This window comes from Pezoporus occidentalis, unplaced genomic scaffold, assembly GCF_034315485.1.
Source record: "Pezoporus occidentalis ecotype Australia unplaced genomic scaffold, CSIRO_AGI_Poc_V1 ctg82, whole genome shotgun sequence".
Taxonomy (NCBI): domain Eukaryota; kingdom Metazoa; phylum Chordata; class Aves; order Psittaciformes; family Psittacidae; genus Pezoporus; species Pezoporus occidentalis.
Window position 1 is genome coordinate 1 of NW_026916181.1, and position 225,853 is coordinate 225,853.

Sequence of the window (225,853 nt, forward strand, 5' to 3'; positions counted from 1 at the left end):
TCTTTGTCTTGGAGAGAATGAAGCGGTACCTTTCAGATGGATCCAAGAAAATGTAGGAATATATTAAAATTGCTGAAACACAGTTCTTTATGAATGAAAGGTGAAAAGCTGGAATAGTGCTGATCCATTCAGGTACTCAGGATTCAGTCGATATACTATATGCACCCTAAATAAGAAAACTGGAGGCACATGATTGATATGAGGTGTTTAAAGAACATTTAAAAAAATGCCTTCCTATTAAGCAAAAATGTTAATACATTTATCTGGAAGTCATCCAAAAGAAACAGCTACAATCTTAGTTAAATCTGTTCTGATACTGTAATCTGTGTTGTTGCTTGTTTGTGAGTGATCTTTGTAGCTTACTTGGCTAGATTCCTAAAATAATACTGAAATTATTACTTTATTCCTTTCTCTGTGCCTTGACATTTCAAAATCTCTTAAATTTTGGTGGTTTTGGTGTTGTTTTTTTTGGGGTGGTGGTGGTGTTTAGTGGTGTTTTGGTTGATGTTTGGTTGGGTTTGGTTTGGTTTGGTTTATTGTTCTTTTTTTTGTTGTTGGTTTGGAGGGTTTGGGTTTTTTTTTTTAGATCTTTTTTCAGAAGCCCTCCCTTGCCTCTTCCCATTTATATTGGTCCCCCTAATAAAGGGTATTAACTGAGTCACAGTGGTTCATCTTGCTTACATCCTTGAATATTGTGATTAAAACAACACTGTATCACTTATTTTTGGCCTTCAATGGATTTATATTAATGTTTCCTTCTTCGTAAGTCTCCACATAAAGCTAAAAATTAGTCCAGTGATTGATAATCTGAATTTTCAAATGCCATCATGTATAAATGTCACTTTCAGGTCATTATTAATAAAGCATGTACCTATGTGGAAGGACGCATGCCTGTCTCCCGACTTCTGTACATGCGCAATAATACCAATTATGAGAAGGCCTTAGATGGTTATTTAACTCTATTATCTGTACTTGTTGACATGTTAATTGGTCTTAATGGATCTTAAAAAATACTAAATTAATAAGTGAATGCAACAGATGGATAATAAAGGAGGTAAAAACCTAAACCCAGATTTTCTCAGTAAATGCTGAAATGACCATATACAAGGCTGTTTCTATTACAGCTCGTTATTAGATCACGCTACTGTTTTTAAAACTGCATTATTCTACTTTTCCTACCATATTTCATTAATTTGGAGGTGAAAAGGATCGCATGTTTTGTATAAGGCAAAATACTTTTAAATGAAGGGAATGGTATAAACTCAGAGAAGGATCCTGTGAACTTTTGGGGTTTGAGTATATTTCTTGTGAATATCTGAGAAAGATGAGTTTGCACAAAAGCTTATTATTAAGACTTAATATTAAGACTTATTATCAAGTCTTACATCCTTAAACTTTCTTGTGGCCAATCACCTGGAGCTGTGAAACTGCTACAATATTATGAAGTAGGAGATACAATCCCAAGATGCTGTAAAGGCCCGTCTTTAAGGTGAAAGTTGTGTTGATGGGCATTAAATCCCACTTTGAAGAAGATGGTGTATTTAAATCTGGATGCAAGGGGCAGAACTTCCCTGAAAAAGTTCTGACTGATATTCTGTCAATGTTACTAGTGATTATTTTTACTCATACACCCCTGTAAGAACATCAATGTTGCTCTGCTTGCTTGGAATTGAAATACAATTTCCATTTAAAGGAAAATTTCTCAACAACAAAATGCAAAAATAAACATCTTAATTCATTTTTGGCGCCCAATGTGGGGCGATACAGCAGAAGAAGTCTTTGAGAAAGGGAGGAAAATAATCCAAATCCTGCTGAAAGCCGGTTTTGCCATAAAACGGAGTAAGGTCAAGGGACCTGCACAGGAGATTCAATTTTTGGGAATAAAATGGCAAGATGGACGTAGACAGATCCCCACAGATGTGATCAACAAGATAACAGCAATGTCTCCGCCAACTAATAAGAAAGAAACGCAAGCTTTCTTGGGTGCAGTGGGGTTCTGGAGAATGCACATCCCAAATTACAGTTCGATTGTAAGCCCTCTCTATCATGTGACCCGGAAGAAGAATGATTTTAAATGGGGCCCTGAGCAGCAACAAGCCTTTGAGCAAATTAAACGCGAGATAGTTCATGCAGTAGCCCTTGGACCAGTCCGGACCGGACCAGATGTAAAAAATGTACTGTACACTGCAGCTGGGGAGAACGGTCCTACCTGGAGCCTCTGGCAGAAAGCTCCAGGGGAGACTCGAGGTCGACCCCTCGGCTTTTGGAGTCGGGGATATAAAGGATCTGAGGCCAGCTATACCCCAACTGAGAAAGAGATACTGGCAGCCTATGAAGGGGTTCGAGCTGCTTCAGAAGTGATTGGCACTGAAGCACAGCTCCTCCTGGCACCCCGGCTGCCCGTGCTGGGCTGGATGTTCAAAGGCAGGGTCTCCTCTACACATCATGCAACCGATGCTACATGGAGTAAATGGGCTGCACTAATTACACAACGAACTCGAATAGGAAATCCCAGTCGTCCAGGCATTCTAGAAGTCATCATGGACTGGCCAGAGGGCAAAGATTTCGGAATGTCACCAGAGGAGGAGGTGATGCGCGCTGAAGAGGCCCCACCATATAATAAACTGTCAGAAAGTGAAAAGCAGTATGCCTTGTTTACTGATGGCTCTTGCCGTATTGTGGGAAAACATCGGAGATGGAAGGCAGCTGTATGGAGTCCTGGACGACAAGTTGCAGAAACTGCTGACGGAGAGGGTGAATCGAGTCAGTTTGCCGAGGTGAAAGCCATCCAGCTGGCCCTGGACATTGCTGAACGAGAAAAGTGGCCAGTACTTTATCTCTATACTGACTCATGGATGGTGGCAAATGCCCTGTGGGGGTGGTTGAAGCAGTGGAAGCAGAGCAACTGGCAACGCAGAGGTAAACCCATCTGGGCTGCTGCACTGTGGAAAGATATTGCTGCCAGGGTGCAGAACCTGGTGGTGAAGGTACGTCATGTAGATGCCCATGTACCCAAGAGTCGGGCCACTGAGGAACACCAGAACAACCAACAAGTGGATAAAGCGGCTAAGATTGAAGTGGCTCAGATGGACTTAGATTGGCAACGTAAAGGTGAATTATTTTTGGCCCGGTGGGCCCATGACACTTCAGGCCATCAGGGCAGAGATGCAACATATAGATGGGCCCGTGACCGAGGGGTGGACTTAACAATGGACACTATTGCCCAGGTTATTCATGAGTGTGAAACATGTGCTGCAATTAAACAAGCCAAGCGGTTAAAGCCTCTTTGGTATGGAGGACGATGGTTGAAGTATAAATATGGGGAGGCCTGGCAGATTGACTATATCACACTGCCACCAACCCGCCAAGGCAAGCGCCATGTGCTTACCATGGTGGAAGCAACCACCGGGTGGCTGGAGACATACGCTGTGCCCCATGCCACTGCCCGGAACACTATCCTGGGCCTTGAGAAACAAATTTTGTGGCGACACGGCACCCCAGAGAGAATTGAGTCAGACAATGGGACTCATTTCCGGAATAACCTTATAGATATTTGGGCCAAAGAGCATGGCATTGAGTGGGTATATCACATCCCCTACCATGCACCCGCCTCTGGGAAAATCGAACGGTACAATGGACTGTTAAAAACTACACTGAGAGCAATGGGTGGGGGAACTTTCAAGCATTGGGATACACACTTACCAAAGGCCACCTGGTTGGTCAACACCAGAGGATCTGCCAACAGGGCCGGCCCAGCCCAGTCAGAACTTTTACATATTGTAGAGGGGGACAAAGTTCCCGTGGTGCATATGAAGAATTTGCTGGGGAAGACAGTCTGGTAATTCCTGCTTCAGGTAAAGGCAAACCCACTGGTGGGATTGCTTTTCACCAGCGACTGGCCCTGACTCCCCTCCAGCCATCATCCCAACAGAGAATGAACTTTGAACATCATGGACCGAATGGACTCGGCAGCATTATAGGGATTGGTCCATGCACTAAGAAAATGATTTTTCCTCTTGGTCTGTATGTATATGGATGTATATATGTGGGAGAGCGATGGTGTATTGAAAAATGTGGGATCTGAGCACGACGTGAATGGTATGGAATAAGGGGTGGATAATGTCCTGGGTTCCGCAGTAGCAGTCATGTTTTTCCTTTGTGTTAACTGGTACAGTGCTGTGTTTTGACTTCCAGTTTGAGAACAGTGTTGGTGAAGCCGATGTTCTCGGTTGTTGCTAAGTGATGTTTACCCTGACCAAGGACTCTGTGAGGCTCATGCTCTGCCAGGGAGGAGGGGAGGCTGTGAGGAAGCAGAGACGGGGCGCCTGACCCGGGCTAGCCGGGGAGGTATTCCATACCACAGCACGTCATGCCCGGGGTGAGGGGCACCCTGGCACAGGTTGCCCAGAGAAGCTGTGGCTGCCCCATCCCTGGCAGTGTTCAAGGCCAGGTTGGATGGGGCTGGGAGCAACCCGGTCTGGTGGAAGGTGTCCGTGCTTGTGGCAGGAGGGTGGAACTGGATGGGCTTTAAGGGCCCTTCCAACCCAAAGCATTCTGTGATTCTGCGATCACTCGCAGACCTGTGTATTCAGGAGCATGAGATTTCTGTGCTCAGGAGCTCTGGCTGGGCTGGCAGCATGGAGAGTGAGACTCCACCCCTGATCCTTGCATATCCTGGGCTCTCCTCCAGTCCCAGCAGCCTGGGTTTTGGACAGGCCTTGTATGCCCACCATAAGGAGCTGGCAGTTGCCACGCTGTGAGCCTTTTGTCTCAGAATTTGGCTTTCCAACCTCAATTTTAGTGAAGGCTGCCTGGTCAAGATGTTTGGCTGCCGCCTTGTATGTTCTTTGAGGGGCTGGATCCATGGCCATTCCTCATGGAATGAGGGTGTGATTTAGTTTAGTCAATCTTGGTGTTATTCCTTTAGTGTTTCTGTACACAGAGATATTCTTTTGTGTTGTCTGCATCTTGTGTTGGGCCCGTTAAATAGGTTTGTGGGATTTTTTGCATGGTTTTGGATTGAAATATTCTCTGTCAAGGATAGGCCTTCAGCTTTAGGAAGAAACCCCGAGTGAAACAATAAAACTGTCTTAGTTGTATTTCTTGTCTCTCAAAAATCTCAGTTAAGAGAACACAAACAAAAAGCCTAAGAATAGCAAAAAGTAAAGGTATTCAACCATGCTTCAAGTGCTTGTTTTTAAAATGCCTGGAAACACAGGCAGCATTCCTCATCTTCCTGCAGAAAATTAATTAATTCCCCGAGCAGTTGCCCATAAAACATTACTCTGAGCAGGTAAAAGAAGCTCTCCTGCATAGAGCTGTTTTGTTTATATGTGCCTATGGCAACGCTGTGGAAATAAGTCTTTAGAGAGCCTTTTGTTTAAAAATAGGGTGTCAAGTGCCTTTGTTATTAAAAAATGTCAAGATGGATGAATCTCAAGTGTATCTGGTGGAAGATGACCTGCACAGCGGTCTGGAGCATTGTCAGCTATCTGCGAGACTTCTCTAATAACCTCTGAGATGTGCTAACATCAGGAGCGAGATTACTCACTTCCGAACATCTGACATTCCCAGTGGGAAGCTGGAGCATGAGGACAAATGTTGCTTGTAGAGCAATTAGAGCTGAGGGTGGGAGGTGTGCTTCCCATGCATCTTCTTGGCTCTTCTTCCAATTTATCATGAAGGAGTCACTGCTGAAGAAATGTCTCTTTAGGAGGAATAAATAAGGAAAAAAAGGGTTATACAATAAACAATTTCTTCTTGCAGATTTGTTTTTGGTTTGTTTTTGGTTTTTTTTTAAGGCAAAATGTGAACTTGTGTTGAACTTTAAAGTTACTGACTTTACATCCTTTAAATTGGGAGATACTGACTCTGACAGTTGTACATGCAGAGCTTTTTTAATGTTCCGGATTATATAACAGCATGGAATTTTAGAAGGAAAGCATAAAGTGCTTCTTGAATTGTCAGCACCATCCGAAATGACCTATGGTTTCTTGAGGACCTGTAACAAATTCCTGATTTTCTTCTTCCCATCCAACTCAGTGCTGGATTTGAAATTGCTTCGTATTGCAGCAAGTTACAGTATTTTGAGTAACCTCAGCCAGATTTGATTTCAGCACTAGTTCTTGGTAGCTAAGCATTTTTCTTCTGCAGGGACAGAAATATTTTTCTCCAAAAGCAATATCTGAAGTGCCTGCAAAGGCTTAGGAGGATGGAAGGGACCTCCAGTGCCTTGAATCCCAACATCCTTGCTCAAAGCAGGGAAACCAGAGGCAGCATCTCAGTCTTTGTCCAGTTGTGTTTTAAATTATCTCCAAGGATGGAGACTGTACAGCCTCTCTGGGTAATTTGTCCAAGTGTTCAACTTCCCTCAGGTTTTTATTATGTAAAAAAAAAGGAAAGTTTTAATGGAGTGGTGTGTATTTCAGTTTGACAAGAGGAAGGTCACTGGGCAGAATGTAACCAGCTTGACAACTCTAGTCTGGATAAATTCTCCATCAAGGCTGCCACTTTGTGCTTTATATACTTATTAAATGCAGGAACTTTATTTAATCTTGAGCTCTTCTTCTGGATAACAGCGTATGAACTTTGGTGGGTCGGTCACATCCTTTTCCATGTAGTCATGTATGTCCCTTAGATTTTGGGTGTTAGTGGAGTGTGTCTGAAGAGCTTATTTACAGTGATTTTAAGACCTTTCACTCTGAACTGAACTAGACAATGTTCTAGGAAATAATGAAGTTGGTAGTAAAATATTAAGGAGATAGTCCTGCGAGGTACTTTTAGTTGACACTGATCAGCATGCATGCAGTGAGTGCTGAGCATCTTTGGAGAGGTTCTGTGTAATATTAAAGGTAAGTTTTTTTTATCCCTTTCCCAAGTAGTGCATCAAAGTCCTAAGCCAGGAAAAGATAAGAACCCAGAATGGTTTGGCTGCTGGTTGGGTTTTTCACCTGATACTGCACACATCATCCCATCCTAACACTGCTGTGTTAGCATATTGAAGATAGTACCTCTCTGGGTGTGCAGATTAAAAGATTGTAGAGTCACAGAATGGTTTGGATTGGAAGGGACCTTAAAGCCCATCCAGTTCCAACCCCCAGCCATGGGCAGGGACACCTTCCACTAGACCAGGTTGCTCCAAGCCCCATCCAGCCTGCCCATTGAGCTTCTTTGGGCAGCCTGTGCTAGGGCCTCACTCCCTCACAGGGAAGAACTTCTTCCTAACATCTGTCAGAGAGGACGTGCAGGGAAATACCTTATGAACCTCTACAGTGGGAATTGGAGGTTGCTCTTGTTAGAAACTGCCTGCTGAGTGCAGCTGTGCAGAGCAGAGCCTCACACAAGCACCAGGTGGTACCAGAGCAGCTCAAAATCTCACACAGAATGTAAAACATAGCATGTTACTGACCCCAGCCTGCTAACAGTTTTCTTAACATTCTCTTTAAAGGCAGTACTGGACCATACCTTGCAGAGGTGGTGTCTCCTTTGAGACTGCAGAGAATTAATGTAGGTCATGGCTAGTAACACCGTCAGTCCGAGGTGGTGATTTCAGCAAGAGAAACTTGGCAGCCACTTCAGATACTGAACCAGTGCAGCAATCTGGGCAAATTAGCTTTAAGATCAGCCTCAGGAATGAAGCTCTTAAGCTTCTCTTTTTCTGTTTGCTTGGCTTGGTGCTGGCAGGGACATCTCATGGCTGCAGACTCATTAGTTTTGAAGATACTTAACCTCTAGCTAGAGATCTGGTCGGTGACCTATCAAGATTAGCATTGCCTGCAGTGAAAAGCTTTATCGTAGTAATCCTCTGCTAAGAGTCCTCCTGGCTGGACATTCACTGTATGATGTCCTGCATGTTAGTGGGTCCAGATTTCTTCTGGAGGACTGAGCACAGTAGGCAGCCCATGTGGGGAGTGTCTGTGTTGAAGGTGGCAAGAAGTGCTAGTTCGGATGGATTAGCTTATGTGACTGTGCTGATCTTTGCAGAGCTGATGATAAACCAAACAAATCAACGCTGTCAGCAGCCCTACTAAATGTTTTGCACTCTTTCTCTGGAACTTTCTGTGGGATCAGTTCAGAGAAGGTGCTACTTGCATGGGATCCGTATTTTTACTTTCAGAAGCAAGTTTGCTGTGTAAGTATGTTGTTAACTGTATTTTTTTTGCTTTAAGCAAGGTTTTGGAAGCTATAGTCCTTATATAGCTATAATCAAATTTATTAGTTATTATCAAGTCATAAATGGACTTTAAATTATCATCAGGTTTTAGTATCTGCTAAAATTACTTTACAGGTTTGTGGGATCTGTCAGATTTACATTTTGTGTTGAGTGCATAATCTGGTGCGTATATGTTAATAGGCACTTTCCAGACTGATCATCCTAAGAGTTTGGGTGCTCATTTTTGTTTATGTCTTTTATTTGTAGATCACATGCAGACAGTATATTTAGGAGTCTGCAGAACTGGGTTTGGAACAGAAAAAACATTTTTTCTGCACTCCTTGGGACCCTGGGTCTGAGATTGTTTCTTGTGTTCCACCAGGCTTGCTTGGATGAGGAGGACCTGAATATTGGGATGGGGTGGGGACAACAAATAAGCTGGAAGCATCCACCTTATAGCTGTATGGCAAGTCATGTTGAAAAACCCTTTGACCAGAAATAGTGCTAACATGTTTGTTGATACAGCAGGCTTTGTTCTCCGCTTGCATTGTCACTGGCACTTGGATAGTGAAGCTCAGCCTCAGCATGTCACAGGCTGCCCTGGGCTCAGAAGCCTTGTGCCTGCTCCTGACCTGGCTGCTGGGCTCTTGGCTGCCTCCAGCACCCAACTGGAGTCCTCCTGACATCCCTTTATCTGCGGGAAAGCAATGGTGGTTTGGGCTTGTTTTTTTAATTAGCATCTGTTATGAAAATATTATGAAAAACATGCAGGTCTTTAGTTTCTATTTCTAATGATTTGACAGAGGCAATTCGCAACCGCTTTTGAATAGTCTTTCATCTGGCTTTGGGGGCTTTTGCTAGAACTAAGGGTTTGCAAATACCAAAACCAATCAGGAGTTTGATTTCATCAAACAGCTTGTCTGGTCAACCTGTGCCAGAGCCTCACGACCTTCACAGGGAAGAACTTGTTCCTCAGATCTCATCTAAATCTCCCCTCTGTCAGTTTAAAGCCATTCCCCCTTGTCCTACCCCTACCTGCCTTTGTCAAAAGCCCCTCTCCAGATTTCCTGTGGGCCCCTTTAGGCACTGGAAGCTGCTCTAAGGTCTCCTCAGAGCCTTCTCTTCTCCAGGCTGAACAATATTTATTATTACCTAAATAATAATGTCTCTTGACACATGTAGTGACACTTTGTCTTTAAAGTACTTTGCAAATCTAAACGATCATTCTCTGTCTTATCAAAGTATTTCCTGCTTAACTCATCAGCCTTTAAGCTACCCTGGGAATCCAGGATCAGACAGCATTGCCTAGGTTGGTTGTTCTTCTGAATGCAAGGGAGTTATTGCCTTCACACCTCACTTTTCCTGCTTGCTTCCTGCACACCCTTGTACCTCCTCCTTTGAAAAGATAGCAGGGCTGTTGTAAAGCTTGGCCTGGGAAGCTTCTGTATCCTCTCTGCTGAGGTCAACCATATCAAATGTAGGCATTTAGCGGATTAATGGGTAAAAGCCACTGGCAGAAAAGCAGCATCTGCTTGCCAAATCATAACTGCTTTAGGATACTTGTAGCATCTGCAGGACTGTAGCACGAGAGGTAGGAATAACTCCTCTGATGGTCAAAAATGGGATTTGTTCAGGAGCAGTTCTTCAATGGTTTCTCTGTGGTGTTTACACAGAAACAAAGTAGTAGAAGATATTATTTCACTAGAATAATACTCTTGAGGGTGAGAGAATTGGAAATCAGATTGCATATAAGGGTAGAAAATAAATGCATTTATTTCTGTTTGGTTGGATCAGAATCTGGATACAAACTCATGGACCATAGCATCACTTCCTGTAGTGCCCGTCTTGGCATGGTGTGTCAGCACTCAAGCTGCATCTGGTAGGCAGTGTTACTGTATTTTGAATTTCAGTAGAAAAAAAACGTGTTTCCAGTGTTACTCATTCTTTCCAGTGTGTTCCTTGTGGGGCACCCAAGCTCAAATGCTGGTGCCACGAGCAGTGTTGTGACTAGTCCATCTTGTTTCCCTTTGAAGATTCAGTTCCTCTTTGCTCACTGCAGCCAAAGCATGGTACGTCTCCTACAACATTTCTCAGCCCTTTCGGAAGTGGGGCAAACCTGGGACATCCCTGTTTGGCTCAGATTAGGAGCTGGAAACACCTCCACTTGCATGGGGCTTGGGATGGAGCAGGAGGATGAGCTGTTGGCTATTGGCTGCCTGTTGTCAGCTCGGGGAAGATAGTGGTTCCATGCCTAGTTGGGAGGCCAGTGTGGGCAAGGAGAGCCTGTGTCCTGCCACCTGCCAAAGGAGCTAAGCTGATGTTAACTGAAAACTGCTGACACCATCTCTGCCTCTGAATTTAGGTAGAGAAACACTGACGTAGTTCCTTTATAGAACCCTAGAATCCCAGGTTGGAAGAGACCTCAAGGGTCATCTGGTCCAACCTTTCTAAATAAAGCATGACCTACACTAAATGGCTCAGCACTGTATCCAGCCGAATCTAGCATTGTCCAACATTGGGAAGTCTACCAGTTTCAGGGGGAGATTATGCCAGTGGCTGGTTGTTCTTATTGTGAAAACTTTTCCTCTTGGGTCCAACCAGAATCTCCCTGGAAGTAACTTGTGCCCATCACCCCACATCTTTTTCATGGCACTCTTTGTAAAAAGGGAGTCTCTGTCATCTTTGTAGCCACCCTTTAAATACTGGGTCAGTATTTAAAGGGTGTCCCCTGTCCCTCCTGCTATGCTGCAGTTCATGTAATGCCTCCACAGGAGTTAAAGCTCATTAATTCTTCTACCTTTCCTGGGGATTATCTGTGAAGTCCCTGCTAGTGTACTGCTGGTGATGACTCAAAATAGGAGTATTCAGACTGTCACATGCCCCTGACTTTGTCAAGTTTTAGACCCCAGGGACACTGTACGGCATTGAGCTCCAGGCATTAATTATGACAAATAGTATTTAAGTAATAATTGAAGATTTTCATGTGTTTCTGACTTCATCGAATCCCTTTCTGTTCTTCTAAGAACAAAATCTCTGATCAGGTTGCTCTAATCACCAATTAATTTGTTCTAGTATTGTTTCATTATTTTCTGATGTGAAACAAGCAAAAAAGCCACTGCCCCAGAAAACCCATCTCTCTTCTTTCTCAATCACTTTATTATTAGAATTCTTACAGTCTCTCTGAATCTTTGTTCTGCCTTGCTGTGAATTCTCTGTTTGCAACTAGCTGGTACATCAGCCTCCTGGAAGAGGCAGTGATTGTTCCCTTTAAATACCAGCATTCTGTTCCTTCTGTGCATTAGCGCTGATTTTGCATTTATTAACTGCAGTATTGCACTGAATTAAGGGTCTTCTTCAGGGATATCTTCTGAGGCATACCATCAGTTTCCTTTTCTGAGCTCCAGTCTTGTGAGTAGTATTGTTAGCCTGAGCAAAGGCAGAAGTATTGAAAACATAGAGATGTATTGGCAAGAGAGTGTAGCATATTGTGTTAGGGGATGAGAGAAGGAGATAATGTAATATTTTTTTATTTTTATTTTTTTCTGTGTTTCTTTCCAGAAGGAACTGGAAATCAGTTTGAAAGTACAGTGTTGTCAATTGGAGACCTGAATTTGTCAACTCTTCTGTCTCCTTAAAATGAAAATTAATGTGAAAAGTCATTAGTCCGGGTGTTTGTTTTGAGCCTTTCCACTGTGTTTGTCGTATTTAAAAACTTTAGGACTTAGGTTGCCCTAAGAACCTGTGGTTGCCCCAAGAACCTGTGGTTGCCCCATCCCTGGCAGTGTTCAAGGCCAGGCTGATGTGGCTTTCAGCAACCTCGTCTACTGGAAGGCATCCCTGCCCATGGCAGGGTTTTGAAACAGGATGGTCCTTAAGGTCCCTTCTGACCCAAACCATTCCATGACTCTTTTTCTATGTTTTTGTTTCTTTTGTACAACTGCAGGGTCTGGAAATGTCTTTGAAAGCTGAAAGGACCAGGCTTTTTACGATAACAGCTGAGACTATGAGAGAACTACAATAGGGTGAACACTATCGACCCAGCTGGAGTTCAGGAATTTCTTGAGTGTTAATTTGAGGTGTAAATCACAAGCCCTAGCTCAGTTGTAGCTTAGCTTTCATATGCTGTAGGTACTGATACAGCTCTTATTTACAAGAACTGGATTTATTCCTTAGTGTTTTTTCCTGTCCTGGCCATTATCATTAGCTGCTACTTTTGTTTCAACAAGTGGTTGTTTCAACAAGAGAAAAAAAAAAAAGCTGAAGTCTTTAAAATAGAATTGTAGACTGGTTTGTATTGGAAGGAGCCTTAAAGCCCATCAAGTTTCAACTAAAAAAAAAAAAAAATCAAAACCAGCCACAGAAGCTGAGGAAGAGGAGACCCCATGGTGTGTCTTAGTGTTGCTCCTGGAGAGTGTCTCTGCTCACAACTGAGCTTTCTTTGCTTTGATTTTGAAAACATCTTCAAACTGCTTGTAAGGACTTCGGGAAATGGAAAATGTGCGTGATCTGCATATTTTGGATGTTTTTTGTGACAAACCTTATTTAAATACTTTTAGGTAGACTAATTTCTTCTTTATTTCCATGCATTTTTCTGTGGGACATTTGTAAGCTGTGCATGGTGCCTACCAAGACTGCGGTAATAAAATTCTTGACTCAAATCATCAGCATCTCAAATTGCTGAAGGCTGTTATTCTCAGTGCAGCTGTTTTTAAAATGGGGAGAGCAGAAAAAAGATGGAAGTTTTCGGATATAAAGTCAGATATAAACCATCAGGCTTTGATGTTTTGGTGTGTTTAGAGAACTGTCTTTAGTGTAAACTAGGGGAAGATAAGGCTCAAGTGTGAAATACGAAGATATAAAAATAAAGGTCTCTGAGGTATTTAGAGAAAAATGACTCACTTAAATGATTTGTCTTCCTAGTAAAATAGAGAGGACACCATCCTGTATGTACTGTGTGTCTGTGTGGTGGTACTAATACTTTTGTAACTATGGTCAGATTTGGTAGGGATGAGTTAATGTGTGGGGAGGAGAGGAGGGGCTTTAGATTTCCTCCTTCACACTGTGACCCGATGAGCAAGTTGCCATCAGTGTTTTTGTACTGACAGACCTGAAAGCTTTGCTCAGCCTCGCAAGTTCAGTCACTCGGTGGTGTTCTCGTGCTTTCATTAATTAAAAATCTCCCTAAAGATGAATGTGAGGAACCTAGGATGAATAGTCCAACATCTGAAGACAGGCCAGCACTCTGACATGCAAGTCCATTCTTGAACTTATGTGTGTATCAAGATGCAGAAATTCCCATTTTCTTTCTTATATTTGAAGAGTTGGATCAAAGCAGTAAAAAATGAATATTCATGGTCTCCAGTTTGGTTAACGTGTTCATGTTGTCTTTTGGCCTCTGAATGTCATATCATGCAGTAACCCATTTTAAATGTTTTAGTTTAATTTTTCACTGTGTCATTTTCTCTGATTTCAGTATTCCCAGGAGAGAACATGGATGAAAAGCTGTCTTACAAAGAATTTCTTGATCGCAATGAGTCCTGGACAATGGATGACAGAGACCTGTGCTTTGAATCACAGCCAGTATTCAAACCCACGGAGATGGCTGGTATGACTTTTAGTGTTAACTCTGTAGCATCAGTTACTTTGAGTTGTGCGACATGATAGAGTCCTAGTCTCCATCCCTAAGGGTGGTTTTGTTCTTGCCTTCTACTAATGCCTGTGTTCTTTAAGATGCGTTGCTCAGTTTTCCTAACATGCTTAACGTCTTAACACCAGGGTGAACTTCGCACATCAATCCCCTAACTTGCCTTTGAGTGTAGTCTAGCTGGTTAAAAATGGAGTTGCTAGTCCAGCATTTTGGAGCACATAGTGTGGGTGAGCAGGTTTCCCCTGTCTTGGTTCACACAGAAATAGCTGGTTTTGGTTGACTCCCACAGTTCAACCACTCTGGAGTACTGTGGCTTTCAGTGCAAACCTCACCGGAATTGTTGACAGCCAAAAGCCAGTCTTCCCTGGCTCTCAGCAATGCTGGTTGCAGTTGTCACGTACCAGTGCCTGCAATGCAGGTCGGTCTGTTCCAGAGGCAGCCCATGTAGCTGCTGACTCTCTTGAAAATTAAATGAACCTTGTGTAACTTGCCCCTGCAAAAAGATACCCTTTCACCCAACAACTTTCACACAGTCTTCCCTCAATTTTGAACAAGATTATGGAAAATTCCTTGCTAGCTCTTGGAGGGTACGAGAAAAGCATGTACTAACAGGCAACAATCCTGGGAAAGCTACTGGCTGAAACTTTCTCAGTACATATTTTTGAGTAATGTAAAACTGCTTACTAAATTATTTTCTTGCTATCTGAATCTCATATTTACTAAAAGATTCAGTGGGGAAATTATATACTGTTACAAGGGTAAGAAATGATTCATGGAACAACTGGAACAAAAGAGCCACTAGTTTCTAAAACAGTTACTGGGCTTTTCCTTCCCGTTGCTGTATTAGATGGAAGAATGAGAATTTGATGGCTCAGTAGCCAGATGACAAAGTTGTTGATTAGGAGCAATTTATATACCTAGCCCATCACCCAATATTCTTTTGGCCTGAATAATGTGAATCTCTGGGTTATCTGTTGCATGAAACCACATTTCCTTAGTTTTCATGGCTTTGAAGTATTTTGCGCACCAAGAAGTATACCAGGTATACTTCAGTGTAAAAGGATTCCTCCATTCTGCTCTTCCTGATGCTGTATGAGCAAGCGATTCTACTTAAAGGATGTTTGATGAAATACCAAGAAGTTCTTCCCTGTGAGGGTGGTGAGGCCCTGGCACAGGTTGCCCAGAGAAGCTGTGGCTGCCCAATCCCTGGCAAAGTTCAACGCCACGTTGGACGGGGCTTGGAGCAACCTGGTCTAGTGGAAGGTGTCCCTGCCCATGGCAAGGGGGTTGGAACTGGATGATCTTAAGGTCCTTTCCAACCCAAAACATTCTATGATTCTGTGATTCCCAAGGAGAGAATTCTTTGGTCAATGGTTTAACTGGTCTCCTGACCAGCATTGCTGTAATTTCTCATTCCTTGGTGAGAAACCTGGGAAATGCCAGCAGTGTCGCTTCTGTGAGCATCTGGTTAGTAGGTTGAGAGAGGTCCTCCTTCCCCTCTACTCTGCCCTGGTGAGACCCCATCTGGAATATTGTGTCCAGTTCTGGGTCCCTCAGTTCAAGAAGGACAGGGAGCTGCTGGAGAGAGTCCAGCGCAGGGCAACAAAGATGATTAAGGGAGTGGAGCATCTCCCTTATGAGGAAAGACTGAGGGAGCTGGGTCTCTATAGTTTGGAGGAGACTGAGGGGTGACCTTATTAGTGTCTATAAATATATAAAGGGGGAGTGTCACGAGGATGGAGCCAGGCTCTACTCAGTGGCAAACAATGATAGGACAAGGGGTAATGGGTACAAACTGGAACACAAGAGGTTCCACTTAAACTTGAGAAGAAACTTCTTCTCAGTGAGGGTGACAGAACACTGGAACAGGCTGCCCAGGGAGGTTGTGGAGTCTCCTTCCCTGGAGACATTCAAAACCTGCCTGGACACATTCCTGTGTAACATTATCTAGGTGTTCCTGCTTCGGCAGGGGGATTGGACTAGATGATCTTTCGAGGTCCCTTCCAATCTCTAGCATACTGTGATCTGCAGGTGCATTTGAGTCTGCTGTCAACTTTGTTCTTCTATATTGCAAATGCTGTGTTGGGATCTGGCAGTGAGGCTTAACGCTATGAAGTAACAGCTATGAGCAAAACTGTACGTATGTATTTTACATACTACCTATAGTAAATCTTGTTTTAAAGGTGTTATGTAATTACAATTAATAAAACTGACATTATCTAATTACTTGCAAGCTTTGGAAGTGCTGCAAGACCCTTAATCACAAGTGGATCATGACTTATTACTGTAACTACACCTAAATATCTAAACAGGAAGAGTTCCTATTTGAATGAGCTACAATAACACGTTTGTTAGTCCATAGTCATTGGCCAATAGGAGCTGTGTTTCTGACAGGGAAGGACATGAGTGTCTGTGGAGGTGAGCTGAAAAGAAAGTTTCATAAATGTTGTGTTGATCTTACCTCCAGCTGTCTAGAAACAATATTGTCAGATTCTTCACATTTGTTTGGCTTCGTAATATTCTAAACAAGCTGCAAATTTTGGGCAAGTAGAGCATTATTTTCAGGGCTTGTTTAATGGAAGTGCAGAGAATTGCCTGAGCTTGCCATAGCCCATCCAGGCAGTTCATTCTTACCCACCCACCTTTCAACTTTCATCTGCAATGTGCTTTCTGGGACCATTACCTTGTCATCAATATTTAAAGTATGGCTACAAAGAAGACAGAGACTCCCTATTTTCAAGGAGTCCCATGGAAAAGATGAAGGGTGATGGGTATAAGTTACTCCCAGGGAGATTCTGGTTGGACCCAAGAGGCAAATGTTTCACAGTGAGAAGAAACGGCCACTGGAATAATCTCCCCATGGAAGTGGTGGACTCCCCAGCGTTGGACAGTGCTAAGATTCAGCTGGACACGGTGCTGGGCCATCTAGTTTAGGTCATGCTTTATCTAGAAGAGTTGGGCCAGGTGATCCTTGATCTCCTTCCCAACCTGGGATTCTAGGATTCTGTAATCAGCAGAGCAGTATCAATAAGTCACAAAAATGCTAAAACTTGAATAGAGCATCAGCCCACTTGAATCTGTGGAGGATCTTTGGAGATTGAAAACAGAAGTTTGGCCATAACTCCTCCCTCTGGAGCAGAGACAGGGTTTAAACTGGGTTGGCCGTTTTTCCCACATCATCTAACTCCTGGACAAAGAGATCATCAGCATCTCTTTTGTTTCTTAAATTGATTTCAGTTGTGATGCTTTTTGTGGGTTTGGGGTGGGGGGATGGGGGGGTTTGGTTGGTTGTTTTTTTGTTTTTGTTTTGGTTTTGTTGGTTGTTTTTTGTGTAGGGTTTTGTGGTGTTTTGTTTTCAGTAGGAAAAAAAGGCAGTTATTTAGTCTTGGTAGTACTGTTTTCAACAGTTTGAAATGAAAATTTTCTGGAGTTTACTCTGAAGCAGGACATAGTCTTGGCATCTCAAACAGTCTGATAGATTTATAAAAGAATTCATGCAGCTCCCCTGACAGTGACATCTTGGAGCACCATGGCCATGTGAAGAGTTGAAGTTTGGCTATTAACCCCTCAGATAGCATGCCTGACATAAAAATGAAAATCAGCCTTCAACTGAATCCCTTTTAATTGTGCTTAACTGGAAGAAATCTGTGCAGTGCCTAAGAACTGCTGTGCAACAGCCATTTCAGGAACAGAGAGTTCTTCAGCTCCTGTGTAACTCAATCTGTGAGGGAGTCATGGGAAGCATTGCTCATCTGCAAGAGGCCACTTGAGTCGAAACCTCTCATTGCTCGGCTGGGCCTGTCTGAAGTGCAGTATACATCTGGCACAAGTCAGCAAGATGTGTTAGGAACCAGTGATCCTAAAACACGTCTAGGGGGTTGTAAGCTACAACTACAGAATAATTTGTTTTGGGACAGGAATGCCACGTTTCTTTCCCCTTGCAGTGTCTTGCCCTTGACTGTATTATGGTATGGTGACTAACTCATGGAAGGGTCGTGTCTCCTCTTTGTTTTATTCTGTCAGTGAGGCCATCTGTCTACTCCCTGCCTCATGGCATTTCAGTTTAGTATTCCATCTCATAAAACCCACCATGGTGATTCTCTCTGTTGTTCCGGTTTGAATGCCCATGCTGATTGCTTGAGGGGAAAGGAGATGTGTGCACACAGAAAATAAAACTTGCAGAGAAGGAATTTTCTCTTGCTGAATCCTCAGCTGCTGGAATACCATCTTTTGCAGGGGACATTGATGTATCTACTTAAAACACAGACCAAGAGGAGAACAAAGCTAACACACATTAGACTAACCGAAGTTGACGCCAGCTGACTTGCAAACATAGACTGAAGATTGTGACAACCAGTGTGTCTGGTCTGGCACTAAGGGCAAAAGCTGTTCATCTGCCTGGGACACTGGGAAATGGGTTTTTTTCCTCTCTGGCTTGTAATTTGGTTAAAATACTGGCTCATCAGTCAGTTTATGCTGGTGTACTGTTCTTGGAGAGCTTACACAAGTTTTCCTGAGTCTGCTCCTGACTTACCTGATCAGGAGCTCAGCCCTTCTTCCTGACTCAGGTTAACTGTATGTGTCTCTCAGTTCAGAAACAGATGTGTCCTTCTTGAGGGGAGGAGACATGTTCTCCATGCAACAGTTGTAATCTAAACTTTGAGTTCAGTTTTTCTGGAGCAGTCTGAGCAACCAAGTTTTACTGTTGGGCAGAAATTCTGCTTATGAAGGTGGTTGCCCCTGGCAAATAGTCTTGAAAGCAGCTTTCCCTTGGAAGCTCAGTGATGGTGTCAGATGCATCGTCATCTTGTTTCTTGAATAATCTTACTCTGCACCATGTCTTCCCCCTGTGCGGTGACCCTGGCCTCATACTTCTCTCCTGCCAGATTCCTTCAGCATGCACAGAGGGGACAATCTGCCTGACTTATTTCCTACTGACATGAAGAATGTGCCGCTGTTCACTGACCATGTTGACGCTTCCAGAGGCATCCGTGGTGAGTTCCTCCTCTGCTTTTGTCGCAGATAGATAGCTTTTGGTGCTTTCTCTGTTGATTTTTGTGTAATGAAAATTAATAAGCTGGTAAGCTCACAGACCATATAATGAGGGTTTTGCGTGTGCCTGAAGTCATTCAATAGCTCCTTCCAGAAACTGGTTATTTTGGGGTTTTATTTTGGTTTGGTTTGGTTTGGTTTGGTTTTGGGGTTTGTTTTTTTTTTTTGGTTGTTTTTTTTTTTGTGGGGGTGGGAGGGTTCAGTTTATTTAGGCAGAAGGAAATAGGACAACTAGACAAGTTGGAAACATAAAATCGCAGAATGGTTTGGGTTGAAAGGAATCTTAATGCTCATCCTGTTCCAACTCCCTGCCATGGGCAGGGACACCTTCCACCAGGCCAGGTTGCTCCAAGCCCCATCCAGCCTGGCCTTTGAACACTGACAGGGATGGGGCTTCTCTGGGCAGCCTGTGCCAGGGCCTCACCACCCTCACAGGGAAGAACTTCTTCCTCAGATCCCATCTCAATCTCCCCTCTGTCAGTTTAAAGCCATTCCCCCTTGTCCTGTCCCTACCTGCCCTTGTCAAAAGCCCCTCTCCAGCTTTGTTGTTGGCCCCTTTAGGCACTGGAAGCTGCTCTACGGTATCCCTGGAGCCTTCTCTTCTCCAGGCTGAGCAAGCCCAGCTCTCTCAGCTTGTCTCTATAGCAGAACTGTTACAGTGCTCGATGCATTTTCATTGTTGAGGTTGAGCTTACTGGTACCTTTTGTCTTCATGGCTAGAAATTAAATACACTGGATATTTTTCTACTAAGTGGTCCTCATTTTTGTGACTATGGGGGTTCAGGTGGTTATTAACAAGAATTCATGGGAGCAGAAGCAAAAAGCAGAGGTGCAGTAATTTGCCTGTGCTTACTGTCTTATGCCTTGTTACAAAGTTATATATAGAGACATAATTTACAACATCGTTTCTAAAGGTGAGCTGAGAGAGTTTACAAACTTTATCTGAGCTGCTTGTGAGCAGAGCAGAATAGTTTATTTTCCAAGTGTTGTACAGACTTCAAATTTTGCAGGGGAGTCGTTAGGGCTGGTGTGATGATTAACAGCTGGCCTTTTATTTCATTAGCACCACATGATTCTATGATGGTACCTGAACAACCTTTCTTGGGGGCCCTGTATTCGCCTGCAGAGGCTCTAGACCAGTCAGCCTTCATTGACTTGGATTCAACAGCAGAATTTCTGCAAGACAAAGCAGGTAAGAAACAGATGTTTTGCTCTTACTGTGTGTCTAGCTAGCTGTGTTTGAAGGGCATGCAGCTGGAAAATCTTGGTTTACTAGTCCAAAAGAATTCTTGGTGGGGGAGTTGATACATAAAATGAGCCAAGATTAGACACTCTCGTGTTGGTAATGACGGTTCTTCGTTGTTTGAGAATGTTCTGGAATGCTGAGAGATCACAGACTGGTTGAGGTTGAAATGAGACGTCTGAAGGTCATCTTATTGGACCTCACCTCAGGCAGGGCCACTTAGAACCAGTTGTCCAGAAGAACTGAGGAAGGAACCTGCTCTGTTGGGTCCTGGGCCAGTGGTGGTTCTGACTCTTCTCTGATGCAAGCTTTCACCAGCAATAGTCACAGAAGAACATGATGTTCTGTTACCATTCTTAAAGGGAGCTGGAAAGTTACCTGAGAATGAACTCACAAAACAGTGAAGTCAGTACCTTCAACTGAAAAAATTAAGCAGTGTCAGTGGCAGGACTAAATGTGTGTTTTCCACAGTGCCTGAAGAACACTGGATGGGAGTTCAGAGTGACATGGAGGGACCAGATGCCTCTTTCTTTGTTGAGCCACCAGGTAAGAATAAAAAATGACTTGATCTGCAGGAACTGTCTATAGAGAGTTTCTGAACAGCAGAAGCAGAGCTTCTCTCCTTGTCTGCCTTTTCAAGAAACACCAGGTTCTAGTGGAATGAAGCAGGACCTTGTTTCTGGATCTCAAATCAATATAGAATAGAAATGCATGTTTTGGAGAGATGTGACTTAAAAACATTTTCTGGTTTAGTGCTGTGAGGGATAGCAGAACTCTTCATTTTATAGGTTGTTTACTTCTAATTTAGAATAAAAAATTTAATATATGCAGTTGCAAGCCCAGTTGTGGGTAGACACTAGTGGCATGCCCTTTCGCAGGGCATATCGTGTAGCAGGGCTTTAACCTGCTGAAAGCCTACCCTTTTCATTGGTTTTGGGGAATTAAGTTAGCAGATGTAGAAGTGTGAAAAGCAATACATTCAGCAGAAAGCTCTGTGGATTCCGGACTCTGTCTCCCATTACTTTAATTTCCAGTTGGGATGGTGTTCAAGCATTATTTGACAATAAAATAATAAATAGGATGAATAAAATTTGCTCTTGAAAAGAAACTTTTAAAATGGAACTTCACTTTTGTCAAGGATTCTAATTTTTGTACGCACTGAGAGTCAAATCTGCTGACCTGAGTGATAAGTCAGAGCACTTGTGTTCACTTCTTCCAAGGGTCAGTGCAGCTGAGGACACCAACAAACACAATTTTGGCTAATGCATAATCAACAGACTTTTAAACTAAATCCTAATTGAAAACCTGTGTCTTAAGTCCAATTATATTGAGGGTAGATTTAGATGAGCTACTAGGAAGAAGTTATTCCCTGTGAATATAACCTGAGGCACTGGCACAGGTTGCCCAGAGAAGCTGTGGCTGCCCCATCCTTGGCAGTGTTCAAGGCCAGGTTGGACAGGGCTTGGAGCAACCTGGTCTAGTGGAAGGTGTCCCTGCCTGTGGGAGCGAGGTTAGAACTGAATGGTCCTTAAGGTCCCTTCCAATCCCAACCGTTCCATGATTCTATGTTTCTGGTTATAGTTAAATCTTTGAAGTTCCACTGTGTCATAATTCCACTGCAGTTGCATATATATTACGATATTTGATCCATAATGGGATCTTTATTGCTGATTTTGGTGAACAAGTGAAGAAGAGAGTAGTTTGACATTGCTTCTAGGTGGAAATTGTTTCTGGAACTGGTGGCCCTACCTTGGGCTCAGGGTAGAACTGGGATGCTTTGCAACTGAATGTTCCTGAACCTTGTAATGGCAGTTTCTTCTCTCAGGATACAAGTGTTTTCCTAGGTATTGCACAAGTTAATTATCTGAAAATTGAGAATAAAAACTGATACTGTTTTTGTCCAGTCCAACTGGGATGCTGAGGAGGGGGAACTTTATCATTAAGGCTGCTGCTACAGGCAGCACAGACCTGGCAGCAACCTGAGAGGGTGATTCATGTCCTGGCAACCCCAGAAGAGAAAGCTGCTTGCTAAGATCTTTCCAAGTGCTTAATTAAACTTCATTTTATATGCCCAGTGCCCCCCACTGTGACAGAAGCAATGAACCAGAATTTGCCAGAAGGCCCTGCAGCAGTGGCTCCTGGTTTCCTTTCTACTGCGGTAACAACGTCCCCAGGAGAGGCCAAAGCTACTGATAGACCAAAAGCTGCGGCATCAGGTAACGCTGCTCCAGTCTAAAGATTGGTGCTGGGTTTAGGCCCTTTGTGAGCAAGCTTAGTGGTCAAAGACATTTTGACCACAATTGGGATTGCCCCACCTGAAGGAAACATAGCAAGGTATTCACAAATCCTGTTGGGACTGAATATTTAATCTTCATCACCAATAATACCTGAAGTGTGTTGGTGAGAAATAGCAAGTCTACTCAGCTTTTCAACTGATGTCTTCTGCACCAGTAACTGTTTTAGCGATTCTTTCTCAAAATTTCAGCTCCAGAGAAATGTGAAAGTGTGTCAAGAATGTGGTTATACCATGAGTCTGATGCTGTATATAAATACCTTAAAAAATGTTTTAAGGAGAGTCTTTAAAACAGACAGTTTTTAAGTTGTTTAAGTACAGCATCAGACTAGTGGTATATTTTTCATCAGTCGTTGTCCAGTTTCTTTATGCTTTATTCCAGTCCTTCCCATGATTCACCAGGGAACATCCATACTATTTTTAATATCTATTTCTTCTGTAAAATGACAATCTTTAAAGTTTATTTTGGAAAGGATCATGATATCACTTTGAAAAACAAACAATCAAACAAACCCAGATGAAGGCTAGTGCATAATGGATCTTTCTGGTTTTATCTAAATGGATCCTGAAGTGCTACTTTAAAAAGCACTTTTCCCATTTTTCTTATTTCTTTCCTTTTTCAGTTTAAGTATCTAATTTAAGATTTAATATCTTCTCCATTGTTTGGGGAGGATATTTTCAGATGTGACTGAATCAATTAGTAGAAATATTTAAAGGGGGATTTTTGTTTTTTTTTTTTTTTTAAACATCTACCCAGCATAATATCCGAGCTGTTCAGGTCACCATGCTGCATTATACAGAGTATGGGTTGAGCTTGGGGCTATTGAAATGAATAGATGCAGAAGAGAAATCTAATGCTTCTGGTAATTTATGAAAACTTGCCTCTAGACAGCTAAAATGTTCAAGTAAAATAGTCTGAAAAAATTCCTTTAAGGGGATTTTATGAAAAGGCTGACTTCAGTGCAGAGGCTTGCATTGTGAACTGACAAATGTTATTCTGAAACTCATAGCTCAGTGGTCAGTAGATAGTATCTAAAAAGTTAACAAGGCCATATTCTGTTGGAATATGCTGCTCCCAGTGCATCTGGCAGTGCCAGTCTCTCGCAGCTACATATCACCAGGTAGTTTTTAAATTAAAACAATGATTCTGTTGGTTGATATATGTTAGGAGCAGACGGATGTCTAACACTGTAGTCAGGGATACAAAACAAAGCATGTGAGGCTGTAGTAGGAAAAACACTTGGGTGCACTGAGGAGTGTCATAAAGGCCACTACAACTTGAGTGCACTGATGTAAGGGGGGGCAGTAAGTGATGCTGAAAGACAACAGACAGGGAGCAAAATCCCCATCTTCTCTAGTCATAAACCCCCACTGTTAGGTATTTACATTCTGTACTTTTGCATTGATTTCTGATCTGCGTTTCTGCAGCAGATGCCAGGTGTGTTCCTCCCTCAGATGTCATGTTTGTTTTCACTGAAAAGGCTGGGTCTGTTGTTACAGGAGACGCCAAGCCTCCTCAAGCTCTGGATGCTGGATTTGCACCCACAGTTGAAGCCAATCCTTTTCAGGCTATGGATGTTGGGTTTGCTCCTGCACCGGAAGTCGAGCCTCCTTATGCTGTTGATGCATCTGCTCTAGTGGCAGACACCAGCTTTGCCCCAGCAGATGCTATGTCCCATTACACTATGGATTTGGAGTTTGCCCCAGCAGAAGATGCAGGGTTTGCCCCAACAGCAGATGTGGAATCTCACAATGCTATGGATTTGGCATTTGCCCCAGCAGCAGATGTGGAATCTCACCATGCTATGGGTATGGCATTTGCCCCAGCAACAGATGTGGAATCTAACCATGCTGTGGATTTGGCATTTGCCCCAGCAGCAGATACTAAATCTCATCATGCTTTGGATTCTGAATTTGCCCCAGGATCACATGCAGAGTTTGCCCCTGAGGCAGAAATCAACCAACATCATGATATGGATTCTGGGTTTGCTCCTGTAGCAGACACCAAGCCTCTTCCTGCCGTGGATTCTGGGTTTGCTTCTGCAGAAGCTAAGGCTACCACTGCAACTGACACCACGATTGCTACTTCTGAAGAGCTGATGACTTCTGAGTCTCCTCTTGAGCAAGACAAGTCACCCTTCTGCAAGCCTCCTGCAGGTGTGTTTGATTTGGCCTTGAAGTAGCATGGCAAGTGGTGTGAGAGGTCACTGCAACTTGGCGTAGCGCTAGCAGCAACACTTCTGATAGCACGTAGTGATGGCTACACAGATGCACAATTGTCATAAGACTGTCAAATAAAACTTGTATTTTTTTTTTTAACAGTTAAGATTATCATAAAATCCTAGGATAGTTTGGGTTAGAAGGGACCTTAAAAGATCCCTAATTCTAACCCACTGCCACAGGCAGGGACACCTTCCACCAGACCAGGTTGCTCCAAGCCCCATCCAACCTGGCCTTGAACACTGCCAGGGATGGGGCAGCCACAGCTTCTCTGGGCAGCCTGTGCCAGTGATACTACGATATGACTTGCACAAAACATTGTAAGTAGAGCTCAGTTTGGCTGTCAGGATACAGAGAAAGTACTTACCAAGGATTTTTCCCTTCACAAAATATAAAATTAGTCTTGATGACTACCTTTTTTTTTTTTTTTAGACTTGGCATTTTTAGCAATGATGTCTGTTTTTCAAGACAGCCATAGTGACATTTTAGTTCATCCCTGTCAGTACTTGTTTTTGTATCACTGTCATCCTTGGCTGATACTGAAATCTCCACAGATCCTGCAGTGTTTTCCAACAAAGGTTCTTATCTCAGCACCAGTTTCTAAATAGACTGATAGGCTTTTTGGGTAATTTTGTGACATTTACTTGGAATGACTATAGGCATTGAAGTGGCAAGGCAGGCATTTTCATTTTTTCCATGTGGTGGACAATAGATTTGCTGTGCTACTTAGATGTCTCAAAGGGCACCATGGTTTTGGAGACAAAATGACTGTCAACATATAGGAAATAGTACTGGGCAGAGGCAGTATAGGTGGACTGGTTGCAGGTTGTGTTGGAGTGAGATATTTTCTTTCTTACTTTTTAATATTCTTCAGTTTAATGATAGGAATAACTGTCAGAAGTGGGATGTTTTAACAAAAAAAAACTTTACTAGAATGTAGTAACTGAGAAGCGTAGATGGGTGAATGAAAGAGTAAACACCTGACAATACAGGAAGGATATGCTTTAGCTGTGCACTTAGGCTTTCAGGAGAGGAGATCTGGTAGAAAGTGATCTGAACAGCACATTTCCACTGTTTTGAAAGTGAGGAAAACCTTTTGCTTCTTGGAAGATAAGAATTAGGTGAGGAAGTGATTTTTATCTTGCTTAATCTGATCTAAATTAAAAATAAGATGACTTTTTATTCTTAAACATTTGTTTCCAGAAACAACTGCAAATGCAGAACAAGAACTGAAAGCCCCAGAAGGCCGTGTTGATCTTTTAGAGCAAGCTCAAGTTGGCAAGCCGCCTCCAAGCAACCAGGAAGAGCATCTTCTGGAGCAGACAAACCATGTTTCAGAACCAGCAGGTGAGAAATGCAAACCGCAGCATGAAACACTTATCAGCTAATTCTGCCTCATTGCCTCTCATGTGAAGACAGGATGAGAGAACTGGGCTTGTTCAGCCTGGAGAAGAGAAGACTCCAGGAAGAACTTAGAGCAGCTGCCAGTGCCTAAAGGGGATGACAGGAAAGCTGGAAGAGGGGCTTTTGACAAGGGCCTGTAGGAATAGGACAAGGGAAAATGGCTTTAAACATACAGAGGGGAGATTTAGATGAGATCTGAGGAAGAAGTTCTTCTTTGTGAGGGTGGTGAGGCCCTGGCACAGGTTGCCCAGAGAAGCTGTGGCTGCCCCATCCCTGGCAGTGTTCAAGGCCAGGTTGGGTGGGGCTTGGAGCAACCTGGTCTAGTGGAAGGTGTCCCTGTCTTTGGCAGGGGGTTGGAACAGGATGGTCCTTAAGGTCCCTTCCAACCCAAACCATTCTAGGATTCTGATTCTTTCTCACAGACCCTGTTCTCCCGTCCTTGTCAAGTAAAAAGCAACAAAGCTTTAATTTCACAAAGGTTATTAGTGCGTGCTTACATGGGCAATTAGCATTTGAAATTACCATCATATAATGTGTCCTTTTCTTCCTCATCTGTATTGTGCCAATGTCTGTCATAGTTTTTATTTCTGTTTAAAATTTAAAATTAACTACATCAATATAATTATGTTTTACAAATTAAAATTTGTTCTAATTACTTGTATCTAGTAATTTGGTAGTGTCTGCATGATTATATGCTAAGGTATATAGGAATGCTAGATGATTAGCATTAGAATTGGACTCCAGAGTGATAACGGAGTATATTTTGGAATTCAGCTCCAGTGGGAAGGTGGTATAGTCTGAATTTGATTGATTACAAGAAGGGGAGGGGGTGGGAAGCCTTACCAACCAACACTCACCCTGTGCTTAAGCTGCAAGACGGTCTTTGCTTCATGTTTTACTTCCACCTTGGCATGTCTGCAAAATACGAAATTGCTGCTTGAAATGGCATTGTGAGGAGATAATGTGTAGTAGACTACGATGTCTTATAAACTTCGTTCTTATGAAAAATAGAGTAAAACCTATACCCTTTTCCAGGGCTTGCTTTTAAACTGCAGGTTGCTGGTATTCCTAAGAACTGAAGCATTCTCTTCTTATATTTCCATTCCAGTAGAAGCAAAAGAAGCTGTTGCACTAGAAAATAAAGACCTCCTTCCAGAAAAATCTGTTACTGCTGTGGATGTTACTGTTACAGAGAAACAAAAGGAGGAGGCAGAACACAACCATGTCCAGCATGCAGAATCTCAGCAAGAAAAAACCATGCAGGAGCCCACAGGTAGAATATAAATAATAATTCAGTTTTAGAATGGAAATGTTCTCTGTGAACTGTTCACCTTTTCAGCTTTTCCTACTGACTGCGTTGCCACCTGAGTGAGCAGAAATCATTTTTTCACGAAGCAGCTGTGTGGTTCTCTGCATTCACTGGGGATTCTGCTTGTACTTTGCCTCTTATCTCTGCCCTCTTAAATACTCTTTTCCCCTCCACGTTCACCAGACTAATAGCCCAAATAATCTGCTGCTGGTACTTTATCACTGGGACTGGCTTGTTTCTATTCTGCTGTAGAATTTAAAAGCTCACCATCATTTTGCCATTACCACTAGCTTTTTATGTTGGTATTAAAAAGGACCATTGATTCTTATTACAGTATTCCCAGTGAAGACCTCCTTCCAAATTGAGTTTTGTAATTATGAAAGGAAATGTAATTTTATTTTCCTGGCCCATTAATGCAGCCTTTCCTAGCTGTTACTGCTTACACTTGTGACTGGAGGCTGATTTGTGGGCCAGGGCTAACTGACAAATAACTGATGCTCTCTTTAAAATCAGTGGCCTGTAGCTAAGGAAACCTACTGTTGCCTGTAATGGTGTACAGCAAATGACTTCTGTTACAGAGGTTCTGCCCTCCACTGCTTCCACCCTGGGTACTTTGGGAGACTTTGCACTTTCGCTCCCCCTTCCCCATTATGCCCGTTCTCTCTTCCCTAGTCTCATCTTTCCACTAAACTTCTATTTTCATATTATGGAAGGATGCCAGCTAGAGATATAAAAAGTATTATCTGTTATCTTGTATTGCTAAGACAAAATGGGTCCTTAATGAATCTTTAAAAAGCAATAGCATGTCCTTACAAGAACTGCTGCTTTTTGGTGGTGTAAGAGCATGTATTGGGAGTTATGTATTTTTAAATTGCATTGACGTATTTATCGGTAGCAGTTTAAATAGGTTTTGCGTGTAAATGTCTATCCCAGCCCTACTGAGGCGGCTTCAGAATTAGTGTGATATCAGTGTTGGAAAATTCTGCATATATGACTGTATGGAGTGTTTTAGCTGGCTAAAATCACATATTTAGTGTATTTAATTTTTTTTTTATAAAGCAAATAGTCTCTTTGATGTTTGAGCAGGCTTCCTGTATTCCAGGTCTACCTACTGCACAAATAAGGCAAGCTAACAAATCGAGTGAACGCAGGTTTGGCAGAGCAAAACCTGCACCAGTGCCTATTACAGATGTACCAGAGGAACGTCTAATAGGTCTCCCACAACAGAAGAGCACTGACCCAAAAGTAGACCCCTATTCTGTAGTGGAAATTGGATGTGTGGCTGGAACATCCCCTCGCACTAGGGTTTCACATAAAAAGGCAACTGAGCAGCCATCCAGTGTGCTCTCAGAGTTTGTGGAAAGCTGCAGAGATCTACCAAGGGAGAGCTGGGATTTGGAAGGCTCTCTGGCCATTGTGAAGAAAAAGAAAAAGAAACCAAAACAAAAGCGAAACCAGCTGCCAAGAACAATGGAGTTCTGGGATGAAAATGGAACAGTGTCAAAAGCTCCTAGAAATTCTCCATTTGCTGTTGAATTGCAAGAGCCAGATGTCTGTCCTGTAATGCCTGCTGAAGCTCGCACGGAGCAGTCAGTTGCCTCAGGAAACAGAGCTTCAGAGATGCCAAAGGATGCTAAAAAAATAACTGGAAGTCATATCCTGGATGAGCAAAATGCCTTTTTGGTGCCAGCACCAGGGCAGCAGGCCCCAAAACCCAATGTGCCGTTAGAATCAGTGTTGGATGCAAAAAATAGAGAGATCATGAAAACAGAAGAAATGAGAGATGACAGTTTGATGTTGCAATCTAAAGGCAAAAGAAAAGAGGTTCCCTTGGAGCAGCTAGGGAAGACTAAGGTGGGGGAATCTATTACAGCAAAGGGGCCAACCACGGCCATGGGAAGAGATTTTCTTGATAAAAATGAGAAGTATAGGGAGGCAAAATGTGCTGGCCTGACAGCATCTCCTTCAGAAGCAATAAACCTAAGCAAAGTAGAAACTCCTTTAGAGACCAGACCTTCAGAATTGCTTCTTTCTGACAGAAATAAGGAGGCTAAATCCACATCCCCCAGGAGTGAGGCATTCAGTTACCCTGTCCATTGTGAGGTTCAGACCTCCAGCAGGTCGCTGGAAGCAGCAGCAAAGAAAAGAGGTACTTGTGAAAAAAGCAAAGGGGTTGAAAACGAACCCCTCAAACAGCCTGCCCTTCCAGAGGCTGCGGGCCTGTCAGACAAGCTTCCTAATGAGCCAAAGGCAGCTGATGAAACTAAACCAGTGTCCCCCAGTAAGTGCATGGCTGTTGACTTTTGTACTTCAGAGGGAGGTTTGAAGCTCCCAACAGATACTACAGAAATTCTTGTTTCACCATTAGTTGTACTGAACCCCAAGGAAGTTACTGCTTTGCAAAACAGAAAGGCTGATAGTTTTTCAGAGCAGCCATTTCTTCTGTCGGCGAAGTCTGATGCAACTAAACATCCTACCTCCACTGAAGCAGTGGAAGGAATCATGGGAGCAGGTTCCCCTGATAAAAACAAAGGGAAAGGATTTATTGCGTTAGAGCAGCAGGCTGGAAGAGATCCCGATATTGCACATGGGATGGACAGACCTAAAAAAAAGCGTGGCGAAGGGAAAGTAAAAAAATTCAAAAGCTTCTCCGAGCAGGTGATGTTTTCAGAGGATGTAAGCAGACTAAATGATGGAGTGAGGGTAGATGAGACTAGAAAAGATACAGCTTACCCTGATAAAGGTAGAGGTTTTGCTGCAAGAGGACATCCGTCAGTAAGCAATGCACATTCTTATCCTGCAGACAAGCCCAAAAAAAGAGGTAGTGATGGAAGAAGCAAAAAAGGTGAAAGAAGTTTTTTCCAGCAGCCTTTTCTTGAGAGTAAGATGGACCCGAGTAGCTTTCCTGACATAACTGATAAAGCTGAGGAGGTTAGTGTTAGTGATGAAGGCAGAGAGAGGGTCTGGGTTACTGCGGAGTGTTTTCAGGGGAATAAATCAAATATAAGTAAAATGCAAAGGCAAATTGAACTGGGAACAGAGGAGCCTAAAGAAAATGTTGGGAATAAAGAAATAGCCAATTTGGGTGCTTTAGACCAACCATTCCTGCTGGAGAGTAGGAGAGTGGAAGCGGAGCATCTCGTTATGGCTGACATGATCAGCAAAACAGAAGAGGTAGATTTGATTAGCAAAGGCAAGGAGGCTGGAATAACTTCTGAATCAATGGTGAGGAATTCTGATGCGCTGCTGGTGGCAGACAAACCTAGAAAGAGGAGCAGTGAGGGGAAAAGAAAAAAACCTGAAAAAAGTCCTTTGAGGCAAGCAGCTCTCCGGGATAGTGGGGTGGAAACAAGCAATTTTCCAAGCAAAGAGAAGGTGGCTGGAAGCACAAAAGAAATTATCTTTGACAAAGATAAGGTGTCTGGTTTTGAAAGAGAACTTGAGCTGGAGAATCTGTCAGATATAACCAAAGAGGTGCTGGCAAAGCCTGAAAGTCAGGGTGGTGATAGAAAAAGTTTCTCAAATGAGCCAATTCTTTCAGGTCATAAAATAGAGACATCAGAGCCAGAAATAATCAACACTAAAGAAACTTGGCCCATGAATAAAGGTAAGGAAGTAGATACAGCTGAGCCTCGGCCAGAATGCAGGTCAGATGCAGCTGCAGCGCACAGTCTGACCATGGGACTGGTGATGGACAAGCCTAAGAAAAAAAGTAGAGATGAGAAAGGCAAAAAGGATGAAAACAGTCTTGAGCACTCTGTACTGAGTCCAGGTAACATCCCTGTGGTAAGTGAAGAGTTGGGAAACATTAAAAAAACTCAGCCTTTTGATAAAGGCAAAGAGACTAATTCCAGTACCTTAGCCAGTCTGATAGGTGACTTGACTGATACTACTGAAGTACAAGCTCCTGCTGTACCTCTGGAGCCAGAAAAATCACACACAAGTAGTAAAGAGAAATGCAAAAAGACAGAGGCTAGCCTTCAGCAGCCATTCCTTCTGGGGCATAAAGCAGGTGCAGAGATGTTTCCTCCTCATGATGTGGAGATAACCAACACATTTGAAGCAGGAAGTCCCTCTCCTTGCAGCAGTGGTGGGGAGCTGCCTGTCCTAGAGCACCCAACAGTGGCAGATCGCACTGTGACTGCAATTACTGATAGATCTAAAAAGAGGGGTCATGATGGAAGTAGTAAAAAGGCTAAAAATGCCTCTGAACAGCCTGTTCTTCTAGAGACAAAACCAATCAGGAGTGAAGTACAGCCTCCCGTAGGATCTGAGATGGCATATGGAATAGAAGCCATGGATTTTGTAGATGAAAATAGAAATATTAAAAACTTCCCAATTGGTCCTCAGATGTTTTGGAATAATAAAGGCAATGACTTGGAATCCTTTGCTCAGACTGGAGGGACTGCCTCCGATAACACTGGCAGTGTTTCTTCTGTCTTCCCAAAGCAGACTGATGAGGGTGCAAGAAGTAAGGGGCTTTCTTCTCTGGAAGCAATAGCAGAGAAAAGCAGCAGAGAGCCTGGACCTGGTGCTAAGGAAGAGATACAGAAATCTTGTGAGCAGCCAATCAGTCTGGGGCACAAAGAGCCTGGAAAAGAGGTTTCAAAGAAAGATGGTGAAAGCAAGGAGGTTGGTTCCCAGGATAGCAGTGAGGCAGGTAAACCCCTTTCTTTGGATCAGTCAGTTAAACAGGACATTAAGTTGAAGAAGGATGAAGTTCCCCTTTCTCCTATGGCAAAAGTGGATGATAAAGAAGTAACAACCACTGATAAAAAGCACAACACTGACAACACTTCCTCAGACCTTCCTCAGCAGGTGGGAGATTCAGAAAGTAGACCAGCTCCTTTAAGTGCCGAAGCAGCAGAGAAACTAGAGGTAACTGTCTCTTCTAGAGGGAAGGATCCAGAACTTGTAGTGGTACCGGAGAGCAGAGCAGAAGCAGCTGTGTCGCAGGTTGTGGCAGAAGCGCCGGTGGAGAGTAAACCTGAAGAGCCTAAGTTGGATGGAGGGAAGAAGAGTGAGCAGAGCTCACCAAAGTACTCAAGCAGTTTGGACAGTAAAGTGATGGAAACAGAAGCTGCTGGTTTAAATCTGGCAGCTGTCCAAACAACCAAACTAAGTCCTGAAGATAACAATAAAGGTCATTCTCAGCTTGCAGAAGTGGATGCTTCTCAGGATGGGGAAGCCCACCTAAAGGATGCCCTGGCATTGAAGTCTGAAGTAGGTACACCTCAAGACACAACTAAAGAAAAGGAAGGAGAGTGTGAACAAAAAGTTGTGAAGGAGGCAAAGAAAGAGAGAGTTAAAGCAGCAGAACAGATAAAAAGCTACATGAGACCCACAAAGTCAAGAGGGGTGCCAGCTCTGCCAGCTAGGTCTGCTGCACCAGACAGAGAGAAACAAAAGCAGCTGAAACCCACTGGTATGGGCCGGCAGAAGCAAGAAAAAGGTGTGTGTTTGCCGTTTGAGCTAGCAGCAGTAATCCAGACGGCTTGCCTGCAAGACCTTGCTGTTTGTCAGTGCATTGGCATGAATACATAACCGTTAATCCTATGTGGCACAAGCAAGTGTGGCATGACTGGGGTTTTGGCTGATCTTAAAAGGCTGTTGGTTCTGCTTGCCTGTCTCACAGTGCTAATTCCCAAAATTTAGAGGATTGACAGTTTAATCTAAATACCAGAACTCTTGATTATTTTTTTTAATTATTCATTCAGATTTAATTTTACATATATATTGTCAAATATTTGAGTAAACTTGCACTTTTTAATGTTATGTTGCATTAGCTTCTTGTCATCTGAGAGTGAAGGTGACCATCTGTGGTGCAGCAGTGAATCACTTGTGATCACTGAACAGCACTGTATGTCACTGGCAAGCAGGGAACCGAGTATCTTGGTGGTAGGAAATGTTCTCTGTCGCTGTCGTGTTGCAGGGTTTGGTTTTAATCCTACTTCAGGCTAACTACAACCATCTACTTTTCCTCTTGCCATTGGTTAAGGACTGTATCTTAAGCTACCTTGAACTACTTCATCTACAAATGTGCTTCCTTCTAGAATAAGAATCTCTACTAAAGTGAAGTTGTAACAGAACAATAGCAGGACTAATACAAATTTTAAGACTTTATCTCTCTGTTGAGATTACGAATGGGCTGGTAAGTGTTTTGGATCATTTACCTTGGCTGTTTTCCAGGGAATGAGATTCCTGTACTAATAGGAAATGAGATGGAATTAATTTCATAGAATTTAATGAAGTTTATAGGAATTTTGAAATGGGGAAACTCTAGTATGGGTAGAGATGAAATAAGAAATATTCTTGTACTTCTCAACCTTCCTCAGAAAGAACTGGCATCTTCTCTGTGAATTCCAGTCTGCTGAGATGGCCTGGGGAAGTTTATCCGTGCCCTTAGGTGCTCTTGGTTTTTTGCCTTGTCATCGGCATGCAAGTTTGTTGCTGTTCTATTTCCGTGGAGTTCCTTGCTGCCAGTTTGCATGATGCAGCCACTAACTTAACAAACGTAGAGCTCAAGTGCGCCTTAACATGCTGGTCAGGTTTTTGAGAGGTTTTGTAATTTTAATGAGTGTTGCGTAACCTGAAGTAGTTCTATTTTAGTGGAAGTGGTGTTCTCTGCATGAACTTGTGCCTGCAGAAGTGATGCTCTTTGGTGCATGACAGTACAAAATAAAGGGGAAGCTAAAGGCAACATCTTTAAAAAAGACCCCAAACATTTCTTTAAAGCCTTTCCATTGTCTGCCAGAAGTCTTGATTTTCCTTAACTAACTGCTGTATTCAAGGGAGCAGAATTTTAGTAGCAGATCCGTGCAAAAAAGGATCCTGAATGTTTTGCACAGGTAACTTATGTATGGAGTTGAAGGATTCCTGGTTCAGAGTAGTACTTCTGAATCTGAGTAAGTTGGTTCATACTTTGCATCTGTAAGTTTGCACAGGACTTCAATGATAGTCTGTTGATTTCATCCTTTCAGCACTTCATAGGCCCAACAAATGTTGGATCTGTGTTGAAGCTTTGAATGACTGAGCTTGTTCTGGAAATGTTGGTTGACGTGTTCCTATGGCAGTTTAAATCCAAATGCTGCTGAGGAGTGCTAGCCACAGAGCTGGCCCCTGGCATTGCCTTAGGCAGCTTCATGGTGACTGCACAACATCTGGGCTGAGTGACAAAGCATAAGTTGCTGTGGAGAAGCAGGGCCACAGATTTGCTCTGCCATCCAGATATGTTGTCAAGGCTTGTCTCTCTTTCCATCCACTGCCCAACTCATAACGAAGCAGCTGTTCAGTGAGTTGCAAAACTGAATCCCTAAGTTGGCACAACTGGTGTGGAAGTGCCTTAGGCTGGATCTGAGGATGAAACAGTGAATTCATGCATCAGCTGAACACAAGTCAAAACCAGAAGTCGATGAAGGGAAAGGTGTTGAGATTCCGGACCATGAACGTGCTTGTTTACTGCACAGAGAAGGAGCTGAAGGGATCCAGGAGTTCATTATTATAATTCAGATTTTCACTAAGCTGATGGAGCCGTGGACTGTACAGGCCTTGCGTGCCTGTTCATCCTTCTGTTAAGGTAACATTTGACTGCTCAAAGGTTTTGTGTTTTCACCTGTCACCAGAACTTGGCCACCACTTCATCTGTATTGGTCAGGTAGGACTGTGAAGCTCATACTTTGCAACACTTACTATCCACCCTTTCCCCTGGTGATCTACTGTCAGAATAATGCATGTAGATATTTTGAAAGATCTTCTGCTGAAGTTTAGGAAATAAAATTTCTTTAGCCAGGCTCCCATGTCTCACACTGTGTGTTCTAGAATAAGAGGATGGCTTTCCTAAATGCATCGGCTCCTGTGCGTACTGCTAAAATAGGTACAAGCTTTGTGATACAGCCCCCTTTGGGAGTCATGGCAACTGTGATGCTGCAGATTTGTCTCGCTGACAGAAGTTGTATGTATCTCTTGGAAATTAGGCCTGCAAACTTCTGTAATTTTTTTTTTCTAATTTTGACTTTGCAGCTTAAAGTTAAGAAATGCTGGATGCAAGGGCTGTTCATGAAATTTGAGTTTAATCCTTTATCCATCTTTCGGATTTATTTCAGCTTCTCATTTTTGTTGTTGCCATTGTAAGAACTGCCCCAGATTCTTCTGGAAAATTATTTTATACTTTTTAATGTCAGGAGGCAGCTGAGATGATAACCAAACCACATCAGACATTATCAGCCTTTAAAATGCAGCTGAGCCTTTATGCTACATCTTGTGTGGAATTAAAACTAAAATTGGGAATTCTATCTAAAAAGAAGGGTCCTAAAAGTCATGCTTCCAAGCAGGTGCCCTTGGCTGATGTGGGGCTGGGGATCTAATGATGAGAAATGGTTAACAGAGGAAATGATAGAAGGTTTTCTGTCACCCATGTTGAGCCATTTGATTTGGATTTATTGCTAGCATCCCTCTTCCTATTACTCCTCAAGTTGTATTTCATAGAATCCTTGAATTGTCTGGGTTGGAAGGGACCTTAAAGCTCAGCCAGTTCCAACCCCCTGCCACAGGCAGGGACACTTTCCACCAGACCAGGTGGCTCGAAGCCCAGTCCAAGCTGGCCTTGAACACTGCCAGGGAAGAGGCAGTCACAGCTTCTCTGGGCAACCTGTGCCAGGACCTCACCACCCTCACAGGGAAGAACTTCTTCCTCACATCTCATCTCAGTCTCCCTTCTGTCAGTTTAAAGCCATTCCCCCTTGTCCTGCCCCTAAAGGCCCTTGTAAAAAAAGTAACAGCAGTTTCAACAACGAGACTTTCAGAAGATTGTTTTCTTTCTCTAATCTGTCATTAATGATTATTCTGTTAAAAAAAAAATTTCAGTTTTTGGGGTTCTGTAACTTCTGGTTCTCATCTGCATTGCTGTTCAGGAAGGGGCCATCTTCGCATGACTGTTGCAGTGATGTTCTGGTACTTAGTGCTGCAGTAGCTTCGGTACTGGCAGAGTGAAGCTCTTATTGCATGACCCCACTGTGGTCTGTACGGTTTTGCTTCTGAATCATTTTCGCAAGCATGGAATGGAGGGGTCTGCTAAAGTGGTTGTCTGATGCTTAGTTTCCTCTCTTTCATCAAGAGTTTCCAGTACAGTCTCTGTTGTTGCCCGCTATGGGCATCCCTCCAGCACCCACCCTTTCAGCTGCCCCGATGACAAGCTGTCATTGCAGCCTGTTGGCACAGCACCGCTGCCTGTAATACAGTACATATTTCTCAGTATGACAGCCCTAAATCCCTTGTGTGTAAATAAGATGCATCAAAAAACAAGAAACGCCATCCCTGCTGAATTACAGTATTTGCTTTTCTTCTGCAGCCACAATGAAGCCCTTTCTCTAAATATTTTCTTTTCCTGACTGGTTTCCATTATGCTGGTGTCATCGTCATGTGAAGTTGGTTTAGCATTTCCCTGGTAACCTTTCATTCATACAATGTCTGTCATTCTCCTGTGGGACCTCAAACTGTAATTGGGTTTCTCTGCTAGGAGCTGATCAGCCACTTGAGCACAGTGGGGTAGGATATGGATGTGTCACTAACAGCATCCGTCTTAGCTGAAATTACAGCACAAAGACAGTTGTACCTCCTAATACCAGTGCTGCTTTAGTAGCACTTGTGAAGTGGTCAGAATAATATCATATTGCAGCCTGTTCGTTAGTTAAGACCTGTTAATTATCCCAGTTAGGTGTATGAGAGAAGTGAAAATGAAACAATGTTGCCAGCCAGTTCTCATGTCAGAACTAAATATATTTATGAAGCAGCAATAGAATTTTGCTATTACCTGCTTTCCCCCTATTTTTTAGCACTTGTGTGTTTGTATTTGCTGCTTTAACAGAAGGTTTTGTTGAGGTTATCAGTTCTACCCATCATTTAAGAGTGGGATGAGCTTAGAGGATGCTTTTGCAGATACTGGGTGTTTAGAGGCCCATTTGTCTTCTGTTGGACAGAAGTGTAGCCCTGAATGTGTTCTCTTCAGGGTTGCTCAAAACAGCTGTAACTTCCTGCATATGCCCTTTTTACATTGTTGGGTTGTTTTTTCACTGGATGTTACACTGATACTGACTTTATCTCAAGCTGGACTGTCACATGCAGCAGCTCTCACTTGAAGCTGGCACTCACAGTTTTTGGCCAGGACTTCCTAAGTTTTGTTTTCTTCCTTTATTTTATATTCCTGCCGATCGCTGACACTCCTAATTTGAAGAAAAGCTGGGAGAAAAATAAATATACTCCTGTTTGTAAATTCTGCCAGGTTCAGAATGGTGAATGTGATTCCTTAGTGCTGTTTAACTTTCAAGGCTCATCTTTCCTGGCTGATCTTGCTAGTTCATTGCTTCTGTATCATTCAGTTGACCTCGCTTTTTTCTCTTTTCAGTTTCCACTATCAAATACACCTGCGATAACCAAATACTGGTAATATTCTGAGTTGGAAACAGTCTTGAGTGAGTTCTTATTCTGGTTTTGACTGATTTTCCCATCTCTGGCAGTGTTCAAGGCCAGGCTGGATGGGGCCTTGGGCAACCTGGTCTAGTGGAAGGTGTCCCTCCCCATGGCAGGGGGGTTGGAACTAGATGAGCTTTAAGATCCCTTCTAACCCAAACCAGTCTATAGTTCTGTGATTCTGTGATCAGGAGGATTTTTAAAGTACATAGGATTTGATCTGCAAATGTCCTGTCCGATAAAACATGAGACTGTGTTTATGTATTGTATGGCTCCATGCCTTTCAAATGTTAAGCTTGTAGTGCAAAGTTACAATGACCAGAACACTAAATATTCCAGATCACCTTCTTATCCTTTCACCTGGCTTCTTCCAGGCTGTAAGTAGAAAAGCAGCATACAAGTTCAATGAGTAGGGTCATACTTCAGGCTTCATGTATTGCTGCTTGTTTTACATGCAGTGAGTGTTTGACAAATAGCACAACATGTATGTGTGTGTGTGTGAGCATACAGGTGAATGAGAGTGTAAATTGCAGTTTTATGGTTTTGGTTTTATAGACTGTGTCCTTGATTGTTCTGGTCAGTCTGATCACTGACAGTGGTTGGTAATAAGATTCTAATGAAAGATCCCGTTAGTTGGCGTTGCTGGCAAGGAGTAGCTCATCATCCTGTAAAGTGATGTTGCCTTAGAAACCAGTGCAAAGGACTGCACAGAAATGATTGTGTTAGATTAAAAAAAAAAAAAAAAGCAGCAGTAAAGGCATTAGAAGGGATAAGTAATAGCTTCGGGAGTGAAGCAAAAATAGAAGCACTAGGCTGATTCATCTGCTGAGGCTGGAAGCTTGCAGATTGGGTATTAAGTCGTGACGTGTTGATGTAGTGATCTTCGCCTGCTCTGGGTATTGGCACTCTCTCAGTCTGGGCAGCCGTGTGTTACCTGGTAAAGCCCAGTGAAGCGGGCAGGGATTCTTCCCCTTGGAAAATGCTCGTGTTCAGAGAAACAGTATAAGCATCAAAATGTATCTAAGCAGCTCAGATAAATTACTACAGATGTGTTTAATGTTGGTAATGAAGTACATGCTGTATGTGCTCAGCTTCCCTGACAGGCTTATTTGTGCCAACTGTACCTGAAAGAAAAGATAGGATTTAAAGATGGTAAGAGGATATGAAAAGGCAAAATAGAACCTTCCTCCTTGTGAAACACGCTGCTATCTCACCACTGGAAAGCTCTGAGAACCTCCAGGTGTAGCAGGTGAATCTCCGCATCCAGAAGCTGGACCAGGGTCTGACTTGCAAGAGTTTGCAGCTATTTCACGGCCATTGTCTGACCAACTCTCAAAAAAAAGAAAACGGATGATGGAGAGCCAAAAGTATTGTGAAACCCCAGGTTTGGTATTTGAAGAGTATGAAATCTTCCTCAAAGTTGAACCAAGGGTAAAAGCAGTGAATGGGCTTCCTTTCAGGAACCCAGCTCCTCTGTAGCATTTGCCCTTCCTTATTTGAGCTGTTTTTCAAAATCTGTCAAACTCTTGTTTTCTGAGCATCCTCCCACCCTTTTCAGCTTATCTTCATTGACTAGTTTCTCTTAGAATTCTTTAGAAAATGCAAGGTTTCTAAGAATCTAAAGGAAAAACTGGGACCAAAGCCTCCGGTGTGAGGACTGCTGGTCATGTCTTGAGTGGTGATTTCTGGTCGTGCTGACAGCTTAGTACAACCACTGTGGCATAGCTTCAGAAGCAGAATCTTAGTAAATTTAAATTTAAAAATGTGTTTGATAGAAGGTAGAGGTGAGGGCACTGGAACTGAGAATGAGTGTCTTTAAACAACATGTTGTGGGCAGGATGAAGCTGTCGAAAAGCTCTCAGAACGTGAACTCTGCATTACCTCCATTAATGTCCTGAGAGATTAAATATTAGATGACTTTAGAGATTTTTCATAGCTAAACATTCTCCTGCTTCTGAGTATCCCAGGTATTGAATATGGTTCATTTCCTACATTAAAAAAAGATTATTAAATAAAGGAGCAGTGATGGTTGTTACTGGCTGTATATTGACATAATGAGTCAGACTTTTCTTCCCAGTGATGCAAATCTCCTCTGTGATACTGGGCTCTGAAGTACCAGCCCTAAATCAATGAGTGTTCTCTTTTCTGTTATAAATGGTAGCTATATACTTAAAAAAAAAAAAATACATCAAATAAAACCCTACTAGGTGGTTTCAAGTAGCTTTACAAACTTGCCCTGGCTCTTGGGGAAGTGCATTAAGTGATCTGTAATGGATTTGCAGCAAAAATCTTGCTTTGGAATTGACCGAGCAATAAAAGAATAGCAGTAATTACATGGAATTAGATGACTTCGAGGTCTGACATTTTGAGGAGAAGACTATATACTTCTAGAGAGAACAAGTGCTTGCAAACATTAGTACTACATCATTACAGGAGAAAATGAAAGCCTTGAGCTAAGGTCCCATTTTTCACTAGCAAGACACCTATGAATATTTTAAAGTACAGAAAAATTGTTGAGGCCTTTTGAGAAGTGAAGCTTGTGGGTGGAACTATTCTGGTTAATTAGAGGGTGTCATGAAAGATTCATGAAACTTACAGTTCCTTAGTCATTGTTTTTAAATATAGCAGTGTCTTAAATCCAGAGCTTAAATACAAGTAGATAAATGTGTGGATTGTAACATTTCTCAGCAGCAGGTTAAATTCAGGGGGCGTAGTGTAGCTTGCAGTCTCTGGGTGTAAAAATACATTTATGCTCTGTTAAACTGTAGCAGGGTGTCCTTTCACTGCATCAGCCTTAAGGACAAATTTTTTTCCTGGACTGGAGTATATTGATGTCCGTAATGGTCGATGGCTGTAAAGTATTGTAACCCTAGTTCAGAGAAGAAAATTTGGCTTAGTCAAGGATTAATCTATACCAGGCACTTAAGGGAAAAATAGATGATTCTGCGGTTTGGTGCTAGTGCAGTGGTAGCAATGCAGAGACTGGTGGCTGAGTGGCTAAAGCAGTCTTCAGCCCTCTCTGATAGTTTAACCAGGGAAATGGTGTCCAGCTCAAGATCATGGTTAGAAAAGCCTTGTCAAAGCTGTTGGATATGGAGGTTTCACAGGATGGCTGATAGTGCGTGGTATATATGTTGAGACTCGTTTTGAATAGATCAGCGCAAGATGTGAAATGCTAGTGTAAATGAAGTGCAACAGAAAAAAATGCAGCTCAAAGATACGGTTAAGATATGTTCATATTAAAAAAAAATAATTAAAAATAAATTTTACAGTATTTAAGATTACAGACCCTCTCCTGACCCATCCATCCCATTTCATCCTTTTCAGCTTTGTCCACTGGCTTATATGAGCAATACGGTTTCTGAGTTGTGAAATCCTCATTACAGCAATGCTTGTGATCACTGTTGACTCGAAAGAATATATTAAAATTCACGGAAAACAAAGCCCTTGTTCTGAAAGAGGTCATTCTGCTCTGTGCTGTTTGAGGCTGGGTTTGTTTTGGGGGGTCTGTGCTTTGTTTTTCCTTAAGGAGAGGAAAATTGCTGACCTCAGATCCTAAGTCTTCTTCAGAGGGAGGTTGATCAGCAGGAATTAGTTATAAACGCACTGATCGTAATGCAGTTTGACAGAAAAAGGAGATACCAATATTTCCCAAAATATGTAACAACCTAAGAGATGCTGCTCACAGAAATGTCATTTCCCTGAGATGAGCCAGAGATGGGGATTTCTGTTACAGGAATGTATTTATTCCTCTTCATTTTTTACAAAAGGATAAAACCTGACATTTCCATTTGAAGTAGTGGCTGAATCCACTAAATGAAGGCGTGCAGCAGGCAGGGGGTGGGGAGGAAGGAGGTTTGTCATGAATACAGGGGGCATGGTGTGTCGTCACCAGCGCCAGCAGCCTGCGAGCTCGGCTCACTCTGAGCTGGTGTTACAGCCGCGGGAGGAAGCGAAGCGCTCGGAAATGTCTCTCTCCAACAAGCAGCCCGCATCACTCTCCGAATACAGCCAGCTGTGTAAAGGCAAGAACACGGAAAGCTTCTCGGAAGCCTTCCACTGCATGGAGTCCCCGAAAGACTTCGGCAAAACTGAATTCGAATGGCAGAGGACTGAGGGGAAGCTGAATGAGATTGGCTTGAATGTGAACTCGGGACCGATTAAGGATGGGCTCGTTAAAAACGCCGGTTTCACCGATGAGGACAAGCTCTGCTTCTTTGAAGGAAAACTAGACAAAGAGCTAAAAATAGCTCAGAAAGACAAAAGAGAAATTGAGGTGCAAGGCAAAAAATATCAGGCAGCTGCAGGTCACCTTGAGAGCTGGTCTTTGATTTCGGAAACGTTTCCTTCTGCTGAAGGGAACTTTGCAAACCCTAAAACTACAGATTTTCATGTGGGACAGGCAGGAGCTGAAAAAGCTGGTCCTGGGCTGGGTAAAAATGAAGCCATCACCGATCAGGAGAAAGCTGTCAGTAAGACTGGAATGGAGAGCAAATGCCAGCCAGACCCAAACCTGCCCAGCGTGTCGGTGTCGGAAAGTGATCCCAGCAAATACATGAAGGAGCAGGAAATCAGTGTCTGGAATCCAAATTTCCATCCTATCCTGCCTAACGATTCGGGATCTAAAGAAGCAACCGTGAAGAAAGATGGAGCCCCCAGCTATTGTGTAATTGGGGTGGTTAATGACAACTATGTGCAGAGTGGATTTTCTTCTTCCTCAACAGTACCTAAGCCAGAACCTCCAACTACTACTGTAGAGCTTGCACAAGATGACTCCAAAAGTAGTTACTTTAATAATACCACTGAAATGGAGGAAGAGATGGAAGACAAGCTGAGCTGTGCAGACGATGGCAATTTTCTGAACCGGGCTGCCCACCAAAGGAAGGCAATGAGGCGTGCAATGTCAGAGTCCTCTCACTTGTCCGTGCCCCTAACCCTTAACTTGGCCGATAAATACCCTGAGCCGGTGCTTAGAGAAGACGTCGCTACTGGTCTGCTCTCTCCTAATAGCAGCCTGACCCAGTGCTCGAGCCCCACAGCCAGAAAGCCGGGCGCTCCAATGAAAAGGTCAATGACCGTGTCAGAAGAGCAAACATCTGTCTGCAGCTTGGGTGCCGAGCAGAGCCGTGCAGGGCTGCCCAGCCTAGTGGTGAAGGAGCATCAGGCCCTCCCGGCAGAGGAGCCGGCTGCCAAGAAGCGAGAGGAGTGGAACAGCAGCAGCAACTTGGTCAAGAAAGAGCTGGGCAGCCCGAGCTTGTATCACAGCAAGCTGGAGCAAATCCCTGAAATCAGCAGCCAGGACAAAGAGAGGGAGGAGGAGGTGGCCGTGAAGAAGGAGAAGAGAAATGCTGCTGATGGAGCTGCTGGGTTTGAGTCTCCGAAAAGCAAATGCAATGAGATGGAATCCAGCAAAACTGCTCCACTGGAACGAAAAGAAATTGAGGTCAGCAATGTGCAGAGCTCTCCATCTCCCAAGCAAGGAGATTTACCACGTGATGGTATGTTGCTAATTTTTACCTCCCTGGAGAGTGAGCAGACAGTAGCTAGGAAGCACCTAAATGACTTTACAGGCTGCAGGCAGAGGGTGGGTGGCTCGGCACACCTGAAAAGACCAACATTGTTCATGTTCTGATAGTTAGAACAAAGGATGTATTTTGATATGGATGAAAATGGAGGAGAAATGTGAAAAAAAATAATTGCCTGGCTGGTTCTGTTGCGGCACCAGCTATTAATTGCTTGCTGGGATCCTAAACCTAACACATTTTAAAATCTGTAGCATCCACAGTGGTCCACATAGGTCCTTCTTGCCACTCCCTCCTGCGTGCAAAGGTACCCTTCTGATTTGCAGGCTGTATTGCTAGATCAAGGGCGTTAACGAGTTAAAACCTTTCAGTCTGCATCAAAAAGATCTGTGAATTGGGCTTTTCCATTAAGCTTTCAGCACCTTTTAGAATTTATGTTTGAGGGGACTAGCAAGAGTAAATGGGTAGAGCAATTCATGTAGTTAAGCTCTTCCTAATTGCTCCAGTGCTGAAATTCAAAGTGAAATTTCCCCCTTACTTTTGGTCCCCTCTCTCCCAAAACCCCAGTTACAGTGGAGCCTTTCCCATTGCTAAGTGTCAATAGCAGCTTGTTTTATTTTGCAGTGTTTTGTTGTTTCGGTAGTGTTGTGATGTATGAGGTCAGGCTTCCCGGATTTAAAATCTGTGAGAAGAGTTGTTAATCTTTGTTCTCCAGCCTGGAACAACATCTCTGTCCCTCTTGCCAGCTCCAGTCAGCAATAAATCTGCCTCTTTTCTCCCAGATTTTGAGTGCGAGGATGGTCTGTGTGCTTTGTTTGTAGCCTGCTTTAATGAAAGCTTTGAATGGGAAGAGGAAAGAAAATGCGTCAGGGAATAAAGACAAAAGACTTGTGTGGGAATTTTTGCATTTGATGAGTTGTTTTCTATCCAGCTGCTTTGCTGAACCTTTAGTGAACTAATATAAAACTTGAAATTTTAACACCCCAGTGTGAAGGGAGAGAGTGACAGATAGGTGTGTAGAGGGATGCACCCTTCAGGTAGAGCTCCAAAAGAGGCTGTATTTGGGTTGACAAGCTGAGCTTTCCACAGCAGTGAGCAGGGAAAGGCAGTCTCTAACCAAGGTGGTGTGCTGTGATAACACTGTTTTTGCAGCGTGTTAGTGACACCCAATGGTCAGTCCGTCGAGTCTTATCCCAGCTCATGCAGGGCTCTCATCACCCATCCTTCCAGCTGTCAGTGATCACTTGCAACAGAATCATGTTCTATATCTAATTAGAGTCTTACTTTTCTAATAATTCCTCTAAAATGCTTCTATTTCCAAGCCTCACGGTCAGAGATCCACAGAACAAGGTTTTGGCGATGCAAACCTCCCCACTCCTAAGTGCTGATATGTCTTGCCTTCTTCCCTTTCTATGATCTTGGTGTTACCTTGTTCCTCATGGTCTGCTTGGCATACAGATTTTAAAGAACTCTGTCAGTTTTGAGATGAAGTAGTGTCAGTTTTGGTGGCAGACATTGGGCCTTTAGAACCTGAACAGAGATGTCAAGTCCTTTTGTGCAGGCAGGAGCCATCAGCTGTCCTGTTGATAGTCACCGGAGCAGTGCAGTGAGCTCCCGGCTGCAAGTGCAGTGGAGGGAATGCTTGGAGATGTGTCTGCTTGAGTGCAAGTAGGACCCATGCAGTTCTGCAATTACCTGTGCTCAATTTTGTACTCAAACATGACATCAGTAAAAGTGATGCTGGCAAATGTGGAACAGGAAAAGAAAAGGTACTGTATCTGGCTGTAAGACCAGGTTGGATGGGGTTTTGAGCAACCTGGTCTAGTGGAAGGTGTCCTTGACCACGGCAGGCGGGTTGAAATTGAATTATCTTTAAGTTGCCTTCTAACCCAAACCACTGTAGGATTCTATTATTCTATGTTTTGTGCACACCTTTCATGTCAGCATTTCTGTGGTGGTGGTGTTTGCAGACCTGTGCTCTGCAACTGACATTTATTTGTAACAAGGTAAACTAGAAAAGAGGTTAATATTTGGACAACTAGGAAATCAGGTTTGGCTAGGCCAGCAAAATTGGTCAAGCTCGACATGCAACCATTTTAAAACACAGATACCTAGGGTCTTTAAATCAGAAAAAAAACATTTAAAGCATAATCTAAAGTGGATTGACATGTTTTCCCCAGAAGGGCTGAGCATCAGGAATGTAAAGGTCACAGAAAGATAGGAATGCTTGGAGTCATCTGGCTGGGTTGTTTTTTGCAGATGGCTAATTCATATTGCCAAGTGTGTTTTTATCAGCATCTAAGTCTAAAATTTTGCTCTGTCACAATCTTTATTTTAAAAGCTGGTTTGCCATCCTTAGAACTATACAAACATAGAATCAGCTAGGTTGGAAAAGACCTTTAAGATCAGGTCCATAGGTCTGGGTATGAACTGATAGGTAATAACTGGGACAAGAATATAGTTGTACTCCTTTTTTACTCTCTTCAAAATTGCCAGCTGATTGGGTCAGGTTGGGTTTGTGATACTGTGTTGGTAAGAAATAAGCTCTGGTTTTATTCTCTCTTGGAAGAAATAGCAATAGACTATTAAATGTGCTCTTAGCTTGATATATATGTAGGGTAGAAAGAATTTTTGGAATGGAAAACAGACAAAAATTCCTCAGGTGTAGGATGCTTTCAAACTCTGTGACGAGCTTTTGCTTCCTCTCCCCTGTTAATAAGCAGAAGAGGCGGTTGTACTAAAAGTAACTCAAGCACACAAGCAGCTTTGGCTGTAAGTATGGAACTGATTCTAAATCTATCCTTTGCATTTTAGTCACGGTATAAATTACCCGTGCATATCCTTATCAACTTCCCCTGCTTCAATCGTGGCATTCTCTGTGCAGGTCTCCAATCAGACGGCGATGTGTCCAAAACGGGTTTTTCCTTCTCTTTGTTAATTCCTCTATTTTTCTGCCTATTCTGTGTGCTCATTCTGAACTTAGCGGTTATGTTTAGGGGAACAACTTTTGTCACTTGAACCTTTTTTTCATCCTAAAAATTTGTGAAAGAATTGGCCAACCTGATTCTAATCATTTGAATGGCATCTCTCTCAATTTCTGCCAAAAGTAGGTTTTCTTGGTCCTGTCCACCCAGGGTTGTGGGTATTTTTGCTGAACACCTGCTACTCTGGGAGATTTTTTTATGTTAAGGTAACCTACAATTGTACGTAAAATATTTCTTCCTTGCAGATAATTGGGTGTTAGTATGATGGCATGTTTAATTTTATTCTGAAAAATTGCCCAAAAGGCACACCTGTTCAAATCTTTTGCATATGACAGCTACTGTAAGTGAGGAGATCCTGGCTGAAGATTAATCCTCATCAGAGCGGAGCTGCAGAACTTATTCTGGTCCCTTATTTCATCAGCAATTGCTACAGATCGTTGCCGAAACAAGCGATCACGTTGTTTCTTGCGCGGAACAATAGATTTGATTCATGTTCCCGTTGTGTATAAGCTGTTGTGTGATTTATTGCACGTACCTAATATGTCCCCTCCAGTGGTATCCCTTAGATAAGCGATGTCATTCACCACTGCCTTCACCTTCTGTCTTTTCTCATTTGCATGAATTTCATCCATCTTGAAACATTTTCTGCTCTGAAACATGAGGAAGTCCAGGCTCCCCTGGACAGTGCTCAGCTGGGACCCTCACCTCCCTGACCCTCAGCACTTCAGTCATGAAAATTGTGTTGGTTTTCTGACTCTTATTTCTTTATAAGTCCATACGCAAGGTGTGCAATCTGCTGTAACTTCTGAATCTCCTGCAGGGTTTTGTTTTTTTTCAGCAGAACGCTTTGTGGTTTAGGTGAATACAGAATCCAAGAGTTCTAACATGATTATGTTAGATTGTGATAACCTATGGCCTCAGGTTTACAGAGATTGAAGTTAATTATGGGATTAGGAAATACCAGTCCAGCTACCTCATAATGAACTGGTAATACTTGTTCAGGTAATGTTAGCGGTGTGGATGGTGCCCTGCTAACAAGGTTCCTCGCCAAATGAAATCGGGCTTCTAATGAGTGTTTACAACACTTTCAACATCAATTTTAATCATTGCATAAATAGGTGGGTTCCCTGTTCTGTAACACCCACTGTGCTGCTGCAAAAACTGACTGTCCAGGGGACATGGCCTTCAAAACAGCGGTTCACAGCAAACACCAGAGCTTGCCTCTTCCCCTTTCTCTGAGGAGGCAGATGAGAAGAGCAAGGAGACATGTAGGAACAGAAGACAGGTGGAGGGCAGCGCATGCTGGTCTTGTGCAGGGATGTTGTTTATAGCCATGTGCTTCTCATCCCTGGAAACTCATGTTGCAAGCTTGAGGTGTTGAGGGTGGAAGGACTTAACGGGAATTTCTACCGGTGGATCTTCAAGGTATGCTAGATAGTCTGAATGTGTATAAAATGTCATGCTTCATGTCCAAAGCCATTGATAGATCAGCTGATAAAAGGGTTAGAAAGACTGCTCAGACCAGCTTCTGTGTGGCTAATTGTTGATATCAGATGATAGGCAAGAATTTGACATTGGATTAGTTGGATCGCTGGTAATACCTTTATGCTTAAGTGTTCAGAGACAGGATTGTGATTGTAATTATTTTGCATTTTGAACAGTATGGTATAGCAGTTTTACTCCTTCAGATATTGAAAATACCCTGGGTGTCACCTGGCTCAAGCAGTACTCAAGCTTATGCAGCCACCTGAAAATGCTCTGAGGCTTCATCAGTGTTCAGACCACCCTTAGGAACAGACTTAAATAGGACTTCAGGCAGTGTTTCTTCCCTGCCCTCCACTCAATAGCCATTCTAAGATGGCTTCAGTTAATGCTGTGGGTTTGCTCATGGTTTTGGTTTGACTGGGAGGTGTGCTTGTGTGTCTTGCTTTGTCAGAGGCATTGATGGAAAATGGAGCTTCTTGCTGTTTTTATGAATGTTTCTACTTTTGTCAATGAAAAGGGAAAAGCTCATGAGTTTGTTAGCTCTTTTTATATCCAGCATCAAATTTTTAGCACAGTATTACAGCCAAGTGGAGTATGTTAATTACTCTAAATAGCTGTTTGATTTCAGTTCATGCCATGTTAGGTAAACATGGCAAGTAGTTTGGGTCATTCTAGAAGAATAAGTTCTGATTTAGGATTTCCTTCCTGGATGACAAATAGAGTCTGAACAAATCAGCCTAGGTTTACAAGATGGGGGCAAAGAGGACATGTTTTATTTTTCAGTTCTTGATAACAAGTCACAATGTACACATTGATTGAGTCGCATTTGGCGCTAAAAGAGAAACCCTTAGCTATTCAATATTTGGGTCAAGCAGGAGACATTTCGTTTAGCCTTTTCTGGAGAGGGGAAAGCAGGTAAGGGCTGTATTTCTGCTTAAACTGAGATTTATTGTATTTGTGAATACTTTTGTCTTAAAAGAGCCTTAAACAAAAAGGCGTCCTTTGGTGATTTTTTGTGATGAAGTAGTTCCTTCTGGGTGATGATGGATAAACAAGAGTGAGCTTATGCCTCTCTGCAGCATTTCTGGCAAAAGAGGCATTTGACACCGTCTGGTTTTGTTTCTAAGGTTGTTTGTGTTTAAAGAGGGAGAGTAAAGATGGTCATTGCCTCATTGCTTAATCTGTTTCTCTTAATGGATTTTCAGTTGATGACTGCAATCCCTATGAGAATTACAGAGCTGTTTCATTGAATAATGTTTTAGTTCAGCTTAGCCTGATAAATATCCCTTGCTAGGGGTATGGCAGATGAGCGCCTGGCCTCATTCACAAGCACGTTTGGATGCAGCCGCCAGTCTCTTTCCATTTTAAATCATGTAAATGAGCCTGGATCAGTGACTAGGGTCAACGCAGGTGAAATACAGACCCCATACAGTGGGAACTAATACCTTGCTAATCAGGACAGAGAGGAGATGAGAGGACTGAAGTGATACAAGAAGGACGTGGAGCTGTTGGAGCAAGTCCATCAGAGGCCACAAAGATGCTCTGAGGGCTGAAGCACGTCTGCCATGGAGACAGGCTGAGAGAGCTGGGCTTGTTCAGCCTGGAGAAGAGAAGGCTCCGGGGAGGCCTCAAGGAGCACCTTCCAGGGCCTAAAAGGGCCAGTAAGAAAGGTGGAGAGGGGCTTTTGGCAAAGGCCTGTAGGGACAGGACAAAGCAGAATGGCTTTAAAACTGACAGAGGGGAGATTGAGATGAGATCTGAGGAAGAAGTTCTTCCCCATGAGGGTGGTGAGGTCCTGGCACAGGTTGCCCCGAGAAGCTGTGGCTGCCCCATCCCTGGCAGTGTTCAAGGCCAGGTTGGACGGGGCTTGGAGCAGTCTGGTCTAGTGGAAGGTGTCCCTGCCTGTGGCACGGGGTTGGAACTGGATGGTCTTTAAGATGCCTACCAAACCATTCTACGATACATAATTTTATGATACAGTCTCAGTACCCAGTGAAATACCCATTTAGCTAGTCAATAAAGGGGAGAAAGGAAAACAAGATGTAACATTATTAAAAAACTTCCCGATGCGCAGTATGTAGTTACTGCTGTCCTTTATTCTCACTTTAGCTTTCACTTACTAAGGCACCAGAAAAGAGATACTTGCTTTTGGCCTTTTGAGATGAGCCTAAGATATGTTATAATGGGGTCTTCACCTGCTCCTTTTGACATGGTGAATGAATTTTTGGAAACGCTTATTCTTGCATATGGTGCTGGATGATATTTGAGAAGCAGATGTACATAAGCTTTTATTCTGAGTTCCCTGATTTATAAAACAACACAATAATGTGGTTTAAGTTTAAAAGGGTACTCACAGGTATGTTTCTATGAGTGCTTTTTCCTAATTTTACTACTTCAGGGAAGGAATGGCGAACAGTAAAGCTTTGCAGATTTAGTGTCTGTTTTTTTCACACACAGTATCAGCTTTCATGAGAGCTGCTCCAGCAAAACGAATAGCAAAGGGATCTGAAAGACTGAAGGTCTGTGTTTGCTCTCCTCTCGAGTTCCAGCTCAGCGACACCTCGCATGAGCTGTAACCCTGATGGGTTTGTTTCTCTTTTCAGATGAGGAGCAATAATGCCATTGTTGTAAGGATGTTATAGGATGTGAATGTCATAAGGATGCTTTTGTGTGGCTTTACTTCAGCAAATGGAATTCTTGGAGTTCAGAAAGGGAGAATAAACTAGGAAAAAAATATATCAATTTATACACCCGTGATGCACTTTCTTCTGAATACGGTGGGTAAATCTGCATGTTGTCCTCTGCCTCATAAAGGTTGTAATTGAATTAAAAATATTGTAAGTAAAGGCATCATATTAGAGAAATTCATCTGGGGAATGGCCAAATGAGCCAAGACTCTTTAGCTTTGAAGAAAGAGGACTTGGAGAGGGAGATGGTTGTGATTACTGTCTATAAAGTCGTCAATGACATGAAAGTTGTGCAAGAGAAGACTGTTTGGTTTTTCCAGTATCGGAATATGGGTCATCAAACGAAAATAGCAGCAGCAGATGAGAGCAAACGATGCTGGGTGACCTGTGAGCAATTTACAGTGAAGCTGTAAAACATGTTGTGCCAGGAATTTGTGAATTGTGATTCCTCCTTCATCCCTTCCTCCTCCCCCCCTCAGGAGACTAATCAAATATTGTAGGAGAAGCCTCAGTCTATGGAATTTCATCCTCGGAGATGCTCAGAATACGGCTGAAAAAACCCCAAACAATCTGATACAATTTAAGTTGGGGATTGGGTTAAATGACCTCCAGACAGCCCTTCAACCTACATTGTTCTACTGTTCTAATGTTAAATGATTACATGGGCTAAAAAGCTGTCAGACAAGTGAGCAGGTGGTCCCTAGGCTGCAGGTCACAGGATGGTGAGAGAATGGTTTTGAGAGGAGAGTGGGGTGAGTTTTTTTGTGCTTATGGTTAGGAAAACTGTATGTAGTTATTCCTAATTGGGACTTGGCTTCAAAAAGCCATATGATTAATGGTGTACCATGTGGGCATCCTCCACTGCATAGCTGTAATACAGTCACACAGACTGGAGCAGAGCTCTGGAGGTCTCTGGTTTAACCCCCAACTCAAAACCATGTGTAAGTAAATCAGGTTGCTCTTGGGCCATGTGTGTTCCTTCCAGGTCCGAATGTCTCCATGGATGGAGATCCCTCAGTCTCTTTGGGACTTTTCCCATGTTTGACCTCTCTCACGCTGAGGAAGGTTTTCCTAATATCTGGAAATTACACTGGCCATGACTTCAGGCAGCCTGATCTGCTGGGACATGCTTTGAGTGGCAGGTTGTGTCGGTGACCTCCAAGGTCCCCTTGAGCCCTTCATTGCTCTGTGATCCCATGTCACTTGACCACTTCAGTATATCCATACAGGCAGGTTGCTGAATTCTCACGATAACCCTGCACAATAGGTATAATTGCATTTTGAGTAATGTGTTCACTGGTAGAAGCATGAAACATTGTCTTAGTTTTCAATATTTACAAGGTTTGCTGTCTTCTTTTTTATGTTAGTTAGAGGTGGTTCAGCCCTTGGAGTGTTTTTGTAGCTTCTTCTGAACTCGCTCCAACGGCTTCATGTCCTTATGTTGAGGGGCCCCAGAGCTGGATGCAGGACTACAGGGGAGCCTCACCAGAGCTTTTCTTGTTTCCTATTGCCCAGCTCTTCTGTTTTCAAACAGACTTCAGCAGCTTTTTCTCCACTTTCGAGGAAGAGCCCCACTTAGCATCAGCAAAGCGCCATCAAAACACTTGAGTTTTGTTTGTCTCATTCCTTGGTCATTTTCAAAAGACATCTGCAGTTTTCAGACAGCAGAGCTTAAAATCAACAAAACTCTCTGTTCCCATTTTTATTCATTTGGAAGGAGATTCCGGACATCCTTGTGATATGAAAGGGAACTGCTCCCTTACTCGCCTTCTAATGAACAAGTCTCCCTAGGGGAAGGATGACCAGAGGAAAATTTTGACATCAAAGCTTTTGGTTTAGTGGATGAAAGTTTTCTGTGGATGCGATGAAATGGGTTGGGTCTGAAGTAGTTGTAAGTTGGGCTTGAAGGTTCCTTAGGAAGTTGTTCTGTTGAGCTGTGTTGGTGCCACATGGGAAGCCTCGGAGAGAGACTCACTCTTCAGATACAGAAGTAGGTTTTTTTTAAGTAAATAATAGTTATTTAAACATTAATTTTGATCTTTTATATGTTTGATAAGGTAGATATTCTACAGTCTGTTCTTTTGGGGCAAGAGGTATTCTTAAAACTGTTGCATCATCTACTTTGACTGCTTTATATCACATTACATTTCTTTTAATGGTAACTCACCTGCTGCTAGTAACCACTAAGAGAGTGGCAGAATGCACAGAAGAGATTATGGCTAAAATATGTTAAGAGCCTCCTCAGACACCAGGGCTGTTGTGTAAATAACTTATGAGTGGCTGCTAATACCTGCAAATCAGGATGAATTGCCTTTCAGGAGAACATGCCTACTCCATGGCTGCGGAGATGGCCCCACATGCTTTATTTGCATCACAGTGTTTAAACTTGGCTCTTGGGGGCAGAATTATGAATTTCCTCATTAGTGTTTTTCTTTTTTGTCTCACTCTGCTTGTGCAAGGCAAATGTAAGAGTTACATTTTCCATACCTTTTAAGATGGGTAGGAAGAATGTCGTTCCCTTTATCACAAGAAGCCGAAGCTTATTTCTTTTTGGGTGTCACCTGTGGCACAGATAATCTCATTTTTACTATTTATCTTGAAAAATCACCACTGCTTATTTATTAGGACTCTTGTTCCTTTGGACATCAATTTTATCTGAGCACCGTGTGGTCTTGTTTGCTAGGTCCTTGCTCCAGCAATGGCAAATACCTAGTTTCTGCTGACAAATTTACTTTAAAAATATGCTTTTTGATTTGTTGGCTCTTGTGTGCCTTTACCAACCGTAGTTTCAGTGCTGTGGCTTCTGTGAGTGGTCTTGGCTGTGTGTTACTACAACTTGGCAACTGCCATTGAAGAGGGCTTGGCTGGCTAAGCTAGCACCACAGTGGTGAGTGCTCAGGCACAGCTATGTGGAGTCGGTAGAGGACCAAGTAACTAAACGTTAAGTAACAAAGGTTGGTTTCCGCCACCTACAACTTATGTAGGTCTTGGTTTGTTCAGCTCCACCTGCACAGGAGCCTGGAGGAGGTGGCTTGAAGGCAGCTGATGGTATTGGTGCAGCCTGGGTAGAACTGGGAGATGGCCACTGAGCATGGGCAGGGTGGGGAGTCACCTCAGGCTTCAGCCAGCAAGAGGGCTTACTCTGTGGAGTGGGGTTTTTCAGTGAATTTCACTGAACTGGAGCAGATCTTTATATGAGAAGGCACTTGTCTGATAGCAACCCTGCGCACAGCAGTGTCAGACTCCTCTGACAGATGAGAACTTGGTCAAGGAAAACACTGCCATTATCTTTGATACACAGGATAGTTGTCATTACTGTTTTTCTCAGAACTAGCGTGTTTTGTTTAAAATCATCTAGAGGCAGTTAGGTGTTACAAATACGGGGTAACGGAAGCTCACTGTTCATGTGAGAAGTGCTGGGCTGCCCAAGGGAGTCCTTCCTCCTCACAGCACATCTGGAATCCTGACCATCGTCTGCTGGCTGGAGTGGGTCTGAAAGATGCTTGGTATTGCTGTTAAAGGAGACGTAATCACTACCTATCAAGTTTCTCTTTCATAAATGATGTCTGTAAAACCTCAGACAAATTCTGGAGTTTGTGGTTTGTGGATTTAGTTATTATTGGGGAGTCATTTGTTTGGTGTGCTAAAGGTATGAGTAATTTCTTCCACGCCTCTTGGAAGTCATGAAGCAGTAGTGCCTCACAACATTGTGAGCTGACACGTACAAAAAAGTTTGGTTTCCACTATTAAGAACGTACTTGATGGGTAATGAATGGTAAGCTGAGGATGAGGATGGGTGTACCAGGCAACACAGTGCAACAGGGAGAAAGAACCTGATCTTCGAGTTTATCCATGGAAAATGCCAGATTGGAATGTCCTTCCTCTCTCCTTCAAGCCCCTTTCCCCTGGGAGTCATTCAGTTTCAAGTGCTGACTCAGCTGAGCTGAATTTTCTCCATCAGCGAACACCATGAGGAGCAGGGCAGCTGGAGGAGGAGCCCTGTTCCAGGCAGAGTAGCAGCCCCTGCTAGAGCTCCCAACAAAACATCTTTGAAATATCTTTCAGAGGTTTGTCAGCATGCTTGGAGAAACAAGCAAACTGAAAAGTCTCTTAAATAATTCTTGCAGACTAATGAACAAATTTGATGAAGATTTGGCAGCTGTTCCTAATATTCCCTGTAACTCGGAAATCTTCCCAGGCAGGTCTCTGCTCTGTATAGGAGACAGTGCCCTCATAATTAAACGATGAATGAAAGCAAATGTACTGATGAGCACATTGGGTTGTTATTCACATTGAGGCAGCACAAAACGAAATTATTCTTCTGCAATCCCTTTGGGTTGTGCTCAGGGTTGTGGACCCTGGGTATATCAGAGGCCATGAGAGGTGGAATCTGAATTATGGTCCTGTGGCCCCTGGAGTAGGCAAATTCCCACCCAGCTCCCCTGGGTTGATCATTATTATTATTTACAGATACAGATTTCTTAACCTGTATGTGTGCTCTCCTGCAGTGTAGCCCCATCAGCTTGCTCGTGCTACATTTCTGGTTTACATTTAAAAAAAAACCTAAAATTGTTTTGTAGAACCTGTATGTGCTCTGATAATTTTGGGTGTTGAACTTATTCACTTCAAATTTCTTCTGTAGTAGCCAGTATTTAATTAAGTAACATGAATCATAGAGCCCTGGAATGGTTTGGGTTGGATGGGATCTTAAAGCTTATCCAGTTCCAGCCCCCTGCCAAGGGCAGGGACACCTTCCACCAGACCAGGTTGCTCCAGGCCCTGTCCAGCCTGGCCTTGAACACTGCCAGGGATGGGGCAGCCACAGATTCTCTGGGCAACCTGTGCCAGGACCTCACCACCCTCACAGGGAAGAACTTCCTCACATCTCATCTTAATCTCCCCTCTGTCAGTTTAAAGCCATTCCCCCTTGTCCTGTCCCTACCTGCCCTTGTCAAAAACCCCTCTCCACCTTTCTTATGAACCCCTTTAGGCACTGGAGGCTGCTCTATGTTCTCCCTGAAGCCTTCTCTTCTCCAGGCTGAATGACCCCAGCTCTCTCAGCCTGCCCCCATAGCAGTGGGATTGCTCTGACCCAGATGCAGGACCTTGCCTGTGGCCTTGTTGAATTTCATGAGGTTCACACTGTTCCACCTCTCCAGCCTGTCCAGGTCCCTCTGGATGGCATTCCTTCCCTCCAGCATGTCAACCACACCACACAGCTTGGTGCTGAAATGACATTAAATTATTGTTGTCATTAGTTCATAAGTATGGAAGCTGCTGGAGTTTAAATCCTGAAATTTTGGAAGCTGAATTTTTTGGAGCGGGCCACCTCAGGCTTCCTGAGCAGACAGATTCACATTGCTGCGTGGATACTATGTGATACCGGCATCAAGCAAAAGGTTTAATGTTGCTGCTGAATTAGCTGAAAAAACAACAACAGGCAGAACAGGAAGGGTAGCTTCTAACGGATGGAAAGTCACCTTGATGTCTGAGAGATTTCAGGCTGGTAGGATTCAAAATAAAGCCGGTCCAAGGAGCAGAGAGCAGTGAGTGAACAGACAGTTCTTCAGAAACGGGAACCATCAGCAACAATTGCTGTTTCTGGTATTGCTGTAGATAAATTGAGCAAGTTAAATCAGGGAGAATATAAAGGTTTATTGAAATGCACTGGAGAAAACTGGTACAGAGGACCAAATACAGATTAGCTGCAGAAAAATGGGCTTTCTAGGTGAATATGACTGATTCTTCAGAATTTTGCACTAAAACCAATGTCTGGACAGTCTTTTTTTGTATGCACACTAAATGCTATGTTGCCAAACGCTTAATATGACTTGGAAGCTAAATCGCTAGGAAGAGGTTATTGCAATGGGTAAAAAGGATTCTAGGCTTGTCCTGGATTCAGAAAAAGAAATAACAAGAAGAAAACCATCCTGCTGTTGAGCATCGCTGGGGCAGGCAGAGGGCATGATTTTATTTTATTCTGCTTGTTTCAACTGGGCATTTGTACCAGAACTGAACTGTCCTCTGAGATGCTTCCTTCAAGGCTGACGGGCAAGAAAACGTGGAATACAAATAGTAGTTTTCAAAAGACGTGGAGAACAACCTTTTTACTGTTGGAATTGTTACACTATTGTCTCGTGGGCCCTTACTGTGCGCCGCAGCATTATAATCTGTTGTGTTGTTATACAAAGAAACACCCAACACAGATAACGCTTTATTTTAATCCCAAGACGACAAGGGATAGATTTGTGATGGGTTATTTGCACCATATCAGTCATAAAATTCAGATGCTACTGGACTTGCTGCAGGAGGCAGCTCATAGCAGTGCAGCTGTACAGCAACACCACTGAGAATTAGTGTTTTAAAAGCTATTTATAGGGAAATTGTCTCTTGCCTGTCTCATGGCACAAAGCAGTGTGGCAATTCTACTGAAGGGTTTATAAGGTTTAAGGAGAAAACTTGGTGAATCTGCTTCTGAATTGATGTTTTGTTGTATGGTTGGTTTGGAAGGCAGTAGTTATCCTGCTTGCGACTGGACATATTTTTGTAAAAGGAGCTGAGGAAGTCTTTGTGGCTACTGTGCTACTGTTCAGAGAATCACATCTTGATGGCCTCCTCTGGACTCGCTCCAACAGCTCCATGTACTTATGTTGGGATTGCAAGGGAGGTTTCATAAGAGCAGAGTAGAAGGGGAGAATGCCCTCCCTCAGCCTGCTGGTCACGCCACAGGTGGTGCAGCCCAGGACGTGATTGGTTTCTGGGCTGCAAGTGCACGCTGCTGGTTATGGGGAGCTTCTTCTGGACCAGCACCCCCAAGTCCTTCTCCTCAGGGCTGCTCCCAGTCCAGTCTGTGTGTTCCCTGTCCCCGTTCAGCATGACAACCTCTGGTGGCAGTGACAAAAATGAACAATCACTGTGAAAACCTGACAAATCTTGTGCCTGAATCTAAGCTTTGCTCTCTGAAACACCGCATACAGCAGCATAACACAATGGTTTCTACACTAACAAGGGTCAGTATGATCCACATTTGTGGTCCTTTCCTGTGTGACCTTTCCTGTTAGCAGTCAGACTCCCTCTGGCTGCTGGGTAATTCCCTCTGCTCATGGAGAGCTGCAACACAGGGACAGAAGAAAGGACAAGAAGAAAAAGCCATAACAGTAGGGAGAGCTTGAAAACAGTGCCCTACATCAGAATAAGACATAGTGTAAAACCTGGAGGAGTTCAGAACTTCACCATTAATTTTCCAATGATTTATTTTAATAACTTGAAAGCTGGGAAAGTTTGCTATTTTAATAAAACCAGAGGTTTCCTTCATCTGCTGTCTTTTCTCGCTGGAATATGAGAAATTGGATGCTAATGGTATGTGGATGAACCTAACCTGTTACAGGGAAACTCTTTCTTCCTGTAGGTATTCTGGCTTGGGGAAAATTTTCCAGAAACAGCCAACCTGTACCTGTCTCAGGTCTGTCTCCTCCTGCTACTGTCTTGAATAACAGTAAACTAAAAAAAAAACCCATGGTAAATAAAAGAAAAAGGCTCAAACTTACAAAGTCTCCCTTCCTTTACTTTTCCCTATCCCCAGCAAAATTAGAAGAGACCAAACCAGTTGAAGCTGTGACAGGGAATGATATCACAGCACCTCCCAACAAAGAGCTTCCTCCCAGCCCTGAGAAGAAGACAAAGGTAGGTGTTTCACATTCAACATCTTTGTTTCCATGGCTTTTATTTTTGCTGGCTTTTCTGCTTCTTAAGCTGTGGCAACACGAGTTCTGTTTTCTGAGCTGCCATTTGCGAACTGTTTTCCTGGAACAAAGACATCCAGTTATGAAGTTGCAAACAACTAAGCCTGTAGTAAATGTGACTGAGAGGGGATTTAGTAAATGTGTGGTAAGCTTTGTTTAAATTAATGCTTTGGTTGGTATTGGTGGTGTAGAAGTAGTAAACATGTATGGCAATGCTTCTGCTACACTGGTACTCTCCTAGTTGTTTACTACACATTTGTTTGCATTACAGTTAGCATACAGAGATGCTGCTCAGCATCTGATGTTCTCTTATTTTAGGGCTGTTTATGAAACATGAGTAATACCTGCTTGCAGCATTCAGCAAAATCTAATTCCAGATTCTTAGAGCGCTGGTAGGGGGAAAGGGTTCTGGGTCCCCTCAAAGGCAGCGGATGTTTGACCACTACAGTTGATCAGATGAGGATTTAGAGCTTGCAATCCCTGTGTGCATGTAATTGGAAAGCAGTGTCCTGTGTATTGCACGTAGGACTAGATGCCAGAACAACCGATTACTAATCCCAGCTTTACCAGTGATTCCTTCTGTTGCTTTAGATGTTGCTGAAATAAATCCTGTTCGCTTTGAATTGAATGGCAAAACCTCCTTGGGCCCTGAAGGCAGCCTCTTCTGCTGCTTCATTTGGTCTTTGTTACACTCAGAAAACAGAAAGCTAAACTTTTTTTTGTTGTTATTTGATTTAAAATTTCTTTTTTATGTTCTTGCAGCTCAGTGTTTTGGTTTACAATGCGCTATTTTTTTGTTGTATTTTTTGTTTGTCTTTATACTGGATTTTGCTTTTTGATAAAACACAAAGCCTGCCATATCCACGTCATCTACAAAGCCTGCAGCAACGAAAGCCAGGCCCCTGTCCGCTACCAGCCCCAAGGGGCCATCCTCTGCCACGCCTGGCCTAAACAAAAAACCCACAAGCCCTACTGCAGGTCCTACTTCAGCCACTACTACTAAACGCCCAGCCACCAGCACTACACGTCCCTCCACCCTAGCTCCAAAAGAGACTAAACCAAAGGTAAGAAACTACTTGCTTTTGTGTGGGAGCTCCGAGAACTTATTTACATGTTAAATTACCAGCTGTCTTACCAAAGAGTCAAAACATAATTGGAGTGCTGATCATTGGAGGGTAAGATCAGGAATGTGATTCACAGTGTTATGAAAGCCTCACTGTTATTAGTATCAGCTTCCATTAACCCACTTATGGCATAGGGTCCCAAGCATTTAATTGAGCTTTAAGGTCCCTTCCAACCCACTCTACTCTGATTTTGTGATTTCTACCCATTACTAAAAGAGGAGGGTTTTTTAAATACAGATACACTACAAAGATAGGATAACTCTTAAATCCAGACAAGAGCATGGGAAAACTGAATGGAGAGCTTCTGTATTATGGAGGGGGGGAATCAGTTTGAACATTTCAGTATTTCCCACTTATTGTCTCTTTATGATGTCTGGTCATTATAAAAACTGTACAAAGATAACTGATAATACACTTAACGTGCTTAGGAAATATTGGAGATTTGTAATTCTCCAATAAGAGCAGATTTGTGAACAGTTCTTAGTGTTTCATCTTGAAGCTAATGAAGTTTACTCTTTAACATGTAATATTCAGAGCAGGAAATGTCCCTTGAATATTCCCCACATTAACATGTGATATTGTAAAGAAAAAGAATTCAGATTGAAAGGGAATGTGAAAATGTTTCAGAAGCTTTCAGTTGATGTTTACATGCTCTAGCATTTCTGCTAGACATTAAAGCTTAAATAACTGCTTTTGAGTGTCTTTTAAAACTAAATAAATGAAAATAACAAAAAGAGTATGACAGCACAGGCATAAATCTGCACTTTTTTTTCTGTGAACCAGTGTCTTTGATTTTAAGTTTTTGCAGGATTTTGAATCCCTTTTTGATGAGGTCAAAATCTCATCTCATTTGGTTTTGTACATTAACTCAGTATTTTAATACTCCAGAGATCAATCAGTTTACAAACAGGTGACTTTCCAGGGACAGACATGAAAGAGTTTTCCAACTGACGAATGAACCACAGACACTTAATTTGTAAGTTCATAGTGTTTTAGTGAATGCCTCCTTCGCTTAGGAAGCATTTCTACTCATGAACGAAAGAAATCTCTCTCAAAAGTATTGCTAGTGGACTGATCTTTTCCATTTTGTTCTGAAAACAGAACCTTGTTCACATCTGTAAATGGCCTCCAGACGTTAATTCTGAAATTACGGGAATTCTGACACTCAGCGGGGTTTGTGCTCTGTGACCTGCATTGAATATAGTCACTTCTGCATGCCTTAATTATATTTTTTAGTCTGCATTATACTGTTCCAGCAGCATCTAGCCTATGCATTTAAGAATTTAAACAATTTCAATTTATTTCAGGCTTTTTGTTGGCAAACACTTTGAAGGTACTGTCAGTGAAATACTGCCTTTAATGTAGCCTGTTTGTTTTCAGGCTGCAGATGCGAAGACCACAGATAAGCGGACCTCACTTTCAAAGCCTCCGACAGCTGCCACTTCTAAAACTACTGTTAGGAGCAGCCCTGTTGCTCCTAAGACAACGGCAGCATCACCAGTTGCTGCAACTGCTGCTATGAAAAATACTGCTACTTCTCCACCGAAGAGGCCAACATGTAAGTATTGTCTTGGTTTTTCTTCGAGGGATCTTTCTTTCTAACCAGCTGCAGGTTTCTGTTTGAGTAGCACCATTAGTTCACTCTGTGATGTCTTTCTCACGTATTCCAGGGTGCTGACTGCTTTTTCCTGTGTTTAGGTCATCCCATGGCCTTGTCAGTTTATTAAAATTAGTCTCTGGTAAACAAGCTTGTGATCTTCAGTTCAAAAGGAGAAAAAAGAAGGAAAAAAAAACCCAACCTTGACATGTAGCTATTTTTGAGAAGCCATAGCTCCTGTTAACCAGTACTTCTGAGAGGCGTAGCCCAGCCTACCTGTCAGTCAGGAGTTGACCTGAAACTCAGTGATAGCTGAAACATCAATCCTTTTAATACAACACACGACAAGATCCTGTGCAAAGGCACAGAGACCATAGGTCAGATATTTTTTGCCTCTTCAGGGCCTCCTTCTTCAAAAACAAATCTGAGTGATCTTCAAGGACAACTTGGACCAGCTCTGTGTGATTCAGGGTTAATACAATTACTGAATGGGATTGATTAAAGAAAAAGGATGCTATTACCTCTAAATTTTGCCATAGTAACAGTTAGAATAGGCACTAAAACCAATTTAAAACTTGGGGAAAGCAAATCTGCAGAAGAGAACTTGAAGTACTCAAGCTAGTGCATCTGAAGAACAAATAAGTTTAAACAGAAGTGAAGGCTTTTTACTAGTGCACAAAGAATTTGGAGCTGAAATCACCATCAGCTTTATCAGAAAACTGTGTCCCACCCCAAAAGAGAGAACTTCCCATGAGTTTAACACAGTCAGTGTGAAACGTCAGCAGCATATTAGCATCTTGAAAATGTAGTTTTCACTGGAGCTTGAGAGATTTAATGTCAGATTAAAATATAGTTAAATAATCTCAAGTCTTTTCCAATGACTAGACCTCATTGGCAAAATTTGCCAATAAACATGTAAAACTAGTAATATGTATTGCTGTTTTGTTCTATGAGTCCCAAAGCATGAATTCATAATCCATCTTTCCCAAAATAATAGTAACGTTTTAACTATGTTGGAATATATCAGGCTAGATGTACATTCCATACGTTGTGCTCTAGGGGAAGATATAATTAATCAAGTGTGGAGGAAGTGTTGCACCTTCCAAAAGCCATGGATCTTCACTGATCCTGTGGACATCCTTGTAAAATACATTGTGTGGTCTTTTAGGCAAACTGTAGCCCAGAATGCTTAATATGTTTTAATGAGTTTGGTTAATTTTCCTTCCAAAATTGAGGCGTAAACAAAGACACATTTTCTGATGACATTTGAAAAGAGATGGAGTCAATGATGCAGAGAGGCAGGAAGGGTGTTCCAAGCGGCAAGATGTACAGATGAAGAGGCTTCTGCACCAGCAAGGGTGGTGGGATGTTGCCAAAGTACAGTGAGAACTGGGTGGGCGAGGGAGAGATGAGGTCAGCTGGAGAAACTCTGTCAGGAGCTAAAGCTGCTTTGTCTGAATCTGGAAACACAGAGGAGTCATGAATGGTAAAAGAAGGGAGCCTTATTTTGGATGAGGAGAAAGCAGTGGTGTGACAGAGGGTGAAGTGTTGGGGTGTCTAAAGGGGAATTGCAATGAGCCAAACAGTTCAGTTTAGGTGGAACATATGCAGCTTCAGCTAGATGCATAGATGGAAGTGGTGGAGACCTGGATCTCTTCAGAGCACAGTTTCTCGTGACACTGCATTAAGCCAGATTTTATGTTTCTGGCTAAAGATGGGATCTCAGAAGGCCATCTGCTCTTGCTTTTCATGTGTCAAAAGATACTCGCTTTGTCATGGTGTGCTCAAATGTTTAGTCATTCTCACTACTCAAAAGTACGTGTATAGTGATTTGTTTTGAAATAATATGGTTTCACTTTTTTAGGTATTATATGTCAGTCATTCTCTAATGAATGAGTGTCATGGACTATGTAAGGCTTGATTTTTTTTTTTTATTATTATTGTTTAATTAAAATATTTCTTTTTAGTTTCCTTCTCTCCTTGTGAAAATTACTTGTATGTTTGTACAGGATGAACTCTCTGTCTTTCAGATCAGAAGATCAGTCTTTAACCATTTTCCCAGTAGCTTTATCATTCTCCAGGTTTTCAACCTCACATGCTAATAACACGGACAAAAATGTTCCAGTATTTGGCTCCCCACTGACACGAGTAGCAATGACATCTCTATATTAAAGTAACGTATTAGTCCTCTTGCCTTTACATAAAACAAAGTCTGTTCCGGCCGTACAGTTTTCCCAATTAAAACTGTGGTCTCAAGGAATGAGATTAGGTTGGTTTGACAGGACCTTTTTTGAAGTGTTTGGTATTAATTATATATCTATCCTCCAGGCCTTATTAAATTATCCAAATGTGTTTCATCTCATTAGCTAGTATCTTATCTGTGGTGTTTAATTGAATGCTTTTAGCAAAGTCAGAATGGAGTGATCCATGCTAACTTGGCCTGTAGGTATCTGCCTCTTTCGCTTGCTCTATTCTATATTGGTATTCCGTAAAGTACCCTGACAGCTACTTGGATTTATCTAAAAATCTAAGACTGTTAATGAAAATTAAATATTAGAAGACGGGGGGTTTCATAATTTGTAACTCAGATTTTTCCATTTATTGTTTGCTTTTAACGTTGTGTTTCTTTGGCTACTGAAGTGAAACAGATTTTAGCCAGAGTTGCTCATTACTAATAGTAAAAAGCTACAACTTAATTATCAAAGAGCTCCTTAAAATAAGGTTCTAGTTACATTTTTCAGTGTGTGTTTTTTGTCTTGATCAATTCTGTGTATAGTTTTCTTCTGCTCTGAGAAATACAGATGTGTTTCTGGTTTGCACTGTCCTCTACCTATGTGAAATGTAATCAGGTCATGATCATTGCAGTTTGCCCAAAGGCGTAATTTAGTTTAGTGATTGATTTTTGGTCTTATACAATTATAATAGGGACCAAAATATGTGCAGTAACTTGTGTGCAAGAAAAATTGGCATGGGTTAGAACCGATCTAGCAATAGGACCAAGGTTATAGAAGGACAACTGGGGTTCTGCTTTTGCTATTTGGTAAAGAAAGGAGCTGTGTTTTGGGGGTTGGTTTGTTGTTTGTTTGTTTTTTTTCTTGTTTGTTTTTTTTTTAAAGAAATTGAAGTGCAGTGAGATTAAAATAGTCTTACTGCTGTCTGATTCAGCAAGTTATTCTAAAAAAAATATTTTAAAGAAATTATTTTATTATTTAAAAAATCCCCTTTTATTGTTTGGCTGGGCAGGATGTTGGGCCATCTAGTCTTGGGTCACGTTTTGTCAAGAAAGGTTGGACTAGATCATCCTTGAGGTCCCTTCCAACCAGGGATCCTAGGATTCTGTGAAGCGCAAGCCATACCCCAGGTGTGTGGCATCACTGAGTGATGACTCTTTAGATAAATAGATCTTTTTACTGGAAAGCATGAGTGGGATTTGCTGTTACAAGGAGGACCTCAGCCAGGTGTTTGAGGAAAGCAGTTAATTCTTTCTTCCAAGCATTATGTTTGAAATGGGGCCTGTGAGTAGAGAGGACCATTGGTCTGTGAGGAGCTGCAGAGAGACCCTAACCTCAGGGGAAGCTGTGTGACCCCAGGCGTCTCATCTGTGCAAAATGGCTTCCACTTTGAAATACTGACAAGTATGTTTTGTGTTGGGCAGCCATCAAGACTGAGGCAAAGCCTGCAGATGCCAAGAAGACCACTGCAAAGTCACCATCAGGTAACTAACTGTTCAGTTCCCATCTAAATCAAATCCTCCTGTTAGGGGCTGTGTTGGTCCTATCTTTAGGACTCTGAGGAAGTTTGTATAAACGGCCTCTGACCTATCTTTTTCCCCTTTCCCTCCAACTATGGCTGTGATCATTGCAGCAGACTTGAGCCGCCCTAAGAGTGCTACTGGAAATGCAGTAAAAAGCAGCACCACCACTTCTACCACCTCCGCCAGCGCACCTACTTTACCTGGAGTAGCCACCAGTCGTCCCAAACCCAAGCCTGCTGCAACCAAACCCACCACACCCTCTACCACAACAGCAGATGCTAAAAAAACAACTGCTAAGGTTCCAGCTAAACCCAGCAGCGTTTCCAAGCCACCTCGCCCGACCAGCAGTGCTTCTGCTCCAGATCTGAAAAATGTACGTTCCAAAATTGGATCAACAGATAACATTAAGCATCAGCCTGGTGGAGGAAAGGTGAGTTTCTTCAAACATGGTAACAACATGTGCGTTGGAACAGTAGCTCTTAAGCATTAGGGGTGCTCTTTGCTAATTTTGGTGGCTGTGTCCTCACTGCTCTTCTCATTTATGCTCTGCAGAGCTCCTCTTTGGGTTCTTGGTTTATGCACAAGGCATTAACAAAGCAGTGATAGTAGCGTACAGAAGGAATCCGCTTTAATTAAGAGCCTTCATGGTGTTTACTGGCATACGTACAGGAATTCAGAATTCTGTGGTTCTGTTTTTCTGTTGTACTTCCTGACATAGGAACTAGTTGGTATTGATAGCTCAAAATCTTGTCTATATTCCAAAACCTTGCCTGAACAGAGGATTTGAATCTGCTGAATGGTACACAAGGTGGATTAATGCAGGAAATCTGGATTCAGGAGCAAGTTCCACAGCACCTTTTCCAGGTCTAAGAGCAGGGGAGCTATTCAACTTGCCAGGCCTAAAGCTGAAATGAAATGCGTCTCTCTGTGTGGCTTTTTGGATAACCCCTGGTGGCTGCAGGAAGAGGGTGGTGTTGAATGATCTATAGGGAGAAGCATGTACATTGTACTTGAGGCTCTCAGCCAGTAAGGGTCTTACATTACACTTTCACTGTGAATATCTACCATGTAAATGGTAAAGGTTTAGGGATATGCCAGTATCTCTCTTCTGAGGGTTTAAATTATTTTGTGGATACGCATAATCATAAAACCTTTATTGGATATTATATAACAGATACACTCATTTTTGCCTGACCAAATATGTTAGCAGCTTGCCCGTAGTCAGAGGGCTTTAATTTCCACGGAGTGGAACAGATTTGCCCACTTATCTCTGCTGCAGGTCTGTGATAATGAATAACTTCAGTCTCATGCCAAGAGAGTATGGCTCATGCTGGGAGCCTTAATCTCCTCTCAGGCACATTAAAGTCAAGGGCATCCTTGGGCTGTGGTGGTATATGTCACAGACAGCATCAATATAGCATGGATTTATTCTTTGGAGTTAAAGAGTATCATAGTACAGTCCTCAGAGCCTAGGCATTTAGAGGACAGAAACTTCCACTCTTCAAAATGGAGTTTCTATAAATGACAAAAAAGTCTGCTGAAAAGCAGGAGGGAGACCCTTTCTTGTACTGTATAGTGTAGCTTGAAAGCAAACAGAAGTTAAGAAAGCCTACTGCCATCTGCTCAAAAAGAATAGAGAAGATTGTTCTGTTATTTCAAATTGTGCTAGTGGCTCTGAGGATTGCAGAGCTTCTTAGCTTACAGGGTTATTGTGGCAGCTCAAGGGAATTTATTTTTACATTTAATTGTACTACACTTTATTTTCTAAGTGTTTTAATGGAATTGTTAAATCCCAACAATTGTACTTTTAAGAAAATGGTACTTTTTGTAGTCCTACTTATGCAGAGATGGTTTTAGAAGCTGAAAATGTCATAGAAGTGCTAGGGTTTTTTTGTTTCCTGTTCTTTTGCTGGTAGGCTAGTGAAATACAGAATTTATACTGACACAAACCCCACCCCCTCACCCCCCAAGAAATGCAGGTTCTGCTGCACTTACATGGATCTAGATGAGTAGAAGAATGGATGTTCTCAGGTAGTTGCTGAATTTTTCTAAACCCTGGATGTTTTCATTCAGTTTTCTGCTTAGCTGGATTAGTAGGTCCACTGGCATTTGATTAGTTAAAAACTGTATCAGAAATTGATCTCAATGCCCGAGTCAAATCAGTGTGGGGGTGTGAAATCAGAAAAGAAAGCACAGTGTATCTGTATCCAGCTGAGCTCTCAGACCTCAAAGACAAAGAACATCAGCCAGTGGTGTGTGTTTGCCTCTCAGATCTGTACAACATCCTCCCTGTGAAGGAGTTGTCCTGCACTGCTGTTGGGTTACTAAAGGATTTGTTGTAATTTTTTGGCAGAATATAATGGACTGGGGTCACTTGAAGACTTGCCAGTGTGACTATTGGGGAAATGAGATGCCAAGGAAGGGCATCGACAAGCTTTTTGAGAAATGGAGAGCTTAATTATTGCTTTGTGACCCCTGGTGCCTGTTTCAATCTGTGTCTGAGTGATGTTGCCTCCCTTCCACCCCCTTAGTTTTTATTGCTCCTGGGCACAGGATTATACTTTGCCTGAGAATTACAGCATGTGAGAAGTTCTCCTGGGTCATCTGCTCCACTGAGTTTATCTGGATAGCTTGTGTTCCTGTACTCTCCTGCCCACAGTTTTGCTTTTGCTGGTTGAAATCATCCATTTGTCTCCATCTAGGGGAAAATAGAGAAAAGGCCAGAATCAGCCGCTGCTGCACGAAAGTCTGAACCCAATGTGGTCTCTAAAATGGCTACTACTAAAACAACCGTATCAAAAGAGGGTGCCCCAAAACAGCCCAATGGGAAAGTGAGTTTATTTCAGACTTTTCTCTGTGGAAGATGAAGGACAACATTTCCATTTTGAGTCACTTTCCCTTCTCTTCAACTCTTCTGCTTTCTTCTGTCAGTGTCACTGTTCCTTGCACAGACACTCTTCCAGTTTTTTCTTGTAAACTCTACAATGTTCTCAGTTAAACACATTCAGAGATCACTGTCAGAGGTATCTTTTCCATGCCTGCTGTGTGTAAATGTTTTCAGAGCAGTGTCCTCCATTCTCACTTTTAGACAGATAGGCTTAACTTTTGTAGAATCATAGAATCAGAATGGTTTGGGTTGGAACGGACCTTAAAGCCCATCCAGTTCCAACCCCTTACCATGGGCAGGGACACTTTCCACCAGACCAGGTTGCTCCAAGCCCCATCCAGCCTGGCCCTGAACACTGTCAGGGATGGGGCAGCTGCAGCTTCTCTGGGCAACCTGTGCCAGAGCCTCACCACCCTCACAGGGAAGAATTTTGAGTCAGAGCTTTCCTTTCTGACCAGTTCTTCATACACAGCACTAGTTTATAACTAGGAAGAGCGAGCCTTAGTTCAACAGTGCCTGTTCTACGATTGCAGACTAACAAAGGCTTAGTATTTTTCCTGCAATATTTCCAACCCAGTTGTATCAAGACTCCTTAACTCCATGCATTAGGTGGCCACCATCTGATGGGTTACTCTGAAGCTGGTGTGACATGGTATTTCAGCATGAGAGAATGAGGAATGAGGAGGGAGTGCCTGCAGTGCTCGTTTAATTCAGATATTATCAGGCAGAGCCTGTTGATGAATGGATGGAACTTGTGCCTCTAGAGAAGTCAGGAAACCACTATCTACTTCCACTGCATTAGTACGTTTTCAGAGCTGCTGTTGCACTGAATCCAGTGTTTCTGAACTGGCTAAGGAGCTTTTTGAAACCTGCTGAAGTGAGAATGTTCTGGTGATTCCTTTTGTGCTTCAAATTTATCACCTCTTTTTAAAAGTAGGATACAGCTTCTACCACGTTCTGTGCTGTGTTAAATAACGCCCAGACTAAACATGTGTTGTAACTAACCTTTGTAAACATGGGCCTCTTACTCTAACTCAGTTGCTACCTTTGTGGGTAAAAGCTCACTTAGTATACTCCTTTTGTACTTTGAAACAGAACAATTTTGATTTAAAGGAGAAGCAATTAACATAAGATTCATCTGATAAAATTTAAGTGAAGGTTTGACAACTTTCATCAGAAGAGTAGTTTCTCATCTGCCGCCCAGAGGGTTTGAAAGACATTACCCAAGACTGGAGCCAGTCCAGGCAAGTGAAGGTAAAGTGCAGTTCAGAAGTGCTCAGAAGGCTCAGAGCAGTTCATAGTGTTGTTGGAGGTGGAGCCATGGAGGAAGGAGGTAGCTGAGCTGGCTCTCCCTCCTCTGAGAAAGGTCTCACCAGAGCGCTCCTGAGAAGCTTCGCAGGGGACAGAGACAGCCCCAGCCCTTCTGGCAGGCAGGCTCCTACCTGGAGATGCTAACCCACAGATCATATGAAGAAGCGGTCTTCACAGAAGCGCTTAAGCTCTCGCACTAACACTGTCTGTGCAGCCTCTTGTTTCGTTCACTTGTTTTTCCTCACTCTCCTTCTCAGTTGCTTTCACACCTAATACTAAAGTTGGATTGAGTTTAACACAACTCTTTGTTTATCCATCATGTTAGAGCATCCACTCCAGCCTGCCATATGACAACTCTAACCAGTCCTCTTCCCTTGTGTTGTTTTCCATTCTGTAACATTCCAGGTCCAGATAGTCTCCAAAAAAGCGAACTACAGCCATGTTCAGTCCAAGTGTGGTTCCAAGGACAATATTAAGCATGTCCCTGGAGGTGGGAATGTAAGTATGGGCTCTGGGCAAGTTGTCTTTCTACTAACTCCTTCTCTTGTACTATGTTTTTTTATGTCAGTCTTAAGAACGCTCTTGTTTCAGTCAGAAAGGTGTAGCAGAGTTTCAGGGCTTCTGGAATTAATGTAGGCTGGAGAATTCTTTATTTTTTCCCGATGGGATGCTAGGGTGAATGTGTGTGTTTTGTTTCTTAGTGCTACGCATACACCTGACCTGTATCTCGTGTTTTATGTGTTATTTATTCATCACCAAATGTAGGACGTGCACACCATTGACCCCAGGAGTTAGCTTGCTGTGGGTTCCCTCTGCAGTCGATGGAGGCACCTCATCAGTCCTCTGACCTGTTTCAGATGTCTGGTTTTTCAGATGAAATCCACTGTGGCCTAGAAGTGCCTGTTACTCTTCACTGGCTAATAGGGCCTGAGTCAGATTGATTTCACTTCGTGTTTTGCAAGAAGGGACACTTTGGGGAAAAAAGGAGGAGAAGACTCAGGGGTTTAATTTTTGAGCTGCAGTTAACTTCTAAATCTAAAGGCCACTGTATCTCTGGCAGCAGGGTTGTGCTTTTTAAAATAGAAGGCCAATGGTGTAATGTCTCTGTACTTGGTTACGGGTATTATATTTTGACAGTGTCTAGAAAAACCAACCCAGTTAAATACGTAGATACACTATAGCTTTTGAAAAGATGACATAGTTTGGCAGGCTTGTTTCCTTGTGAGCAAATCTGTACTACCTTAACAGATCTATGCTAGGCTGTTTGTACTGGGGGTAGTCTGCAGAAGTACAAAGACTGGATGGTTTCAAAAAGACAGTGAAGTACTTAAGCCCAAGAAAGCTTCTTCCATTGATGTTTAAATATGCCAAGTTCCTGTGGAGTCAGGTTCAGCTATTGCATCTCATAGAATCATGAAAATACAGGTTGGAAGGACCTCAAAAGATCATCTGGTGGAATCTTTCTAGGCAAAGCATGACCCAGACTGAATGGCCCAACACCCTGTCCAGCCAAATCTTAACAGTATCCAACACTGAGGAATCCACCACTTCCCTGGGCAGATTATTCCAGCTGATTGTTCTCATTGTGAAGCATTTTCCTCTAGTGTCTGGTACGAATCTCCCTGCAAGTAACTTGTGCCCATCGCTCCTCTTTTCCATGTAACTCCTTGTAAAAAGGGAGTGAGTCTCTGTTATCTTTGTATCTACCCTTTAAATACTGGGACATGGTGATAGGGTCTCCCCTTACCTGCTTTTTCTGTAGGCTGAACAAGCCCAGTTCTCTCAGCCTTTGCTCGCATAGTTTTCTAGGCCTTGGATCTTTGTGGCTCTTCTCTGGACCCTCTCCAGTCTGTCTGTATCTTTGCTATATAGCGGGGACCAAAACTGAACTCTATTACCAGTGTGGCTTCCTCTGTGCCCAGTGACTGAGAGCCAGCATCAATGAAACTGCCTGCAAATACTCAATTTCTGGGGCCAGACGCTGTTTTGACTTAGTCAGTGTATTCTGTTTGATGTCTGGTTCAACGGATGCAAAAGCTACGTAGAACCTGCCTGTGCTGCAAACTGCCACTTGCCTTATGAAATATCTGTGTATTTGTCTAGCTGGCTGAACGTTTACATGACCAAATCTTCCATAAATCTTTGCAAGAGGCAACCAGCTCTGGGTACTTGCCAAACTCATTCCCTGCAGGCTGGTTTCCAAGGTGGTAAAAGACAGATGTTGAAGTCACACATGAAGTGTTCGTTTAACTAATCTTAACTTCCCATTGAGAGTTGCTGAGCATGTATCCCTGATACCCTCCTTCCCTTCCAGTTTGTGGATTCTTACAGTGGTGGGATTTGCCATCTTATTTGGTGTTTCCATGACTTAGCCAACACTTACAGGAATGCATACACGTGTGTATAGACCTTCCCATAGAAATGCTCATGCAGGAGAATTCTCTGTGCCATAGAAAGATAAACTGATGGTGAGACCATCACATCAATCAGGTGCCCTCATAATATTTTTTTAGCTATGTATCTTTCTGTTCCTACTGCAGATTCCATCTGGGTTTGTCACCCAGGTTTGGAACACAGACTGTTTGTACATAATATGTGGTTTGTGGCAGAAGTCCTTTTGGCTCTGCTGTTAACAGCTGTTGTAACCTCACTGCTCATGCAGTCAAAAGAGCTGTATTTTACAAGCAGCTTTAATTTTGCCACTCTTACCTTTTATAGCCTTTTAGTGGACAACAAGTCAAGCATATTTTCTTTTTTTTTTTTTTTTTTTCCACAACAAAGATGTGATTTCAATGTGGGGATGTTTTCTTGCTTGATGAACTACACATGTGAACTATTCTTCCTTCCAGTGAATCACCAAACCCATCCTTTCCTCTTTACTGTCCTGCCCTGGGGACATTCCCAACTCTAGGGGACAAGTGTGCCTGCTTTCATTTTCTCTTCTTCCACACCCTCCTTTTATCACTGTAGTTTTTCTCTTTGCTCAACTACATAAGCTTTTTACTTTGGGAATAAAGTGCTTATTATTTCTTAGTTCCAAATGCCCCCAAAACGGCTTCAGAATTTCTCAGTCTTCCAACGCCCCCAAGCCCAGAACAGGCAGCACCAGTGTGAGGAGACAAGACACAGTGACCAGTCTGGCCTCCTATAAAAGCACTTTCTCCACTTTTTTATCTGCTTGCTCCCTTTGGGGCACCATAACATTAGTGTCTTCTTTCAAGATGTTTTCGTGTTCAAATAATTACAGGGATCACTTCTGATGGAATACTTCCCAGTGTTTAATTCCTGAAATACACTGCTGATGGGGATGTCTGGAAAAATCCATTGTTCTAGTCTGTGGCTTCAGTTAAAGATTTTAGGAGTCCTGTGGACAAGAGCTGTGGTTAGTAGCAAATTATGATTCAGCTTCAGGGTTGTTCTGATAGTAGCAATGGACATCCTACCGCAGTGAAATGGTTTCCTAGGTGGTACACTCTGTTTGGGTACCCATTTTGCCTAATATCCACAGAGGTAATTTCTTCTCCCCTTCAAGATACCCAACAGGACTTGTTCAAAAGCAGCAGATACTGTTCCTACTCACATTATATTTGCCAGAAATATCTTGACATATTGTTAGGTTTCCTGGGTAAAAGCTTTTTGTTTTAGTATTTTCCCCCTCTCTTTTTAAAGAAAGCAAATGTAAAGAGGTAGATTTTACAAAGCACAGGTAACATATATGTTGTTGAAGATATAAAAAGGTGATTTGGAACATACATATGTTTCTCTGCCCTTTTGCTTGACCTGCTTAGATGGGTTGGGAAATGGTCAGAGACAGAAAATCTAGAGGGAGATGAGGATCACGCTTCCCATCTGAGCCTCTGTATCAAGCTTTCAGACCTAAAGTTTATTTCTGGCACCAGAGTCTGAATATTTGGCTCTACAAATGCAAGCCCAAGCTTTTAAACCCAAAACAACTAATGTTAGCAGTCTTACAAGAAATACACTTGCATTTAGGTATAATTGTTTGGATCTCCAGGTGAAATCCTGAGGAGTCAAAAGTGGGTATGTCTGCCCTAGCTGATAGCAAACATTGTTGTATTAAAATGCATTCTGTGAAATAAATTTAGTTTTATTCCAGTTCCAAGTAAACAAATACTTATTATAAAAGCTGTAGTCACTTTACTAGCAGCCCCAAGAAAATCAGATTTTGTAGCTGTGATCTCACCTTTTGGAGTGTTTGGTGTCACTGAGTCAGGGTACACAAACATGGAACAGCAGGAGGCTGAACTGTGCTGTTCTACTGATTCTGAGCAAACAAGACATCAGGGGTTTGACTCATCCATCTTCATAAGTACTCAGAGGATTCATGCTTCCTGTGAAATATGTATTGCAAATTATCATGGTAATTCTCAATGAGCTTTTAGAGTAGCGGGTAAGTGAATGAATTCTTGTCACATTCAGAAAGAAAGGTTTTCATTTTCTCTGCAAGATGATCTGTAGCAGAACTTTCTGTGCACAGAGGTGCCAGCTGGTGGTTGCTGGCACCACTGGGAGAGGTGAACCTCTTAACATTACTACCAAACCCCTCCAGCTCTTTCCCATGGAAGTTACAAGGTCAGCAAGGTAGAACAGATGACTGGAAGTTCCTTCAGGTGTAATTATCCTATGTTTGTATGAAATGAAAGCTCTCCAGGTAGTCAGCAAGAAGTTCACTGTGGAATAGAGGAGTTTTTCATCCACCTGGAGCTGCAGGAGGAATGTTAAAGGTGTCAGAAATGTGGCTCTGTACAACACATGTGGTCCAGGTGTCAGAGATGAATTTGGGGGGGGGGGCAAAAAAGACATCAAATCTGTGACATTTTGACTCCACCTTTGTCTTGCCACAGAGAAGACACCTCTCCCCAAGTTCAAACTGATGTCCACAAACACCACAGTGGAATATTTGGCTCATTGACTTAGTAGAAGGTCATTTACTGAGTCGTGTCTCACGATTTCATGAGACTCATGATTTCTGCATCACTGTACATTGTTTGTTTTTTGCTAATTGAAGGCTGTGCATGCCAGTATCGAGTCACTGGTAGAATGAGGTTAAAGGTAATAATACTGGGGAATAGCTTTCCCAGCTTCTGGTGTTCTGTCTTTGAGAAAGAGAGCTTCTTCGAGTGGCTCGTTCCATCTGGGCATGATGCTCCTTCCTGGGTCCTGTTCTCATCAGGGAGGAAAGACCGCTGTGAGGAGGCTGTGAGCAGCCTGACAATGGGACATGGGTCATCTGCATGTTAAAGATGATGGAGAGTAAAAGTTGGAATTGGTGGCATGTCTCTGGCCCTACAGGAAGAGCATGGCTGAGTGAACTGGAAGATGACATCCGTCCTGGTGACTGGACCCTGGCAATGGTCTGTGTCTTCAGGAGCAGAGCCAGTGCTGGGAAGAAACAGTCTGGGGGACATGGCAATGAGATTGGCTTTTTTGGCCCAAGTGCTTTTATGTTCCATGAATGTGCCATGAACTCAGGGCTGCCATTTCTAGTTACTGTCTATCTGTGAGTTTTATCTGGTCTTAATTTCTGTTAGCTCACATTAAGCACTTCTGGCTGGTACAGGCCTTTAAATAATGCTAAAGCTGACTGTAGTGTTTGGCACAGGGGCTGAGAAGTCAATAATGCAGTAGAAAAGGTTCACTAAGCGTGACCTGGTGTTTGAGATGGCCCTTTGGCTTCCCGATTCCTGGGAAATGCTTCCCTGTGTTGAGTTGTTTCTTTTTGTTTTCTCTGTAGGTGCAGATCCAGAACAAGAAAGTTGACCTTTCCAAAGTGTCCTCAAAGTGTGGCTCTAAAGCAAATATCAAGCATAAACCAGGTAAAAAAAAAATACCATTTCTTCACTATTTGTCTGTAGATATTACATGTCACTTAAATATAGTCCTGGACTCTGACTGAAATAATTGAAGGGGGTTGTTGCTCTCAGGGAGTATTTCTAGGCGGCTAGCTGCTTTAGTAATTCCTAGTGGTTTCATCAATGGAGAATGCCCAAACCTTCATCTGTTTACAGAGGGCTTTGGGGCTCTCTGAACATAGGTTTGCTATGGAAGGATAAAGTAACTCCCCTCCAGTTCTTCAGAGCAGATACTAGGGTCTTTTTAGCCTTCAGTTCCGTAGCAGCTCCTATCTTACATAAAACACTTTGGGCTCTTTCATGATGTATTATGGGATGAATGTGCAGGAATTATTTCTTCCCCGCTGGGAACACAGCAATTACTCTGTGTGAATTCCTGTGAATCTCGTGTTTCCTAACCCCACAATGACCAGCCCACCACTCAGCTGGAGCAGAGGCAAGGTACTGTGCGTATAGGCAGATTGTTGGAACTGTACCTTTGTAGCATCCTAAAGTATGGTCAGTTCACTGATTTTTGCTCATTTGTCTGTATCTGAGGGCAGTTACCTGCACAGGAGAACTCCTGGCAGTCAAACGTCCATGCATGAGGGACAAAGTGCACTGACCAGCGCTGGAAGCAAATGCTACAAGCTTGTGCTTGTCTGCTCCTAGGAGTTTCCTGCGCTCCTTCTGCCAGCCTGTTAGGTTGAAAGCAGTTCAGCCTTACACATTGAGCACCACGGTTCACTGCCTCCAAACGTGCTAAGGCTTTGAGAACGTGGTGCCACAAACGTGACCTCTGTTTATTCAAGGCTCTGTAATAACAGGCTCTGCACAACAGTAACTGCTCTTGTCCAAGGCTGATTAAAGCAGACTAATCCATCCATCTGCTGTCAGATATTTTAACTGATTTTGTTAGACTGAATCAGTTGGCTTCTATGGTTGGCCATGCCAAGCTTCCAGAGTGCTGAAGACTGAGTATTTGATGATGTTACTGGGAAGCAAATTTGTGCTTAGCAATACCGAGTGTTTTTTGAGAAACCTGCTGCAATATGGACTGCTCTTACAGTCTGAGTTGTTCATGGGAACTGCAGTATTCTAAATCTAGAAAAATCTTGATGGAAATCTACAGGTGTTTTCCTGACCTTCATATTCTGATGAACCTGAAGTGTCTATCCACAGAATCACAGACTGGTTTGGGCTGGAAGGGACTTTGGCAAGGGACACAGATAAGAGTGGGCAGCAGGTATTAGTTGCTGGAATCCCACCAGTGTGGGATCCAGTGGAAGTGGCATTTCACGCCCCTGCTGGGGCAGTCACATCTAGTGAGACAGTTGACCTGAGGCTATCTCCCAGCCTGTCCGTCTGGATATGCGGTGTTCCTTACCTGAGCGCAACTTCAGGGCTCTCCAAAGTACAAGGAACCACCCAGTCGTTCCTTGGTGGGGGGCTGGGAAGGGGATGGATCTCAGCGGGACTTTTCTGGAGGCATTAATAAACTCACTCCTACACAATCTTGTTCTAGGGGGAGGAGATGTCAAAATTGAGAACCAGAAGCTGAACTTCAAGGAGAAGGCGCAAGCCAAAGTGGGTTCTTTGGACAATGTGGGACACTTGCCAGCAGGAGGAACTGTGAAGGTGGGTGCAGTGAGCTCTCACATGTCAGGGTAGGATTTAAATTTGGTGGTGGTTCTTGTCCTGTAGCATCTCTACCCCCAGCCTTTTAGAACCATCCACTTATTTCTGTGGCCTCTGTTGTGAACCCGAGGAGTAAGTATGAGCTGAAAAGGAGCTATGAACTGTCTCAGTGGCTTACCTGAGTGGGCTTCCTGCAAGGTGTTACTCAGAGAGCTTCTACTGCCCATCTGCATCCTTCTTCTAAGAATCTGAAAGCAGGGATCACTCTGTAAGCTGTAAGCCCAGCGGAGAGGCTGCTTGTGACCCTTTCCCTGTTTTTTTACCCCTAGTAAAGCTGGGAAGACAGCACCTTGCAGATCTCAGGGGCACTTTTCAGCCTGAAGACCTTTTGTGCAAGGATAAGAAAGTATTGTTGTGCTTTCATTGCTGTGATTCAGTGCTTCTCCCCATGAGAACATCAACTGCCCCCAGCCTTGGCTGCACAAATTGCAGGTCTCATTACAGCAATGCAACATCTGTGCTTAGGGGAGGGAAATTACCCTGCTTGGCTGACCAACTGATGGATGTGTGGGCTTGACCTGTCACGCCACATGATGTTCAGAGCAATGCTGGGGATTCTCTTTAGGTAGTCACTAACAGCTGGGGGGTTTATATGAAGCACTGCTGCTTCTGAATTGGCTGGCAGCTCTGGAAGTGGAGAAAACAATCTGGTGAACAGCACCAGAACTGTTAAAAGTTGAATTAGTGTTTGCTCCCAGCAGGATAGGCAGAGGGAGGAGAAGGATACCCTCCTAAGCACCGAGTTCCCTCCGTTGCCCCAGCATTGTTTCGTTTGAGCACATTTGTGTTGTGGAAGGGTTCAGAATTCAGCCATCTTGAGCTATTGTGTTAAATGCTGTGTGAATTTGAAAGAAATAATTGCTGTCCTAAAGAGCAGCTCATGCAGCAGAATTCACAAGTCCATTTAGGACGCATTTAATCATCTCCATTAAAACAAGGCAAGAGGTGACTGCCAGAACATTTGCTGAGGGTGCATCAGGACTCTTCTATCTCCAGTCCTTTTTATAAACTTCAACCTGGCAAATGGGGCTCAGTGAAAAGCTGAAAGGAACTAGAGAAGCTGCTGCTCTGTTGACAGAGATTGGGAGCTTTCTGTCACAATGCCTGTTCCAGTTCACTGGAGTGTCCAGTCCTCACAGAATCAGAAGGAACCTCAGAAGGAAGGTGGGATGGTTTTGCTGCTTGTTGAGTAAAGCAGGTCCAGAATCAGTCCGTGGCGTTACTATCTGGTATGCAGGGAGAGGGCCTCATTTAGTCTTAGGAGAGTGCAGCAGCCTTATTCCCTGTGAATAAGGCTTTATGGGAAAAGAGCATGGGGTCAGAGCAGAGCTCCTTTGGGCTGGAGGGTGCCACCTCCTACTGTACTTCTCTGTACTGATCATGGCAGCGAGGGGATGCCCTGTCTGGGTGGGTTGCTCCTTCCCGGAATGGGGATGGGCCAACATAATATACTCTCTGCTTGCCATGCCCTGCAGTGTTGGTTGTGTCTTTCCAAGCAAGTCTGCATTACTCTCAGGAGGCTCCCACCAGCATAGTAGTCTCCTCTCTAATGGCAGTAGGGCTTAGCTCTTCTCCAAGGCTAGAAGTTGGTGACTCCAGGTGGGATGACCAGCTCTGGGAGCACAGAGCAGGACAGGATCTTCTCTAAAGACTCTGCTCCCAGTTCATAGTCCAGCATCAAGTGAAGATGCTGTCCTTTGTGCAAACAGTTTGGACTTCCAGTTTTGGGATCCACTATGTATTCTTTGGGTCCCCCAGTGTGTCCCCAAATAATAGAGGCTGCTCCACTGCAGTGTGCCCAAACCACCTGCTTGCTTTTGACCCTGTAGCATTCTGCTTTAGTCCGGTCAACGTACCTTGGTCTGCATTTGCCATGGTTGTGCTCTGTCACCAGGGCGTTACAGGCGTGTGTTTGGGGAGAGGGTGCCTTGCTCTGGCCCCTGTGGTCAGGGACACGGTGGCCATGCTTGGATGAGCTGGCAAGGAGCAAAATGCTGTGAAGAGCTGCAGAGCTGGTCAGGATGGTGGCTTCCCGGGGAGCGGAGGGGCTGCTTCCCGCTTCCAAACACCCCCCTACCCCCCCCCCCCCCCCCCATCCCTGCCTGTGCCTCGGCAACTGGGGAGGGTGGAGGGGGCTCCGGGAACCCGCACATCACCCCCCCTTCCCACATCCCCATCTTCTATTGACTCGTCCCTGTCGTCCTCCCCACCCCGTTGTCTCATTGTAGGCTGAGGGGAGCGCGGAGCCAGAGCAGCTCCCGCCAGCCCCTCAGAACGGAGAGGTGACAGCGGCCCAGGCAGGCAGTGAGATGCGGGAGAATGGCGTAGGGCCGGCAGTGCCCACTGCCCTCAGTGGTGGTGACCAAAGGGAAATTCAGAGCTTCGAGACTCAGATACAAGAAACAAGTAAGTGCCTGTGCCTTCTCTCTACACACGCTGCCGGGTGGGATGGGGAGAGCACTGCAGCAGGGCAGAGCAGCCGCCCCCCGGGCACTGGTCACACCGCTGTAAAGCTGAACCTTGAACTGTTTATATCGATGTCTGTAGGGTTGATTTGCCTTTTTTTTAATTCAGAAAATTGCCTTTTATTTTCCAGGCATCTAATGATGACATTATGGTATCGTCTTCCATTCCCCTCCTGTCCCCTTCTTTCCTTCTCCTTCCCCTTCCCCTTCTCACCTGCCCTTGTGTCACTGCAGATTGAATCTCACAAGCTGACGTTCCGTGAGAAGGCCAAGGCTCGAACAGACCACGGAGCGGAAATCGTCGTCTCCAAACCCCCCAACCTTTCCAGCAGCACTTCCCCCTGGCGTAGCACATCCATCAGCGAGAGCCTGGGCTCAGTCGCCTCCTTGTCACCGCTGCAACAGCCAGCTCCCCTTGCAGCGCTTTCTCAGCAAGGCTTGTGACCCCTCCCAGCCCTGTCCCCTGCCCTCTCCCCAGAGTAACACAGCTTGGCTCTCTTAACCCTGCCCCTGGCTTTAGGTGGGAAGGGGACAGCGTTTAGCAGGGCAGGCGTCCCTTTTCAGCCACAATGACTCTTCCAAGCATCCTGGAGGCTTGCCCCTGGCCAAGCGTGTTGGGCTCCAGTGGTCCTTTTCTGGCTGGAAGGGGCTTCCTCCCCCTCCATGCCTCATCCCTTCTGCTTTCAGGGGGATGCTGGTGTGAGTGTTAGTGTTGTGTGGCAGGAACGGGCATCTAGTTGACCTCCAGGCTGTGTCTTAGTGGCTGGGTAGAAGCGTGCCTGTGCTGCTGGTGGCTGAAGCCAGGCCAGAGTTAACAGGGATAAGCTGTGACCTTTCTTTCTGTCTTTATTTTTAAACAAGACAAGAACCCACCTTTCCCTCCCTGCCGCTTCAGTTTCTGCTGATCCTGTTTGATGATGATGATATATATGATACACACACGTTTAGGCTGTTTTAACTGTTGACTTTAACCTTTTATTCTTTGTGACGATGTGTTGATGATTTATTGTGCTACAAGCCCCTGCTAAGTTTCCTTTTCTCTTTCCTTCTTTTCCTAACCGTAGGACAGTAGAGACATTAACCGCTGCTGCAGTGCTGGCTTCTTATTGACATATCCAGCAATTGTAACAATTTTGTTGTTGGTTGTTTTGGGTTTGGTTTTTTGCTTTCTTGGGTTTTTTTTTTTCTTTTAATATTTTAAAACGATGGAGCAAACTCATGGGCTTAAGCCATGTCTGAAGTGAAAGGCTCGAGAACGTGTTAACAGAGAACTTGCTGTAACAGATCAGATGCAGCCTGTGTTGACTGCAACGAGACGTGTTGGCTTGATGCTGGTAAAACCTCTTGTAGGCCCAGGACGTGTTAGGAGGGTGAAGACGGTTTTATTTATTCACGTTCTCAGCCACAGCCCTGGGATTGAGCTTTTTCTGGCTAGGGCCTAAGGTCAGAGGAGAGGCAGGAGGCTGCTTTCACGGTGGAGTTGCAGGTTAACGCAGGCCTGGAGTTCCAAGGCCGAAGCGGGTCTGTGGTGCGCACGTGTGGTGTGTTAGCAGAGGCCGATGGGTGGGTGACCGTGTTGTCCGGCTGTGCAGGGCGAGGCCGAGGTGGGGAAGAAGGGAAAGGCCCCCTTTCCCCTGGGATGATGCACCCCGGGGTGTGCAGGGGGCTGGGAGGGAGCAGAGCCCTCGCTGGGGCAGGGGAGGCAGGTTTTAGTGCCAGGGAGTTGCAGCTCTGACTAGGACTAAGGAGATTGACCTACTCGTGGAGGTGTGAGCTCCTCGTTTCATGTTGCAAATGACACTAAAGAAATGTAAATACATTAAAACCAAGAAGAACAAAAGAGGAAAAAAAAAAAAGAAAACAGGAGTGTTCTTGGGTGGACAAATTAATTTAAAGAAAAAAAAAAGCAGCAACCAGAAAAAAAGGCGGAATAACAAAACACTGGGATCAAAGTGAACTGAACCAGACATGCGCTAAGGGGGGGCTGTCCAAGGAGGAGACAGAGGGAAGCCGGCAGCTTCTCGTGCTTGGGGGAATATTTCTGTGGGAAGCCGACAACGACACGATAACCCGGAATCTGTATTTACACAAAAAGATTCTTATTGCACTTGTATTTTTTATATTAAAGTTTGCATGATTTCTAATAAAATGGCATTAAAATGTACTAGTTTGCATCAAAGTCGTCTGCTAGTTTCGTAAGTGCTTTTTTCCTCTGAATACAAATTTAAATAAGCAATGCAGATTTGCACCTCAAAGGGGCGGTTATATATACCCTGGAAAACTCCCAGTGCTTCCCTTCCTCTTCCTCCTCCTGTTCCTCCCCACTGCACTCCTCCCCTCCATCCCACATCCCTTTAATCCCAAACCGGGGACAGCTGCCGAGCTGCTCTCTCCCTGCCCTCGTGTTGTGGCGTGTTGTGGCGTGTGGCCTTGGCCAGCACTAACCTGGCCCCTGTTGCAGGCCCGGCTCTTCAGTGAGAAGGGCTGGAGCTGGGGCAGGGGCCGAGGCTGGAAACCTCATTCCTCAAGAGAGCAGAGCTGTGTCGGGACGCTTTGAAACCCTCCGGCCAAGTCCCGTGGGGGTGCTGCTGCCTCCGACCACCCGTTCACCTGCATGCTGCCCTCCGGTATATATCACTGCCCTTTGCTGACGCTTCCTTCTTTCTCTTACTGCTAAATTCTAAACACCAGCTTGATTTTGTCAGTCTTGGGTTTGGTTTTGTATTGTTTTTTTCCAACACTTGAATTGAGGGGAAGTTTGGAGGAGAGGGACCGAGGTGAAGACCGATCCCCTCCCTCAGCAGGGGCTGTGCTTCCCCAAGCAATAACGCCGATCCACTCGGGGCTAGGGCAGGCGCCAGCTAGAGGGTCTGGTGCCCATTGTGAGGATGCGGTGCTGGCAAAGCTGTGCCTGGAGCCACGCTTCCCTGCTTGTGAGCAGCAAACGCAGGCTGGCAGCAGGTGAAGCTGACCCCAGGCTCACCGGCTGGGCAGAGGAGGTGGCAGTGGCCAGGGACCACTTGAGTGGCTTGAGGCAGGGACAGCGCAGTCTGGCAGCGGTGGTGGTTCGAGGAGGTCAAAGCCGAGATGTCGCGTTCCGCTTGCGCTGATGCCCTGGGGTGAGATGGCCGCGCGGAGGGAGGCAGCCAGGTCCTGGTCAGAGCTCAGGGGTGGCAGGAGGAAGGCAAGTGGCAGTGTTACCTGTTGTCTTCTGAGATTGCGAAAGCAGAAAATGCAAACACCGAGCCTGCTGCAGAGGGACAGCAGCGCCACCTTCTCCCCCTGCGTTGCTTTTATCTGCTGTCTTGGCTGCTCCTCAGTCCCGGGCAATGCTCTCAGGCCCATCTCTGAGCATGCACAACCCTTCCCAGACTCTGACACAGTTCAGCCGAGCACCAACCGGCTGCCCTGTGCTTCTGTGCCACTTTCTCTAACACTTGTTGTGCCTGTGTGTAGCTGACGAACAAATCCAGATCCACTCCTTGGCTGTGGTTTTTTTAGGACAGCGTCTTCAGGTTTCATACTGTTTTATTGGGGTTTTTATTTCATTTTAAGGAAACGGCTGTACATATTGCTAGCCCGGGAAGAGATTCATGTGTGGGGAAAACAGCTTTAGTTGCCTAATGTGGGAGACGTGGGAGTGAGCTGGTTTGTGCTGAGACCTTAACTGAGGATTGCAGGGAAGCTGCTGGCTGGGCGGAGCCAGAGAAGGAGCTGAATTTGATGTTGGCTTAATCTAGGGATAGAGGGAGCAAATTCTCCTGGATAAAAAGAGCTGTGGTCTGAATTAGATCCACTTGAATGTACACGTTGCTGTCCTGTGCTGCCCCTGCGGCTCCTGCAGCTGCGCTTGGCCTGATGCTGCTCTGGGGGAGGCAGGAGGAGGAGAGAGGGGAGGGTCTGGCATGGACAGGCAGGCTGAGGTCTTTGGTGAGCTGAGTCAGGGCCCTGCTGGATGGGGCACTGCGGCCAGCGCTTGAGCCCTTTGCTAAGCTTAGGGTCAGGGAGAGCGTTGGCTTGGTAGTGGCTGAGCTGCTGAAGTGAAGAGAACGCAGCAGGGAGGGCTGGGTGTGAGCTGCTCTCCGTCTTGGGCAGGCAGGAGGCGTCACCGCGGCCATCCTGGTTGCGGGTTCCCGGTGTCTCCACAGTTACTCTGGGGCTTGTTACACTGTCAAAGTACATTCAGGTAGCCAAGTTTGTGTGCTTGAGGCCACAGGAGCAGGAGCGCCCTTGGGTCAGCATCCTGACCGCAAACCGAATGTAGTTTCCTATGCTGACCCTCGCCATTGTCCCCCGCGTAGCATCGGGGTGTGAGTGGGGCTCCTTCTGTTTGTGTTCGGGCAGAAGCTCTAGTTCTCTTGGAGTGTGGCAGGAGCTTGATGTCGGTGACAGCCTTGGGGTGACCAGGGCTCCTGTGTCCTCCCCGCGTGTGGACGGGGGGGATGGCTGAGCCCATCCTAAGCTGTTCAGTGCTGGCCCTGCTAAAGGCCGAGTGGCAGCCTCCAGGCTTGGGGAAAATAGCACCAAAAGCCCTCCCGGCGCAGGGCAGGCTGCGAGCCGGCGGAAAGCTGCGATGCGAGGCAGCAGCAATAGCAGCAGGCGTGCTCCGGCTCTCCTTCCTCCTCCCCACCTGAACTCCAGCTCCGGTAAGCGTTTGCCTTCCGGCTCTCCCTCCCACGAGTCTCGCTGGCCACCAGCCGGTGGCTAGAGATCAGGCACCAGCCTCTGGTCTTGCACCCTTTGTTCTTGTCCCACCCCAGCATTCAGCATTGCCTGCACCTTTGATTACCCCATAACATAGGTACAGCGAGTAATGACGTAGTGGGGGAAATGGCCGTGGGGAGGGGTGGGTGGACTGAGAGGACAGTAGGGCTGGAGACAAGGGCTTGGGGCTGATCCTGGCTCTTGGCTCCCTCTGGGGTCTTGGGAACCTCTCTGCCTCAGTTTCCCCATCCGCAAGGTGGGGATGATACTCCTTTTACCTCACCGGGCTGTAGTGAGGAGTGAGCAGTGTGTGAAGTGTGCTCTAAATGTGATGTGTTCTTACTGTTTTGTGTCAGGATTGCTCTGCAGCGGCCCCATCTCCTCGGGGCGGTGAGTGCACTCTTGTGCCGGTGCATGGTGTGAGGCCTGAGACAGCTTTGGGAGCTGGGGAGAGGGCCGGGGCAGAGGCCCTCCTGCTATGGGGTTAATTCAGACTGGTTTGCTTCTGCCTTTCTCTTTCACCCTCCTGCGAGGGGCAGTACGGCCGTCGTCTCCTTAGCAACATTTCCTGACTTGATGTTGTGATTCTGACTATTGTAAAGGGTTGAAATAAAGCTTCTAGATGTTCCCTCTAAGCTTGGGCGTGAGTTTGTGTGCGGGTCAGGAAGGCCGGGCAGGGGCTGCCTGATGGCAGAAGAAGCCATAGAGCTAAGTTGTGAAGGAAGGGGGTCAGCGCTGATGCTTTCAGCCACTGGGAGATCCCCCTGACTCCACTTTGCTCCTCCAGCCAGGGCTCGGAGGTGCACCCAGTTCTCATTGGCATGACCTGGGGGTTTCTTCCTTCTCCCCATCCCACCTGGTTCCCCTTTGAGCAGTGGCCAAGCCCAGCTCCAGGGCAAGCACAAGGGCATGGGCACAGCTGATGAGGAGAGGGCCCCGGGGGGGCCACTGTCCTCTTCCAGCCAGAGCCTCCACACCCTCTTCTAAAGGTTTTCTAGCCAGGCTAAGGGCTTGTGCACAGGAAGGCTGCAAACAGCGCTGCCTTGAACAGGGTTTTGACCGTGCTGCCCGGGAGGCTGCGTTGTCCCTGCACCCAGAACCTCCCCAGCTCTAAAGCCCCGCCCGGCACGGCTGCGGCACCAGCAGCACCAGGACAGGCTCAGGGATAGCCTAGGCCCCTCCCCGGGCTCCTGAGGGCTTTCCCTGGCAGCACTATGACATCCCCCAGCAGCAGAGCCAAAAACTCCACGGGAAGAAAGAAGAGGACAGAGGCAGTTACTACTCTATCCCTTTTTATTGTCTTTAATCTATGTTGTAAAAAGATCCAGTATCACATAACAGCCACTGAAGTATCCCAATATCACACTAGTTCTGAACCATTTAGACAATAGCTTGGTCTTCTTTTTTTTTTCTTTTTTTTTTCTTTTTTTTGTGTCTTTTTTTGTCTTTTTTTTTTAAACCTGCTGGAAGAGAAACCCCTAGCGCCCATTACACAGGCCAAAAGAAACAAACACTGGTCAAATAATAGTGACAACCTCAAGCAAGTGAAATGAAGATGACAAGTTCTGCATGAACTCGGGCTGCAGGACCCCTGCTGCTCTTCATCCCAGAGCCATGGGGTCCTGTACCAGCCCCACCACTCCAAAGGCTGAGGCCGCAGCTCCACTGAAACCCATTACAAGTAAATTAAATCCTAATAGAGAACAACTGGGAGAACCCAATGTAGATCCCCAAAGGGAGGCAGGTGCCAGGCTGGAGACCCTTCACTGCCCTTCCCACGCGTAGAAACAGCTTCTCACCCGCACTCTGCTGAGGGATTCCTGCCGCTTCCCTTTCCCAGCAGAGCGCTGCCCTTGGTGGCCTTTATTTCCAATACAAAGAGCGTAAGAAATGGTGAATAAAAACAAATGACCTCAGGCCTTTGCGCTCAGCTGTCGGGGAGAGCCACAGCCATCCCCTGCCCCGCTTCCCCCCTGCTACACCACGGCACTGGCCCCGCGAGTGTGAAGTACACCTTCCTCTGCCACATGCATTACGAGCAAGCACAAAGCCTCACAACAGCCCTGTGAGGTAGGTCACCATCTTCGGCTGACAGGGAATCCAAGGCAAACTGGGATTAAACTCCACCTTTCTTACTTAATGCTGCGCCTGTCACAATCTTCGTTCCATGGAAGTATGGTCCCTGTTCATAGAAAACAAAAGGATTTTGTGCCTTTGCTCCTGGCTTCCTGCAGGAGAGCGCGCTCACAGGCATCTACCATGGCGTCCTGTGTCGCACAAGTTACAGGGATCCGGCCTCCTGGACATAGGGAGAACAAGAAATTAAAATAACATAAAAACAACGCAAGAGGACAGAAAGTACAGGCAGGTCAGGAAGGACAGGTCACATCTCACACTCGTAACGCCACGACTGCTGTGGGGTGGCAGGGCCCTGCTGCAAGGCTCCGAGGTACCACGTGGAATGTCACGTCCGTTCGGTGCCATCAGGGCTTCCTCTCCTTCGACGTCCCCTGGGGACAGTGAAAACGATGGCAATCTCCACACTGCACCGTAGCTGCTGGGTCCACGCTCTTGCCTGGCTCTGGTGCCAGTCCCAGGCACAGCTGCCAGCCAAGACACTGTCTCCTGAGGCGGGAGCAGCCGTGGCACCGGCGCCGCTGCGGCCCGGCCCCGTGGGGATGGGGCAGAGGACGGCCGCAGCTGCCGTGTCCTCACTTCCCAGGTCAGGGACTGACGCAGTGCAGGGCGGAGGAGGTGGGTGTCCACGAAGCTCACATCAGGGTCCGCTGGCACTCCCAGTCCATTCCAGGCGGTACAGCGCTGGCTCTTCCTATGCGTTGACCATGCACAGAGCCGACAGCAGGAGATTCAGACAACATTAATCTTCTAGGATGGAGAGAGATGACTTCACAAGGGATAAATAGAACTTTATTTAAATAAACATTTGTGAACATCTTTATACAAATTACAAGTCCCCACACAATCCTCCAGATCTGCCTAAGCACCAAAGCTGCCGGGAGGGCCTTTGAGCAGATCCACCAGGATGTCGAGCAGCTGGCTGTGCTGGTGGTGCAGGTCCCCAGGGATGGCTGCCATCTCATAGCACAGACACGTCTCCACCATCTTGGAGAGCGACACACGGAAATCACGCAGGAGGCGGATGGTGTAGGAGTCTCCCTCCAGCACCAGGAGATCACTGTCTGTCAGGGAGACTGTTGCTCGCCAGCCATCATCTTAGTGGGAAGAAGAGAGCAGATCAGAAGCATGAATGGCGTGGACACGTTCAGCTTGTGCTGGATGCTCGGCCCTCTCCACCACGACCAGTGCGGGTCCTCCCCCACTGATTTTATCCCAGAGTCCGGGGACTCAACTGGGCCAACCAGGTCACACAAAAGCCAAGCAGCACACTACGCCCTCAGACTGGGATCCTCCTTTTGCTTCAGGAGGCAACTGACTGCACAGCCCATTTGAGCCTGAGGGCCACAAACCCACTGCAGCACTGCCAAAACCCCACAGGCTAAAGCTACACATCCACGCGGAGAAGGGCTTACTCCTCCCCACACACCAGCTATGGCTGTAGGTCAGCTCCACTTCTCATTCCCCATGGATGAACCTTCAGGCACAAGCCTGCTTGTTCAGCCTGCCTACAGTTTGGTTTCCTTGTTGCTCTGGGGAGCTACAGCTGAGAACAGCTTGCAAATTGTCACCTTTGTGGCCCCACTACACAATACCTAGTACAAAGCAAGAGACTTAGAAAGCAGGGGAAGATGGTTGGCCAAGGGAAGTAGCTGGGGGGTGGCCACCTTGCATCCCCTCAGGCTGTGGCACAGCTGTAGGAGTGGGGTGCCTGGGGGGGTCAGGCATGGCATAAGGACCCTGCAGTGGTGCAAGAGGCTGTGTAGGTGGATGCCTCAGCCCCGTGGCTGCTCCAGCACTCACCTCGGACATGGATATCTGTGTCAGTCATGAGCAGCACGGCCAGCGGGTGGACCTGGGAGGAGTCCCGCACAAACACCCCACCATTGGACTTCACTGCCATGAAGTACGTTAGCCAGCGGCTGTACAGCTTGGACGCCTCCCTGCACAGGGGAACAGCGTCATCAGGTGTGGGACTCTGGTTCTCACACAGATGTTGGGTGGTGGGGGGGTGGAGTGGCTCTCCATGGTCACAGGCACACCCCAATCACCCACCTGTTGATTGTTGACTTGTGGAGCAGAACGGTGCCAGCCTTTGTCCGATACGCATAACTGTTGGGTTTGAATTTCCCCTGACGAGTCACTTTGCCTTGTCTCACCTGAAATGAGAAGAGCATCTCCATTACCTGCAGAACCAGCAGGCACTGCACATCAGCAGCCGGACTGGCTTCCCACACTACTGTGTCTCCAGCATGTCTGTATGGGCAAGTATGTTCCTCTACTTCCCAAAGCTCTGCTGTGTTAGCAGAGAACATGTATGGGGATGACCAGACCTGGCAATGACCAAATGCCAGGCAAGGGGCAGCAAACAGGAGGAGGAAGATGCCATCTCAACAGCTCCCAGGACAAGCTGCAGGAGGCCAAGCCCAGGCCTGTGCAAACTGGGGTGGCCACTCCTCATGAGGAGTGGTCCAGGGAGAGCACTGGAGCAGCAGCACAAGCACAAGCAGACAGTGCGCCTAGGACATGTTTCCAAGAGACCGCAAGAACCTCTGGCATCCTCATGCTTCCCCATGTTGCCTGCAGTGACCAGCAAGCCCAGGAGAGTGAGGGCAGAGTGGGGAAGTAGTACCTGAATGAGGTTGGGGTAGAGCCCAGCCATGAGGACTCCCTTGACAAGTTCTTCCTCTTCACTGTACTGGTTACATACAGAAGATGGCATGGTACAATCAGATGGGGACGACACCAGAAAGGCTTCATAGAGGTTCTCAGAGAACTGCTTGACAAGGCCTATAGGGAGGAGACAGCCCCAAGGAATGAGACTCACCCTATCCTTCACCCCACTGAATGAAATAACCTCAGCAGGGCAGCACCAGCTCTGGGTTCAGAAGCTCAGCCTCAGACAGAAGACATGTCCTGGCTGCGGCCTCTCCAGCACACAGGGTCACATCTGCGCTCCCAAGTGCCAAAGTCAGAACCTGCACCCATTCCAACAGCCTCCCCCCCGTCTACCCCATTTCTGCATCATGTTCTTCACCAATGCTTCAGCCTTTACAGGGGACAAAAGGGAGATGCAGGTCTCTGAGACTCACCATTGATGAAGCGAAGGCTGGGGCCATACAGGTAGTAGTCCTGGAGGTAGTTATCCCTGGCACGACTGTCTCTACGCCTCAGCACCTCCTCCCAGCCTGCCACAGCCCTGACAAACGCGAGGTGATCACTCCCACTCTCCCGGCTCAGAACAGCCTTGGCCTGGGAGACAGAAATGTGTGTCAGCCAAGCAGCAGCCCCTTCCCTGCCCACTTCCCATCTTCCGCTAGGAGGAGCTCCTCACCTTGTCCACCTCGGCACGGTTTTGCAGGCTGCTGCTGAAGGGGTCCCGGGTGAGGCAGGAAACGATGACGAGCAGGGGGTGGAGGCAACGGTAGATGGATGCCAAAACAATGGCCTTTGCCAGCCGAGGATCTGTGGAGATCTGGGCAAGGCGCTTGCCCAAGGTGGTGAGGGCTTCTCGCTGGTCCAGCACTCCTGCAATAGAGCCACCCATGACGGCTTATCCCTCAGCTCCAAGTGGAGACAAAGTGGTAGTCAGTGGCTTGGGGGAGCCAGGAGACCCCGACCCCATCTAGTGGGCTTGGAAGATCTGGCATAACCTCCAGAAGAGGGATACGGTGTAAGTGACAGCAGTAAGCACCCGGAACCTCCCAGGTCTAACTGACCTGAGGCCAGATGACAATCAACAAGAGCCAAGCTATGAACTCCGGATCACAACGGTCCTGCCTTCCCTGTCATTCCCCTCTTTTCTATTTTTAAACCTTGGGAAGTTCTCACCACTTCTTGAGCAGAGCAGCGTGGGAAATAAGATAGCACCACAATGTGTGTGGTTTGGGAAGTCCCTATCAGCTGCCATCCCTGTCTAGGGACAGTCCTGCCCAGTCTGTCCTACAGGATCCTGTGCCAGCTCCCACTTCCCGTATTTAGACAGCAAACATGTTTTCATCACACCCACACCAGGACACAGCCTTAGCTCACCGATCTCCTGCAGCAAGATCACTGCTTCATCCACAGCTTTGATGTCAGGGCTGTCCAGAGCTTTGGAGAGAAATTCAACTGCCTACAACACAGCAGGGGGAAGGGGAAAGAAAAAAAAAGGGCATGTTTCCCACACAGGAGCATGGGAGAGCCCTCAGGAGCCCACTGGCCTGCCCCAGGGCCCCAGACTGCAACGGTTCCCTCTTTGTTTGCCTACAGGGATATGAGCTCAGCCCTCATTTCTTGCAGAGTCTTTCTTTTAGACATACTCTGTAATCTAAGTAATCTATACATTTCCTGGTTGTAACTTCCCTAGACACCACTGAGAGCATTCAGGAAAGCAAGAACTAGTCATCAGCACTGTGGGGTTTTCCTACTCATGTCTGTGGTCAAATCACGTCTTGAACTGGCACCAGGCAGACTGCTGGTTCACTCGGCTGCAGTCCTGCAGGCAGGTACTGTGCTTACTGTTTTCTCTGGCATGTGGATCTTGGCCTGAACCACCAGGTTCTCCAGGGGGGTGCGCAGGATCTCTGGAACCTGATAAGTTGGCATCTTGTCAAGGCGGCTGCGTGGGAAGAGGTGATAGGCAAATCCTGACTGACAGCGACCAGCACGCCCTCGCCTCTGCACCACATTTGACTTGGACACCCACACTGTTTCCAGGCAGGACACCTAGGGGAAGAGGGATTAGGCATGAATGCTCCCATAGCTCTCTGTCTTCTTTAAATGCAGCTTTCCATCCAGGCTGCAGGCCTCTAGCAGACTCTCTAGCAGGCAGCAGTGTGAAGGCCTGAACTGCTCAGTGCATGGATGAGACCCTGATGCCATCTGCTGGACACCTGCCTTGGCTCCACATCACACCACAGAACTCACCAGGGGCTCCTCACACTGAGACATACCCTGCAAAGCATGGTCCCTGCACACCAGTCCTGCTGCCTCCAGCACAGGCACTGCAGGGGCTGCAATGAACTGGGTTAAAAGTGGGCAAAAATAAGAGGGTTGGGTTTAAACTAGAACTGGTGTTGAAGGTGTGAACTGCCACCCAGCTATGTCACAAGATGCTCTAGCATGGGGAGGGGAAGGGCAGCAGTGTAGAGCCAGAATGCAGGACCCAGCACCACCAGAAACATGGCCTGAGAGCAGCATACTTCCCCCTCTTAACGCTGACTAACAAGCATGGGGGGTCAAGACAGCTTCAAACAAGAGCAGCATCTAAATAGGTCAGAGCTGGCCTGCTTTGGCTAGAGAGGTTTATAATGAAATCATAGAAAAAGACAGAAAGCAAAGGGAAATCTACAGTGCAACAGAGAGATTGGATGGGTGCAGGATTTGCCTTCGATTTCTTTGAAGACAACAGACTTTTGCCTGCTTAGCAGAAGTCAGTGGGGAGCCTGGCAGGGAGCTTAGTAAAGGCAAAGTGTTCTCTGAACGATGAGTCAAACACTATTCCTCAAATAGGGACACAGCAACAGTGCTTCAGGTTCCTAATGGGAAGCAGCTCTATCATCCCATTAATGGCATCTCAAATGTTGCTCTGAAAACAGCCACTTAGCTCCAGTACATTCCAGAAGCAAGAAAGCAGCAGTACCTTGGTCTTTAGATCATAGCGTTCCTCCTTGTGTGTGCCACTGTCCACCACATGGACAATGTCATTGATGGTGATGGAGGTCTCGGCGATGTTGGTAGCCAGGACAATCTTCCTGACACCAGGCGGAGGCCTCTGGAAGATGTTTTGCTGGTCCATCATGGGGATGTTGGAGTGCACTAGGAAATAAAACTAGTCAGTCTTGCTCTGCTGTGCTGCTTTGCAGTACAAGGCCAAGGTACAAGGGCTGAGAATCTCTGCCTTCTTGTACCGTTACCTCCCACTTCTAGAAATACGGGATAGAAATGGGGACACCACTTGTAAATATTCACTGTCAGCAGTTTCCTGTCAGCCAGGCCCCAGAAAAATCTGGCACACATCATTTGGGAAAGCTCCATTTCAGCTGCTGCAAAATATGGCTCAACATCAGCAGTAGCCCCAGTCACTTCCCATCCAAGAGACGCCAACAGCACCACCAGAACATCCCTGGGCCCCAGCCAGAAGGCCCACTCCCATCCTGCAGCTACCCCTTTTCAAAACACCTAGGGGCAAGGGAGTGGGGTATCCTATAACCACTTGGTTTCACTTGATCAAGAACAGTTAGCAGCGAGGGCCTGTAACTATTCTACATCACACATCTGCCCTATTAGCGATCAGTGATGAGAAGAAATTCCCAGCAGCCACAGGGAACAGCAGGAGAACACAAGAACACATGAGTTTTCACTAAAGAACACCTGCATTTACTGGCAACTGAGCTGCTCAAAGCTGTGCTCCTGGCTGGCCTCATCTGACATTGAAAAGGGAACACAAAACCTAAAGAAACCAACGCCGAATTCTTATAGCCTTGCAGAGTAATACTGCCTTTTGGTTTAAAATTTTCCTCCCAAGATAACGAATTCACTAACCTAAGCTGACCTACAGAGTACATCTCCATCCCACAGAACAGGTCTTGATGATCTTTGTAGGCTCAGCATGCAGCTACAGCAAGACAGAATTTGGCAGTTTCCTCCTTGCCTAATTCTGAATTGCTGGAGGCAAACAGGAATCTGGTTTCTTTGATCACATACAGGTTTGGATGGCCTCTGCTAGGAGCAGCTACTTGTGCTTGACATGCACAATTACACAACAGGTACATACACCAGAGCATACAAGCTCGCTCTGCAACAGAGTTCAACATTTGAAGGGGTTCATCAAGTCAACTGGCCTCTCCATTCTCCTCAATGCTGGGGAGGAAAGGTCTGGCCCTGCGATCTCACCTGGCAAGACAAGGTACCGGCTGTTCTGAGACCCAAGCATCTCAAGCAGGCGCTGCTGCACTCCTTTGATTTCCTGCCAGCCAGGGAGGAAGCAGAGGATCCCACCTGAAATAGAGCAAGAGTTAAGGAAAAGCAACCTAGAAATCCAAGTGCTCTTCCGCAGCTGCAGACACAGAAACAGCTTCTGCTGCATGAAAGAGACACCCACTATTTGCCTAAGTTCACAGCAACCTTTAGCCCAAGAAACCCAAAGAAAAGAAGGGCCTTGCTCTGTAATGCTCCCAACCAGCTGATCTCTAAGGAAACCTGCATTATCCTCAGCATGAACGAATGACAGCATCCTGACCTGTATCAGAAATAGTATGGCCAGCAGGACTAGAGAATTAACAATCCCTTTGTATTCGGCACTGGTGAGGCCACACCTTGAATACTGTGCTCAGTTCTGTGCCCCTCACGACAACAGAGACACTGGGGTGCTAGAGCAGATCCAGAGAGAGCAACAAAGCTGGTGAAGGGTCTGGAGCACAAGGCTTGTGAGGAATGGCTGAGGAAACTGGGGCTGTTTAGCCTGGAGACGGCTCAAGGGGGACCTTATTGCTCTCTACAACTACCTGAGGTTGTAGTGAGGTGAGGGTTGGTCTCTTCTCCCAAGTAACAACTGACAGGACAAAAGGTAATTGCCTCAAGCTGCGCCAGGGGAGGTTTAGACTGGATATTGGGAAAAATTTCTTGACCAAAAGGGTAATCAGGCACTGGAACAGGCTGCCCAGGGCAGTGCTGGAATCACTGCCTCTGGAACTGAAAAAAAAAAAAAAATGCAGATGAAGCCCTCAGTGGCATGGTTTAGTGGGGGACCTGGCAGTCCTGGGGTAATGCTTGGCCTTTATAACCATAAAAGATCTTCTCCAATCTAGCTGATTATGTGATGACAGATCCAGATATTACACAAAATGAGACCCAGGGAAACATTTGTCTAGACTTCATACTTGCTATGCAGTATCTACTTCTGTGAGCTCATTAGGACAAGGTTTTATAGGCAGAAAAAAAAAAAAAAAAAATCAAGTCACAGGCAGTTTGAGAGGCAATACCTACTACCTTTGAAATACTTAAAACTCTTAGAAGTCATCTGAGAGACCCGCCTTCTTCACAAAAACCTCCCAGGCAAAGACATTTAACAGCGATGGGTCTCCAATACAGAAAAAGAACTAAAGTGCATGACACAAGGTTGCAAATGCTGGAGCACAGACAAGTCTTGCCCCTTCGTTCCTCATCCTGCCAGAACAGCTGCATCCTGGGACACTAACACTGGGGCACTGAAGACTCAGATGATGTCTTAGCAAGATTCAGAACCAGCTCAGGCCACACTGCTTGAGACTACTCAGTTAAACAGGAATTCGAGGTGGCCTTGCAGAAGGCAGCTCAGCATCATGTTGTCTCTGTGAAGAGCCTGGGCTCTGCAAGGTTCACTCTCCGCTGCTGCAAAAGGGCACACAGGCAAGACAGAACCTACCTGGCTCTCCATGGGCATCAATCTGAAGTACGAGGTCAGTGATGAGATCAAGATCAAGGACACATTCATCATCTGATTGCTGGATAGAACAGGATGACACATGCAGATAAATAAGCAGCAATCTAGCAGAGAGCAGAAAGGCACACAGCTTCCCAGAGCATCTTCTGGAGAGAACAAATGCCTGTACTTGGACAGTTTGCCCAAGACTAGGAGCCAGGAACCTCAGGAGCCTGGTTTTGGCTCTATCTGGAACCTGCTCTGGTCACAACTGCTGCCAGTTTTCTCTGCTGCACAGTAAGAATATACAGTCTCTTTTCCTTCTCCAGACTTGGAAGCTAACCAAGATTTGTGTACCTCTACTGAACAATATCTAACAAGTAACAAAAATTAACATGAAATTCTGGGAGACAGAACTGTGCCATATGCACCTGGGACTTCAAAGCCACCGGGAACAGAGCAGCAGTTTTTAAATCCCTCAGTAATTTGGAACACACCTATTACGCCAGCTTAAAGAGCACAGGTAAAAAGTCCCATCCACAACAGAAAGATTGCCCTGAAGGCAACGGGACACCCTGGGCAAGTTTGCTGATGAGACTAAACTGGGAGAAGTGGCTGATCTACCAGATGGCTGCTCAGCCACAGGGAGGGACTGCTACAGGCTGCAGAAACAGGCTGACAGCTTCTAGTCCAGCAGGCTGGACCAGGTAATGTCTAGAAGGCACTGACAACCTCAATGATTCTGTAACTCCACGACCCACAACTGAAGTGAAACTACCCACAGCAAAGAGTATGTGTCTGGAGGGCATTTTCCAGAGGAATAGTAAGACTAGGTGCAGTCAGGGAATTCAGTCACACAGGTCAGTGAGCACTTAGGTAACAGACTGCTGGGAAGTCTTGGACCAGGCTTGCACAGAGTATGCAAACATTCAAATCTGCGTCTATGTATATACATAGGGAAGTACAATGAGCTGTTAGCTTACTCAAATATAAATAATCTTCTCATTAAAGAGGGACAAAAGTAACTTAGGCCCAAATCTGAAGTCATCTTTATCCATAATTTAATCAAAATACTCTGGGATTCTACTAAGCTGACTTTACCTCATGAGGGTTGACACAGAATTAAAGCTCAACAAACAGTGTCCAACAACTGCAGGGAAGAGGGAGCAGTTCCAAGCCCAAACCCTCCCCTGATGACATGCCAGAAGTCAGTGCCTCACCCAAGGGAAATAGCTTAACCCACTCACCCACCTTGATCTCATAGTGCCGGTGTCGGTGCCGGCCCAGCTTGGCCAAGATCTCCTCCAGATAGTATTCCTTCACTGGGTACATGAAACCTGGCACCTTGACCACAGGGCAATCCCCAAAATAATGTGAGAAACGTTGATTGTCTCCTGTGGCACTCATTAAGACCAGGCGCAAGTCAGGGTTAAGCTTCTGGATGCCCTTGAGCAAGATGAGCAGGAAATCAGTGTTGACATCTCGCTCGTGGACCTCATCGACCACAACGTGGCTGACACCCTCCAGGCTGGGGTTCCCCTGCAGCTTCCGCAGCAGGATGCCCACGGTGCAGAAGAGGAGGGCTCCTCCCCTGGCAGGTGGCTTGCTCTCCAGTCGCACCTGGTAGCCCACGTTCTTCCTCATGTTGGGACCCAACTCTTGTGCCACACGCTGGGCAACTGATATGGCGCTGATCCTCCTTGGCTGGGTGATCACTACGTTGCAGCGAGCACCACGTCCCTCCAGGATGTAGTGTTCCAACAGGAGCTGAGGGATCCTGGTGGTTTTCCCACAGCCTGTATCTCCTGCTATTACCACAACAGGGTTCTGCTCAATGGCCGACAGGATGGTGTCCTTGTGAGGATCTACTGGCAGTGGATGGCTCTCCTGCCACGAGGATCCTCTCCTTTTCCAGAGGGCCAGGAGATTCTGGCTAAGGCGTACTTCTTCTGCTTCCAACATAGGTATATATGTCTTCCCTGTGATTGCATCACTTATGGCACCAGATTCCTTGCTCAGATTCATCATGTCATCCGCAATCCGGGGCCTGGATTCCCTGATGTCCACTGGATACTGGGAGAGACAGAGAAAGTTGTCAGGGACACAACGATCAGATCCCGAGAAGGACCGGAAGGAAGAAGTGCCTGGAACAGACTCAGCCTGACTGGCTTTGCAGTCACCAGGAAGTTTTGCCGAACTTTTGTCAGATTTTAGGCAACTCAACCACTTACATTCTGAACTGAGGTTATTTAAAATGAGAATTATCTTGGGCAGCTCTCTGCATTTTCCTCATTGCATCCCCTATTTTAAGAGGGGTATTAATGCTGACAGGCACAAAGCAGTAACTTAAGCTTTCTAAGGCAGTGGCTATACTGCACGCAAGTGACTCACCGGACCCTCAAAGACAACTTTTGGAAACTATCAAGTTACACCACCACCCTTCCCGCCCCCCTCAGGAAGCCCAGACATGTAACTCACACAAAACATAAGCATTCAGCTAAGCCAGAAATATTCTATCTTGGCAGAAGAAAAAACAGAAGTCCCACATCCCACAGGAAGAACTAAAAGGACCAACAATAGGTCACAAATTGTCAAGAACACAAATCAAAGCATTGGCCCAGATGTTTGCAAGATTAGAAGTTCAGCTACAAATCAGTACTTCTGGATTCAGCCTTATTCAAAGAGCCCTCCCTTTCACGCACAGTGTGACAGCTCACGTTCATGAAAGCATGGTAGGCAGACCAATTTCCTTCAAGATGCTGCTGGTTTTCCAACATTTTTCACCCTTAGTTCAGTCACTTACAGCAGGTCATTCAGAAGCAGCTGCTGTCTTTGTGAGAGTCTTGGCTTTTAGTGAATGGCCTTTAGTGAATGTCCTACAAAGGATATTCACTATTGCTTATTTGCTTTACAGCATCTCTAAAGATACTGTAAAGATCACCCGAGATCTTTACTGTTCAGGCCCAAGTATACCACATCAGTGACTTGCCAACTTCCAAGTGCAGGCATTCTTTTCCATGACTTCAATAAGCTCCACGCATTTGCACTGAGCTATGATCAACCTCATCTTACCTTAGTGCTAACTCCTGCTTTGACAGTGAACGCTATCTAGGAACCTTTTCTTGGCACTGCTTCAGCTCCTATGGGTGTCTGTGCAACACTGGTCCACCAGGAAGAGAGATCTCCTGGGTAGAAGCTCCACCAGCTGCCTGGGGACCGGCACCCACCACTAACGTACAACAGTGTAAGAGATGCTGCCAAGGGGAATGTGCTAGTACCAATACCTGCTCCGTGTAAAGCTACAGGGCTCAACAACAAAAGAATTTAATGGAACAAATGCCTGCACAAGGCAGCATTCATAAGCTTACAAAGGAGACTAAAAGTGCACTCTGTAACAACCCAAAAGCCAAATAATGCACACAAACATTACAGATGCATATAGAGAAGGCCCACTGCCCAGAATGGGCCTCCCTTCCCCAAAGGTCAGCAAAGACCGATCATGTTTTGTGGCAATCTATCAAGCCATGAATTCCCTCAACATTCTAACACGAAGCTTTTAACCACATGTAATTCCTGAAGTTAAACAGGATTAGCCAAAGGTGATTCTCAGACAGCTGAGCAGGCCTTACATGATTCAGATAGTTCTCAATCTTGCGCAGGGTTGCCTCAGGGACTTTGATGTGGCAGGGTTTCCGCTGGTTCTCACCAAGCTCCCGTAGTGAAGTCATGTTGTACATAGCATGGCTGAGGGGGTTGTTGTTCTTGTCCACCAAGCCAAGGCTCTGCAAAGGAGGAGGCAAACAATGCTGTCAGGTACAAGACTGCTGCATATAAAGTGTTGGTATATAGAGAATGTGGGTCCTACATGTTTGATTAAGCTCACTCCTTACCCTATATCCCAAATCCATCACTTCCTGCTTTAGCCACAGCAAGAAACAAAACATGATCTCACCTCAACTCACCAGTGAAAAAGACACACTGAAGCCAAGTCATACCTGCTCCTAACACAATGCTCAAACAAAGGTCTTAAACAGACCCACCAAAGAAACAGCAGTCACGACTGTATCTGACAAAACCCTCTTGCAAGGGCTGGTAGCTATCTTGCTATGGTACTGATACGTTGTGCCAATTCAACAGTAAGTACTACACCATTCTTGGATATCCCCTCTGCTGACTCTAGGGTCTGCAGCAAAACGTTTGGATTAATTCACCTACAAGAATGAGAAGGTAAGTCTGACTCAGTAAACAGCAGCAAGGTAGCAAAGAGAACAAGCTAACACTTCCAGGTGATCCCTACACATCACTTTTTGTTGAGGGCTCAAAACAAGCGTAACAGCCTTCACAGGTCAGACACTGAATGGGTACAAGAGCAGCACGCCCTGAATCCTAAGATTTGGAAATCTGTGTTTATTAAACAAGAAGTCAAGGATTAGAAAGTTTCAGGCATCACTCTGCTCAAACATGGAAGTCAGGTGCAAGGAGCCTCTACTCAGATCAGTTGATACTGGTAGGATGTAGGAGCTATATGCACTTACCTTCAGCTTCTGACAGGCCAGTGCTGCTGCTTTGTTTTCTGCCTCCACCTTGCGACGGCCTTTGGCAGCAAAAGTCATGGGACAGGGCCAGCGGAGCGTGAGCTTGCAGATCTTGGTCTTGGTGCCTACTGTACGGAACTGCATGTATTCCTAAGAAACACATCAAAAACAACGGATGTGGGGAGGTGTTAACAGACTACATAACTAGGCAGGCATTTCCAAATACACCTCAATACTTTTGGGCAGAGATTAATTTGTTGGGTTGTTTGTTTGCTTTGATTTTTTTTAAACAGTTCAGTAGAACAGGTTTACTGCACCCAGTTGAACCCCCCAGCTCAGAAAGCACTGGCTACACAAAAGTGAGAGCAGGCAGCTGTGTGGAGAGCATCACTGAAAGCCTACGGGGTGGAGCACAGCTACTGTTTGCTAAGCACATAAGGTCTGGAAAGGAGGTGGGTGACACATACCAAGGAGGAGGATCACTGGATACTGGCAAGGATTGAGTTGTTGGAAAGATTCCACCAGCACAGAAATTACACATTGCTCCAAGTAACCAAACTTTTGTTTGTTGCAGATATGTGGGGAAATGCAAACCTACTGCCTTCAAAAATATTCCCCTTAATTCAGACAGCTGCTCCTCTATTGCCCTGGCCTCAAGTAACAACATTCCTCATGTTTCTATTAAAATATTCCCTCAATTCTCACCACAAAGTCTTTTCCTTGCTCTTCAGGCTGATTTTTCTAAACCTATTTTTAATTTCCATTCTCTCCCTTGTTCGCAACTGCCCCCCCAAAAGCATCCAAAGTGACTCCAGTTGGAGTCTTTGAGTTTCATCCCTGGCACGAGTCAAACAGTACCTTACCTTGACCGTGGAGGAAGAAGTTGCAATCTGAATCACTTGGGCCAGGAGATTTTTGGGAAGTGGGAACTGCGTCAGGGCACGGATGGCAGTGTTGTCATCTGTCATTTCAATGGAACTCCCTCCTCGGCTAGATGGAAGATGGGAACAGTTGATATAGTAATATCTGCTCTGTGCTCAGACCTACCGCACCTTATGTCTCCTACTGAGGTCCTGAAACTAAGTAGTTAAAGGCACAGATAATTCTTGATCATCTGGAAAGTCAAGCTGTATCTTGTGACTGAAATCTGTCCGTCATGTAACAATCACCCAGTCCAGCAATGCCACCTACTAAAAAGCAATGAAACCTTTAGACTAACACTGCAAACCTGACAACACCAACAGCTTTTAACAGATTTAATAAATAATTCTGAATACAAAGAGCATCCCTAAAACCAACCTCTACCATCAGGGCCTTAGAGATTTTACTCCTGTTGACTATTAAAAATGCAAGATTTGTGTTCATAAACATGAAGTCAAGCAAGCAACTATGGTGATGGAAAGGAGCGGACTCAATATTGCCCTCAAAACCAGGGTGGTCAAAAAAGGTCTAAGTGCACAATTTCTGGGAATAGAAATCATTTTAGACCCAGAACTGTCAGGCAGGTAGGTAATAAGTAGGCAGCAGTCTATCCAGAGGGAAAGACCCCAGAGAAGAAGCCTGCAAATCCCCTCATGAGGACAGTCAGGCATGAAACCAGGCTGCTTGGCTACTGCTCGCATAGGAATGGTGCAGTAGACAGTGTTCAGCCCCTCTACAGGGCTCACCAGGAACGTGGGAAGCTGCAGCTCAACTATGTTGAACTGCACAGGTGCACAAGCTACCAAAGTCTCCCATTTACTGCCTTGGCTTAGTAGCTATCAGGGCAGACATACCTTGCATCTCTGCCTGGGGTTCGAGCATCCGGATGTGCCATAGGTAGATAATCAGAAACATCAATTGCTTCTTCTTCCAGCTCTCCTTCCTCCAGTTCCCCTTCCTCTAGCTCCCCTTCCTCCAGCTCCTCTCTTCTCATTGCTTTAGGCATCCTGCCCTGTTCCATGGGCTGGATGGCATCATCTGGCTCCATCCGTCGCCAGCAAGTTGACAAGTCAGCAAGAGATGGTCCAGACTTGGAGCGCCACTTTCCCTCTGAGCACCACCTCTCATCCGGACAGCCAAGCTGGTCAGCAAGGAGACGGTACTTTGCAGCATCAAAGAGCTCATTTCTGGGCCCCAGTAAACCCCAGCCCTGCAACAGAGAAATGCATTCATTGTTAGCTGCAGTAAAGAGATAGAAGTGTTCAAGGCCAGTTTGCACGGGGCTTGGCATAGGATGCTCCAGTGGAAGATGTCCCTGCCTGTGGCAGGGGAGTTGGAACTGGATGGTCTTTAAAGTCCATTCCAACCCAAACCACTATGTGATTCTATGAACTGCAGGAAACCAAAACACATCTAGTAAAGGAGAGAAATGCAGGAGCAACTTCTTCATGTCCCGCAGAAGAAGAGAGAAAGAAAAAGGACTTCCAGAAACTTAAAGCTTTTCTTGTACCATTATTTCTTAAGAAAGGGAATCTGTTCACTAATTTCACTTCCCAGGGCACAACTGCTTAGCATCTCATGGCTTGTTAGAAAGGGTGGGCCATGATTTATCAATATTTTACTATCAACTATATTTAGCATACTGAAGCTTTGAAACCTACCTTGGAGGATTAAATGCATCTCTCTTTGGAAAGCCTAGTCTAAACAAGCATAACCTTGAATAACACAAGATGGGAATTCAGGGAATGGCTCACCTCCTTTCATTTCACAGGAACAGTTATTTGTATAAGCAGTAGTACGACCTCCCTAACCTAGTGGCTTTTGAAACAGAATAGTTCCTAATCACTGCTGGCCTTCCACCTGCATTTAGGACTGAACCTTACACGAAGCTCCAAGCATACCTAAAGTGCAACATGTGCCATGTTTTACCAGACCATTGCAATAAATTAGAAGCTACACCTTTAGGCCTCTCAATGCCCATGTATCACACAAGACTGTGTTATTTCATGCTGCAGGAGTGCCTCAGACAGCAAGAATTCACTTTGCCAGCTGCTGTACTCTAAGCCACTACATTCAGACACTCTCTGCACCAGTTAGATACTACCACTTTTCTTCAACCGATGACTATTTATTTAAAGCATTTGTAGCTATTGCTGTAGCTTTCCATCATTAATATCTTGTTAGGTTACAGGTCTAGCTGGCAAAGCACCAGAGTTAAAGCTTTGTATGCTGGATCTGTGGCTTCAGAGTGCTGAGGTTTTAAACTTCTACACTGAAGTACAGTTTAGCCATTTTCAAAATCTGGGGAAAAATATAGTGTAAGTGTAGGTAAGAATTTTTTTCCATTGAAAACCTGCAGGCTCACAAAGAAATTAGGGAATAATGCTTTTGTTGTGCACTGAATAGTGAGGCTGAAACAACAATATATTTCCAGTGAATGAGCATCAACCACGCTTCAGGTGGTATGAAGTCAGTCAGTGAAACAGCTTTTGCTAATCAGAAAATTCAAGAAACCAGCCTAGAAACAGGGGCCGGCTGAAGAAAGTTTCATGCTGCAATTCTTAACTTTTGAAGGCTAGTTATTTCTTAATGTAGCTTTCTTGATTTACAAGCAAATCAAAAAGCTCTCTTATTGTTAGAGCATCTGCAGTATCTTTTCTAAGCTCCTTAGTGGGAAAATATCACTGTTCTTACTATATACATGAATGGGAAGCTCCAAAGCCAACTCGCTTGAGGTTAAGAGACAACAGTCAGTGGCAGAGCTGAAGAGAAAACTTCATCTTATTCTCAGCTATGTAACACTATCTTCAACGTGACATTTATAACTCTACTGTAATTGCTTGATACTGGCAGTGCACAAATATTGACTGTTTCCAGCCACAAAATAGCAGCAGATTAGCATAACTTTAAAAGAGTAATCGTAAAACAGAACATGTGATCACCACACTATGGCTTACATAAAGAGGAAGCAAGAGCCTCCAAGTACTGTGCTTGCAAACACATACTGATAGCTTGACACAAGTGGAAATTAGTGAACAGTAACAGCAAATATACCTGAAGGAAGCTCTACTAGCCACAGATGCTGAGAATAAGATAAATCAGATTATGGTCTAGGGCATAACAAACAAAGGTCAGAACTCAATTTAGTGAGTTCACACCTGGCTGAACCAAATAGGCTTTTAAGCGCAAATGGATTCAGAGAGCTCAAGACTTCACTCTCTACCCTTGATTAACAGACATGCCAATTAAGAAAGGGAACAGGTAAAAAGAGAGAAAAGTCAGAAATTACATTGCCAAAATGGACGAGGCCTGCACACTCAAAGGCCTGTTTGCTCAAGATAAAGAGGAGCATAAGCTCACCTTGAAGAGCTGACATGCTGCAGCTGCTGCCTGCCTCTCAGCATCAATCTTCTTGGTCCCATAGCCTTCCACTTCCACATTCTTAGGCCACTTTATATGCAGAGTGACTTTCTGAAAAGCAAATATAAGCAGCAAAGTGAGACAGTAGAGAATAATCCCTCTCCTCCAGCAGGAGCATACCTACTTCAAACATCTCTGAACTCTGGGCAAATAAGAGAACTACAAATGAAAAATCTTAAACAAACCACTTGTTTGGTCACTTTTATGGGAAGCTCCATTACAGTCTTTTAGAAAGAAAAGCCTGAAAAAGGGACAGGAGTTGCTCACAGTCACACAGAAGCTGCAGGGCTGGGCCAGACCCAGAAGCCAGGCTGACTGCCAGCACAGTGCCACATACTCCAGAGCTGGAGTTTCACAGGCTGCAATGTGGCAGCTCAGAGGAATCAAATGCCAGTAGCTCATTACAAGAACAATTCAGATTCGGTTAACTGTTCTTATGTACAGTGCAGCATACCAGACCATGTCTGAGAAGCACCATTCACCCTCCAACACATTTCCAATTGTACTGGCAAGCAAATCTTCCTAACTGCTTCCTTATTCTAATTTTAACCAGCAGCACATTGTACCACAGTTACACAGGCTACCATACTCATGGTAGCACAGAGGAACCTAGTCTTCAGGACATGCTGCCCAACACAAGCTATTAAGAGAACTAACAGTACCACCAGAGCTCCTCTTACACCAGTGCAGTTGGATGAGAGCAGCTGAAAAACCTGCAGAGGCAAAGAATGCTGAGAGCTGAACCCTGTCCTTTAAAAAAAACAAAACCACTCCAGATCAAGAACTCGTTCTACTCCTGGCCCTGCAGATGCTGTAGCCGAGTTTCTGCAAGGCTCAAAAGAGGAAAATGCCTAAGGAATTCTCTCCTGTTTCTACAGCAAAGATGAAAGGTGGCATTTCAGTCTGCTGGGAAAACCCCACCTATAAAGCTAGCAAAAAGGCTCCTGACTTTTCAACAGTCTACAGCTGGCTGGCTGCCTGCCAGCCATCTGAATCTCATCTCGCTGTAGGAAATTGCTGCGTACTTTGCCTAGGGGCTAGGCATGAAAAGGCACAGATCTGATGAGAAAAAAAGTTGTCTCATGAAGGCCAAGTTACTTGGTGCTCATGAAAAAAACCTTGTTCACTTCCAACTGAGACTTTTCCAAGTTGTCTCACCCATCCTTCCATTCCCAGACACTTTCTGGGTTGTTGGGTTTTGGTTATGTTTGGGGTTTCTTTTTGTGATTCAATCCTCATTTTTTACAAGAGCTCCTTTTTTAGTTGTTGTTTTTGTTTTTAACCTGAAGTTATCCTCAACATTAATCTATTAAACACTAACAAGAATGTGAACTGATTACGCAAATTAAAATGATGAAGCATTGGTTATGGCATTCCAAAGTTTAAGTTAGGAAACTGCATTACTGCTCAAGGAAGAAGCAAGAAAAAACAACCCATAAATAAAAAAGGAACTCTAAAGTAATTATTACTTATGTATTGCATAAAATGCAGGGATGCTTAAAAAGGATGTGGTAATAAAAACTGGGAAATTTCAGGCAGAATACTATTGGAAAATGTTAATCCATCAGAACTGAATCTTTTCCTGGAATGTATGTTACAGTTAAACTTCAGCTGGAAAGCGCTCTCAGCAATAGAAGGAGAGCTGGTATGATAAAAGAAGGCAAGGTCTTGAACAGAGAGCACCCATCGGTTAAGAACTTCTGTTCCGTTTATAGCAGAAGTTTATAGCAGTTTTGGATGTGGGCCTCTCACATCCCAGTAAGAGCTCAAACCACTTGGCAAACTGTTTGCAACTCCTCTGCTTCATTTCACAAAAAAGAAAAAGGAATCTGTATTTCATTTTGCCCTTAAGTAGGATTAGAAGCCCCCCTTCACTGCAAACAAATTCTTCTTTGCTGATTGCAACTTAATATTGTAGGCTTAGGCATTTGTTTTATTAGAGTCTACAATAAAATCCAGGCCTACCAAGGGCTAAAGTATAGCATTTAAATTTTTATTTTCTAAGGTAGTCGGATACACATCTGAGTGCAGAATACATGCCTCTGCTGAGAAAAGCTGGTTCCAGCAAGCTATTTAAAAGAAAAAAAAAAAAAAAATAAAATCCATCTTTACATACACAAAAGGAGGACAGCACCTACGTTTATATACCTGTTAAAGTATGTGAAAATAAAGAGAAACAGGAAGACATGAGAACATTTCTTGTTTGAAAGATCATGTAACTGGAATTAAAACACTTCTGTAATTTTCTCTACTACAGAGGTACTTCTTGGACTGGGAGCTTTCTTGGCTCACTTCCCACTCCATGTGCCACACACCTACCCACCACCCATCCCAGCACAACAGGATTACCTTTTTTCTTGGCCCATTGGTGTGGATGTACACCAACTTGTCCCTTGCATGAGAAATGCCCAGGGCTCGTCCAATCACGCTGTTGAGCAAGTTTTTAGGCTGTGGAAATTCTTTTAATAAGTCTCTGGAATCTAAAAGAAAAAAACAGGGGATCTAAATGCCTTAGAATTCTTGTGCAGTCCTGTTCAAAGACATGTTCTGACACCTGCTTCACTGCAGCTCCGCGAGCATTCATGTCTCTGAGGTTACAGATAGAAAAGTAAGCAGAGGTATTAAGTGGTTCACCTACATCTCCAGGCATCAGCAAAACAGCACACAGGAGTGCAAAGTCTCCTGAGCTCCAAATGGAAGATGACAGACACTGCAAATCCAAAATACGCAGCAATACCATATGTGCCATTCTTCTCCCAGAATGCACAGGCTGTTTCTCCCCATCCTCTTTTAAAAGTATTGATATCCTCTACTTAGAATTGCAGCACTGACAGATTCACTTCATGATTCAGTGGCACTAGCAATCACCTAACAGTCTGGAAAGACTTTTTTCTGCAAGAAAGAACATAGTATCAACAAGAAAAAAAAACAACAAACTATATGTGGAATCTGAATACAAATATCTTAGCACAGAATTCAAAGCCCAGATTAAAGCATGGAGTTGGTGCCGTCTCCTCACTTATGGAGGCAAAAGCAGCTCTGTGTCTGTTCTTTGATATTGAAAACAAACTGAGCAATAACTATTCTGATCAGACTTGGTAAGTGCATCCCCCTCCTGAATCACATGTATCACCTCAAGGTTAAATCAAGGGTCATAATAACACACAAGTTCTACCAGTGGCTGGATCTAGAGTGTAACATGAAATAACACTTGGAGGCTTCTCCCTGAATTGATTGAGATGGCTTGGTTAGAGGCTGGGAATGCGATTTTGCACTCATTGCTCAGAGAACCCCCAGAAAGAAGTTTGCCTATGGTCTTTGGACATAAACCAGCTCAAGGAGGAAGCCGAGGAGCAGCGCCAGAGGCAGCAGGTATTGATGGCAGGTAGGACTGGCCAGCGCATATCCCCTGCCCTGATGGATGAGGCTACGGCCCTTGCAGGAAGGAGATATTAGTGGATCAGTTCAAATCACTCATTTGAAAACAACAGTAACAATAATAACCAGACTGCCCCCAGACAGAGCAACATCTCACCCACCTCATGTTCCAGCCTCCTCCCTGGTGCCAACACCAGAAGCTTTAGCTGGTGAAGAAGCTGCTCTAACATAGCCCTCACACACATTCCTGTTGCACTCAGCACTATAGGGAAGAGCCTTTATTTGAGCAGCAGCCCAAGCAAGATCAGATTAAGTTTAATGTGGTAACAATTCCAGAGGTAGTTATGCTACACAAATGGGCAGATCCAACAGCTCACTGCTGCTGTGAGGGGCAGACACTGCGTCTCCCAGGCTTTGGCACTACCACTGCTCCAGCTCTGGCACAAACACAACTGTACTGGGAGATCATGGGCAGCCCTGATCTGACAGAAAGCTAAACCAGAAAAATTAATTACTCAGGTTTTTACTGGGCTCACAAGTAAATCAGCCAACTGCACAGTCCTGCAGGTACCAAAAGCAGTGCAAGAGAACAGGAAAGAGGAATGGGATCTCCATTCCAGCAGCAGCAAGCACAGCCTAGCCCCTCTCATCCTATGTTCAGCATGCAAAATGCATGCTCTCCAGGCAGTTAGAACTTCATTGATCTTGCAGGCCACCAATGGGTTTGAGCACTACTTTTTACAAGCTTCTAATTCTCTATGGGTATTCAGGGGAAGCTAAATCATAAGTCAACAACACACTATCACTGGTACCACCGTAATCTGGAATTTCAGATTAAGCTATGAACTCCAAGGAATAATGACCGAAGAGTCACACTCATGAGAGCATCATCAAGATCTGCCATCCTGTTTGCCAAAAATTCTTGACTGTGGAGTTGCTGTAATGAAGATACACAATAACCAGCTCCGGAGAAGAAAGCAAGCACTTAAAGAGAGGCTCAGTAACACAGACACTCAGCAAGAGGCTGCTCAGTGAAGGCAAACTGCAGTTATGGGTATATATTATGGGGGCTCACCCAAAAGCTGACCAAATGAGAAATCACAGGTGTTTCAGGGAAAGCAGAAGAGTTATGCTGTACCACTGCAGGCCCAAACCTTGTCTGACTGTGTTGGGTAACAGAAAGGGAAAAAAAAAAGCACGTTGCTGATTATATCATCCTCTCAAGAGAAAAAAAACAAAGCAAAACAAAACAAAAACAAAACAGCATGCTGACCCAGAGCTCAAGAAAAAAGTAATTACTGGTGACACACAGTTTTGAAGCTTCTTCCTCCAAATTACCTGAATCTCAGAGAAACCACTTTCAGAACCCAAATGGACCAAATACTGGAATTTGGGTTCCTTAACATATACAGGGAGATGCTGAAATACAACCTCCGTGGCACGCGATAACATTGTTGGGAGCTGGGTATCATTTGAAGACAGGTCGCATTGTAATTCGACAATTGGCTAATTCTCACTCCCAGCTGAAACGGCCTCAAGTTGGCATTACTTTTCAACCCAGTACATAGAGGACAAGCTGGTATTTAGGGGGCAGAATCAAAATGAACAGATAAACCTGCTGCCTGCTCCATCTCCTTCAACTGTATTGATACTGAAAAGACTGTGCGACACACAATGGGCTTTCTGCCACTCTCCTCTCTGCATGATGCTCAGCCATGGTATCTCCCATTGTAAAGAATAATACAAACAACCCACCGGCTGCTGTTTCTCACACATACATGGGCAAAATCCTTGGACAATTACAGGGGAACAGGCAGGAAGTAGTCTGATTTCTGAATGCTATTTGTCCATTAATTACCTTCTATGTATTGGCCAGGAGAGCCTGAAAACGGTCTCAGCCTAACAAAGAACTACAAGCCAATTTTCTGTAATTACACAGCAAACATAGTATTCCTACCTACTCACACAGCAAGCACCGCTATATTCAGACTTTGACCTGCTCAGGAGAACTGGAAAAGTGACTAAGGCTTTGGCAGTCTGCAGTTCTATTCCTTTCCACATCGCTGGGATGCATGGAGGGAGGAGTAGTAACACAATTCCCAAATGCACTATTAAATTCACTTCATAAATGAGAAATTAAAAATAAAAAAAAGCAACACACAAAGCCCTCTGACACCAGCCTGTATTACTTGGCTTCTAGCTGCTTCCTCTTTCAAAAATAATAATCTGAGAAATTCTATCATAAGTAACAGGCAGAGGTATAAGCACGTTGTTTTTAAACACCATCCAAAAAACAAAATGCAATTACCTAACAACAGAGCCAGTTTCTCACATTCTGAGATGACTCCTCAGTGAAGACTAAATATTTAATCCATTCTAGAGCAAGGAACAGGATCTCTAAGAAACAAAGCCTAGTTCTGGCTTGCAGAACAGACTGAATTACTAGCAGAGACACAATGTCTTCACAGCTGACAATGCCATATTCAGCAGTACCATCTGACGTATCAACAGCGACTCAAGGCTTGATGGATTACTCTCAGCCCATTCTTATCCCCAATTTGAGAGCTGAAAGGATTTTATCTTGCATGAAGCCATGCGTCACTCATAGTTTTTAAAGAAACAATCTGAAATTGCAGAACTGGATTTGCAGAATGTTTCCCTCCCTGCCAGATTGGATTTCTTGGCATCTTCCTCCAAAGAGTGTCTTAGTTCTCTCACTGCTGAGAATGGATATTTGGGTAGAAATCATTTTAGTGGTAGTCATAGCCCTGCACAGTCAAGGAGGAGAACCTACTACTCCCAAAACAAAACAGCATTTATTTTTATACCCAATTCCTATCAAGCCAGAACCACATATGATGTCTAAACCACACCTCCAACATCATGAAGGAATATTAAAAGCCTGCCTCCTATAGCAGACAACTCAGAATGGGGTTATCAAAGAAGACAATTAATTCACTGAAGTTCCTCAAAGCTTAACTTTGGCTTAACTTGGTTGTGAAAGTCCAGGGTAATTCCAAGCACCACTGACAGAAACTCCCAACTCTAGCTATTAACCCCAGCAGAGCTGATAAAAAGTAAAGTTAAGATCCGACAAACAGTAAAGACACTTGTTACATGCAACAACAGCACATAAAATGGCCTAGTCTTGCTCAGTGAAACCAGAGGAGCACTAGATGGATTTAAACAGTTTCTGTCTTCCCTCAAATTTTCTTCCCTGGAGAAGCAACAAACAAGCAGCAAGGACAAATTATTAAACACACCAGTCATCAAGATATTAGCCCCCCCAGTAATAAATTCAAGTCAGTGAAGAATGCTCCTAACACACCAAAAATTCGCAGGGAATAAGAAAGCCCTGTGGCCCCATAATATCCACTTCATAAGGAATTAGCCTAGACATGTCTTAGAAGGGAGAGAGAACGCTCCACCTGGCAGTTTAGCTTGGAGTACACCAAAATACTACTGCTTTTGGGGGGCTGGGGCTCTTTTAAACCATCATCTAGGATCCTGACCAAGGCTCTTTTCAAGCTACACAGCAATAAAATCTGCATGCAGTTCTTGCCTAAACAAGAACAGACTTCTAACTTGGTAAAATTGACAAGGCTTCTTCAAAAGCAAGTGAGATCATCAGAGAACAAGAATGATTGATGGCCAACCTCCATCCGTGGTCAGACCAATGGCCAACCTCCACTCACTGAGGACTCGGTTGGACACAGCCCTGATCAACTCTCCAAGACAGGAATCAGACCATACAGCACCCAGAGCTCCAGTCCAACCTCAATGCTTCTGCAACTGAGACAGCAAACTGAATTAATCTTTCCTACAGCAAAACAGAGGTCAAGATCACATAAGTCTCAGTAACAAGCAAGAAGTGCCACAGACCTGGCTGAACTGGCAGATGAGCTCTCTGCATCACGGAATCTGCTCCAAAACCCTACCATCAAGGACAACATAGCAAAGCCTTAGACACTAATCCAAACATAACCCCAGCATTTTTAAGCTGGCCTCAGTTCTGAGTCGATTTTTCTGTGTTTGCCTCCAAGGCTAATAACAAAAGCAGTCAAATGAGGAGAGCTAACAAGACATCAACTTATGAGCTGAAGGCTTAGAGCTTGCCCTCAGAAGTAGATTTTTAAAGTAACTTTAATGATCTGTATGTGTTCAAGTAGCAGCCATACGCAGGGCAGATTATGTCAGGACTTTTTATTTGCTCATCTAAAACGAATCTTCTAATATCACTAACCTCTCACCAGAAGAGCCTCCCATGGTCCAACCACCACACAGACTGGAATAATGAGAGAACCAAAGATAAAAGCACCTAAGTACTCGCTGAAAAAACATGTTAGAAAAAGCATTGTGCAGTGAAGTACAAAAGCAGGAAGGAAAAAAAAAAATTGGTTTACTGCTTTTCTCAGGGAGCACCTGAACCAGCTCATTACACAATAATTTGGGGTGGTTTAGCTTTTACTTCATAAGTCAGTTAATTTGCTCTGTTAAACAGCTTGAATTCAAGAATTAAAGACTATCTGTCTCTGAACTACAAGATAAAACTCAGCAGAGCTTCTGAAACGAAAAGGGAACTGAGACCCAAAGAGTTCAGAAACTACAGATAGAAAATAATACTTTAACAGAAAAAACACGCTGGATGGTGGGAAGGAACCAAAGAACACAGAAGGATGGGGCAAAGTTTTTACGTAAGAAACCAAATTTCCAAAGTGTAAGATTACAGTCTAAGAAATAAAACTCAAACCAAAACAGTGACTTTAAAAGGGAAAATCTAGTGGTTCAAGTCACAGCCTGGATGCAGTAATCTCCAGCACAAAACTACACATCTGTCTAAACTAGAAGCATTCGTAATCTTGGTTTTTTTACAACTGTCAAACGACAGCAAAACATACTTTCAAATACTCTTTTAAAAAAAATGTAACAATTCCTTCTGAACTACAGGAAAATGTTTACCCTTCAAACACCTGAAGCCCATGCCCTCTCACACCCAGCTCTGCTGTAGGCTGAAGGACTGACATTCAAACGAGAAAATAAATCTTCCAAGCTTTACACAGAGACATCATCGGTGGCCGGGTTTATGGATGCTGCAAATACTAGGACTGGTGCTCGCAAGAGCTGTCCGTATCTCGATCAGCGTTTCTTTCCACTTAGGCGACAAGCCTACCTGGTGGAAGGCCAGACCGAAGCCCTTTGTACATGCAACACAGATAAAGCAACGCTCCGAACCACCCACAGCGTGCTCCAGCTCTGACCTAACGGAACTTGCTGCAGAGATGGCAGAGCAGTTTTCCTAGCGGATGCTCGATGGGCGTGCTCAAACCATCAGGATTTCTAGCCAAAGAATCAGTTCTGATTTCTCCCTCGCGTCAAGCCACAGCGGGCGATCAGAAGCAGCGAGGACTTTAGGCCAGGGCTGACTCGGCCAGGCTTCAAACCGGCGACCTTGAGCCGAAGGGCTCCGCACCCCTTTTCTTTTCTTTGGAGAAACCCAATTCTCCTACCAACAAAGAGCGTCGCGGACCCGCGCAGATGCCACAAAGGCCTCGGCCCTCGCTGCCCGACGAAGCTCTCCGCGCTGCCCCCGCCGGGCTGCCCCCACCGACCGCCTCCTCCCCGCCCCCCTGCCAGCGGCCGGCCCGTTACCTGCGGCGGCAGCAGCGCAGCCGTGGGTGCAGACACCGCCGCAGCTCGCCGGCTCCTCTCCCTTGCCGCGCATCCCGGCGAGGAGCCCTCTGCCCGGGGCAGGGTCGCTCAAGGCCGCTCTCCCGCGATGGCCGCCCGCCCGAGACGCGGCCCCGGTTGCCCCTCCCAGGCGGCAGCGAAGGAGGTGTGGTGTGCCGGCGGCCCGATGCGGCCCGGCCCAGCCGCCCGGAGCGGAAGGAGGCCGGCGGGCGGCGCGGCCCGGCTGCAGGCGCGGGAGCGGGGGAGGGACGTACGGCGCGTTCACGCTCCCTCCTCCCAGCACCGGGGCAGCGGGGCTCGCTCCTCCCTTCCGCTGCGTGCGGGGCCGGCGCGACTTGGCTTCCCCGAGCGCCGGGCCGCGCACACCGGGGGCGCCGCCTGTTCCTCCCTCTCTCCCCCCAGCCCCGCCTCGCCTCGCCCCCGGCTCACCCTTCACCATGGCGGCGTCCACCTCCTCCTCGGCGCCCGCCTCTTCCTCCTGCTTCACCTCTCCGGAACTCTCGGGCGCCGGCAGCCGCGTGCAGAGCCCGCGCGCCCCCGGCGCAGCCCGGTAGCAACGGCAGAGGCGCAGCGGCCCCGCCGAGCCGCAGGCTGCCGCCGCCTGCAGCAGCAACCCCAGCGCCGCCATCTTGATGGTGTCCGGCGTAGGCCTCAGGCAGGGCGCCCCGGCGGAGAAGTTGCAGCCGCGCCGCAGCGGCCCCCGGCGGCGGGGAGGACCTCGCGTCGGCGAGCTTCCTGCACCCCGTGAGCTGTACGCGGAGGGTGATAAGCCCTCGGGTGGAGGGTTCCCGGGTAGCGTCCCCTCACGCCACCCGGGAGCTGCCTCCACAAAGCCGAGGAACGGAAAAGGACGAGAAAAAGATCCCTCTTTCGTGTTCCTGCGGAACACACAGAGGCCAAGAGCAGGAGGAGTTAGGGGTGAAGTGCTGCACTGCGTGCTGAGGCTTGAAACCAGCAAAAAGACGTTTTCTTCCACTTCTAAAAACTCAACTGCACTTGCACTATCGAGCTCCACTAGCCCTGCCTTGAGCTGTTCGTCCTCCTGACATGTGCTCGTCAGGTGGAAACAACACAGCAAGTCAAAACGTGTGCTCAGGCATGAAGGATCCATCAAATGCTATGCAAGTCGCCTGAAAGGGTTTTGTGGGTGTTTCGTAGCTGTCACAAACCCTCCCCTTCCCACCCACCCCCCACACCCCCCCGAAAATAGGATGTCTTCACACACGCTCAAAGAAACATTACCACAAGAAGACAAGTCCTTTGCTCCAAGATCTGAGCAGCCTGTAATGATGCCGCAAACACAATCCACTTGACCAGTCCTCCAAACACGGATTTTATTTTGGAATCGTTACTAACCTTCTCTAATTAGAGGGGGAGAAAAACCCACACATGCAATTTTTGTTATGCTTTCAACAGTGTTTGGTTGCCCTCAGCTCCACTCCTGCACATGCTTATTGCAATCCTTGCTCATTTACAGGTCAAGTGATCTTTCTGATCGCTTTTATACAAGTGAATGCAAGAAAGGGAAATTCAGGAATTGTTCTGGAACTTGCAAGTTGTTTCAGGTTAAGACATCTTTTCATATCTTAAGCTCTACATGCACCCCACCTGCACCCTAATGCACACGTAGGCAGACAACGTAATTCATGTTCAAGTGTATGTTGCTAAAGATTGCTGCAACCCATTGTTTAAAAATGTGTGAGATTAACACTAAAAAGTCAATCAGGCAGCAGGCAGCACCGTCCCATCTCACATTTCTCCCTACTTCAAGTCAACTGCCCTGCTACTTGGTTCTATCCAAATTATTTTGTCTCCCAGGCATAAAATTCTCCAGGCTGTAGTGCTGGATGAAATTCAGGCACTACAGGATTTTTTATTATTAACTTTTAAAGTCTGAATTACTTTTCTAAGCAATTTAGGTATAAATGTTATTATCTCTTGCTGCAACATACACCTGGAACTACCAGCTGCATGTGTCTTTAAACCACAGTATCAGCTTTATGTCAAATATCTTGTTACTTGGTGAATATTCTGTGTGTAAACCAAAAATGAATGGATGTTTAACTGCTGTGATGAAAAAAGGAGATTTTTGAGTTGTTTGGGGGGTATTTGATTGTTTTTCAATCAGAAGGAGAAACCTTCAAGAAGCACAAAGGGATTAAATAACAATTTACCACTTGTGTTTTACAAACACTGTATTCCGCAAGAAGAGGTTCAAGAAGTGGCAAGTTATCAAATAAAACCCTGTATAAAAAGCAACTTTGAAGGAGCACACATAAACACTCAAAATAAAACAATTTTACAACACCAAATCCACATTTTTCCAACACACTTTAGAACCCCTGTGAATTAGGCGGGGATTATCTGTGTAATTATTTTTTAGCTAAATTTAACCAAAAGCAAACAAAACCCAAGATCTTGAAGCAGCACCAGAAGACACATCTTTTTTAAAAGACATGAAAGTTATTCTGGCACTACAGTTATAAAAATTACAAATTTTAAGAGCACTGGTCCTAAAAAAGATATCAATCTTGTTAGACAAGTCACCCAATTTAAAGAAATTAATTATACACAAATCTTTTGATAGCTCACAGCACCAACTCTTACTTTCAGAAATAAAATTCAGTTGGTTTGGAAATAAAAGCTTCAAGAAGGACTAGAAAGAAAGGGTAGCTGGAAATAGTATTAGTGAACATTAATACATTCTTCTGGGTAGATATATCTACCATGAAACAACTTAACTTGTCAGAGCTGCTGGTTTATTTAGTGTTTTCTCAAGATCTAGATGAGGCAAGAAGCTATCCAGCAGTGAAGAAGAAAGATAATTATCACAGCTACTAAGCTGGTTCAAGTTGTGAACGTCAGAGAAGAAACTCAAAAGGTAACAAGAGCCCTAAGGAGATGAAAACCATGGTTGGAGACCACAATGATTAAAAGCAAAACAAAAGGAAACAGGTAAGAGAAGTATGTGTCTGGGGAAAATCTTGGAAGGACAGTCAGTGGGAATGAGAAATCTGGGAAAGGATGCTGAAAGGCATCCAGTGTGCTGGGACCCAGAAAGCAAGTTGTGAGCAGGGCTAGTGGTTTGTCACTGTTAAAAATATAAAAATCATCTTACAGGCACAGAAAAAATAGTTGACTCAATTTTATTAAAAAATTCCAGAAGTTGCAGGCTCCACATAACACAAATATCTTTATTTTGCATAGATGAGCGTTAAAAAGCATATAAATAATCGCTTCAAGCCACCTTCCCCAGCTTTGCCAGCTCAGGCTCACTTGATGAGCTGGGGTTAATTCATCTTCTCTAGCCAAGCCTCTACAGAAGTAACAGCACTACACAGAAGCTTGTTAACAAGCCACAGTACGTTCCAGACTTCCTTTTCCCTCAGAGTACAAGTGTTAGAGCACCAGGAGTCCCAGCCCCAGCCTGGTCATGACAAACCACTAGTCCGCACAGGGAGTTTTCATTTTCTCTCTTTCCAGGTCACTCTATTTGACAAGATGAGAGGGGTTTTATTCATTCCCCAACTAAAATTACTTTGTACATAATTAATGCCCTGGACATATAAAGCTTTCTGGGAATTTGTCTTTTACATATGGAACCCACCATACGGGTGACTCACTCCCATGGCAGCGTTACAAGAGTGGTTGATACACTGTTGTCTTCCCAAAGGCTAACGCAAAAGCATTACTTCCCTGCAAGGGGAAGCAGTGATCCACCACCAGTTCAGCCATAGCCAAGATATTTTATTCCATTCTATGTCCCTTATTTTAAGGCCAAATAACAGAGTTTGGAAAAGAATGATAAAAGAAACAAAAACAGGCAGTGACTGGAAAGTTTCTTAAGGAGACAGGATGGAAAGAAAGAGGTTGGCAAAGCAATGACATGGGAAAAAAGGGCATAATAGTTGACGGATATTTGAAGTATGCAGACATCAAAGCACTTACTGAACTGGTACAAAGAGATGCAGGTGTCTTTAGGAGGGTAAAATTGAAAGGGGAAGAAAAAAGCCTTTACTTTAAGCTAAATAGCAAACAAGTCTACATTGTCAGCCACTAGGTAACACACCAGTTCTCCTCCCCTCCCAAATTCTGCTCTTTCCTGAAATACTCTGGTACTCACTGTAACAGAGCTCATCTGCAACACTTTTAACTCCTGCCACACTTAACTCCAGTGCTACACTAACCAAGGCAAAATTGTGGTTATGTCAGTGCCAACCACCACCCCGGTTTTACACTGTCAGTCTCCCCTCAGAAATAAAGTGGATCAGACGTAACAATCAACATCCTAAGCATCACAGCTATCACTAGTTCAAGTACTGTCACCTTAACTTCCCTGTCTGGCTTGAATGCCTTGAGTTGGAAGTCTGACAAAGCCATCTGTAGGACAAACCTCTCATTTATCCAGTGTAATTCTTACAAATGATTTCTTTTTTTCATCAATCTGCTATAGTATTAAAGCTCCAAACAAAGAAAAAATAAACAAGAGTTGAATTGAAGATTGTCTCTGGTCCTTACCTTTCAGGGAATTCAGCGAGAACATCTCCATCATAGTGAAAAGGGTGATTCCTAGAGAAGCAAGAGGTAGCAAGAAGAAACAGGGAATTAGAATTACTATTTCCTTTCAGATGTTTCAAGTGCATAGTGCTTCTGAAAGTACCTATCTTTAGCACAAAGCTGATTGCCCTCAACAGGTTTCACATTAGTGTTTATATCCTGGTTCACCTGACAGGGCACATACTATTTGCTATCCCATTGGAAGTGGCTGCTCTGTGCTCAAAGGGAGGAAGCATCTTCTCAACTACTGGTCTGTTGGTTTTGGAAGTGCTTTGTCTCTGTAGAGGTATTGATTTGGAGGTAAGTTTTTAAAACCTTCCTGAGTCAAAATGGCAGAAGTAGGTAGTCCACTGCCATTATAGCAGCCTTCCAATATCTAAAGCGGCTGACAAGAAAGCTGGAGAGGGGCTTTTGACAAGACCAGGTAGGGACAGGACAAAGGGGAATGGCTTTAAATTTAGAGAGGGGAGATTTTGATGAGATCTGAGGAAGAAGGTCTTCCCTGTGAGGGTAGTGAGGCCCTGGCACAGGCTGCCCCAGAGAAGCTGTGGCTGCCCCATCCCTGACAGCGTCCAAGGCCAGGCTGGATGGGGCTTGGAGCAGCCTGGTCTAGTGGAAGATGTCCCTGCCCAAGTGGAAGATGTCCCTGCCCATGGCAGGGGGTTGGAACTGGAACTGGATGATCTTTAAGGTCCCTTCCAGTCTGTGATTCTGTGATTATTGCCCCTTTTTAAATAAAAACAGAAGGAGGAGATATGTGCTTTTAATAATGTTCTTTGCTGAAGTTATGTTAAGCTTCCTATTTTAATTTCTTTCTTAGATAGCTTTCACTCAAAAAAAAAAAAATCAATTCTGATTTAGGGTCTTTCATCTGTCATGCCAAATATTAAATCCATTTTAGGCACTCTTAATAAGAGAGTAAGAAGGATTTTCTAAGCAACTTGGATCAGACAGGTCAGGCTCCTCATTTACACAAAGTTAACATTAACTATTCAACTAATGGCTATTCCTGTGCACACAATTAATATCCTGCAATTATTATGCTTTCAAATAATTCACTTTCACTTTAATCAAGGGCAAGATTACTGTTTACTTCAACAACAGCAAAAAAGGCCTAAAATAACAGCACTCTTGGAAGAGAACTCTGGACATGACACCTTGTTCAGCAAGTCACCTCCCCACAGGCACATGAAAGCGAACGTGCTGTGGCTGACAAGTCTACACTTTTCATTTTCCAATGACTGAATAAACAAAACCACAGTTACTTGGCTTGTTTAAAAATGATAAACCATACATGCTGTAGTAATTATCAAGGCTGGCAGAGAAAAACATCCCTCATATAACTAACTCACCGCACGGAACAAAGTTAGAAAACTCTTTTGTGGTAGTCGAGCAAGATTCTTAAGGCTGAAGCATTCAACCATGGAGCAAAGTCATGGGAGGAATGCAAACCGAAAGTACAGAGAACAGATCACATAGCACTGTGGTGCTCCCTTCATGTAGGGATCATCACAGTCTAGGTAAAAACCATCTTAAAGCCAACATTATTTTGGACAAATTATATGAGTCCAATATCACCTCAACACAAAACAGTAAATCCTTGAGCACTCTGAAGTTAGGACAAGGGGGAATGGCTTTAAGCTGACAGAAGGGAGACTTAGATGAGATATTACAGGAAGATCTTACAAAGATTCTTCCCTGTGAGGGTGGTGAGGCCCTGGCACAGGTTGCCCAGAGAAGCTGTGGCTGCTCTGTCCCTGGCAGTGTTCAAGGCCGGGTGGGATGGGGCTTAAAGCAACCTGGTCTAGTGGAAGGTGTCCTTGCCCATAGCAGGGGGTTAGAAATGGATCAGCTTTAAGCTCCCTTTCAACACAAACCACTCTGGGATTCTATGAAATTTGCAACAGATTCTTAAATGTAAGTAACAGAAGTATTGGCTGCATCTTCCTCCCAGATTTTTAAGCATGACAAAAAATGGGGAAGCTGCTTGCAGCCAGACTCAGTGTATTGCAGAGAATGCAGGGAAGTTTACAATAGCTTCCAGGGGCAATGTACTGTTCAGGCAGATAAACTGCACACCTTACCTATAGAGTGGCAAAGCACAAAGAACATCTCACCTGCACTGGGATAGACCAAAGGGCACTTCCAAAAATAACTGCAAGGTGAAGTTGAAGAAAATGGTCTTTTCAGCTCAAGACCAAGAACAAAATAATTGAAAACCCTCCATGGATGAGTGTACAAGATTAACAACCAAGACCCCCAATGACCAGCAAGATGCCAACAAAACTGTTATTCATAATTGTGCCTGTAGACACCCTGTGGAGACAGGACCCTTACCGTGCAATCAGTAACAGTCCTGAGCTAAAAGAGTCAGGTGGGGGGTGGGGGGGAACAGGGACAGCACAGGGAAGAGAACAGAGGCTCAAAGAGATGAAACGATTCATGGTAGGCCCATGAATCCTACTGGTGAGAGATCCCTTACAGATCACAGGGAGGAATTTGAGCACTTCAAGCTGGACCACCCAGTAAGAACACATTCAAAGCACAGAGAGAAGAGTTTGGACAGACAAGCTTAAGTTTAAGGTACAGGTCATTAAGAGATCAGACCCTGCCGTAGCATCAACAGATTACTCAGGCCCGGATCCCATGGATCTGAACACAGAGGATCCCAAACTGGGAACCAGTTTTTAGCACAGCCAGCAGCCTGGTGGAAACCCCAGGGGTTTTGTTGCTCAAGATCCTGATACCAAAAAATAAAAGGTGTCCAACTATGGCAGCTGCTTCACCATTCATAGAAATGAAGGGGATGCATGAACATCATTGTACAGGGGACACATTGGAAGATTGAAAACCTATCTTGTCAGGCTTGGATGACAGGAGAGAGATGTGGGGCCTCATGGGATACTGGATTTATGAAGAAGTGGACCATGACGATTCTTACAGACAAGGCAACAGTTCATCTGGAAAAAGAATCAACCATGCAAGATGACACCATCAAACTGCAGAGCCACTCATGCCTTGTACTTGGCACCATACTAGAATCCCAGATGGCAAAATAGACACAAAAAGTTTGTTAGCGTTAGATTTAATGCTCATGCTGCAAAGGCAAAGAGTTGAACCAGTGAATATGGCACTGGAAACTATTGGATAAAATCTCAGAGGCCTGGGAACTAGGTCTTTGCTGGATTTCCTTGATCCATTTGAAAACAGCTACAAGTGTGTATGAAGAGAAACCACACCCCAGGAAAAATACATCAAGATGCAGTATCACAGAATTTCTGGTCATTGCCTACTGTGGGTATTCCAGCAATGTACAAAAAAAGTATAGCCCTGAGTACTCTGTCATGAGAACAAAGAAGAAACTGTGCTGTCGTACATATCCTTCACCCCAAGGATCACCTATCCTGGGGGTCATGCAAGGCAAAAGCTTGACTTTCAGCTCTTTGGGCTGAAGAAGCAATGCGAGAAACCTCTCGTTACCAATCCAGATTCTGTAAGACTTTCATTACTGACGAGTTGGAAGAAGGAATAATTAAGTGCTAGAGGTAGGACTGGGCACTTAGATGCTCTTAGGCACCCACTACTCCCAAGACCAAGTGCTGTGGACTAAACAGGTGACCCAGAGTGATGGTTTAAATGAACATGGGGGGGGGGGGGGGGAATGGTGCCAGTAGTGACAAAAAAAGCATGTTACAGGAAGGTAAGGGGAGAGAAAAGGGCTGTGAGCGATGCCGAAGAACAGCTCTGTAACTGCAGCGAAGACTCCTCTATGGCGCTCACGAAGAAAGCAGGGGAAAGCCCAGGAGCCGAGCTCCCCAAGCCGTTTCCCAAACAGGGGCTCTGCTACCCCTCCAGCCGGAGCTGTCCCCGCCGGCCGCTCGCCCAAGCCCCCGAGAGGAGAGGCGCCCGAGAGCTCGGCCGGTCGGATGCGCTCTGCGGGTCCCCGCGGCGGCACCAGTCAACAGCCTGCGCCCCCGCCCCGCACACGTCCGGTGCCCCACCGGCGGAGCACCCCCGGCCACCCCGCCCGGCTCCGCGCCGGCCGGCCGCGCAGGCCCAGGCCCCCGCCCGGCCCCTTCCCGCGGGCCGGGGCTCCCCTCAGGCCGAGACTCCCACCCCCTGGGCGGGCACCGCGCCCGGGCTCGGCCACCGCCCCCCACCGCGCCCCCGGGCTCCGCGCCGCTCGGTCCCGCTGCTGTCCCCCGGCCCATCGCCTTAGCCCTGCCGGTCGCCCCGCCGCCGTCTCCCGCCCGGGCTCAGACTCGGAGCCATCCTCCCCCTTCTTCCCCTTCCTCCCGCCGCCCTTCCTCAGGCCGCGGTCCCTCCCGGGCCTCGACCGCGCGTTCCGAGCCGCGATTCCGCCACGCACCGAGTGACCCGAGTCCCCCCGGGAGGAGGAGCGCCGGCCCCGCTCCCCGATACCGACCTCCTCACAACCAACTCTCTAGCGCCGGTCGGCCACCACTCGGACTACAACTCCCAAGAGCCCCGGCAATCCGCTTCCGGGGCACCCCCGCTCCCACCGCCGGCTTTTCCTCCCCGGATGTGAAACCTCCCCAACTGAGAGAGGCACCAGTGTGAGGCGGGCACGGGGTGGGGTCTGTCCTGTCCCCAAGGCAACGGCTATCGCCAGTGAGCGGTGGGGCCTTCTGCGTCTCTGTAGCTGCCGTAACCCGCGGCCCGGCCCGGCCCGGCCCTTTCGGCGGCTTCCGGCCACTGCCGTCGCCACTGCGCTCCCGCCGGCCTCACCGCCACTGCCCGCGGCCGTTCGTGGCGCCTCCTCTGCCTCAGCGCGGCGCTGGTGGTCCGCGGCCGCGAGGGGAGGGACGGCTGGTGCCAGCCCCCACTTAACTTCCCGGAGCTGGGGGCCTTCGGGGAGACGAGGGTGTACGTGGGGCAGCAGGACCGGGCCCCTCGCGTGAGTCTGGGCCTCCCCGGCGGGAGACCGGGCGGGAGCGGCGGTGGGATACTGTCGGAGGTGGAGTGAGCTCCACAGCAGGAGCTGCTGGCACTGTTGCCCGATTAAGGGGAAGCCACTTGCATCATTAATACATCGACATATTAAGCAGCCACCAACCTTAACGACCATGTAAATATGGAACTGACTCACTGTATGTATCTATAGATAGAAACTTACTCCTGATTCTTAAATACTCACTAGTTAGTTAGATCTGCTGAATGCCCCCGGTGCAGGAGCTCGTTGTCCTAGAGTAGGCTTACTATGGGCTGAAACTGGACTGGGATAGTTCTTTCTCCAAAGCAGGACAAGGCTCATCACTGCTGCTCGTTGGAGTAAACCTAGTGTAAGCAAAAAGAAGCAGCCTTTGTGCCTTGTGTTACTAAGCCCCAGATTGTAATAATCACCTATTAAACACTCCAGACAGTGCCCAAAGATACAAGTGGCAACCCATAAAACAGCGTGGAAGTCTTACAAGATTTCCCCAGCTTTTCCCTGCCATCAGAAGCTGAAACGGGAGGAATGTGCAAGGCCCGGTTCCTCCACTTGGGTTCCCCACAGCCATGAGTAAAAGGCATCCTGCTTTCTGCAAAATGCTGAAGTTGCGTGGGTGCAGTTGTGAGCATTGTTAATGGTAAGCAATGTGGGAGCTTAATTTATGAGGGAAAAATAGCTGTGGTCTGGGTGTGCTGATTTGCCACCATAGTATGGACTCACCAGCAGTGTGAACACAGCAAGGTAAATGGGGGAAAAGACAGGCTTAAAATGTTAATGTCTTAAGTTCTGTGTGGTAACTGAATGCTAAACTCAATGTGGTTTTAATGCAAGTTTTAGGAACTAGCACCCAACAGCTGATTTGCACACAAAGTTCTTCCCTTGTGTTTTCTGTCCCTTTTTAGTCACTGTGAGTTTTTTTAATCATCCATGTATTTATAAAATAAACCTTTCCAAGTACTAATCCCAATAAAAGCTCTGAATTGGTGATATTAAAATGATTTTTTAAAACATTCTTGCTACATAAAAGCTTTTTTTTTATAGAATCCCAGAATGGTTTGGATTGGAAGGGGCCTTAAAAGTCATTCAGTTCCACCCCCCTGCCACAGGCAGGGACACCTTCCACTAGACCAGGTTGCTCAAAACCCTGTCCAACCCGGCCTTGAACACTGCCAGGGATGGGGCAGCCACAGATTCTTGTTTTCCCAGGGAACTGCTAAAATGCCTGGGATGATTTAAGCTTACTGAATTTAGCTATTTCTCACTGTGGGCTGCAGGCCACAGCTGTCTTCATGTCAGCTGTACAAAGGACACGAACCAAAACATGATGGAAAAGAATCAGCTCAGGGCAAGAGTGTGTCAAACTGGAATTTCCCCTAAATTGTCTGCCTGCTTGCAGAAGAAAAAGCCAAAGTAAGACAGTATGCATATGGGACAGGAGAAAGTGGCAAAGAATCGAGGAAATTCATGTCTCTAGCTGATGCTTTGGGGTCTCCAGCTACTGCACCTTTAGTCAGAAGATGGAATTTGAAGTAAAATTATTTCTGTGGACTATGAAGGCTGAAATGTTAGTGGGTGACCTTCCTCCCTCTGCAGTGTGTACAGATCAGAACAAGGATAATAAAAGAAAGTGTTAAGGAGGGTAACTTCTGCCATTATTACCAGCTTAGCTTGAAAAGCCTTCGGAATGATTCCAAGGGCATCTTTTTGTTAAGTAATGAGCAAAACAATTCATCTCTGGGGGTTTAGAATGGAAAATTGCTTTAATACAATGACTTTGTAGGGAATATGTCAAGCCATCTAAAGCAAGATCATTTAATTATAGTTCTTTACTTGCTTCCTACTGATGAAAATATCTTTAGTGGTATTATTTTGTGCTCTCTTTTCCAAGTAACCCAAGAGATGCCACAAAGGCTGAGTTTAGATCTAAATACAGTTGTAACTGTATTTAACAGGGGTTTTAGTATATACAGTTGTTTACAGTATTTACAGATTTTACAGTTATTTTAATGGTATTTTTACAGGTTTTAACTGTATTTTTAACATCCTTGTAATTTTAAAATTAAGATAAAAACCATGAGGAGCATTTTGAATTTTCTTTGTTCCCAAGCTTTATCTATTAATCTAGTTCTGTTCTGAAAAAAGAAACCAACCCAAACCCCACAACTTAAAGTACCCCATCCAGCAAAACTAACAGGAAACAGTTCAGGAGTGTGTTGCCCTCTAGTAACCAAATTGTTGTACAACCAGTACAGCTCTTCACTGCATTCCTCCCCCATCCACCACTCGCTGTAGTTCATCTGGACACCTAAAAATCCATGTATTTTGCCTGCCATATCTCCTAAAGTGTCATTCCTGCATTAACCTCTCTTCTGCCCATATCCCTTCACCATCAGCTGTACGACTGACAGCAAGGAGTGCAAAAACCATGAAACCTGCTGGATAATTGTGTTTGGACAGCTTGAGCCTATACCAGTGCATGTGGGAAAGGGCTGATTTTACTCTTCCTTTCCACAGGAGGATTCGGTATCTCTGCATTAAAAAAAAAAAAAAAAAAAAGTAAGTTTATTTGGAACTACGTAGCAACTATAAAAGTTCTCAGAAGAGGTGCCAAAGGGTCAGCACCACCTAAGTGACAGTGCTGCTTTAGGAAAAAAAAAGACATCCTTGTGCTTAAATGACAATAGAGACATGTCTGGTTGATAGATCTCTTTCCTAAATGATGTTCCTAACAAATCATGGAAATTCTATATGAAAACAGACACATAAAAGTACACACACACAAAATATTCTGGTTTTTGAGGCTGAAAACTGTTTCATATTTTCAACTAGTACAAGCAATGAAACCTTATAATGCTGAGAGAATATCCTTTTTGATTTGATTTTCATTTACTGTCTTTTATTACAACACATTTATTATATTCATTCAATTAATTGAGTGGCTGATATTCTTTGTAGACCTTTTAAGATCTAACACCTTTATGACCCCACTATGTTAGACTTCCTTGCGGGCTTGCTCAGACTGTTCTGCCTGTGGTTATACTTGTAGTCCTAAAGACAAAGAGCCTAATACTTTGTTAATGTCAGCTTTTTAGAAACTCATTGTCAGAAGTGCTCAGGCCAGTTGCTGCTCTTTCTATCCCAGTACCTGGAGGATACTGAAAAACAGTGTAGCACTGAGAAAAAGTATTCCCATTTTATTTCAAGCTTTCTTAGGATGGTCTTTAAGGTCCCTTCCAATCCAAACCATTCTAGGATTCTATGACTTACAGAAACCACATTGTTGAGAAAGTGGGCATAACTACCAAAAAAAAAGGCAGAGAAGCAAGAAAATTGATCTAGTTAGACAGCCTACCTCAAGAGCTCCTTTGACTCAGACAATTATTTAATAACTCAGGAAAGGTTAGATTCTACTGAAACCACTAAACAAAGACCAACAGCAATGTATAAGAAAAATTTAACTTCTGAGATGGAATTTGATGAGCCAATCACTGACACTGTTAAAAAGAACAACAACAAAACATAAAGTTTAAAGACACAAGAAACAGGAAACTGGTTTAAAAGAAAAGAAAGAAGAATCACAAACCCAAGAAAGGAACATCTGTCTGGCATCATACACTAGTTGTAATCAACAGAACTACCAAGAAAGATTGTTTCCTGATCCTCTCTGTTGTGAAGAGTTGTTAAAAGTTTTGTGTTGTTGTTAAAAAGTTGTTGTTAAAAGTTTTCTGCTATACCTTTTAAAGCTGCTGGTAATCTTGATAACATTAAATGTCGCAAAAAGAGATATTGGAGCAAACTGATAAATTGCTTTTTAAATTAAGTGCAAGAATTGTGGAAGAAAATTGTGCTGTCAAGCTGCTAAAAAAAACATAAAAAATGCCTCTAAAGGTAGTTGTCAGACTGGATTGTTAGCAGATAATACATCATGTTTTAATTTTTTATATGAAACTCCATGTTTTCATTTCCAATATCTCCTTATATCTCTTGTGATGAGACATGACAGGATTGAGGTAATTCTGGGATAGTAAAACAAGTTACATGTGCCAAGTTCTGGGCTGGTCAAGAAAATGTGTGTATTTCCCCCTAGCCCCCACTATGAAATAGTTATAAAACAACCAGTGATGTCTCACTGTATGAAGTACCTTTATAATCTCTTCCCAATTAAACACTAGTATTAGAAAAATCTTAATTCCTTGGAAGAGGACTGGCTCATTAAGGATTTTTGGGGAAAAAAAACCCTCCTCTTTACCTTCTTAAATGCTCTTTTTTCTCCTTTTTCCATGCTTTGCCTTGTCTCAGGCACCTTTTTTGTGGTCTTAATTGTTATAAAGGATACAATTTTCTTCTGGATTACATTGGCCTGAAAATACAACCAGGAACAACACTATCTCTCTGGCTGCAGCTGTACCGTAAACCTTTGGGAAAAGGTTTTGTGTGGGCAAATGAAACAGTTGTTGACATTAAATTCTGAAGTGTTGCTTTTAGCTTGTCACTGTGGCAGAAGTATTAAATCTGATGTTAACATTTTTTAGAAACTATGTTCTCAATCTGCTACGTATCACGTTAACAGAATCCCCCAATATAACATTATAGGGTACAATAGCTATTTTCAATAAAACTTCAAATAACTTCTTAAATTTCAAAAAGCTTCTTTAAACATCCCACCTTCTGATGAGCATGTGCAAAAGCATTGTTTCTTCAGCCTTAGTGTTTCTGTTGGTGGTCTGTGTGCTTTGGGAGCTCCTGGCAACTTCTCTGTGATGTTTTCAGGTGTTATTGCCTATACAATACTCCTCTCCTGGTACTGTCATGCTAACCCTGCTTAGCTAAGTATCCTACCCCACAGTGTTATTCTACAGAAAACTACAAAAAAATGACACAGGAAGATGCTGGCTAAAAGAGACTAGATACAGTAAACCACGATGTATCCAAGGTGTTGACTTTGACTGTGGCTGCTTGTCACACAGCCTCTGGCAAAGGAGGCTTTCCCTGATTCGATGGTCAGAGGCCCACTGCAATCAGGGATTATAGTTATAGCTTTTAATTATTATTATTATTGATTTTTTTTCCCAATTTTGCCCATTATTCTGAATGACCAAAACTGATAATTCTGCTCAGAAGATGCTTGCAAACTACCTGCTGTGGAAAGCCGGTTCCTCTCACTGCTGCAAGCACGGGCACCTCCTTCCTTCATGCCCAGACACAATGGAAAGCCCTCAGGAAGCTGGCTGAATGTTGACTTTTCATTACTTGGCCTGTATTAATCACCGAGACGCTTTTATAATTGGATTACCATATAAAATGGATCGAGGGTGGAGCGAGGGCTCTGCAAAGGAAGCAGGCCATTGGACTGGATGGATGTGTTCTTTGTTTCACCCTGCCCGGGCGTGCAGCTAGGCCGAGGGTTGACTTCTGACGGCCTGATGCTTTCAGTGTTCAAGAGACGCGACCGGTGCAGCCGCAACCGTGCCGCTCCCAGAAGAAGTACCGGCCATACTCCCTCCGTCCCTCAGTGTAGAGACACGGCCACCTCCGAGGAGTTATATAGGCGCGGCGGGGAAGGAGGCGGGAGGGTTGACAGTTATGATTGGCTCCCCAGCCTGTCACCCTCACTGTTCCTCCTCCCCTAGCACGTGCCGGCACTGTTTACCATTTCTGGTTGGTTGGCGCAGCGAGGGCGTGCTCCAGCAGCCAATGGGCGGCCGGCGGCGGGAGGAGCGGATTTAGGGGGCTGGTGTTCGCCTGCCTACAGCCCTGCGGCTGAAGCGCGGGGCGCCGGTCGGCACCGGGAGGCTCCTGTACCGGTCCTGAGGCACGGCTCTGTCCCGTCCCCCCCCCGAACGGCAGCGGCGGCAGCAGCTTTGAGGCCCGCCAGGTCGCGCTGTGGAGTCGGCTGAGGGCGCTGCAGGGCGTCGGAGAGAGGCGGCTGGGGCGGTTCCGGCGTGGAGAGCGGGGCGGGCGGCGGAGGGGAAAGGCCCCACAGTGAGTACGGGCTGCTGCGGCGCTTCCCCGGGGAGGCGCCTCTTGGGTGTTTACTGTGGCGTTTGCGGGGTTGATGGAGGAGTCCGGCCATTCAAACGTGCGCTTTAGGGTTATGCAAGCCTAAAGCATCGCTTTGCGAAGTGCCTATGAATATCGGCCTTTTTTTTTTGTGATAAAACAGTGAGAAAAAACCTTTTCCTGCGGTTCCCCCCTTCGATCCTTAAACCCGAAGGTGACCCCCGTGTCTTCGAGAGGGATCGGCTCTGTAGTACCCTTCCCTGGCGGAAGGGATCGGGGAAGGCGGGAGGAGCCGGGGTAGCGGCGGCTGCGACTCAATCGTGGCTGCAGTCTCGTATCTCCGGTTTTCTCCCGGAGGACAGCGGGGCGGTGGGGAGACGGCTGGAGAGCCGGGCAAAGCGGTGGGGTCGGTCCGAAGGCAGCAGGGATGGGAGATTTCATCTTGCGTTCATCTCCTTGTCTTCCTCGCGAGTTTTTACTTTTCTTCACTCCCCTCCCCCCTTAAAGACTTGTACACCAAATATTCTTTACCGTAAGTGCTTTAATGGTGCCTCCTCTTTAGTGTTGGGTTTGCATGCATTAAGTCAGAAATAAAAAATACTTATAGCAGCTCCCAGTGCCTAAAGGGACTGACAAGAAAGCTGGAGAGGGGTTTTTGACAAAGGCAGGTAGGGACAGGACAAGGGGGAATGGCTTTAAACTGACAGAGGGGAGATTGAGATGAGATCTGAGGAAGAAGTTCTTCCCTGTGAGGGTGGTGAGGCCCTGGTACAGGTTGCCCAGAGAAGCTGTGGCTGCCCCATCCCTGGCAGTGTTCAAGGCCAGGTTGGACAGGACTTGGAGCAACTTGGTCTAGTGGAAGGACCATGTTTAAGGTCCCTTCACAACCCAAACCATTTTAGGTTTCTCTGAAATATTTATCAGATGTTCACAGTTTATCTTGTAATGCATACTGCTGTTGTATCCAGTTTGGTTTAAAGATATGAGGGAGGTTAGGTTCGAAGGAAGAAACCGTTTTATTTGTTAGACTTCCCAATGTGACTGGGAAGGAGAGGATAAAGTTTGGACCCAGTTTGAAAAATAAAGGCAGAATAGGGCTGGTTTGGGGTAATGTTAATAGAAAGGAGCTAACCAAATTGGTGCTAGTTGTCCTAGAATGGAATCCTTACATGAATTACTCTCCAAAGGGCTACTACTTCATTATGTTTTGCATGGTTGCTCTTCAGATGCTCTCCAGAACTGTATGTGCATGAAATGGAGAAGCTTGCTACCTTAATTTAAAAGTATGAGATAACTAAGTGACTTTATATATTTGTCTGGGTGGGGTTTTTTTCTTCTCATGTAATACCCTAGAAATGTGCTGCCTGTTAATGCACTGGAAAATTGATTCTCCTGTTAAATAGCAGCTCTGTACTATGTCACTTACTTCATATGTCGGTTGAATCGAACTGAATTTCCATGTGACTTCTTTTAATACCTCTGTGGTTGCTACTTTTTCTCTAGGGAAAAAAAGAAAAATGTGTTTGACAGTTACCCAAACTGTAATGGTTTTGGTGCTAAAGAATAGCAATTATTATCCAGGCTGTGGGAAGCTGTGATATTTCAAAAATACTAACGTGTGTGTTTGTGACAACTGCATAATGATAACAGTAAATGTGTTATGAATTTAGCTAATTAGGCATATGAATGCTCCCACAGGTTGTTTTGAATTTCTTTCAGAATGTTTGGTATCTGATCTAATTTATCACTCTTTCCAAGAGAATTTGGCACTAATAATTTGCTGTTGTTACTCATAAACCTTTTGTATTTCAAATTTTCATCTTTTTCTGTACAACTAGAATCTGAAAAGCACTGACAGTGAGGAAATTTGGGGTTTAAAACTCTAATTATGTCATACTGTATTTGGGTGTTCTGGGGACTTGCCTGCATTTGAGAGGTTCAGTAAGGTACATATAAAGATTTCATTTGTATACTGAGTTTGTTGCACTGCTCAATCCTTTGTTGCCCACAAAGATGTTGAACAACACTGGTCCCAACACTGACACCTGAGGGACAGCACTCACTGGTCTGCACTGGGACATCAAGCCGTTGACTGCAACTCTTGAGTGCAGCTCTCCAGCCAATTCCTTATCCACCAAGTGGTTCATCCATCAAATCCGTGTTCCTGCAGTTTAGAGATGAGGATGTTGTTCCTGAAGGGCAGATGGGATTTCTATCAGTAGAGGTTTTTAAGAACTTGTTAGCCAAGTGGCTCTGAGGAGTGTCACAAATACAGACTAGTCCTGCTCTGTGGTCGGCAGCACAAGCTGGTAGTCTGTACCTTCAAGTAGTTCTTATGGTGAAGTTATTTGGTGGTGGTGTTCTTCACCCCCTGAAGTTGCAGAGGACTGAAGTTGTTTCTGTGCTTATCTAGAAAGACCTGGGCTCCTGCATTGGTTTGTGACAGTCAAAATAATGATACCTGATCCCTTTCAATATATTGTGTTACATAGTTGAAGAATTGGATTGACCACTCTCTCCTGGGCACAGAGTTGCAAGTTAAGGCTGGATATCTTTAGATTTTGCAAGGGCAAACAACTCATTTGTCCTGTATCCACCACAAACTCTTAATCACTTTTGAATAGTGAAATTGTTCCCGAATTTCTGACAGATTGTTTTTAGTGTTTAACACTAAAAACAAACTCTTGCTTTCCAGATGTCATCATGCAGAGTGCCAGTGGGTGATGGAGAGAGTCGCCATCATTTGCTGTTGGACATGGTTGCAGGCTCAAATCTCTGATTTGGAATATCAAATAAGACAGCAGATGGATATCTACAGGAAACATTGTGCTGCCAAGGTAATTTTAGCCATCTGTTTTCTGTCTTGGGAGTTTCTCTGCAAGCTATTAACTGTTTGGGTTTTTTTCTTTAGGAGAATGGTATTTTCTCTGTAGAAAAAAGGGTTGTGGTGGAAAATGGGTCGAATGAAAACTTATTTCTTTATTAGAATGATGTTTATTTCTACATGACTAGATTTCCTGGAAAAAAAATAAAGCTTTCCATCTCCAAAATGTGAAATGTGTTTTGGGTTTCTTTTTTTAAAAGTCTCTCATTTCACTGCAGAATTCCCTGGAAACACTTGACTTAATACTTTCAAAGTGCTTCCGAATGTTTGAAACAACTCTCATGTTCCAATTTGAAATTATTTTAATTGGTTGGGCTTTCAGTGTAAACTTCAAAACTCATTCCCCTGGACTTCAGGGGGAAAAAAAAGCAGAAGGTAAGGAGTTTTATTAAGCTTGAGTATTGTCCTTCCTCCTCCCTGCCGCAGAAAAATTATGGACTCAGAGATCAATGTGATCAGACAAAAGCCATTTATTATAGAGTATCAATCCTTTTTATACTGTTTCTCTGCCTCGGCTTACAATATTTTGCTGTATTATAATCGGATACATTTTCTTGTAATACACCGCAACTACAGTTACATTTACAATAGCTCGCTGTATAATATTTGGATATATCCCCAATAGCTCGCTGTAGTATAATTAGATGCATGTTCAATAGCTTGTTGTATGATGATTGAATACATATACAATAGCTCAGTATACTATGCTTTGATACATATTCCTGCAGTACACAGCAATTAGTAACAATAAGCGTATGAGACTTAACCTTTAAAATTTGCTAACAGTCCACTATTCTGTATCTTAGCACAGTCCAGTTTCTTCTTATCTTGCTTCCACTGCTACTTTTGCTACTGCTACTTTTGCTTCTTTACCCATGTCCTACTTCATCCTCAGTTCATGTCGAGCTCCATGTAGGCACTCGTTGACTTGGGCATGTGGCCATTCTTTGCTAAAAATCCATCCACATCTCCCCCTTTTTCTTGTTGCACAAGCCAAACACGCTTCATAGCATTCATTGTCATACGTTGAATACATTGTAACAAACAAGGTGCAATACAGATAATGCCAAAAAAGACAAGCAACAAGATCAATCCTCCTTTAACCAAGGCTTATAACCATCCAGTTATACCTCAGCCAGAAAAAAAGTGATGATAGCCAATCTTTATCATCTTCCCTTAACTTCAACACACTACCTTTGAACTTATGGATACTTTCATGTATAGATTCTGAATGATCTGACAAGTTCATACAACACATTCCTTTCAAAATTTCACACCATGCCCATTTGCTAAGAGGAGAAAACCTATTGCTGCCCTATTTTGCAAAGTCATGTGTTTAATAGAATCAACATCAGTGAGTAATCCAGAGAGAGCGGATGCTGTAGCATTAGTTTAATGAGCCAACATCCTAACTTATTTAATCTTGCTAAAGCTTGAGCGGTAGCTACTCCAGGAGTTAAGAATGAAGCAGCTATTATTTCACCTGGGTTCCAAAAATCTATTCTGTCATTACAGTTTGGTTGGATGCAAGGTGTAGTTTTTTATTAGCAACTGGCTAGTAAATACAGGTGGTTTTATACACAAAATCACAGCCTTTAATAATAGCTACTTTACTAGCACACATATTCAAGCTGTTACTTCTCAGTTGCCCCCAAGTGATGTTTTGCAATCATTTGTTTTCCTCTGTCTCATTTTGCTTGGGGTATTCACAGTCAGCTCCTGTAGCTGAGGCATCAGGTTCCTCCATTCGTCTGTCCAGCTCATGGCAAGGCTTGACAAACTTTGCAGGCAGTCGCCATGGACCTGTAGGCAGGAGGACACAAATATACCCCCTCCTCCAGGTTATCAGTTCTTGAGAAGTAGACAGGTTAAACTGCACGTTGTTAACAGTCGAGGAGTTTGCTGCATCACCTGCCCTTTTTCTGGAAGGAAAACTGTTCTACTTATTGTCCTTACTGCATGTGTCTATTCTGTCTGGATAATTGCATTTGTCTTTTGCATCAGCTTTTATAAATCAAATAAGTTGGATGACTTTTTGGATAAATTTAAAACTTATTATTCATCTGGAGTATAATATGTCTCTGACAAAGAGCAGTGCCTATATAGCTTTACTCCTTGTACACTTTTGTAGGTGCTCCTGCAGGAGCTCAGGTGAGGAAAGCCTTAATTTATCATCTATGACTGGCAGTGAGAGGGTCAATCAGACCTGCTTTGGGGGAGGGGCTTAGACTAGGTGACCTCCAGGTTTACTTTCCAATCTAAACTGCTCTTTGATTCTACTGTAATAGTTCTGAAGGGCCTAAGGCTTTCCTAACAGTAGTCTCTCATGTAGCATAACAAGGTGAAGGAGAATGCTAGCTTTTCAGATGCTTTGAATCTTTTCTAAGTAACTGGAATTTGTCTTAGCTGTATTTCCGTATTTGTTTAACCAAATTAGCTTATTATTATCTTTAATTCACTGTTACGGTACTCGAGCAGTTATGATGTTTATACAGACATGAATGCAAATGAATGAAATAAGCTAATTGTTGTGCGTACAATTTTCTTCCATTCACAAGTTTGTGCATAATTATACCACAGGTGCTATATAGCACAGACTATATATAGTTATTCATATATATGTTATTCATGAAGTGAATTCATGATGTTATTCACACAGTGAATAACATTAGATTTTCCTGTAAGGAATGCTATCTTTACAGCTCTTTTCTACCAATCACTTTTACTGAAGAGACTTTGTGAGAAACTATTAAGCCATACTATTAGGAGTATAGAGATTGTCAAGAGAAATAGGCTGTGGAGGGTGCTTTGTGTGTGCCACGAGGCATGTGCTGGTAAGGATGAAGAGGATTTGTGGCTGAAGCAAAAGAAACTGAATTGCAGTGGCTGGCTCTCTGTCCCCACTATCAATATGGATATAAGCTAAAAGAGGGTAGATTCAGATGAGATATTAGGAAGAAGTTCTTCCTTGTGAGGGTGGTGAGGCCCTGGCACAGGTTGCCCAGAGAAGCTGTGGCTGCCCCGTCCCTGGCAGTGTTCAAGGCCAGGTTGGATGGGGCTTAGAGCAACCTGGTCTAGTGGAAGGTGCCCCTGCCTGTGGCAGGGGCTGGAACTGGATGAGCTTTAAGGTCCCTTCCAACCCAAACCATTCTGTGATTCTGTCATTCTGTGAATGAATGTCTGCTGATGTTTTTCAGTTTAACAACTGTCTTTTTTTATGGGAAACAAATGACTTTGTTATTATCAGATAAATTGAACTCTTTGTTGGAGAAAGAACGTGTTATTAGTGGCTACAACATGCACATTGTCTTCAAGACTTTCTGCTCATAATTGATGAAAATGTAGCTGTTAAGACCCTTCAGTGCCCATTTCTATGGAGAATTAAATATTGAGAAATCTACATACTCCTTGTGAGAGGATGTAGCAAAGACTTAAAACACTATGAGGACAAATCTGGTGAGAGCTAGCTGCTGGCATAAGCTTTAAAGGAGTCTTTGGGCTTTGCAGCCACAGTAATAAACTCAGAGTCACTCAGAATCAGAGCTATTCTTGCTCAGAGTTGTTTTTTGCTTGGTTGTAGTTTGAATGCTGGCTTCTTCAGCAGAAGTTCTCTGATCCATGTGAATGTTGAAGAGGGATTTGGCAAACATAAACCCATTGGGCAGCTGTGTTGCTGTGTTGGACAGAACCTGCATTGCTGCGAGAATCCACCCAGTTTGCAGGTGCAAGAAGAGCAAGCATGTCCAAGCTACCTCTGTGGCTCAGATGAGCAGGAAGGTAAGTGAAAGCTTTTCCATGTGGTTCCTGAACTAGGCTGTGTTTTTATTTAGAATGTGTGGGCTTATTTTTAGGGTACTGTTGGACTCGGCTTTTAGTACAGCGCTTTTCTGAGCATTTTCTAAAATTCATGTACCATTTCAGAAGAAATTCCCAGATGCGTCACAAAAGTAATGAGTTTTCTACTTAACTGTGGTTTAGAAATGGATTCTAGATTTCCATTCTTAAAAAACAGGTAACTGGGAGGTTTTTGAGTGTGTACATCACAAAACCACTGTGTACCTCAGACTTCAGTGTGTGCAACAACCTTCTGTGACTTACCTTTTGGAGTAGATTTTCTTGGAATTGTCCAGGGAAAATAACCCACTTCCTCCCCTCCTACAGTACGTAACTTCTGGGGGGTTAAGACCTGCCAAGCTGGTGTGGGATTCAGTGCAGCAGGGTTGTGGTTATTCGAAGGCTGAGCTGCCAAGCCTGATGAGATCGGTGCTCCTCAGAGTACTTAGCTGTCAGCCACTTGGTGATTAAAAGAGGTTTAATATATCAATTTTGACAAAGAACATCTGTGGTAACATCCATCAGTTAACATGTGGTAGTTACACTGCTCGTATCTTGCTTGTTTGGAGCCTTTTCCTCAAATACTCATTTCCAAGTAGCAGGTAATTTAACAAGCTGCAGTTTTAAAACAAAAAGATTAAAAGTGGTGTTACATTTCCCAGACTGATCTTTTCTTTCACTAGAGTGCAAAGCCCGTACAATTTAAGTCTGCTGAGGCTGTAGGTAAAAGCATTATTAATGCTCCCTCTTCTAGTTTGACTGATAGTATGGAACCTGATTTATTGGGGAAGGGGCATTGGGTGTCTCCCAGCGACAGCGCAGAGAAAAATGTTTGAACAAAGACACGCGGGCTTTTGTGGTTGCAGCTTGCACTTAGAATAGGCAAGTGAGAAAAAGGGAAATCTAAGACAGCACTGGTCAGAAGGCCAAAAGCTGCTGGTGGTGGATTGTTCACCGAACAGTTTGAATCAAGCCAATGCTATCCTGGGCTGCATCACCAGCAGGGTGGCAAAATTATCTGGGTTCAGCAGAATAGTAGTGCAGCATGTCACAGCCCTGTTAAAAAATTGCTTCATAGTAAGCTCAGGCTCTTCTGTTGAGAGCTTTGTTAACTGTAGGACTTCATACTTTTTCCAAACATTTTTAGTCTGGCTTAGTAAATTTGACAGAACTTACTGCTACAGAGACAGTTCATTTGATGTGCCTCCTGTACCTTTCTACCCAGTGCCAGTTCTGTGTCCAGCAGTGCATGTGTTCTGTTTGCATGGGTAAAAGCTGAATTCTTCTCTGCCACTCCCTCAGCAGGGCTGTGTCTGTGTTTGCTCTTGTTTTTGAGAGGTTTGAATTTTTGAGATCCCTGCCTCTGTCAGAGGTGAAATTGTCTGATGTTTTAACAAGTAAATGATCAGGAGAGTGGAGAAAAGGACTGACAAATCATGCCATTAATAATGCTTCCTTCTGGAAGGAGGCCACAACAGCACAGTCCAGCTGTGGAGGAATGTGGGTGTACCTCCAGGTAGTTTGAGCTGGAGCAGTTTTGTCTCTAGTAGCTTGGTTTTGGTTTTGTCTGTTTCTTTTTGCAAGGTTTTACTCTTGCTCTCTTCAGTCTCAGCATGAGTGAAATGGACTGTAATTGCCCAAGAAGCCGTGAAGATTTTCGAAGACATGATAGGAGACAAAGGGCTCTAATTAAAGCACAAGTTGGGCAATATTGTCTTATCCCATTGCAGAAAGGGGATGAAGCGCAAGTTTTTCATTTTACAGTGATTTTATTTTTATTTGGATTTCTTGTTATATGTAACTGACTGTGCTCCAGATACTACTTCGCTTTAGGTGCTCAACCAAGCAGACAGCTGATGGAACCAGCAGCCTCAGCCAGCATCCTCAGTTCCTGGATTTAACTGCCTTAACAACCTGTGTGTGCACTCTTCTGCTGGCTTGTGCAGCTGAGACTTGCAATGGTTTGTAGTCCCTCTGTGTACACAGCAGGACCACAGTGGTGCTTTCTGGCAGCGGAGGTACCAGATTTTCCCTGCAAATGCTTCATGAAGCAAAAGAGGTGAGGTTATACTGTCACAAATATCAGCTGCATTGAGCTTCCCACTGCTCGGTAGTTCATCTTGTGTGCTTGCTGAGACTTGGGCTGCCTAAGGATTTGCAGTGTGAGAAATTATTCTTTGTCATAGCTTAAATCATTCTAAACCGGTATTGACCCAGAATTTGAGATTATTTCTAGTCACTGAGTCACTTACATGACAGTGAATAGTTTCAGGCAGATTTTTTTTGCCTTTTTATTTTTGTATTTTGAATGGTTGGATTTGCAAATAAAGCACTAGCAGAAACTTTGTCAAAGCTCAGTGTTTTTAAAAAAGAAAATTTGGGGAAAATTGCTTCATAATGACTCATCCCATTGGCCTAGATGTGAATTATGAAATAAGGAAGGAAACTACACAGTGTACCCAGCAGTGAAGACTGGGTGTGTATTTGTTTGATATATTTTAAAACACATGATTTTTGAAACTGTTAAGTCTGTATATTCCCATGAGTTGTCTCCATCTGTGCCCCTGTTGCCTCCTCTTGGCCTATCATCTGCATCCTGCATTGCCACAGGTTGGGCTGCTTCTGAATATCCTTGATGATACATGAGTATCATATGTGAGAAAAATTTTGTTTAGTACCCCATATATCCAGATCCTGCACGTGTGTCATATTAAAAAGGAGGTCTAGATCAGATCAGATCTTGACTTAGTATTTAAAGGGTAGCCACAAAGAAGATGGAGACTCCCTTTTTACAAGGAGTCCCATGGAAAAAATGGGGAGTGGTGGGCACAAGTTACTCCTGGGGAGATTTTGATTGGACACAAGAAAAATTTTCACCATGAGAACCATAAACCACTGGAATAATCTCTCCAGGGAAGTGGTGACTGCCCAGCATTGGACACTTGTTACCATTGGGCTGGACAGCGTGCTCGGCCATCGAGTCTGTGTCACGCTTTGCCTAGAAAAGTTGGATCAGATGATGCTTGAAGTCCCTTCCAACCTGGGATTCTATGAGACCTGCAGTCTCCACAGCCCAGAACCGCCAGGAGTGCCCTGCCTACCTCAGCCTGGTGCTGTCACACAGGTAGTGAAGGCTGAACCACAGAGGTAACGAGCACCCAAACGCTCATCAGTGCACTGCTTGTGAAACAGTAAGGCGGAGGATTTGAAAAATGACCATAAGGTGAGCTTGCTGTGGATAGCCCGGGCTGCCGTGACCAGCCAGGGTGAAAGGGTGTCCTGTCTAGGGCACTGACGGCCCTTTTTTGGATTCTCGGCACACCTGGAGTCCGCCTTAGCCGCTACCAATGGCGCTGACCATGCGTTTTCCCGGCCGTAGCGCACCGGGAGCCCGCCCTCAAGTTCAGCATCCAGCGCGCATGCGCCGAGGCCGACAGGAGGAGGTGCGACTAGCGCCGGAGGGAGCGCCTTGGGCGCGGGCCCGCGCATGCGCAAGAAGTGGGAGAGCACTTCTCCGGCTTAGCACAGCGACAGGCCGCGCATGCGCTAAGATGGCGATGGTGCCGCGTGGGGGAGGGGCGGCGGGGGGCAGGAGCTGAGGGTGGCGGGGCGCGGCTTACCGACGCTGCCGCGGGTTGTGGGGGGTGTACCGTGAGGGAACGGGGGGAAACGGAGCGCACCGCAACGCACCGCACCGGCCCGCGGCGTCGGCTTGGTAGCGGGTGGGGGGAGCAGGTACCTGAGCATGCCTGAAGGGGCGGAGCGAACGGTGCCCAACGCATGCGCGGCGTAAGGCGGGTGGGAGGTGTAGGGCCGCAGTGGCGGCGCTCGGCGAGGGTAACAATGGCAGCGGCGGTAGCGGCGGGCGGAGGGACAGGGCCCGGGGCAGCGGCCGCTGTGGCGGTGAGCGGAGGCCCCGCGATGGCGGCGTTATCGGTGGCGCGGCGGAAGGACGGAGGCCCCACGGGGAAGTTCTGGGAGAGCCCGGAGACCGTGTCCCAGCTCGACTCAGTCCGCGTCTGGCTGGGGAAGCACTACAAGAAGGTGCGGCCCGATGCAAGGGAGGGCGTTTGCCCGGTCGGGGGGCGAGGGGGCTTCCCGCCGCGGGGGGAAACCGGCGGTTCAGCCGTCCCTTCCCGCGGGACTAGGGTGGGGGGAGGCCCGGTACCGTCGCTGGCCTTTGTCAGCCGTGGCCTCGCCGCCGCGCCCTGCCCGTGCTAGTGCGGGGTGTCCGGGCCCGGGCGGCGGCTCTGAGGCAGCCTGTGGTGGGCATAGGCGGGCCGAGAGCAGTGCTCTGCGTCCGTGTTTACAGCGAGGCGAGTGGCAACGGTAACTTTCTTGTGCGGGCAAGTCCCCACTTGGCGTGCCAGGATTTTACACGGTCTCACTTAAACCGCACCCCTGAAGTGTCGGTGGGTTTAACAAAGTGGGGGAGGAAATAAAGGAAAAAAAGCCGTTCGTGCCGTTGAGAACCGCGTTTCGCTGGATGTGGTGGCGTTAACAGCTCCACGCGTGTTGGCTATACTTAGAGCAAATTCACTTCGTGGTAGTGTCACTACTGTGTATCGCCCATATAGTCTTCTTCGTCTTGCATTTGGTTGGCTGTGCGCTCTGTTTCTTCGCTTTCTTTTGAAGTGTTTTCCCTATGTAATGTTTTAAGTTTCAAGAGCTAAACCTTGAAAAATTACGGAGGTGAATGTTCCAGAAGAAAGATCTCTCTGCCTAGACAGCTTTGTAGCCATCCTAGGATGAGGATTAGCTGGGGCAGAGCCACGTCAAGGAGAGATACTGGACAACTAAAGGCGCCTTAGCCTCTCTTTTTGCCCGAGATTAGCAGTCCGTCCTCTGTTCTTTGGCCGCTCTAGCGTCAGTCACCCGCAGAGAGGATTGCTCGTGGCTCTGTGGGTGCTGTTGATCGGGTTAGTTGTGTGGCTGTGCTCCAGAACTGGTATCTGAGCTGAGTTAAAAACCGGAACAGGCTCAGGGATGTGTTTTACCGGTCCTTCCACTTCGCTTGTTCCAGCGCAGCCACGTACAGCCGTATTGCTGTCATTTGAGCGAGCAGCTTTTACGCTACTTATGTTGATAAGGGAATTGTAACCTGAAAATACACGTTTCGTTTGACTTTGTTTTGGTTGTGCTTCTCTGCTGTTTCTAGACTACCTAGGAGGCGTGTTCTTTCATTCCATTTTTGTAACTGAACACCAGCAAGAACTCAATAAACTTTTGAAATAAGTTTGAACTGGCACCTCCTTTGTTGCAGAAGAGCAAGTCATTTATTAAAAGCTTTAACGGTTATTGTCTCTTGCTGTTATGAATGAAAACTATCTAGACAAGCTGGTTCTTGCCTTACTGGCCTTGCAGGGGCTTTTATCTATAGTTCAGGGGTGGGAACTTTAATTTTGTATGCCAAAGAAAAACTCCATTATTATAATCGGTTTACACTGTATTGCTGGTTATAAAGATGAAATGATTCTATTTATTTCTGAAACTCTGGGAGGTAGTGAGAGTTGGGTTAAGAAGAAATCTTTACTAGGCTGATGAATTTCAAGGTACTGCTGTGTAAAATGCTTTAAAAAATGAAAATTATTTTTTGTTTTGGGAGACAAGCTGATACTACTCCACATGGAAATGTTAGCTCCTTTTTGATGTACAGCAAATAGATTGTAGTTCATCTGGCATCTATATTCATCTTGCTATAGGTGCATGACCTTTCAGAAAGGTACCTGGTGATTGTAGCTGACTTTGGCCGGTTTGTGTCCTTAAAAAAGGACACATGTCTTGGCAGTGAGGAAGCAGTCAGCTGTAGTAGGTGTTATGTCCAGCTCTGCACACATTGGGGATCAGTCAGAGAGAATCCAGAGAGTAGCGGCAAGCCTGATTGAGGGTCCAGAAGTTGTGATGGGCGAGGAGAGAGTTGGAGAATTGCAACTACAGATCTTACCCTTTTCTCAAGATCAAGTCTTCCAGTATCTGAGAGGTCTCCATATCTCTAGAGCATAACTAAAAAAGTAAGAGGTTTAAATAGCATGTGAGGCTTGCAGTGGATATTGTAAAACTCTCACTGACGGGGGAAAAAAAGCTTATTTGCAACTTATTTGTGCTCCCTACTTTTGTGTATTTGTGACGTGTGGAAGTCAGTTTGCTCTATTTCTCTGCACTGAGGGTCGCAGGAGGTCCCACACTTCCTCCCTGGCATCGGTCTGCGGTATGGGTGTTTGAGCGTTTCTTCCTGAGAGTTGGAAATGGGTGTGTGCTGTGGTATTCAAGGCCTGGAGGATTCAGAGAATCCTAGAATGGTCTGGGAATGGTTTGGGTTGGAGTAGACTCTAAAGTTCATCCAGTTCCAGCCCCCTGCCATGGGCAGGAACATCTTCCACTAGACCAGTTGCTCCAAGCCCCGTCCAGCCTGGCCTTGAATGCTGCCAGTGATGGGGCAGCTACAGCTTCTCTGGCAACCTGTGCCAGGGCCTCACCTCACCACCCTCACAGGGAAGAACTTTTTCCTCAGATCCCATCTCAATTAAGATAGCTTGAGGGGTTGTTTGGTTTTTTGGGGGGGTGATTTTTTTTTCATATATATTATGAAGGATGCAGAAACTAACCTATCCAGCTGTATGCCTTACAGGCTGTTCCCAGTGTATTCATCATGTCCTGGTCAATATGCTGGCCTATGGGAGCTTCAGCTGCTCAGTGGCTCTGAAAGCTCTGCCCTCTGAGAGAGGAGGTTGGAAAACTGATCTTCTGGGGGCCAGGGAGGAGGGTGTTTTGGTTTGTTTCTTTAAGGCGACAACGGCACAGGCCGTCCATCTAGACACTAAATCATACCGTCTGCTAGGAGGTATCATTGCTTGGAGATCTGAGTAGTTTGTTGAGTAGCTGGGACCCACTTTCAGTAGTAGCTAGTGTAGAATAATAAGTTTTCTTCCTGAATTAATGGAGCGTGGTGCTGTTGTGTGGCTTTGGGCTGATGCTGGTGGACCATGTCTGTTTTACCACAGGACCATAATAACAGGCAGTGGTGTGGGATCCCTTTATGCCTGTCTGTTAATAAGCCTCAGCCTGACAGGGAGGAGGGACGAGCTGCTTCTTGGCAGCTGTTATGAAATGGCAGTCATTACAGTGGAAGATGTCTGTTTGGAGACCACCTGCTTGTTCGCTGTCAGCCGGAAGCTGAATTGAGAGGATCTGTAGTTATCTTTCAGCTGCCTCTGACTTCTCATGTTGGTAGCAACCTTATCAAGTATTTTTTCAATGACTGACTTTGATTTAATCTGGGGGAGGATTTTCTTTGTGCCTGCAGCTCTTTTGTGTTCTTGCCTTTAAAAAAGGGAACAAGGGTTATAACCTAAATCAAAGTATTTTAATGTTGGTTTTCTTCTTCCTGCTATTTAGTAGTCCAGCCTGAAATGTTCTTTGTTTTGGGGGAAGGAAAGGATTTTGTGCATCAGGGCTACAATGCAGAGCTGTGATGTACTTATTTGAGGTCAGTCACCACACCAGAATGGGGCACATGAATTCATCCCTCAGGTCTGTGACAAAGGCTTTCCAGTGCAGCTGTGATGACAAGCCTTGCTGGTGAAGGGAAGTAATTGCCTCTGCTGTGTGTTATACCCTGTTCTTGAACAATTTGAGTTACACCAAAAGAATTCCAGCCATACATGTTTTCTGCTTAAAGATATGTGGGAGGTGTTGTGTATCTAATTGATGTGGAAATGTTAGAAAAACCTTTGCTGTGTCAGTGGGACTTTGGTATTTCAGCACTTGAACAAAATCCCCTTATGCCAAAGCTGTGTGTCTAGGAACAGGGCAGTGTTTCTGTCTTCTGGAATTTGCTGTTGAAAAATCTTCATTTGCTGCAGAATCATCCTCTGCTTCTGTCTGCTGTGGAGACTAGTGGAATATTTGTGGGTATGTTGTGCCTTCAGTCCTCTGACAGCCACTGCTTGTTGATAAAATGATCTCATCAATTTTGCTGCTTTAAAGATCAATTTGTATGATCTCTCATTAGTGTGCATAAGTGATTGAGAGGAGTCTTCTGTGTTTCCTTCTGAAGGTGGTTTTTTCCTTTAGGGGGAACCTCAGGCAAAGTGATGAGTTTCGTGTAAAAACCAAAAAAAAACCAACTTAGCGGCAGTGCAAAATAGAATCAGGGGTTCCTCGTGTTTTCTTCCTTTCTGATAGCTTCTAGTTGCTGGTGCCTCCTGCAAGAGGTAAAAACAGAGTCTGCAGGCACAGGAATAAGTGCCTGAAAAATTTCACATGTCTAAGAATACACTTTCCAAGGTATAATCTTATGTAAATGATTGGGGTTTTATCCCAGAGGAAAATACTTACAATGAAAGAATAGCACCTCTTCTGAATTCTTTCACTTTTAACTGAGGTTGCAGTCTGGGTGTTCAAAGTCACCAGGTATTTAGAGCAGGTGTTGTTTGTTCACAAGTGACAAAGAAACCCTACTAGAAAACTCTAAACCTTGACTATTTCCTCACTGATTTTCATTTTCTGCTTTTGCTGGCTTTGTGTGAAGAGTAAGGTCCTTCTGGTTAGCTCTGTTATGCATTGCCTTGCTGTGGTTTGTTGGATCCTCAAACTAGGAGCTGAGAGAACCGTAACTAGAGGGTTGTGCTGGAAGCAATTCTGTTCTCTGTGCCCTGAAGAAGCTGTGGGCTTAAGTACACTGTGTGGGCTGAGGGGTGGCTTAATGAAATTCCAAGATTTGGAATTGGAAATTGAGTTTTCATTTTGTTTTATGTGATGGCCATAAGTACAGAATTGCTATATACTTCTGTTTTGCTGTTAGCGAGAGCCATCAATGCTTGTTCTCTTGTTGTTTTTTATGCATGTTTCTGGTACTTTATTAATTTAAGATATTGTGTCGAATTTAGTGGGAAAAGCTTTAAGGCTTTTAACGTATACAAGTAAAGGCAAATGTGGCAATACATAGCTTTTCCTCCATTAAATGAGCTACAGTGGTTATGAGGGGGTTTCCTCTATTCATTGTTGCCGAAATAAAGACTGTAGCTTCAGAGAAGATATGCAAAAGCAATTTCCTTTTTTTTTATAATCTTGTGGAGTGTGCCTCCCATGCAAAACTAAAGGTTTACTGCTGCAGTGTGTTGTTTTACTGGGGAAAAAAAAACCCACACCTTTCCAGATAGGTATTTAGAGAAAGCATTACAGTGAGGTGAGTAGACAGTCTCAAATATCTGGGCTTAAGTGGGAACCAGTGGTTTTGCTTTTGGAGCGTGTGTAATAGGTATGGCATGTGAATGCGTTCAAGACCAAAGCTGTCTTGTTAATAGAAATAGTATTATTTAATATGAAGTCTGGCACTTGGTCTGCTATGCTTTTGTTTTCACATTTGTGTGAAACCTAAATCTGTATTTTGGCAGAGAACTGTTTTGCCTTCACCTTTTAATTTAGAGTGCATTCTAATTGGCGTGACTGAGCTAAAATCTCAAAGTATTATTCAGACTTGCATAAGGTAGTGGTGATGCAGATGCTGAATGTGCAAAATGATGGGAGATTCACTACGTGTGTGCACATCCTGGGTGTGATAGCCACTTTTAAGCTATACAAAAAAACAACATGAGAAATCTTGTTTTAACAGATACAAAAATACACAGCAGCATGTGCACATTGGTAATCATCCTTCTTAGTTTAGCAACCCTTAGGACAATGATAAAAAGGGTTCTGGCAAAGCTAGCAGTAGGATTTAAGTATGATTCTGTGCCTCCCTGCTGGAGAATTTTAGCACTGGTAACAAAGGCAGAGAATGGCACCTTCCCGCTGAGCTGCAGCACCTGGCGAGTTAATGCAGAGGCTGGGAGGGATTTTTTAGGGAAGCTGCTGGATTAATGGGAGCATCTGAGCGAGTCACATGCTCCATTTTGCCAATCCTGTCTAAAATTGGTAATTCAACAAAAGATGGCCTAAACTGCTCTGGTGATTTCAGCTGCAGCATCCAGAGCTTCTAGTCCAAAAGCTATAAAGAGAGTAGATGCTAGCTGAGAGGAGTCTGAGGGTCTAGAGGGTTTTTACATACCTAGGAACAAAAGTCTTTGTCTTAGCTGAGTTCTAACAGGAAGAAAGACTGTTACTTCTGCTTCATATCTCTGTAGTAGCTGGTGAGAATTGATAGCAGTTATTAATTGGATAAAATTGCCACAGTTGCCTGCTTTTCCTCCCTAGGAGAAGGGAAAGTGCTAAAATGAAAATCCAGCTTTGGAAAGTAAACCTTTTGTTCTTTATAGGCTGATATTTCTATGTTAGGTTTTGTGCACAGGGCAGGACACCTGGAGAGCCTTAAAGGTATTCTTATCCTGTGAGTTGTAGAGATTTAATTTCTCTACTATTTGTCTCTTAACAAGTACTGAAGGAACTTGGATCTTGAGATGGTCAGATGTCATCAAATTCTGATGGAAAAGTGTAATATGCTGTGTAGATGGTGCTTTGGAAAGCCTAGTTAGATCTGCCTGCTATTTAAGACCACTGCTTTAAACTTTTGAGGGTTCTGCCTCTGAAAAAAGAAAAAAAATAAGGGGCTTTAGAAGAATCTGATTTGAGGGTAGAGCCAAAGCTTTATGGCTCAGAGTGTTAGCAAGGTAAACTACTGAGGTAGCTGATATTGTTCCATATTCTAGGTGAACAAGTAATGTTTCTTCTACTCCTGGAATTCTTCTGGCATGGTGAGATTACAGCCAGTAAGTTAATACAGTTATATTAAGAGTAATGAAAATTCAGCAGCTGTGGTATGATATTTTTTTTTATATTCCATGCTGTGATTTCCTTTCTATATACATATATCTGTATGTGTTTTGTTAGAAGTACAACCTTGGGAAGAGCTTAAGTTGTCACAAAGCATTGCAAATGTAGTTACCCAGATCAGGTTTTTTCTTTGTACGTGACATGCTATGTAGTACCAAATGGATGCTTTAAGGATTAACGTATTAGTTGATTACGGAAGGAGCTTGTAAAGTTGCTGTAGAAAGCTTTGTGTATGTGTGGGCCAGAGTTAGTCTGTTTCTTTATTAGGAGCTACAAATCAGATTGAAGTAGTTAATCTCTACCTGTATAACAGCTCTGGCTGTGGTGAGCTGATGATGATTTGCAGATACGTGCTATATTTTAAGACTAAAGCTAAAAGCATTTGCTGCTCCTTCCATGTATGCACACCCACTTCCCAGCCATGCAGTGATCCTTAAATCTTAAAACTGTGCTGTGCAACTCACACAGTATCACAGTATGCTAGAGATTGGAAGGGACCTCAAAAGATCATCTAGTCCAATCCCCCTGCCAGAGCAGGAACACCTAGATAATGTTACACAGGAATGTGCAATGTCTGACTCCACAACCTTGGGCAAAGTCTGGAGAATTAGTAAACCAGTCTTAATGTTTTATTATCCTTTATCCTAAGTAAGTGTGGGTTTTTTTGTCTTTCAGTATGTTCAAGCAGATGCTCCTACCAATAAAACACTGGCTGGCCTGGTGGTGCAGCTGCTGCAATTCCAGGAAGATGCCTTTGGAAAACATGTCACCAATCCTGCCTTCACAAAGCTTCCTGTGAGTATTTGGGTTAACCCACTGCTGTTACCGGAGCGTATTTTGTTCTTCCTCCTGTATTGGGGCTGCTGCTTGCTTCCAGGTGATGGGGAGATCAGTGCTTTGTCTGAGGCTTTGGATGATGCATCCTCTGGAAGGGATGAAATATCATGCTCCTTAAAAACAGATTTTCACTGTAAACTAGCTGATTTTCCTTACATTTGGAAATGATTTCCTGAATACTGTGGAAATGTTTTAATTTGTACTAAATGTAAGCTTGTAAATTTTAAGTAAAATCTGTTTGGACTGATGCATTGTAGACTGGCTGAATAATATATGCTTCCCAAAGCAAACAAGTTTCTGCTGGGCATTTCTGTTCAAACTGAAACACAGAGAAATGGCTTCATGGTATTCTCTAGTAGCACATTGTTACCTAATTAATCTGGGACAGTTTTCTAGTCACTCAGGATATTGGTATGCACAAACATTTTTACAGGTTGCTTATTTAAAATTCAAACTTGGCGCATTGTTAGCAGTGCTACCCCGGTGATGGTGGTCAAAGATCAGTCCCATTGTGCTTGGAACTGTGCCAACCCCAAAAATAATTTTGGCCACTTGAGCGTGAAGCATAAACAACTGATAGAGGGAAGAGGGATGCAGCAAATGGTAAGGGCAAAGTAACAAAGGGATTTCAGTTGTGAAGTGCAGGGACTGCAGCATGGTGTGAAGCGTCCAGCTGGCTGATTCAGGGTAGGTTTTGTGGTCCAAGACAACTGTCATAAATGTGTGTGTAAGCGTTGTGGATGTCAGCAGGATGGTCTTTGCTTATTTTTGCCTGCAGAATGCTTACTGGGAATCTAAGGTGCAATCTAGGGTTCTCTTTAGATGAACATACTAAGTTGGAAATACCTGTAACTGATAACAATATAATAAATTGAAGTTGTTCTGAAACCTGTTGAAAATACTTGTATCTTTGGTCCATCACTTACAGAATAGTGTATTTTATTGTTTTATGGCGTGGGTTTTGTGGTCTTGTGTTTTTGGTTGTTTTTTTTTTTCCAGATGTTTTGTTTATCTAAGTACTGAGAGGAATGTGAATTTGTGTGTGTGTTCCTCAGGAGAGGGTTTTCAAACTTATGGGGTAAAGTCACCAAAGTCACTAAGGTGAAACTTAAGACTTGGTGCTTAGGAACACTCACAGAAGCACCACGAGATGCTGTTAAAATGTGGTTCACCATCTCTTCCGTTCTGCTTACTGGATACCTCAGGGGTAAGGAAAAGCTTTAGGGACAGAGGTGAACATTGTGGTGCTTTATTTTGATATGGCAGTGTAGACCATAAAACTACCTGTGTTCAACAAGTTGATAAACCATTTGAGTGCTCTGAAGTGTTAAATCAATTTATCTTATCTTAAAAATGGGTCATAAAGATTTCAGTGGCATTGTAAATATGTTGTTCCTGTGTTTAACTATTCTTACCATTTTGAAGGTCTAATCTGATCAAATTTGCTCAGCTTAAGTTTACAGCAGTTGGAACTCTCTGTTCTCAATTATGTCTGACAAAACAGCTCATCAGGATGTCTTCCTTTGTATTGTTTTTAGGAGAAAATGTGGTATGTACTCTCAAGACAAGGTTAGCGTTCATTTTTTTAGACATGTAATTCAGGGTGCTGGTTCAGGCTGCGAAGGAGGCTCTGTTATTCACCATATCACTTTGAAGACATGCTGCATGCTTCAGTTTTACAGGATTTTGTCTGACTGGGGAAGAGAGGTAGGGCGAACGGATGTGTTTAAGTGACATTGTTAACCTCCAAAAGTAATTGAAAAGCTATTGCAGGCTTCCACAGAAAAGAAACTGAATGAAGCTACAAAAGGTTAAATAATCTCTTGAACTAAAGTTCAAACATTTTACTGCATCCACTCGCACCGAGTAGACTTTGCATTTGAGAGAGGGTTGTTAATTCTGTGTTTAAGCTCCTGCTCTTGGCAAGGAGTCCATACAACACAGGGTTTTGGATTAAATGAAGGACTGTGCATTTGCATCAAGACATGCTTAACTTCCATGCATGTGTTCTCATCACTGCATTTAAATACATATTGTCTAACCTTAATGCTGCTCAAAAAATAAAAAGCTGGGTAATCTTAAAGGCAATTTTGCATGTTTCAAATAAAGTTTATAGTAAGGTACTAACTCCTACAACAGCTAATTATAAAATCGTTCCTCGGTTCTATGGTTTTGGGCACAAATGTGAAGGGAATCTGATTTATTGATAGCTGCATCTCTTCCTTGAAGCAGGTTTTGTCTAGTTGTTAAAAGCAATTTCCTTTTATGCAAGTAGCGACGACTACAGTTTAATGAGAGGGTCTTGCTAGTGTCTGCTGACACTTTGAAAAAGTGACTTACGTCTAAGGGATGTGTGTCTTGGTTTTCATGGTTGAGTTTTGGCTGAACTTCCTGGGTACGTCATAAAATCCTGACTTGCCAGAGTGGCTTCAGTTTCTTGTGCTGCCAGGGATGCCAGGGATGACCGAGCCATGTGCCAGGCTGCGGGACCTGCCAGAATTGTCCTAGGAATGCAGAGAGGTGGGGCCTTGTCACTGAAAGATTTAATGTGGGCTGCTGATGGGCAGCTTGATAAAGGCGATGCTGCAGCAGCAAGCCCTAAAGTTTTGTAGTAGGGCATGTTGGGTACCTGGGGCTGTTTGCCAAAATATAGATGGGCTTTGCTGTGGTCATTTCATTCAGTTGTGTGAAATGTCTGGCACATCAGCATAAAGGGAAAGGTCAATTCTGGACAACCACATGTATGTTGGATAGCTGGAGATAAGTAACAGCGACTTGCCTATTAGTGCTGTCAGTGGGCCTTCTGACTTCATGTTGAGATTTTGGTTTTCTTTTTAGAGTACCTAGCATTTGCTTATGTGTTTGTAAACCAAAGCTTGTATTCTCAGAGCCAGGTCTTATGGCAGTAAAATCATTCAGCATGTTAAGACATTTTGGTTTAGTTAAAGCTTCTGATCAGACTTCTCCATCCATAGAGGACTTCAGTTTCCTAAGAACAGCTTTGAAATGCAAGCAGCCCATAAACTGGCAAGCACTTGCATGGTGGCTCTGAGCTCTATTATTTTCAGTGCACAGCAGGGCTATAAGCAGATGGTGGACCAGAAGCAGTTCTGTTCTGGTTGAATGCTTATGAAGGATCGTTTTTATGTTGTTCTTGGACACTGGTGAATTTGATATCACACAGAACTGCTTTGCTTTCCATTAGCCAAGGAAAGCAATGTTTCGTTTAGATCCCGTGCTAGCATTTTAGCTGCTTGCCTGCAGATTGAGTTTAAAATGCTTGTCAGCAGTGCAAAGACTGTAATTTGATGTTTATTCTGTGTTAGGAAACACTCCTGAGGTGTAATATAAAATACTTTCTTTAAAGAAAATTACCTGTTCTGGTCTAAAAAGTAAGAAGCAAGACCAGAAGCATTCCTTATGTAGAAAAACTGCTAGGAAGGTTTGTGTCTGTGCAGTGTCTCCAACATTGTGCTTTCTCTAGTACCAGAAGAAAGCAGCCTACAGAAAGCTGCTGGTAACTTCAGACAGTCATTAAACACCTCCCCAAGTTCTGTTTTGTGAATTGTACAAGTTTATTTTTACTGAGAAATGCAATATAGACCAATCTTTGTCTGTATGCATATGGAAAGATAGGATTAATTTGCTGTTTCACTAAATAGTTGGTCATTTTGCACTGGATGGAGCAACATCAGAAGAGCTCAGCCCCAAGAATGCCCCTTGATGTGGCTGTTGTATGCTTCTGGTAGGGCTGGGACATGTGGGGCTAAGCTTCTGTAGGTGGGTCCTTCCTTGTCGATGCCAGGGATACAGACTTCATAGAATCCTAGAATGGTCTGTGTTAGAAGGATCTTGAAGACTCATCTAGTTCCAAACCCTCTGCACTGGAAGCTGCTCTAAGATCTCCCCGGAGCCTTACTCTGCTCAGATTCAACAAGCCCAGCTCTCTCAGCCTGTCTCCATAGCAGAGGTGCTCAGCTCTCGGAGCATCTTTGTGGTATATTTAAAGTCCTCTTGATCCTATATAAAAGTTGCCAAAAGCAGCTTGGTGCTGTTGTCAATAGAAAGAAGTGTTCCAGAGTAGTCTGATGCGAGTACATGTTTGTAAAGGAATTTTTGCATTTACAAGAACTTAAAAAACAAACAAAAGAAACCACTTTTTTTGCGGTTTAGTCAAATTGACTTACCAGTCATATCGGATAACAGTCTGTTACTGTAAAGAGAAGGCCTGGTGGACAGAAACCAAGTTTTCATTTGTTCTGTTATCACGTCATGTGTTGCTTTCTTTATCCATGGTTTGTTTATCAGTGCTGTTGCACACTTTTCTTCCTGTTCCAAGCCTGATAAGGTGAACCTCATACATGTTAGTACTCTGCAAATTATGGTTGAAATAGATCATGGTGTTGCCTTTCTCTGATCCTGGCTTCAGCTGAGCTGTCCAGTTGTCATCAGTTTTGAAGATGACTCTGACAGCACCTTACTTTTCCTGAGCACGTCCAAACATCCTGACCAGAAATATTGTAAAACAGCAGAGATAATTCTAAATTAAAATTTATCAGAGAACTGTTCCTTTCTGTGTAAGAAACAGTCCTGCTCCTTTAATAACCTTTTAGAGAAAGGACTTGGTGGAACTTGGTAGAGGTTTTCAGTCTTCTTGTGCTCCTGTCTGAACTGCAGTTCTTGAATTTGGAGAACGTGTTTATGAGTACATGACTCGGCTGTACTCTGCTAAAATTGTTAGGGAAGAAGTGATTTGGATTTAGTCTTTTAGGGCAGATCTGCATGGTGACCTTCTCAGATTTTCAGAAACAACTTTTTGTTGTGGTAGAGGAGGAGGGATAGGAAGGGAGAGCTTTAGGAGCTGTAGTGACTGTGGAACTGGGTTTTAGATGTTCATTACTAATGATCGGGTTTGGTTTACTTAATACACATGAGGAGCTTCTGAAGTGGTACTTCTGATTTTAGGTTTAATTGACTGTGAAATGCATGTTCAAAGAGTAGTTTGGACTTCTGTTTTACTGCTATACAAGGAATTTTCTGCAAGCTGCTTGCATAAGGAAGAACTCAGAGTTTTCAGATAGGTCAGGTTCTGCTTGCAAACATGAAGAATTCTATTTAAATCAAATGAATTTAATCTTCTCAAAACATTCTTAAAGGAGAATGTAAAATTCCAGAAGGGATTAATTTAAAAATAAAAACTGTGCATTTGATAAGTTAGGTGCCTAAAACTCAGCTAACAAGTATGTATTTGTTTAATTACTTAAAAGTCAGTGTCACTGTGTTTTCACTTTTCTGTTGGGTTCTAGGCAAAGTGCTTCATGGATTTCAAAGCTGGAGGTACATTATGCCACATTCTTGGTGCTGCTTACAAATATAAGAATGAACAGGGCTGGTAAGTTTTTAGCTTTGATTTATACACCTTTTGCATGAATTAAGCACATGAAATGCCTATGCAGACTACTTAAAGTTTAATACTTTCTGGAGAATTGGGTAGGCAAGGGAGTTGGAGATGGGAAGAGGAAATTTTTTTTCTTGTTTTGCTGATGGTAGTTTTTTTGAGACACACACACACACTTCTAAATTTAAAGATAAGTTGTCCAAGTTTAAGGTCTTGAGCCTGTAGGTTGGGAGTTAATTACAAGCTTCAGGCTTTTTTCTTGGCTGGTTACTTGCTGTATGACTTGCAAAGTTAACCAGTATCATAGAATCAGTTTCCCATCTATAAGATGTAAGTCTTTGTTGCTGGATTGAGTGTAGAGTTTAGTTATAATGGGAAAACATGAAGCACTGCATAGATACTAATAAGCAATGGAAAACTTACGATTTATCAACCTCCATACATGCAGAGTGTCAGTTGTTAGAGATGCTGCCCACGTAGTGATTGACACCAACATTAAAACTATTCGTGTGGCATCCCAGTAGTGTTTTGACCTGTGTGTTTCTAAGTTATAATCCTCTTTCCAAGACAGCATAAATTACTGTATTTGAGAACACTGAAAAAAATGTGAGGATGAAAAGTCAATAAATAAAAGTAAGCAGAAATTGTTCTTGTACATAAGTTTAAATAGTTTCTGATTTGAGGCTGTGCAGACCTGTAAACAGCATTCCTGGAATTGACTCTGTTTCTGTTACAAGAACAAATTAAAAGGCGAAAATGAAGTGGTTGATTTTTTTTATTTTTTTTTTTTTGGAGCTGTTTATACTCTTTATCAGCTAAACGGGTTCTGAGGTGGATACATCAGAAAGCTGGTATGAGTAAGCTGTTCTCAGGGTTTTTCTTCCTCCAGTATTACAAGCACTTAAGACGTGATGCAGGTTTGTCATGTTCTATGTGGCATAGCTTTCAGGCATGGCTTGCTGCCTCTTTGCCTTTAAGATAAAGGAGTTAAATGGCTCCTACTTTATGAATATTTAAACTTTTTTTTTTTTCCCCCCAACAGATTTCGTTTTCAGTTGTTAAAATTTGTCAGCAAAACTCGTATATGATTGCCTCCTCTCTTCTCACTCTCTTGCCAATTCCTCGAAACTAGTGTGGGTAGTGTCTTGTGTTTGTGCATGTGGGATGTAGAGGGAAGTGATACTTGAATTTAACTCTGAAGATCAGACTTAGAGCTTGGAATGTATCCTTCACTGACTCAACCAAATAATACGTGGTGTTTTGCCTGAAATATGATTTTTATTTTTTTTTAATGGTATGCATTGTCGCTCTTGCTTAACCTGTTTGTGAATGATCTGTCTTATAGGAGAAGTACCTTTCCTCGTCATAATAGGTATGTCTGAAAAATGCACTTACCCAGTGCAGCTGGACATACCTTGTCTTATCACCGCAATTCAAGTAGTTGTTTGCTAAAACCTGTCAGATGGTATCAGTTAAACTATGGATAGGAAGAATTAGTGCTACTATTTTATCTAAATGGGCAACTAAAAAAAAGCGAGATTTCTTAGTGTATTTGTATGCTTCTCTTAAATTATGGGTTTCAAAAGCAGGCAGGAAGGGGACATATGTACCATTAACTGAATACATAATGCAGATTTTAGGCAACCAAATGTAAGAATTTTGGTCAGACTCCCATGCCTTAAGTGTCTTTGTTTTGTAGGGACTGAAGTCTTTATTAAGTGTCTAGGTTAGTTTGTGTTTATTGAGCATTTATATTCCTTCCTTGAAACCATTACCTTTGATAAGCGTATGTCTTGAATACAGACTATGAAGCTGTCAATAGCTGAATTCTGGAAAAGTGACTTGATCTTGGCTCTTAAAATCCGATGTGTTACATGTGTAAAATACCTCATTAAATTGTGTTGTGCAGAGAACTGCCTGACTTCTTGATGACTGGCCTTACTTCTAGAAGTCAGTGTAAACTTTTTAGCATGCGCAACTCAATTTAAAGAGGTCATAACTTTAATTTAAAATTGAAAGATACCAGGGTATTGTCTACAACTTGTCTGTTGTGTCCTTAGTGTGAAGGGAAGAGCCTGCGATGTTGTTTTTTGGCATAGAAACTGTCATAATAGTGACTGTTTCTAGTGCTGCCCAACATGGCAGCATACTTACACAGTGCCACCTGTGTGGGCAGCTTCTTTGTGAAAATGCTAGACCCTCATGTGAATAAAAACATGGTGGTCCCACCTGAAGTGTCTTTAACTGAGTAGTGTTACAATGGTGTGATGCCATCCTTGTGTGGTAATGGGTTTTGCGATAAAAATTAGTCTTGCTTTGGTCTACCTTCATTGCATATTTTTAAACTTTAAAAATTGATTTGATGTGTTACTGGAAACAAGTATGTGTTTAAAAGAAACTCAGTAGATATGGGCACTGGAATAAATTCTTCTATTTTTAAGTTGGGGTGTTAACTAAAAGCATATCAGTCACTGCATGGTAGTTACATGCATGGCTTTTTCACTCTATTAAGTGTACTGGCTATTTATTATATGCTGAAATCCCTTCTGCTGGTATTGCCACTGCTGAACACCAGCTCCACACTCCAGTTAAGAGTATTTTCAGACTCTAGGAACAGTTTTTTCCAAAACTTGAGAGGTACAGAAGTGTACCAGACAGTGTTTTACATCTAAGAGTCAACAATCTGATTATTTAAACATATCATGCTTTGGAAAAGGCTGATTTCTTAAGGGCCAGGCACAGATCTGTTTCAGAGGCTCCTGCAGTGCCCTGGCCTGTGTGATAGTGCCAGGACGGACACCTGCAGGTGCTGAGCTTGGCAAGGGGCTGACGTTAGTGCTGTTACTGTCCCAAATTCTTTTGAGTTGGTTCATCCATGATTCTGAACATGTGTATGGTTCAGATGCATACAGCAGAATGTTTTGGGTGGACTCTTGTGCTTCTTCCCAGTAGAAAGTCTCAGATTTTGTGTTATCTCCCCCATTTCTGATTGACACTTAAATCTGCATTGTTATTTCAAGAATTGTGATTACTTTGTTAATGAAGCAGCAAACTTTAAAATACCAGAGTCCAATAAAGAAGATGATGAAGTGTTTACATGGATTATTAGCTACCTGTGTGTTGGGTGTGGGGTGGCTTGTTCTCAAATAGATAAGTAGTTTAGAAAATACCAGGCAGACAAATTGCTGTGTTTTTCCTGGATTAGAATCTGGGACTGTTGGATGGGTGCAACTAGAAGGAAGAGAAACGTGAGAGCTTGTTCATGAATTTTCTCATCTAGTTGTTGAAATCCATTGTGAGCATTTGATTATCTGTTTAATTACCCTTTGTGACTGTAGTGGAATGCACGACCCTGCTACAGGGTTTTGTTGGACAGTGTCAACCTTCATTTTCCCTACACATTTCACAAATCAGTTGCATTTTGTTGATTTGGTTCATTGTGATTTTTCTTGCTTGTGGGGGCTGCCAAGTGAAGCAAAAATATTTGTGATTGTGCTTTAAGTGTTCTTACATAGCTACCATGATACACTTGTTTTTTATGTGGAACGTGAAAGATTCTTGACTACCAAGTGGAGGAGAGTTGAATTTAATATTTTTGAATAATTTTCCTTAACAGGCGGAGGTTTGACCTGCAGAATCCATCCCGAATGGATCGAAACGTGGAGATGTTTATGAACATTGAGAAAACACTAGTGCAGGCAAGAAACTCATACATAAAACTGCTCTTCAGGGAAGGGATTCACTAGTTTTTATGTGCCTCAGTTGTGACCCACTGGAAGTGTTTCACCCTGGCTTTCTGTAAGAATGTTATACTCTTCCCTCCCTCTCCCACCCATTTTAGTCGCAATTCCATCTTATCATTGAAAACTTCAGAATGTTTTCAGTGGTGTTCTTCAGATATGTACTGGGTGAGAACCACCCCTTTGTAAGGTAGGAGAAAGCATCCCGAGTGTCTCTGGCTTCCTGTGAAAGCAGCACCCTTAGGATTGAGGAACTATTTCTGTACATACCCATTCAGTTGTTGACTTTCTTGAGACTCAGCTTTATACAGGTGACTTTTTTCAGGTTAGGGTACATTTTAGATGGTGTCACTTGCTTTTTTTTTTTTCCTCTTTCAAACTCTAAACCCAGGCTTAGTGTATAATATCAAGATGTAATTTGCAGGTGCTTATTCTAAATAGAAATGGGAGGAAGGACAGAAAAAAGAAACAATCTTATGATAAAACTTTTGCCATTGTATGGTGGTTTCAGTGCCTAATAGAGTACATATTAAAATTCAAAATGAAATTAACATATACCTGTTGATATTGTAGAAATGGATGAATCTGCATTTTGGTGATAGGGGACAGATTCAGATTTGAAAGCTGACACACAAGGGACTTAAATTCCTACTCAAGTGAAGTCTCCCAGAGCCTGTCAGAAATTATTTGAAATCGAAGACATCATTTCCATTAAAAATGTTATAAAAGCGGGAACATGAGAACAGCTGTACTGGGTCACATTCCCTTTGTCTGCAATGATGTCTTTGTTAGAGCTAACAGTAGATCTGTGGAGACCGGAAAGAAATCAGGATAGGACTTTGGCAAGGAGGAAAAGGAAAGAGTGCTATCAGAAGGGTTTCTGGAGCTCCTTTTAGTATGCCATATCACAAACTGACACATATTCCTTTTGAGCTCTTTCAAGCATTGGTGATTTTGATAGGAATTTTTTTATTTGTCCCAGGTGGCCAACTAACTTCTTATTTGACTTTCTGTTCTCTCCACTAGAACAACTGTCTGAGCAGACCAACCATCTACCTCATTCCAGATATAGAATTGAAGCTGGCTAATAAATTGAAGGATATTGTCAAACGTCACCAGGTAATTGTTAAATAGTGTATCTTAAAGAGTGTATTTTGGCAGTTGCAAGATAAAATGTGTTTGCTTAGCCTCATTGTATCAGTTACATCTGGAATCTGACAACACAGGGCAGCAGCAGCAAATCACTTAAGACCAAAAGTTCACAGTTTGTAAAATGCAAGTAGTAGTTATCCTCACAAGGAGATTGAATCCTAACTCTGTTCTTAAAGTAAATCTGAAATTGCTGTTTGAGTGAAAAGTACTTATGGCATCTCTGAATTGGCTGCAGGCCTGAACTGATTTAATGCTCAGTACCTGCTTACGCAAAGCAGAAGCTCGGGCTTTGTCCAAACGTGAGGCCAAAGAAGGTAGTGTGCAATACAGCTGTTCTGGATCTGTGGGGACAGCATAAGGAAGCTTTGATCTTAACATGATTGCTACCTTTTTCGCTTTATTTTACTTGCTCCTTTTTTCTTGCTTGTGCTGAAAAGAGTATGAGCAACAGCAGTCTCTTTCTTGTTAGGGAGTCAGCATATTTCCAAGAGTGTCAGCATCTTGCCATTGTAGTTTATTAAACTAAATGATGAGCTGAATAAGATTAACAGTTTCATGTGTTAAAAATGTAAACAGTCTTCACATGTCTTGAGAGAAATATCCAGGAATGTGAACTCAAGATGGTCCGATAGCCTTTTGTGTTATGGCAATTCACAGCTGTAGCCAAAGTAAACTTTCTTTTCCAGATTAAATGTTTTTCCTGTGTTGTGATAATGAACCGTCATCTCAATTTCAGTTGCATAATTTTTCACAAGTTAATTATTCAGCTGAATCAGAATGTTTGCTATTGCTTAAATTACGAGTTAATGATTGTTTTCCTTTCATGAAGGAATTCTGTAGTGAACTTAAAGCATACTATATCCACAAATTATTTAAGGGACTTTTAAAGCAGGTGGTTTTGTCTCTCAAAGGATGTGAAGAACTGCAAACAGAAATTATCCCTAATTTTAGGCTCTGGGCTTTCTTCTTTTGCCCTACTTCTGAATTTCCATCTTATATTTGTGTTGCTACCCATGCTTGCTCACTATTTTATTACTATGGGGTTTTTTACCCTGCTGTTATCTTTTTTCTACCCTATTCCTGGTACTTGTAGCTCCCTCCTCCCTGTTATTTCCAAGTCTTCACTGCTCTGACTGCAGCCTGTGCAGAGACTTGCATCTCTTCTCCCAGCACAGTGCTGGTGTGATTTCTGGGCTCATAAAAAGAGATGTTAGCAAGATATTTGTTCTCTCTGCTGCTGAAGGTGCTGCTACTGTTTCTGATTTTCTTTTACTGTTTAAGTGTTAAGGATTCTTCTGAGAAGAGCCAGAACAATAAATTAGGAACTTGAAAGCAGGTAATGAGTGAGATACAGCCTTTATATCTCTGGGCCTCAAGAAAAGTGTTTTGTCACTAAAGACATCCTGTTATGTCTTTAGCTTCTAGTCACATTCAGTTTAGCAGAGACAGGGAATAAATCTTAAAACTGCTTACATCTTTCAGAAAGCTGTTTTAGTGCAAAGCTATCCCTCCCTTTGTTTTCAGTCAAGAAAGCATCTAAGAGTTTTCATCTATTCTGTACTGGGTTTTTAAAAGCTCTGTAGGAAATAGATGAAACTTGCTGATCTGATTCACAAAGCTCAGATTAGAGCATCTTTAGCTCATGGGGGATGAAAGGAGAATTTCCATTATTGTTCCTAAAACACTTTGCAGGTGGTTCTTCACTCATTCCTTTCCCCTTGAACACTTCTAAATTCTTACTTTACAGCCTTCTTCCTGTTGCTCAGAGCACCTCCTCTCCTTTTACCCAGTTCTATGAACTCTTGTTGGTGTGGGAACTCTTGCCCTTTAGCCCCTGATACTGGAGTAGTCTCCAAATATTGCTACTGTAATGCAATGCATCTTCATGGTTTTATGTTGTTGTTGGTTTTTGGTTTTGTTGTTTTTTTTTTAATTTTCCTCCTTTTGTGCTGTCTGCTGAGTAAATTGTTTGCATATTGTTGGCTGTAACCTATCCCATGGGCTCTTCAGTCCTTTAAATAAATCTGTCAAGTATTTGTGGAATGTAAATTTTGAATAACATTTTCACATAAACTGTTCCAAAACATAGTTCCTCTGCAGAGAGCCAGCAGACTGTGAACTGCTGTCCTTGGAAATGACTTTTTATATATGGAGTCTGGAGGTGTCTCTGCAGCATGTGGGAGAATCCTTAGTTCTCCTTGTAAGGGAAGGTCAAGGTTTTCTTGACTGGTCACACTGTTCAGTTATTTAAGAGATACAGTATAGCAGAATTATTTTGTTTTTTTTTTTTGCATGATGATGTAAGGAATATAGTTATGGCCTGCACCCATATGTAGAGAAATTACTTTATATACACTGTTTTTGTGGCATTAACATATGCATGAGAAGTACATATGTTGCTTCTCATATGTCAAGAAAATGACAGCAAGAAGAAAAAGCATTCGTGTGTTTGAGTTTGACAATCAATGGTATCATGTTAGTGTATTTCTGATTTATTCTCTTTGTTCTATGGTTTAGGAGGCTTTTTTTAAAGAATGGGTGTTTAGTCTGTCTCTTGACATACAGCCTTTCTCAGATCCTAGGGATGTTCTATTCAAGGCAGCTGTTCCTAGTTAAGTTTTTCATATACTTTATGTACATTGTCATATTTAGAAATTGTTTTGAACCAAAATGTGTACTTAGTGGAAAAAAGTTGCAGATGCTTTTTTACTAAATATTTACCAGTACGTTTGTATGGACTGATATTCAGACAATTTGCAATGAGAACTGGACAGAAGGAGCTAGGAGGAGGAAAGATTTGAGAAGAAAGAGCAAGAGATGACAGTAATTTGGTGGCAGTCCCAGAATAACTGCCTTTTTCTGTCATTTTTTAGAGGTGGTATTCTCTGTAGTTGCATTGAAGTTAGCTCTGAGTACTTCTGGGCTGCATGGGGTGTGAGTAAAAAGAAGCAGCCAAAAAGTTTGAGGTAATTTGTTTAAAGTTTTTAATGCAGCTTCTTCTTCTTTTCCCCCTTTCCCACAGGGAACAGTAACTGAAGAGAAATCGAAGGCTACCCACCATGTTTATCCAAGTCCTACCTCAATGGATGATGGTAAAGTTGCTTTCTAATTTTTAAGTGGAATTAGCCTTGTGACTAAATACTTTTAGCAGTTACAAGAACTTTTGCACATGGTATGTTTCTAGCCTGTTCCTGAGAGCCACTTGAGAGATATTTCTAGGATTAACAACTCCAAATAAAATTACTCTGTCCTGCGAATAACTACTGGGTGTAACAGTTATATTTTTAATGGATGCAACTTCTTCAGATTAAGGTGTGTAACACTGACTGCTCTTCAGTGATTGCATTGAAAATTGAGATGTTAACTTGCAGGCTGAAGGAGAGCAAAGCTAAGGGTCTGAAAGAACTTAGAAAGTAACTTAGATTAAAATTAAAAGGAAACACAGTGAGAGTAGGGGGTTTAAAACTAACATTTCTGTTATTTTATTTTTTTTTTATTGCTTCCATGGTAGCCCCCAGTGCATAAGTGTAAGTCAGAATATTAAGTGGAACACGATTAAGAATCAGCTAGATATGAGAAAGGTAGATGCTAAAGTAAGTGAGAATTAATACAGTAACACTTAGACCCGATAAAGGAAGATTGTGGGCTTTTTTATAATGCAGTCTCTTTCTATATGAAGTACGTAGGTTCCTCAAAAGCAATTTAACAGCTACATCTTTCAGCAAATAACAAAAAAATTGCTCTTTATTTTTCCTATCTGAAATACATTTCGTTTTCTAGCGGGTCATTGCTGTTGAGTCTGAGCATAAATCTGGCATAAATCCTCATTTTCTGATATGCCCATGCATTTTATGGCCACTAGATGGAAGTGTTGACTTCTCTGTAGGAACGATTAGATTTTACAAACGAAGGTAGGGATAGGACAAGGGGGAATGGCTTAACTGACGGAGGGCAGATTTAGATGAGATCTGAGGGGGAAACTCTTCCGGGTGAGGGTGGCGAGGTCCTGACACAGGTTGCCCGGAGGAACTGTATCTGCCCCATCGCTGTATGTGTTGCAACAATTCTTAGCATCAAAATTACTAATGTAACATACACCTCAAAGTTAGCATCCAGATTACTAATGCAACGTCTGTCATGCATGCAGAGCACGTGCATGTTTAGACATGGTAAAGGTAATGCAGGCAGGTGTATTAGTTCTGGCCAGGCCGTTGTAATTGTTCTACAGTAGACTTCTATCAGAGATGATTACAATAACTTTACTATTACTGGCTGTGGGAAAGCAAAATAGTATGTAATGTGCTTTACAATATGAATCTGATGCTAGATCTCTTCCCCCTTTGCAGATGAATGGTTGAGACCTGTGATGAAAAAGGACAAGCAAGTGCTGGTACACTGGGGCTTTTTTCCAGACAGGTAAAATGGGGGAAGCAAGCAGACCCCAAATTTTACTTAAGTTTTTGTTGAAGGAAAAGTCTTGATTAAAACTTGCAAATAGTAAAATCTGTATCCTCAAGCAAGCTGCTCCTTTAGCTTACTGAGCCTTTTACCTCTGCTGAATGCAGTGCTCTGTGGTTAATGGTAGTGAACCCACAGGGGGATTGTCAAGCTGTGTGGACTTCAACTTTGCTCTTTCCTTGGTCTGCAGAACATGACAGGCTCAGACCCATCTCAGGCTGGCTCATCTAAAAATTTGACCAAATATACAGTACTGCATTCCTCTTGTTTTGATTCTGAATGCTTCTACATCACCTCTGATATTATGAGACAGGCAGTGGTTGTCTTACAGAGTATAAGGATGCAGTAGTTTAGTCTCGCTACCATTTATCTCAATGTCCAAAGTTTGAAAAGACTAGTTGTTGGCTTATAACCCATTTGTGATACTAGCAGATGGTGAAGGTTAGGAAAAGAGAGTATTTTCCTGCAGAGCCATTGGTAAGGTTGCAAATTGAACCAGACTTTTAAAGGGTAGAGTGAGCCTTTCCTTAAAGTTAGTAAGATTTTAAAGCCGAAAGAGTTAACTGTTCTCACCTAGTTAGGCTTCCTTGGATGGAGAGGTTTCACTCCTTAGGTTGCCTTTAGTCAATTACAAGTGACTGTTGAAAGCACATATTTGAGAAAGTTGTCTTGTCGTGCTAGTTGATGTTAAAAGGTAGTATATGTACAGTTAGTAACTTAAATGTATTTGTAATAACTGGTTTCTGAGTTCAGGTTATGGAAAACCTCATCTGATTGATAACCTGGCGTTGACTTCTATTTAAATAACTATTCCAGGGTACTAAAATCTGCCCTGCTGTCCATGCACAGAATTCTCAGGAGCCGTATGCATATTTCTGTGGAAGAGTGCAAACAGTCACACTTAAACTTCTTTCTTCGTACAGATGAATAAATATTTCTGTTCATATCAGTAGTTAAGTTTGTGTTGACTTGGTGTATATGTAATTACAAATCTCATTATGAAGATGAGGAATGCTACATACACATCTTTTCTTGCATATGATGTATCCCAGTTGTTCAGTGCATGCTTAGTGTAGATTATAAAATACGGCTTTTGCTGCTTCTGAGTGTAGTTTCTTAGTATTTATAAAGAGGTTTTTGAGGGAATAGCTGGGGAAAAGTGAATGTAAATAATAAATTGTTTCTACAGTGGTAGGATTCAAGGAGAAGATGCATACTTATTTCTTCTAGGAATCCAGTAGCTCTTGCTTTAAACTCATAAGAATAGAAACAAGTTAATTAACTTAATGCCAGTGTTTGACAGGTGACTCAGAAACTGCACTTATACCCCTGAATCTAGAGAGTAGATTTGCAATTCTAAGCTGGAGATGGCTTTTAAAATCAGAAAGCTAAAAATGTGCACATCCCATAATGGCTGAATAAATATTCCTGCTGGTGATCTCTCTGGATGAACAGCCCAAGGGACCAATTTTATTTTCACTTGCCTCCTCTCATTAGCTATGACACTTGGGTTCATGCCAATGAAATAGATGCTGAAATCGAGGATCCTCCAATTCCTGAAAAGCCATGGAAGGTAAGTCTCTTGTAAAACAGTTTCCCAGAGTTACTGTATTGGTACAGCTCATGCTCAGGTGCTGCTAGATAGATGTTTTAATGTGCTGCTGAGTAACAATGGCTGTATTTCCATATATATGGAAAAGCAGAAGGATATGACTAGAGCCTAAATGAAAATGCCTAAAACATTTCTTTGGGGAGGAATGCTGTTGGGGGTCAAAAAAAAAAGTGAGTGAAAAGGACAGATTGATGCATCCCTGATAGTGCCAAAATTACCATTTTGGCCTGGCTTGAGGTGTTTTACATTAAAGTTAAGTCCTTCCTTTACTGCCAGTGTTGCCATTTCTGGGATGAAATCTGACAGCTCGTTAGAAGACATCATGGCCTTATATAACGTTTAATGAGAGGAAGTGGGGAAAATACCGTGCTTCTCCTATGGAGACTGAGAGGGCTGGGGTTGTTCAGCCTGCAGAAGAGAAGGCTCCGAGGGGACCTCAGAACAGCTGCCAGTACTTAAAGGGGCCAACAGGAAATCTGGAGATGGGCTTTTGAGAAGGGCAGGTAGGGACAGGACAAGGGGGAATGGCTTTAAACTGGCAGAGGGGAGATTGAGATGAGATCTGAGGAAGAAGCTCTTCCCTGTGAGGGTGGTGAGGCCCTGGCAGAGGTTGCGCAGAGAAGCTGTGGCTGCCCCATCCCTGGCAGTGTTCAAGGCCAGGCTGACTGGGGCTTGGAGCAGTCTGGTCTGGTGGAAGGTGTCCCTGCCCATGGCAGGGCATTGGAACTGGATGAGCTTTAAGGTCCCTTCCAACCTAAACCACTTTGTGATTCTATGAATCCCTGAGCGTCATCTCTCTCCTTTTTTTATGGAAAGGTTCAATTTAATGGGAACTCTGCGCTTAACTGATGTAATGCTGCAAAAAGTCAGTGCTTATCAATCTGTTGAATATGTGAGCAATCAAACCAGCACCCAAGGCCTTATTTAGGTTCTCTAATCAAGTTTTTTTTTTGTAGAGGAATTATTTGCCTGTCTGATGTATTTCATTGCAAGAGAAGAATAAAGAGCACTTAAAATCAGTCAGCAGTAACTACTACTTTATTGTTGTATTATTGGACTTAATCCTGTGTACATTTCACACGATGTTGTTCTGTATGTATGCTGTTGATCTGAACAGCAGAGTTAGAGCGGCTTTGGTCAGAAAATAACTTATCTGCTCAAACACGACTTCAAGTAGTTGCCTGTAAATAACTGGAACTCATGGTTTTTGTGTATAAATCTTACTGTATGTAGTAAGATAAAACAGCTTCTATAAATGATGGATTATAGAATTCATAAAGCTCATAAATTACAGAATTCTAAAGCTCAAGAATTTATTTTCAGCTGTGTAAACTAGAACTTCCTTTGAAGATGGATATTTTAAGTCAAGATTGTCAGTCTTTTCTTTCCAAGATACGGCCAACTCTGCCTAATTATTTTGGTCTTTGTGGCCCATCTGCTACAGTGATCCGTGTATTTAGAAGATTTTGATGATAATTTTCAGCATCCAAAGTATGCTTTTAATGCAAAGCTGTTGTCCTAGCTGTAAGAACTGACCTCACACTTCAGAAGGCTTAAAAATGACTGAGGGGCAGACATTGCATTCAGCATAGTTACAGTGACGTTCATCCTTTTTGTGTGTTATGTGTAAAAGCATTGCAAAATGTTTGGTTGTTCAGACCTTGATATCAAAGCTGCAAGTATTAATCTACTGAGGTCAGTTGCGGCGTTACTTTTCCCAAACACGTTGGCATATTAATATGTTCTTCTGTTCTATTTTTTAGGTTCATGCCAAGTGGATTTTGGACACAGACGTATTCAATGAATGGATGAATGAAGAGGATTATGAACTAGATGAGAACAGGAAATCAGTGAGTTTTCGACAGAGAATCTCCATGAAAAATGAAGAGGTAGGTGGTTCTCTGCTTAATGGGTGACTCAAAATTTTGGGACTTGAAGTTGCTGAAGTTAAGCTAGCTGAATGGTTTAAGTTGCCTGTGATAACATAATCTAGTTTAACTTTCTTCTGACATAGTTCCTTGATTCAGAAATGTAAGTGTGCACTTTAATCCCCACCACCACCCCCCTTCCTGAGGATGGTAAGAGATGGGACTTGGTCTGTGTTTTCTCATAAACAGAGCTGGGGTGTGTTAAACAGCAGCTGTTCATATTTGATTTCCAAATTCTCAAAATTTTGCCTAATTTTCGTCTCCCTCACAGTGCAGGAAGCTAGTTAGGACTCTGAAAACATGTTCATTCAACCTTTATGTCAGGTTACTCGCTGGGAAATCTCTCCTGTTGAATAGAATATATTGAACAAGTTGTGCATACATTTTTGAATCTTGCTTTATTTTAAAATCACACATAAGTACAAAGCCACTGAAATCACACTTCTTAAGTACAAAGCCGTTGCATCTTCTGGGGGATGGCTGTAGAAAATGAAGGGGTTTTCACGCTGACAATTGGAAGTATTCTGGAGCAAAATGTGGTACGTGTTGTGGTATTATTGCTTTTAGCTTCTCTGTTGTAGGACATACTAAGGAAGAGTGTAGCCTACAGCATTTCAATAACTGTAGTATTTGGGATCACGTAACTACTTCACTTCTCTAACAGCCTGTCCGTAGTCCGGAGAGGAGAGACAGAAAAGCAGCAGCAAGTACAAGGAAGAGAAAGCATTCTCCTTCTCCACCCCCCACTCCTGTGGAGTCGAGAAAAAAGACAGGGAAGAAAGGGTGAGTGTCCCAAGTCCTGTAACTTGATGCAATTTTTCTTGATAAAACGTGTTACAAAGGGATCTCTGTCCCCTTTCACTTGGCTCTCCTTAGTTTACAGTGGAATAATTATTTCTACTATAGACTTGAGTGATATTGCTTGTGCACTATATGTAATTTCTTTAAGCTTCTGTAGAAATGTATTGCCTTCAGGTGGAGGAGAATATAGTGCAAGTTGGTTTATCTCTATCAGTGACAGGGTTCATTGTTGCATCAAGAGTAGAATTTACAAAATGAAAAGTTGCTCAGCTGCTTCTAAAATAACTCAAACTAGTTCTGTTAGTGCAGTCATGCAGTACATGTATGCTTCTTGAAATACAGCTCCATAAATTACTGCATTTAATTGAATTTTATCTGCATAGCAAGTCCACTTCTCAAATGCAACTTTAGCAGAGTAGCATTTGTGGCCTACAGTTTAGGTTTTTTTCCAGTGCTATTTTGATCTCTTGACCGAAAAAAGGGTCATTATTATATCCAAATAAAAGCTTGTTTATGAGGGTTTATGTATAGATATGGACGTGAGCACTTTTGAGATAAATATTCGGGTCTTGTTTAACAGACCTGTTAGGCTCTAATAAGACAAATCTGAAAATTTTATCATTTGATGTGAGGAAAAAAAATGACTTGATAATCTGAATTACTTTTTTGTTCCAAATGTAAAGCCCAACTTAGATTCTGCGAGGAGAGGTTTGGGTGATTCTGCTTTTTGTTCCCAAAATGGCTTTTTTGGTACACAGACTTGATCGTACAAGCCAGCCTCTTTCATCAAATAAGGCAGTGTGCCTTGAAATGGTCTGTCACCTCTTCTGTGCAGCAGATGCCCTTGTTGCAACTCTTAAAAGAATAAATGTGAATCACTGGGTTGGAATCAAGATTTATATACAGTGGCGGTCTCTGGTCTTGAAACAATAGAAAATAGCTGCTTTTTTTTTTTTTTGGAAAAAAAAACAACAAAAACAAAACACAAAAAAAAAAACAAAACCAAAAAAACTTACTTCATTTTGTTAATGTACAGAGTATTTTTCATCAACTCCACCAGCACCACTCCTGCAGTGTTCATGGTTTGGACTTGCATGTGAGAACTGTTGTACATGATTTCCTAAGTGTTTTGACCCAGTCCTTTAATCCTGGTATCTGAAGAATAATATCAAGATGAGAATATCTGACAGTTGCAGTTGGAAAAGAATTTGTTTGATCTGTTTTAGACAAGCAGCCTTATATGGAAAAAGGAGAGGACAGAAAGAAGAAGATGAACAAGAAGATCTTACAAAGGACATGGAGGATCCCACACCCGTACCTAATATAGAAGAAGTGGTACTTCCCAAAAATGGTAAAATATGCACACACTGGATTCTTTGAATGTTAAGACAATTGCTTAAATTGCACTGAAAAATACATGCATGTTTTGTGAAATTTTTGAAATACTTGTGGCCATAGGGCCAGGTGATCTGTGCCCATCTAAATTTATGTAGTCAGGGAATTGAATGTGTTATCTGAGAAGGGTAGCAGATTCACCTTCTTTTTGGTTTTGGAAATACATCTTCAAAAATCTGTTTAAACGGTTAGCTTCACCAGTTTTAGGATGGCTGTCACACACTTTTACAGAGTTTGTTTTGTGGGGTGGAACTTTCTGGAGGAAAATATTTGTATGCCAGACACTCCAGATAAGCAGCACATTAAATGAGTGGAAACTCTAGCAATGTGCCAAATGCATTCAGTTATTAATCCTTTTCAGAGAAGTGCTGATCTGTGCAATACATCTTAAGTAAAGATAAATCTGAAAAATAATTACTTTTACCAAGTCCTTGGCACCAAACTGTTTTGGGTGTCACACCATTTGTGATTTTTTACCTGGTTTGGACTTGCATGTGAGAACTGTTGTACAAGATGGGGAAAGTGTAGTACTTGGTCCACTAAATGCATGAATAAAAGCTGTTTTGTGTTCAGATACGGAATTCCAGAGAAATTGAACAAATGCTCTGTTGTACTCAACCTGCACAGATGAACTCTTGAACTGCAAAGATATGACCAGCAAAACTGTTAATTGATAGGATAGTGAAAGCATGCTAGACTTTGGTAATTTTATCTTGTGTGGTTATTCATCAGAGTTTCAATCTTGCTTTTGTAGTGAACCCAAAGAAAGACAGTGAGAACACGCCTGTGAAAGGAGGAACAGTAGCAGACCTTGGTAAATGCACCACCCTCCAGCACCCCATTCCCTAGGTTTTATAGTAAAGTCCTGCTTGCAGGCCAACAGAGGAAATACTTTATGTCTCTCAATTTCAAACAAGTCTCTAATTCTACTATTTTACTGAATTAATTCAGTTTTCATATGTATTTCAAGTTGAAACGTTTATTCTTTCACTTGCAAGGCTGTTCCCTTGTAGGCACTTTTCTTAATATGACACATAAGCTCTTTCCTGGCAGAATTTTTCTTACTGGGAATCAAGGTGAATCACAGGTTCCCTGAGTTTTACTAAGCCTTCGATAGAAGAGGTATGAACTAGTGTCCCGTATCCTACCAAACAAGGCTACGTCTAGGTCACTGGGGAGGGCGGTAATTAGGTATGGATTCCTAAGTGTGGAATAATTCTGATTATTGTTCCTTTGTATTTTTATCTGTTCTCTTGTCTTGGATAGTTGAGTGCCTGCATAAGGATGAGATTGCCTTAATGATGTGTGGTCTTCTTTGCTTTCCTCCTCACTTCCCTTCCAAACCAAATGAAATGCTCTTTCCAATTAGGCACCTGCATTGCTAGAAAGGCTTGTGAGCAGTCAACTCTTTTTATTAGTGTAATTCTCAATGCTTCTGCCTTTCAGATGAACAGGATGAGGAGACAGTGGCAACTGGAGGAAAGGTAACGGCTGCTGTTTCTTACTGAGTTTGATAGAAACTGAAATCATAGAACAGCTTGGGTTAGAAGAGACCTTTAAAGCTCATCCAGTTCCATTGCCCCTGCCATGCACAGGGACACCTTCCACTAGACTAGGTTGCCCCAAGTCCCATCCAACCTGTCCTTAAACACTGCCGGGTATGGGGCAGCCACAGCTTCTCTGGGCAACCTGTGCCAGTGCCTCACCACCCTCACGGGGAAGAACTTTTTCCTAAAATGTCACTTAATCTTCCTGTGTCAGTTTAAAGCAGTTCCCCCTTGTCTTTGCTCGCTGGTGTCTTTAAAGCTCTATGTGAGCAAACTTGTGTGTTCACTCCCTGAATGGAAGCAAATGCAGGCACATACAGAGTCACAAGCTGAATTTAGTATCTCCTCTTCACAAGGGAGAGATATCCGAGACTGGCTTTAAGATTGATCAAAGTGAGTTTATCCAAGTAAGATCTTAGTGTAATGAGGTGCAGTTTTTCAGATGTGAAACTATTACTGCTAACAAGTGTCTGCCAATAAAACTTGAAGTAATGAATCTAATTTCCTTTAATGTTTTTTTGAGGAGTGAGAAGGTTAATGGGGAAAAAGTGACCAAAAATACAGCCCAACTTAGACAATATTAAAAATTGGTGCAGTGTCAGTAACTGGAGGTGGCAGCAAGACCCAGGATGGCAGCTTACAAAGTATTCCACACACATTACATGTGATTGCAGTATATTGCATTATTGAAATGCAGTGTCTTCTCCCATAGAGCATGCTTAACTTTATAAACAGGATGCAAAGTGTGATCTCACTGTACTGCAAAGTACGCTCTTCAGATTTGAGAGCTGGCTTTGTAAAAACTTTATCCTGGCCTTATGCTTTCTGTAATATTTTGTCAAGATTTATTATTTTTATGATGACATAGATTACACTTTCTCTGGTCCCTGAGATTTTCCCCACTGACCAGAAACTGCACTAGGAAAGGTTTATTCTGCACAGGATTGGAAAGCACTTGTTTCAGGCTAACTTTTTTCTGACTTGAGAGTTTATGGATGTGCCTCTTACAACCTACTCACTGTTGTATTTTTTCCATGATACAGGAAGATGAAGATCCTAACAAAGGTGATCAAAGTCGGTCAATTGATCCAGGTGAAGATAATGTTACAGAACAAACCAACCACATCATTATTCCAAGCTATGCATCTTGGTTTGACTACAACTGGTAAGAAAGTATTTGGGAACTGGGTGAAGACATATAGCTGTGGACCTGGTGTGGATCAGGAAAGGCAACCTTGCATAGCTTGAGCTAATTGAGATTTACTTTAAAGTGAGGTAGGTATGTGTGGCCTCTGTGCTTCAATTCCTTCTCTTATAAAGTGAAGGTACAATAATACATCCCTACTGAGAAAATTGACAGTAATAACATCCCTACTGTGAAAGTTATGACAATGATAGTGTTTTGTAATGAGATCACTCTTCTGTAGTGCATGCAAGTGCCTTTTGGGGGTGACTGGTAAATAATGATTGGCTAAAAACTCTTTGATCCGTGCATTTGTAGTAGCAAATGGTGTTCCCAAGAGCTAAATCAGTCTGAAACACAGCTGAGAGACTACTGAAGTACGTCTGACGAAATAGAATAACCTTCATGTTGCGTTAGGTGTACGTGTTCTTGTAAAAGGCAACCTTAAATCATCTCTGTGGTGGCAACAGTGGACATGACAAGGTAGCTGGAAGCTTTTTTTAGTGCAGCTTTGCTTCTTTAATAAAATAGGCAAATTTAAAAGGGTTATGCTAGAATACTAGAGTTTCTTTAAAAAAAAAATTTAAAAATAATCCTTTCTATAAATGTTCTCTCTTAAAATAGTGTTTTGAAGATGTGCAGAGTACTCAAAGATTATTTTGTATTTGAATCTGAATTGTGTATATATATTACGTATATAATCTGAATTGTATATTTCTGTTACAGTATTCATGTGATTGAACGTCGTGCTCTTCCTGAATTCTTCAATGGAAAAAACAAGTCTAAGACTCCAGAAATGTAAGTAGAACATGTGAATATATACGTTTATAAAAGTGTAGCAAGGTAAAGGAGCTTCCAGTTCCAGGAGTCCTGCTGTCACTTCAGCTGTGCATGCGTGTCGTGGTTTAAACCCAGTCAGGTAATTCGTTCACTCACTGCCCCCCCTTTCTTGCCCTCCCCCTGCTCCCGGAGGGACGGAGAGGAGAATTGAAAAGAATGCAACTCCCACGGGTTGAGATAAGAACAGTTTAGTAACTAAGGTATAACACAGATCACTACTGCTACCACCAGTGATAATAATGATAAAGGAAATAACAAGGGAAGAGAATACATCATCTCACCACCAGCCGACCGATAACTCGCCCCCCCAGCCCGACCAAGCTCTGACCGATACCTCCTCCAACCCTGCAGTCTCCCAGCCCTTCCAGCTCACTCCCAGTTACATCCTGGGCATGACGTGCTGTGGTATGGAATACCTCTTTGGTCAGTTTGGATCAGGTGTCCTGTCTCTACTTCCTCCTGGCTTCCCCTCCTCCCTGGCAGAGCATGAGGCTCACAAAGTCCTTGGCCAAACCTAAACATCCTTGTTATCAGCTCTGTTCCCGAGCTGAAAGTCAAAACACTGCACTGCACCAGCCACCAAGAAGGGGAAAAATGTCTGCTACTGCTGAACCCAGGACAATGTGTTAAGCTTACATTAGTAGGGGCATAAAAGAAGGAAAGAGCACCTGTGCCACCTCTTCTTCTTGTAGTTTGATAATTTATGTGCATTATCAAACTACATGAGGTAAAAGTTTAAATATCAAAGTAATAGTTAATTGTGGTTATCCAGGAAAATTAAAACAAGTTTCTCCCAAGTAATACTGGAGCAGATTCATGAACTTCATGTGGTACAACGCATGATCATCTTCCAAAGACATATCAAAAACTTCGTGATGCTATAGAAGCTTAATAGTCATCTGTATTTTTCTCTGTTTCTTATGCCATGCTGTATTTTTGAGATTTGGAGTTTTGTGTGTAAGCACTGATCACAGAGTTTGTTTTAGGATGCTGTGTCAGACTGGAATGGATTTTGCACAGTTATCTGTATTGATTTCATGGTTCCCTGAGCAACTGATGGGTAATGCTGAAAGTGCAGTGAGGTTCGGAAAACTAATCTTCACAGGCCTGAGATGTAACTGTGTTCTCAAATACTAGGTAGTCCGATTTAAATCGGAGAGCTAGAGTTGCACATTGCTAGAAGTAGTATGTTTTTTTTTCTTATATAGCTGTTCCAAACCCTCTAGTGACACTTTAATTCTTTACATTCCTATTAAATGCAGACGGAGCTCTCAGTTGAATTTAGGTCCAGTTTGTACCTATTCCATCTTGTTGTGGGATCTGGTATCTGCTGCAGAACTTAAATGTTCTTAATTCAAAAATTATACACACACAGCTGTTTAAACAGCTTAAACAACTTCCCTGAAGCTGTTTAAATTAAATAGTAAGGGAAGATGATTATTGTCTTGAGGTATTGCAGGTTTTTTCATGCGTCATGGTTAACTTCTGATCTGACTTAGCAGTGTAACAAAATGAACTGCTGAGTTTGCAAACTGATTTTTTTTTTTTTTTTCTCTTTCTACTTCAAGCTAATGACGGTGATAAACCGCATTGCTCTTCAGCAGGCAAATTTCACAGCATTCTTGTGTTTGCATCTCTTCTTTTCAGGCATGACTTATTTTGTGAGGATTCTGATCTAATGTTGACGTAGAAATTAAAAACTAAGTTTTTTCAGTCTGGAGAAAAGAAAGATTGGGGAAGACCTTAATAATAGCGGCCCAGTGCACAGGGAGGCTGCTGAGAAGATGGAGCCAGGCTCATTATGTGTGTGGCAGAACAAAAATAAGTGAAACTGAAACACGGCAAGTTCTATCTAGACGTAAGGAAAATTTTTAATTCTGAAGATGATGAAGCACTGGGATGGGGCCTTGGGAAGTTGGGAGTGCTCTTCTTCGGCGTCTTTCAGGCCTTTCTGAAGAAACCCGTAAGCACCCTGATCAAAACTTGGTCACAGAGCTCTGAGCAGCCTGGTCATGAAGATATTCTGGGGCCCCCAACCTGAGAAGGATGTGGAGCTGTTGGAGTGAGTCCAGAGGAGGCCACGAAGTTGCTCCAAGGGCTGGAGCACCTCTGCTATGGAGACAGCCTGAGAGAGCTGGGCTTGTTCAGCCTGGAGAAGAGAAAGCTCCAGGGACACCTTAGAGCAGCTTCCAGTGCCTAAACAGGCTGACAAGAAATCTGGATATAGACTTTTGACAAGGGCCTTCAGACATAGGACAAGGGGGAATGGCTTTAAACTGACAGAGGGGAGATTGAGATGAGATGTGAGGAAGAAGTTCTTCCCTGTGAGGGTGGTGAGGCCCTGGCACAGGTTGCCCAGAGAAGCTGTGGCTGCCCCGTCCCTGGCAGTGTTCAAGGCCAGCTTGGACACAACTTGGACACGGCTTGGAGCAACCTGGTCTGGTGGAAGGTGTCCCTGCCCGTGGCAGGGGTTTGGAACTGGGTGAGCTTTAAGGTCCCTTCCAACCCAAACCACTCTGATTCTATGAAAATGTATAGCTGACCATAGTTTGAGTAGGAGATTGGCTTAGAGGCCTCCTGAGGGCCTCTGCACCCTGAGTGATTTTCAGCGCATAGTCCTTATCTGCAATTTCTCTGGAAGTCTGATTTCCAGACTTTGTTTCCAAAATTTGGTCGATTCAAAATTTATTTGACACTAACAGCATGTTTTTGTTTTGGGGTTCTAGGACTCAGTGTCTAAGACTGAAAACAGATTGAATTCTGAAAGAATCCTTATATTCCTGTCATACATTATTCCTTATATTCCTTGCCACTGATGTGGTCATCGCATGTAATCCCATACTTCTTTTTTCAGCTGACATCATAACATCGGGTCTCCTATAGGTCATCCATAAACTGCTACGGGTTATTGACTGTAAGTGAAGCAAATTAGGGACTCCTCCCAGTCCTGATGTTAACCTAGATTTGTATTTTTGTTGTCATACAGGGATTATAGGAGTAGCATGTTCTCATGGCTTGGTGTTTTCTTTTCAAGTAAAATAGAAGCATCCTTCTGAATGGAAATGTCTTGCCTCCAGCTTAGTTTTCAGGCCGATGAAAATACTGTGTTTCTAAAGTGCACACAGGGTCGTTCTTCTGACTGTAGTGTCTGGAGGGTGGTTTCTGTCTTAAAAAGGGCTTTAACTAAATACTAGTTGACTTCTCTTTCTTGCTCTTGACAGGTTTTAGCTGATGGGTCATGTCATTGTTGAAAACAGTTTCCCGTCAGGGTAAACTTCAGGGATGTTTCTGTTTTAGGCTTTTCTCTTCACCTAGTAATGTGACCTTAGCTAATAAATATTAAACTAATTTCTACAGCCAAGACCACTTTAAAGTACTGTTCTTGGTCCAGCAGGTGGTAACCCAGTCCTGTACAGGCGCATTGGAAAATGTTCCTGCATATTGCTCCATGGAAGCAGCTCTTTTTGTTTCTTGGCAACCAGACATTCAAGGTGGAGCAGCCCAGCACCTGTCACATAACTTATTTCTATCAAGTTTTATGTGTAATTTTATCAGAATGAAGATGTGGGGTTTTGTCAGGAATGTGTATGTGCAGCAGCATGTCTTGCTTTTGAAAAGCACTGGTGTCCATCTCTGTAAGCCGTATATTTTTTTGTTGCCAGCTGGTTTTTGCACACCACATATGAGACATGCACATCTTGAATTTTCCAAAGGCAGAAATCTGCTTATAACAGGCTGTTTTGAACACATGTTTGCATAGGGTACTTGCTTGTATTTGGCAGGTTGGTTTTGTTTCATCAGAAGAACAGGTCTGGCAATTTTACGGAAGTTTATTTTGTTCTGAACAGCTTGCATTGGGGTAAATTCCAGAAATCTACTGAAAAAGCCTGCGAAGCAATGTCTGCAGTGCTGGAAATGTGCTGAACCCCAGTACATGTTTGCCTGTGTTCTGAAATACGGTAATCTCATGAAGGTCATTTCTGCTTCAACTGTTCCACCTCTGGGTGGGGAGTGCAGTGCTGGTTCCTGGATTCTTGCCTCCTGCTTTTCATAGATCTTGTCTTCTCCAATTTGCTGTTCTGTAACTTTTCCATACTGATCTTTTCATGGCTTAAAAACTCCACATATAGAAAGAGTAGCATTCTGTTTGGTGTACTACTTCTGGTTTTATGCTCAGCTCTTTTTCCTCCCAGGCTCTTGACGGGGATTGACAAGGATTATTTAGCCTGTTTCCATGTGAAGATCAGACCCCCCCTTTTTTTTTCTACAGCTAGTGGTCTGTTGCACAAGTATTTGGTTAGTGACCAAGCTGCAGCTGCTATTTGTGTCACTTGCAATTTAAGTGTGCTTCAGTGTACTGCTAATCCAAACACTGATAAAATCCAGAATGAAACAGTCTGGAAGAGATGGTTTATATTCGTATATAAAAATAAATTCTACTTACCTTTTGCTTTTGCTATTGATTCTTAAATTTCATTAATAAAAATTATCTGTTGGTGTTTGCTTGTCAGTAAGAAAGGTGTTTGGAGAAGGCGAATCCTAAAATGCATATCCTAAATTTCTAGACTTCAGTGTACATGAACTACTTACCAATTGTCTTCCAGATACCTGGCTTACCGCAACTTCATGATTGACACCTATCGCTTAAACCCTCAAGAGTACTTGACCAGCACTGCCTGCAGAAGGAATCTGACTGGAGATGTGTGTGCTGTCATGAGGTAAAAGCCATGGCTCTTTCAGTCACTGTCTTTGCTTTAATAAAAGGAAGTAGGAGCTGCATTAAAAATGAAAGAGTGCCAGTATGACAGCATAAGTGTGGGCAATAGCCATCATACTGTTGATTAGCAGTTTCCCTACTTTTATGGCAACCAGGTGACTATTTTGTACTAATCTTTTTATTTATAATATTGTATGCTTGCTAAAACATGCCTGCAGATATTTGGATCTTAATTTGTGATGAGTTAGGTTCTGCTGTTCAGTAAATATGTGGATTTTTTTCAGAAATTCAGTTCTTGCAACTCAGTTTTGTCAGTTTTAAGCTGTCAGTTGCAGCAGAGCTGTAGAAACCTGTAGCTTCCTAAACGTCAGTTCAGTGACGAACAGTTAAGGACAAACAAGGGAAACGGGTCAATGGTTGTGCAGCCCATACAATCTGTACATTGTCTGGAAATGGTTCTGTGCATGCAGCCCTAGCTTTCTTTGTCTATACTTAATTAATTTTCTGTTATCTGTAACCAAAAATATCATGTTTTGATTTATGCAACATGCTGAAATGCAGTCAAGTCTGCACAGAGCTTATGCTGTGTGGTTTATATTGCTATTTCTGATTAGTGAAGGACTCTAGAAGATTCTGGATCTGTGTTTGATCCATAAACATAAACTCCCCCATTTGCTGTCTCCTTTCTGGGGCGTCAAGCAAATCCAAGGCTTCAGTTCTTAAAATCTTAATTTGTCACATCGTTTCATAGAGTACATGCTTTTCTGGAGCAGTGGGGTCTCATTAACTACCAAGTGGATCCAGAAAGCCGTCCCATGGCAATGGGCCCTCCTCCTACTCCTCACTTCAACGTGCTAGCTGATACACCCTCTGGACTCATGCCTCTCCATATCCGCACTCCGCAGGTGAGCCCCACAGGTTGCACTAATGTTCTAGCCAGTGTCATTTAACATCTTGTCAGAATAACTTGGGCATGATTTGGTGACACGTTCCTTGTTTTTTTCTCTTTTGTCCAGCTAGGTTAAGAGTTTCAGGTACTTTGAGTCTCTAAGCTCTGCTAGCATTGTATGCAAGTGATGCTATCTATGTAAAGTCATCTCTGTAGATTTATGTTTGACTGCTTTGTTCAGTCCATCTTCTGTTTAACACTTGTCTGAAAACCTTGAATAACTTTTGATTCTTGCCCCTTCATCTTTCTAATGTTTATTCACAGGTTCCAGCTGCTCAGCAGATGTTGAGTTTTCCAGAGAAAAACAAGGAGAAACCAACTGATCTGCAGAACTTTGGGCTTCGCACAGACATATACTCAAAAAAGACTTTAGCAAAGGCAAGTATGTTGGGATTTTTTTCCCTGTCTCCTGCTATTAAGATTTCTTCCTCAAGTGTCCTCTACTAGATGACATTGAGATGACTTACGTTACTCACAGATTCCTGGTTTAGATTTTGTTTCCATCTCAGTGTAGGACACTAAGATATGTGATTGTGTTGGGTATCTGATGTTATAGAAAGAAAGACATGTACCTACCCCAAACTGGTTAATACTATCAGTCTTCAGATGCTGAACTCTTGTTATGTTACTTCATGTCGTGGTTTAAACCCAGTCAGGTAATTCGTTTGCTCACTTCCCCCCCTTTTCTTCCCCTCCCCCTGCTCTCGGAGGGACGGAGAGGAGAATCGAAAAGAATGCAACTCCCACGGGTTGAGATAAGAACAGTTTAGTAACTAAGGTATAACACAAATCACTACTGCTACCACCAATGATAATAATGATAAAGGAAATAACAAGGGAAGAGAATACATCATCTCACCACCAGCCGACTGATAACTCGCCCCCCCAGCCCGACCAAGCTCTGACCGATACCTCCTCCAACCCTGCAGTTCCCCAGCCCTTCCGGCTAGCTCCCAGTTACCTCCTGGGCATGATGTGCTGTGGTATGGAATACCTCTTTGGTCAGTTTGGGTCAGGTGTCCTGTCTCTGCTTCCTCCTGGCTTCCCCTCCTCCCTGGCAGAGCATGAGGCTCACAAAGTCCTTGGCCAAACCAAAACATCACTATCAGCTCTGTTCCCAAGCTGAAAGTCAAAACACTGCACTGCACCAGCTACCAAGAAGGGGAAAAATGACTGCTACTGCTGAACCCAGGACACTTCATATTTTACCTAAATGGTTCATCTTCTAACTGTCCATTGATTCAGTACAGAAACAGACTTTTCCATCAGGGTCTTTATCCTGTTTTCCATGTCTGAGAAGGGTTTTCCAGACTGGTTGAACTAGACAATTGCTTGATTACCAAAGTTGTCACAAAATCACTATAAGGGGGTATTTTAGCACTGTCGCTGCAATGTATTGTATTAGATAAAGTTTTGAGATACCATTGAGTGACCTTGGTAATTCTATAACCTCTTGCCTACCTCCTGCTACCAGATACCTGTGTTTGATACCTGATAGTGCTTGGAGGTATTGCAGGAATACCATGTTACTGCTTCAGTGTCACCTTCCATTTGGTAGTCTGTAAAGTTCTGCTGATCAGTGCTTCTCTTGGGCTCACACACTCTTAGGTGTGAGTCTAAGAGAAGCACTAATCAAGAGGCTAATTCTGTGTAATTGGCTCATTTTCCTGAGAGAGTATTATTGAAACCCACAAGATTACTTTGTACGCTGTCATTTATACTATTTATACTTTATTTATCACCTGAGAGAGAGCTATTTAAAAAAAAAAAAGGAAAAAATCCACAAAAAACCCAAACAAAACCAGCACACAGTAGTTTTAGAGATAAGCATTTTTTATAAATCCAGGTTCCATCATTACATTTAGGGATTGACTTTTTTGCTTAGTTTATGGAGGTATAAATATTCATTTAAAAATTTGTAAATCTTCTGCTGGTTCTAGACTCTGGTTCTATTTACAAACTTCTGTATCAATGAACTTGAGCAGACTTGTTTGCAGAAGTTGATTTCCCTTTTTGTTTTGTGTCTGGCAGTTGCTTTTTTGGCTCTTCATACAAGCCTGTTTGAGAGCTGATCAGCTGCTGGATGATTCAGTTTGATTGATGTTCTGTTTGGGTTAGTAAATTGTTTGTGAAATGGATCTTGAGATAGGATAGGTTTACCTCTCCTAAATACTCCTTTTGCTGTGGTCCTGCACAGAGACATCCAATCTAGATAATGGTCTTTCGTAAGCAGCTGAGAAGGTGCTTTTGTTCTTATTTGACATGGAATGGATCAGGGTGTCTGGAATCACAGAAGGGGAAGTTTTCACAAAGAGTTTGGTAACTTTCAGGAAATCTCATAAAGTATAGATTTGGAAACAGCAACCCTTGGAGCCAGTGATTGCTGAATATGCAGAGTATCTTGTTGTAATTACTGTCTTTTCACATAGCTCATCTCACTTGTAAAGATTTTTTTTTTTTCTGAATTACTGATGAACTTTTAGATAAATGAACAGCTTTTGGGACCAGCATTTACCTTACACAGTCAAATATGTGTGCGTTGGAAGTTGATGTGGGCTAAAGTGACTCTGACATAAACCTTACTCCGCTGGGAAAGGTGCCCTTTAATCTGGTAGAATCCCAGTTGTGCCTGAATCAAGTAATACCATCTCCTCATGGGACAGCAGCATCCTTCAGCTCTATGGCAGCTTCGGAGGAGGTTAGATACTCTGTTGTGTCTATCTGCTGCTGTCCTTTGAGCTGAAGGATGCTTTGTGTAAACTGCTCTGTTCTTTGCTTAATTTTCCTGGCCAAAGTCAAGCTGACCAGAGTGCCATCACTGCTCCTAAGGGGCTTTATTATTTAGGAAAATCCTCTTTGCTGTTTATGCAAGCAAAGATAGCCAGGAGAAAAGGATACCAGATCACTTTGCTTTAGCTTGGAATAAAAGAGGAGTTGCAAGTTCTCCTAGATGTATTGGGAAGGTGGGGTCTGTGGACCCCAGCCTCCACAGAGTGCAGAAATGTACTCACCTGCGTGCTATAGCTACATAAGTACATCATGTGAATTGAACCACTGTACAAGATAACATGGTTAGCTGTAGTAGGAAGGCTGTGAAATCCATGTTTGACTGGATTAAATAACAGATTATTCCTCCTTAATGATTTCTTAAAAAAAGTTCTGTGCATTAAAGACCTGTATTTCACTTCCCCCCCCCCTTCTGTCTTATAGAGTAAAGGTGCAAGTGCTGGAAGAGAATGGACAGAGCAAGAGACATTGCTGCTACTAGAAGTAAGTACATGAGGGCAAAACCAAAGTCTAGGAAACCAAAACATGCAGAATATCATTACACACTTTAAAAACCTACATATAGATTAGTCATTTTTTTTGAGGTGGAGTTAGATGACAGATGCATGCTTTTATAGAAAATTGAATAGGGCTGGAGAGTTTATAGTGGGAAGCAATCTCTTGGGACTCAACTGATGTAGCTGGAGGAACAAAGCGGTTGAGTATCTGTATGTAAAGGGCAATGCTGCCTGTCTCATTGTGGTTATGTTTTTAAACTGGTAAAAGGTTATAGCTGTCCCTCAAAATCATCTCTTTGATTATCACAGTTACAGGAATGTTATTACCAAAAAGGGTTGGCAGTAGCATCTTTGTAATAGAGGGGCTTCGTGTACTTTAAGGTTTAAATTCTAACTTGTACCTACAAGGAAGGCATTAGGTATTTAAGAACATTTGCATAAACTCAGGAACAGATCTTGCAGTGCAGAGAGGTCTTTTCATTAAACAGAAGTTACTAACAGCATGAATGCCCTTCAGGTAATGGTTTATCTGCCACTAAGATAAATACTTTGAAATTCTGATAATCTTTATAGGTTCATGGCTATGCCACAGCACGCAAGAGAGGGAAAGAAATAATTTTTAAAGTTTAAATAGTTAAGAAACAGTTGAGGCTGTTTCCTGTCTTCTGCCACAAAGAAGGGAAGCTCTTTATTTGGTAGTTCTTTGTTCATACATCTACTCATTCTTTTTGCCACAGAGCTGCACTTGATGTAGTCTATCAGCTTTTTTGGGGAAGTCTACAAAAAATACACATGAGATGACTTATATGAGATACTGTAAAAATGAGCTCAGACAATTGCTAGCACACTTGATCGGGTTTTCATCCCTACATTCCTTAATCTGATGCCTTTGAGCCACATGGTAATTGTCAGGTCTCTTGGAGTCCCAGATGTGCACTACAGAAGTTTGTTCAGTCTTCCACACTGACATCAGGGCAGCATTGTTTTTCATAGTGCTTCATCAGAAGAATCATCTCTGGCCTGAAATAATTAATGTGCTGCAATTTCCTGTAAATAAGTTATTATTACCTAGCTTTCTTCTAAAGAGACATTTTCTTGATGTAGACTGTGGGTGGTTGATTTTTACCCTTTTATGTAATTCAGAGTTCTGGTCTAAGAATTACAGTTTGGGGGTTATTTTTGCTCGTTTGTTTTTCTGTGAAGAGAGAGCTTAAAACTGAGTGCAGTTGCGTGATTGTGCTGGCTTTTTTTGTCTTTACACGTGTCAGTAAACCTATTGAAAAGTTAATTTTATGAGGAAAAGCATGGACAATGGATCTTGATGGTGCTTGACAGTGTTGAACTTGTGTTGAGTAGCTTCTTCTCTGAGCTAGCCAAAGTGCCTCAGCACAGCAGTCTTTGTTTCCGCCTTCACAGCTCACAGAAATGTGTTCGTCAAACAGCCAAAATAGCGTTTTGGTGGGTTTTTTTATGTTAGCTTGGTACGCCCTGTTTAGCTCATACTTTTCTATTGCCATGTGGAAAAAAGTTTGTTTATAAGAGTTTGTAACAAAAAGCTAAATTGTCTTTCATGGCATTCTTGTATGGAGAAGCAAGGCTAATGTTTTGATATGTTGGCTGCTTTGCTTACTAGTAGCATTATTTAAAATTCTTTTATAGCTCATGATCATACATAGCAAATGAAGCCTAATGAAATAATCCAGATACCTTAAAAAAACATCAAACCCAAACAAAAAAAAACAGTCTTGAGAGTACAACTTTATTTAATGTGCTTAAATTAATAATGGTGCTTTTTTTTCTTCGTTCTTTGTAGATTTAACCTATGAATAAATCAGTAAAGAGTATATCAGTTCAAGCATAAGTAATTCAGCTGTAACAAGCCAGCTCAGTCCAATTAAGTCCTCAGGGTAGATTTAGGCAACTATATATGCAGTGATGTTCTGAAAAATAAATCTTATCTAAAATAATTACTCTCCTTCTGCCTGTTGACTGAAAAAATTGGGGGAGGAAATACTGTTTTCCTTCCAGATTCATCTTCCCTGCCTAACTGTTTGTCTGTATCTCCACAGAGTGCTATTCTTCCATAGTTAAGTGTATTTTCAGCTATTTATATTAAGGACAACTATTGTGGGAGCTAGGCTGTCTAGCAGAAAAATAACAAGCAGTGAAGGAGAATGAGCAGAAAGCCCTGCATGGCCATGAAAAGCAGAGCTGATCTAATACACTAGTGTGATTAAAAATGGATAGGCAGTGACACACACCTTACAACACAGAGATGAAATTAGGGAAAGTGAAATTAAAGTTGAACGAACTAAATATTTCCCCATGAATATGACCTAGTGAACTAAGCAGTTTCTCGTTTCTTTAAACACTTGAGCAAGATCAGGCAGAAGTCAGAAGAACGGTTCACAGGCAGTTAGAGACTACTGTGGCGTGGACCAGGCTGTTCAATATCATCTGTCCTTGGTTCGTTCCCAAAATGATGAATTGGGATGTACTCTCCACATTATGTCTGACAGATACATTCCAGCTCTGGATTCTGCCGTTACGATATGAAAGGTTGTACATGTGGAGAGTCATGCATTTTACCACAAAGATTGAAATTTCTGGTGGTTGTCAGCCTTGTGAGAAAGATTTCAAGTATTGAAAAGCCATTAACTTCATTTGTTCTTACTGTTCATGCTTAACTGAAATTCCCCAACCAATGTCCATTTATCATAAGTAGTTAGATAAGGAGGAGGAGGATGTCCGTATCTCCTGAAATACGTTATACCTGCATACAGGTGCCTTAAGGTCCAAGGCAGCCTGCCTTACGGCCAGCCAGTCAGTGAGGGTGTACCATAGGGATCTCTCAAGCAGTCTAATAACACCTACTTCAAACTCTGTTCTCCTTCCACCAGTTGTGGCTAAAATGCCTTTCACTTGCTGTGAACAAAGCAGTTGCCTTTGTTTGTTGTAGGGTAAGTCCGGGGTAAATAAAAACCACCATGACTTCTCAGTGAAATATATTAAAAATGAAAATGGGATCTGCAGCTCAAACAGAGAGGTGTTTGCCACCCTTGCTCAGGCCTCTGGTATTAAGTATTTTCAGAAGATTTCTGTTATGCCTGTAAGTTGCAGATCCCATTCTCGTTTTTAAGTTTGACACATCTGGCCTAGATCCCAAATGGCTTTTTACTTTCTCTAGGTGTCTGGACCATGAATCATCTCAGTAATGTAGAAGTTAACAGTTCAGGGTACTTAAACACTTATTTTATGCTATCCAAGTGCTTACATAACTTAAACAGTTTTCAGGAGAAAAAAAAACAAAACACTTCTTAAGGGTTAATATTCTATTAGGCTACCACTTTGGTTTTTTACAATACTAATAGGTTATTTTTTCAAAAACTAGTGCAGGGACTTGAGTAGCTCACTGTTATTGAAGTATTTTGTGAAGTTCTTAAGTAACTTTAAAAATGACTGAAATGCTGAATTACAAAATCCTTGATTTAATTGGGAAGTTCTTGTTTTATCAGGTGCCCTATCTACATAATAATGACTCATTAACCTGAATGCATAACAAAAATAAGACTTGTTAACAGTTGCTGGAGAACCGATCTCTTCTGGCTTCATGATATAGAATATACTTTCCTCATTTTTCCTGGAATATTGGTTTGATGCTCTTTTATAACATCTGTTGGATCTAAAAACTGGACTTCACCATCATAGCTAGTATACATGACTGAAATAAACCCCGTTCCTGCCCCAGAGAGCTCAGTGTGCCAAGACATAAATGAGAGAACACAAGAACAGGGGGAGTAGTTATGGAAATTGAAAGGATTCATGAGATTTAGTAGGATAAGCAAACTTACTTCTCTCGAAAGCTTTTCGTATTGAAGCAAAATGGGGAAGCACTAACTATGCAAATATTAGTAAACCCCAAATCTTCTGACTATTCTTTTTGATATAATAACAGCATAAAACTCATGTGATGATCCCCACAGCTTAAATTTAATCGGTGTCTCAGTCAGATGTTCATACTTCTTACGAAGAATAATTTTGCTACCAGAAAAAGTAATTTTAAATAGTTGTCTGATCCCAATTTATTATTCCATCACCAAAATAACTAGTATTGGAAATATTTTTCTGCAAAAAGAAGGGTTTTTTCCCCAGAGTAGTTAATGTATATACAATGATTGTTGTCTTTTGCAGGCTCTGGAGATGTACAAAGATGATTGGAACAAAGTCTCAGAGCATGTTGGGAGCCGTACCCAAGATGAGTGCATTCTCCATTTTCTGAGACTTCCAATTGAAGACCCTTATTTGGAGAACTCTGACGCGTCTCTGGGCCCGCTGGCGTACCAGCCCGTCCCCTTCAGCCAGTCTGGCAATCCAGTGATGAGCACTGTTGCTTTTCTGGCATCAGTGGTGGATCCCCGGGTGGCATCGGCTGCAGCAAAGGCTGCATTAGGTATGAATTTGCCCCAGCAATTGTTTTTACCTTTACTCTACAACTTTGCTCTCAGTCCACTTTTAAAATCAACTTCTTCTAGAGTTTGTTCTGGATGAGTTTACACGTATGTAGAAAAGAGGTCTACTGATAACCAGTTTTGTGTTCTGTTATTACTGAAACTGCCAATTTACAGACCAGCTAGAATAGCTCTTAAAGGCCACTGAATGTCTAAAGGTGGCTTTTGTGCTTATTGACTCTTGATAGTGTTTGCAAGCACCACTTAGTAGTTGTGTTACTATGACCACTGTCATTAGTTTAGCTGTGGGTAGATGAACAAAGCTAAACTTTTTTTTTTTCCTTTTCTCTTTGTGTGAAATTATCTGCCGTAGTTATATGTGTACTCAAACACACTTGTTGAAATAGTTTCTTTCACTTTTTTCCTTTTTTTTTCCATGTAAAAGACAATTTTATGTAATTGGGAAGAAGCCCCTTCCTGTGACATTTGAGAGAGTAAATTAATGACCTGTTGTGAAAAGAAGGAACTTACATACTTGAGAATTCCCTCTGTCATGAGATGTACCTGCACATTGATCAGAGAAAATCATAATTTGCCATAAAACCCTCACAGTATTTCTTTTTTGTTGTTTTTTTTTCTCTTACCAGAGGAATTTTCTCGTGTCAGAGAGGAGGTACCGCTGGAGCTTGTTGAAGCTCATGTAAAGAAAGTACAGGAAGCAGCAAGAGCCTCTGGGAAGGTGGATCCAACATATGGTCTAGAGAGCAGCTGCATTGCTGGAACAGGTCCAGATGAGCCAGAGAAAATCGGTAGGCTGTCCATCAAAATGCAGAAATTTCTCCACATGAGGTTCCTTAGGGATTTTCTTCTGACATGTAATAAACCACAAGTTCAGCTCCAATAGGAGATGGAAATCATTGTGGGTAAGGAGAGTGTGACATGTTCTGCTTGCTGCAGGATTAGTAACTCTTGACACTGAGTTAATGAATTCAGGACTGGCTTTAGTTTCAGAGATTTGTTTTCTTGCTTTTGCTCCATGGAAAGGCTATTGCTGTGGAAGCACAGAGTTCAGTGAGCTAAAATACCAGAGCAGAACACTTTATGCTAATTCTATGGGTATTAGAGTAGTTGGAGGGTGCTGCCTTTCTATCACTGCAGTTATAGTAAAACTTGAGTTCTGTCGGCTGTTTATGCTGCAGCTGAATCTGTAATGTTATATCATGCTTTTGGTAATAGGTTTTCACCCAAGTCTTGTACTCTTAGTACGTTGCTAGTTGTGATGGTAGCAGAAGAGGAACTTTTTATTTAGTGGTAGACTGGTATACGATAATGCTATAGTTCTTGTAGTTCTTGTTTCTAGTTGTATATTATACGGCTGTACTAAAAAAGTCTTGTTTAAGAGCTTGGTTTCAGCTGAGCTATATTCTGTAGTGTTTGTCAGATATTCTGGTATGAAGTCTCTTATCTGAAACCTTGATAGGTCCAAACTGTTTACTCATTACTATGGAAAGTAAAAGCATGTTCTGTGGCAACTCCCTATAAAATGAAACCCTTTTTATATAGCTCTCTTTTGGATCTCCTTTAACAATAAAATAGGTAGACATGACAGTTTGCTCTGTACCTGCTGACTTTCCCAAAGACTTTAATCTCTTCAATTTGGTGCAGATCTGCCATCTTGTCAGCAGATCTTTTTCTTTCTAGCATTGTTGGCTGCTGTTTTGTTCAGTGTATCACTGTTTTAGTGAATTCAGTGACTAGACTGACAGGAAGTTTTGATTTGGGCTGTGCTTGTGCATCTCATAGTTGACCTGCTGTTGCCCCCTCTTGAGACATGAGCCAGGCACCAAATTGTGCAGTAGGATTGTGAAGGACCTGGGTGTGTTTGCTGTTATCAACTGCTAGTCATGCAGGTGAAGATGCAGATAGAACATTTATGGTGCTAAGTGTCCATAAAACTACACTTCTAAATTTTAAAAGTACTGAATAACTCATCAAGGTATTTCTTAAATAGAGAAGAAGTTAACAGACCACTTAATCCTTCTGTCACCTTTTTCACTTCTACACTTGGTGGGACAGACTTGATGTGAGGCAGCTTGGTGCTTTAGGAAGATGTGAAATATATGCTGAAAACGGAGCACTGGCACCTGGAATATCTGCTTCTCCCTGTTCCACAGTACTCTGTTGTGCAAAAACTGACAGCAAGCATCAAAGCTCAGTTGAAAGGGTTTATTTTCAAGTCTGCTATAAAACAAATCTAGGTGTTATTCCCTTTTCCATATTCTCCAAGTACAGACGTCACCGTAGTATGTTATGGACCTCTGTAATGTGTATACTACTTGTAGTCTTAATTGTTAATCCTGCAGCACGACCATGGAATTTTACCATTACTAGTCTGTAGGAGTCTTCTAGGAGAATTTGCGCCCAAGTTGCAAATAGAGATTTTGAAGTGGTTGTCATTTATATGGGGAGTTGGAGAGCAGATGACCATAACATGATTATTTCTGAATGAGCTATATGGTGAGTTCTATAAGTAATACTGTCCTGTTACAGCTAATGCGATTTGTATTGGGCTGTGACTAATGGAATAAATTAGGACAAGAGCAGATGGTTCTCCCTGGGGTAGCTTCTCAGTAAGAGTGAACTGGGTCACTTGACAATCTGTGGTGCCTTCCAACTCCAAAACAGCTTTGCACTGGAGGGCACAGGGGAACCCATAGCTTGCAGTGGCAGGGGTGTGCTTAATGCATTGAAGTACAATGTTGTGGGGTGCTACTGTTGAAGTGGAACTATGGTTTTGCATTAAATGTCACTATGGAGAACTAAAAATGTCTGCTTAAGGTTCCATACCATAATTAAAGTTCATCAGTTGTTATATTTTAGAAATAGAATTATATAAATTAACAATATTATTAGGCTACTCAGTAATTTAAAAACTCTTGAAATTGGTGGTTTATAGGCAATATGGAATGCAAAAGGGGAAAATATGACTGGAACAGATTGCAGGAACTTAAAATTAATATCCAAAAATCTCTTTTTTAACTTTAACTCTTCATTGTTAGTTTTTTCTAAAAGTTGATGATCATAAGATCACAGACTGGTTTGGATTGGAAGGGACCTTAAAAGTTCAACCACTTCCAAGCCCCCTGCCACAGGCAGGGTCACCTTCCATTAGACCAGAGTGCTCTAAGCCCTGTCCAACCTGGCATTTGAACACTGCCAGGGATGGGGCAGCCACAGCTTCTCTGGACAACCTGTGCCAGGGCCTCACCATCCTCATAGTGAAGAATTTTTTAGTAATATCTAATGTTGTTTCCTTTTAAATGAATATAGGAATGCTTCAGTAGAGTTATCAGAAGACTCAAGTGGTTTAGATGCCGTGGTAAGCATGGTAGACACTGTCTTTTGCTTTCTAAGATAGTGTCCCACTGTAGGTCATGGAGTATGATAGAGGAAGCTACTCTGCATCAGTTTTAGTAAAAATGGCTGGAAGAGACCAAAGCAGGGATCTCAGCTCTTGGGCTAGCAATTAAGCTCCAGAGAAAAGAAATATTCAGTACACCTGTGGTACTTAGGCATTTCAAATTAAGTCTTCACTGAGGATGTGTGCTTTCTTAATGGTTTTCCAAAGGTGATTAACTACACTGATTGCAAATGTGTGCACTGAGTGAGGCACAAGGCAATCTCTGAAGTGCCTGTGTTGGAGGCAGTAACTTGTGCATTTTAGGATTTACTCTAACAAGTATTTCACTGGAAGTGTCTCCACTGACACAAATGTGAGTGCTTCAAGCTGTAGCTCATCTGTGACAGTGAACACTGAGAGAATGGTGGTCTGATTTACTGGGACCAGTACAACTATAAGCAACTTAAACAGATGATTAAATTTAACATGTTATGGATGGTTTTGTACCATTCTCAAATGCGCATACCAAAAAGCTACACAGAAGTAGTACAGACACATGAGAAGTTATTTTCTTTCATTTTTGGCAGAGTGATTTCTCTTGTGGTCTCCAGGGTGTGCTTTAACTCTGAAATAATGCAAGCATTGCTAAAACGAATTGACTCGGAGTACCTGATTCATTTTGCATATATCCAGGTACCCATGAGCTAGTTCTGTGCCACTGGAGGATTGAGCCCATCAATTTCTTCTTGTGATGGACTCGCACAGCTCGCACAAAAGCTGTGGTAGCTTTCCGTCTGCTCTCCAGCCATCTCTGTGGATGCCCACTGGTTACTGTATGCCTACAAGCTGTGTAAAGCAGAAACAGAGGAAGCTCCAGTGGTTGTGGATTCCTGGCTTAATGTGGAAAATGTAAATTATGGTTTAAATAATAGTATAATTATCTTTGAGACCCAGGATTTTTCCATAGCTATAGGGGATTTCCTCTTAAATATTGATATTCAGGCCTGACTTCTGACAGGTGGTGTGTATTGCCTTAGTGAAAACAAAGGCGATTAGGATGTCCTGCAGGCATCTTTAAACTGTTTGCTGAGCTGAAGGTCATGCTAGTGATTCTGTGCATTCTGTGGGATTTTGCTTATTATTCTTCTGACAACACTGGAGGTTACATATCTGCTTGTGCTGCAGGTGTCGGTTTGCTGGTAAAGCAGTAAATTCTTACGATAGAAATATTGTATGGTTTTTTTTCTTGTTGCCCTACAGTCAGCTTAGCTTCTCTGTAAAGTCACTGGGCTTCATCAGAAGTCAGTTCTAAGTTCTTCATGTATTAAAAAACAGGGCTCCGTGTTCTTGGAGATGATGCAAAACAGAACAAGCTTCCATAGAGACAGAAAATATTTGCAGCTTCAGGTTGGAGGAAGGGCATGGAGAGGCAGTGTTTCATTGTCTGCAAGTGGTTTCTCTCTCTTGAAAGATGTCATGTGGTATCTTGCAACCATCTGCCTCTTGCTGATTTAAGAAGCATTGTTAATTTGATTCACCACATCCTGCAAGGTACAATACCAAACCTGCAGAATAAGGTTAAAGAGCATTGTTGGTACCATGTAAAAGGGATTAAAGGGTTTTTCTCATTGAAATTGTCTTCCCCTTTTGTAACAGGTACATAAAGGTCCAACTAATCAGTTCCTCTTTGCATTGGCTGTTATGCATTTTCATTGATCTCATTAAATCATACAGGAAAACCAGTACAGTTGTATTTGTACCTAGCTGAAAGGCAGGAGTAATTTCATCTCATGCAGAAAGTCAAAAATGGTTTGTTTGGGTATTTTTCTTATTCTTTCATGTATGAATTTGAGATTAATTTTTACAGGACTGTTAATTGTTTTGAGGTACTTTCAGTAGCCTCCAATTTAGAAACAAAAACCTGCTTCAACCCAGGTAAACTTATTTAACCCAAACTAATTATTGGTAATTTTCCTTTTCTGCCTTACACATGCAGCATTTCACTGTGTTCCTCTTGATGTACACAGGTGCAGAATGCCAGTGGGGACTGCAGAGCTGTAGCGCTGTCGCTGCAAATAAGGGCTTAGTGTCTAATACAAGCAAACAGTTTTCAAAATCCATTGACTACAACCTGCCTAAAGTTGTCATCCTAGTTTTAAAATAACATTTATTATTACAGCCAGGACTAGAAAAGCTAAGTTAAATCAGGATGTTTGCAATAATCTTAATGTCACACCTACATACCTTCTGACTCTCTCTGTAGCTGAATGTGTCCCTGTGTAATATGAAAGAACACTTTGTTTTGCAGAGTGTCCTTCAATGTATTATGACACAAGGGGCAGTCCAGGCGCAGTTCTTCTTACTGCGAGATGCTCTGCATGCTTCTTTTTGTTGAGAAAATTTTCTCTAAAAGGTGGTTGAGAAGTCTGTGATGTCCTGTTTGTCTTGAAACCTCCTCCGCAGCAATAGCCGCCTAACAGCTCTTACATTGGTCTATGAATTGCTCTACAAATTTGCCCGGAGAAACTGTGGCTGCCTTATCCCTGGCAGTGTTCAAGGCCAGGTTGGACGGGGCTTAGAGCAACCTGGTGTCATGGAAGGTGTCACTGCTCATAGCAGGGGGATTGGAACTGGATGAGTTTTAATGTCCATCGCAGCACAAACCATTCCATGATTCTGTGAAATAAAAAAGGAATGTTTAAGAAAACTTGTCCCAGTACTTCCAGAGAATTAATAGCAAGCACTTGGAATCTATGATAGTGCTTGATGTGTAGTGCATTGTAAACCTACATAAACCCATCCTGCGCTCATGTCTTCAACTGTGGCAGCAACTCAAGTGTTGCTGGATGCTGCTTTTCTTAAAAACTTCACCTTTAAGATGGAGAACATTGAAATGTGTTGTTACTGGAAAACAAAGCTCACCATATTAGAAACTGAGCCTAGAATAGAAAGGCAGTTCAGTGCAGTCTTACCTGAAAGACACAAGAACAAACTGAGTGTCTGAGTAGAACAGACGTGTGTGTCTTATAGGACTTTATTGTATGGCATTTGTAGGTGTGACTTACAGCTTTCTCAGTGTGATTCAGAATCTAGCAAGGAATATTGTCACCTGTGAAGTTTTGCATTCCTGAACAAATCATGTGTAACTGTAACTGTGTGGCAAGAACCTTCTAGGGATTTTTTTTTTTTTTTCCTCTCCCTCAGAGGATAAATGGGAAGCTGCATGTTTCTGTGGGAGCTCCTTTGGACTAGGAGCCTTCAGCAGATGAGGTAGTAGCCTGGTGGTCAAGGTGCTCACTGCTGATGTGGGATGCTGAGACTTGACTCTCTGCTCAGCCTGATTCTAGACTGGAGAACTTGAGCTCCAGGTTCTCTTCTTCTGGAAGAGTCAACAAATTATCAAGTCATTAGTTTTTAAGAGACAGAGGCTGCCCTGTTTTGTCTTAAAATTGTCCACAGACTAGAGCTTCTCTGGCCTGTTGCACTGGAGTTTTGGACTTTTATATGAAGCAGAACTTGGAGATACTCCACTTCTCCCTGTCATTAAGTTTTGTGGTGTTTATACAAAATTACAGACTTCTCTTTTCAGTTACACTGTTATCCCAATACTAGGAATCCTGAAGTTCTTGGTGTTTGGACTAAGCCGCACCAGAATGAAAATTTGTGTATTTTGTGCACTATTTTCATAGTTGAGCTCATGATCTTCCACTTTACCGGTCCAAGCACACTTGGAATGTTCTGCACTTTGTCTCCACTGCTTTATGCTTTCCTTTAGCAAGAAACTCCTTTCTTTGTAAACCTTTCTTTCATTTACTAGGAAGGATGACACTTTGAAGCTCAGTTTGGAGCTCTGTTTCTAGGCTTGAAATAGCTGTCTGAAAAATCTGATCTGGATTTTCCCTTTGACATTATTAGATCACTAAATCCTAACTCTGAGATAAAACTTCTGAGGAGGTATGTCTCCAGTCTCCATAAATTGAATTATGGTGGCAGATTTTTCAGATAAGTAAGTTTATTATCTTCAAATAAGCCAAGAGGAAAACCATTGTCTTTCAATCAGGCATGTTAGTGTGTTTTTCTTATATATGGGAGGGGCTTCTGTAAAAACTTCTCTACAGAACTGTTGATATTAAAGCAAAACACTTCCTACACCTGTTTTTCTTCAGTGTAGCACATAGGAATAACTGGGAAAACTAGGATTACTGTAAATGGGCACCCACAACCAGCTGATGTCTTCAGAAGCTTCAAGATGGATCAGGTCTTCTCACCAGCAGTTTTATATGGGCATGGCAGCATGTGCTGGAGTCCATGGTCTAAATAAGCTCCTCTTTAATGCCCCCATACATTAAAATGTACCAGAATTTCTTTTCTTGCAGAACAGAAACTGAGATCCTAGTTGAGGAGTACAAGACTGTGCTGTTGCTTCCCCCTTGTCTGTTCTTGCAGAACAGCTGGGTACTGAAATAAATTGTGATTTCTTGGACTTCTAGACAATCCATACGTAAAATATCAGGAAGTAGCGGTATGTTGTTCAGGGACTTTCATGGTATTCTACATCAGTATGCTTATTGTTATCCTCTTATCTCAAGAGGCCTGCTGTCATTAGCAGGAGCACTTTAAATGAATGCTTTATAAAGGAATAACTTCAGGAGCCAAGGGCTAAGAACGAGGTGTGTCCTAAACACAAGAATATGCTAACTACTGTTAAAACACTCCTCTTACGAGGTGCATGCATCCAGTGCGTGGTACCAGTGGCTTTTTTTTTTTTAATTAATATTTTTACTACTTTTTCCTTCTTCATTTTGGTCTGCCCTGTATGCCAGTTAAGCTGTTACCTGGTTGTCTGGTGTAGATGCTGAAGTCAGATAGGATGATAGCTGGTCAGCTGCTTCTCAAAAAAGCAATCTGTAACATAAGGGCACCTGACTGTGTTTTGGCAGAATCCTGCAGATATCTCTGTAATAGCTATTTGAATGCCAGACAGTAAATAGGAGGCTACAAGCTTGAAGAGCTCAGTCTAGTCAGTCAAAAGAACTAGCAACATGAGCAATAGCAGGAAGCACATAATTGTGTATTGAAGCTAAGGTTTTTTCATGCCTGGTCACAGGGCACTCTAAAGGTGCTTGTGGTCAAGGTCAGGATTTGGGTGTTGGCAAAGTCGGTTTGGGTTCTAAATATGAAAGCGTAAGAGGCTGTACGGACCCACACATCTGTGGCAGTGAGAGGACCTGCCAAGCATCCAAACAGCTCTTATTACATACTTGTAGCTTCTTAAGACTATTTCCCAAATGACTTGTGCTTTTCTGTTTTGACCTCTGGGGAGTAACCTGAAGACTGCTTTGGTCTAGATGGAGATTTTTGATGACCAGTTTGGAACTGGGGGCTACAGTGATGTAGGTGAGCTGACCCTGCTCTCAGTAAAGGTCTGCTGCTGAGCATGTGCTTGGCACATTTCTCTTCTTTTTTCATGAGGAAGTAGTTCATGGCTCCAGTATGGGAGCCCTGGTCTAGAGGCTGTCTTGTGTGATCCCTATGAAAATTCAGGTGATGGTGTAAGCAGAGGCTTCATCTCCTGGAGCAGTCCAGGAAATGGTTACTGCACAGAGACCCTAATCCAATCAGCCATTAGAATAACCTCACCAGGGAAATGGTGGATTCCCCAATGTTGGACATTTAAGATTAAGCTGGACAGGGTGCTGGGCCATCTAGCCTAGGTCATGCTTTGCCTGGAAAGGTTGGACCAGATGATCCCTGAGGTCTCTTCCAACCTGGGATTCAGTGATTTACAGAAAGCCTTGCGCATCTTACAACATCCGTCAGCAGTACCTGAAGCCACTGGGGAGAAGTAAGAGCTTACCAATGCTATTGCACTCTTCAGCATTAGCACTGGAGGATGCAGCTCACCACTCTTTTTTTCCTTTTAAAAAAGCTGGGAGTGGAGCAGGCTCTCCTGTGATGACATTGTCAGGAGATGTTTGTTCAGCCGCAGTCTGTGTCTCATTTGTTTGGATGGCTGTATTTTTGGATACAGAGGAAGTTCAGAGCTTTCAGCTGGTAATTTATGTGCTTTTATTGCTTTATATCTAACCAACAACTGCCTCTCTGCACAGATGTGATTCATATCTTGTTTAGCACCTAACTAGGCAGTTGCAGTTGGACTCTAGAGGAGCTGCAATACAGCTTTTTCTAGTGAAAGGGTGAAGAAAGTGTTAGGGTTTAACTTCAGTCATTTCACTGATATATTATTCAGTAAAACCCCACAGTTATTATCATTACTGCTGAGAAAGAAGCAAGGGAATGAACAATCAAGGTCCGAATGAGAGCACTGTCCAGGAATATCTACCATAGCATGACACCTTTTTGGGCCAGTTTCTTTGATTTAAGATTCATTGTTCAGTTCAGACTCAAATACTTGCTTTGCATGTATTTCTGAGGGCTTGGACACAATTTCAGGGACCTTTGGGGAGAAATGTGTTTGGGGGAACAGAACAAAGAGCCATACAGGACTGCGAACCAGCTGGTCATCATGTTTATCCAGGGCATAAACATCGTGTTTGTGCAGAGCAGCAGGTAGGAAGGGTGTGAAATAAGGTTTCATTGTGCAGGGTTTCCCCTCAAACCGGTGCTGAGGATAACGGTTCCCTTCCTTGAACTCACAGAATGAGTTTAAGAAGAGACCTTAAAGCTCCCGCAGTTCCAACCCCCTGCCATAGGCAAGGACACCTTCCACTAGACCAGGTTGCTCCAAGCCCTGTCCAACCTGGCCTTGAGCACTGCCAGGGATGGGGCAGCCACAGCTTCTCTGGGCAGCCTGTACCAGGGCCTCACCACCCTCACAGGGAAGAACTTCTTCCTCAGATCTCATCTAAATATCCCCTCTCTCAGGTTAAAGCCATTCCCTCTTGTTCTATCCCTACAGGCCCTTGTCAAAAGCCCTTCTTCAGCTTTCTTGTCTGGGGCCAGAAATAACGAGATCTTTTGTGTTTTAAGAATAGTGTTGGTGCTTTAACAAATTTGCTAGTGCTTAATGTTACTCTGGTCTTGAATAATTATTTTGAAGTCTACACTGGAGAATTATGATATTTGCACCACCTGCAAAATAGAATTTAAATCATCAGTTGACCTGCAGTGCATGACAGTGCCTCTGGAGATAGACCTTTCATCAAAAGCAGCTCAGGGGATCTTGTGCTAAGGAGGAATTACAAGTCTGGCAGCACTGTAATTGAGGTTAATCACGTAACTGTCAACCGTCTACAGAATCAAATTGGCTGTATTGTGGAAAACATTATTATAATACTATGACTTACCAATGGAAATTGCTGTGTGATATGAATACTGCAGAACTGTGCACTGAACTGTCCTTTATGTAGCTAAAATTTATATATTTGATTGTTTCTCTCTACATGGGTAAACTGGGGGTTTCAGCAGGGCATAGATAATGTAATGTTTCGTCCTGCTTGTTGGACTGAAAAGAAAAAACAGTTCAATTTTCAAGTGAATTTGATTTTTAATCTAAAACTAGTGTAATAAGCTTTTAGTCGTCCAGGAGCTTAGTGTTGTGCCTTTCTTTAAACTACTGTTAGTAGAGAACACAAAATTTTAGTTAACCCTGAGAAAAATGTTGAATATGATAAATGAATGTTATGGCAATTCTAAATACTGTTTGTTTTCTCAGATGGAGCTGAAGAAGAAAAGATGGAAACGGAGCCAGATGGGCAACAGCCTGAGAAGGTAAGCTTGGCTTAGTACGTGGGTTCTGAAAAGATACTTATAACACTTACAAACCTGAATTACTACGTTCTGAAATGTGTGATAAGAAAGGCAGACAGCAGTGTGCTGGTCAGTGTATGTGTCCACAGGGAAAAATTTTCAGTCTCCATAGTGCTTCATTTTCTTAGGAGTCATTTAGTTTCAAACCATACAGAGACATTTCTTTTGCTGGGCAGCTGGCAGTGAGATATTGGTGTGGTGTTTTCTAGTCTTGAGGAGCAAAGGTTGGATCAGGAGGAAATGAAAACTGGGTGACACCAAATGAACTGGAGACTTAAGCTGCAGAAGGACACTGGTTTGTGATTTGTAACGGTCTAAAGTGTCACTTCAAAGTTTTGCCCTAGGAAAGCTTGTTGTGTGACAGATTGCATTCCCAAAGAATGCAGCTTTTAGTTCTGGCAAGATCGGGGCTTTCCAGGAAATGTGTGAGTTTGGGTTACTTGCAGTATTTGGCAACCATTTCTGAGTACAGTGTACAGAGCTGAACAGATAAACTTAATGAAACTATTGCCCCAGCTGCATCTCACCTTTCCTATGGTAGTGCAAGTTACATGTCTGCTCTGTGTGACCATGTGCAGCTTAGTGGATGTGGGAGGATGAGATCTATCTCACAAAGGGGTCAGTTGCTGAGCTGGGCAGTGAAACTCCTCAATCCAAGAAGTCTGGGCTAGCTCTTCTTTATACATGTGTGTATTGTGTACTCTTGCTGTTAGGTATGATGCGTCCTGCCCATAAAACCCAAGAGTGCAGTTGTTTGGGCTTTTTCATAACCCCATGTCTACAGACACAGTATCTCTTTTCAGCTAGTGTACAATAATGGCACTGGCTGTGATTGCTTCAGACCTTGAGCTAAGGTAATACCCTGGAATTAAAACATCACCCTGCTAAATAAGTGGTGGTGAGTGTTTACTGAGTCTGCAGCAACAGGTGATACTTCTGCGTCTCCTGCTTCATCAGATGAGATAAAACTTGCCTAACAGCTGCTGAATGTAGTTGGGATGTTATTTCTCATTCTGTTTTCAGGTAGTTCTTTTTCTGCCTTTCCAGTGAATAGCCAGGTACACCTAGGTAGATGTAAGCATAGACGTCTTGGTCACAGTTTAACAAGATTAATTATTCTGTAGAGCAGGCTAAATGAGAAGCGTTCAAGTCAGTCTGGAGTATTTCCAAGGGAAAAATGATACTTGCTGTATTAAGCATGAAGCTGCTCCTTGCTTGCTGCCACCGATTCCTAGAGAGAAGCACCTTCCTGTGACATGTAATCTTGCTGCAGCATTTATTGCCATAGGAGGCTGTTGTGGCCGTGAGTTGTGCAGAGTTTGGAGCAGTGTGGATAGGTTAATACTGTGTAAGTTATGAACAGAGCAGACACTGGAAAGGATGTAGCTCTTATGCACAAACTGCTGGAATAAATGGGGGCAGCACAGGGGGCAGAACATGTTCTTACCTGTCATCTTAGTTCAGGATTTCTTGTACCTTCAGATGAGCCCAGGCTGGCTGAGGTTACTGAACCTGATAAACTTTGTCCAGTGTAGCAGCTACTTTGTTTATTCTTATTTCAGTTACGATTGTCAAAATGGGCTGAAGTAGGAGACAACCTTTAAAATTTTATGTCTTCCTTTATGATAACAAATTAATTTGAAAGCTATAAACAAAGTTAACAGTGAATGTCTTCTATAGCTCTCATTCTTCAAACAATCTTTCATCCCGTTTAGGTTGAAAACAAAGCAGAAAATGAAGTTGAGGAAGGTGATAAAGTACAAGAAGGAGAAAATGAGAGGAATACAGAAAAAGAGCAAGATAGTGAAGTGACTGCAGACACTAAGCCAGGTAATGGTTCCCAGCTGTTCCTGAAGCTGTGTTAGCTTTAATGGCCTTCCTCTAAAGCAGTTGGAATAGACTATAAACTCAACTGTGGCTGAAATATTTCCTCTTGCGCATCAGGCTGCTTCATAGTTCAGTAGTAAATATTCTAGTTTAATTTCACTGCTTAAGCTCAGGCACTAAATTCCTGCCTGAACTCATTTGAGACCTCATCTGAGCTTTTTTTCCACTGTGTGTCGTGACTGGGTGAAGAAATTGCAGTAGCAAAGAGAGTGTAGGTCATATAAATTACTTTCTTTTGACTACTGCACACCATTTGATCATTTTTGATGCAAAGAAATGGGACTGCTCATTTCTGTGCTTAGAAGTTAATGTGTTAGCTCAGTTTTCCTGTAATGGGATGCAGAGCCTTTATTTTTTGACAGGCTGAGTGCTGGGTTTTTTTTTCTATGTAAGAGATGATTCTTACTTATTTTTAACATGTTCCCTTTGTACCTCATGAATATATTGTTTTTTCCTGGAACTTGGCATTCAGTGTTTTAGCACCAGGTAGAACAAGAAGCTTTTGGATTTGATAGAATATGGAATTGATTTGGAAACGCAGCTGAAATGTTCTGATGAAAGTAAGCTGATGGCAGGAGATGAATTGACAGAATGGAAATAAAAAGTATTTAAATTTTTCCTATTTGCTGGATTGGATCCTCTTAGACTAGAGCTGTTCCTCTGTCAGCATTTCGGCGAGTAGCAATACTATAACGTAGGAATATGACAGTGTGTGGATGAATTAATTTGACTAATGAAGGTGCACATAGTGCAGTTTCTGTCCTGACGCGATACTGTTAACAAGGGGAGAATGCACGTAAGGGACTTGTTGGGAAATCTCTTTCAGAAGAGAAGGAGGCAGAAGAGAACAAGGAGAACGTTGATGCAAGCAAAGACAAAGAAAACGAGGCTGGGAAGAAGAAAGTGGAACATGAAATCTCGGAAGGAAATGTAGCTACAGCTGCAGCTGCTGCCCTTGCCTCAGCTGCCACCAAAGCAAAGGTTTGTTTTATACAAATATCCATTGGCTTTGCTTCCAGTTCACATTAGAACTCTTCTTAAAATGGTCCTTTGTTCCAGATCTGTGTGATTTCTTATTCTAACTTCTAATACCTTGAAGGAGCACAAGTGCCTTCTTCAGTTTCTTCTGCTTGAACTCCAAAGTAAAATAGTGTACAGTTTAATTCAGGCAGCTACTTTTATGATCGTGAAATCGATGAACGTACCTAAGAAATAGCCCAAAGATGAATTTATCATTTTTGGAAAGACTTTTCTCTGTTTGGTAGCTCTGGCTGTAATGCTGAGGGTGTAGTCCTGGGTGATAAAACCTGCACTTTTTCTGCTTTGCCACTGCTGCTCTGTGGGCTTCACACAAACCTTCTGTGCTTGGATTCCTTGTCTGCAAGAGCAATGGGATTGATTCTACTGCTGCAGTTTTTTTGACAGGCAACTTAATGATTTTGTTGTTGTTCAGAAGAGCTGTGTGTTAAAAGCACATTCTTGTCCTTCTGTCACTAAACTTCTGTTTGTTTGTCTGTAGTGTTGTAATAAGCTGTGGTTTGAATCAGTGCTCTATCTAATAGCTTTTCTTTACCCTACTATTGCTAATTGCATGTTGTCTTTCATGTTCTTTCTGAATACTCTTTTCAAAATCTGCATTCTCTTTTTTTTTCTTCTTTTTTTTTTTTTTGATTCAAGTCGAAGTTTGGGGTTTTTAATTGCTCTTGAATTCAGTGCCATGTTCCATAGCACCTACTTTATAGGTACCAAAAGCAGAGCATTGATGGTGGTTATTTCCTTATGGATTTCCGGGACATAATGGTGGACATAACAAGGTGTTGCATGTGTCATACTGACTTTTCCAGTGTGATCTTTGACTCTTACAACGTTAGTTTGTTGTTTTTTTTTTTCCCAGCTGCATGATACGTATTGAGGATAGTGTGATGATAGGTGTTGCCATCATGAGATTTGAGGATAATTTTAGTTACTACCTTACGAGCCAGGTTCTAAAATCACAAGTTGCATAAATTCAGCATTGCGTAATGTCAGAGCTAGGCACCCTTGCTGTGTAGAACCCTACTTTGCACGCAAACTTCAGGCTCATTATTTTGGTGGTGTGTGGAGTCCAAACTGGCTCCCTTGTTCATCACTTCACCTTTTGGTGTCTGAACCTACAGTGCTCCTAGCACCAAGCTCTCTTACCAAGAATAATGTACTTTCAGTTCATCAGACTTGGAATCATAGAATCACAGAGTGGTTTGGGTTGGAAGGGACCTTAAAGCTCACCCAGTTCCAAACTCCTGCCATGGGCAGGGACACCTTCCACTAGACTAGGTTGCTCCAGGCCCCATCCAGCCTGGCCTTGAACACTGCCAGGGGTGGGGCAGCCACAGCTTCTCTGGGCAACCTGTGCCAGGGCGTCACCACCCTCACAGGGAAGAACTTCTTCCTCACATCCCATCTAAATCTGCCTTTTGTCATTTTAAAGCCATTCCCTCTTCTCCTGTCATTACCTGCCTTTGTCAAAAGTCTCTCTTCAGATTTCTTACAGGTATTTTCAGCCAAGATGAAAAAAAAAACCCTGCATGTTATATGCAGGGTTATATATGTATATAAGGAGGCATGAGATTTAATCTCTGTTTTATGGAAGGCTACTTGCTCCAAATAAAGATGATCTACTTTCCTTCCTTTGTGGTAATAAGTGCTAGAGAAAGAAGTGACTTGGCTAATGGTGGTTTTCATTATGGCAATAATATTCTAGACGAATTTTAGCTTTATGTTATAGGAAATAATATAATTAGGATGTTCACACTTCAGAGTAGCATTCAAATTCAACAGGGATCTCTCCACTTAAAAAGTCAAGACAGTATTAAAGCTTTCAGTGAGCTGTATCTTGTCTGAGAGAGTAATTTGAGTCTTCATCATAAACTCCAGACCTGGTCATGTGAAGAGCTGTTATGAAGTCATTTTCCTTACAGTTTTTACACTGGAGGAATATCTCAGCTGGCTTCTCAGGAGAAACAGGAGTTCAAGGTAGCCGCTCAAAGTGTTGTTTTTTCCTTCGAGATAAGCGGTTTCACCAAAGGGATGTGCTGTTTGAGAAGTGGTACATTTAAGGGTGAGACTCTGTTACTACATATAAAATACAGGAACAATTTTAAATTTATTTTTGCAGGTTATGGCTTCTGTACAAACAATATTAGAATTAAAGTCCCCTTTCCTCATTTTCTTCTCAGACTCCTAAACCACTGTAAGGTATTTTTTCCTTTCTGTGTGTAGGTAACACCTTATAGAAAATGTCATCTCTACTGCAGGTTCCTGTTAGCTTTTTTCCAGTTGCAAATGAGCTGTAGAGCTTTTGCTGGAGCTCTTGATCAGTCATAATTTGACCTCCTGCATAACACCTGACCTCGTGACTTCCCTGAATTCCTGTTTTGAGGCAGCTGTGATGGAAAGCATCTTTTCTAGAAGACACATATCAAAACTGCCAGTGATGCAAAACCTCCTGCGATTGTTCAGAAGTTTTTTCCATGGGTGGTAAACTTTGCTGTCCAGCTTTATTCCTAGTTCAATTCAATTCAACCACCAACCACTGAAGTACCTTCCTTTGCCTGCTGAATTGAAAAGCCTTTGGTTATCGATCACTTTTTCATGTGTTGAAGGGATTTAGAAAAGCAAGATTAAGGTATAGAAGGGACCCTGTTGCTAAAATCGTGTTTTCTTCTTGCAAGCAGCTACATCCTATCTTCTGTTTATAGACAAATCAAGTTGTCTTTAATTGGCTCCTTGCTGCTGCTCTAGAAACTCACTGTAGGACTTTTTTCATCTCATGCTTGGGAAATATGCATGACAGAGCTTGTTTTTTCCTATTATGTGCCTTCATTTAGAAAGTTTTTGTTATCTGCCACCTTGGTTCTATTTCATGTGTGAAAGACAGTCTTACCCCTTTTGGCCTCACAAAACAAGAGCTTGGTGAAGCGGCTAGTCTCTTTTCACAGCATAGGAAAAGGGAATGAAGAAAGTGTGATTTTCTTTGCCTGTTGCAGTTGCAGCTAAACTGTTGGGTGTGGATGAGAATTCAGGGGAGAATTCCAGTTAGATGGATGCTATCAGTTTTCCAGAGGTGGTCCAATTTTATAGTTGTCCATACCAGTTGTCACACTCATCCTCTTGCTTTGATTAGCTCATTTCACAGCAAAAGCTGGGTTTAAGATGATCAGGGAATGGGCTAGGTTCTGTTAAAGTGCCTGTAATGTGTATGTGCTTGGTCAGTAGCTAGTTGTTGTAGAATCGTGTCATATAACGGTTGGAAGGGACCTTAAGGCTCACCCAGTTCCAACTTCCCTGACACCTTCAGAGACAGAGGCGGAGACACCTTCCACTAGACCAGGTTGGTCCAAGTCCCATCCAGCCTCACCTTTGAACACTGCAAGGGATGGAGCAGCCGCAGCTTCTTGGGGCAATTCCTCCCAAGCTGGTCAGCATTCACCCAGAAATATAACTTCTGAGCAGTGGAACTAGAGTCAGTATTGTGGCAACAGGAACAAGCCCAGACACAGAGCCACTCATGGCTATACTTGTGTTTAGGGCTCCTGTGCTGAAGTCCTAAACCAAAGTGTCATTCTGTATCCACTCTCCGCTGGGGCTGGTTCGTGGCTGGCTCAGTGATACTCAGGTCATTCAGAATTGCTGTCTCCCAGGATAATGTCACATACCAGCTGCCTTTTTCTTTGTTTATGACTTAAGGTGAATGCAGCAATGTGTTTATCAGGCAATTTAAATCACTGTTACTTTAGTCTTGTCATGACCGACTCAAAAATATTTCTGTTCTTTGTCCATGTGAAAGCACTGGTTAATGCTAGGTTAAGTGACAAATCTCTTTGTCTCTTTAGAGAAAATGTCAGTGATGATTTCTAATGTGTATTTTGAGACCTGTCTCTTTCCTAATCACATGCCTTGCTTGATTTTATGTTAATATGATTTCATTATTAAAACTGTGTGCCTCAAGCAAGGCAGAATGACTGCCAGAAGGTTTGTGTGTGTCGACAAACATACTTCTGTCCAACTTCTTATACAAATGAGTTTCATCTACTGCGTGGTATTAATTGATGCCAAAATCAAGCTTAGAATCATATAATAGTTAGTGTTGGAGAGGACCTTAAGGTCATCTAGGTCCAACCCCCCCTGCTGTGGGCAGGGACACCTTATGCTAAATCATATCACCGAAGGCCTCATCCAACCTGGTCTTGAACAATGTGTGTTATTTAGATCTACTGAAGACTTATTTTATTGCTGGTGGGTTACCGGGCTGAATCACAGAATGATAGAACACTGTCAAATGGCACAACATACTAGTGATGGAAAGAGTATCATACATTTTTAAGAAATTATGTTTATAATTGGGAATACCAGGGAATTTTATAATGTTTCTATTCTCCAGCTCAGTATTTCTCCCAGTTCTGAGCCAAAGCTTGGGACACAGCTTGCTAGATACAAGTTGCTGTTTGCAGCTTGAGCTGGCTAAGATCTGGCTTTTTCTTTTTTCCTTCCATCCCTCAACTCTCACCTTCCCCTTCTCAAAAGCCAACCCTCCTTCCCACTCACCCTTTGGATGTGTCAGGAAGGCTTTGCTTGGACACTGTGTTTGGGAAACATCCCTTGATTATTCATACACAAACTCCCAAGCAGTATGCACAATGGGTGTGTTGAGCATATTTTGGTTTTGAACAGCAGGCTTCTAACAAAACCTAGTAGAACGCGTCCTTAACATGCCTTTCACACTTGGAGAGTGTGAAACACTTGTAGGCTGTCTCATGTATCACATGCATACAGACATCTATATATTCTGTATCATTTATGTAGAAGTGTGTATATGTAAATGGGGTAAAGCTAAAGCCTTGTAAAAAATCTCTTTGCCTTTTTCTGCAGTTTGCTTTTGCAGTTTAAATACAGCTTTGCCTTCAGCTTTCCTCTGCAATAGAAATACTGTGCAACCTGGTTATAAAAGGAAACTGGAGATTTATTATTTTTTTTTTAACAGTTCCTTCTAATATCTGTGTAGAGATTTCTCTGCACGCTCTTACTCACCTAAGGTGGAACTGCTGTGCTGAGAAAGCTTATGGTTTAGTGATGTGGTGCTACATATAATGGGAATTATGCTCAACTAGATACACAGCTTGAGATACATTTACTTGAGCAAAAAGAATATTTGAATGGCAAAGGCATGCAAAAGTCATCTCACTGTTGCTGTGGGTTTGTTCCAGGTAAAAGTCTCTTGAGTGTGTTTTGGTGAAAGCTTTTTGGATGACCTGCAGCTGACTCAGTAGAATGGACCGTGGCTCCCTCGTTTGCATTTCCACTGAAACTGCACGCTGCACTCAGAAGAGTTCGAGGCAGAGCTGGGTTGCTCACAAGTACTGAGCATCCACAGCCCCTCTCGTATTAAAACTTGACTTCTGTTTATTTGATTAAAAGTTAAACAGTCTTCCAAGGGCTTCTGGTTCCAAGCATAAGATTGATTATCTAATGTCATGTTTTCTGTCCAGAAGTGGAAAAGAATGGCTAAAGCTAGATGTAGGCATAGTTGACTGAGTTGTTCACTTTAAAGCACTTTATTTTGTAAATGTGTGTAAATCAAAACCCTATGTTTTATCCTCAGCACCTAGCAGCAGTGGAAGAAAGAAAGATCAAATCCCTGGTTGCCCTTTTGGTGGAAACACAGATGAAGAAGCTGGAGATAAAACTTCGCCATTTTGAGGAGTTGGAAACTATTATGGACAGAGAGAAGGAGGCGGTAAGCAGGGGTTCTAGAATAATTCAGTCACTGCAAAGATTTATATATGCTAACAGCAGAAAAACTAGCAACTTCAGCTGTTCCTTGCCTTTATGCAGGTCTTTCTTCTTCAGGTAGAATTCATGATTAGTACACAGTAGCATTTGAAGGCTCTCCTTTATCCAGTGTCTTCTCTTTACCATAAGCAGGGAACTGGTGGTATCCCAGATCTGCTTCATAATCTTTACTCCTGTCATCTAAGCATGAGCGTGGAATTCATGCTGAGCCTTTATGTAGGCCTTATCACATGAATGATACCATAGAGTGGTTTGGATTGGAAGGGAGCTTAAAGCTTCCCCAGTTCCAACCCTCTGCCACCGGCAGTGACAGCTTCTACTATACCAGGTTGCTCCAAGCCTCATCCAGCCTGGGCTTGAATACTGACAGGGATGGGGCGGCCACAGCTTCTCTGGGCAACCTGTGCCAGGGCCTCACCACCCTCACAGGGAAGAACTTCTTCCTCAGATCTCATCTCAGTCTCCCCTCTGGCAGTTTAAAGCCATTCCCCCGTGTCCTGTCTCTGCCTGCCCTTGTCAAAAGCCCCTCTCCAGCTTTCTTGTCAGACGCTTTAGGTTCTGGAAGCTGTTCTAACGTCTCCCTGGAACAAAACTGAATTGACAAATGTAATGATAAAGCGCAGCTGGGAAAGCTAAAGAAGAAAGTTGGTTTCTGTCTTCAGTCTAGCGAGGCTGTAAGCCAGGACTCAGATCTTTATTGAGGTCTAGCTAGCTGAAGAAGGTGGTGACACTGAGAGCATGTATATGGTGCATCCCAAGAAGGGCTGTATTTATATTGTAGCACTATTAATGACACTTTGCTAGAGACTTGCATATCCCTAAAAGCAGGGTATAACAAGTAAGGGATGATGGCTGTGGCTGTCAGTGCCTGGGCTGCGCATCAGTTACAAGGTGTTCTTTCGTATATAATGTGACAGGCTTCCAGAGAAACAGTTTCTCTCCAGCTACTGTGAAGATGACTCAAAACTTCATTTTTTATCAGCTGGTGGTCATTATTTGATTTTTTCTGTTGTATAGCTTCTTCATTTTGTCAATAGGCAATTACTCTAGATGTGTTACACTCATAATTCTAGGGATTTTCCCATTTGCCCTACCAAGTGAATTTAATGCAGTTTACATCCTCGCATGGTTATTAATAGAATCAAAATATCTCAAGGTTGAAGGAACCTACTAGCGTCATTGAGCCCACCTCCCTGCTCCTCACAGGACTGCCTAAAACTAAATTGTATGACTAAGAGCGTTGTCCAGATGCTCCTTGACCTCTGAGAGGCTTGGTACTGTAACCACTTGCCTGGGGAGCCTCGTCCAGTGACTGACCACCCTCAGTGAAGAACTTTTTCCTAATGTCCAACCTGAACTTCCCCTTAATCACATTGATGGAGTTTGACAAACTGTTTTTTTTTTGTTGTTGTAGCAGAATGTCAGCAAAAATTTCTAGATAGCTCAGCATCCTCAGCCATGTCAGTGTGGCGTTTGCCTCTGACACTGATTGGCAGCTCAAGAAATGGACCTAACTATTTTGAAAAGGTTCTCTGTGGATTTCCTTCTTTGGGGGATACATTCTGTTAGTGACAGGTTGAGGGTTTTTTCCGTTTTGAGGGATATGACATTTTCCTTTTTAAAAATGTGCATGCCAATTTTTCCCTTGCCTTTCGGGTAGTTAAATTTAGTCCTTTCACCTGTCATTGTGGATATTTAGTGGAATAATTAAAGCAAAAAATATCCTTGGTGCCACTGTACACTATGTGTATGTCCGTATTTTGCTGCACTGGGTTTTTTATTTGTAGTGAAGGTAAGGCGATTGTAAGTGTTGAACGAATTCTGCTGCAGACTGGAGGGTGTTAGATTTTACACAGAACACATTTACTTCGGTGTTTAAGTGCTGCAAACTCTGTGTGTAACCAGGGACCTTGTTGGTAAGATCCTTGTTGACCCAAAATTTATAATGGCAGGTGAATGCTTTCTTTATTGTTTGTGCTTGGGGAGGGAGTTACTTGCTGAAGAATAAATTGTGGGGTACAATAATAGTTATTGTATGAATATACATCAGATGCCTGTAATAGTCCTTCTAATTGTGAATCACTTCACAAGAGTGCAGAAACATGCTCTTGCAAATTTAAGGATGTTCAAGAATGTAGTATTCATTACTTACATACCTAAAATTTTGACTGATTTCCTGAATCACATCATGTAGGGCGATTGTGTGGCAAACTGATAGATGCTGATCTCCATTAAGGTGCCTAGCATCACTCTTGCCTGACATTGCTACAGGTATAACTTGAGTTTTGAGAGTTGAAGAGCAGAGCAAATTACTGATACATAGCCCACAAGAAAATGTATTACCACAAATTACTACCAGTTGTCTTAATGCTAACCTGGGGATACAACTGTAGGTTGTGTCTGTAAACTTGCTTCTGAAATGATTACAACAAATCATAGAATCATGGAGTACTTTGGGTTGGAAGGGACCTTCAAGTTCATCCAGTCCCAACCCCCCTGCCATGGGCAGGGACACCTTCCACTAGACCAGGTTGCTCCAAGCCCTGTCCAGCCTGGCCTTGAACACTGCCAGGGATGGGGCAGCCACAGCTTCTCTGGGCAACCTGTGCCAGGGCCTCTCCACCCTCACAGGGAAGAACTTCTTCCTCAGATCTCATCTCAATCTCCCCTCTGTCAGGTTAAAGCCATTTTGCCTTGTCCTATTCCTACTTGCCCTTGTCAAAAGCCCTTCTTCAGATTTCTTGTTGGCTGCCTTAAGGCCACAGTGATGTGTCTCCAGAGCCTTATTAAATGCAAGAATCTAATACAGAACCAGGTGTTCGGGGCTCTGCACCAGTTTTAAGACTAACTAGTGTTATAACTCGTGTCTTTTTCCTCTGTCCAGCTGTCTTTTCTCATCCTGAGAGGAGGGAATGTATGGAAGGGAACTTTTCACTGGCTTTCCAAAGTACAAGGTGTATTTGCAGGCACTGGCTGCCGTTTGGAGATACTTTGTAAAGATTTTTTTGTCAACTGTAGCAGGATAGGGTACCATGAAGAGAGCAAAGCAGGAATACAAAAGGACTATAAAAAGCATGGTGTAGCCCTAGTTCTTGCCTAAGACTTTGTTTCAGGTCATTTGCAGTAATTTTTCTCTGAACTGCCTGCCACCTACAGAGTCTGTTTCCACACATGAACGATTACACCATTGGTGTACGTGCCTCTTTGTTTTATCAAGTTCTTCCCTCTAACGTATCAGATTGGTCAAGGAAAAAAGAGTCATGGCAGCATGAATAATCACATTGTAGTTCCCACACGCAGAAAACCAGTCCCCAACAAGTAGCATGTATTATTCATTAGGCTCTCTCCCCATCTGGTTCTCCTGGTGAATGTGTGCTCTGTAGTATTCTGTTTTCATCCGTGCTTTGTCAGCAGTCAGACTGCTAATACAAAGTATTGATGGAGCTTTGGGATTTTTGGAGAACTTCTGCTAGGTGGAAGTCTCCTTGGCAACCTGCTTTTCAGATAAATTATGGAGTATACCTTAAAATACTCATTAAATATTTGTAAACCAGTCACGCAAATCCCTGTGTCCAGTTGCTTAAGAGTACTAGATGTAGAGATGCATTATTTTTTAAGTAAGTCAAGTGATGCATTTCCTCAACCAGACAGTGACCAGTCATAAAAATGGCCAACAGCAAGAAATATTTTCTGTAGCTTTTATTGTCTTTTCATTTTGGGCTTGCTTACTGTCTATGTGGCTTCATAATCAAATTAACTTGTTTTATGTTAATTGGCCTAAATTACATGAGCATTTTTACATAATACTCAATAGTGCAAATCATTGCTGCCTGGCTGTCACGATGTCCAAGTCCTACATTTAAAGTAAAGGCACGGAGTAGGATCCTGCCTATAGCCACTGAGCTTGTGCTTTTGCATGCATATTCTGCTTTGGTCTTGCCCTGGAAAATCTCCTTAGTTTCCTGTGCCCCCTTATACCAACATGTGCAGAAGACAGAAAAACATTTAATTTCTTCTAGAATTGTTTTAAGGCTGAATGCTCTGCACAGTACTCATTGAGTAGTGTGTTGTATTACTGAGAGATGCTTTAGGACAAAGCAAGGTGAGTTTGCCTGTTCCAGCTGGGAAAATGGCCTGGACCCTTTACTAAAACTTGCAAATCAGGCAGTTGGGTATCAGTAGGATGGGTGTTTGATTAGCAGAAACATAGTCTAAATGTATAGTTCCTAACTTGGCTTTGCCTTTTTCCTCCTATTTTTGATATAGTTAGAGCAGCAGAGACAACAGTTGCTAACAGAACGCCAGAATTTTCACATGGAACAGCTGAAATATGCTGAATTAAGGGCTCGTCAGCAAATGGAGCAGCAGCACAGTCAAAACCCACAGCAGCCTCACCAGCACTCTAGTGGGCCTGGGATGAACCCCCTTGGGGCACCAGCACATCCAGGCTTACTGCCTCATCAGCAGCCCCCACCATACCCTATGATGCACCACCAGATGCCACCACCTCACCCACCACAGCCAGGTAAGGAGGAGAAAACTCCCTTATGTTGATCACCATTCATGATAGCGTAAAATCAGAGGAAGAGGTACTGCTGGGTAAAATTGCACAAGGTGTAATAGATGGGCTGTGTTACATAGTGTTTTATAATGGCACTGCTTATAAACCAGAAAAGAAACACAGTTTACTAGGACTCTTTGTACCGCAGCTTCATTTTACAGCTTTTGTCCTCGTAGATGTGCAGAGGAAGCTTGGGGAGGAGGCATCTTATCAATGGGTATGAACATCCAAAAGGAGGGAATGAAGGAAAGCACCAGGCTCTTCACAGTAGCACCCAATGACAGGGCAAGAGGGCAGTGGACACAAAACACATTAAATTCTATCCAGACACAGGAAAATACTGTTTATTTCCTCTGAGGGTTGTCAAACCCTGGAGCGTGTTCCCCAGCAAGGCTGTGGAGTCTCCATCACTGGAGATAGTCAAGCTCTAAAGTAAAATCATGGAGCTGCCCCTAAGTATTGCTTTTGAGTACAAAAAAATACTTGTTTCTATACTCTTAGACTTTTTTATGCCAAATGACCTGAACAGAGATGCTCCTTCAAAAACAATCATTCCCTCATATTTTCCAGTTCATTGACACACCTAACTGTGTAAAAAAAAAAAACACAGGGAAAGGACCAAAACAAGAGGAGGAAGCAGGAAGCTCCTTTAGCAGTTTCCTTTGTCAGGACACCTCATGCTAGTGTATTTCTCTGCCCTATCTGAGGCTTTGCTTTCTGCCTTCTGCCTCTCTCTTTGATGCCAGGTGAGAGTCACTGAACCATGTTGGTCAGAGGGATCACTTGAAAGTATCCAGTCTTGCCTTCTGTTCAGAGCCAGGTCAGCTGAATCAGATTGCAAGGGACTTTTCCTCTTGATACCTCCAAAGGTGGAGATATTCCTAATCCCACAGGATAGAGAAATTAGGTGGCAGTGTGGCTGTGTTTCTCATCAGAATGAGGAGCATCCATCCACTGTGCATAAAAAAATACCTATTTTAAACAACTGTTTGTGCTTAATGACAAAACTAACAACCCTACTGTTAAGTAACCAAGTAGCTTAATAGTATTTGGAGTCTCACTTTTAAAGCATTTTACTATTAAAAGGGGTTTGGACCACCAAATATTGTACTTTTGCTGAGAAGGTGTTTATGGGAGTTAGAATTGGTGCTTTACTATACTTGTTATATGTTGTTGAATTGGTAATATAAAATAGAATAGCACCACCTGGCTTGTAACCTGATTGTCCATCTGGAGCACAACGAAGGAGAAGAGCTTTTACCAATTTTCAGCTGCTTGACCAAAAACTACTCCAAAGGCAAATCTGATCAGTTATTAGTCAAAAATATTTTGGAAGATTTTTGCATAGGCTGCTGCTGAAGAAGCTGAAAATTTGGGGTATTATAATCAAAAGCAGGCAACAGAAAGCATTCAGGAGCTTGAGTTTTCATTTTGGGAAAAGGCCGGTGTTAAGGTATGGCTTGGAAAAGAGTGAAAGTGCATAGTAAACAAGCAAGATTTACAGATGACCCTGAAAATATGAGGTATCTAATCCAACTATGTGAATCTCCACAGTAATAAAACTTGATTCAATCAACAGATGCAGACTAATGCAAATTGGACAGGCAGGTAATCGGCTGGGGATCTAGATGTTTAATCAAACACATCTTTCCAAGGGACCAGCAAGTTCCTGGCTTTGCTGTGCACTTGCGGAAGAAAAATGCTGACATTGCTTTGGGAGCTGTTTTTTGCTGAAATTGAATTGGGAGCATGATAAAATATGGTCTTTTTTTTTTTTTGAGATCCACAAAATGTTGTAGCTCAATTTGTCTATTGTATGCTATATTGACAACTTGGGTCCGTTCACTTAACAGTAGAATGAAGACACGTTCTGTGAAATGGAGAAATGGCAAATTGATAACGGATTAAATGGGAGAATCATTGCATATCATTAGACTAGCTCATACTTAGAAGCTGCTGTTGAGACTGAGAATGAAAGAAGATTAAATGCATTGTTGTATTCACTAGGGGACTAATAAAATTTAATTTCTAATATATTCGCATCTTTGATTCACATAACACCTTATTACTTCAGCCCCATCATAATCATCCAGGCCATCTATCCCCAGTGATCCCTTTCAGTGTGTACGGCGGGCAGTGTGGTGCTGTGGTAATTAGTCAGTACCTCTCGCTTTCAAATTTTATTAAAGTCAATCAATAGATTGACTTTTCCACCACCACCCCTCCTGTTAGAGGGCAGCAGACTGGTGGATGAGGTGCAGCATTTAGGCTTCTGTGGCAGTGAAGCATCTGGTGCTCTCATGCTATACAGGTACAGGACTAGGATCTTGCCTTCTTGCTGGTTTGATACTTTCATGAAGGTGAGAATTCAGAGGCCCTTTTGGAGCTTGAGTGCACACTCCTCTGCTGCTTCTACCATACTCCAACTGATCTTGCCTAGAAAGCAAAATAGGCTCTTCAGTGGAAGTTTGTTAGAAATGCTTGGGAAGTCCACAAGTGCCAAAGTTCTTCAGCTTCACAGTGGGGTTTTTTATAACTTGAGGGCAAGGAGAGAAAACGGAAAGGTTTACCATTTCCTCAAGCGAATTCAACACTTTGAGTCAGTCCTGGGGAGGGGGGGAATGTGTAAACAGTAACTTCAGGATTCTTTGGTCCCCAGAGATTAGTGATTCACAAATTGACCTGATTTTCCATTTAGGTAGCTTTAAGATGCCCACAGTTTGACTTCCCTTGACAAATCAGTACATCATCACAGGGTGAATCTCTGTTGGAAATACCTCTGTTGCATTCTGCAGCCTCCAGAAATCTTACTGACATACTGAAGCAGTCAGCAGTTGCATTTTGTGTACAAAACACATGCACATCCCCCACCCCGTGTATTATATACATTAAAAAATAATCCCTTACCACATCAGTGATGTTGAATCTGTGATAAATGCTACAGAACTTCTATTGTATTCTGTGTATTTTCCTTACTTTCACATTTTTGGGGCAATTGTGTGTTTATTGAACTTAAATGTTTTGGAGCGTTAGCAGTCCAGTCCTTTCATGACACACCTGTACATACATAGGTCAGCAGCAATTTTTGCTTCTCAGTTGCTAATTTGGGATCCTTTGACAAACTGGTGAACTTCTGCACGTTTCCCTGCTGCGTGCCTGCCCTTGAGTCTCCTGGAGTCTTTGTGGAGCTGCCAGAATTTGGTGTGTGTGAGGAGATGAATTTCACCCTGCAAGGGAGGGCTGAGGTACACTTAAAGATGAAAACTGAAAGCTCTTTTTTGCTGCTTTTAGTCCTATAGATGAAGCTCCAGCTTCAGAACTATTGGTGTACAGCTTGACATGTTTTTGTAAGACGATGCAGTTTCCTTACCTCAGCTTCTTTCCAGTAACAACCTGCTATCCCTAAGGTGGCCAATTTCAAGAGCTCTTGATAATGAAGAGACTATTCCTCAATGATTTTGGAGACTGTTTTGTTCCTACCCTGCTTCCCTATTCAGAGTACACTGAGATGGCACTTCGAGGCATGGTTTAGTGGTGGACTTAGCAGTGTTAGATTACAGTTGGACTTGATGATCTTAAAGGTCTTTTCCAACTGAAATGATTCTATGAATACCATGGCATAACTCTCCTTTCACATATAAAGATGTTACTGGAGGCTTAGACAAGTTGCTGCCTGATGGTTTGTCTAACAACTCTGCAGAAGAACTGACCCATTCAGTTACATTTGAGACAAATCCCCAAACAGCGTAGTAGTAACTGAGACGTGCCAGTGGGCAACCTTCCAAAACACAGCCCTGAGGGTAAGCTGGAGAAGGAAATACCCTGCACAATTTCCTGTTCAGCTGCCTGTTTTTAACTCCAGACTTTACCTTGGTTCTCACTGATGTTTTCTAACAGGTTTCTGACTTTAATAGTGACTAAAAATGTAAATGTTGGTTCAGTGGACCATGAACAAAATGCTGTGTCGGATGTCTTTAAGGTGATTGATGAAAACTGAAGAGATGGTAGGAAACAAAAGTGATGAAAGGACATGAAAAGGCACTTATAAATAGAAGGGAAAAAATCCTGCTTACCACTCTTTTCGATGCAGAAGCAGTGAAACCAAATCTCTTAACTAAAGTTAACAGTGAAGCTTTTTCCAGAGAAATGTTCTTTAGTTTAGATGTCAGTCTCTGGATGCAGCTGGAGAACATCTCCAGTTAAGGGTCAGTCCTTGCAGTGAGCCGCTTTTCATAGTTATGGCCATGCCAGGTTCTGCTGGACCGTGGAATTCACTGGAACATACTGAAGAGCCAAAATCAGTCCAGAGGCCAGCACCTGCAGGCAGGTTCAATGAGAGAGAAACCAGTACCAGTCAGGAGAGCTCCTCCAGAGAGGAGAGCTGTTGGTAGATTCCACATAAAGCAATGGTGTTATCCAGTCAGCATACAACACACAGCCAGAGAGGCTTCTTGGAAGCTTCTGCTGCTCCTCACAAGGCTTTTCTTTCTGGTTTACTATCTTTTTGCTAGCCGTAATAAGCAATGTGGTATGATGGTTAAGGTTTGGGATTTGAAAACTAGAAACAGGGCTCTGTTATCAGTTTGCTGTGACATACAGTTTTACTCGGTGCCTGCTTCTCCAGTGCAAGCCTGTGATCTGAGTCTGTCTGCATTAAGCTCATCCTTTGGCACCTGGGTGTGATGAGACTCTGGTCAACTCAATGACCAGAAGTGTGTTGCAGTTCTCAGGCATGGGCACTGATTTCAGTAAGTCCCATTGTTTTCCCACATCTCCTCTCCTTTCCCACAATTTTTACTTCACCTTCATTTTGACTGAGCTTATTTTGTTCTCTCCTTTCCCCTGGAATGCGGACTTTCAAAGTAGAGAAATAAAATTGGATTCCACTGTGAAAGACTAAACCTTGTAATTATAATAGAAAATAAAATCCCCGATTTCTTCCTTTGTTACCTGTCTTGCTGCTGGTTATATCATATGAAGCACATTATTGATTTCTCGTTGTGCACTGTTCTCGTTATCTGTGAAATAAGTGCCTTGTGCTAATGATACTCGTGGTAATATGAGAAACTTATTGAAATTCTTGGAGGAAGAGAGATGTATATTAATAGCTGTCATTAGTTAACTCTTCCCTTCAGAGGGGATTTTCAGCTGGTAAATAATTCCAGACCCAAAGCAGAAGTGGTGTAAGGAAGAAAGGATACACTTTTCAGTACAGCTGGATGAGTAACTTTAATAACCTCTTCCCCCAATATATTGTGCATAAATTTTCTGTCAGTGGTTGAAATATTCAAAAGAATGTGGTTTTAAACTGAGCTGCTGGATGCTGTTTCCTGTTGGACTGATTGCAATTCCAGGATTTTTTGGTATAGATAAGGATTTTGAGTTCACTTTCTTTTGGCAAATATTTTCCATGAACTGTCAGTGCTTGCTGTTTATCCATTGTACGTAATGAGCTTGCTGGCAGGAGACACGCAGGGAGTAGTCAGATAAAAGGAAAGCAAAGTCATATGGGTAGTAAATGGATTGCAGTGTTCATCCACAGTGCTGTAATATGTGTGTAGTTGTGAGGATTGCTGAGGGGTTACAGTGGTTGGTAATACAGAAACATTAAAGTCACGTTGGGTGCTCTCTGGTATGCTCTTCACAGTATGAAAACTTGGCCAGGCAATAGGTGTTACGGGCTGGAATACTAAATAAGAGTCAACCACAGTACAGCAGTTCCACTGAAGATGATGGATAATATTTTAGTGACTTGCACTGTGCGGTCATCTTAACATCTGCAGAGCTTCTCTAGTAAGTTTGAACAGCTCTTAACTCCTTACAAAATTTATTATTGAAGATGTGTTAATATTTGAAGGCTACCAGTACTGCTCTGCAGAACGGATGTCCTTGCTGCTGTGACACACTGAGCAGCTTCTTGACAAAGTATCTTCCATCATATGTGCTTTGTTGTAGAAAAATAACAGTGAGCCCTTGGCTGGGAGGTGTTGTGAATGTCAGGACCCTGCAAGCCCAGCACAGTGTGCCTCTGCATTCAGAGGTATCCGACTTGTGCACACCAATGCCTTCATCGTCGGTGAATCATGCCAGAGGGGAGTGACAGAAATGCAATATGCAAGTGAAGTGGAAATTCTGCCTCTCCCCCGAGATGCGATGCTAAATGAGTTATTGTGGTTAATTATTCACAGTTCTTGGCTATGAGATTCTCTGCTGCAGTGTGTGTGTGGAGAGGACGTGCCGACAGAAGGGATGCGTCTAGGACGTTGGTTAGAAATACAGATTTCCGGGTCGTCTGAAAACTGTTCCCAGTGGGAAGGAGCACAGCTTTGCAGAGCAGCTCCACTGCACTGCAAGAAGCTAGCTGGCATTCCCTGGAGCCATTCTTGTTTCTGTTTCAAGACTGTGAAACAATTCATTCAGTAGTAGGAGAGCAAGATTTCAATGGGGCGTGTCCCTTACAGAGATCAGAGGAAGTCTTTGCTCCTCTCCAAAATGTTGGCAGCCAAAGGAGAGACTCCCTTCACGTAGCACTGGCTGTGTTTGCAGATTTCCTCTTTGAAAGGTAAATAAGGAGATGTGTGCAGGAAGATTTAATAGGCTCCAAGCTTTCTGCAACATGCTCCGTTGGCTGCTACAGTGAAACAAAAACACTAAAACTGTTTACCACTCCAGTACCCCTCAAGTAGCTGATTTAATAGAGGTAGAGGCTTATTTAATAGAGATAAATACCTTGGAGATCTTTTAAAAACCATTCCTCATCCGTTTCCCTGTAATGTGAATCTGCAGTTGGCATTTGCTAATAGCGGAATGCTTCAGAGCATACATTAGAGAATGTCTACAATCTGATGTGTAAAGGACTTTTTTTTAGTCTGCTAAATCTCATTTTATTGAACCTTTTGGTTTTATCTCTTCCTGCGTCTCCTGTTTTTAAGCTCACCCTGTATGTAGGTCACACTTTCACATTTTATGCTTGAGCCACTGTCTTGAAGCGGTATCTCTTATAAAATGAAAAACTACTATCTCTATAGAAATAGGACTTCATTTTTGCCGTAGAGGTGGTAGTAATTTCCCCTTGGTTAATCCATTTAGTTGGGTATTGCTTGGTTTTACTGCTGAACTTCAGCATTTTGGAGTTCTGGTTTGTGATAGGATTGTTCCTTTCCGAGCTAATCTGTAGATAAAATTGTTGCAGACCATGCCAGGAAGGCAAAAAGTGGTCAGCCAACCCTGCACTCAAACACAGAGGAGCTGCTCAGCTTATGGTCGTCTTCAGAAAAACGGCAGCGCTGCTTATTTTTAAATCTCCTAAGATTTAAGGGAGAAGAAAAGCTCTATAGACTCCTTGGTCTGGGTAGCAGGATGCTTCACAACAAGCATCATTATGAGATTTGGAGTCATGACACACTTTGAATTTGTGAAACAATTTTTTTTAAGTTGTTTTCTTTTTTTAATGGTGACTTTAACTTGGCTGTAGTTGATTTGAATATAGAACATCGTTCTTGGATCTGCACGTTACTGCAGGTTTGACAGCCTTTCACTAAAGAAATACTTCCCAGTGTTAAAGCTCTTAAGACCTCCTGTGAAGCCACTCAGTGTGCAGTAAAGCTGATCCAACTCCGAGTGTTGCAGAAGAGCTTTTTTAATATTAATCGCTTCATTAGTGTAGAGAGAATCTTGTAGGCATGTGGTGTTAGAGGGAGCATGGCCAAATTATGGAGCGGTTGAGGCTCCTGTCAAGCGGCAGCTCCCAGGCTGGGAATTTGACAGTTTCCAGCTATCTGGTCTGCTGAAACACAGCTGTGTTGTTCCAGTTTTTACATTTTTATTCCCCAATCAACCTTAATTTTGCCAGTGAACAACATCCCTCATAGCTGTGAATATCTCCTCTTTTTGCTACAAAGCCCTCAGTGTCTTTGGGTGGTGTTTTATGTCCAATTTCTTGTTTTGGTGTGATTCAGCCTTTGCCACCTTTCTGACCCCAGCAGTTTGAGTTGCCCAGTATCTGCTTCTGCTTGTCTGCCTTTTCTTCCACGTCCTTGTAGCTGTGATCATTTATTTTTTGGGGGGGTTGAAAAATATAGGAGTTAATGAAAAATTAAAGACCTACTCAAGCAGAGTTACTAAGAGCATAGTAATGTTGTCTTGATGTACCAAGTGGCTGCTCTTCTTTTGCAGTACCCTGTCAGAGTAAATACTGGAATCAAAACGTGGGAGGAGTGTGAGGATGAGGACATATGAGGAAGCAGTGCTCATCTTGCTGTGTGAGCTAAGCTAGATCTGGACACAAGTTTCTAATGCTGAAGCTTGGTACACCATCTCTGTTACTCTGTTCTCCAGCAAACTTGACTTTTCACAAGTAGGTTTCAAGTGTGCGCATATCCTGGGTCAACCCAGAGGTTGACATCACTGCCTTTGACCTGATAAATTGCAAATGCTTCCTGTAGACTGTTAAGAAACAGGGTAAATGCAAATCAAGCCTTCCACAGTCATGTTCCTCAAGCATTTTGACACTGGTGCTTAGGGGTTGCTTATGATTGATGGACAAGGGTAGAGCAGTTGATGTCATCTACCTGGACTTGTGCAAAGCGTTTGACACTGTCCCACACGACATCCTTGTCTCTAAACTGGAAAGACATCAATTTGACAGGCGGGCCACTCGGTGGATAAAGAACTGGCTGGATGGTCCCATGCAAAGAGTTGTGGTCGATGGCTGAGCATCCAGCTGGAGACCAGTAACAGTGGTGTCCCTCAGGGATCGGAGTTGGGACTGGTCTTGTTCAACATCTTTGTTGGTGACATGGACAGTGGGATTGAGTGCGCACTCAGCAAGTTTGCTGATGACATCAAGCTGTGTGGTTTGGTTGATACGCTGGAGGGAAGGAATGCCATCCAGAGGGACCTTGACACGCTTGTGAGGTGGGCTGATGCCAACCTCATGAAGTTTAACCATGACAAGCGCAAGGTCCTACACCTGGGTTGGAGCAATCCCAGGCACAGCTGCAGGTTGGGCAGAGAAGAGATTCAGAACAGCCCTGTGGAGAAGGACTTGGGGGTGTTGGTTGATGAGAAAATGAACATGAGCTGGCTTCAGAGTGTGGTCGCAGCCCCGAAAGCCAACCATATCCTGGGCTACATCAAAAGGAGAGTGACCAGAAGGTCGAAGGAGGGGATTCTCTACCTCTACTCTGCTCTTGTGAGAGCTCACCTGGAGTATTGTGTGCAGTTCTGGTGTCCTCAACATAAAAAGGACATGGAACTGTTGGAACAAGTCCAGAGGAGGGCCACGAGGATGATCAAAGGACTGGAGCACCTCCTGTATGAAGACAGGCTGAGAAAGTGGGGGCTGTTCAGCCTGGAGAAGAGAAGGCTGCGTGGAGACCTCGTAGCAGCCTTTCAGTATTTGAAGGGGGCCTACAAGGATGCTGGGGAGGGAATATTCATTAGGGACTCCAGTGACAGGACAAGGGGTAACGGGTTCAAACTTAAACAGGGGAAGTTTAGATTGGATATAAGGAAGAAATTCTTTACTGTGAGGGTGGTGAGGCACTGGAATGGGTTGTCCAGGGAAGTTGTGAATGCCCCATCCCTGGCAGTGTTCAAGGCCAGGTTGGGCAGAGCCTTGGGTGAGATGGTTTAGTGTGAGGTGTCCCTGCCCATGGCAGGGGGGTTGGAACTAGATGATCTTAAGGTCCTTCCCATCCCTAACTATTCTATGATTCTGACTGTTGTGTTCAGAGTCACTAATAGACATACCCCCTGCAGTTTGTGTTGGCAAGTTCCACAGTTTAAATTCGGTGAAAGCAGGTTTTTAAATCTGCAGTATTAGAAATTGTGATGCTCACTTTCAGTTCTGCATTCGAGGAAACTAAAGGCTTCCTGTTTGCTTTTTCCATGGCATGTCTAAGATCATGAGAAGTATAAGCTGTTATCTCTTCCCCTATGCAGACTTTCTCCCAAGTACCCTGATGGGCATCAGTTGTGTTTCTGCATCCCTACACTGAGTCCTCTTCTCTGTTAAATAGTTTTTTGAGTCCACTAGAAGACTTTAAACTGACCAGGAATACGCAGCCTGTCAGTACAGTGAGGCAAATCCTCAAATTCCCTGCTTGCCTATGAAACAAAACCAGCCTGCAGTGGTATTCTGTTGCAGACTCAAAGGAAGAGGCTAGATTTGCAAAAGCAGCTTCTGAATGTTCAAGCTGCTCTTAGAGGACTTCTCAGGTAAATGGAGCAGAATATAAATTTTTCCTGGAAAGTGACTACTTTGAGTTGTTGTTGCCATGATGTTTCATAAGGGAAGAGAACAGGGTATCAGTTACTGACCTGGCCATGTCATCCACCTTTTCTTCTTTGCAGATTGAGATTGTTGGTGAGACAGGATTTTTTCACGTTTGTTTAAGTATTTCACCCTGAACCTCCAGCAACTGCAACAAGCTGCAAACATATGCTGTGACTCTAGTGCCACAGGTCATCATGTAACATCAGGCATGTCCCGAGTTTCTACAGCTGTCTCCTGTAAATCAGGGGAAAATCCCAAATTCTGGAGCTTTACCAGCTGCCATTGTGCAGCTGCATCCTCTGACAGGCTGTGCTTCAGAGCTGATCTTCAGGCTGAGACCGTATGTACCCTTGGGCTTGTTTCTGCACACAGGCAGCCTTGTGGGGTGAAGAACTGCTTGCTTGTCTACCTGCCATGCTTATGTTGGAAACTCAGCACTAGCACAGAGCTGATTACAAAGAGCCTGCAAATAGTCAGTCTGGGGCTGTTTGAAAACCCACCAGCATTTTGTTTCTTAACAGCACTGGTACTGTAGCTCTTGACCCACTCCTAATACTAATAGATCACTGTGTCTTTAAGTCTCAGCCCATGCCTGGCCGTTACTTTCAGTGACAGTGTTCTCATGTTGCCTGCCATGCTCTTTCTGCCCAGTCCTCATCTTGCAGTGAGCTGGACCAAAACAGATGCACAGATGCCAGCAGCAGCAAATTCATGCCACATCTGCTTAAATCTTCAGTTATCTGCATATTATCCGCTGATGCACTTGAGGGCTGGGCTGCCAATCAGGAGGTCTGAGGCAGGCTGGAGGAATGGGCTGACAGAAGCTTTGTGAGATTCAGCAAGGAAAAAACCTTTCAGCTGTTGAATGGAGGTGCAAGGATTCCAAGGGGCTTCTTCAAAACCACCTATTCCCCATTACTAAAGCAGAAAATATTTTGTTGATAGTGGTGACAAAAGAGGATTAAAAGCTCAGATGTATACAGCTTTTCTGGATGGCTGCTGCTGCTGCCACTCTAATATGTAGTGATGGAAATGCCATGATGTGTGCTGCAGGCCACTGATCAGTGATGGAATGTGTCCAGGGATAACTTTTCCTTTCCTTTCTAAATGTTTGAGAAGTCCAATGGTTTCTGTAGAGCTTTGTATCTGCTGCTTGCCAGTATGCTGGTCTTGCTCCTGTAATCAGGCAGCGTCAGGTTGGCACATGGACCTTTTGCTTGTATAACCTGGAGCTCCAATACCGTTTTCATGGTTCAGTGCTTCACAATTCCTGTGAATTTAAGATTCTTCAGTATCTGCCAGGACTGTATGAAGCCAGCAGGCTGTGGTGTGTTGGATTCTTTTGCACTGTTTAGTGGCACTGGTTTCAGAAGCAAGTACTGCCTTACCCAGAGTACCGCATCCAGCTCTAAGGCCACCAGCATAAGAAGGCGCATGGAGCTGTTGGAGCAAGTCCAGAGAAGGCCATGAAGCTGCTCAAAGGGCTGAAGCATCTCTGCTATGGACACAGGCTGAGAGAGCTGGTCCTGTTTAGCCTGGAGAAGAGAAGGCTCTGGGGAGACCTTAGAGCAGCTTCCAGTGCCTAAAGGGGCCAACAACAAAGCTGGAGAGGAGCTTTTGACAAGGGCAGGTAGGGACAGGACAAGGGGGAATGGCTTTAAATTGTCAGAGGAGAAATTTAGCTGAGATCTGAGGAAGAAGCTCTTCCCTGTGAAGGTGGTGAGGCCCTGGCACAGGTTGCCCAGAGAAGCTGTGGCTGCCCCATCCCTGGCAGTGTTCAAGGCCAGGTTGGTTGGGGCTTGGAGCAACCTGGTCTGGTGGAAGGTGTCCCTGCCCGTGGCAGGGGGTTGGAACTGGGTGAGCTTTAAGGTCCCTTCCATTCTTGGAGTCTGTGATATTCTGGAAGGATGTGGTTGAGCAGGGCAATCTTACATGGTTAGCAAAGGCACCAAACATCAGGGAAGTGGAGTGAGTTTATCTGTGTTGTTTTTTTCTTTTTTAACTGTTGTTCAGTAGGTATTCCTGCATGGTTGGACTGTTCTTCAGTGGTCCCTCTAGCTTTTTGATGGAGCTGGAGAAGGATCTGTGATGGCTGGTGAACCTCACCTCTGTGAGAGCCTGAGTCGTGGCCCTTGGGCAGAAGTTTCTGTACAGGCATTACGCAGTGACAGCTCTGAAGGAGCAGGGTTTGCTTTTGATCACTGGCGTTGAAGTGCAGATTATTACTCTTCTAGATCACAAATTCCCAACCATTCAGGTATAGCCCACCATTTCCTCTTAGACAAAGTGAAGACTTTGCTTTGTCTTCTGTCTTCTGTGGCTGTGTGAAGTTGCTTGTGGGCCCGTGTGGTCCTGCCTCTGGCTGAAGGATGCTGACTAAGATCTGTAACCAACCCATTCCAGGCAATAGCTTATGAGCTGGTGCAGTTTCCTCACATCTTATAAAATGGAAGTAACGGATACTAATAAAATATTATTCAAAGCTCTTGTTCCGAAGCTGAGCTTAAGAGTTAATAAATAGTGTTTGTGCTGAAGTATTGACTTGGACACAAATCCAGAGGTCTGACTTTCTTGGCTTTAACCACTGGTGTGGCTGTTAACGCTTTTTATGTATGTTCAGAGCCTTTTTTTTGTTGAGGGTTCTGTCACCATATTTTACTTCACATAACCACCTGAGGTTTGGGGTGGAATGAGCTCTCCTGAAAAGAAGTCTTTACAATCCATGCCTAATAGCTGCTTTTCTAACTAAAATACTGTACCTTCATGTAAGTGTGTAAAAGTAAATGTAATTGGATTATGCAAAATAATCTCTTAAAGTGAGGTTTTAAAGCAGTTAATAATAAGCAAGTTGGAGGTGTCTAAAGCTGGATGATGCTAACAGGTGCTTTGTGCAGCTGAAACATAAAAGGTCTCTTACAGAGCTGATATGTAAGAAAGACTTACTGGAACCCTCTCTTGCATTAAAATCGGGTTTTTAAGAGTAGAAATTTCTCTACACTGAAACTTCTAACTGTCTGATTTCAGTTCCCCCATTAAATTAATCCATTAAGGTTTGTGGCTGCTCTGTTTCATTACATGCTCTTAATTTGATGCTTCATTATTCTAGTGTAATTTGTTTCCACTCCCTCTTTAGATTGTTATCAAATGCCTCTTTAGCGGGGGTTTACTTAAAATTCTGGGGTTTGACTGTGTTACCTCCCACTTGCTTCTTGATGTTTGAGATTACAAGGTCCTGAAGGGGCTCTTCTGAAAGGGAATGTGTTGATTTGGGGGAGTACAAAAAGGTGTTTGGAGCATGTATGGAGTTGGCCGTCATACAGAAGACTTTTTCCTCACTTCTCAGAGAACAGCTAGACTCTGTTTTTCTCCTCCAGTCACTTCCATGAGTCTCACATCATGTCTCTCCATTGCTCTTGCAGGTCAGATTCCGGGGCCCGGTTCGATGATACCCGGACAACCCATGCCAGGCCGGATGATGCCAAGTGTGGCAGCTAACATCCATCCAGCTGGCGGTGGTCCCCCCCCACCTGGCATGTCACCGATGACAGGAAATTTAATTGGACCTCGTGTTCCTCTAGCAGCTCCGAATGGCATGTGTAAGTGGATGTCCAGCAGAAAACATTTTGAATATACCTGGTGTGGCTTTTTCTGTCTCTTGCCTAGTTGCTGGAAAACTCATTGCAGTTGAAACCCCTTTATCTGCTGCAGGAATAATAGGATCTCTGCATGTTGGAAGCCAAAGACTAGTGCCAGAGGTGTGCTTGAAGCTTTAAGTGCTTGTCTCCCCTCTAGGTATTCAAACATATTTCATTGTCCTTTATTTTATTTATAGCATCCCTTATTTTATTTATAATGACAGTAAGGCTCTGTGGTCATCATCACAAATTGCTCCTGACTTGCTCTGGAAGAACGCACAGTAGAGGTTCAGGAATTAACAGTATCTAAATCCTTACGTAGCAGAGGAGAGAATACAATTCAGTTCAACAATGCCTTGCTGAAAATTTGGCATTGTGATATTAGAAGGAGGAAGTCCTAATTAGGAAGAAGCAAAAGGTATATTGGGAATGTTCTTTACACACTATAAATACCTACACCTCCAAAACTGAAGTTGATTTATGCCAGCCAAAAAAAGCAGTAGCTCCTGTGTGGGTGTTACTTAAATGAGTGTGAGAATTTGGCCAAAGCCAGCAAGCAAAAGAGAAGCTGGCGTGGCTGGTGTAGGATGCTCTGCTCTGAATTCCTCAATATATTTGTCTGTATTAGCTGTAGCCTGGGACAAGCTGCTGGCCTGCTTCAGCACGGCAGCCTTGACCCCAGAAATGTTCCTCAGCACACAACTGTCTCCAAACAGGCAAAAGTTGTGATGGCTTGTAGTGCCTCTCCCAAAAAATAATTGGGAAAAGCCATCCCATTTTAGCCTCAGATGAAGGGAGTTGCTGAGGAGTACTGACTCATTGGTGTTAACCAGCATAAGCATGAGATGCTCCCTTCTGATGCTATTTTTGTTCAAACATTGCTCCTTATTCTTTTGGTGCTGTAGCTTTACTTGGTTTTCCTCCCTTTTTTTCTGAACCTCTACCTCTGGGAATATCTTACGTCAGGTTACATTCCTGCTTACTCTCTTCTCTTATCTTAATTTCTTTTTTCCCCTCCCCTATTGAACAAGTCAGTCATGTTCCATTAACATCTCCTCTCTGTGCATGAAATCTGGCCTTTTGTATCCTTCATTTCTTTCCTCCTACTTGCTGCATCTGTGGATTCCTCTACTTTAACCTACATACACTGCTCAGAGCTTAAGTGCAGGCTCTGTTTATATAAAGTCTATTGTTGCATCTATTTTTAAAGAAAAGAGCCATAATCTAATGGTTCAAGCACAGAGGTGGGAGATGAGAAATGCTAATTCCAGCTGAAGGTTGCTTGATGTGAACTTTGCCAGCTACTGAGCTGTCATCTTTTCTGTAAAATATGGGAATTTTTTTTCCCTCTTTCACAGTGTCCACACAGTGCTTAGTGGTTGAAAAGCACAATAAAACATGCAGTGAAGCTTCCTTGGGAAGCTGCAGTCATAGCCATTTCTGGGGACAGTCCTTGTTGCTTTTTCCTCCAACAGCCACATCTGCTGTGGCACATAGACATCTGGGCATCGGCATTGGGTTCCTTTTCCATGTTCAGCCCTTCCTGGTGTCCTGCTCACTGTTTCTCTGCTGTTTTTCCACAGATCCCCCTCCAGCACAGCCACCTCCACCAGCAGAAGGAGTGACTCCACCTCCAGCAGCAGCCCCACCAGCCTCAGCTGCTCCCTAAAGCAATCAAGGAAGAAGGAACTTCTACAGCAACATAGTGGTGACCAAAAATGAATTCCTCAGTTACCTCCTGTTCCCCTAGGAGATTTTCACCTCCTGTTGGCCTGCCCCGGTTGTGTATGTGTGCATATACATACACAGATACAAGCACATTATACACAGGATCTGCCCACCACTATGACTACCTGTAACTTGGCAATACTCCGCATTGCTTTGGGAAAGCTTCAGATCAAAGACGCCAGTAGTGCTGCCATGTTGCTGGTGGGAAGTCCTTTATGCTTTGGTCTGCTTGCCTTTCAGGGTGTGCTCAACTCTGGTTTCTTTCATCTTGGTGTTTTGAACTTTGGGTTCTCCTGGGGAGGGTAAAAAAGAACCAAGCTTGCACAGTGAAGGCGTTAGCTGAGCTTTAGGATGTAGCATGTGCCCACTCCACCTGTGATCTAATGTTTTGAGTTCTCCAGGTAGAGCAAAGCATCAAGGTTGGATGCCAAACCAGTGGTTCGAACAGAGAAGGAAAATAAGGGCATGTTGTAGCACAGAAAGTGCAGGAATGCCGCTGTGTTCATTACAGATATCTCATCATTAAGGACAGTAGCCGAGTCCTGGGGCTGCCTCGCTAACTTATTAAAGAAAATATTGATCCAGTGCAAATGAAGCCAGGGGTGAATCAATTGGAATAAAACCACTCAATGGTAGGAGTTTTCTTGCTCCAGTTTTTACCTTTCTTTTGCCTTTGAAGGTGGTAGTTGAACCTCTTGAGTAGTTTGGTACAGTAGCCAACTGAGGAATAAACCCATGATTTTTAGTCCCTCTTTTTGGAGCATATACTTTTTACTTTTTAAAATGAACAAAAAAAAAAAAGTAGATAGCAAAGAAGTGCTAGCATTTGGGATTGGGTTGGGATGGCTGGGATGCAAATGCCAGAACTACCTCCTGTGGACAGCTGAGGTGTGCAGAGTCAGCGACCGTGGGTCACGTCTCCAGGACAGCTCACACATTACCTTCCACTCACTGAGCTTCCATGGTCTAGGGGGTTGAGATGTGAGGGAACAGCTTCAGCAGGCAAATCTAGAAGCGCTCATTGAGACCATCACACACAGACCTTCAGGCTGACAACAGCTGCCTGTTTGCTCATCGTTAGTGACTGCAGAAAATCTTTTACCCATTGTGGTTTGGGTTCTCTGCTCTCTTCCTGGTATAAGAGCGTTTGCCAGGTTTCCTTGCAAAAAGTCTGGCATCTGCTTGCTTGTTTAAAGGGTGGCTTTCAGCAGTCAAGTGCAAGGTGGTGGCCTGAGGATTGACCAGAGAGAGAGCTCTCAAATACATCCGAAACCTGCAGAACCACCTATACCATTAAAAACAAAAAGATTTCCTTTGAAGAGCACTCAGGTGATGGACTCATCAAAGCTAATGGTTGAACTTCCCAGGTCTTACAAGCACATGAGTGCAGATTAACCAGTTCTGGGCTCCATGCTCAGATGATCATCCACAGCCTTGTTACTTCCAGCACATAGGAATGATGCTTTCCACTGTCAACCTCTAAGAATCCACAGTGCCTAGCAGAGAACAGTCAGGGCCTGCCTTCCTTCCACCTCCCACAAAGGAAATTCAGCCTCAACATTACCTTTCCCTCCAGGGTCTTTGGGGTGAGCATGGGATTTTCTGGTTCAAACCGTAGTCCAGTTTAGAATAACCTCAGGTTGTTTTTAGCGTGATCAAATATAAAAGATCCAGATGGAGACTATTTTTTACTGTACTAGTGGCGATCCTACAGAGTACCTGAATTCTTGACACTGTTGTGTTTCTGTATAAATAATACCTGTGCTGACTTTTTCATCTGATCCTATGTACAGGGCCGGTTTTATTCCTGCAACACAGCCTCCCAATTTTGTGAAATAAATCAAAAAACAACATGTTTTTTGTACAAAGCTTGCGCCACTTTGTCTGGAGTCTCCTTTCCCTCTGTGTGTGTTGTGGATGAGCTGAGACTTGTTAATATGATACGGGTTTATTTTGGGGCTGCATTTTGACTACAATGGAGTAAATGCAAAGCCTGATCTTGTTACTCTGCGAGGTGGGAGACACCAAATAGTGCAGGCAAGCAAAGGCCTTTTGCAATGCGCTCGGCGATCCCCTGCTTTGGAAAATGGTATTTTAGATTTAAAAAGCTTAATGAATCTGGACGAGGTAAAACAGTAATCGAGGCCTGATGGGATTATTTCTGTTTGATTCCTGCTTTCCCCACTGTTGTGCTGTGGACAATCGCTCAGGCTCGTGTTCCCAGTTGAATCACACACTTGAAAGAAGAGCTCTGAAGTGGCAGATTTTAATAGAGGAGGGCTGGGCACGCTGAGCAAGCAGGATCCCACTGTTCCTCTATTCCCATACCAGCTTCGCTGTTAATTGTTTAATTCAGATGCCTGTTCAGATCTTTTGTCCTCTCCTGCAGGGGTCCGGAGGCTGCCAGGGTAGTTTGCCTT

At 43.4% G+C, this 225,853-nt stretch overlaps 3 protein-coding genes and 2 long non-coding RNA genes across 10 annotated transcripts; 3 read left to right on the forward strand and 2 right to left on the reverse strand.

Moving 5' to 3' along the window:
• The first annotated feature begins 7,909 nt into the window (after positions 1-7,909).
• On the forward strand, positions 7,910-79,266 carry MAP4 (microtubule associated protein 4). The gene is made up of 21 exons (XM_062603933.1): positions 7,910-8,131; positions 13,626-13,757; positions 18,686-18,793; positions 19,915-20,043; positions 20,566-20,640; positions 22,170-22,310; positions 23,888-24,544; positions 25,811-25,954; positions 27,120-27,284; positions 28,423-32,772; positions 58,045-58,145; positions 59,056-59,268; positions 60,709-60,886; positions 64,581-64,640; positions 64,790-65,109; positions 67,382-67,510; positions 69,283-69,375; positions 74,633-74,714; positions 76,255-76,367; positions 78,656-78,833; positions 79,127-79,266. Exons 1-21 carry the CDS (start codon positions 8,092-8,094, stop codon positions 79,129-79,131), a joined length of 7,413 nt encoding a protein of 2,470 aa, XP_062459917.1. The 5' UTR covers positions 7,910-8,091; the 3' UTR covers positions 79,132-79,266.
• A 5,605-nt stretch (positions 79,267-84,871) lies between these two features.
• DHX30 (DExH-box helicase 30) lies at positions 84,872-121,145 on the reverse strand. Of its 5 annotated transcripts, none has more exons than XR_009961826.1 (20): positions 112,487-113,192; positions 105,341-105,471; positions 102,932-103,042; positions 100,426-100,781; positions 99,514-99,640; positions 98,651-98,800; positions 97,745-97,897; positions 95,367-96,188; positions 94,119-94,197; positions 92,609-92,713; positions 91,356-91,531; positions 90,233-90,439; positions 89,765-89,846; positions 89,067-89,260; positions 88,825-88,984; positions 88,365-88,522; positions 87,788-87,891; positions 87,536-87,675; positions 85,984-86,829; positions 84,872-85,895 (listed from the first exon to the last, which is right to left on the reverse strand). XR_009961826.1 is itself a non-coding variant. In XM_062603939.1 (20 exons), the coding sequence occupies exons 2-20, from the start codon at positions 116,607-116,609 to the stop codon at positions 86,594-86,596; spliced, it is 3,525 nt and encodes a 1,174-aa protein (XP_062459923.1). In that variant the 5' UTR covers positions 116,610-116,626; positions 121,041-121,145; the 3' UTR covers positions 84,872-86,593. The 5 variants fall into 5 exon arrangements, 4 of the variants coding, with proteins under 4 accessions (XP_062459923.1, XP_062459924.1, XP_062459920.1 ...); XM_062603939.1 differs by lacking the exon at positions 112,487-113,192 and adding exons at positions 116,576-116,626; positions 121,041-121,145 and having other exon boundaries at positions 84,872-86,829; XM_062603940.1 differs by lacking the exon at positions 112,487-113,192 and adding exons at positions 116,576-116,626; positions 120,984-121,000 and having other exon boundaries at positions 84,872-86,829.
• A 158-nt stretch (positions 121,146-121,303) lies between these two features.
• LOC134156131 (uncharacterized) lies at positions 121,304-123,651 on the forward strand. Its single transcript, XR_009961830.1, has 2 exons — positions 121,304-121,725; positions 122,965-123,651. It is a non-coding gene; the product is annotated as an uncharacterized LOC134156131 (long non-coding RNA).
• A 5,894-nt stretch (positions 123,652-129,545) lies between these two features.
• Positions 129,546-130,376, reverse strand: LOC134156128 (uncharacterized). The gene is made up of 2 exons (XR_009961828.1): positions 130,251-130,376; positions 129,546-129,732 (listed from the first exon to the last, which is right to left on the reverse strand). It is a non-coding gene; the product is annotated as an uncharacterized LOC134156128 (long non-coding RNA).
• Positions 130,277-225,301, forward strand: SMARCC1 (SWI/SNF related, matrix associated, actin dependent regulator of chromatin subfamily c member 1). 2 transcript variants are annotated; one of them, XM_062603943.1, is made up of 28 exons: positions 130,277-130,405; positions 145,732-145,851; positions 151,200-151,285; positions 154,908-154,989; positions 156,058-156,150; positions 159,206-159,275; positions 160,530-160,599; positions 162,139-162,214; positions 164,017-164,142; positions 164,846-164,964; positions 166,209-166,333; positions 167,132-167,191; positions 167,824-167,861; positions 168,968-169,089; positions 169,834-169,905; positions 174,552-174,665; positions 175,416-175,569; positions 175,878-175,991; positions 178,824-178,883; positions 183,089-183,347; positions 183,993-184,154; positions 194,421-194,476; positions 196,231-196,345; positions 197,229-197,383; positions 203,040-203,174; positions 207,497-207,755; positions 221,490-221,666; positions 223,289-225,301. In XM_062603943.1, exons 1-28 carry the CDS (start codon positions 130,292-130,294, stop codon positions 223,372-223,374), a joined length of 3,219 nt encoding a protein of 1,072 aa, XP_062459927.1. In that variant the 5' UTR covers positions 130,277-130,291; the 3' UTR covers positions 223,375-225,301. The 2 variants fall into 2 exon arrangements, with proteins under 2 accessions (XP_062459927.1, XP_062459926.1); XM_062603942.1 differs by lacking the exon at positions 130,277-130,405 and adding an exon at positions 138,029-138,330.
• The last annotated feature ends 552 nt before the right edge of the window (positions 225,302-225,853 follow it).

What these genes read in the sequence shown, in the direction of transcription:
- MAP4 (XM_062603933.1), top strand. Translation starts at nt 8,092, where the DNA reads ATGGGATCCGTATTTTTACTTTCAGAAGCAAGTTTGCTGT. An exon ending in CCATGTTTCAGAACCAGCAG is followed by an intron (nt 25,955 to 27,119) that starts GTGAGAAATGCA and finishes TTTCCATTCCAG; the next exon opens with TAGAAGCAAAAGAAGCTGTT. An exon ending in CAAAACAGCCCAATGGGAAA is followed by an intron (nt 67,511 to 69,282) that starts GTGAGTTTATTT and finishes GTAACATTCCAG; the next exon opens with GTCCAGATAGTCTCCAAAAA.
- DHX30 (XM_062603936.1), bottom strand. Translation starts at nt 113,168, where the DNA reads ATGGATCCTTCATGCCTGAGCACACGTTTTGACTTGCTGTGTTGTTTC. An exon ending in CAGCATGTCAGCTCTTCAAG is followed by an intron (nt 100,782 to 102,931) that starts GTGAGCTTATGC and finishes TCTCTGTTGCAG; the next exon opens with GGCTGGGGTTTACTGGGGCC. An exon ending in CACAAGTCAACAATCAACAG is followed by an intron (nt 87,676 to 87,787) that starts GTGGGTGATTGG and finishes TCCCCTGTGCAG; the next exon opens with GGAGGCGTCCAAGCTGTACA.
- SMARCC1 (XM_062603942.1), top strand. Translation starts at nt 138,067, where the DNA reads ATGCGCGGCGTAAGGCGGGTGGGAGGTGTAGGGCCGCAGTGGCGGCGC. An exon ending in TTCCTGAAAAGCCATGGAAG is followed by an intron (nt 162,215 to 164,016) that starts GTAAGTCTCTTG and finishes TCTATTTTTTAG; the next exon opens with GTTCATGCCAAGTGGATTTT. An exon ending in AAGTCTAAGACTCCAGAAAT is followed by an intron (nt 169,906 to 174,551) that starts GTAAGTAGAACA and finishes ATTGTCTTCCAG; the next exon opens with ATACCTGGCTTACCGCAACT.